The sequence below is a fragment of the Anolis carolinensis genome, unplaced genomic scaffold (assembly GCF_035594765.1).
Source record: "Anolis carolinensis isolate JA03-04 unplaced genomic scaffold, rAnoCar3.1.pri scaffold_11, whole genome shotgun sequence".
Lineage (NCBI taxonomy): Eukaryota > Metazoa > Chordata > Lepidosauria > Squamata > Dactyloidae > Anolis > Anolis carolinensis.
The window spans coordinates 12848904-13093768 of record NW_026943822.1 but is presented as its reverse complement, the minus strand read 5'-3'; the positions used below and the strand labels follow the sequence as shown (position 1 = coordinate 13093768).

Here is a 244865-nt window from a genome sequence, read left to right as displayed (position 1 = left end):
AACAGCAACACCAACGACCCAGAGGCCATAAACAAATCAATGCATTTTTGCTAGAACTGGAATGTTTTCACATGAGGATGTGCAATCTTGCAACGTTTTTGGCCCTGGTTCTCGGAGGCCCCGTCTACACTAACATAGGATTTCATTGCATGGAACTTTTAAAATCAGGCACCCTTTAAGGTAGCCCTGCCTTCAAGCCCCTTGCACTGAAACAGAAGCACCTTTCTCAAGACTGCTGCACTGAGATTTCCTTCGATTGTCCCTCCAGGATTTTGCTTATTTATCTTTTTTTTTTAAAGCATAATCCCAGATCATAGTAAGTGGGTTTAAATAAACTCTAATCTTTCCCAGAGGCTTTGCATTGGCGATTGATCATAGGAAGTGATCGCATTGGCGATCTGGGGAAATGGGCATTTTGGCTCTTCCTCCCACACATGGCATCATTGTTTTATTTACAAGTGGATAACAAAAGGAGCCCCGGTGGTGCAGCAGATTAAACCGCTGAGCAGTTGAACTTGCTGACCGAAAGGTCAGCGGTTTGAATCAAGGGAGCGGGGTGAGCTCTCACTGTTAGCCCCAGGTTCTGCCAACCTAGCAGTTCAAAAACATGCAAATGTGAGTAGATAAATAGATACCGCTTCGATGGGAAGGTTTTATTTATTTATTTATTTCGTGTCAAAAGCATTGTACAACAAATACATTTCAAATAATGGAAATTAAAAAAAAGAAAGAAATCACAAGCAACTAAATAGTTTTGGACCAAAAATGGGCAACAGCAACCGCATTGTCTGTAGCTTTAAACAACTCCTCCTCTGTACATGAGGCAGGGCATTGTGGGCAAGCATACATATGCTGAGTTGTTTGTTCAGCTCCACAGTCACACAAGGTGGAAGATTCCTCCAGGTAGTGCCACCTTGCCAAGTTGTCTTTTGATCTGCCCACTCCGCTTCTGAGTCTGTTCAGGGACTTCCAAGTTGCCCATTCTTGGTTTGCCCCGGGAGGAAGACCCTCTTGGGGGGCCATCCAGTTAGAATTGCCAGGTTTAGCTGCCCAGAGAGACACCCTTGCTGTTGCTGGAGGAACATCAAGAGGAGTGGCGGTTCTCATGAAGCCCTTCCTTGATTTGAGTCTGGTGGGAGGAGGGTGATAGCCATGCAGTAGGTGGCTATGTTCGACCTTATTTCTCTCACCGTTAGCAGCAACTTCCCGTCGCACGTCAGGAGGGGCAATGCCAGCTAACTTGTAGAGTTTATCAACAGGTGTAGGTTTAAGGCATCCCGTGATGATTCTGCATGTTTCATTCAGTGCTATGTCCACCTGCTTTGCATGGGCAGACTTGTGCCAGACAGGACAGGCATACTCTGCAGTTGAGAAAGACAAGGCCAGGGCTGATGTTCTTATTACTTGTGGGTCTGCACCCCATGCGCTGCCAGTCAGTTTCCGCAGGATGTTATTGCGTGCAGCTACTTTGTGCTTGGTGTTCATGCAGTGTTTCCTATATGTTAATGTTCGGTCTAAGGTGACACCAAGGTAGATGGGAAGGTAAGAGCGCTCCATGCAGTCATGCCGGCCACATGACCTTGGAGGTGTCTATGGACAATGCTGGCTCTTTGGCTTAGAAATGGAGATGAGGACCAACCCCCACAGTCATACAGGTGCGGCTGGCGGGGACGCCTGGCTAGACAGCAGTACATGTGAAAAAGATCTTGGAGTCCTCGTGGACAACAAGTTAAACATGAGCCAGCAATGTGATGCGGCTGCTAAGAAAGCCAATGGGATTCTGGCCTGCGTCGATAGGAGTATAGTGTCTAGATCCAGGGAGGTCATTCTCCCCCTCTATTCTGCCTTGGTCAGACCACACCTGGAATACTGTGTCCAATTCTGGGCACTGCGGTTGAAGGGAGATGTTGATAAGCTGGAATGTGTCCAGAGGAGGGCAACTAAAATGATCAAAGGTCTGGAGAACAAGCCCTATGAGGAGCGGCTTAAAGAACTGGGCATGTCTAGCCTGCAGAAGAGAAGGCTGAGAGGAGACATGATAGCCATGTACGAATATGCGAGGTGAAGTCATAGTGAGGAGGAAGCAGGCTTCTGTTTTCTGTTGCCCTGGAGACTGGGACACAGAACAATGGCTTCAAACTACAGGAAAGGAGATTCCACCTGAACATCAGGAAGAACTTCCTCACTGTGAGAGCTGTGGAACTCTCTGCCCTGGACTGTGGTGGAGGCTCCTTCTTTGGAGGCTTTTAAACAGAGGCTGGATGGCCATCTGTCGGGGGTGCTTTGAATGCAATTTCCTGCTTCTTGGCAGGGGGTTGGACTGGATGGCCCATGAGGTCTCTTCCAACTCTACTATTCCATGATTCTGTGTAATGCTGACTGAACTGCATCGAACTGGATTACAGGAGTCCATGCTGCCATATAATGTAGTCCAATTTGCGTTGCAGATGAGGCTTGAGCCTTTCTTTGTTGGCCCTTGTGTTGAGCTAGTTGGGGGAAAGTGGTGAGTCAGAAGGAATAGGCAAGACGTTCATAACAGGAAGCCAACTGGAAATGGCGAATGGAGGTGTGCGGAAGAAGAGCGGAGGGTGGCTGCCACGGAGCTTGTGCAGGAAAAGGAGCCCTGGAGCCGCCGGCGGACTCAGCTCCCAGAGCCATTCCTAGCGCACCGATTTCTAGGAAATGGCATACAAAAGAGCCTTTGTCTGTGGCGGCTGCAGAGTCCCTTTTCTGGCCACTGCGTTGCTCCGTCATGCCAGCCAGTCGCGACGGAGAGCGATGCATGAGAGCAACAGATCGGTTACTGTGCAAAAGGCTTTGGAATGGAGCAAACCCTCCACTCGATTCTGAATGGACGGTTGCTACGGCCAGTCTTCCTTTATAGGGAAAACACGTGACATTGGGCTGTTTTTTTAAATTAAAAAAAACTGTCTCTTCACTCCCAAGATTTATTTTAAAGCTGCTCTTCACATCCTTTGCAAATATTGTCTCCTTTTCTTTTGCAACCCAAAGAATGTGTGTTTCAGAGAAGCCTGAGAACCTACAGATTTAAAAGCCAATAAATAAAATAAAACCACATCTGGATTCCCTGCTTTTCAGAAACACGACTCCTTGGATTAACTGTTTTAGTGAATAGCTTTTCAGGCCCAATAGCTTTCAGCATTCAGCAAAAGAAATGAGCAAATCCTTGAAGGGGTTGAATTAGATGAGCTTTGGAGGTCCCAACTCCAAAGGGCTGTGGCGCAACTGGCTAGTAACCAGCTGCAATAAATCACTACTGACCGAGAGGTCATGAGTTCGAAGCCCGGGTCGAGTTAAGCCCCCGACCATTAAATAGCCCGGCTTGCTGTTGACCTATGCTGCCCCGAAAGACAGTTGCATCTGTCAAGTAGGGAAATTTAGGTACGCTTTATGCGGGAGGCTAATTTAACTAATTTACAACATCATAAAACTGCCAGCAAAACACGAGGAAAGGAATGAGGAAGTACAGCCACTAGTGGACAGTGAAGCAACAGCTACCCCTGTGGCCGGAATTGTGAATCTGGAAAAAAATGTTAAATGCCCCTGTGTCTGTCTATATATGTTGTTTGTCTGTTGGCATTGAATGTTTGCCATATATGTGTTCATTGTAATCCGCCCTGAGTCCTCTTCGGGGTGAGAAAGACGGAATATAAATACTGTAAATAAATAAATAACTCTTGGAATATGGACTTCCTTGGAAGGAGGTGGACTCTCTTCTTTGGAGGTCGCTAAACAGGTTGGAAGGCTCTGTTCCATGAAACGCATTGAAGGGGGTTGGACTAGATGACCTTTGGAGGTCCCATCCAACTCTGTTGGAATATGGATCACCTTGGAAGGAGGTAGACTTCTTATTTGGAGGCCTTTCAGAAGAGGTTGGAAGGCCATTTTCCAAGAAATGCATGGAAAGGGGTTGGATTAGATGACCTTTGGAGGTCCCAACTCTTGGAATATGGACTGGCTTAGAGGCTAGTGGACTCACCTTCTTAGGAAGTCTTTCAGCTTAGGTTGGAAGGTCATTTAAATGGTCGGTAGAACTGATGCAGCTGCATTTGTTTCTTTTCCTAGTCTGTGTAATGATTTTTTTAAAAATTAGAAGATAGGACCAGCATTAGCATTGGGCAACATGAGGCAGTTGCCTCAAATGAGAGATGCAAAGATGTGAAAGTTGTGTGCTGAGCTTGTGTCCAGTACATTTGGAATCAGCCCCACTCCAGAGGAAACTTTTCCTGACATTCGGAGGGTAATATCTGTGTATTTCAAGCAAGTATTAAGTCATAGAAGCCGAATTGGCAAAACAGACGGCCGCCTTGTCTTCTTACAGAATGATGTGAGAAATCAGCCGTTTTTGGTGAGAGACGTCAGCATTGTTTCCTGTTTAAAATATTTGTGTCAAGTCACAGCCAGTGCGGTTGATTTTCTGATAATTAGGATTTAGTTGCACAGGATGATTTTCTAGCAAGGAGGTAAACAGCCAGTCTCATGAAACAGTAAATGGGAGAATAGCATCATTAGACTCTGGAATTAAAGACTTAACTTGCTGAATGCCTGGACATGTCTCAACTTGGAACTTGCTGATTTGTTAAGGAAATGAGACTTTATCTCAAAAAAAGAGGTTTACGAATGAGCTTTCTGAATAAGGGCAATTTCTATTCAGTTCAGATGGCACCTTTGTAAAAGTCCAAGCAGAATGTTTTTCAAAGTTTCCAGCCCAGGTCTGTTTGTGTGCTGCCTGTTTTGCCTAGTTAACTCAGTTGAAAACACCACCACCATCTCCTGGTTTCGGAAGCATATCCCTGGAAATTGGGTGGAAAATCTACTATAGAGATTGGGAAATTCCCTTTCTGGGCTGGTATCACTTTCCAGAATCTCTCAATGTCTTGCCCAGTATTGACGTCACATCTTGGCAAGCCCTGCAAAGCTGGGAGAACAAAGTCTGCTGAGACCTTTCCATGTTTCCGCTAAGAAAGTGGTGTCCAAAAAGCAATTTGGGAAGCAACGTGTGTTATATCAAATACGGATCTATCATTGCTCAAGCAACTTCTTAGATTCAGAATAAATTGTAAGGCAGTCTAAATACTAGGTAAAGGTAAAGCTTTTCCCCTGAGATGAAGTCTAGTCATGTCTGTCTCTGAGGGTTGGTGCTCCTCTCCATTTCTTAGCCGAAGAGCCAGCATTGTCCGTAGACACCTCCAAGGTCATGTGGCCGGCATGACTGCATGGAGCACTGTTACCTTCCCAATGGAGCAGTACCTATTGATCTACTCAAAATTGCATGTTTTTTTTAATGAATAATTTTTATTTCTTTTGAGAATCATAGGTGCAGCGATAGTGAGAGAACAATCAAAGGATAGTAAAAACATAGTTGGAAAGGAGAGGAAAAAATAAAAAACCCCCCCAAAAAAGTTGGGAGATGATGGGATCAAAAAAAAAAAAAAAAAAGAGGGTGGTGTGGGGGGGTGTGTGGGTGAAAGACTTCCCAACAGCGCTTTAGGATTTCTTCTTTCGTTCTTTTGAAGGTTTGTATTTTCCGGATCTCTCTCTACTCGAGCTTCCAAAAAAAAATAGACCAAAAAAGAATCTTATCTAGTCCATTCCTTTTTTTTAATGAATTCTAAGAAACTGGTCCAGTCCGTTCTGTTTTTTCCTTCTCTTATTTTTTGAGTTAAGTTATCCATTTGTATTAAATCCAATACTTTCAGTATCCAGTCTTCCATGGTAGGGATTACCTTCCCTTTCCATACTTTTGCTAATGTTAATCTTGCAAAATCTGCATGTTTTTGAACTGCTAGATTGGCCAAAGCTGGGGCTAACAGCAGGAGCTCACCCTACTCCCTGGATTCGAACCACTGACCTTTTGGTCAGCAAGTTCAATGGCTCAGTGGTTTAGCCCGCTGCACCATCGAGGGCTCCTTAGTCTAAATACTAATATCATATATATATTGGAGGGGACAAACAGATCATGTTACTTGCTTACGAAGTATTAGTTAAAATTGCAGAACATGTTTCAATATTTTAACTAGTAGTACACTTTAGATGCTTTAGAAAAAAACTTTTAAAACTAATGTATTATTTTGTCTGTCTTATTTTTTATGCTTTTTATTGGAAGCGTTTTTGCCAGAGACAACTGGTCCTGATTTCTATGCCTCTCTGTTCGTGCTTTGTGTTTTTTATATTGAAACTTCCTGTGATAACGACACAAAATAGCTGCATTGTGGCAACGGACACAGCTGAATACAGATATCTTTGCCCCGGATGCTTTTGTGTCTTGTGTTAAACTCTTTCTTGCGTGTGTGGTTTCTCTCTTTCCAAGCTGAAACCACAAAGGATTGTCTGTCTTAGTGCGCTGATATCTTTCTTTTCTCCCCCACATTTTGTCAGCACGGCCACTTCCTGCGCTTTGGGCAGCTTTGTTCAGTCTTTCTCTGTGTGACTTTTCTGAAACTTGCTCCTTGTTGACTCTGAAAACCCTCTTTGGAAATACAGTCCTCCTTTTAGAAATGTGCGCACTAACAGGAAGTGCGTAGCAATCATACGGTTTGGTTTCTATTACAGAATTCAGTATGTCTTTTTCAACATCTAAAAGCACGACGCTCTGCGTATTGAATGGGACAACTGTCTCATTGGGGAGAAAAAGTGTTGCCTGGGTTGGGATCTTGTGTTTATTTCTTTAATTGAATCACCAGGGTCACAATTGGTTTTCATGGTCAAATCGTCTCTATTCAAGTCCTTCCTTTCCTCTTAGTTTCCCAGGTTACACAAGGCCCTCAGTTTATGCTGATATCTTCCCTGGCCAGTGTTCTTCTGGGTTGCGTCTTGCTTCTGTGTTTCTTATAGCTCTGCGTTCCTGGCTTCTGGTTCTTTGCTAAGACCTCCATATGCACATGCACGTGTCTTCAAGTGGGCTCATGGTGGCCACATGGATTTTGCAGGGTTTGCTTGGGCAAGAAATACTTGGAGATTTATTTTTATTTATTTATTTACAGCATTTATATTCCGCCCTTTTCACCCCGAAGGGGACTTAGGGCGGATCACATTGCACATATAAAGGCAAACATTCAATGCCATAACATAGAGCAGAGACAGAGACAAGACGCAGGCACGGGCTGGCCTCGAATTCATGACCTCTTGGTCAGAGTGATTTGTTGCAGCTGGCTTGCTTTCCAGCCTGCGCCACAGCCCGGCCAGAGATGGTTGTGGCAAGCCCTTGCTCTGAACGTGCTGTTCATTGGTGGCCTCCCAGCACCATCACCATCATCACATAGGCGATCCCTCATAACTGAGCCTGATTGTCTTCCAAGGGTCGAGTCTTGGTGATGGGTCTGCAAATGACTGTAGGGACCTCTTCTGGATCCGCATGGTCTTTCTTTCACAGTGGGAACATATGAGGGCTATCCACAAAGTAGGTTACATTTTGGAATTAAAAATGAACAAAGTATAGGAGAAAACATTTACTATATGCAGTTGAAAGCAACACCCAAATACCTGGCTCTTCCGCTGCGCCTTTGGATAACCGAGCCCATAGCTATAGTAGTCGCACAGGCCACCTCTTTGACTTGAAACACTGCACTTTATTCCTCTGCCCCAAAGCATCTTAGAATATCACATTGCATTTTAGTTCTAGTGGTCCCTCCAGGCCATCCTCTCCTCCATCCCAGTGGTCCTTTTTTCCCCTCTTTCTTTGCGGATTCATGTTATTTGAGTGATTATATTCCTTCTGCTTATGTGATTGTTTTAGTCAATTGTTATGTTTTGTTTTCGTTTCTAATTCTTATAGCGTTTTATAGTGTTTTCAGTGTTTTATTGTACAATGTTTTATGCTGATTTTATATTGGAAACCGCCCTGAGTCCCTTTTGGGAGAGAGGGCGGTATACAAATAAACTTTTACTTACTTACTTACTTACTTACCACATCTCACATAGTCGCCATTCAAATCTAGGCACTTACCATAGCGATGAATGAGCTTTGCAACTCCTTCCCCACTAAATTCTGCCGCTTGCTTCCTCAACCAGCCGGTCACCCCTTTTCGCAGCAGCGCAGCGTTGCCAGACACGCCTCCATTGTTGGAAACAAGTGGTTGAGGAAGCAAGCGACAGAATTTACTGGGAAATAGTTGGGTTATTCATTCATCGCTATGGTAAGTGCCTAGATTTGAATGGCGACTACGTGAGATGTGGTATTCGGGTGTAGCTTTCAACTTCATATGGTAAATGTTTTCTCCTATACTTTGTTCATTTTTAATTCCAAAACGTAACCAACTTTCTGGATAGCCCTTGTAGATTTCCAGGTGGGTTTGCTTGGCACGGCTTCCTCTTGGCATGCTTCTCCCTTTCAAAAGTCACTTTTCTTTGTTGACCGCAGGGCAGTGACCTTTCTGCATACAGCAGTCCAGTTGAGGAAAATGAGAGAGGTAGACTATGCCTAGGGCCCCTTTTTTTAGCCCGCTCCCTCCCTCCCCATGCGGGTAAACAGAGTGGGTCCTAAACAGGGCTGCTCAGTCGTGGATTCAGCTGCAGAAAGAACTGCTCAACTGCCTCCGACCTTGAGGCAATGCGACTGGATCCGTATCCGCTGCCCATCTGCCAGTCCGTTCAAGGGGCTTCTGGATTTCACAGATTCTTTTATTCCGTTTCTAGTGAGACAGGTTGTGTGAGGCACTTTCAGAGAAAGAAATAGACACAGACTCCAATACTGGGTTTTATAATAACTACCTCTATTGGTTAGACCAGGGGTCCCCAAACTAAGGCCCGGGAGCCGGATGCGGGCCATTGAAGCCATTAATCCAGCCCCCACGGCACAAGGGCAGAAGGGGATTGGGCTAAATGATCCAAGGGGTCTCTTCTTCTCTTACAACCATTATTATTATTATTATTATTATTATTATTATTATTATTATTATTATTATTATTATTATTATTAACATTGAGGCTGGGTGGCCATCTGTCAGGGATGCTTTGCTTGTGCTTTTGGTGCGCAGAGGCAGAAGGGGGTTGGACTAAGGGTCTTTTCCAACCCTCTTTTTTATTATAAGTATGACACAGCAAACAAGATAGATCTGCTGAATTTCGTTTCACAAAATCACAAGTCGAACACTTCCCAAGTGTCTAGGACTGTGTGATGTATTTTCGAATGATGCGTGCAGATCCCAGTAGGGTGGCCTTCTGCAGTTGGCAGATCATAATTTTGTCAATGTCTATTGTTTTCAAATGCCGGCTGAGATCTTTTGGCACAGCACATTTATTATTATTATTATTATTATTATTATTATTATTATTATTATTATTGTTATTATTATTAACATTGAGGCTGGGTGGCCATCTGTCAGGGATGCTTTGCTTGTGCTTTCAGTGCACAAAGGCAGAAGGGGATTGGACTCAATGGCCCAAAGGGTCTCTTCCAACCCTCTTTATTATTATTGTTATTATTATTATTAATTATTATTGCTCAGTGGCCAACTATAGTCCGGCCCGCCAACAGTCCGAAGGATTGTGAACTGGCCCCCTGTTTAGGAAGTTTGGGGACCCCTGGTTTAGACAGACAAAAGGGATATTGCATTTTTACTCAGCATTCAGACATATATACACACATTCACTCCTACATTCATACATTGCCATCTCTTCTTCCTTCTTCTGGAAAAGAGACCCCAACTAGGCCATATCGAGTTTCCTGCAATTCTGCTATTCTGCAAATACACCGCAAATACACCGATTATGGCGGATGGGCCAGACTCCACTGTCTGCCACAATTTAGGAATAGTAAAGTGTCTCTTGTATATCCAATTTCTTGCTGATTCTGTTCCAAAAGTTGTAAATGATTGAAATCTATCAGTTCCGGACAGATGTTAGCTCGTCTTAAGTGAGGTGCATTGTGTTTTCTTTCTTCTTAATGTAAAGAACCTTGTAAACACTTCCTTGACTTAAAAGAGTCATTGCCTCTGGAAATGTAAACATGTTGTTTTCCACCAAATGTGAACAAGTTGTTTTTCTCTTCTTCCTCCTCCTCCTCTTCGTTTTCCTCCTCTTCCTCTTCTGCTTCAATCTTGTCCTTCTTGGCAGTTCTGTCTCCCTCTGTGTATCATCTGGCCTCTCTGGTGGTCTCAGTTAAACTTCTCTAATTCTGATGGATACAGCTCACAAGGAAGCCATAAATCTTGTTTTAAATTCCCCAAAGCCTAGCATGGCCATTCTGCCAATAAAAAGCGGTGACTTTATTGCACCGTAATTGTGACTTTTATAGGATTCCCTTGCAGTAATGTGTTTCCACACTAAGAGGTGGCAGAATTGCCATAAATGGGTAGTAGATCTTTCACGCCACAAGTAAATACCTGAAGAAGTTTTCTTACCCTGAGTCAAATCACTAGATGGCTGGGCTTGGTGTTGCCTACTTTGAAGCAATTCTCCACTTCCTCAGGAAGAAGTCTTTCTTCTCCCTAATATCTTGTGATGGTGGGTAAATGGAACTGAGACAATGGGACCCAAACTGTTGGGTCTCATCAGTTTCATTGTCATGGGTTTGGGATTTCTCAACCGGGATATAATCAGAGATTGCGACTGAATGTTGTAAATATAAAAGTTGATATGCAAGGGTTCCCTGAGACCTGAACATTATCTATCTATATACAGTAGAGTCTCACTTATCCAACATGGATAAGCGAATATGTTGGATAATAAGGAGAGATTAAGAAAAAGCCTATTAAACATCAAAATAGGTTATGATTTTACAAATTAAGCACCAAAACATCATGTTATACAACAAAATTGGCAGAAAAAGTAGTTCAATATGCAGTAATGCTATGCAGTAATTACTGTATTTATGAATTTAGCACCAAAATATCACAATATATTGAAAATATTGACTACAAAAATGCGTTGGATAATCCAGAACGTTGGATAAGCGAGTGTTGGATAAGTGAGACTCTACTGTATATAAAAGAGTGATGGAATCAGGGCACCGGACAAAACAACAAAACTACAGGCCCCCCAACCTCGAAATTTGACAACACAACCCATCATCCACGGCTCTAGGTTGATACAACAAAAAGAAAAGAAAAATAAAGTTCTAATTAGAGAGAGAGCAGTAATTGTTTTTATCCAATTGCTGCCAGTTAGAGGGCTAAGCTCTGCCCAACCACCACTACCTCAACAATTTCTCAACAACACCACCAGACTACGCCACAGCAACGCGTGGCCAGGCACAGCTAGTTTCAGGATAAAATTGTTGATAAAGGTTATGAAGAGGTCAAAGATTAGTAGTTTGGTGAGGCTTCTGAACATTTTGATAAAGGATTGGGGATTGTGTGGCTTTCCTCGTGTTTTCAGACCATGGCTCTTTCTAGCCCTCTCGATCATGTTGGACCGGAATCCAGTTTGGCCTTATTATTTTTAACATCACTAGACGAAATAAAGTAACAAAGACATCCCAATTAGATGTGTCCCATATACCCAAATTATAAGTAATTTTGGAGCACACACTGTAGATTAGCTCATGATTTCCAACTCATTTAGATCAATAATTCTGCCTCTTAAACTGGTTTCTGCTGTGGTCCAATGCACGAAAACAGATCCGGGGACTCACTCAAATTTCAATCTGGCACTATTAATATCCAATATGTGGATCAAATGGATCCCTTCACTTCCTGCAGTGTGATTTGTAACAGAAGAACTATTGCAACGAATCACTGTAGCTTCCAACAGCTTTAGCCATGTAATCAATGGTGGGAGACTGCTAGAAAATGCAGTATCTTGGAGGACCACACATTTCTGGCTTTTATGAGATTCCCATCTCATCCATCAAACTCCTTTCATTTCCAAAAATCAAGAGAATGGCTGACCAGTTTCAGTTGGTAGTATAGATATGCAGTCAAACTCCCCTATTGCTCCTCTGTTTTTATGCGTATCCTGGGCTTTCGCTGCTCCCATTTAATGTCTTCATAATACCGTATATATTCGAGTATAAGCCGACCCAAATATAAGCCGAGGCACGTGATTTTACCACAAAAAACTGGGAAAACATTGACTCCAGTATAAGCCGAGGTGGTAAATTTCAGAAATAAAAATAGATACCAATAAAATTTCATTAATTGAGATATCAGTAGGTTAAATGTTTTTGAATATTTACATAAAGCTCAAATTTAAGATAAGACTGTCCAACTCTGATCAAATCATTATTCTCATCTTCTTCAATGTAAATGTGCTTATGTATCCTTTTAATAATAATAGAGTAAAATAATACATGTAATAATAGAGTAAAATAATAAATGTAATAATAATAATAATAATAATAATAATAATAATAATAATAATAAGATCAGAGTGAAATAATAAATGTATTATTATTGATAATAATAATAATAGAGTAAAATAAATGGGGTCCGGCTGTGGTGCAGGCTGTTGAGCAGCTGCAATAAATCACTCTGACCATGAAGTCATGAGTTCAAGGCCAGTCCGTGGCGGGGTGAGCACCCGTCAATTAAAAATAAAAAATAGCCCCTGCTCGTTGCTGACCTAGCAACCTGAAAGATAGTTGCATCTATCAAGTAGGAAATAAGGTACCACTTATATAAAAAAGTGGGGAAGCAAGTTTAACTAATTTACGACCTGGAATGAGGAAGTGCCGTCAGAGTGGATGATAAAGCAGCTGCTCCCCCTGTGGCCAGAATCGAACATCCCCTCAGGAGAAGGTTAAATTGCCTCTGCGTCTGTCTCTGTCTCGGTTCTATGTGTATATGGGCATTGAATGTTTGCCCTATGTGTGTATAATGTGATCCGCCCTGAGTCCCCTTCAGGGTGAGAAGGGTGGAATATAAATACTGTAAATAAATGAATAAATAAATAAATAAATGTAATAGTAGCAACAATAATAGAGAAAAATAATAAATGTAATAATACCAATAATAATAGAGAAAAATAATAAATGTACCATATATTCTCAAGTCTAAGCTGACCAAAATATAGCCAACCAGGACCTTCACCCGAGTATAAGCCGAAGGGGGCTTTTTCAGTCTTAAAAAAAGGGCTGAAAAACTAGGCTTATACTCAAGTATATACAGTAATTCTTTTGCTCTGTTAAATCTAGATGTATGTCTCTTGTTGCAGTTGTGTCAGTTGCATGCATGCATGCTTGTTCTCTTTGCATGTTTTGAAAGGCGATGGCTGCAATATGTTAAGCTTCCCTTCCCCAAAGTTCACATAACAGATTTCTTTTAAAACCCATTCTTCCATTTCTTCCCCTTTCAGTCTCAAAACTGTTGAAAAACAGGCTTATTTTCAAGCTGCTGCCTCTCATCACAAAGCCAAGCTTCTCCTAAGACGATAACGGTATCACTGGTGATAGGGCCACCTCCTTTTCAGAGCCTTTCCCAGTGTGCAAAACAGGAAAAGTTATCTTAAGCAAAACATACTGGTTTCCCTCTGGAAATCAAGGAGGCCAATAGAAGGCTGCTCAGCTTGTGGCTCAAAAGCGGCTATTCTTCATTCAAGACTGAAATCTTCCCCAAAATCAAGAGAGTTGATTCCTTCCACAGGAAGAACTGCTGTGATACTTTGCTGCCTGAAGCAAAGTGTGTGTGTGTGTGTATTAGGGCTGCGCAAAATAGTCGTTTCTGCCTCGTAGGTCATATAATTTCGTAAGATTTGTACATACGAGGCAATATTAAGAATTGGAAGGGGTGATCACACAAAAAACATAATCTAAGAACCTTACAGTTCAGTAAACTGCATTCCACTTTACATTAAATTTGTCTGTCGCCTTTCAGAGGGAGACTGAGAACTCTGAGAAATGTAGTTTGGGAAGGGAGGCCTCCCTGTGGCAGGGAATGCAAAAGGCCCTGTCCTCAACTACATTTCTTAGAATAATAATAATAATAATAATAATAATAATAATAATAATAATTTAACCTTTTGTACCCTGTTTCCCTGAAAATAAGACATCCCCAGAAAATAAGACCTAGTAGAGATTCTGCTGAATAGCTAACTATAAGGCCTTTCTTGAAAGTAAGACCTAGCAAAGGTTTTGTTTGGAAGCATGCCCGCCAAACAGAACACTAGAGCATGCAGGATCGGTAAATATATATACCATAGATTGTTGTACATGGAAATAATGATAGTAACAAGAAATTCTTGATAGGATTCAGTTTGCCTGGTTATGCTGGTTTGTGACAACAGCTACTGTACAGTATATAATAAATGTTCATTTTTGTTCAACAATAAATGTGAATTCTTTTTCATGGAAAAATAAGTCATCCCCTGAAAATAAGACCTAGAGCAGGGGTCCCCAAACTAAGGCCCGGGGGCCGGATGTGGCCCTCCAAGGCCATTTACCTGGCCCCCGCCCTCAGTTTTAGACTTAGGTTCACCCAAAGTCTGAAATGACTTGAAGGCACAACAACAACAATCCTACTTGATTATCTCATTGGCCAGAAGCAAGCCCACACTTCCCACTGCAATCCTGATAAGTTTACATTGGTTAAAATTATTTTTATTTTTAAATATTGTATTGTTCTTTCATTTACTAATATTGTAAATGAAATATTGTAAATGAATGATATGGTAATAATACAATATATTGTGTATACATATAATATTGATCATATTACAATGTAATACAATATAATATTTATTTATTTATTTATTATAGTATTTCTACCCCGCCCTTCTCACCCAATAGGGGACTCAGGGCAGCTAATAATAATAATACAATGTAATAATATTGCATAATATGATAATATTAATTATATATTATATATTAAATGTAATATTACTAATAATATTACAGTATAATGGTATAGTACAATATAGTAATATATAATGCTAATATTGTGCTATGCTAATAATATAATATATTGTATGTACATACAACTTGTAAGCCGCTCTGAGTCCCCTTCGGGATGAGAGAGGGTGGGGTATAAATGTAGTAAGTAAATAAATAATTGTTACTGGGTTGTTGTTGTTTTTTTTGTTTGTTTGTTTTTTTTGCACTACAAATAAGACATGTGCAGTGAGCATAGGAAATGGTTCATTTTTTTTCAAATGATAATTCGGCCCCTCAACAATCTGAGGGACCATGAATCGGCCCTCCACTTAAAAAGTTTGAGGACCCCTGACCTAGAGCATCTTTGGGAGCAAAAATTAATATAAGAGACTGTCTTATTTTCGGGGAAACACAGTATCACTGCCTCACCAAACACCACATTCCAGGATTCCACAGCCATGGCAGTTCAAGTGGTGTTAAACTGCATTCATTCTGAAATGTAGATGTACCCTTACTTTGTCCTTTGAATGGTGATTCAGGTTCGGGTGTTGAAGGGGTTTGCAGCCTCATTCCCCAATTGAGCCATGAAAAAAGGTGGCATGTCCCATTAGTGTTTCAGTGCCGTACTATCCCCTCCACCAACCTGGTTGATCCATTATTCTATTTTATTTTAATTTGATTTTAATTGTTAATTGAGTTTTGATGGTCTTTTGCATTGTTTGCTTAAGGTAACTGTTTGTATAATTGTCGATTTTACTGTATTTTATCGTAACATGTTTTAACTGTTTTACCTGTTTGTATTTTCGGGCTTTGTCCTGTGTTAGCCGCCCCGAGTCCCAGACGGGAGATGGTGGCGGGATAGAAAAAGAAAGTTACTTACTTACTTACTGGTTGGGGGGTTCTGGGAGTTGTATCCCAAAGGGGCATTCTGGTCTCTGTTCAGGCTGTAGCCAGGATCAGCTCTCCTCCTTAAGTCCAGGCCTAACTGCCTCTGGCAGCTAGAAGAAAGACACCTGTCTAGCGATGTTCATCTTTGGCACTCCTTGGTGTTTACAGCCAATCTTCCCCAACTTACCATCTTCCAGATGTGTTGGGCTGACTGAGGATGTTTGGAATAGACTCAGGATGATGAGAGTGGTGATCCATCCAATGGATCTGGAGAATATCATATTTTAGAATCCTGCCAGAAAAGAAGCCGCTGCCTGCATAATTGGCAGCGCTTGGATGACACCTGAACAGAGAATTGTATTGTTTGTGTGTTTGTTTTGGTCCCATTCAGAGGAAAATCAGTCAAGCAGAACTTATTGGCTGCTGGCATCAAGCGGGGAATCCCTTGCCAAATGAATATCCATTGGCCCTGAGCTGGCACTTAGCAGTAAAAGAGCAGACCAGAAAAACTGCTGTTATTATTATTATTATTTTATTATGACACAACAAACAAGATAGATATGCTGGATTTCGTATCACAAAATCACTTCCCAAGTGTCTAGGACTGTGTGATGTATTTTCGGATGATGCGTGCAGATCCCAGTAGGGTGGCCTTTTGCAGTTGGCAGATCGTAATTTTGTCAATGTCTATTGTTTCCAAATGCTGGCTGAGATCTTTTGGCACGGCACCCAATGTTCCCATCACCACCGGGACCACCTGCACTGGTTTCTGCCAGAGTCTTTGAAGTTCAATCTTGAGGTCTTGATAGCGGCTGAGTTTTTCCTGTTGTTTTTCGCCAATGCGACTGTCACCTGGGATGGCAACATCAATGATCCAAACCTTTTTCTTTTCCACAACTGTGATGTCTGGTGTGTTGTGTTCCAGAACTTTGTCAGTCTGGATTCGGAAGTCCCACAGTATCTTTGCGTGCTCATTTCCCAATACTATTGCAGGTTTATGTTCCCACCAGTTCTTTACTGCTGGGAGGTGGTACTTGAGGCATAAGTTTATTATTATGTTTATTATTGTTATGTTTATTTATACCCCGCTTTTTCTCTCCACAAGGAGACTTGTCAAGGCTTTATGAATGTTGGAGATGGTGCTTGTGAGTGCATTGGAGGAAGCAGGAGAGAGTGCATTAGTTTTCCTTTGGGGAAGTTTTGCGGATTCATTTTATTTTGCCAAATTCTAGATCTTGATTGTTTACTCGGTGGATCTTCTGGCAAATGTAGGCACTAGCAATTAATGTTGGAAAAGCAGCCTTTTGAGCAGACACCTGGCGGAGGTCTCTCCTCCTCTTATGACCCGCCTTTTGTCCCTTTCTTTCGGTCTCCCCTTCCCTGGCTGCACAGATATCTTTGCTGAAAGAGACAGTTTCTGCTCTCAAAGTTTCAGAGTGGCTGTGTTTCAGCCTGTCCAACTTAATGTGATTGGAAGGTGATCTTTGATATCCTGATTTATTATTTACGCCTTTCCATCAGTGCCTCTGGAAACTGACAGGGAGGAAGAGTGAGTTGTCCGTCTCTGAGGAATTTGCAAATCTGAAATGGAAACTTCATGTGGACCATACGTGCCCCATTTAGACGTGTGGCCTAATTTCCAATGCTGCCTGCAAATGATCCATTCAGCTCTCCGGCAGACCCATTTCGCACTCCTTTGGGATGGTGCTAACCAAGTGGGAACAGATAGAAGAAGGTGACAGACAGAAGAAGAGGGAGAGAACAGAATGAGTGGCCCATTCACTTTAGCCTTGGCTCCAGCCAAAGCGGTGGCCTGCAGACCCCAACCCATTGCCACCTTCCCAAAAAAGAATGAAACCTTCTGACAGGAGCAATATTTATCATCCTTGGTTTAGAGTGAATGGATGAGAGCTTCAGCTTGGTGTCACCAAGCAGGCAAGCACATTCCTGCCACCCCAGTGAAGTCAATAGGTAAATATTTGCAGACTTCTGAGTTTGTAAGAGGTGTCGGGGTTGAGTGAAACTCGGCAGTGTTCAGATCTTGCAGAGATAGAAGGCCTTTTTAATACAAAATTGACCAAACATGAAACTTAATACAGCCATTCACAATGTCTGTTTATCAGACTTGCTTGTGTGTGTGTGGGGAGGGGTGTAGCATATGAGCAAATGTTACAAGAAGCAATATGTACAATAGACACAGCACACACAGATACTAACATCTTAAGGCAAAGGCAACCCTCACTGCGTAGATCTTGCCAATATGTAGATCCACCGTAGTTGAAGATGACTTGAAGGCACTCAACCACAATACATTTCTCCACATATTTGAAATCTTGCCTTTATTGATTGCCTTACAAAGAAGCCTTAGGCGATCCCTCGTAGTTTGAGGATGATTGTCTTCCGTCCTGGGTGTGTGTCCGTAGATGGCTGAAGAGACCTATTCTTGATCTGGATGTTCTCCCGCAGTGAGGACATCGGTTTCCAGGTGGAAGGCGGTCCCGGTCAGGGTTGGCTTGATGCTCCTTCCTCTTGGCACGTTTCTCCCTTAAGCCCTCCGTTCGTGCCTCTTCGAACTCCGCAGCACTGCTGGTCACAGCTGACCTCCAATTAGGGCGCTCAAGGGCCAGGGCTTCCCAGTTCTCAGTGTCTATGCCACAGTTTTTAAGGTTGGCTTTAAGCCCATCTTTAAATCTCTTTTCCTGCCCACCAATATTACGTTTCCCGTTCTTGAGTTCAGAGTAGAACAACTGCTTTGGGAGACGGTGATCGGGCATTCGGACAACGTGGCCAGTCCAGCGGAGTTGATGGCGTAGGAGCATCACTTCAATGCTGGTGGTCTTTGCTTCTTCCAGCAAGCTGACATTTGTCCGCCTGTCTTCCCAAGAGATTTGCAGGATTTTTCTGAGGCAACGCTGATGGAAATGCTCAATCATCATCATCATCATCATCATCATCATCTAATTACTTATTAATCGCCCTCCATCCAAGATACTCTAGGCGATTTACAAGATAAAATTACTCCAGGAGTTTGGTGTGATGTCTGTAGACTGTCCACGTTTTGCAGGCGTAGAACAAGGTTGAGAGGACAATGGCTTTATAAACAAGCACCTTGGTATCTCTACGGATGTCCCAATCATCAAACACTCTCTGCTTCATTCTGAAAAATGCTGCGCTCGCAGAGCTCAGGCAGTGTTGTATTTCAGTGTCAATGTTGACTTTTTTTATTGATTGCACGCTTAGACCATTTCCACATGATGAAAAAGCAGGCAGTTTGATGCTCAAACAGCTTGTGGGAATGTATATATTTGCATGGGAAGGAACTGACATAGGATTGCTATTCTTCCTCTCTTGCTTTTCTCAGTGCTTTTTCATAGGCATTGGTATTTTAGCCAAAATACGATATGAGCCAGAACAGGAAGTTGAATCTCTTGTCCTCCATGATAACAAAGACAGTGCTGGCCAATGAGAGCGCATGCCCCTCTTGTGAAACGGCATTCCAGGCAGGCTTCCAAATTGCAGCGGCTCCATGAGCTGCAGAAAGAGAAGCAGCCCTCCCCACCCCTGCGATGGACCTCTTAGGGCTGGCAAAACAGAGCAAAGACATCTGGATTTGGACTTAGAAACCCCAATGCTCTGCAGCCTCCTTTGCATTTGCTAAAAGAATAGTGGGAAGCGGGCCGGCTATGTGTGCTTTCGTCGCCAAAGTTTGTATCTGAGGAAACTAGTTTCAGTCCCTCAAATTGTAACAAGCTAAACCTGTGTTTGCTTTTCGCAGCATAAGCCTGTGTTTATATGCCCACTATCGGTGGGAGGGCGTGTTTCGTGTGTCTGGCATGTTTCGGATACCTGCCGTCCTTCCCCTCCTCCAGACATTGCCCTGTTTCCTTTTCTGTGTCAGACATACTTTAAATATAGTCCTGTGTTTGTTAGTTCAGAAAACTCTCATTGTTCCAGCTTTTGCTTGATGGCAAATGGCCTGGCATTACATGTTTACGCTCTGATCTACGGCTGTAACACTGAACAGCATGAGCGTACGTTAACGTATGCTTGAAGAATAAGCAAATATTTTTTCATGTAGGTCTCTCTCTCTTTCCTCTTCTTCCCCGTTAGTAATTCTTGAGATTAGCAATGGACATGTTTCTGCTCGAACATGTTTATACCACAGAAAATTAATGATCTGAGCTGATTAACTGCACTGAGATGGAGTTTGACTTCCTGTGCATTGTGGGTGTTCATTCACCCTGCGGCTTCAGAAATCTTCCTTTTTGCAAGACCTTATCATCCTGCACACGGTGAGCAATTGGGAACAAGCCTGGACAGCTCTTGAGAAAGCTGACATGCCTGGGTTTTTTTGCAAAGGAGTTCATAAATAGACAAGTGACGAGAGCCATGCGTGAGTTAGGGCCTTTTACCCTAGCACTCAAGACCTGGCTCTTTACTAGAGCTTTTAATCTATGTTAATTTTATCAATATTTGTATGTATGTATTTTTATCCTTTACAATTTTATCTTGTAAATCGCCTAGAGCATCTTGGATGGAGGGCGATTAATAAGTAATTAAATGATGATGATGATGATGATGATGATGATGATGTCTGTACTGTTGGTCGGGTTCTGGCTGACTTCTGCCATGAAATGTGGAATGGTCTCATCCTGTGTTTCTTTTATCAATGCAACGAATCTGCCAGCAGCTTTGTTTCTATTTCCTGAACAGAGAGCTCACTTGCACTCTTGGGTATCTTCTTCCAGATGTTCCGAGGCATTTAAAAAGTTTCCTTAATCTCACCAGAAATGCCACCTTTATTAACTTTGAGGACCAATATAAACAATACTTCTGATTGCTTAACCATTGCTAATGAGTTGGAATTGGACTGTAGGATCTGCCTGGTGTATTGGAACGTGAAACAGGCACATTTTCCTTCCCAGTTTCACTCCAAAGTATAGATGAAGCAACTGTTAGAGGTTTAACTGTCTTTGTTTCAATGCCGTTTGGAAATACTATGAAGCAATTGAGGGTTTCATAAAGACCTGTCGGATATTTCTTATCTACAGTGCAGCAAACCTTTTAAGAACACATAGCAGCTCAATACTGTCTTCTGAACTATTGTTGTTATTTATTCGTTCAGTCGCTTCTGACTCTTCATGAACTACTAGCTGTGCCCGGCCACGCGTTGCTGTGGCGAAGTATGGTGGTATGGGAAATAAAGGATCTTATATTATCTGCTTAGAACTGGATTATATGAGGCCCCTTCTACACCTCTATAAAATGCACACTGAAGTGGATTATATGGCAGGGTGGAGTCAAGATAATCCAGTCCAAAGCAGATAATATAAGATTATAAATGGGTTATATAGCTGTGTGGAAGGGCCTTGAGTCTGCACTGCCATATAATCCAGTTCAAATCTGATAATCTGTATTTTATAGGCAGTGTGGAAGAGGCCTAAGTGAGGCCTAACTCTGCCTGTCCCCTGGGCTGAGTGGGTTGCTAGGAGACCAAGTGGGTGGAGCTTAGCCTTCCAACTGGCAGCAATTGGATAAAAACAATTATTCCTCTCCTTCTAATTAGGACTTTATTTTTCTTTTCTTTTTGTTGTATGAACGTAGAGGCATGGACAAGGGGTTGTGCTGCCAAGTTTAGTGTTTCTGGGATGTGTAGTTGTGTTGTTTTGTCCTAGGCCGAAATTTCATTACCCTTTTATGAACTATATTCTCTCTAAAAGCTCCCTTCCAGTTTGTGATGCTCAGCTTTCGTCTTGCATTAAATGTGTTTGGGATTGCCCTGCTCCAGTTGCAGCTTGGGTTTTGGTAAACAGTACAGGCCACAAAGTTATGAGTTGCAGGTAACGTAGTTACCAGTTGTGACCTAAATATTAAAATACTGTTGCTGTTGTTATTGTTATTATTATTCCGCAAGGAAGCTGCTTTTTCACAGAAATTGAAACAAAGTCTGCCATAATACTGCAGTTTGAAACTGCATTGCATGATCAGTGTAGACCAGGCATGGGCAAGCTTGGGCCCTCCTGGTGTTTTGGACTTCAACTCCCACAATTCCTAACAGCCTACCGGCTGTTAGGAATTGTGGGAGTTAAAGTCCAAAACACCAGGAGGGCCCAAGCTTGCCCATGCCTGGTGTAGACCCATTCTGAACTTTAAATAGTCTGTCCAGGAATCAGGACTCCTGAGTGCATCCACACTGTAGAACAAATGTGGTTTGACACCACTTTGCCTGTCTCTGCATCCTTTGTCAAAGAAGGCGAACTCCCAGGTTCCATCACATTGAACCAGGGATATTAAAGTGGTATTAAACCGTAGTGTTTCATCCCTTTGGATAGTTTCTTTAAAAGTTCAGAGTCAAACCAGAGAAGATTAATTGAACAGATAATATGGAAGCTCCGGGCTGCAACTGGTGTATATGTCAACACACACTTTCCCATAGGAGGAATTTAGAAGAAAGCTTAGCATTTGTGAGCTCTTGGGGTTATCTCCCTTGCTTTGCCTTTTGCAGTGGGGAGAAATGGGAATTGAAACATGGCATTTTAACCGTGATAGGAATGCCTGCGATATAGGGATCAAACCCATAGAGAGTGACATTTCAATGTCTCCCTCTGCAGAAGCTGCTTAACAGGCCCTATTACAACAACACCGAAAAAAAAGTTACTAGAATAATTCAGTTCCATTAAAATACAAATACAGCAGAGTCTCACTTATCCAACATAAACGGGCCAGCAGAACGTTGGATAAGCGAATATGTTGGATAATAAGGAGGGATTAAGGAAACGCCTATTACACATCAAATTAAGTTATGATTTTACAAATTAAGCACTAAAACATAATGTTTAACAACAAATTTGACAGAAAAAGTAGTTCAATATGCAATAATGCTATGTAGTAATTACTGTATTTACGAATTTAGCACCAATATATCACGATGTATTGAAAACATTGACTACAAAAATGCGTTGGATAATCCAGAACGTTGGATAAGCGAGTGTTGGATAAGTGAGACTCTACTGTAATTCTATTTGGACTTGCACTCCGCTATGGGAATTATTCCATTTAATCTCCTTGTTCTCCTGGCAAAGAAATTCAGAAGAAAAGGGTGCCTTTAGGGCAGAGAAGAAGAACTAGGTGGAACAACAAGTGAGATATCTGATCAAAAGTATTTGCCTCGGGGAGGGGCAGTGTTCTCTAAGCAAGGCAGATTCAGCTGTGCGCAGATTCCGCCAAAGAATCCGAAATCTTAAAGTTTTACGTCATTTGAGCTGAAGTTGATCCTAATAATAGATGGTATTGAACATTTGGGCACATAGTTGTGGTTCTACGAGGGTTGAATGAAAAGTAATGCCTCCACCTTCGTTACTTCGGTTTGGATGGGAATATTTTAATAAATCAAACACAGAAATAATCCTTAGAATGTGCTCTTTAACTACCACTATTCACTTTTCCCCATTATCACCAGACAATTTGATACATTTCTGCCAACGATGAACAAGTTTTCTGAAGCCATCACGGAAGAAGTCGACACTCTGTTTCCGCAACCAGCATCTCACAGGACCCATTGTGCACAGATCTTCCGATAGCCAAGCAAAGCAATAATGTGACCCACACGTTCTTGTGAAATGCCGATTATGCTTGACATTTCTCTCTGATACAACTATCATCCTGAATCAATCTATCAAGCTTTTGCTTGTGAAACTCGGTGGTTGCTGTCACAGGACGTCCAACGCTTTGTTTGTCACGCAAGTCAGGTGTTTCCACCTCAACATCTTTAAACTTACTCGCCAAATGATGCACTGTACTCACAATCACCATAAACAGCTTGCATTCTCCTTTGGGATGACACCTTCTGCTGTATTTCCTTTGGGGTGACACCTTCTGCTGTCAAGAATTCAATGACTGCACGTTGCTTAAGTCGCATTGACGGACTGTCTGCGCAGGGTTCCATACTTCGCACTTTAACAACACAACCATTCAATTCTAAGGCTTCCTGCCAAATGGAACTGTAGAGGTCTACTGAACAAGCCAGTACCTGCCGCATACCAGTATTGACATCTGTTGAGGAGTTATGAAGGTGGAGGCATTACTTTTCATTCAACTCTCGTAGCTTGTGTCTCCGTGTGTTCAGTGATACAATAAATGGCACAATGCTGTGGAATAACCTTCCTGCTAGTCATTTGCTGTCATCAAGTCATAGTAAATATACAGTAGAGTCCCACTTATCCAAGCTAAACGGGCCGGCAGAAGCTTGGATAAGCGAATATCTTGGATAATAAGGAGAGATTAAGGAAAAGCCTATTAAACATCAAATTAGGTTATGATTTTACAAATTAAGCACCAAAACATCATGTTATACAAAAAATTTGACAGAAAAAGTAGTTCAGTACACAGTAATGTTATGTTGTAATTACTGTATTTATGAATTTAGCACCAAAATATCACGATATATTGAAAACATTGACTACAAAAATGGCTTGGATTATCCAGAGGCTTGGATAAGCGAGGCTCAGATAAGTGAGACTCTACTATACCTGCATCCAAATCCATATGTATGTATTTTTGCCACAAAAAGTTTGTTCAGTTTATACTGGCAAACCGGATGTCCTGCAGCCATTGGGAAGTTGAAATTATTATATAAGAGAAAGGTAAAGCATGACTTTCCACAGAGGGAAAGTGAAAACCAGAGGCTATGTTTGCTATATAAATTGAAAACCACACATGCCGAGGTCAAAAAAGCAAGAGGATTCTGTCATTTTCAGCCAATTCCCGGAGATGTGTTGTGTTGGCTTGTGGTCCACAAAAGCAAGTTCAACAATAGCAAAACAGTTTTGCCCTATCAGTCTGTTTGGAAATCTTCACCCATGAGCTGTGCTAGAGAAAATACAGCTGTGCTTGAGGAAGCCCCACAAAAAAACCCTGTAATGGATACATTTCTCATCCCTAAATGAATTTGGAAATGATGCTCTTCTTCCACAGCTGCATCCAAGCGATGTTCCTCTTGAAAGCCACCCTGAAACGTGCATTTGGCAATCCTGGCACAGAAGGGAGGCAAAAGAGACCTTTGTCCTCAAACAGAAGCCTTGTATTCTCAAGAAGATACTTGCTTTAGGTGCTGCTGTTGGTTTTGGAGAAGCTTTACTCCTTTTTGTGGGAATGTCTTTGTGCACTTGGCTCAGGAAAACACAGCATTGTGTGATTTACCTTTTTTCTGTTTCGTTCTCAAGAGCGAAGATGTTCTTAGTCAAGGATCTTCTTGGTCTTCCTCCCACTTTTGGGGCTTCAGAGAGAATCATTGCTCCATGTCAATAGATAAAAAAAGTCCTTTCTGTGCATTTCCTATCTCAGAATGTACATTTCATGCCTTTGCTTGTGCCAAAATGGTTTGTGGAAGGCTGTCTTGAAAAAAAGCAAGAAGGGGTTTGTGAAATGGGCTCAGGAGGAGCACCCGTCCGTTGCAAGCCTGAATGCAGTGCAGTGCAGTGTCGTAATATAGTCTTATATTTGGTCATGGCATTCCTCTGCTTTCTTTTGCATCTTGTGGGTTTTTCATTTTTATTCTTGGTATTTTGTTTTTCCAAATAAATTTGGTCAGTTCTTTATTCTTGGTTTTGAAGAATGTTTCTCTTGGCAGAATTGGTGTTGTTTGACATAAAGATAACATTTTCTGTCAACCGAGCAGTTCAAAAACATGCAAATATAAGTAGATCAATAGGTACCGCTCCGGCGGGAAAGTAATGCAATCATGCTGGCCACATGACCTTGGAGGTGTCTATGGACAACGCCAGCTCTTCAGCTTAGAAATGGAGATGAGCACCAACCCCCAGAGTCGGACACGACTGGACTTAATGTTTACCTTTACTTCATTGTTGATATTCTTCCCAATAAAGACAGGTCTGGCTTATTCCACTTTTGCAGGTCTTTTTGCATCTCTTTCTATGCTTTTGCATAATTGCTTTTGTTAATGTGGGATTTGTGTATTGGTAGTGATTAAATGCAATTTGTGTCTTGGTTTGTATTGCATACTGATTGCATCATCCAGAGTGTACTATAGTCTGTAAAGAGTTAATTACTGAGAAACTATGATGACCTTGATGTGTGGCTGGAACTGGGGAGTGTCCAGACACAAGTGTGTATGCATTACTGATTGCATCAGTTCTGTTCTGCTGTCTGCTGAGAAGTCAAGTCCTGTGTCCATTGTCTGCAAGTCTGTTTGTCTTGTACAGTAAAACTTTGTATATAGTTTTACCATCGTTTTTGATGTCTCTTCGTTCTCCATTCCTCTGACTCCATCCAACTGCTGCTGCGCTGCGTAAATTACTCCTGACAGCTTTTGGATAATTCAGGGTTTTTATTTGTCAATTGAATTCCCAAATATGTTACTTGAGTTGTTGTATTAATTCTTCTCTCTTGCTCCCAAGTCTCATGTTGTGTGTTCTTAGCTTGGTTTTGCCTCGGCTAACTGATAGGACCGTCACAATTGCAAATCCCTTTAGTTTTTCTGTGGGAGAGGCGTGAAGGCTGTTGTGCCAAAGACTTTCCAAAGCGGCCACTAATTTCACTTCTCCCTAAGACTTCTAAAAATCTCACGGAAGCCAAAGGCTCTGTTTTCCAGGTGAGGGAATAGAGGAAAGGGGTTTCCTCTTTGTATTTGTTTTGGGCAGGAGGTGCAACAAAATAGCCAGCCTCGGGGCAGACAGAGGGCCCTGCCAGGGGGTATTGTGAGCGGAGGCATGGCTGGGGGAGCGCCCAGCATTCGGGGCCGGGAGCCAGACTTGGCTGCCTGCTTTGCCAACGGCAACAACAGCCCAGCCTTGACTTTCCTTGGTAACCACTTCAACGGTAAAAATTGCCCAGGACTGCGACTTTTTGCTCATGCAATCATTTGTTCCCCGCTTAAACATAGAGCCAAAGCAGTGTGGCCGATTCTGTCCCTCCAGAGAAAGAAATAAATGCTGTAAGTTATATTAGAACACATTTTCCCCGCAGCCTTTCCTGAAATGCTGAAATGTTGTTCTTAATTGCCGTCAAGTTGGCTTGGCGATGGAGGCTGAATCAACAGTGCCATATAATACCGTCTAGTGTAGACCCAAATCATTATTTTATTTTTTTATTTACAGTATTTATATTCCGCCCTTCTCACCCCGAAGGGGACTCAGGGCGGATCACATTATATACATATAGGGCAAACATTCAATGCCCATATACACACAGAACCGAGACAGAGACAGACGCAGAGGCAATTTAAACTTCTCCTGAGGGGATGTTCGATTTTGGCCACAGGGGAGAACAGCTGCTTCATCATCCACTGTAATGGAGCCCCCAGTGGCCAAGGGGAAAAAAGCCTCGTAACTTGAAGGTTGGGTTGCTGACCTGAAAGCTGCCAGGTTCGAATCCCACCCGGGGAGAGTGTGGATGAGCTCCCTCTGTCAGCTCCAGCTCCATGCGGGGACATGAGAGAAGCCTCCCACAAGGATGACAAAAAACATCAAAACATCCAGGCGTTCCCTGGGCAACGTCCTTGCAGACGGCCAATTCTCTCACTCCAGAAGCAACTCCGGTTGCTCCTGACACGAAAAAAAAAAATCATCCACTGTGATGGCACTTCCTCATTCCAACGTCATAAATCAGTTAAATTTGCCTCCCCACTTTATAAGTGGTACCTTATTTCCTACTTGATAGATGCAACTAACTTTCAGGTTGCTAGGTCAGTAACGAGCAGGGGCTCTTTTTTATTTTTTAATTGACGGGTGCTCACCCCGCCACGGGCTGGCCTAGAACTCATGACCTCATAGTCAGAGTGATTTATTGCAGCAGGCTGCTCATCAGTTTAATGCATCTGGGTCTTCACTGACCATATAATGCAGATGTAAACCACATTAGATGGCAATGTAGATCAGCTGACGGGTGTATAAATAAGAGGAGGACCCCTGGTCAGGAATGGCTGGGCTCAGGAATTGCAAGCTTGGAGCTGAAGCTTGCTTGGTTGAGTCCATCCATTTGCAACATGGCATTACAGTAGAGTCTCACTTATCCAAGACTCGCTTATCCAACGTTCTGGATTATCCAATGCATTTTTGTAGACAATGTTTTCAATACATCATGATATTTTGGTACTAAATTCGTAAATACAGTATTTTCTATATAGCATTACCATGAACTGAACTACTTTTTCTGTCAAATTTGTTGTATAACATGATGATTTCGTGCTTAATTTGTAAAATCATTATCTAATTTGGTGTTTAACAGGCTTTTCCTTAATCCCTCGTTATTATCTAACATATTTGCTTATCCAACATTCTGCCAGCCCGTTTATGTTGGATAAGTGAGACTCTACTGTACTTTTTTATCCTACTTCTCTCCACTTTGCATTGTCACCTTTTCTAACAAGTAATAGTGTTGTCTCATAATTTTTTCAAATTGTGTCAGAGTGCAAGTCCCTTCTGGTGTGAAAAAATTGGCTGTCTACAAAGATGTTGCTTAGGGGACTCCCAAATGTGTTACCATCCGATGGGACCTTCTCTCATATCCCCACATTTATGTTGGATAAGTGAGACTCTACTGTACTTTTTTATCCTACTTCTCTCCACTTTGCATTGTCACCTTTTCTAACAAGTACAGTAGAGTCTCACTTATCCAACACTCGCTTATCCAACATTCTGGATTATCCAACGCATTTTTGTAGTCAATGTTTTCAATATATCGTGATATTTTGGTGCTAAATTCATACATACAGTAATTACTACATAGCATTACTGCGTATTGAACTACTTTTTCTGCCAAATTTGTTGTCTAACATGATGTTTTGGTGCTTCATTTGTAAAATCATAACCTAATTTGATGTTTAATAGGCTTTTCCTTAATGCCTCCTTATTATCCAACATATTCGCTTATCCAACATTCTGCCGGCCCGTTTATGTTGGATAAGTGAGACTCTACTGTAGTAGTGTTTTCTCATAATTTTTTTAAATTGTGTCAGAGGTCAAGTCCCTTCTGGTGTGAAAAAATTGGCTGTCTACAAAGATGTTGCCTAGGGGACTCCTGAATGTGTTACCATCCAATGGGACCTTCTCTCATGTCCCCACATGGGAAGCTGGGGCTGACAGATGGGAGCTCAACCCATCTCATGGATTTGAACCACACACCTTCAGATCAGCAGTTCGGCCGGCACAAGGGTTTAACCCATTGCGCCACCAAAATAAGTCCAAAGTACAACAGCATCAGTTTGGTCATTTGACTTCTAGGCAGAATTCAGACTTGATTTGCACTTGGACCCATTTGTCTTTCTTTCTTTCTTTCTTTCTTTCTTTCTTTCTTTCTTTCTTTCTTTCTTTCTTTCTTTCTTTCTCATGGTTTTTTAAAATAGACCTTCCATCCACATTTCAGATGTGTTGGCTTTTTCCATGGGTTAATCTGTTGTGTGTCTCTCTCTGTCTGTCTTTCTCCTGGCCTTATTCTGGTCTGTGAATCACCGTCCGGCAAAGTGGTCATTTTGGAAGAGCAGCAGACACAGCAAAGTGCTAATTTGGCTTTGGTGACTCGCCCGCAGCCCTGCTGTAAGTGAAAAGGGTGAATTAAAGACAAAAATAGAAGGAAAGGGCTACTTCTCCCCCCTCAAAAAACAGGAGAACGTATAATCTTCTTTGTTGCCAACTTAGGAAGCTTTGAAGAAGTTGAGGGAGGGAGAGGCTCTGAGTCGGAAAGAGTAAAATTAAGAAACGTCTGCATTTGACCAGTCATTGAGACATATGTGATGAGTCTGAAAGCCTCAAATGGCTTACTAAAGAATGCATGCCGTAATCCTTTTGCTGATTTTGAAAGCTGATAGATAATCATGGGAACATCACCAGATCTTTCTACACTCACTTCCAACCATTTTTGTAATCTTCGGTGGGGATGGTGGCCTCATGCTACAAGGGCCCAGTTGTGGAAAGGGTTTAAATGTATATCAGGAGAAAGGAAGGATAGAAATGTCCACAAACTTTTATATGCCGCTGTGTCTCAGTTAACTTACTGTCATGGTTGAAACCTTGCTTTCCCTTGTGATCACCTTTGCCGTTTAGTAAACATTTCGTCATTGCGGGCATGGCACCGTCCATGACTCTTGTATGTCCTACTTTTCATTTCAAAACAATCTTTGGGCTTTTGCCTAAATGGGGATTGAAACTAAAAGGAAATTGACAATGTCTCTTTCGTGCATCAGGAGTCTTTAATGGACCGAGCTTTTTGAGCCTAAAAAAGAGTGACTTTCCTAATAAATATACATCTTTCTTTCATATAGTACAGATTGTGCTGTACTTTTTGGCAAGCTTCAGTAAACCGCTCTGATATACTTTTACGATAGTGTTTTATAGATAACTAGATTATATGAGGCCCCTTCTACACAGCTGTATAAAATGCACACTGAAGTGGATTATATGGCAGTGTGGAGTCAAGATAATCCAGTTCAAAGCAGATAATATAAGATTATAAATGGGTAATATAGCTGTGTGGAAGGGCCTTGAGTCTACACTGCCATATAATCCAGTTAAAATCAGATAATCTGTATTTTATAGATCTTTTACCTCATTTGAAAGTTAAGAAATGCCCTTATAAAACTGAGAAACAAACAAATACATAATGGGTTTACGAGACACATCACAAAGGCTTTAACCAATTTAAAATTTCAATACTCAAGACTAGCAGAGAATCAGAAAAGTCATGCATTGGGCAATATGCATTAGTTCCTCCTTCCGTGGTAGACGAACACGTATCACTACAAAGACTGTAATAAATCTCCTTTCAGGAACTACAAAGTAGGTCAATAAAAAATAAAATCCAGCCAGGCCAAACACAGATGTTTGCAACCTGCTTTTCTCCTCAAATGAGTCACCTGAAGTCTGGACTGTGGTTTTTTTTCTTCTTCTTTTCAAAAACCTTCTTCTGTCTCTTTCTTGATTGCCAACTGTTAAGGGAACTGAATGGATGGATTCATAAAGACAACCAAATTACTTTGCAATGACAGCTCCTGCTTTCTTAGATTGAGTCATTTGTATCAATGCACCAAACACTGAAGATGTGGCCACAGTTCAACTGCTACCAGTAACTAAAACAGCTAAAATGGTGATCCATATGGACTTACATGAAATCGTTTCCACCACTTTGATTATATGATTTTAAGTATCCTCATATGCCCTAAACCTGGCATGGGCAAACAGCTGGTAGACTGTTAGGAATTGTGGGAGTTGAAGTCCAAAACACCTGGAGGGCCAAAGTTTGCCCATGCCAGCCCTAAATTGAAACAGAGACCTTCTGCATGCAGAGCTGGAACTGGTCCCACTGGTCAGTATCTGAAACTATAGAATCATGCAATAATAGAATTGGAAGAGACTGTATGGACATCTAGTCCAACCCCCTTTATTCTACCATCCACAACCAAATCACCCCTGACAGATGGCCATCCAGCTTCTGTTTAAACATTTCCAAGGAAGGAGCTTCCAACAGACACCGGGAAGGCAGAGAGTTCCACTGTTGAACAGTTCTTCTTACAGTCAAGAAGTTCTTCCTCATGTTCAGGTGGAATCTCCTCTTGATCTATTATTGGGGTTTTCCAGAAAACATTCCAATCATAATGCTTGCCATGGCTCCAAATCCACTGATATTTGGTTTAAGCAAGTTTTGACTCCTATTCAGTTCAGGATACATGATACCATCTTGAATTTATATGCTGCGTAAATCCCTCCGATGTCTTTGAATGGGAATATTTTATTATAGGAAAAAATAAGTGCATACCTGGCAGCAAACTCATTGAGAAGTGACTGATATTTATTTCGAAATAAATAATTATAGACGGGAATGACCACTAGAGACCACTGTTCTAGTCCCTTTTTTTTGGTTCTAGGCTGCTTTGTGTAATTTCCCTGAAACTGAAAACAACTGAAAAATTACTCTTTGGGACTATCTTGAGAAAGAAAACCAGGAAATTCTGGAGACAGTTTATTTTCAGCAGATTTTCTCCAGAAGACAAAGGGATACACAGGACCACACTGTTACGGCCCAATCCTATACATGTCTGCTCAGAGGTCATCTCTATTTCATTCGATGGGACTTACGTCGAGGTACGCCATGTCGAGGATTAAAATCCCAGCGTGGTTTAAGCTTTCTATTTAAATAAATTCAATTACAGTTTTACTAGGAAACAGTTTTTATTGGAACTTGGAATTCTTATAAATATTTTAATATGAAACAACTCAATAGACTTTAAAGTTAACAGAACAAAAAGCACTGAAATAATAATTTTAGCACAGTTGAAAAGGTTAGTACGTAAATAGGTTTTCTGGGGTAGGAAATAGATTATGGCTTTCATTTCAGATTAATGGGCATTACATTCATTTCAGTCGATCGATTCCACTGATGACATATAGCACAAAGTTTTCCATCTCACACTGACTGATAATAAGCCATAATAGTTGTAGGTTTTCCCTAATAGGAGGATGAAGGCACCCAGGGGCCAATGGGAAAGGCTTCAACTGCTACTTTTCTAAGAGTTTGCACTGCTGCGAATGAGAGCCAGATCGTTTTTATGTGCAATTTACTTTTGGTCTGCACTTCTCACAAACTCTGCATTCTGCATGGGGATAATGGGATGTTTTGTCCAGGTAACAGACTCGGGAAGGTTCTTCTATCCCAGTACTGTCTACTCAGGCATTATTATTATTATTTTATTATGACACAGCAAACAAGATGGATATGCTGGATTTTGTATCACAAAATCACAAGTCGAACACTTCCCAAGCGTTTAGGACTGTGTGATGTATTTTCAGATGATGCGCGCATATCCCAGCAGGGTGGCCTTTTGCAGTTGGCAGATCGTAATTTTATCAATGTCTATTGCAGGGGTCCTCAAACTTTTGAAGCAGAGGGCCGGTCCACAATCCTTCAGATTGTTGAGGGGCCGAATTATCATTTGGAAAAAAAATGAACAAATTCCTATGCACACTGCACATGTCTTATTTTTTGTAGTGCAAAACAGCAACAACAACAATGAAAGAACAATACAATATTTTAAAATGAAAACAATTTTAACCAACATAAACCTATCAGGATTTCAGTGGAAAATGTGGGTCTGCTTCTGGCCAATGAGATAATCAAGTTAATTAGGATTGTTGTTATGTGCCTTCAAGTCATTTCAGACGTTGGCCGAGCCTAAGTCTAAAATTAATTATTTATTTACTGCATTTATTTACTACATTTATATCCCACCCTTCTCACTCCGAAGGGGACTCAGAGCAGCTGTATGTACATACAATATATTATATTATTAGCATAGCACAATATTAGCATTATATATTACTATATTGAACTATACCACTATACTGTAATATTGTATGTAATATATAACATATAATTAATTATTATTAGTATTATATTGTGTAACATAATATTAGTATCAATACTATATGCATATACAATATATTATATTATTAAACTGATATAAAAATATTATATTATAAAACTGAGGGCGGGGGCCAGGTAAATGATCTTGGAGGGCTGCATCCGGCCCCCAGGCCTTAGTTTGGGGACCCCTGTTCTAGGAGAACGTCAGATTTGTGGGGAACCAGAATCCTGGCTGAGATAGACAGGCCTAATAAAGCAACAGGGTGCTTCCAAGAGTGCATCTGCACTGTAGAATTGATGCGGTTTGATGCCTCTCCGCCATGCTGGCTTGTCTCAACAAGTCATCCCACCACCAAAGAGTAGATGGATGCTCCTTTCTGAATTTCCAACTTCCCCTCCAGCTTTGTGCATTTCTGAGTCTGTCTCAGCTGCATTGGCATCGCCAGACACCAACGCTAATTTGGGCATCCTTTTTGAAGCCAAGGAAAAGGCGAGGGCCTGCCATCACAGAAGCATTATATCATAGTGCCAGCAGTGCTTTGAAAAGGAAAATTGCACTAGCCGGCTGCTGAAGCGTGTGGTTTCTACTGCACAATGCAAGTGTGTCTCCCACGTACCGAGGGAGTCTGTGTGTGTCTTTTTCCTCTCTCTTTCTCTCTCTTGCAGCCCTTGGCATTTGTCAGACCATGCCTTCTGGGCAGCCTGGCGCGGATGTCCCTTTAAGAGGCACTCTCCAGAATGCAGCCAGGCTTTGGCCGATGGAGCCAAAGCTCAAGCAGACCTTGCAGAAACTATCTCCAGAATAAGAATAGTAAAAAAGCAATGGCTAGGTTTCCCCCCATCGCCAGACGTGGCTCCTGCTGTGTCTGGTTTGAGATGACGTGGAAATGTTTGCTGATGTGGAAATTTGGCCGGGCGGTTTGGATCACCTCCCTGTTGGTGGGAACTGTGCAAGCCTTCGAGTTACTCAGACCTCTTTTGCCAATTCAAATGGGGAAAAAGTAGCTCATTTTTTAGGTTGCATAGGTTTACTACCCTGTTTCCCCGAAAATAAGACCTAGCAGAGGTTTTGCTGAATTGCTAAATATAAGGCCTCCCCTGAAAGTAAGACCTAGCAAAGATTTTGTTTGGAAGCATGCCCGCCGAACAGAACACCAGAGCATGCAGGATTGGTAAATGTACGTACCATAGATTGTTGTACATGGAAATAATGATAGTAACAAGAAATTCTTGATAGAATTCACAGTTTGTCTGGTTATGTTGGTTTGTGATGACAACTACTGTACATGGAAAAATTAGACGTCCCTTGAAAATAAGAACTAGCACATCTTTGGGAGCAAAAATTAATATAAGAAACTGTCTTATTTTTTGGGAAACATGGTACATAGAATCTGGCGTGGTGAGCCTTGAGATGCCGAAGGTAAATACAGGTGACGTCAAGTGACGAACAAGATCGGTTCTGGGGTTGTTGTATGTCTTTCGGGCTGTGTGGCCATGTTCCAGAAGTATTTTCTCCTGACGTTTTGCCCACATCTATGGCAGGCATCCTCAGAGGTTGTGAGGTATGTGAGGTTGTGAGGTATCCATACCTCACAACCTCTGAGGATGCCTGCCATAGATGTGGGCGAAACGTCAGGAGAGAATACTTCTGGAACATGGCCACACAAACCCAAAAGACATACAACAAACCTGTGATCCCGGCCATGAGAGCCTTCGACAACACAAGATCGGTTCTGTAGGGTTGTTCATAAATTGAATTTGCATGCAAGATTTGTCTTTGAATCAGGTGAGGTGACCATTTCTCAGTGAGCTGTTGTTTTCTAGCTTGCATTGATGTGCATTAGCTAAAATTCATTTGTGGCAACCCCTGGTTTTAACTTGGAAGGTGAAGGCTGGAGTCCTGCTTCCCTGCAATTTGTTGTTGTCATTTTCTTCTGAATGTTGAAATCTCGAAATGCAAACAATATTTCAGTGGTATCGAGCCTAATGAGCTTCCCCGTCCATCCGCCCTTCTGTCCGTGCCAAGGCCATTCTGTTTCTTCGTTGGGCAAGAAGAGATTACGGCTCAGTGAAGTCACTGCATAATAATTTAAACCAAAGATTAAGCTGGAGCTGGTTCCGCTCCCTTCGTTCACGGCTGGGTTGGAAGCGCCTTGGGAACTGAGTGACCTTGCGCTTGCCTTACTGTACAGCCTTCCTCCGAATGCCGGCCTCCTGGAAGCTGCAGCTTCGTAGAAGTTCAGGGCAGCTCAGGCTCCGAGGACCGCCGCCTTTCCCTTTTTTGGAGGCACCAAGAAGGAAACCACCGGTGCTGGTTTATAGCCTACTGTTAAAGGAAGGCAGTTTGCACTGCCAAGTACAGCTCACTCCTTCCAAACACCAAGCTTTGCGCTCGTTTAATTTTTCTCCTCCTCACTCTCTCTACGTGGCTCAGTGCCCAACATTCTTTTTTCCTAGAACATATATAATGAATCTTCCAAAACTTGCTAAGAGTTGGATCTAACAGTAATCTGAGGGTAGCATGAAAATGCTGACTTTGCTATATAGAAGTCGCATCAAAATGTCTCCTTGCCTGGCGAGAGCTGGTACGTGGCTTCTCTGTTCTGCTGCTTGGATATCCCAGATGGAGTTTTATCAGCCCTTGGAGGGATTCATTGTGTGAGGTTCTCTGTGTTTTATTGCCCCGATCCTGGAGCAGCTCTTTGGCCGAGCTGTTAGACTCCTAGCATTGGGAGAGACTCCCAAAGGCCATCTAGTTCACCCCTAACAGAAGGCCACCCAGCCTTAATAATAATAATAATAATAATAATAATAATAATAATAATAATAATAATAATAATAATAGAGTTGGAAGAGACCCCAGGAGCCATCCAGGAGACCCCAGGAGCCATCCAGTCCAACCCTCTTCTGCCATGCAGGAAAAGCACAGTCAAAGCCCCCTGACAGACGACTATCCAACCTTAATAATAATAATGATAATAATACTAACAACAACAATAATAATGTCCAACATATGATCCAATACAATAGCCAGCATAGTAATCTTGTTTGCAGTGTACTAATCTTGTTGTGTATATAATAATAATAATAATAATAATAATAATAATAATAATAATAATAATAATAATAATAGTGCGGTTTTCTGGCATTGTATATTTTTGCCACTTCTGTGACTGTTCATTTATATTTTGATTCCGTAGCTCACTTGTCAATGGATGTCCAGAATCAGCAGCATCCACCACGGTCCTTTTTATCATGGGCGACGACCGAGCCAGAGCCAGTCTAGACTTCATTTTGGTTTGATTCTCCATAATGCTAATGGGTTAGGTGCACTTGGTTCCACTCCTCAGCTGAGGCCTCTCTGGCTTGGTTGGACCTGCCGGTAGTTACACTACTGCCAGCACAGCCCTCAGTCATCATTGGAGTGGTTAAGCCCCCCCACCACCACGTCAAGGTGGCACCACGTCAAGGTGGCACCACGTCAAGTTGGCACTCATGATCTGCCAACTGCAAAAGGCCACCCTACTGGGATCTGCACGCATCATCCGAAAATACATCACACAGTCCTAGACACTTGGGAAGTGTTCGACTTGTGATTTTGTGATACGAAATCCAGCATATCTATCTTATTTGCTGTGTCCTAATAATAATAATAATAATAATAATAATAATAATAATAATAATAATAATAATAATAGAGTTGGAAGAGACCCCAGGAGCCATCCAGTCCAACTCCCTTTATTCTTCCATGTAGGAAAAGCACAATTAGTGCCAACCCCTGACAAATTTCCAGGAAAGAAAGAAAGAGAGAGAGAAAGAAAGAAAGAACATGGCCATACAGCCTGGAAAACTCACAGCAACCCAGTGATTCTGGCCATGAAAACCTTCAATAACAAAGAAAACCAATTGTAGGACCAAATGTGTCACTGACCCCTGGCACCTTGGGAGAAAATTATTCCCAATCCTCCACATCAGAAACCAAAACCACCTCTGGGTATTCCTTGCCTAAGAAACTCCACAGATGAAATGCATGGGGCGGCCATAAATCAGGAGGCAGTTTGGAAGCCGCATATTGTACTCACACGTGTTAAGCAGGAGAGAATATAATTCCCTTCCATTCTCTTTTTTGCCTCCCAGAATGGCCAGAAAGGCAATGAAAACATAAACGACTACCAACTTGTAGGGCTAAACTAGCCAGGGATGTGCCTTATCCTTGAAAGCGAATATCTGCAATGTGTCCTGAGATATTGCTGTTTGAAGGGACTCAAGGGTCTTTGGCTGCCTCTTCGTCTTCAGTATAAACCGTCCCTATTTTGCAACCAAGCTCCATTTTCTCTGATCCTGGGAAGCCATTGAGGCAACTTGCCAGAAGATTTTGTGATGGAAATGAAGAAAACACAAACTCCTCTCAGTCATGCTTTCTGGGCTGGAGCCAGTTTCTCTTACAGTGACAGCATTACGATTTCCACTCCTGGGGTCCACGGGAGTGCAGAAAAAGTAGGGGAAAAGAGCATCAGTCAGATAAGAATCAACATTAACTCTGTGTTTCTGGGAACCCTGAGAAGTAGATCGGCTGTTTCCAGGCAAGAAGACTAGTAATCCCCGGATCAGCTTCCCTGAAGGACAGCTGGCCTCCTGGCTGCGGCTGAGCCCGGCAAAGATTGGTGGGGCGTGAAATGCTTCCTCCCAAAAGACCTCCGCATGTGAGCTTAGAATGTAAGGCTATCTATGTTTCCGCAGACATATGCTCCACTGCATTAAATAGAGCCTTCTCTCAACTGCAGGACGGCAGCCATGATCTGTTTTCCGGTGGCAGTTGGTGAAGTTTAGAGACAGTAGAATCGCTCTCTCTTTGTCCACTTCTTCCTCTGGTCAAGCATTGCAGCCAACATACACACACACATATATAAATTGCCCAATTGCTGGAAGAAAGTGGGACATACTTCTGTTGTGGTCATGACTATGCAATCTTTTAACTGCACACTTTTGAATGTGTGCCTTCCTGGAAAAGATGTTGCGTTGGGACTGATCTGGTAACTTGTTAACCATGCTCTGCATCACTGTATGCATTCCACATCATTTGGCAGGAAGTTGCATTTACAGGATGGTGAGAACAATAAGCTCTTTCAGTGAAAAGAGAGGTCCGAGCCTCTGAAACTCTATGTGGCTGGGTGGGTTTGTGCTTTTATTGTCAGCCTTCTTAGGAACGAAATCATTCATTCTTTTAAAATACAGTAGAGTCTCATTAATCCAAGCTAAACGGGCCGGCAGAAGCTTGGATAAGCGAATATCTTGGATTATAAGGACTGATCAAGGAAAAGCCTATTAAACATCAAATTAGGTTATGATTTTACAAATTAAGCACCAAAACTTCATGTTACACAACAAATTTGACAGAAAAAGTAGTTCAGTACGCAGTAATGTTATGTTGTAATTACTGTATTTACGAATTTAGCACCAAAATATCACGATATATTGGAAACATTGACTATAAAAATGGCTTGGATTATCCAGAGGCTTGGATAAGCGAGGCTTGGATTAGTGAGACTCTACTGTACTAAGTTTTAATTACTCCGTAACTTACATACTATATCAGGGGTCCTCAAACTTTTAAAGCAGAGGGCCGGTCCACAATCCTTCAGACTGTGTAGGGGCCGAATTATCATTTGGGGAAAAAACCGAACAAATTCCTATGCACACCGCACATGTCTTATTTGTAGTGCAAAACAACAACAACAATGAAAGAACAATTAAAGGTAAAGGTTTCCCCTGATGTTAAGTCCAGTCATGTCTGACTCTGGGGGTTGGTGCTCATCTCCATTTCTAAGCCGAAGAGCCGGCGTTGTCCGTAGACACCTCCAAGGTCATGTGGCTGGCATGACTGCATGGAGCGCTGCTACCTTCCTGCCGGAGCGGTACCTATTGATCTACTCACATTGGCATGTTTTCGAATTGTTAGGTTGGCAGGAGCTGGAGCTAACAGCGACCACTCACGCCGCTCCCGGGGTTTGAACCTGGGACCTTTCGGTCTCCAGCTCAGTGCTTTAACGCACTTCGCCACCGAAGTGCGTTAAAATGAAAACAATTGTAACCAGCATAATCCTATCAGGATTTAAATGGGAAGTGTGGGCCTGCTTCTGGCCAATGAGATAGTCAAGTGAATTAGGATTGTTGTTGTTGTTGTGTGGCTTCAAGTCATTTCAGACTTTGGGTGAGCCTAAGTCTAAAATTATTTATTTATTCATTTACTACATTTATTTATTACATTTATATCCCGCCCTTCTCACCCTGAAGGGGACTCAGAGCAGCTGTATGTACATACAATATATTATATTATATTATTAGCATAACACAATATTAGCATTATATATTACTATATTGAACTATACCACTATACTGTAATATTATATGTAATATATAACATATAATTAATATTATTATATGGTATTATTATCAATATTACATGTATATACAATATAATATATTATTAAAATGATATAAAATATTATATTATTAAACTGAGGGCGGGGGCCAGGTAAATAACCTTGGAGGGCTGCATCCAGCCCCCAGGTCTTAGTTTGGGAAACCCCTGCACTATACTGTAATATTATATGTAATATATAACATATAATTAATATTATCAATAGGTATTAGTATTATATTGTATAACATTATAATATTATCAATATTATATGTAAATACAATATATTATTTAAAATGATATAAAAATACTATATTATAAAACTGAGGGCGGGGACCAGGTAAATGACCTTGGAGGGCTGCATCTGGCCCCCGGGCCTTAGTTTGGGGACCCCTGTACTATATCCTGTGGTGTTTTCCATCTTTCCCTTCTTTTTTCCCATTTTTAAAAATATTATATTTAATTTATTATTTTTTGAAAACAAAGTAAAAACTTATTTGAAAAAACACAAAGTTTAGAACAGAAGCCCCATGGAACAACTAGGACTTTTTCCTCCTGTGCTGAACTCTTGCAAAGGTGAAGAGTTTGGTGCCAGCTGATGAATTCAGCTTCCTGTTGCTGTCAAATTTAATGTATTGGGGGAAGGGATGTATCCTGTTCCTTGGCTTTACATATACAGTGTGCCCTCACTACTTCGTGGTTCTCTTTTTGTGGATTCGCTGTTTCGTGGTTTTTCAATAAACTCTAAAAGAATATTATAAATCATAAAAAATTACAGTTTATAGCCTAAGAAAGGGAGGAATAAGAAGCCAAAGGGAGAGAAAAGGAGCCCAAGCAAATACGGAAGGAGAAGGAGGTGATTTATCAACACACAATTGGTTGATAAAGACTTAAAATAGTGTAATAACTACTAAAATAATGTATAAATATATAGTGTCACTACTTCGCAGATTTTCATTTTATTGCGGGTAGTCCTGGAACCTAACCCCCGTAATAAGTGAGGGAACATTGTATGAGCTTAAATAAAATTTCAGAGGGGATATGGTATAGGTTTAGTCCATAGAAGTGGTATTTTTGGTACACAGTCAGAATAGATTTTTGGCAGGGAGAGCTCTGTCTCTGTGTGCTCTCCTTCAAGGCGCTTGTCACCTCATGGAGACCTCGTGGATTCCACAGATTTTCTTGGGCAGATGCTTTGGCCAGATCTCCTGAGGCATGGCCTACAGCTTGGCACTCTTTGATGGCCTCCCACCCGCCTGCTAACCAGAGTTCACTCTGCTAAGCTCCCAAGATCAAGCAGGATCTGGTGCCTTTAAGCTGCTTAGCCTAAAACACACTGAAACTTATCAGCCCTTTAGGGTGGTGTGGCTTCATTTCTCCCTGTTGGGATCCCCATGGAGAAATGAGACTCTTGGGCCTCATCCACACTGCCATATAATGCCGTTTGAACTGGATTAAGTGTAGATTCATATAATGCAGATTGAACTGGATTATATTGGTCTATATTGCCATATAATCCAGTTCATTCTGAAACTGGAATATATAGCAGTGTAGATGCGTCCTTGGTTGCCAAACATCCTTTCTAATTATTCTCCAGATTTTCTTGAACTCACCATCATGGGTGTCCTTGTGGCCCATGAATCTGATGGTCTTCAAATGGTAGAGTCTTAGCGATGGGTCTGTACATGACTGTAGAGGCCTATTCTGGACCCACATGGTCTTTCTTTCACAATGAGGACATACATTTCCAGATGGAAGGCAATCCCAAGAAGACTTTGTTTGATATGCCTTCTTCCTCTCGGCACATTTCTTGAACTTTATGTAATCAAGGAGAAATCATATCTGGAATACCAAACTACTTCATTTCTTTTTTTTATAATATTTTTATTAGTGCTTTGCAAGAAGATTATAATACACAAAAACAATATAGACACACGGTAAGACTTTACAAAAGAAAAAACAAACAGACCAAAAAAAAAAACCAACAACATAGAAACACCCCTGTGAGTCCCCCAGTGAAAGAAAGAAGGGGGAGAAGAGAGGAAAAGATAGAAGAGGGAGAGGAGGGGAGCAAGCAAAATAAAAATAAAATTTAAATTTAAAAAGGGGGGAAATGGAAAAGGATATACATAAAATAAGATAATATCGAATTACCTATAACATTATTCTCCCTCACAGATATGCATGTATAGATAAACATGCATACACACATATATATTAATGCATCTATGCATATATATACACGCACACATATATGTTGCATCATTGACAAAAACAAAATCCAAACTTCAGACCAGTTGTGTAAACATAAAAATAAAAACATGACTTCCATCAAATGTCTGATGTCTTTATAGTTTGTACCTTCCCTAATTGATCATCTTATAATAATAGACCGGACTCATCTTCTCCCTCTATTTGGCATGAGTATCAGGTCAATTAAATCATTATCTTAACATTAGCATTGTTCAAGTACATCTTAATTTGCTCCCAATTTGTTTGTCTTTTTGGTCTGCCATAATTATTTGCTAATAAATATGTTAATCTGTCCATATTCATAATTTCTTGAACTTTATGTAATCAAGGAGAAAGCACATCTGGAATACCAAACTACTTCATTTCTTGATATGTGGTCTGGTCCTGGCAAGCAATTGTCAGTTGTCATTCATTGCGAGCAGTCCATTGCTGCCTCAGGTTTCATAACATCCAGGTTGCTCTTATCCACCAGTGGCTTATTAGAATGCAGTTGTGTAACCAACAAGTGTATTGTCTTCTCTTAATTTCCTGTCCGGACTGTTTGCAGATTCTATCAACGGCTTGTTGGAAGCAATGCTCCAGGGCTGAATGGATTTGATTTACTGCTCACGCCTGCCTTTATCTCCATCCCTCCCTCTCTTTCTTTTTCAAACCATAAATGACATTTCAAAATAAATGTGCCAAAGTGAACATTGCAAGATACAATCCTGTTTCTAAACTGATATACCATTCATTGTTTGTGGTCTGCTGTGTTTTTTGAGTCTGTTTTCACACCATCAATGTGGACAATGCTTCATGGAGCATAAAATCATACTTCCCTGACAGTTTCAAAACTGATGCAAAAGCCTTGCTTCATTTATTGTGTCAGAAACAATTTGAGGATACAGTTATAATGTATTTAAAAACACAAACTTAAAAACTTGGCATTATCCTAAATTTTCTTTGACCAGAAACAGGCCACTTGGAGTGCCTCTGGTGTCGCTGTGAGAGGGTCCTCCATTGTGTATGTGGCAGGGCTCAGGCTGCATTGTAGTAAGTGGTCTGTGGTTCTCAACCTGTGGATCCTCAGATGTTTTGGCCTTCAACTCCCAGAAATCCTAACAGCTGGTAAACTGGCTGGGATTTCTGGGAGTTGTGGGCCAAAACACTTGGGGAGACACAGGTTGAGAACCACTGATATACGTGATTGTATTTATTCCTTTGCATATATATGTCTGCAAATATGTAGTCTTTGATAGTCCAGCCAAAGTTATAATTTTGATAGCCCAGGTCATAGACTTTATTTATATAAAAAAAGAAAAGAGTCCCTTATTCTTAAGGCTGATTCTTTGCTAAATAAGGTATCGTTTCCCATGATTCGTCATAGATCTGTAGGACATCTATCCCTTTGTGTAGCATAGCCTTCTTTCTCTTTTGGATGTTCAGCCACCTTTGTGAAGACCTTGGTGTCCCAACTTCTCTAGAAACCACTTGCTCCGAATCCATCCACTGAAAAAAATCTTTAAAATCACACCCGGTAACAGCCTTCACCAGATATTATCTTCAATGTGCATTGCATCACCAAACTCCCTGTCTGGCGGAGTTGGCTGGATGTTTACATTTCATTCAGCCATAAATATTTATGCCTGCTGGGCAGAACCTGAGCCCTGGTTTTTATCTCTCCCCATCAATATTTGATGGCTTTGAGATACCTGCGCTTCCCATTGCTGTGGTTTGATACCAGCTGAAAACACTCAATACACCATTGGATATGGTGTATTGATATTGACATTGATACTGTATTGTATTGACATTGGATATAGATATGGGCCGGGCTGTGGCGCAGCTGGCTAGTAACCAGCTGCAATAAATCACTACTGACCGAGAGGTCATGAGTTTGAAGCCTGGGTCGGGTTAAGCCCCCGACCATTAAATAGCCCAGCTTGCTGTTGACCTATGCAGCCCCAAAAGACAGTTGCATCTGTCAAGTAGGGAAATTTAGGTACACTTTATGCGGGAGGCTAATTTAACTAATTTACAACACCATAAAACTGCCAGCAAAACACGAGGAAAGGAATGAGGAAGTACAGCCACTAGTGGACGGTGAAGCAACAGCTTCCCCTGTGGCCAGAATCGTGAAGCTGGAAAAAAATGTTAAATGCCTCTGTGTCTATATATGTTGTTTGTCTGTTGGCATTGAATGTTTGCCATATATGTGTTCATTGTAATCCGCCCTGAGTCCCCTTCGGGGTGAGAAGGGCGGAATATAAATACTGTAAATAAATAAAATAAATAAATATGTAGAGCACATCTATCTGTGTCACTTTGGCCTTTGAGATGCCCCTCAGTCAAAGATTTATATTCTTCCTTGCACCGGGTCTGCCCTATATCCAATCTAGAGTTTTTTTTGGGGGGTGGGACCCTAATAGATCATTGGGACACTTAATCCAATATCCCCCAGACCTGTAGACACTGAATCCCACATTTTCATATATTGAAACTGGAGCCACGCTTCAATCTTGGATCCTATAAGTGTATGAAAGATACAGGAGGCTTAATGCCATGAGCTGTTTGTTGATCAAGCTGAGCAAGAACGAAATACTGTTATTAAACTATCAATTTATTTCCTAATTTCATTTTTCCTGAGGTTACTGCTCGCCACTCCAGAGAAACAGAAACTGCAAAATGGATGTATCAGTTGCTTCTTCTCTCCTTCCGTCCCAACTGCCACTGCCTTGGTTTTGGAGGAGAGGAAAAAGGCAGCATTTGCTGGATGTAATATCCTCCCACATTGCTATCCCCTTTTCCATTTGTGTTGTGTCTTAATGAGATTGTAAGACTGCAGGCAGGGAATTGCACTGTTGCCTTCACTTGCAAAGTGCCATATATTATATAAATGATAACAATGCTAAAATTCCTTGGGAAGCCAGCGTTGATGCTAGAAGAAGCGGCGGTAATCTCCAACCTGAGAACATTTGTTTTTCCTTCTGGTCTACAGTCTATAAGCCCCTAATTCCTTTAGAACAGCCGCTGATATTACTAAAACCCATGCCCAACGGCAGGGAAGAGCTTATCCACCAAGACCGTCTGTTCATGCAAGGCATATGTGGTGATTGGCTATTTATCCATTATGACCGTATTCTCTCGTAACGTCCTTTCCCGTCTTTTCTCCCCCTCAGATGCAGCAGCTGTTTTATGAGAACTACGAGCAGAACAAAAAAGGCTACATCAAAGATCTCCATAACAGTAAGATCCACCGAGCCATCACCTTGCACCCAAACAAGAGCCCGCCCTACCAGTACAGACTCCACAGTTACATGTTGAGCCGCAAAATAGCCGAGCTGCGATACCGGACTATACAGCTGCACCGGGAGATTGTCCTCATGAGCAAGTACAGCAACACAGAGGTCCACAGGGATGACCTCCAGCTGGGGGTTGCGCCTTCCTTCATGCGCTTCCAGCCGCAGCAGCGCGAGGAGGTCTTGGAGTGGGAGTTCCTCACAGGAAAGTACCTCTACTCTGCAGCGGATGGGCAGCCGCCTCGCCGAGGCATGGACTCCTCACAGCACGAGGCGCTGGATGACATTGTGATGCAAGTCATGGAGATGATCAACGCCAACGCCAAGACCAGAGGGCGGATCATTGACTTCAAGGAGATACAGTACGGCTACCGTAGGGTCAACCCGATGTATGGGGCGGAGTACGTCCTGGACCTCCTCCTGTTGTACAAGAAGCACAAGGGCAAGAAGATGACGGTCCCCGTCCGAAGGCACGCCTACTTGCAGCAGACCTTCAGCAAAGTTCAGTTCATGGAGCACGAAGAGACGGATGCCAAAGCGCTGGCCAGCACAATCAACCAGGAATCGGGGTCCCTGTCCTTCCTCTCCAGTTCCTTGAAGATGTTTGTCCCGTTCCAGCTAAGTAAGTCGAAAGCGGAGAAGAAAGAACCCAAAGACAAGAAGATCAACATCTTGATCCCTCTCTCTGGCCGCTTCGACATGTTTGCCCGCTTCATGGGGAACTTTGAAAAGACGTGCCTGATTCCGAACCAGAATGTCAAACTGGTGGTCCTGCTCTTCAACTCGGACTCCAATCCCGACAAAGCCCGGCAAGTGGAGCTGATGAGGGACTACCGCCTCAAGTATCCCAAGGCAGACATGCAGATCTTGCCAGTATCTGGCGAGTTTTCCCGCGCTCTGGCCCTCGAAGTTGGATCCTCTCAGTTTAGCAACGAATCATTGCTTTTTTTCTGTGACGTTGACTTGGTGTTTACGGCCGAGTTCCTGCAGCGATGTCGAGCTAACACAGTCTTGGGGCAACAAATCTATTTTCCAATCATCTTTAGCCAGTACGATCCAAAGATTGTCTATAGTGGGAAGGTTGCTAGCGATAACAATTTTGCCTTTACACAGAAGACGGGCTTCTGGAGGAACTACGGCTTCGGGATCGCCTGTATTTACAAAGGGGATCTCATCCGGGCCGGCGGCTTTGACGTTTCGATCCAAGGTTGGGGCCTCGAGGATGTGGACTTGTTCAACAAAGTCATTCAGGCGGGATTAAAGACGTTCAGGAGCCAGGAGGTTGGAGTCGTCCATGTGCACCACCCCGTCTTCTGTGACCCGAATCTGGATCCCAAACAGTACAAAATGTGCTTGGGCTCCAAGGCCTCCACTTATGGGTCGGCACCGCAGTTAGCTGAGCTGTGGCTCCAAAAGAACGAGCCAAGCCTTGGGAAGAACAGCATTGCTAATGGCTCGCTGAGGACAGCCTAATATCCAGCGTATGCTGGGGAGAGAAACAAAAACTACCTATTTCATTTTTTATTGCCCTAATTTATTTTATTTTAATTTCTTTTTTTGGAAAAAAACATTTTGATAGTCGATTTTTTTAAAAAAGAGACCGCACAAGGGTATATTTTGGACACCGCTGTTTTTCTTACGATGATCTCCTGAGCTTTTTTCTTTCTGAACAAGACTGTGATCAACCTTTGCCTTTTTGAACAAACAGCAGTGGCTGAGTATTATGAATTGCCTGGTTCCGATAACTTGAAATAAACCCTCTTCCCTGTCCATCTCCATAGATAGATTTTATTTTAAGGAAAGGACAGACACCTTCCTTACTCTGTGTTTTGCCCCGTTGTCCATTTGAGGTGCTTGGGTTTTTCCTAATAGCAATTGAATGCAAAGTGGCACAAAAAGTTCACTTAATGGTCAGGGGTTTTCTTTTTCTACTTTGGGATTGTAACAGACAGAACAAATGGATTATTTCTGGAATTAGAAGTGTTAGAACAAAGAAAAGAATCTGACGATGTTGGCCGATTTTTGCTTATAGGAATATTTCATTCGGTTGATATTTCAACCTCAAAATGTACCTTTTGCTCACTGTATTTTGAGCAACCAGAAAAGAAAGAGTAATTGAGCACAACCTTGATAATATGTACCTTTGTTTTTTTTTAAAAAAGAAAATGTAATTCCTTTTTTGGTCCTTATTTGGATCCCATGTCTAGACAACAAATGTGTGGCAGATTCAAGGATCTTCTAAATCAGACAAAAAAAAGCAACACTTTAGATTATAGAGAAAAACAACATTTCTTTGCTGCGAAAAGCAACAACGTACATCTGAGACACTCCAAATTCAACATGTTGGGAAAATAAGTTATTCCCCTCCCAAAACCAATTACAGTATTTTGAAACAGGAACAATTTACTACGCCTCCTTTGCGTAATTAGGTTTTGTTTTGCTTTTTGTATTGGATAGGCCTTTAATTTATTTAATACCTTTTTGTTTTAGGTTTCTGTCTCTCTCTTTTTTATTTTTAAATAACCGCTAGTCATTAATATTTATGTATCTTAGGAATGTATTGCATTTTCTTACTGTTAAAGATAGATTACACCTTGCTTTGCAGTAAACTGATCTCCAAAGAGTCTCTATAAACTGTTTTCTTTTATTTTCCGAAATGACTTTTTTAAAAAAGAGTGATTGAACCCTTGCCCATAGTTTCTGATCATCTTCACAATGAAATGGAGTAGAAACTGTGAAACAACTTGTATCTCATCGGAGCAGGAATTTAATGGTGTTGCGCTCATAACAATATCCCAGTCACTTTGAATAAAATGTGGCTCTTGGCCGAACCTCAGAGTGGCTCCAGAACACAAGTTCACCCCACAATCCTGTGTTGGAAGTGTCTGGCAAACTTTATTTCCTCCATAAGAAAATGGGAACTAATAGATAATACGTTCCTGCAATACCTTCTGCATCCGGATAATGCTTCATCAAGTTATTGAATCTATGGAAGCAAGGATATTAAAGCGACAACAGAAGAGAGAGTGGTGTTTTGAATCAAAACACCATTATCATCATCATTATCAGCTTTATTTCAGGGGGCCCTGGTGGCACGGTGCATTAAACCCTTGTGCCGGCAGGACTGCTGACTTGAAGGTTGCTGGTGCGAATTCAAACCAGGGAGAACACAGATGAGCTCCCTCTATCAGCTCCAGCTCCATGAGGGGACATGAGAGAAGCCTCTCACAAGGATGGTAAAAAAAAATCAATGCAGATGGCCAGTTCTCTCACACCAGAAGCGACTTGCAGTTTCTCAAGTCAGTCTTGACGTGAAGCTTTATTTCCACCCTTTCTCCCCATGGGGACCCAAGGCAGTTCACTAAGGTGTCTCTTCACACTGCCACTGACCTGGAATGCATCTACACTATAGAATGGTAAAATTGTAATAAAAACGGGATAGATTATTAAAAACCCTCTGGGGCTGATTAATTAATGCCATAGCATTGAGCGTGGCAGTTATAGTGGTCTCAAACTGAATTAATTCCACAGTGCAGAGGCACCCCAACAAGCATACAGGGTTGTGACAAGAGGATAAGTCAGGATGGGGTTAAAGTGCTTTTATACACTGAATTCTTCCAAAACAGCAGGAATGCAGTAAGGAGTCGCTGGCCCTGGAGTAGAAGATAGGCAAAGTCGACATGTGGAAAAGTTACTTTTTAAATTGCAACTTTTAAAATCCCCCAACTAACTGGGATTCTTTTCTTTTGTAAAGGAAACTTTTCCAAGCTCCAGTGGGGAACAATGGCTGGGCTTCAGGGCTGGGCCTTTTCTGCTTGGAAGCCGAGATGAAGGAACGAGAACCTTTGGCATTTAAGGAGGAGAAGTGATGAGTCAGATGTGAAGCAGGAGAAAAGTCATGGGGGAAACTGCCTGCGTTCCAAGAACAAAACGGAACAGCAAAGCGGTGGGACTGGGGCTTGTGGCTCTCGGCATTCCCAGCCCCGAGTTCCCAATTTCAGGGCAGGACACATTCAAAGAACCAGAGGTTGAGAGGAGGAGGCATGAGAGCCATGTATTGAGATCTGTCATAAGGAAGAAGGAGCAGGCTTCTTTTCTGTTGCCCTGGAGACTGGGACTCAGTGGATTAACGGTCTGGAGAACAAGCCCTATGAGGAGCGGCTTAAAGAGCTGGGGAGAAGGCAGAGAGGAGACATGATGAGGGCCATGTAGCAAGGTGTGAGGGGAAGTCATAGGTAGGAGGGAGCAAGCTTGTTTTCTGCTGCCCTGGAAACTAGGACACGGAACAATGGCTTCAAACTACAGGAAAGAAGATTCCACCTGAACATCAGGAAGAACTTCCTCACTGTGAGAGTTGTTTGGCAGTGGAACTCTCTGCTGCAGACTGTGGTGGAGGCTCCTTCTTTGGAGGCTTTTAAGCAGAAGCTGGATGGCCATCTGTCAGGGGTGCTTTGAATACGATTACCTGCTTCTTGGCAAGGGGTTGGACTGGATGGCCCATGAGGTCTCTTTCAACTCTATCATTCTATGATTCTATGAGCCATGGGTTCAAATGACGGGGAAGAAAGGGGCTCCAATTGAACATTAGGAAGAACTTCTCAACTGTAAGAAGAGCTGTTCTACTCTTTGCCCCAGAGTCCAGTGGAAGCTCCTCCTTTGGAGGCTTTGAAACAGAGTCTGGATGGCCATTTGTCGGGGTGCTTTGATTGTGCTTTCCTTTCATGGCAAAAAGAAGGGGGTTGGACTGGATGGCCCATGTGGCCTCTTCCAACTCTGTGATTCTAAGCTGCTCCAGTTGTCTCCAGTCTCAAGATAACAGAAAGTATACCTTTCGTTGTATTCATAAAGAAACGACATAAACCCCTATATAAGCAGCTCGTGATAGATAGATAGATAGATAGATAGATAGATAGATAGATAGATAGAGGTTTTCCCCTGATGTTAAGTCCAGTTGTGATCGACTCGGGGTTTGTGCTCATCTCCATTTCTAAGCTGAAGAGCCATCATTGTCCGTAGACACCTCCAAGGTCATGTGGCCGATATGACTGCATGGAGCGCCGTTACCTTCCGCTGGAGTGGTACCTATTGATCTACTCACATTTGCATGTTTTTGAACTGCTAGGTTGGCAGGAGCTGGGGCTAACAGCGGGCGCTCATTCCGCTCCCGGGATTTGAACCTGGCACCTTTTGGTCCGCAAGTTCAGCAGCTCAGCGCTTTAACGCACTGTGATAGATAAGGGGAAGGGACTTTTTGGACTCCTCTTTGCCAAGCATCTGAGGATGGAGCGGGATGATATAATCGCTTGCAACTTCTTCCAAATAATTCGGCTATCCAGGCTCATTTTACTTCCTCAGCACTCATTTCCTTTAACAGCCGGGCTTCTCAGCCAGAGTTCCTCAGGATCCAATGGTTTTCCAATGTGAGAAATTGATTATGATGATGATGATGAGAAAAAGAGTTTTAGAGGTTTCATGAGATTTGAATTTTCTTTCAAAGAAAGAGTGAGAAAGCTATGCTGCCCCATATTGGCTCCTTGTGTGAATGTATATAGTAGAGTCTCACTTATCCAACATAAACGGGCCGGCAGAATGTTGGATAAGTGAATATCTTGGATAATAAGGAGGCATTAAGGAAAAGCCTATTAAACATCAAATTAGGTTATGATTTTACAAATGAAGCACCAAAACATCATGTTAGACAACAAATTTGGCAGAAAAAGTAGTTCAATATGCAGTAATGGTATGTAGTAATTACTGTATTTATGAATTTAGCACCAAAATATCACGATATATTGAAAACATTGACTGCAAAAATGAGTTGGATAATCCAGAACATTGGATAAGCGAGTGTTGGATAAGTGAGACTCTACTGTATCTTTCTCCTGCATCCTAACCAAAATGGCCAATGGGAAGTGTAGCCCAATATATCTAAAAATCACCAAGTGTCACGACCCAGGCTACAGAGCACCAATAACCATACGCAGAGGCCAGATTCTATCTAATATCTTTATTAAGGAAATATATAAAGTTAGTAAAAGCAAATGTAAAAGATAGTCCAGAAGCAGACCTTTCAGGAAAGGTCAAAATTAGTCCAAAGAAATAATGTCCAATATGAAATATTAAGGTCCAAAGTTGTAATCCAATAACCGAAACACTCACTTTGACAAGCAAAGTGAGGGGAGATGACAAGGTCCTTTAGTCCATGAAACTTGAGCGAGGCTAGGAAATAACTTGATACTTGAAACAAGGCTTAAAACGTGGAACAAGGTAACTAGGAACAAGAACAAGGTCCGTGGAATAACTTGGTAAAATCCGTGGAACAAGGCAAGGATTGGTCCTGGGAAACAAGGCAAAGTCCGTAGATAAACAAAGGCTGGGAAGCGAGGCGAAGGCTGGATAGCAAGGCAAGGCTTGAGCAGGAGCGAGGCTTGGATCGGAGCGCGCTGTCCAGACACAACTCGCTCCGTAGGCTGACGAATTGACTCCGCGAAGTTACTACGCGGGCAAAACACCTATATAGAGTCTAACTTTCCCACCGAAGCAGTTCTCTGGGAATCAGAAACGAAAGCTAAACTCTGAGACCAGATGTTAAACTCCTTAAAGATTCTCACGAGAAGCAGTCTTAATTGGCTACATTCTTAGCTGCAATTCTTGCACTCCTGCGCGAAGCTGAATCCAAACTTCTCTGTTGTTTACAAAACTCCCGGCGCAAGAACACGGGAGAAGTAGGCTCTGGGCTTGTTTGACATACTTCTGGGAGACAACTTTCTTGCAGGTGCAAGGTTCCCAGATCTGCCTGGGAAAGATCTGGCTGAGAGGAATCCAGTTCAGACTGGGAAGGTAAAAAACCCAAGTTTTCATCTTCATCAGGAATTACCATGTCCTGAGCAGGACTACAAGGCCCATGGGTCATCACACTATCCCCCTCCTCAAGGCCCCTCCCAAACTGGGGCCCTCTCCCCGAGGCGCGAGGTCGCGGCTTGGCGGGATAGGTCTGATGAAAGCGACGGGTTAGATCAGGAGCATGGACTGTGGAGGCGTCTTCCCAAGAGCGTTCTTCAGGGCCAAAACCCACCCAGTCAATGAGATATTGTAGGCGGCGGCGGTGAAAGCGAGAATCCAAAATGTCCTCAACCTCGAACTCCTCCTCCCCATTCATCAAAACAGGAGGGGGGGCCGGTTGGTCTGTATCAGGACGCACACCATCCGCCGGAAGGAGCAGGGAACGGTGAAACACTGGGTGAATGCGCATTGAACGCGGAAGTTGGAGTTTGAAAGTCACGGGGTTTAATTGCGCCACCACTGGATAGGGGCCAATGAAACGGGCATCTAACTTCCGGCAAGGGCGGTGGGAGGGCAGAAAGCGAGTGGACAGAAAAACCCGATCTCCTACCTTGATTTCGGGGCCCGGCTGGCGATGTTTGTCAGCGTGGCGTTTATAGTCCTCCTTGGCTTGGTCCAGTTGCTGGAGCAAAAGTTGTTGTACCGCTGTGAGTTCCTGCAGCCAATCCTCTGCTGCGGGAACTTCTGAAGTTTCAATGACAGGGGGAAAGAAACGTGGATGGAAGCCGTAGTTTGCAAAGAACGGCGTTTCTTTTGTAGAAGCTTGAACTCCATTGTTGTAGGCAAACTCAGACAGTGGTAACAGAGAAGCCCAATTGTCCTGTTGGTAGTTTACATAACAGCGAAGATACTGCTCCAAAGTGGCATTGGTGCGCTCCGTTTGCCCATCTGTTTGGGGATGATGAGCTGAAGATAAGCGAGAGTCTATGCCCAATAGTTTTTGTAGCGCCTTCCAAAAACGAGAGGTGAATTGAGATCCACGGTCTGTGACTAAACTCTTGGGCAATCCATGTAGTCTGAAAACATGTTGAAGGAATAGATCCGCAGTCTCTTTGGCCGTGGGGAGGCCTTCGCAGGGAATGAAATGGGCTAACTTGGTGAAAAGGTCCACCACCACTAAGATCGTGGTGAATCCACAGGAAGGTGGTAGGTCAGTGATGAAATCCGCAGAAATTATTTCCCATGGGCGAGATGGGGTAGGAAGGGGGTGTAAAAGTCCTGAGGGCTTCTCCCTTCTTATCTTGGAGCGCTGGCATACTGGGCAGGTGTTGACATATTTTTCCACATCCTTGCGGATCTTGGGCCACCAAAAATCCCTTAGGATCAGATGCATGGTTTTAAATAGTCCGAAGTGTCCTGCTGGTTTGCAATCATGACACAGACGAAGCGCTTTTTCCCTGCCCGGTCCGGGTGGGATATAAACATGATTTCTATAGCAAAGCAGCCCATCCTTAAGCGAAAAGGGAAAATGCAGACCTTGGCGAAGTTGGTCCTGCGCCCAGGCATCTGCTTGCTGACTAGCCCTGATTTCTTGAGCACAGAGGGGTCCTGGAGTAGAGGAAGTTGAACCAATGGGAATGGATTTGGTGTTCCCCACTGTGAGCGTGGCAAAGTTCTCGGGTTGTAGTAGTTGGGATTCAAAGGTCTCCTTGCGTCCTGCAGCGTATTCCGGTTTACGTGACAGGGCGTCTGCTTGCTTGGTCTGGGCTGGGGTCACATAATGAATCTGGAAGTCGAAACGTTCGAAGAATAAAGCCCAACGTTGCTGCCTCTGATTTAGTTTGCGGGCAGTTCTTAGATGTTCTAGATTACGATGATCAGTGTGGACTTCAATGGGAAATTTGGCCCCTTCTAGCCAATGTCTCCAAGTTTCAAAGGCTGCCTTTATGGCCAGTAGTTCTTTTTCCCAAATGGTGTAATTCCTCTCTGGTGTGGTTAGTTGACGAGAGTAAAAGGCACAGGGATGGAGGTGATCTCCCACCGGTTGTAAGAGTACAGCCCCAATTGCCACATCTGAGGCGTCCGCTTGCACAACAAAAGGGGTTCCAGGATTTGGGTGCTGTAGAATTGGCTGGGAGGTGAATAGTTTCTTTAGTTGCTGGAACCCTTTCTCTGCTTGATCAGTCCAGCGGAAAGGCTGCTTTCCACGGATGCAGCTAGTGATGGGGTCGGACCAGCGGGCAAAATCTGGAATGAACTTGCGGTAATAGTTCGCGAACCCCAAGAAACGCTGCACCTCTTTCTTGTTAGTTGGCGCCCGCCATTCCAATACTGCTGAAACCTTGGCTGGATCCATGGAAAGCCCTAGAGGCGAGATGCGGTAACCAAGGAAATCTACCTCTTGTAGATCAAAGGCGCATTTTTCCAGCTTGGCATAAAGTCCATGATCCCGCAATCGTTGTAACACCATTTTGACGTGGTTCTCATGTTCTGATTGTGATCTAGAAAACACCAAAAAATCGTCCAGGTAGATTATCAAGAACCTGTCTAGATAGTCCTGAAAAATGTCATTGACAAAATGCTGGAACGTTGCGGGAGCTCCGCATAAACCGAAATTCATAACTCGGGACTCGAATAATCCGAATTTGGTCTGGAAGGCGGTCTTCCACTCGTCCCCTTCCCTGATGCGAACTAAGTTGTAAGCCCCCCGAAGGTCCAGCTTGGTGTAAACCTTGGCTCCTCGAAGCCGATCCAGTAGATCCGAGATTAAGGGCAGGGGATAGCTGTTCCGCTTGGTGATATTGTTCAATGCTCGGTAGTCCACCACCAAGCGTAGTTCCCCTGACTTCTTCTTCACAAACATCACTGGGGAGGCGGCTGGGGATTGAGAGGGTCTGATGAATCCCTTGCGAAGGTTTGTCTCTATGAATTCCCTGAGAGCTTCTTGCTCTGGTTCAGTCAGGGAGTAGAGATGCCCTCGCGGGATCGGGGCCCCCTCCACCAAGTCAATGGCACAGTCATAAGGTCTATGTGGGGGTAATTTTTCGGCTTCTTTCTCATTGAATACATCCCAATACTCGGAGTACTTCTTTGGCAAGGTGATGATGGGCTCGGTGTCCGTGGCATGGCAGACCTTGGCTACGAGGCAATGGTTTTGGCAGTACGGTGAAGCAAACTGCAGTTCTCTGTTGGACCAGGAGATGTTAGGGTCGTGGAGAGTCAGCCATGGAATTCCCAAAATCACAGGGAAATGGGGAACCTCGGTAACAAAGAAGGAAATCTCTTCCATATGTTCCCTTATCCACATCCTGGTGGGTTCCGACCACTGACTTACGGGGCCCGTCTTGAGGGGGCGGCCGTCTATGGCTTGCACCACACGGGCATTCTTGAAATCATGATATTGTAATCCCAGAGAGTCGGCATACTCTCTATCAATGAAATTGTTGGTAGCTCCAGAGTCTATCATGGCGTGGATCATGACGGGTCCCCTTTTTGCTGACCATAATGTGACCACGAGAAGGAACAGGACCCCGGTTGGCGGCTCTTGAATGGATTTTTTGACCGGGTTGGCGAGCCTCTCTACACCCGGTCGTTGGCTTCCCCCGCCGGCTGTGTGCCAGTCGGCTCAGACGCCTTCGTCTCCGTGGAGGACGCCGCCGCAAGACGGGCGGCAGGCTTCCCTTTGGCTGGGCACTCTCTGGCGAAGTGGCCCCCGTTCCCGCAGTACCAACAGAGGTTTAAGCGTTGACGACGGGCCTTCTCGGCGGCATCTAGTCTGGGACGCACATTGCCCAACTGCATCGGCACCTCCTCGCCTCCTCTGGGGTATGGGGTTGGCGGTGGGGGTCTCCACACTGGACGTGGCTGAACGCTGGCGGGAGCGGGGGGTTTTGCCCCGGCTCTACTGCCCTGGCCTCGAACCCACTGTTTCCTGTTGGCAATCATGACTTCAGCCCGTAAACATTGATCAATGAGTGCCTCGAGGGTCTGGGGAGGATCCACCTTGGAGATTTCTTCCAGCATTTCAATGTTGAGACCCTCCCGGAATTGTCCTCTGAGGGCTACATCGTTCCAGCCGGTGTTGTGGGCCAGCACTCGGAACTCGGCTATATACTGAGACATAGGTCTGTCTCCTTGGAAAAGGCGACGGAGTTTGTGACCGGCTGCCTCCAAATTGTCCTCGATTCCCCAAGTCTCCTTGAGGTGGTCCAAGAAGTGTTGCGCTGATCTTAGGTGTGGAGAGGCTTGGTCGAACAGTGCCGTCGCCCAATTGGCCGCTGGCCCGTCTAGAAGACTGTAAACCCACGCCACTTTGATGTCTTCTTGGGGAAACTCGGCATCACGGGCCTCTAGATAAGCTTGACATTGGCGACGGAAAACATGAACCTTAGAAGCTTCTCCAGTAAACTTGGTAGGCAACGCCATGGCCGGGAGGCGGATTCCGCGCTCCCGCAAGCCCTTTATTTCTCCATCCTGGGCGTTGAGTCTGTCGCGGATGCGATCCACTTCGTCCTTGCTGATGGTGTAGCTCAGTGGCTGCCCACCGGGCACGGTTCCGGTAGACATTCTGGCCGAGGTTAATTGGTGCTTAGGGTGGCGGAGTCAAACTGTCACGACCCAGGCTACAGAGCACCAATAACCATACGCAGAGGCCAGATTCTATCTAATATCTTTATTAAGGAAATATATAAAGTTAGTAAAAGCAAATGTAAAAGATAGTCCAGAAGCAGACCTTTCAGGAAAGGTCAAAATTAGTCCAAAGAAATAATGTCCAATATGAAATATTAAGGTCCAAAGTTGTAATCCAATAACCGAAACACTCACTTTGACAAGCAAAGTGAGGGGAGATGACAAGGTCCTTTAGTCCATGAAACTTGAGCGAGGCTAGGAAATAACTTGATACTTGAAACAAGGCTTAAAACGTGGAACAAGGTAACTAGGAACAAGAACAAGGTCCGTGGAATAACTTGGTAAAATCCGTGGAACAAGGCAAGGATTGGTCCTGGGAAACAAGGCAAAGTCCGTAGATAAACAAAGGCTGGGAAGCGAGGCGAAGGCTGGATAGCAAGGCAAGGCTTGAGCAGGAGCGAGGCTTGGATCGGAGCGCGCTGTCCAGACACAACTCGCTCCGTAGGCTGACGAATTGACTCCGCGAAGTTACTACGCGGGCAAAACACCTATATAGAGTCTAACTTTCCCACCGAAGCAGTTCTCTGGGAATCAGAAACGAAAGCTAAACTCTGAGACCAGATGTTAAACTCCTTAAAGATTCTCACGAGAAGCAGTCTTAATTGGCTACATTCTTAGCTGCAATTCTTGCACTCCTGCGCGAAGCTGAATCCAAACTTCTCTGTTGTTTACAAAACTCCCGGCGCAAGAACACGGGAGAAGTAGGCTCTGGGCTTGTTTGACATACTTCTGGGAGACAACTTTCTTGCAGGTGCAAGGTTCCCAGATCTGCCTGGGAAAGATCTGGCTGAGAGGAATCCAGTTCAGACTGGGAAGGTAAAAAACCCAAGTTTTCATCTTCATCAGGAATTACCATGTCCTGAGCAGGACTACAAGGCCCATGGGTCATCACACCAAGTTACAGATGGGAGCTGTTTGCCAGTATATGTTATTTTGCAATAACATAATAACAGGCCTGACTGTCTGGACGTGGATGGCTCGATTCAGGGTCTTGAGATCCCATGATGTTGTTATCCTTTGCCCAACTCCGATCACAAGCCATTTTGCCTGCAGGCAGAAGAGGAATGAATGCTGACTTTGTGTCTTGTTTCCAAGCATAAAAATCAGGGGTGGCTCTTGCTTGGATCAACCAAACCGGACAAAATGTAGAATTGGCTCCGCCGGCATAAACAGTTGGCACAAGACGTCTTTACTCCTCTGGGAAACTGCAACTCTGGGCTATATAGGATCAAATGCTCACTGGCTCTGTAGGGATGCAGGTTGGGTTGCTGACATGAAGGTTGCCGGTTCAAATCCAACCTGGGGAGAACGTGGATGAGTTCCTTCTGTCAGCTCCAGCTCCATATGGGTACACAAGAGAAGCTTCCCACAAGGATAGTAAAACATCAAAACCTCTGGGTATTTATTTATTTTATTTATTTACAGCATTTATATTCCGCCCTTCTCACCCCGAAGGGGACTCAGGGCGGATTACAATGAACACATATATGGCAAACATTCAATGCCAACAGACAAACAACATACAGTATAGACAGACACAGAGGCATTTAACATTTTTCCAGCTTCACGATTCTGGCCACAGGGGGAGCTGTTGCTTCACTGTCCACTAGTGGCTGTACTTCCTCATTCCTTTCCTCGTGTTTTGCTGGCAGTTTTATGGTGTTGTAAATTAGTTAAATTAGCCTCCCGCATAAAGTGTACCTAAATTTCCCTACTTGACAGATGCAACTGTCTTTTGGGGCTGCATAGGTCAACAGCAAGCTGGGCTATTTAATGGTCGGCGGCTTAACCCGACCCGGGCTTTGAACTCATGACCTCTCGGTCAGTAGTGATTTATTGCAACTGGTTACTAGCCAGCTGCGCCACAGCCCGGCCTGGGTATCCCCTGAGCAATGTCCTTGCAGATGGCCAATTCTCTCACACCAGAAGCGACTTGCAGTTTCTCAAAAAACCCATAGTGTTAACACACAGCCATTCAAGTGGTGTCAAAGTGCTTTAATTACACAGTGTAGATGTACCTAAAGTAAGATTTCCCTGCTGCCTACTTGGTATCTGTTTATAAAGGCCGTTTTCTCCTTTGCTCCAAGCAGCCAAATGCCTCGGGCTGGCATTCTGGATAGGAAAGCTTTATTCCCCATGTGAAGTTTTAGGCATCTTGCTTAGAAACAATGGTTTAAACATAGAACTAAATCTCTCCAGAGACAGAGAAGGCTGGTGAGCTGGCCTTCTGGAATCCAAATTTCCTGTTCTCTTCTCCATGCGTTTTTAAAAGATCAATTTCCTTTGTATTTGGGACACCAGAATGCCAACGAAGGATTCTGTGCTTCCTCTGGTAGTTTTCCTTCGTTTAGGGAAGCGATCTCTTGAAAGTGAAAAACAGAAGTGTGTCCTGGTTAAGGGCAGCGAGGTCGGACGGGGTCACATCAGGAGCTCTTATTTGTTCGCATGAAGCCGAGGAGGGATGTATCTCCATAGTGGAACCAGTGCACATTGGCGCCACTTTAACTGCCATGGCTCAATGTGAAAGAATCATCAGAGATGTCGTTTTACTCCAAACCCTGGTTTTATTGTTTGGTTTACAGGAGACACTGCAACCACCTGGCACCAAAATGCTGTTTCTCCAGCCCCCCCTTTCCATCTTCCCAATGTCAATGCTTCTAGAAAAAAACCCTTCCAACTAAGCACACAGGCACTTTCCTACACATGTGGTGGGAGTGCAAAAAGATCAAAAAATTCTGGTATGAGATATACATAAAAATCTATATATATATAAAAGAGTGATGGCATCATGGCGACCCACAAAACAACAAAACTACAGGCCCCCCAACCTCGAAATTTGACAACACAACCCATCATCCACGCCTCTAGGTTGATACAACAAAAAGAAAAGAAAAATAAAGTCCTAATTAGAGAGAGAGAAATAATTGCTTTTATCCAATTGCTGCCAGTTAGAAGGCTAAGCTCCTCCAACTTGGTCTCCTAGCAACCCAATAAAAAATAATAAAAAAACACTAAAAAATTAATACAATAAAATACTATAATAACAGAAAATAACTAAAAATAATACAAGAAAATAATAAAATATAATAAATAAAATATAACTTACAATAAAATTAATAAAAAATGCAAATAACGTCAAATAAAAATTACACAACAATTTTTAACCAATACCACCACCACTTTGCCACAGCAACGCATGGCCGGGCACAGCTAGTGATAAATATAGTACGAAAGAAAATTGAGTTCAAACCAGAATGTTTTTAACTGGGAATTACTGGCCCACAAATGGATAAGAACACTGATAGATTAATATTCTTTCTTTCCACAGCTGCAAGAATAGTTCTAGCACAAGTATGGAAACTAGAAGTACCGAGTATCGAGAAATGGATTAATAATGTGCTGGACATAATGAATATGGATTTAATGACTCAAAAACTAGCTCGGGACAGAAACTTCAAAAATAGAACTGACTGGAAACCTATGAAAGAATATTTACAAAGGGAAAAAATAATTTTTTACATAAAGTTAGACTAATGAAACTTCCTGGGATCACAACATAAAGTAAAGGTACAGTAGAGTCTCACTTACCCAACACTCGCTTATCCAACGTTCTGGATAATCCAACACATTTTTGTAGTCAATGTTTTCTTTTCTTTCTTTTTTTTAAAGTAAATTTTTATTAAAGTTTCAGATAACATTTACAACTAAAATATGAGAACGAAAAGGGGGAAAGATTGGGGGAAGTGGATGGAAATAAAGAGAAGAAAGAGGGACAAAAGAGTACGAAAGTTAGAAGGAGGGGACAAACAACTCAAAGAAAAAGAAAAAAAACAACCTTAAAGTAGTCAATGTTTTCAATACATCATGATATTTTGGTGCTAAATTCATAAATACAGTAATTACTACATATCATTACTGCTTATTGAATTACTTTTTCTGTCAAATTTGTTGTATAACATGATGTTTTGGTGCTTAATTTGTAAAATCATAACCTAATTTGATGTTCAGTAGGCTTCCCCTTAATCTCCTTATTATCCAACATATTCGCTTATCCAACGTTCTGCCGGCCCGTTTATGTTGGATAAGTGAGACTCTACTGCAGTTAAATTTTTCTTACCTACAAACTTAAAACATGAACAAAGAGAAAAACAAAGAGGACCACATCCAGAGCTCTGGAACTTATAGGGAAAATATAGCAACTGTTGAATTATATATCTTCCTCCTTTTTCCTCTTTTCTTTGTTTTTCTTTTCTTTTATTTTTTCCCCTTTTTTTATTAGTATTGCTTTGGTTAGTTTTTCCTTCATACTATTCTAGGTGATGGTTATCTTGATGTGATTTTATTAAATTGAGAAAAGAATATGATTACTTTTTATGTAACAAGAAATATACAGTTTGCTTGTAAATTGCACAATAAAAATATTTGCAAAAAAAGAAGAAGAAAAAACCCTTCCAACTAGACAGAGGAGGAGGAAGAAGAAGAGATGAAGAGACAAAGGACCTTCTTCGTAACCTGTGTTATTCCTGTAATGCTCAACTGAGAGCCAATAAAGCTCTTTAATAGGATTCCGCATTTGCCATACAAAATTGTCCAATGGTGAAAATGTCAGCCGTTTTTAAGGGGCCGTTGTTGTCTGTGATTAACGTCAATACAGGTTGGGCCACTGCCTTGGAATGCTTGCTTGGGAAGAGAGGTGAGGGGGCAAGGACTTCTTTTTGTCCAAGAGTTTCCTTCCCAAAATCCTCTGGGTTTTTAATTATGGCCTCTGGCCATCCGCCCGGCAGCTGGTGTGCCTTGCATCTACTCAGCCTCCTTAACAATGCAGCAGACGGTCCCAGAAAGGGAGCTGCCTGCACAGAGACGGATGGGGCTCGCCCGCAGACATTATGGCTTCCGAATACCAATGACTCCAACAACGAGGCTTTGATGGCTTCTCTAGGCTTGTTCCTAGAGAGGGTCTGCAGGCCAGAGAGGCCAAGGCCGGACCGTCGGGATTGCCTTGCTGTTCTGCAGGAGCCGCCCTCTGCTTCCTTGGTCCTGGTGAAATGTGAGGGTTTCCAGAATCCTCCAGGCAGCAAGAGCACTGAAAACCAACACAGAGACCAATCATCTTTTAATATCTTTATTAAAACCAATAATAATCCAAAAATGAAATGGTGAAAAAGTTGAGCAAGCAATGGCCCTTTAAGAAAAGGTATAAGATAGTCCAGAAATGTCAAGGAATATGTCCAGTATTAGAGTCCAAAGTCCAGAAACCGAAACACACTCAAAACTGATGATAGCCTTTGAGTGGGGAATCAAGCCAACAAGCTAGGCAGATGAGCGAGGTCCAAATGTTCAAAAATAGTTCTTAGAAGCAAGGCAGGAACTTGAGATCATGGAAATAAAATGGAATGACAGGAAAGTAGACTTAAATCCAGGTCTACTCGTGAATCACAGCAGCTGCTAGCCGCTTGAGTCAAGGAGCTGGAAACTGGAGACGACGTACCTTCTTAGAGGTAAGCAACGTTGACACCGCAAAGGAAACTACTAGGAGCAAAACTTTTATTGGAGCATAGAGTCTCCCCCAAAATGGGGGGCCTTCCTCCCCAAAGTGTCCAAGGGAAAAATTTCTTGAGAGAGTCTCCACGCTCAGCCAAGCGGGCACTTCTCCTCTGCGCTTTTTTGTCAGATCTCTGCTTGTTTAGATACTCTCTCCGGTTGAAGGACACAGACTCCTGTGAGCTAGAGACATCTGGCAAGGGAGTAGAGTTATCCACAACACTCTACCTTTCAATTAGAGCTGGCTGTGTATCTTCAACAAGTGGCAGCTGCAAATTCATCGGGTCTTGCTGACTCGGAGAAATATCAACATATTCTTCATCCTGGTCAAAGGCGAACCTAGGGTTAGGTACAGGGGCCAAAGGTAGCTGGGATATAACACTTCCAGCAAAGGGAATTTGATATATAGATAGATTGATAGATATATATATATATATATAGATAGATAGATAGATAGACATACAGACATTCCTATGCCGCCTTTCTCCAGGTGGACTCAAGGCGGCTCACATCATCTTAGTATGTGTGAATGTGACATGAGTGTCCATTTACACGGACAGGCTCCCGCCTCCACAAACAGCTACTACTCCCAGTGCTGAGGAGCCACCAATGGTCCTCCCTCCAATGACATTGCAGGTTATAGTGAGCACCATGAACATGTCCAAAAGCCCTGCCAATGTTCACCACCTGAGTGAAGGCTTTCATACGGGGACCATTTCATCCTAGATTTCCTGTTTTTCCTCCACCAAAGACACCTCCCAGTGTTCCTTTCTCTCTCCATTGGTGTGGAATTTGCATGACCCCGCCCACTACCTCTCCCTTGACCCTTTTCTACCCCTTCCTATGGCACACAGCAAACAGAGCAATTCATCAGCAACTGAACATACTGGAGGGGCTTCGTGAAATTACTCAACATGATGGAAGTTGTAGTTCACCCTGCATCAAGAAACAGCACTGTGACCCCCACTGACAATGGACATGGACCACATTTGGCACAGAGAACCCCCATAACCAACTGAATATACTGAAAGAGTTTGAGGGGAACCGATCTTGATTTCTGGGAGTTATTCACCTACATCCGGACACACCGTGACCACCACTGACAATAAACCGGGACCAAACTTGGCATACAGAACCCTCATGACAAACTGAACAAATGTCATGGCATGGAAACACCAGGAGGTCCACATAAATCAAACATTTTCCTGCCTGTGATGCATCACAAGATATCACTCAGCAGGGATGGCCAAAACATCTTAACAAGCATGTCTTGTTGGATGGGATTTTATTCATGTGGATCTGACTAGGAGCCAAAAGTGAATTGCAATCCTCTTGGCCACATTTCCATCTTTTGTCATTTATAGGAAACAAGAACAAAAAAAAAAAGATGTAGGTTAGGTTCAATTAAATATTAGAGTGCATTCTCTTAGCCGGAGGGAAAGAAATTAAATTTCTGGTTTTATAGTTTCTGCCGTTTACCAAAAAAGAGGTTTCTTTCGATCTTCGCTTCCTGCGAAACAATGATGAAACAATGTTCATTAATCTGAGGGCAAATACTTATGCTGTCAGCATTATAAAATAACCAGGAAATTTGCCATGCCATACTTGCATGGACCAAATGTTGGCAATGTGAGCCTTCTATTTAGTATCAGATCTGCTTTGCTTTCTCGCTTTAGTTAAAAGCATCTTTCTGGTGTTCTGCTGGTGCTGCATCCTTACCTGGAATGGTCTGCCTTTTTTATTCCCTTCATTTAATAATAGGGGGGGAAATGATTTAAGTCAAAAAGCAGCACAAATATGGTACGAATAAGCTCTCCCTTCCCTGTCACTTGAATCCTGATCATCATTAGGTAGGTAAAGGTTTTCCCCTGATGTTAAGTCCAGTCATGTCTGACTCTGGGGGTTGGTGCTCATCTCCATTTCTAAGCCGAAGAGCCGGCGTTGTCCGTAGACACCTCCAAGGTCATGTGGCCGGCATGACTGCATGGAGCGCCGTTACCTTCCCGCCGGAGCGGTACCTATTGATCTACTCACATTGGCATGTTTTCGAACTGCTAGGTTGGCAGGAGCTGGGGCTAACAGCGGCCGCTCCCGCCGCTCCCGGGGATTGAACCTGGGACCTTTCGGTCTCCAGCTCAGTGCTTTAACACACTTTGCCACCGGGGCTCATCATTAGAATGGTTCTTTTAGTACAAAATGACACCTGGGGATACAATCACAGGATCTCTGACCTCTCTTTTTTGACCCTTCTGTCCGACACTAACCCTGCAGTTACTCATAAGGTGGCCCTTTTTGCCCTGGCAGCTCAGAAAATCTGGGCAAAACTGATCTCCGATGTTGCAGTTGACTGTGCTGGGGATGCTTTTAACTAATAGTGGTTTTTATATCCAAGGTGTTCCCTGCTTGGATTTTAATAATACTGTACTTACTTGGTTTTATCTTGTTTTTAATTATGCTAATCCATGAAATATGCAGTATTTGAAGGGCATATCCTGACATTGATATTTTCAGCATTTTAATGTTTTAATGATTTATATAGGGTTTTAATGGCATGTTTTATATTGTATTTGATGGCCTGGCTTTTGTGTATTTTTTTGTTTGTCTTGCATGCGAAATACCTATGGTCTAAGCATTAAATAAATTTGGATTTGGATTTGGACCTCTCTTTTTTGACCCAAAGTTGGGAAAACAATTCTTCTGAAAGCATTGGCATAATCTGTTGTTGTGAAACAATCAGCATGTGAAGCAGAATGCAAGGCAAGGGTGCCATGAGACTGCACCTTTCGATCGTTTTTGGAAAGGAATCAAATGGGGCAAAAGGGGGAAATTGTGACTTTGCAGCCAGAGATCCTCTTGGACCATTCACTGGAAGCCGCTCCGAGTCCCTTCGGGGAGATGGGGCGGGATATAAAAATAAAGTTATTATTATTATTATTATTATTATTATTATTATTATTATTATTATTATTATTATTATGTTAGTTAAATGGCCAGCACTATGGCCGTGGGGAGGCAAGGCAGTTCAGAAGTGCCTTTGGATGGTCGCACACCTGAAAACACTTTGAAGACTGATTCAAGGTTCCTTCAGCTGCTTAAAATGAGAGCTCCCTGTTTTGTGAAAAGGGCTCTTTGAACAATGTTTTGGAATGGCTTCACAACAACCTCCCATGAAGGTAAGTGCTTCTGTTTGTGGCTGGAGGTCTTCCATCCACTGGGTTACTGTTCTGGTGAAGCATATCTGCTGGCCATTAACAACAGCTAATACACAAGAGAGTGCAAATGGGGTATAGCCTTGGAACAGATTTAGGAGAGCTTGTCCTCCAAGTGGTGAAAGATGTATGTTTGTCATCACACTGGCTTTGCCTCACACAGCTTGCAAACCCCATTTATTATTTTTTGGGTTTGGTCACTGTTTACAGCAGGGGTCCCCAAATTTTTTAAACGGGGCCAGTTCACGATCCTTCGGACTGTTGGCGGGCTGGACTATAGTTGGCCACTGAGCAATAATAATAATTAATAATAATAATAATAATACAGTAGAGTCTCACTTATCCAACATAAACGGGCTGGCAGAACGTTGGATAAGCGAATATGTTGGATAATAAGGAGGGATTAAGGAAAAGCCTATTAAACATCAAATTAGGTTATGATTTTACAAATTAATCACTAAAACATCATGTTATACAACAAATTGGACAGAAAAAGTAGTTCAATACGCAGTAATGTTATGTTGTAATTACTTTATTTATGAATTTAGCACCAAAAAATCGCGATGTATTGAAAACATTGACTACAAAAATGCGTTGGATAATCCAGAACGTTGGATAAGTAAGTGTTGGATACTGTAATAATAAAGAGGGTTGGAAGAGACCCTTTGGGCCATTGAGTCCAATCCCCTTCTGCCTTTGTGCACTGAAAGCACAAGCAAAGCATCCCTGACAGATGGCCACCCAGCCTCAATGTTAATAATAATAATAACAATAACAATAATAATAAATGTGCCATGCCAAAATATCTCAGCCGGCATTTGGAAATAATAGACATTGACAAAATCACGATCTGCCAACTGCAAAAGGCCACCCTACTGGGATCTGCACGCATCATCCAAAAATACATCACACAGTCCTAGACACTTGGGAAGTGTTTGACTTGTGATTTTGTGAAACGAAATCCAGCAGATCTATCTTGTTTGCTGTGTCATACTTATAATAAAAAAGCAGGTTGGAAGAGACCCTTAGTCCAACCCGTGGGGGCTGGATAAATGGCTTCGATGGGCCGTGTCCGGCTCCCGGGCCTTAGTTTGGGGACCCCTGGTTTACAGTTTGTGGATACATGTGTCTTTGGATAAAGGTATTGCTGAAATCCCATAAAGAAATCCCATAGGGGAATGAAAAACATGTTAATCTCGGGGAATAAAAACACACGCACCATTTGAACCCATGTTTGGTATGACCCCATGTTTGGAACCCCCAGTGGCACAGTGGGTTAAACCCTTGTGCTGGCATGACTGATGACTTGAAGGTTGGGTTGCTGACCTGAAGATTGCTGGTTCAAATCCAACCTGGGGAGAGCATGGATGAGCTCCCTCTATCAGCTCCAGCTTCATGCGGGAACATGAGAGAAGCCTCCCTCAAGGATGGTAAAACATCGAAACATCTGGGTGTCCCCTGGGTAATGTCTGTGCAGACGGCCAATTCTCTCACACCAGAAGTGACTTGCAGTTTCTCAAGTTGCTCCTGACATGAAAAAAAATGGTGACACCAAGGATTGTATATTAATAATACAGTAGAGTCTCACTTATCCAAGCTAAACTGGCCGGCAGAAGCTTGGATAAGCAAATATCTTGGATAATAAGGAGGGATTAAGGAAAAGCCTATTAAACATCAAATTAGGTTATGATTTTACAAATTAAGCACCAAAACATCATGTTATACAATAAATTTGACAGAAAAAGTAGTTCAATTCGCAGTAATGTTATGTTGTAATTACAGTATTTACGAATTTAGCACCAAAATATTACAATATATTGAAAACATTGACTACAAAAATTGCTTGGATAATCCAGAGGCTTGGATAAGCGAGGCTTGGATAAGTGAGACTCTACTGTAATAGACAACAGAGAGCTGTGGTTTGATCTCTCTCTTTAAAATATGGGCAATGCCAGTACTAGAGGGTGGAGTTTAATCCAATTTATAGTGTGCTGTGAGAGGGATTGAACAAAGAGCCCATTCTGAACAAATTAAGAGAAATAAATGGATCACATGCTGGCCAGCTCATCCTTTGGAACCCATTGCAAATCCATTTTGGATCCCAATTCCTCTCTTGTTTGCGGATGATGACTCTGAGACATTGGGAGATATATTAGTTAGTTTCCCAAGCCCAGAATATTATGTTTGCCTGCTTTTCCAAACATACCCATCTCTAGTCATTCCTGGTTTATCAAAGCAGTGTTTTGTGAACCCTTTCCTTCATCTTCTGGGGGGTCAGGCATCTCTTTACTTCCAATGTGCCAAAGAGACACTTCTGTCTGGATGTGTATTGTGGGGAGATTGAGATATGGATGTGTATTGCAAAGGGAGATTGAGATCTCTTAGTGAGTTGCCAGCTGATTTGCAGTTCTGCGAGAACATCCAACGTCCAGCCTTTTTGACAATATCCACAACAGCAAAAGACCCTGTGTTTCCTCCTAAATAAAATAGCACTTGATTCTTATATATGCAAATCTTGTTGCGTATAGATTCAAAGCACACCTCCCAACTTGGAAGGGACAAATCCAGTTCGACAATCCTGCAAAATCGTGTGACTGACTCTGGGGAAATTATGCTTTGCAAATTTAAAAGTATGCCGAAAAGAGGAAGACCACAACACAAGTGGATTCACTCAATCAGGAAAAGCGTGGCTTTAGAGTTTGCAAGATATTCTGTCACGCGCTGGGCCTGTAACTATTGTCTTTGTATAGGACGTATACTTTATGCCCAGCGGGAAGACAGGGCGCCTCAAAAGAAAGGTTCTTGAGGATTTTCCTGAAAAGGATAGTCCTTTGAGTCTTTAATGAGATAACAAAGTCTTTATTGTTGAACAAATAATAAATCTTCAAGGAGTCAAATAACACTTCAAGGTTTCCTTAATAAACTGTTGGCCTTTTCAGTCTTGTCCCCAGGGGACAGACAATTGGCTTTGGATAACTGTGTTTTCTCTATAAGGAGAAAATCCCCTTATAACCTCTCCCAGGCTGTCTATCAAATGGGCCTAGCTGATGTGGGACCCACTACCGATTCCAAATGCGTCTGGGTATCGAGTGGACCTACCAACCAAGGCTCGCAGATGTTTCAGCTGTGGATCTGTGATGCTGTTCTCTCTCCGAGGTTTCTTTGGAAACTTTAGGGCTGTTTCCCTCAGGAGCTGTGAGGCTGAGGGGCCGTGAGTTCTTAGCCAGAACCTTTGGGGCCTTTCCCCTGGAATTTCTGTTTCTGTTTCCTCGGATGTTCTATATCCCCGGATGTTCTTGAGATATGAAGCTTTTCTACGGGACAAGCTGGTCTACGTCCTATAGCTTAGCTTCCTAAGTGAGACTGACTTAAAAATGGCTCCTTCCCTCCCAGAGCTCTGAACAAGGGACGGAACCAAACTTAATAATGATGGACAGGTGGCCTGCCCTATGACTGCAAACATTAGCAGAAAGAAAATAAAGTTGGAGCTTCTAGTACACTGTACCAGCACACAAGACCCAGAGAAGGTTGTAGATGATAGAGATTCTTGATGGAGAAGGTTAAAGGCCTGGCTGAACTACAGCTCCCATGGCCCCATAAGCCATGGCAGTTACAGTGACATGAAGCTGCATTAATTCTGCAGCGTAGATGCACTTTTGGAGGCTCTCATTGACAGGCTTGCCTTATGTATGTTGGGACTGACTTGAAGCCATTCACAACATTGTACATATATGCATTAGAACGCAAGCAAGGTGCTTCTGTCATGTACAATTCCCTAATAACAAGGCATTGAGGCCTTCTCGTGACATCAGCATCTCAGAGTTAAGTCATCAGTGGGTTCAAGTGCATAAATAACCAAGGGAGGAAGCCAGGTGGCTTAGCCAGACTTAGGCTGCGGCAGGGGTTAAGAGCAAGCGGGCCATTTGCCCAGCAGAGAAGCTCTCCTTAAGTCGCATTATCAGGAACGCCATTGCGAGACACTGCCAAGAAACAGATCAAGCAATCACACTTACAAGCCAGTCACAGAAGTCGATTCAGCCAAGATGGGCCTCTGTGGAGATATTTGTGGCTCAAGTGAGATTCCTTATGCCCATCTGCCAAACTGGCCCACCGTATCATTTTATACCACCCTTCTCCAGATCCTGGACTACAGCACCCATATTCCCCATAATTAAACTTCATGACTGATAGGAGTTGGGATACAGTAAGGTTGAGGATATCTCCATAGAGGTAGCCTGGCTGTTGTTGCCTGGAGGCACCCTCTGTTTGGGAGGTGTTAACTGGCCCCTGATTGTTTGCTGTCTGGAGTTCTCCTATTTCCTAGTGGTGCTCTTTATTTGTCTTGATTCTGCTGTTTGTTTTTAATATTGGTAACCAGATTTTGTCCATTTTCATGGTTTCCTCCTTTCTGTTGAAATTGCTTGTGTATTTCAGTGGCTTCTCTGTGTAATCTGAAATGGTGGTTGTGAGAGTGGTCCAGCATTTCTGTGTTCTCAAATAGTATTCTGTGTCCAGGTTGGTTCATCAAGTGTTCTGATATGGCTGATATCTCTGGTTGGATTAGTCTACAGTGTCCTTCATGTTCCTTGATACATGTTTGGACATTGCTATGTTTGGGTGTCCCTATGTAGACCTGCCCAGAGCTGCATAGATGGTAGACTTCTGCAGAGGTGAGAGGATCTCTCTTGTCCTTTGCTGAACGCAGCATTTGTTGGAGTTTCTTAGATTTAATAATAATAATAATAATAATAATAATAATAATAATAATAATAACAACAATAATCAAAGAAGAAGAACATGCCCTGGCAGAATATGTAAAGCAAAGCGAAGAACCTGCTTTGATTGAAGTCAAAAATCAGAAACTCCTCAAAGCACAGCAGACAAAAAACCAGTACAAGAAAACCGCAGTACAAACTAGAGCTGACAGCTGTCACAACAAAACATTGCATGGAAAGTTCCTTGACAAAATGGAAGGAAAAGCTGATAAGGAGAAGACCTGGCTCTGGCTCACGAATGGGACCCTGAAGGAGGAGACAGAAGGCCTGATCCTTGCAGCCCAGGAGCAAGACATCAGGACAAAGGCAATTAAGGCCAAGATCGAAAAATCAGCTGATGACCCAAACTGCAGACTGTGCAAGGAAACCAATGAAACCATTGATCATATCCTCAGCTGCTGTAAGAAAATTGCACAGACAGACTACAAACAGAGGCACAACCACGTGGCCCAAATGATTCATTGGAACTTATGCCTCAAGTACCACCTGCCAGCAGCAAAGAACTGGTGGGATCACAAACCTGCAAAAGTATTGGAAAATGAACATGCAAAGATACTGTGGGACTTCCGAATCCAGACTGACAAAGTTCTGGAACACAACACCCCAGACATCACAGTTGTGGAAAAGAAAAAAGGTTTGGATCATTGATGTTGCCATCCCAGGTGACAGTCGCATTGATGAAAAGCAACAGGAAAAGCTATGAGGACCTCAAGATTGAACTGCATAGACTCTGGCAGAAACCAGTGCAGGTGCTGTGCCAAAAGATCTCAGCCGGCATTTGGAAACAATAGACATTGACAAAATTACGATCTGCCAACTACAAAAGGCCACCCTACTGGGATCTGCGCGCATCATCTGAAAATACATCACACAGTCCTAGACACTTGGGAAGTGTTCGACTTGTGATTTTGTGATGCGAAATCCAGCATATCTACCTTGTTTGCTGTGTCATAATAAAATAATAATAATAATAATAATAATAATAATAATAATAATAATAATAATGAATTTATTACCCACCTCTCCCTGCCGCTTGAGGGATATGACATCATGGAAGCAAGAGGTAAAACATTATTTAAAAATGTAACAACAAGATATACAGAGTTAAAATACAAGTTAAAATCCACAAATGGAGTGCAGATTAAAATTTGCAACTTAAAATTGACTGCGTAGAGCAGGGGTCCCCAAACTACGGCCCGCGGGCCACATGCGGCCCGTCGGAGCTATTTATCCGGCCCGCGGGGCGGTAGCTCCCTCCTCCTCTGCCAATTAAGGTGTGTGTGGCAAGGAGAAAGAGGAAAAGCCCTTTCCCTTCTCCCTCGCCCCACGTGCACCTTTTCTGCTGCCACTGCCGCCGAGGAAGGAGCATGCAGGGCGAGCGAGGAGGCAGGGAAGTTGAGTGTCTTTCTCGCCTCGCTCGCCCTGCGCACTCCTTTCCCGCCGCCGCTGTCGAGGAAGGAGTGCGCGGGGCGAGCGAGGAGAGAAAGCCACTCACCTTCCCTGCCTCCTCGCTCGCCCTGCGCTCTCCTTTCCCGCCGCTGCCGCTGAAGAAGGAGTGCGCAGGGCGAGCAAGGAGGCAGGGAAGGCGAGTGCCTTTCTCGCCTCGCTCGCCCCGCGCACTCCTTTCCCGCCGCCGCTGCTGTCGAGGGAGGAGTGCGCGGGGCGAGCGAGGAGACAAAGCCACTCACCTTCCCTGCCTCCTCGCTCGCCCTGTGCGCTCCTTTCCCGCTGCTGCCGCTGAAGAAGGAGCGCGCAGGGCGAGCGAGGAGGCAGGGAAGGCGAGTGCCTTTCTTGCCTGCTCGCCCCGCGCACTCCTTTCCCGCCGCCGCTGCTGTCGAGGGAGGAGTGCGCGGGGCGAGCGAGGAGACAAAGCCACTCACCTTCCCTGCCTCCTCGCTCGCCCTGTGCGCTCCTTTCCCGCTGCTGCCGCTGAAGAAGGAGCGCGCAGGGCGAGCGAGGAGGCAGGGAAGGCGAGTGCCTTTCTTGCCTGCTCGCCCCGCGCACTCCTTTCCCGCCGCCGCTGCTGTCGAGGGAGGAGTGCGCGGGGCGAGCGAGGAGACAAAGCCACTCACCTTCCCTGCCTCCTCGCTCGCCCTGTGCGCTCCTTTCCCGCTGCTGCCGCTGAAGAAGGAGCGCGCAGGGCGAGCGAGGAGGCAGGGAAGGCGAGTGCCTTTCTTGCCTGCTCGCCCCGCGCACTCCTTTCCCGCCGCCGCTGCTGTCGAGGGAGGAGTGCGCGGGGCGAGCGAGGAGACAAAGCCACTCACCTTCCCTGCCTCCTCGCTCGCCCTGTGCGCTCCTTTCCCGCTGCTGCCGCTGAAGAAGGAGCGCGCAGGGCGAGCGAGGAGGCAGGGAAGGCGAGTGCCTTTCTTGCCTGCTCGCCCCGCGCACTCCTTTCCCGCCGCCGCTGCTGTCGAGGGAGGAGTGCGCGGGGCGAGCGAGGAGAAAAAGCCACTCACCTTCCCTGCCTCCTCGCTCGCCCTGTGCGCTCCTTTCCCGCTGCTGCCGCTGAAGAAGGAGCGCGCAGGGCGAGCGAGGAGGCAGGGAAGGCGAGTGCCTTTCTTGCCTGCTCGCCCCGCGCACTCCTTTCCCGCCGCCGCTGCTGTCGAGGGAGGAGTGCGCGGGGCGAGCGAGGAGACAAAGCCACTCACCTTCCCTGCCTCCTCGCTCGCCCTGTGCGCTCCTTTCCCGCTGCTGCCGCTGAAGAAGGAGCGCGCAGGGCGAGCGAGGAGGCAGGGAAGGCGAGTGCCTTTCTTGCCTGCTCGCCCCGCGCACTCCTTTCCCGCCGCCGCTGCTGTCGAGGGAGGAGTGCGCGGGGCGAGCGAGGAGACAAAGCCACTCACCTTCCCTGCCTCCTCGCTCGCCCTGTGCGCTCCTTTCCCGCTGCTGCCGCTGAAGAAGGAGCGCGCAGGGCGAGCGAGGAGGCAGGGAAGGCGAGTGCCTTTCTTGCCTGCTCGCCCCGCGCACTCCTTTCCCGCCGCCGCTGCTGTCGAGGGAGGAGTGCGCGGGGCGAGCGAGGAGAAAAAGCCACTCACCTTCCCTGCCTCCTCGCTCGCCCTGCGCGCTCCTTTCCCGCCGCTGCCGCCGTGCACTCCTTCCTCGACTATCATTACTATCATTGTATGACACAGCAAACAAGATAGATATGTTGGATTTCGTATCACAAAATCACAAGTCGAACACTTCCCAAGTGTCTAGGACTGTGTGATGTATTATTATTATTATTATTATTATTATTATTATTATTATTATTATTATTATTATTATTATATTATGACACAGCAAACAAGATAGATATGTTGGATTTCGTATCACAAAATCACAAGTCGAACACTTCCCATGTGTCTAGGACTGTGTCATGTATTTTCGGATGATGTGTGCAGATCCCATTATTATTATTATTATTATTATTGAGTGACTGTCAGGGGTGCTTTGATTATGTTTTGTTGCACAAAAGCAAAAGGGGTTTGGACTAGATGGCCCAAGGGGTCTCTTCCAACCCTCTTTATTATTTTGATGATGATGATGATGATGATGATTAACATTGAGGCTGTATTTGTTCCCTTTTTGTTTGTTTTTTTACTTCATAATAAGATATGTGCAGTGTGCATAGGAATTTGTTCATAGTTTAAAAAAAACACTATAGTTCGGCCCTCCAACGGTCTGAGGGACCGTGAATTGGCCCCCTGTTTAAAAAGTTTGGGGACCCCTGGCGTAGAGCAACCAGAAGAGATGGTTTTTCAATTGTGTCTTAAATTGTCAAAGGACGATTTCTGATTGATCTCTATTTTATGATAACATGAAAATGTTTGCACTGAGACTTAACACTGAAGACTTAAATCCAAATGGGAATTAAGATAGGTTTCCATTGAGTCAATGGGCAAGTTCTACATGGGACTTACCATTGGATTTAGGCTTGTGCAGGCAGCAATGCACTGAGGAGCCCACAATAGCGCAGTGGATTAAACCATTGAGCTGCTGAACTTGCTGACCAAAAGGTTGGTGGTCCAAATCCAGGGAGTGGGTTGAGCTCCTGCTGTTAGCCCCAGCTTCTGTCAACCTAGCAGTTCAAAAACACGCAAATGTGAGTAGATCAATAGGTACCACTTTAGTGGGAAGGTAATGGTGCGCCATGCAGTCATGCCAGACGCATGACCTTGGAGGTGTCTACGGACAACACTGGCTCTTCAGCTTAGAAATGGAGATGAGCACTAACCCCCAGAGTCAGACATGACTGGACTTAATGTCAGGGAAAACCTTTACCTTTACCTTTACTATGCAGCAATACCCCATAACTATTTTTTGAAACATGTTGAACTTGGCAAAGACTTCCCCAGACGTCCGTTTGTCTTTCCCCATTCTTCTTGAAATTGCTCATTTATTTCGTCTTGTTGGCCTGGTGTTCTTCCCCGCAGATGGACCAGACAGACATGGTTTTCCATTCTCTAAAAGCTGAGTTTCGTGAGCAGTAAACAATTCAGTTTCTTTTGACATCCACTGGAAATTAAAGCTACCCTTTACCATTGCAAGGTGGGTTTGTAATGGCGAAAGCCATTCTCGCTTTGTTTGACTTCTCAATACATCTCTTGTCCAGATTTTGGGTATTTCTGTGGATCAAATTTCTAGCTGGGCAATTGGATTTTCAAATTGCCCAATTCTGAGCAATTCCTGGCTGGGCGGCAGTCGTTTTCCCAGCATGTTTGTATTGTTCTGTTTCACTGGAGTGGAGGCAGCTTGCCAGCTGGTGTTGGGATTTGGTGAATACAAATAAAGGAAGAAAGGGTTTGCTTCCAGCTGTGGCAATACTGCAAAACACGGGTTTTAATAAAGCCTGAGGAGAAAGGGAAGCATGAAGACAAGAAAGGGGGCTTGCTGGGACCCTCCCACATTACAGAGAAAACATAAGCAACCATTGCATTCAGTGTGCTGTCTTGGGTGCATCTGCACTGTAGCATTAATGCAATTTGATGTCTCTTTGACCACCATGGCTCAATGCTATCGGATCATGGCAGTTGTCATTTTAAAAAGCCTTCTTTGCCAAAGATTGTTGCTGCCTCATCAAACTACAACTCCCAGTATTCCATAGCATTGATCAATGGCAGTTAAAGTGGTCCAAACTGCATCAATACTACAGTGTAGATGGCACAATGAGTTAAATTCTTGTGCCGGGTGAACTGCTGACCTGAAGGTCGGTGGTTCAAATCCGTGATATGGGGTGAGCTCCCATCTGTCAGCCCTAGCTTCCCATGCAGGGACATTTATTTATTTGCTATATTTCTACCCTGCCTTTCTCTTTTGTACTAGTCGCTCTTTTCCTGATTACTTGATATTAATTCAGGGCTCCTCTCTACCCAATGTGTCTGACTCATGTGACCATTGGCATGACTGCATGGGGCTGGGCTGTGGCGCAGGCTGTTGAGCAGCTGCAGTAAATCACTCTGACCATGAGGTCATGAGTTCGAGGCCAGCCCGTGGCGGGGTGAGCACCCGTCAATTAAAAATTAAAAATAGCCCCTGCTCATTGCTGACCTAGCAATCTGAAAGATAGTCACATCTATCAAATAGGAAATAAGGTACCACTTATAAAGTGGGGAGGCAAGTTTAACTAATTTACGACCTGGAATGAGGAAGTGCCGTCAGAGTGGATGATGAAGCAGCTGCTCCCCCCTGTGGCCAGAATCGAACATCCCCTCAGAAGAAGGTTAAATTGCCTCTGCGTCTGTCTGTCTCGGTCTCTGTTTGATGTGTTTATGGGCATTGAATGTTTGCCCTATGTGTGTATAATGTGATCCACCCTGAGTCCCCTTCGAGGTGAGAAGGGCGGAATATAAATACTGTAAATAAATAAATAAAATAAATGGAGCGCCGTTACCTTCCTGCCGGAGCGGTACCTATTGATCTACTCACATTGGCATGTTTTCAAATTGCTAGGTTGGCAGAAGCTGGAGCTAACAGTGGGCGCTCATTTCGCTCCCAGGATTTGAACCTGTGACCTTTTGGTCTGCAAGTTCAACAGCTCAGTGCTTTAACACACTTCGCCACCGTAATAGTGTAATATACTATTACACAGTAATGGTGTAATAGAGCCTATATATTCCAAGCCAATATATATCCCAAAATGTCTGGAAGCAAACATTATGCGTGCATGATGATGTGCTGGATTAATGAGGGAGATTCGGCCCTGATCCAATCCAGAGAAGCAGCCCTTATTTTCTCATATTGAGAGCAGTGTGGGGTTTACTCTGAAAAACTGCCAAACGGCTGATTCTAAAAAAGCTCAGAGGGATGCCAAGCCAGAGCAAAGAAACTGAGGAGGGAAGGGAGCTTCTCGCTCGCTTCCCAGAATGTGGAGAGTCTCCACCGTCCAAGGTTGCATATTTCCTCCAGCCTTTGCTGGAGAAGAGAAGCGGATTTTCGTTTCAAAGGCCTTAATGGTGCGGTGCATGTTGGCGGGCAGTTGGCGAGGCCATCTGGTTGCAAACAGCAGTGAGGAAGTCATTCCTTCCTCTCCATTTAGCAGAAGTTAGCATTAAAGTGTGTGAGTGTATAGAGGTGGGGGATCTCAACCCCATGATTTATTCTGCTCTGGGGCTGGGAGCAGCCAAACCCATGCATTCGCTATTTTTCGACCAGGAAGAGCAGCAGCTGGGATGATGACATAGGGGGAAAGAGCAGTTTCTTTGGCCTGGGGCCCAATACTTGTTGGGAATAGAAGAGCCGTTAAGCTCGAATCACCCTCTTTATGAGGTAAATTCCCATTAAAATAGCAGAGTAAGAATTGCTGCGGTGAGACTTATGCGCAGTGTGAGTTTCGGAAGGCCTCTTTGTCATCAGGAAGGCAAAGGGATGCAAAGTTAGCTTTAAAGTTTAAAAGCATTTATTGAGGTAAAAAGAAATCCGTTGATGGATAGAAAAGGTTTGGAGCTAATCTATTCCTGTTCTAATACACATAGACGGATTAAAATAACAAAGGTATAGATAGCTACATCTTGGCTAGTAGAGCGGACAAAGCAGGAAGCAGAAATGGCGACCAAGCCTCATGGGTCAATTCTTCTCTAGGGCCATAAACATTCCAAAGGCCAAATTAGGGGAAGTTACGTCAAAGCCCTAGGAGAGATCACATTTCTAAAGCATCAAAGGGTGGGGTTGACCTAAACAGGACATGAGGGAGGAAACAATAGTAAAGTCTAATCAAAGCATACATGTAACTGGGGAAGGTGTCCCTAACCCTTTTCTAGGCTTCCTATCTAACAATGGAGACTTAAGCAGTGCAGGATGACATTTTTCCAACAATACTCACTCTCTGTATCTGATTCTTATAACAGAATAGCTTTATTTGTCGTTATGTTATAACCTTCCCCTGCACACACCATTAAACAACGCACCCATTCCTCCACAATCCCACCACCGCCACACAGCCCCCAATGCCACATCAATGCCAAAACACAGAGTTCAACGCAGCCACAGCTCTAGGATAAAAACTATCCTTCAGTCTGTTTGTCCTTGCCTTTGTCACCCTGGACCATCTGCCAGATGGCAAGAATTCAAAAAAAGAATATGCCAGGTGAGATGGATCCCCAAGAATGCTCTGAGCTTTCTTAAAACTGCGGGACCTGTAAAGTTCTTCCAGAGGGGAGAAAGAAAGCAGCCAACGATTCTCTGGGCAGAAGTGATGACCGTTGCCTTCCCGTCGGAGCAGTACCTATTGATGTACTCACATTTGCATGTTTTCGAACTGCTGGGTTGGCAAAAGTTGGGGCTGATAGCGGGGTCTCGCCCCACTCCCCGGATTTTTTTTGGTCAGTGGGTTCAGTGGCTCGGTGGTTTGACCTGCTGCGCCACCGGGGTTGGTTGTATAGTTGATTTGTATGTTGTGAGCCACTTTGGGTCCATTTAGGGAGAAAAGCGGGATATAAATAATAATAATTATTTATAATAATAATTATTATTATTTTATTATGACACAGCAAACAAGATAGATATGCTGGATTTCATATCACAAAATCACAAGTCGAACACTTCCCAAGTGTTTAGGACTGTGTGATGTATTTTCGGATGATGCGCGCAGATCCCAGCAGGGTGGCCTTTTGCAGTTGGCAGATCGTAATTTTGTCAATGTCTATTGTTTCCAAATGCCGGCTGAGATCTTTTGGCACGGCACCTAGTGTGCCCATCACCACCGGGACCACCTGCACTGGTTTCTGCCAGAGTCTATGAAGTTCAATCTTGAGGTCCTGATAGCGGCTGAGTTTTTCCTGTTGTTTTTCGTCAATGCGACTGTCACCTGGGATAGCAACATCAATGATCCAAACCTTTTTCTTTTCTACAACTGTGATGTCTGGTGTGTTGTGTTCCAGAACTTTGTCAGTCTGGATTCGGAAGTCCCACAATATCTTTGCGTCCTCATTTCCCAATACTTTTGCAGGTTTGTGATCCCACCAGTTCTTTGCTGCTGGAAGGTGGTATTATTATTATTATTATTATTATTATTATTATTATTATTATTATTATTATTTGGAGCACCTTCCTATCTATATCCATTGTGCAGATACCAAACCATGCGCAGATGCAGGAGGTTAGGACACTCTTGAGAGCACAGCGAATTGGGCGTTCCTTAGGAGGTTCCTTAAAAGGATCCCTTGCATTATGGCACGAGGCCTGGCTCACACAGAGCAAAGAATAAGGGAACCCTGGGCGCTGGGTCCCACTCTTCAGCCGGGCTGGTACCAGTTTCAATGGTGATGGGATCATTAAGCTTCTCCCAGTGTGGTGCAGCAACCCCAGTGTTCCCCTTCCACGGTGTATTCTCATTGCATCTCCCACTGGTTTCTGTTGTGTGAGCACATGCATTCCGGGAAAACCCTGCACATGGAATGTCCTAATTCCCACCATTGTTGGCCTTCCCGGCTAATCTGTCTCTTCTGGGGGCATTGAATATTTTCCTTTGGAATGCAGAATATTTTAAACAAAATCTTGGGAGCTGCAATTTGGCGAGGCCCTCAACACTCTTCAGGACCTTACACAACAAACTGCAGCTTTCATGATTCCATAGCATTGGGCCAGAGCAGTTAAAGTGCTGTCAAACCTCATTAATTCAACAGTGTAGAACAGTGGTTCTCAACCTATGGGTCTCCAAGTGTTTTGGCTTACAACTCCCAGAAATCCCAGCCAGTTTACCAGCTGTTTTTTTGGGAGTTGAAGGCCAAAACATCTGGGGACCCACAGGTTTGGAACCACTGGTGTAGAAGATGAACCCTTGGAAAGAATCTCCATTAGCCGGAGTCTACTTGAAAGCACTAAATCAGGGGTCCCCAAACTTTTTAAACAGAAGGCCAGTTCACAATCCTTTGGACTGTTGGAGGGCCAGACTATAGTTGGCCACTGAGCAATAATAATAATAATAATAATAATAATAATAATAATAATAATTAATAATAATAATAATAATTGCAGCAATAATAATAAAAAAGGGTTGGAAGAGACCCTTTGGGCCATTGAGTCCAATCCCCTTCTGCCTTTGTGCACCAAAAGCACAAGCAAAGCACTCCTGACAGATGGCCACCCAGCCCTAATGTTAATAATAATAATAATAATAATAATAATAATAATAATAAGGATTGGAAGAGGACCCTTGGGCCATTAAGTCCAACCCCCCTCTGCCTCTGTGCACCAAAAGCACAAGCAAAGCACCCCTGACAGATGGCCACCCAGCCTTAATGTTAATAATAATAATAATAATAATAATAATAATAATAATAATAATAATAATAGGAGTTGTAAGAGAAAAAGAGACCCCTTGGGTCATTTAGCCCAACCCCCTTATGCCCTTGTGCCATGGGGGCCGGATAAATGGCGTCAATGGGCCGCATCCGGCCCCTGGGCCTTAGTTTGGGGACCCCTGCACTAAATGAACAACACCACAGAGATATATAAATAAAGTTGGCAATACTCCATCCTCAATGTCCTGAACATTTATCAGACATTTAAGAATTCCTTTCTTAAGCTAACTGGTCCTTAACAAAAGACAAATACTAGACCACTTAATTTGCTTTTGGGATGGAAATATGCAAAACGCAATGTGTTAGGATTGCTATATAAGGAGCCCCAGTGGCGAAGTGCGTTAAAGCACCGAGCTGCTGAACTTGCAGACCGAAAGGTCCCAGGTTCAAACCCCGGGAGCGGCGTGAGCGGCCGCTGTTAGCTCCATCTCCTGCCAACCTAGCACTTCGAAAACATGCCAATGTGAGTAGATCAATAGGTACCGCTCCGGCGGGAAGGTAACGGCGCTCCCTGCAGTCATGCTGGCCACATGACCTTGGAGGTGTCTACGGACAACGCCGGCTCTTCAGCTTAGAAATGGAGATGAGCACCAACCCCCACAGTCGGATATGACTGGACTTAACGTCAGGGGAAAACCTTTACCTTTACTATAGGATTGCTATATTCCAGAGACTGTTTCTGAAGCTATTTCATCCTTTGCTATTTTCCAGACATTTCAGTATCAGTTCTTGTCAAGGCAAAAAATTAGGAATCAAGAGCAGCAGGCAAATAATTATAAATTGTTGTGGGTTTGATTTATCTGCCCATTCTAAAATAGCTCCATTGTTGATGCGTCGCCATTATTACATTGCACTTTATTGTCCATTTTAGCTGTGAAACTACCTCTCTCTCTTTCGGAATATTCTGCACTTTGGCCTAGATCTATGAATCAGTCTCCTGTTTTTAACATTTTATGCTGCATGTTGATTTTAATGACTGTTTTATTGATGCTGATGTTTTTATTGTTGGGATAATTGTGTTATTGTTCTGTTATTGTTATTATACTGCTTGTATTGGGCAAGGGCCCATGTAAGCTGCCCCAAGTCCCTTTGGGGAGATGGGGCGGGGTATAAAAATAAAATTTATTATTATTATTATTATTATTATTATTATTATTATTATTATTATTATTATAATAAACATTGGCTGTCAAGGGTAAAAAAGAGTCAGTACAGATTATTTCATAGAGTTACAGAGTTGGAAGAGACCACTAGAGCCATCCAGTCCAGCCCAATGTTTCTTCTCCTTTTTTCTACAGTGCCAGGTTGGCAAAATTGTGGATTAGGAGACCTTACCCTGTAATTACTTTTCTCATTGCGTAACGTTCCAGGAATCAGTAATTTCAATGCGACTTGGATCTTCAGAGCAAACACCCATCTGTATCTATGCCACCAAAATGATTTGGTTAACGGCAGCTGTGGGCCCCAAATGCCTGGTTCCTGCCCAAACCAAAGAGGCTTAAGACTGGGATCTGGTTTGACAAGCCACTTCAATTAGAACCACAAGTGGAGCTTTGGTCTGTGGCCATCCCAGCAGCAGATGGGGCAGCAGAGGGGGTTTCCCTCTGGATCCGCCAGGAGGAGGTACCTAGAACCTGTGCATTTCACAACCGTTGTTTGTTGGAGTGCAGATATTGACTGTCTTTTCCTTCCCACTTCCTTCTGCCTCCGTAGTAAACATTGCTGGCCATGTTTCAGTGGCAGATGTTCTGCCGTAGCTTCCTCCAGAATGTTTGTTGGCTGAAGCATTGTACTGAACTTCCTGAAAGTTTTCAGAGAAAGTGGTCATGCTCAATTTAGTCACACACCTGCGTCATAAAACTCTTGAAACAAAGCTATTGCAGGCAAGAAGAAACGCCACGGGGCAAGGAACCATCATTGACCTGAGTCCTATGGACGAGTTACATACTACAGGTTATTGGTCACAGAGGGACCACAGTTGCGCCAGAGCACCTGCTTTGCATGGAAAAAGTTCTTGACGTTTCCAGTTGAAAAGGCCAGTGCTTCTCAGGTATGTGGGGTGATGTTTACTGTTCACCCAAAGTGTTCCAGAAATTTATATTTGTGTCCTTTGGTTACGGTTGCTTCGTTCCTTCCTTGAACTTCACCAGGGCTCAGCAGCCGATGTCTCATTCACTGGCATCTGTCCAAGGACCAACACATTGAGTAGCAGTTGAGTTAGTAGAAGACGCACTATGTAACATTATGATTTTTGTTCTTGGGTTATAAATGTCATTATTTCCTAATTGGGTCTATCATAAAAACATGGGAAACGTTTATTAAACTGCAAAAACTTTCTTTTTCTTCCAACATCCTGCTTTAGCACATTTTGCTCTCGTTTTTCAATGGCTATTGACCAATTCTGCCTAGTTTGTGACACCAAGAAATTTAATTTCTGGAGGAGAACAATTATTTTCAAAGTAAGGACCGCACAATTAAACAGAAATAACACTTTCAAACCAGGAACAGAATACAGTAGAGTCTCACTTATCCAACATTCACTTATCCAACGTTCTGGATTATCCAATGCATTTTTGTAGTCAATGTTTTCAATATACAGTAGAGTCTCACTTATCCAAGCTAAACGGGCCGGCAGAAACTTGGATAAGCGAATATCTTGGATAATAAGGAGGGATTAAGGAAAAGCCTATTAAACATCAAATTAGGTTATGATTTTACCAATTAAGCACCAAAACATCATGTTATACAACAAATTTGACAGAAAAAGTAGTTCAATACGCAGTAATGTTATGTTGTAATTACTGTATTTACGAATTTAGCACCAAAATATCACGATATATTGAAAACATTGACTACAAAAATTGCTTGGATTATCCAGAAGCTTGGATAAGCGAGGCTTGGATAAGTGAGACTCTACTGTATTGTGATATTTTGGTGCTAAATTCATAAATAGAGTAATTACTATGTAGCATTACTGCATATTGAACTACTTTTTTCTGCCAAATTTGTTGTATAACATGATGTTTTGGTGCTTAATTTGTAAAATCATAACCTAATTTGACGTTTAATAGGCTTCTCCTTAATCGCTCCTTATTATCCAACATATTTGCTTATCCTGTTAATGTGGGATTTGTGTATTGATAGTGTTTAAATGCAATTTGTGTCTTGGTTTGTATTGCATACTGATTGCATCATCCAGAGTGTACTATAGTCTGTAAAGAGTTAATTACTGAGAAGCTGTGATGACCTTGATGTGTGGCTGGAACTGGGGAGTGTCCAGACACAAGTGTTTGTGCATTACTGATTACATCAGTTCAGTTGTGTTCTGTCTGCCTAGGTGTTAAGTCCTGTGTCTATTGTCTGCAAGTCTGTTTGTCTTGTACAGTAAAACCTTGTATATAGTTTTACCAAAGTCTCTGGATGTCACTTCGTGCTACGTTCCTCTGACTCCATCCAACTGCTGCTGCGCTGCGTGAATTACTCTGACAATTGGTTATGGGCCCAGATTCCAGACTGACCAGACTGACCAGTTCCTAGACTGGACCAGAGTACAGACTGGACCAGAGTCCTGGAGTTTGGAGTGGAGAGAAAGTTGGAGCTGCGAGTGTGACCAGAGACGAGACCCGCTGTTCTGGTGAGCCTGCTTTATTGTGAATCTGGTGAGAGTCTTCGGTGGAAGACAGATTCCTAGAGAAGCAGAGCTGCGCAGCGGCTCTGACATATCCAACGTTCTGCCGGCCCGTTTATGTTGGATAAGTGAGACTCTACTGCATTTTCAAATTTGGTGACACAGTTTAATCGTTGTAGAACTATGGACAAGGAAGGTATTTTAGAAGCCACCTAGCCCAACTCTCCGTTCCTTGCAAGTTTAAGTGACTATACCTTGGACCAGAGTCTCCAATCTAAGGCCTGCGGGCTGGATGCAGCCTTCCAAGGCCATTTATCCAAGGCTTTATTTGGAGGACCTTGCTCTAAACTTGAGGCTTAGGGTTGCCCTAAGTCTGAAAGGACTTGAAGGCACACAAGAACAACGACCATCCTAATTGACTTGACAATCTCATCTGCCATAAGCAGTCCACACTCCCCACTGAAATACTGATAAGTTTATATTGGTTAAAATTGTTCTTCATTCTCGACATTTTGTGCTTTTTTGCACTACAAATAAGATATGTGCAGTGTGCATAGGAATGAATTCATGTTTTGGTCAAACTATAGTCTGGCCCCTAAACAGTCTGAGGGACCCTGAACCAGCCCTTGGCTTAAAAGGTTTGAGGACCCCAGAATTGGGCAGATGTTTATCTAGCCTTGGCTCTTTCTGTGGTGGAAGGACTACTACCACTTCTCCAAACAGGAAAATGCATATTGTAGTTTGGGTCAATGGTCTGCCTGGTCATGAGCAGCATCTATTAGTACATCCAGTGGTGCCAGTTCCACCCAAAGTAGCTTGGCGGTTGACGGTTGTGTGGTTCCCTGCAGTAAGATATAAATGTGAGGTGCTTTGGGCATCCCAAAAGCTAAGAGAAGTGGGGCTAAATGCACAAAGAGGACCCATTGTGATAAGCACAGGACTAGCTTATGATCTTCACATATGCTCAAATAAGTGCCGTCAAAATCCTCCCTCCCACCAGGCAAGAGCTCAGTATTTCTTTTCTGGAGCCCAACTAGTCCTGATCAAGTCTTAATAGAACTGAGAATGAAACTGCAAATGTTATTCTTCAGAGCCGCCCAAGTTATTGTTGGAAAGGGCTCTGATGCACACTGTGATAGCAGGGATGGGGTTGGGGAGAGGATGGTTTATGGGCTGCTAATGTAGGAAGGAAAGCCCCGGTGGCACAGTGTGTTAAAGTGCCGAGCTGCTGAACTTGCAGACCGAAAGGTCCCAGGTTCAAATCCCGGGAGCGGAGTGAGCACCCGCTGTTGCTCCAGCTTCTGCCAACCTAGCAATTTGAAAACATGCCAATGTGAGTAGATCAATAGATACCTCTCTGGCAGGAAGGTAATGGTGCTCCATGCAGTCATGCCGGCCACATGACCTTGTAGGTGTCTACAGACAACGCTGGCTCTTCGGCTTAGAAATGGAGATGAGCACCAACCCCCAGAGTCAGACATGACTGGACTTAACATCAGGGGAAGCCTTTACCTTTACTTAATGTAGGAAGGAGGACTTGACAGGCCTGTGGAGCATTGCTCCCATTTTGCTCTTCCTCCCATGCCATCTGCACAACTTGCAATGTGGGAGTTGAAAGGTTCGGAACCAGGTTGCTAAAATAATGGGTGTCGGGTAGTTGTAACAAAGCCATACATATTTTATGTTGCAAATAAAGGCAACCTTTTATTGGCACATATGGCTTGAACGAGTGTGGCAACAGGGCTCTGAGCAATTTCCCCAAGTCTAAAGGTGTTCAGTTTTCATAAGGGCCGGGGACACAGCATCACTTTATGACGGGACAGGGCTGTCCAGGTCACCTTGCAGCACCATGCTCTCCAGCAACACAAATAACCACGACTTCAAATGGGGACTGGCTTTGAAGATAGATTTCGGGGAAAGTCACAGCACCATGAGTGCAGATGAGAATACTAATATCCTGCATCTAATTTAGGATATCACAACTACGTAACACGATACCGTTCCCTATGAGTCTCTGACCCTTGCGATATTCCTTTTGTACAGTGGCTTTCCTCTTGTAAGTCTAATTACAGTGTTCATTTGAGGCTAAAATGTGTGATAGGGAGAAAGCAGAACCATCCTTCCAATCCCACAGGATCTGCCTGAGATGTTGGGACTGAAGTCATAGATCTATAGATCTACTGTTGTGATGTGGCAGGGAAAATCCTATTTACTCCTATATTGTCCCATTTTCTCTCGCTGACTCCCTCATCCCTTCACTTACCTCAATGCTGGAAACTAGGGGCAGAATGTTGCCGTTCCCAATAGGCTCAGGCTAAAGCAAACTGCCGCAGCCTCTTCTCGATTGTCCGTTCTTCAGAAATTCTCTCCATGTTGACCATGCTCATGCTGCTCATTCCCATGTGTCTTAGTTGAAGTATATGCTCTCCTGGCCATCTCTAACTAACTCCCCAAAAGGCACTTGGAAACTGAGCAGGCTCAGCTGCAAGGTTGAAATGGCCAATGAAGGCATAGTCAGAGGAAAGAATTGGCAAAACCACTCCTTGCCTAAGAAACCTTATGAAACCCATACATCAAAGGTGGATTAAAGATGACATGTTTGGAGCCCCTTGTGGCGCAGTGGGTTAAACCACTGAGCTGCTGAACTTGTTGACCGAAAGGTCGGCAGTTCAAATGCGGGGAGCGGAGTAAGCTCCTGCTGTCAGCTGCAGCTTCAGCCAACCTAGCAGTTTGAAATCATGTAAATGTGAGTAGATCAATAGGTACCACTCTGGCGGGAAGGTAACGGCACTCTATGTAGTCATGCCAGCCACATGACCTTGGAGGTGTCTACGGACAACGCTGGCTCTTTGGCTTAGAAATGGAGATGAGCACCAACCCCCAGAGTCGGACATGACTGGACTTAACGTCACGGGAAAACTTTTACCTTTACTATAGGATTGCTATATTCCAGAGACTGTTTCTGAAGCTCTTTCATCCTTTGCCATTTTCCAGACAGTTCGGTATCAGTTCTTGTCAAGGCAAAAAATTAGGAATCAAGAGCAGCAGGCAAATAATTATAAACATTGACTGTCAAGGGTAAAAAAGAGTCAGTACAGATTATTTCATAGAGTTACAGGGTTGGAAGCGACCACTAGAGCTGCCTAAGAAATGGAGATGAGAACCAACCACCGGTGTTGGACATGACTGGACTTAATGTCAGGGGAAAACTTTTACCTTTACCTATGTTTGGAGAAGGCTATCAAAGCCACGCAGGGACTACCGAACAGCTCCCCATCCTGAACCAAAAGGATTGAGAGAGCAGTGCAAGTTATCCTCTGGCCCTTCGCTGCATTTGTTTGGGTCTCAATAACCCTTCTGCCTTTCTGCCGAAGCTAGCAAGAGATCAGCTCCAACAGATGTTTGACTCCAAGCTGCTTCAAATGACTCAGGTGCTGAATCAGCCCTCATAAGCCCTAATAATGGGATCTTGTTGAAATGCATGGCACAGGGCAGGGAAGAAGAGAGTCGAGTGATGTGTTTTTTACAGGAATCTCTCTTCAGCCTTTAATTTTCTACCCATTAGTGGACAGAACTGACAGTCGAAATAGTTAAGTTGGTGCTTAGCTTTCAGACTTCAATTTGAATGAATGGGCTCCATGGAGAGTATCACATTGTCCTCAAGAGTTTTACATGTGGACTTGAACTGCTAGGTTGGCAGAAGCTGTGGCTAACGGCGGGAACTCACCCCACTTCCCGGATTGGAAATGCCAACCTTTCGGTCAGCAAGTTCAGCAGCTCAGCTGTTTTTTTAAAAAAAATGTTTTTATTATTTTTGTCATTTTATCCCACTCCCACCCTCCCCTCCTTGTACATACACTTTATACAACAAACTACAGAAGTTACATTTGAAATATCAATCTCAATCTTAAAAAGCAGCTCAGCTGTTTAACTCACTATGCCACTTGGGGCTCACACTTTGTTACTCACATGCAATCCAGTTCCTTGCCTGCAAGTGGATTCCTAGAGACAGGCATTTTGTGCTTTTTGTTACTCCTTCTGAGCAGAAACGTAGAGGGGAATTTGCTGGTGGGGTTAACTGAGAGTGTACTGTAACTACAAGGTGTTTCTGCAGGACTATAGTTTCTTTCTCCTAACAAGCTGTGTCTATCCAGACGCTTTCTCTTGTGCTATTGTTGTAAAAAGCATGTTTTTTTGGCAATGCATGCTTAAAATGCAAAAGTGATCTTGTAATAAGTTGTATCTCTGGGTCTGAAAAGCTTGAGCATTACCTGATTAGGAGGTCTTTCTCGGGGACACATTTGTGGCTGCTTTTGGCGTCTTGCTGAGACAACATATGGCAAATGAAGTCCCTGCTTTTGGAAGCTGAGCTTTCCTGCCGGCCAGTGCTAACCCTTGGACGTAAGCCTCTCCAGGCTCCATCTGTGTCTTGACAAGCCCTCTGCACTCAGGCCCATCACCCTAACCCTGCTGCAACCCCTGAGAGATCATGCTTGCCAGTCTGTATTGTGTTATGGATTTGTAACATGGAGTTATGGATCTGGAGTGAGGGAGATGGATAGGTTCAGTTTGGAGACAAGAAGGCAGAGAGAGGGAACGTGATAGCCGTGTTGCAACATCTGAAAGGAGGACACATTGAGGACACATTTTCTGTGGTTCCAAAGACCGGGATGCAATGGCTTCAAACTACAAAAACTAAACTTTAGGGAGAACTTCCTCATGGCAAGAGCAGTTTGACAGCGGAATATGTTGCAGGATCTTTCGGGCTATGTGGCCATGTTCCAGAAGTATTCTCTCCTGACGTTTCGCCCACATCTATGGCAGGCATCCTCAGAGGTTGTGAGGCATGTAGAAACTAGGCAAAGAAGGTAAATATATATTTGTGGAGAGTCCAGGGTGTGACAAGAGTCCTTTGTCAGTTGGAAGCCAGCGTGAATGTTGAAGTTAGCATTGGAAAGGTTCGTCTCTTGGAATATGTTGCCTCGGAATGTGGAGGAGCCTTCTGCTTTGAAAGGTTTTAAGCAGAGGCTGGGTAGCCATCTGCTGGGTGTGATTTGATAGTGTTCCTCCATTGGACTAAATGGCCCTTGGGGTTTATGGTTCTATGATTCTAGTCAGTGTCTGCTTGGGTTGAATTTTTAAGGCAGTAGCCTACAATTTCCAGGAATCCCAGCCAGTTTACCATCCACAGGTTGAGAACCACTGTTGTAAGGTAAAGAAAAGGATGGGGAAGACTTCATTGGGAAGTAGTGCCTCCCTGGTAACTAGAATCACAAAGCAAAATGTGTTACAGTAGAGTCTCACTTATCCAACACTCGCTTATCCAACATTCTGGATTATCCAACGCATTTTTGTAGTCAATGTTTTCAATAAATCGTGATATTTTGGTGCTAAATTCGTAAATACATTAATTACTAGACATGTCCAAAAATTCGTTTTGAATCGTATATCGGAATTATTTCGGATTGTTCTCGCTTTTTGATACGCATTCTGAGACATTGTCTCACAGCACAACCAGCAATGTAATTCGAACCATTGTTGGCCCATTCTCTAATTGTCTCTTAATGTTTCGTTAATTTTTTCCCCCCAAAAATTTTTAAAATATATTTTAAAAAATATTTTAAAATTTGTTTTTGTTTCTGCAACCTACCTTGAATGGGAGCTTAGCACAGCCTAACATGGCTGCCCCTCCCCGGCCAATCAGAAGCTTCCACGATGGACACAAAGGGTTTTGTCGCTGGTTCTTTCTCTTAGCAAGGGAATTTCTAGTTTTCAAAGTATCTTTGCACTCCTTGCCAGGGCATTGCTTGGTCCATTTCTAATTGAAGGCATTGGGTCGAGGCTTGTGGGATTACATAGTCAGAGACACCATTGATTTCCAGTGTCCTTCTTGCTTACAAATATAGCAAGGGAATTTCTAGTTTTTAAAGTATCTTTGCACAACTTGCAAGGGCATTGCAAATTTGATGAGGATAGCTCAAGAAATGAGGGCGGGAGACCCCTGTAAAAGTCTGTCCCCCCTCGGGTTCCTTTTTTTTTTTTTGGCGATTGCGCATGCGCGTCCGCCATTTTAGAAACATTTAGAATCATTATGAATTTTCGGAAATATCCGAATTTTTTGGGTGAAAAAAATCGGAAATACTTTCTCTATCGAAGCGCCGGCGCCCCGTACTTTAGAAACGAGAACTGAAACATTTCTTTCATTGATCGGACATGCCTAGTAATTACTACATAGCATTACTGCATATTGAACTATTTTTTCTGTCAAATTTGTTGTATAACATGATGTTTTGGTGCTTAATTTGTAAAATCATAACCTAATTTGATGTTTAATAGGCTTTTCCTTAATGCCTCCTTATTATCCAACATATTTGCTTATCCAACGTTCTGACGGCCTGTTTATGTTGGATAAGTGAGACTCTACTGTACATGCACACTGCTTTAAGATCATATTGTAGCAATACATGTTAAAAGAAAACGCTGGGATTCATGCAGACAGAATTAACTGTGTGCCACTTTTAAACCAGCCTGCGGTTTTATTTTTTCACACCCAGGAATGATGTGTCCGCCACAAAAGTCCAGCTTGGTTGGGCTAGAGAAGTGCAAGGAAATCCCCAAGGGCTTCGGAAAGGGCCTAAACAAAACACAGCAGCAGTTTAAGATGGAAGGGTTGATCCCAAGGCACGTTCCAGCTTCCACTGTGTGGTCATAACTTTGTCAGGGCAGCCAAGATGGCACCACATTCTTCTCTAGGAGGACCAGGTTTTACAGATGGCTCCATTCATTGCTGCGGTTGCTCAGTCTGCATTTTGCTTTGCTAAAGAGAAGAAACAAGACTCTCTCTGAAGACCAGGTGCCCTCTAGTGCCTCTCCAAGAATGCACAAGCAAAACTAGTCACCTTAAGCCAGGTAGGTTTCAAAAAATAAAAGGAGTTCTGATCTAAAAGTATTTTCCCCAAGTCTCACACATATGGCTTCAGGTTAACGTCAGCCGGGGAAATAAAGTATTCAGAAGAGGGAATTTCAGCACTCAATACTCAATGCACGCAATACAGGTTGAGCATCCCTTACCTGCATTCCTCAATCAGTTCTGTAGTGGTAGGGAATTCAGTCTGTTCAGCCTCTCTGATAACTCACAGGATCTTCTTATCATCCTTGCAGAGGACTTCAGAAATTATGTTCATAGTACATATACACTGGCTCCCACCCTTGCTTCTTTTAAAAAGCAATTGAAAACTTGGTTCTTTCATTGCGCTTTTGAGTAATTACTCCCTATGACCAAAATTAACTTACATATTTTTCTGCATCATTCTCGGTTCTTATAATAAACTAGCTGTGCCCGGCCACGTGTTGCTGTGGCGAAGTATGGTGGTATGGGAAATAAAGTATCTTATATTATCTGCTTAGAACTGGATTATATGAGGCCCCTTCTACACAGCTGTATAAAATGCAAACTGAAGTGGATTATATGGCAGTGTGGAGTCAAGATAATCCAGTGCAAAGCAGATAATATAAGATTATAAATGGGTTATATAGCTGTGTGGAAGGGCCTTGAGTCTACACTGCCATATAATCCAGTTCAAATCAGATAATCTGTATTTTATAGGCAGTGCGGAAGAGGCCTAACTCTGCCTGTCCCCTGGGCTGAGTGGGTTGCTAGGAGACCAAGTGGGCGGAGCTTAGCCTTCTAACCAGTAGCAATTGGATAAAAACAATTCTTCCTCTCCCTCTAATTAGGACTTTATTTTTCTTTTTGTTGTATGAACGTAGAGGAATGAATGAGGGGTTGTGCTGCCAAGTTTAGTGTTTCTGGGATGTGTAGTTTTGTTGTTTTGTCCTAGGCCGAAATTTCATTACCCTTTTATATATATAGATTGGACATCTATCCCCACCCAACGGTCAAGAAATAGTTTTGTCCTCTGCCCCGAAGCACTTTATAACTTTACTATGGCACTTTAGTTCAATTTGGCCACTCCATACTATCCCCCTCCACCATCCTGGTGGTTCATTGTATTTTATTTTACTTTTACCTACTTTATGTTTTAATGGGCTTTTATGCTTAATGTAATGTATTGTTTGCATAATGTGTTTTTACTGTGTTTTATTCATTATAATATGTTTTAACTGTTGCACTTGTTTACTGTTTTTGGGCCGTTGACCCGTGTTAGCTGCCCTGAGTCCCTGCGGGGAGATAGTGGTGGGGTAGAAAAATAAAGTTACTTACAGTAGAGTCTCACTTATCCAAGCTTCTGGATAATCCAAGCCATTTTTGTAGTCAATGTTTTCAATATATCATGATATTTTGGTGCTAAATTCGTAAATACAGTAATTACAACATAACATTACTGCGTATTGAACTACTTTTTCTGTCAAATTTGTTGTATAACATGATGTTTTGGTGCTTAATTTGTAAAATCATAACCTAATTTGATGTTTAATAGGCTTTTCCTTAATCCCTCCTTATTATCCAAGATATTCGCTTATCCAACATTCTGCCGGCCCGTTTATGTTGGATAAGTGAGACTCTACTGTATATGCAAATATAGGTAAAGGTAAAGGTTTTCCCCTGACATTAAGTCCAGTCGTGACCGACTCTGGGGGTTGGTTCTCATCTCCATTTCTAAGCTGAAGAGCCAGCGTTGTCCATAGACATCTTCAAGGTCATGTGACCGGCATGACTGCATGGAACGCCATTACCTTCCCGCCGGAGCGGTACCTATTGATCTACTCACATTTGCATGTTTTTGAACTGCTAGGTTGGCAGGAGCTAGGGCTAACAGCAGGCGCTCATTCCGCTCCCGGGATTTGATAATAATAATATCCAAGATATTCGCTTATCCAAGATTCTGCCGGCCCGTTTAGCTTGGATAAGTGAGACTCTACTGTACTTACTTCCATTGCTGCACCCAGTTGTAAGAACCAAGATGCAAACAGAACTGTGGAGTGCAATGTATTCTCCTTTCCGCACCACGGCACCACTTTGAACAGGTGCTATTTCCACCTCCTGGCTCAGAACGGTGTCGTATTGCTGTAGAATCCACCACTAACATAAACACAGAGTTACGACTTTCTTTTTGAAAATGCAAGCCATGCATTGTGTAACAATACAGGGCACTTTGACCTTGCAGAGATGTTGGTGGTCAGATTCACAGGTGCACTTGGCCAAAATAAGGACACAAGTCAGATGACAACATGGTTCGAGGAATGGATGCAATGGAAGAATGTCTTTTAGCAGCAAAATCAGAAGAAGAGCCACCCAGGCAAGATCCCAGCGTGGCTATTGCATGCCTTCCGTCCATTTTGGTGACTACGAAGTACCCATCCGCCGGGCACTACCTCCTCTTCCGCATGCAGGCCTCGAGCCTCCCCAGCTCTTCATATGAATGGTAGAAAGTATCAAAGTCTTGGGCGCCCCAGCCGCTCCAGGCAGCCAGGCAACACTCCTTGGCCTCGTTCTGAAAGCAGCACACAACACGCTCCTTAGCCAGGACAGCGGCGTCCACCAGTGACCTGGAAACCAGGAGACGTATTATTTATTTATTTACAGTATTTATATTCCACCCTTCTCACCCCAAAGGGGACTCAGGGCGGATTACAATGAACACATATATGGCAAACATTCAATGCCAACAGACAAACAACATACATTAGACAGACTCAGAGGCATTTTTAACATTTTTCCAGGGGGAGCTGTTGCTTCACCGTCCAGTAGTGGCTGTACTTCCTCATTCCTTTCCTCGTGTTTTGCTGGCAGTTTTATGGTGTTGTAAATTAGCCTCCCGCATAAAGCTTCCCTAAATTTCCCTAATTGACAGGTGTAACTGTCTTTCGGGGCTGCATAGGTCAACAGCAAGCCGGGGCTATTAATGGTCGGAGGCTTAACCCGACCCGGGCTTCAAACTCATGACCTCTCGGTCAATAGTGATTTATTGCAGCTGGTTACTAGCCAGCTGCGCCACAGCCCGGCCTCAATATTAGAGAAACGAATTATGAACACAAAACAAGCAGGAAACTGGGAATGGATTTTGGGTTTTTTTAGATGCTTTGGTGGTGACCTTTTTAAGATGGTGCAAGAAGGCAGCATATCAAAAGTATGCGAAGCCAGAGAGGTAGATGACTAACACTGGCAGGGGCAGCAAGACTTTGAAGTCTCCAAATTATTATTATTATTATTATTGTATGACACAGCAAACAAGATAGATATGCTGGATTTCGTTTCACAAAATCACAAGTCGAACTCTTCCCAAGTGTCTAGGACTGTGTGATGTATTTTATTTATTTATCTATTTGCTACATTTATATGCTGCCCTTCTCACCCCGAAGGGGACTCAGAGCGGCTTACAAATTAAATTTACATACAATATTATATTAGCGTAGTACAATACTGGTAATAAATTACTATATTGTACTGTATCAATATATTGTAATATTATTAGTAATATTACATATAAAATATAATATATAATTAATATTATTATATTGTATTATTAGTATTATATCGTATTACAATATAATATTATGAATATTATATGTATATACAATATATTATTGTAAATTATATTGTATGTGTATATATATATATATATATATATATATATATAGACACACATATATATGTGTGTGTGTGTATATATATAAACATATATATACATATATATAAAACTACCACAGCATGTTATTGCGGGGAGGGGCCTCCAGCTGATGCAAAGAGACAAGATGGAACTCTCTTCATGGCTCCCTATTTTTGGATGATGCGCGCAGATCCCAGTCAGGTGGCCTTTTGCAGTTGACAGATCGTAATTTTGTCAATGTCTATTGTTTCCAAATGCCGGCTGAAATCTTTTGGCATGGCACCCAGTGTGCCCATCACCATCGGGACCACCTGCACTGGTTTCTGCCAGAGTCTTTGAAGTTCAATCTTGAGGTCCTGATAGCGACTGAGTTTTTCCTGTTGTTTTTCGTCAATGCGACTGTCACCTGGGATGGCGACATCAATGATCCAAACCTTTGTCTTTTCCACAACTGTGATGTCTGGTGTGTTGTGTTCCAGAACTTTGTCAGTCTGGATTCAGAAGTCGCACAGTATCTTTGCGTGCTCACTTTCCATTATTATTATTATTATTATTACTATTATTATTATTATTTATACCTTCTTAGGGACTGCAGGGACCTGTCTGCAGGTGGTCTCCCCCATAGTTATTTTTTATTTATTTACAGTATTTATATTCCGCCCTTCTCACCCCGAAGGGGACTCAGGGCGGATCACATTATTGCGCCAAAGTGCTTATGTGTATGTGTGTGTGTAAAAGAAATCCCTTGAAAGATTCTTGCAAAGAAAGAGCTCTGCAAAAAGGGAGCTGATCTTTTTGCAGAGGCAAGCCACGCCTCGAAACAATATATCGGTTTGATTGCAGGTGGCTGAGTTTGTCAGTTGGGATTTGAGCTTGCTGGGAGAGCACAGGAAAAAGAAGGCTCTCTAATAGCTACGGTTAAGTAGCTGATTAATATGCTATGCTGTATATATATTGATGCTGATTGATTAGGTTATTGATCTTATGCAACTATTTTTGGACATTGTATGATTGCAGAACTGTTTTGTATTTCAACTCTACAAGCAAGAGTAAAGTTCCTTTGTTCTTTTAAATTCCTCTGCCTGGTCTGAGTCTTTTGCACATGGTGTTAACTGGGTGCTACTGATTCCACTATACTCTCAACTGGTAACACACATTACACATATAAGGCAAACATTCAATGCCTTAACATAGAACAAAGACAAGACAAACGCGGGGCTCCGAGCTGGCCTCGAACTCATGACCTCTTGGTCAGAGTGATTTGTTGCAGCTGGCTGCAGCTGGTTGCTCAACAGCCTGCGCCACAGCAGGGAAAGGGGAGACCTGGAGAACCAAGGCAAATGGGCTTGCACCAGAGCTGCAAGGAAGGCCTACTTTGGCTTTAATGTGACTCAGGAGCACTTGGAAGCCTGGCTCGACTAGAGATTCCACTCCCAATGGGAGATGCTGAGAATTGGACCCCTTTGCATGGAAAGCCGAGCTACTGGGCCCCTCCCAGGCCTCCCCATTCCTCCTTACTTACCCATAGGCAGCCAGCTCCGCAGCCTTCAACACAGCAATGACTCTGCCCCGCTGAGAAGTGGCTTCTTTCTCCAGGCCAATCACAATGATATCTCCTCCTCGCCTGGAAAGGGAAAGCAATAGCGTTTCCATCACCCGTCACACCAGCTCAGCAGGAAGAAAAGGGAATGCTTTCCCAAAGTTCAGCAGAACCGCTGAAATATTTCTCATTCAAAACCATTGGGGGGGGGGGGGGGGAGGAATGAAAGGTCTAATTCTCAAACAAGTCTTGCCATTCTGTTTTTTTTTTCTTTGCAAGAGGGAATTCCAGTGCAATTTGATTTTCAAAGAAGAGAGGAAAAGGGAGGAGTGAATGTGGAATGTGGAAGTATCTCTTATCCCCCCAGAACAGATTGCAGCGTATTGATGGGGCTTTTGAGGGGACTCAACTGGGGACGGATTTGTACAGCCAGTTTTGGAGATCCTTTCATAAGCTCTGGGAAGGAGGCCTTTTTTGGCCTCCAAAGCCTAAAGAGCTACTTACTTACAGCAGATGCAGAACATAAATGACATTGCAAGAACAAGACCCTGGCACAAAGCCACCTCTGTCTCCATACCAAGATTGGAAGCAACATTAGAGGGGTCAGTAATATCAAAGAACATCAAAGTACGTTTTTAAGGTTCTATAATGTGTTTTAACAATGTTATTAATTGATCTGTTTATATTGTTTTGTTTTTATGATTGCATTCTGGGCATTAAATTTTGCCAATTTTTGTAAGCCACCCTGAGTCCCCTCGGGTGAGAAGGGCGGGGTATAAATGTTGTAAATAAATAAATAAATTTACATCCTCTTCATCCAATGTGATACATGCCACCCAGTGCCAGCAATACCCTTCTGCCCTAGACAATAGAACATTTTAACCTTCCTGGACACACATTAATGCATTTGCAGATGGTAGTATTTAATTGTTGGCACAGTGTGTTAAAGCACTGAGCTGCTGAACTTGCAGACCAAAAAGTAGTGGGTTAAAATCCCGGGAGCGGAATGAGCGCCCGCTGTTAGCCCCAGCTCCTACCAACCTAGCAGTTCGAAAACATGCCAATGTGAGTAGATCAATAGGTACCACTCCGGCGGGAAGGTAACGGCGCTCCATGCAGTCATGCTGGCCACATGACCTTGGAGGTGTCTACGGACAACACTGGCTCTTCAGCCTAGAAATGGAGATGAGCACCAACCCCCAGAGTCGGTCACAACTGGTCTTAACATCAGGGGAAACCCTTTACCTTTACCTCTAGTCTTTGACCAAGGAATTATAAAGGAAGTCTAGACAGAGAAACACAACTTATTCCAATCCGCAAACATAAGACACTATGTATATTAATGCAAGCGTCTTTGTTACCACACTACAACCTGTCCAAGAACGTACTTTATGCACAGGAAAATAAGGGCCCTTCCACACTGCCCTTTATCCCAGGATCTGATCCCAGATTATCTGCTTTAAACTGAAATAGGAGTTCCTACTGCCAGATAACCAGGCCCGGGCTGTGGCGCAAGCTGGTGAGCAGCCAGCTGCAGCCAGCTGAGACCAATCACTCTGACTAAGAGGTCATGAGTTCGAGGCCAGCTCGGAGCCTGCGTTTGTCTTTGTCCTATGTCAAGGCATTGAATGTTTGCCTTATATGTGTAATGTGATCCGCCCTGAGTCCCCTTCGGGTTGATAAGGGCGGAATATAAATACAGTAGAGTCTCACTTATCCAACATAAACGGGCCGGCAGAATGTTGGATAAGCAAATATGTTGGATAATAAGGAGGGTTTAAGGAAAACACTATTAAACATCAAATTAGGTTATGATTTTACAAATTAAGCACCAAAACATCATGTTATACAACAAATTTGACAGAAAAAGTAGTTCAATACACAGTAATGCTATGTAGTAATTACTGTATTTACTAATTTAGCACCAAAATATCATGATGTATTGAAAACATTGACTACAAAAATGCATTGGATAATCCAGAATGTTGGATAAGCGAGTGTTGGATAAGTGAGACTCTACTGTACTGTAAATAAATAAATAAATAAACAAACAAACAGAAAATCTGGGATCCTTGGATAAAAAGGCAGTGTGGCAGGGCCCTCTGAGTATGATTCTGAATTTAGGAAGTCAGCCCTTCAAAGTTGTTTACATAGTGACAGAAGTATAAAGAGGATGACTTTTTGAAGCAGCTTTCATGTGGCCAAAGCCACTTACCTGGGGATCCATATGAGGTCTTTCACAGGGAGGATTCTCACGGCTTGCAGGGAACTAATGCCATCACCGGTCGGTGCCAAATCCTCTCCAGGCCTCCCCAGGGGAAGAAGATTTTGCTCCTGGGTCTTGTCCGGTTCCTCACCATCTGTTGAGAAAGGCACACCGGAAGAGCTTGTGGGGGAGCTTGGCAGGCTTGAGAAGGATCTCGCCGTCTGGTTGGCGGGTGACGGCAAGGACGAGTGAGAGGACACTGAGCAGTAGTCCGTCAGGGAGTCCTGATGGTTGAGTATTTGGATCCCCAGCTCTTGGCTTTGCAGAATGTCCATGCCTGCTAGAGAGCTGCTCTCCGGAGCCAACGCGGAGGGAATAGAGTCAGGCAGCGGCTGAAGGGTGAACATGTCTCGCAAAGGGCTTTGGTCCCCACAGAAATAGCGGGCACAGAGCTGGTAGCTGGCAGTGTGGTACATCACCAGGAAATTGGTTGCCTCGTCCAGGCACCAGGCCACCTCCTCCCCACTGCACTCCGAGCTGCACGCTATGGAAACAACCACGGAGGGAGGGCAGTAGGGCTCCAGCCGCCTGGTGATCTCCATGGCCGCACAGTCAATGACCAGCAGGCCGGGCCCATTGCTGTACCAGACTTCTGTCCCGTTGTTCGCTGTCTCCATCACCCTCACAGGGTAGGGATTCTGGCGGGGGTCATCATCACTGATCCGGAACCTGGAGCGGTTAGCCGTGTGGGAGCACAGGTAGCGACAGCTCTCCTCCGGGACGCCTTGCGACTCGTGGAAAATAGCTATGAGACCATCTGACAAGCCAGCCAACACCAGATAAGAGTTCTAAAAGTGGAAAAGAGTGGGCAAATAACTCTCTCTTTTGCATACATCTCTATATATAAAAGGGTAATGAAATTTCGGCCTAGGACAAAACAACAAAACTACACATCCCAGAAATACTAAACTTGGCAGCACAACCCCTCATCCATGCCTCTACGTACATACAACAAAAAGAAAAACAAAGTCCTAATTAGAGGGAGAGGAATAATTGTTTTTATCCAATTGCTGCCAGTTAGAAGGCTAAGCTCCGCCCACTTGGTCTCCTAGCAACCCACTCAGCCCGGGGGACAGGCAGAGATAGGTCTCACTTCCACACTGCCTATAAGATACAGATTACCTGATTTGAACTGGATTATATGGCAGTGTAGACTCAAGGCCCTTCCACACAACTATATAACCCATTTATAATATTATATTATCTCCTTTGAACTGGATTATCTTGACTCCACACTGCCATATAATCCGCTTCAGTGTGCAGTCGGACACAACTGGAGTTAATGTCAGGAGAAAACCTTTACCCTTTACCTTCACTTCCACCAATTCCTCAATACTTTATTTCCCATACCACCAGACTTCGCCACAGCAACGCGTGGCCGGGCACAGCTAGTTTATATATATAGAGAGAGATTATCATTATATCATTCTATTATTATTCTATTATTATTGTAGTATATTATCATATTATTACTATTATATTATTATTCATTACTCATGACTCATGACTTGCAGGGGGTTGGATTGGATGGCCCATGAGGTCTCTTCCAACTCTACGATTCTATGATTCTATCTTGATAGATACCCAGACTGAAAGGAACCAAATTCAAACCCCAGGAGCAGTGTGAGCGGCCGCTGTTAGCTCCAGCTTATGCCAACCTAGCAGTTCGAAAACATGCAAATGCTAATGTGAGTAGATCAATAGGTACCGCTCCGGCGGGAAGGTAACGGCACTCCATGCAGTCATGCCGGCCACATGACCTTGGAGGTGTCTACGGACAACGCCGGCTCTTCGGCTTAGAAACTGAGATGAGCACCAACCCCCAGAGTCAGACATGACTGGACTTAATGTCAGGGGAAAACTTTACCTTTAGATACCTTTAGATACCCAGAAACATCCTGCAGCAGAGTTTTCCAAACTCTGTGTCCTGACATGTTAGGGGCCAGGCTGTGGCACAGGCTGTTGAGCAGCTGCAATAAATCACTCTGACCATGAGGTCATGAGTTCGAGCACCCGTCAATTAAAAATAAAAAATAGCCCCTACTCGTTGCTGACCTAGCAACCCAAAAGATAGTTGCATCTATCAAGTAGGAAATAAGGTACCACTTATAAAAAAAAGTGGGGAGGCAAGTTTAACTAATTTAAAACGTTGGAATGAGGAAGTGAGGAAGTGCCATCAGAGTGGATGATGAAGCAGCTGCTCCCCCCTGTGGGCAGAATCGAACATCCCCTCAGGGAAGGTTAAATTGCCTCTGCGTCTGTCTCTGTCTCAGGTCTATGTTTATATGGGCATTGTATGTTTGCCCTATATATATATATAATGTGATCCGCCCTGAGTCCCCTTTGGGGTGAGAAGGGCGGAATATAAATACTGTAAATAAAATAAATAAATAAATAAATAGTGTATATCAGCTGAAGTGTGTGTTGCGTGAAGGTAGCAAGAAATGACAAAACTTTTGGAAATGTGTGTTATTATCTTACAACTCATATATTTAAAAATAAATAAAAACCAGAGTACTATTATTTTTCGGAACACCTATACATTATTAGGAGCCACCGGTGGCACAGCATGTTAAAGCGCTGAGCTGCTGAACTTGCAGACTGAAAGGTCACAGGTTCGAATCCAGGGAGCTGAGTGAGCGCCCGCTGTTAGCTCCAGCTTCTGCCAACCTAGCAGTTTGAAAACATGCAAATGTGAGTAGATCAATAGGTACCGCTCCAGCGAATAGTAACAGCGCTCCATGCAGTCATGCCAGCTACATGACCTTGGACGTGTCTATGGACAACGCCGGCTCTTCGGCTTAGAAAAGGAGATGAGCATCAACCCCAGAGTTGGACATGACTGGACTTAACGTCAGGGGAAACCTTTACCTTTACTATACTGTATTAATGGCCCAACTTACCTTTTTTGCAATGGGTACTGCAAGGAAACAGGTGACAACTGCTGGAGTGTCGACACCTTTTTGAGGATCCTTCAGAGGACACATGCCGTGTAAACCAAACACGTAAATCTTCTGATCCTATAGAAGAGCAAAAGAAAGAAACCTAACGTCAATAGGTATATCCATGTGGCCACAAACAGAAGGAATGTGCAAGAAAACAGTGCATGCACATGTATCAGAAATCAGGATATTAAGACAAAAGCTTAGTCTTTTGTCTATTTATTTTTTCAGAAAGGTATTTCTCGATTTATCTTGGAGGAAGTAATCCTTCTGATATGTCACAGCATTTGACTCATTGTGACCAAGCACTCAAAAGGATGAATCTCCATGGATTCAACCCAGGAATGAATGGGAAATCTCATTGTTTCACTGGTGAAACAGCTAAGATCTGGTTTCCATAGTCTCTTCAGAGAATAACATCATATATTTATTTTATTTATTTACTATATTTATACCCCGCTCTTCTCACCCCACAGGGGACTCAGAGCGGCTTACAGATTATGCAAAATTCAATGCCGCGTTATACATAGAAATAATAAATGTATATATATTTGGAGATGACATGAGTCACAAGCAAAAAGAAATGGAAGTTTGGCTATCAGATGGAAGCATTGGTTCTGCTGTACCTCCGAAATCAAACAAACTTTGTAAATTTGATGCCAGGACTGCCGTTGTGTCAACCAGAACAGTCACACAATAGAAATACCTCTGTGGCTGTCCATAGGGAGCTCTGGACTTTCAGCTGGCAGCACAGCTTCATTCCCGGGCAGCTCATCTTTGCAACTTCTATCAGTCCTTTCTCTGTATTCACAACAGTATAGTTTCTGGAATCAGGAAACAGAACTCATTTTAACAGCCTTGACTCACAAGTGGCCTCAGCAAGAAGCAAGGAAGGAAAAGTCGGATATGTATCGCTCTGAATACTCCTCCGTGGGTCTCAGAATACTCTAGGGCCCCATCTACATTATAATGCCATTCAATCTGCATTATAGGAGTCTACGCTGACCATATACAGAAGTTCAATCTGAATTATGTGAGTCTGCACTGACCATATAATGCAGTTCAATTCTGCAGTATAGGAGTCTACACTGGCCATATAATGCATTTCAATCTTCATTATAGGAGTCTACGCTGACCATATAATGCAGTTCAAGCTGCATTATATGAGTCTACACTGACCATATAAAGCAGTTCAATCTGAATTATGTGAGTCTACACTGACCATATAATGCAGTTCAATCTGCATTATGTGAGTCTACACTGACCATATAATGCAGTTCAATCTGTATTATAGGAGTCTACATTGACCATATTATGAGTCTACACTGACCATATAATGCAGTTCGATCTGCATTATGTGAGTCTACACTGACCATATAAAGCAGTTCAATCTGAATTATGTGAGTCTCCACTGACCATATAATGCAGTTCAATCTTCATTATAGGAGTCTACACTGACCATATAATGGAGTTCGATCTACATTATGTGAGTCTACACTGACCATATAATGCAGTTCAATCTACATTATGTGAGTCTACACTGACCATATAATGCAGTTCAATCTGCATTATGTGAGTCTACGCTGACCATATAATGCAGTTCAATCTGTATTACAGGAGTCTACATTGACCATATTATGAGTCTACACTGACGATATAATGCAGTTCAATCTGAATTATGTGAGTCTACACTGACCATATAATGCAGTTCAATCTTCATTATAGGAGTCTACACTGACCATATAATGGAGTTCGATCTGTGTTATAGGAGTCTACATTGACCATATTATGAGTCTACACTGACCATATAATGCAGTTCGATCTGCATTATGTGAGTCTACACTGACCATATAATGCAGTTCGATCTGCATTATGTGAGTCTACATGGACCATATAATGCAGTTCAAACTGGATTATAGGAATCTACACTGAGCATATCATGCAGATCAATCTACATTATATGGCAGTGCAGGTGTGGCTTAGGTTACATGGGAGCGAAAAGGTGAGATATAAATGCAATCAATGAGAGAGATCTTTTTCACTATATTCTCTGGCAAGACTGCCTAAAAATCATAGCAATAACAACAACTGTTGTTATTATTTTTCCTTATATCTGATTTTTCTCCCGGTTCAATGAAGCTTAAAAATACGCCAAACAGGGCGTGCTTTGCCTCCTTTGCCCACAGCAGCAGAGCCTAAGGAGAAGCCACGCTCATCATTCTATCTGAACACAGCAAGGAAAGTTTTTAAACAATGACACATGCGCGGTTTTCCACGGAGGGACTGAGACTTTGTTTTGCCATTATTCACAATACAATAACCACTTGTGTTTGCAGTGAAAGCCACAGAGCATTCATAAATGGATCATTAATGCTGGACCTCTTTACCAGTTTGAGTACATTTAAAGATTTGAAGCAGATGTGCCTCTTTGTTGTTGTTACTCTCCTGCTGCAAACACACAGCACAAGACTGCCACCCAGATACTTGAAATTAACATCGCAAAAAGAAACAAATGTCCATCATCAGCATGTGCTGTCTTTCCGTGACATGTATCACATGCATTTCTGTGATTGGAATATACTGTATATACTCGAGTATAAGCCTAGTTTTTCAGCCCTATTTTAAGACTGAAAAAGCCCCCCTCGGCTTATATAATCGGGTGAGGGTCCTGGTTGGCTTATATTTGGGTCAGCTTATACTTGAAAATATATGGTACATTTATTATTTTTCTCTATTATTATTGGCATTATTACATTTATTTTTTTCTCTGTTATGTTATGTGTGTGTGTGTGTGTGTGTGTGTGCGCATATATATATATATATGGTAGATATAGTATCATAGATTTGGAAGGAACCTCCAATGGTCATCCAATTCAGCCCTGTTATTAATTGGAGTTGTTTGTAAGTCACATGTTGTTAACTCAGGGACTGCATGTATCTATATATATAAAAGGGTAATGAAATTTTGGCCTAGGACAAAACAACAAAACTACACATCCCAGAAACACTAAACTTGGCAGCACAACCCCTCATCCATGCCTCTATGTTCATACAACAAAAAGAAAAGAAAAATAAAGTCCCAATTAGAGGGAGGGGAAGAATTGTTTTTATCCAATTGCTGCCAGTTAGAAGGCTAAGCGCCGCCCACTTGGTCTCCTAGAAACCCACTCAGCCCAGGGGACAGGCAGAGTTAGGCCTCACTTTAGGCCTCTTCCACACTGCCTATAAAATACAGATTATCTGATTTGAACTGGATTATATGGCAGTGTAGACTCAAGGTCCTTCCACAGAGCTATGTAATCCATTTATAATGGACTTAATGTAAGGTAAAACCTTTACCTTAACTACTACCAATTCCTCAATACTTTATTTCCCATACCACCATACTTCGCCAAAGCAACGCGTGGCCGGGCACAGCTAGTATAAGTTAAAGGACATGAGCAACAGGCTCTTTTGTGCTGCATGGAAGAAGACAGAAAGGACTCAAAACACTTGCCTGGTGTCTTCCTTCCCATCCCAGAACACAACGGTGTTCTCTTCTCCTTGGGAAGAGAAGAAGGACGACTGTTCCCCACATGGCAGCAGGTACAGGAAGGTCGCAAAGGCAGGGTCTTTCATCCTTCCTACCACAGCAGTGGCCAGTGGGCGCTGGAGCAAAGAGAGAAGAGCAGCCTTGATGCACGCGCATGTATTCCGGGTAGATGTGGAGAAATGTTCGCCACCTTGAGTCCCCACATGGGGAGAAAGGCGGGATATACATAAAGGTAATAATAATAATCATTATCATCATCGGTTTTATTTACATCCCACCCCCACTCCCAGATGGGACTGAGCGAGGCTTACAGCAAGTACCAGTTAAAACAATACAAAAAACAATAGTACAGACCGCATATACTCAAATATAAGCTGATCCAGAAAAAAGCCAAGGCACCGAATTTTTTCACAAAAACTGGGAAAACTTATTGACTCGAGTATAAGCCGAGGGTGGGAAATGCAGCAGCTACTGGTCAATTTCAAAATAAAAATAGGCCGGGGCTAGGCTGTGGCGCAGGCTGGTGAGCAGCCTGCTGCAATAAATCACTCTGACCATGAGGTCATGAGTTCAAGGCCAGCCCGTGGTGGGGTGAGCGCCCGTCAATTAAAAAATGAAAAATATTTATTTATTTATTATTTATTACATCATTTCTACCCCGCCCTTCTCACCCATCAGGGGACTCAGGGCGGCTTACAATATACATCAGAAACACAGTTTACATCAGATTAAAAGTCATTTAATTACAATTAAAAATTAAAATATAAATTAAAAACCAGCATAATTATACATCTAAATATACATTTCAGGTGCAAATAGCCCCTGCTCGTTGCTGACCTAGCAACCCGAAAGATAGTTGCATCTATCAAGTAGGAAATAAGGTACCACTTATAAAGTGGGGAGGCAAATTTAACTAATTTACGACATTGGAATGAGGAAGTGCCGTCACAGTGGATGATGAAGCAGCTGCTCCCCCCGTGGCCAGAATCGAACATCCCCTCAGAAGGTTAAATTGCCTCTGCGTTTGTCTCTGTCTCAGTTCTATGTGTATATGGGCATTGAATGTTTGCCCTATGTGTGTTATAATGTGATCCGCCCTGAGAAGGGTGAGAAGGGCGGAATATAAATACTGTAAATAAATAAATAAATACATTAACTGAGGCATCAGTAGGTTAAATGTTTTTGAATATTGACCGTATTTCAAAGAAAAACAGTAAACTAGCTCTGTAAGTGGAAAAGTAGGGTAAACAAAAACAATATGGTATCAATAAACATTATTAACAATAACTTAATAAAAATACATTGCAAGCAACAACCTCCAGGCTCCACTGCCTGGCTTGACCTTGATCCCATTATAAGCCGAGGGAAGCTTTTTAAGCTAAAAAAAAAAAAGGGCTGAAAATCTCGGCTCATCTTCAAGAATATACGGTAGGTCAAATTAACATGTATGTTGTTTTATTCACTTTTATTTCACCTCTATGCCCCCCCGCCCCCGAGCTATTTCAATTTACTGTATATACCCGAGTATAAGCCTAGTTTTTCAGTCCTCTTTTTAAGACTGAAAAAGCCCCCCTCAGCTTATACTCGGGTGAGGGTCCTGGTTGGCTTATATTTGGGTCAGCTTATACTCGAGAATATATGGTACATTTATTATTTTTCTCTGTTATTGGTATTATTATTGTTGCTACTATTACATTTATTTTACTCTATTTTTATTAATATTATTAATTATTATTATTATTGCATTTGTTATTTTACTCTACTCATCAAAGTCATTTTCCTTCCATACTCCTTTCCTAACTCTTAACCTGCATGCCAACTTATCGTTTATTGCTAATTTCCATAGTTCTTTATACCATTCTTCCATTTGTATGTTTATTTTACCTTTCCAGTTCCTTGCTATCAACAACCTTGCTGCAGTTAACATATTATTTATTGCATCCTTCTCTATTTTTTTTTTACAAATTCTTGACATTATATGATAACAACAATGCAATACCTGCACTTTTTCCTATCTTCTTATCCATTATAGCAGGGGTCCCCAAACTAAGGCCCGGGGGCTGGATGCGGCCCATCGAAGCCATTTATCCAGCCCCCATGGCACAAGGGCAGAAGGGGGTTGGGCTAAATGACCCAAGAGGTCTCTTTTTCTCTTATAACCCATTATTATTATTATTATTATTATTATTATTATTATTATTATTATTATTATTATCACAACAAGATGAGTCCACAGCAGACACTCTGCTGGCTGTTGAATTGGATCCCACGTCGGACACTTCCCAAGTGTCTAGGACTGTGTGATGTATCGGCGAATAATGTGCACAGATCCCAGTAAGGTGGCCTTCTGCAGCTGGCAGGTGGGGATTTTGTCTGCGCCGATTGTGTTTAAGTGCAGGCCAAGGCCTTTAGGCACTGCACCCAGTGTGCTGATCACCACTGGGACCACCTTGACTGGCTTGTGCCAGAGTCTTTGTAATTCGATCTTTAAATCCTCATATCGTGTCAGCTTTTCCAGTTGTTTCTTCTCAATCCTGCTGTCACCTGGGATTGCAACATCGAAAATCTATACTTTGTTTTTTAACACGATTGTGAGGTCAGGAGTATTGTGTTCCAAAACCCTTTATTATTATTATTATTATTATTATTATTATTATTATTATTATTATTATTATTTTATTATGACACAGCAAACAAGATAGATATTAACATTATTATTATTATTATTATTATTATTATTATTATTATTATTATTATTATTATTAACATTGAGGCTGGGTGGCCATCTGTCAGGGGTGCTTTGCTTGTGCTTTTGGTGCACAGAGGCAGAAGGGGATTGGACTAAATGGCCCAAGGGGTCTCTGCCAACCCTCTTATTGTTGTTGTTGTTATTATTAATAATTATTATTATTGCTCGGTGGCCAACCATAGTCCGGCCCTCCAATGGTCCGAAGGATTGTGAACTGGCCCCCTGTTTAAAAAGTTTGGGGACTTATAGCTTCTATTTCTCTAAATACCTTCCCCCAAAATAGATTTTGCCTTAAGGGCCTGCTTCACCTGTCTTCTGCTAGCGTACCTTTTCGGGCTTGGTGTCCCAGCACTCCACCATCAAGGCCTGCATTCGGTGGAACTGGACCTCTTCCGAACGGCCCAGGACAGGCCGGATCCCCTTGGAGAGCTTCTTTGCGATCTGGAGCTGATGCTGCCCAAGGACAGGTCGCTGCCCAGACAACAGCTCATAGAGCACCATGCCATAGGAAAACATGTCAACCTGGGGGCAAGCCCAACGGAGGAGAGAGAAAGAACAGAGAGAGACCATTTAATGCGTATCCCAGGCTTCTGGTTTCTTAACACATTCCCTGTTAGGCTGAACGCCATTTTCCCTTTTTACTTCCAAGGGTTGAACTACCAATGACGGCAAAAATCCAACCAAAGTTCACAGAATCATAGAATCATAGAATAGTAGAGTTGGAAGAGACCTCATGGGCCATCCAGTCCAACCCCCTGCCAAGAAGCAGGAAATCGCATTCAAAGCACCCCCGACAGATGGCCATCCGGCCTCTGCTTAAAAGCCTCCAAAGAAGGAGCCTCCATAATCATAGAATAACAGAGCTGGACAAGACGACATAGGCCATCTAGTCCAACCCCCTTTGGCCATGCAGGAAAGCCATCATGACAGAACATAGATTCATAGAATTATCGAGTTGGAAGGGACTTCTGAAAGCCAACCAACCCAACCCCCTGCCATGCAGTAAAAGAACAATCAAAGCATACCCAACAGATGGCCAGCCAGCAGTCTGAATTTAGTTTACTTTCTCATTGTAACTTCAATAAATCAGTACAGTGTGAACATCCCTTCTCCAAAACACTTGGGACCAGAAGTGTTTCAGAGCTTGTATTTCCTTCTTTCCCCTGATTTTAGAATATCTATATTTGCATATACATGTATATTGACATATCCTGAATTCACATATGAGCACCTTATACATATAACCGGAAGGTAACTTTATACAATATAACTAGGTCAATGATGGGCAAGCTTTTGTGCTTGGTGTGTCAAAATTCACCAAAAAACCTAGCATGACTTGGGTGGTGTGTCACTTTGAGAGAAAAAAAAATGTATAATTGTAATATATGTATAGTTTAAATAACAAAAATGTATAATTGTAATATATAACTGTATTTAATAAATCAAATACTATTTACTACCTTTATTTCCATGTACAACAATCTATGGTACCTCTTGCAGTTTCCACACTGATTTCTCTCTATTCCAGTTTCAATGTAGTCATGAATAGTGAATAATATAATAGTAATAATATGATAATATACTACAATAATAATAGAATAATAATAGAATGATAATGTGCATAACTCCCACGGAGTAAACAACAAAACCACTGGACCAAATCACACCAAATTTGGCCACAAAAGACATAGTCATCCAATCAATCTGCAGGCGGCAGCGTGTCAGCAAAAATGGCTAGGCGTTTCAGTGCTGACACGCATGTCATAGGTTGGACATCACTGAACTACATGCATGAAACCAAGTTTGTATCTGCTGAGCCATCCGAAGGCAAAGTGGTCGCTCTCTCAGCCTCTCATTCGGAATAGTTAGTGGGAGTTTTAGAGCTAATTTAGCGTAATGAGGATGTGCTGAATCACAGCCTTGGCTTGTGTTTTAGTTGTGATTCTCTGCCTCGTCAATGTACCTTTTCATCATAGACAATCCGGGGCCGTATTTCCGGGGCTTGGTAGCCGGGCGTCCCCTCCACGCCGAGCGCCCCTTCGTGGAAGGACTGCCGGGAAATCCCATAGTCCGACAGTTTGATATTGATGCTCTCCTCCACCGCCAGAGACCACACCAGGATGTTGTCGGACTTCAAGTCACAGAAAATGATGCTCTTCTTATGGAGGTAGGCCAGGCCAGCTGCAATCTGGTATGCCGCTTTCAGGGTCAACATGCGCCCTAGCGGCACAAAAGATGCTCCTGGAAGGAGAGAGAGCAGAAAATGATACCAAGTTCAGGACACACTTCCTCGGCTGCCATTGTTTTGGAGAGAAGCAAGGTACAATGGAAACAACACTATGTCACAAAATTTGAAACGTTTTCTGTTCCTGGATTGAAAGTGTTATTTCCTGTTTCATTGAAAGGAACTGTTCAACTACAGAAACTTTGTTTTTGTGGCTGCTACAAAGTTGGTCAAATTGGTTGAGTCTCTATGACAATGATGGGCAACCTTTTGTGCTTGGTGTGTCAAAATTCACCAAAAAAAAAAACAACCTAGCATGACTTGGGTGGTGTGTCACTTCGAGAAAAAAACAATAATTTTGCAATATGTATCGTTTAAATAACAAAAATGTATAATCTATATATATAAAATGTTGTTCATACAACAAAAATAAAAGAAAAATAAAGTCCTAATTAGAGGGAGAGGAAGAATTGTTTTTATCCAATTGCTACCAGTTAGAAGGCTAAGCTCTGCCCACTTGGTCTCCTAGCAACCCACTTAGCCCAGGCAGAGTTAGGCCTCACTTAGGCCTCTTCCACATCTATATATATATAAAAGGGTAATGAAATTTCGGCCTAGGACAAAACAACAAAACTACACATCCCAGAAACACTAAACTTGGCAGCACAACCCCTCATCCATGCCTCTACGTTCACACAACAAAAATAAAAGAAAATTAAAGTCCTAATTAGAGGAGAGGAATAATTGTTTTTATCCAATTGCTCCGCCCACTTGGTCTCCTAGCAACCCACTCAGCCCAGGCAGAGTTAGGCCTCACTTAGGCCTCTTCCACACTGAGAAGGAAGTGAAGCAGTGTGTATTACCAAAGTTATTGTTATTACTATCATTACTAAAAGGTTGCAGGTTTGAATTGGGGGAGCGGAGAGAGCCCCCACTGTTAGCCCCAGCTTCTGCTAAACCTAAAGTTCAAAAACATGCAAATGAGAGTAGATGAATAGGTACTGCTCCGGCGGAAAGGTAATGGCGCTCCATGCAGTCATGCCACATGACCTTGGAGGAGTCTAAGGACAACGCCAACTCTTCGGCTTAGAAATGGAGATGAGCACCAAACCCCAGAGTCAGGGGAAAACGTTTACCTTTTACCTTAACTACCACCAATTCCTCAATACTTTATTTCCCATACCACCATACTTCGCCACAGCAATGCGTGGCCGGGCACAGCTAGTTGTAATATATAACTGTATTTAATAAATCAAAAAATATTTACTATCATTATTTCCATGTACAACAATCTATGGTACCTCTTGCAGTTTCCACGCTGATTTCTCTCTATTCTAGTTTCAATGTAGTCATGAATAATGAATAATATAATAATATAATAGTAATAATATGATAATATACTACAATAATAATAGAATAATAACAGAATGATATAATGATAATGTAATGTGCATAATTCCCATGGAGTAAAAAACAAAACCACTGGACCAAATCACACCGAATTTGGCCACAAAAGACATAGTCATCCAATCAATCTGCATGCAGCAGTGTGTCAGCAAAAATGGCTAGGCGTGTCAGTGCTGACACACGTGTCATAGGTTGGCCATCACTGCTCTATGAGATATCCAAAGAATTACAGAATCATAGAGTTAGAAGAGACTACATGGGCCATCTAATCCAACCCTTCTGCCTTCATGCAGGGAAAGCACAATCAAATCCCTCCCAACAGGTGGCTATCCAGCCTATTTAAAAGCCTTCAAAGGAGCTTCCACCAGACTCCGAGGCAGAGAGTTCCACTGCTGAACAGCTTACAGTCAGGAAGTTCTTCCTCATGTTCAGGCGGATTCTCCTTCCCTGCCTTTTGAACCCATGGCTTCAATGAGTCCCAGTCCTCCAGGGCATAAGAAAACAAGCCTGCTCACTCTTCCTTAGGACATCCTTTCACATATTTATACATGGCTCTCATGGCATCTCCCATGCTGTATCTTTGCATTTCATTTTTTTCCTGCCGAAAGGTCCCAGGTTCAAACCCCGGGAGCGGCGTGAACGGCCGCTGTTAGCTCCAGCTTCTGCCAACCTAGCAGTTCGAAAACATGCAAATGTGAGTAGATCAATAGGTACCGCTCCGGCGGGAAGGTAACGGCGCTCCATGCAGTCATGCCAGCCACATGACCTTGGAGGTGTCTACAGACAACGCCGGCTCTTCGGCTTAGAAATGGAGAAGAGCACCAACCCCTAGAGTCAGACATGACTGGACTTAACATCAGGGGAAAACCTTTACCTCTTACTATCTTACATTTGTCCTTGTTGAAATGTATTGTGTTAGTTTTGGCTAGTCAGCTCTCCAATCTGTTGAGGTCATTTTGAATTCTGATCCTGTCTTCTGGAGTATTTGCTCTCCCTCTTAATTTGGTGTCATCTGCAAACTTTATCAGCATACCCTCTAATCATAGAATCATAGAATCATAGAATAGTAGAGTTGGAAGAGACCTCATGGGCCATCCAGTCCAACCCCCCGCTAAGAAGCAGGAAATCGCATTCAAATCACCCCCGACATATAGAATCATAGAATAGTAAACCTTCATCCAAGTCATTAATGAAGATCCTAAACAGGATCTCTTAATGGCACTCCAAATAGTCATATCTTTCCAGGATGAAGAGGCACTATTGGGGAGAAGCACCCTTTGGGTTCAGTTGCTTAATCAGTTACAGATCCACCTAATAGTATGTCCAAATCCAAATTTATTTAATGCTTAGACCATAGGTCTTTTGCATGCAAGACAAACAAACAAATACACAAAAGCCAGACCATCAAATACAATATAAAACATGCCATTAAAACCCTATATAAATCATTAAAACATTAAAATGCTGCAAATATCTATGTCAGGATATGCCCTTCAAATACTGCATATTTCATGGATTAGCACCAACATAATTAAAAACAAGATAAAACCAAGTAAGTACAGTATTATTAAAATCCAAGCAGGGAACACCTTGGATATAAAAACCACTATTAGTTAAAAGCATCCCCAGCACAGTCAACCGCGACATCGGAGATCAGTTTTGCCCGGATTTTCTGAGCTGCCAGGGCAAAAAGGGCCACCTTATGAGTAACTGCAGGGTTAGTGTCGGACAGAAGGTAGAAAATCCTTTCTGACACCGTATTCATTAGGAGGGGAGAAAGAATAGGTCCCAGAATTTTAGTTCTTGGCTCAGAATACAGAGGGCAGGAAAACAAATAGTGAGGCAAATCCTCAATTTCCGGGGCCGCACACACACATAAACGAAGAGCCAGAGGGATGCCTGTATATCTACCATCAATCACTGCTGTGGGCATACTTTGGAAACGAAGGGCTGTGAAGGCTTGCCTAAGTTTTGGTAATGTGAGCCTAGTCAGGTAGTTCTATCTGACCACCTAATAGTAGCATTGTCTGGCTCACATTGGACTAGTCTGTTTGCAAGAAGGTCATGGGAGACGCTGTCAAAGGCCTTGCTGAAAAACTATCAAAAATGTGCTATAGTATGGTGATGTCCCTCCTGCAAAGACAAAGTTTATGCAGTTTAATAAATTTTCCCTGTGGTTTTATGATAGCACCAACTAGGAAATGACCTTTATAACCCAGGAACAAGAATCACAGTGTTAGAGAGTGCAACCACTGGACCCGCCGCCCACTCCTGCCTTAGGAGGCCTTAGCAGAGAAGAAGGCCTGTCCCATCACCTTTGGCATTTTCGGCAAGCACCGTGGTGAGGCTGCCCAACGGGGCCAGCTCTAAGGCCAAGCAGAGCGGGTGGATGCTGATCCCGACCAAGGAGACGATGCACGGATGCTGAAGGGAGTGGAGCATGCAGGCTTCCTGGCGGAACTCGGAGAAGGTCTTCATGGCATCCATGGCTCGCAGGTGCCTCAGCATCGTGTCTGCAGGGAAGAAAAGCACAACGCCATTGAGTTATACTCATGTATGCATGGAGGAACCCCTGAGCATCAATAATCTATTTAATCAAGGACCATATTTCTTATAAACAGAGGCTGGATGGCCATCTGTTGGAGGAGCTTTGTTTGTGCTTTTCCTTGGAATAGATGGCCTTGAGAAGTCTCTTCCAACTCTAGGATTCTATGAACTCAACCTGAGTCTCTGCACGGAGTTATGACTGCTGCTTGAATGAGGCTCCTTCTTCAACGGGAAGCAGCAGTTAGTTGCCAACTGGGAAACCCATTCCAATTCCTGTGCCCAATTCTCATTTCCCATTCCATGCATTTCTAGTGTAGGGACCATAAGCCAGAAAATAGTAAACTTTTGCCTAAAATACCTTTGCCTCTGCATATATCATATAGCCTTTATATAGACAATACTAGCTGTGCCCGGCCGCACGTTGCTGTGGCGAAGTATGGTGGTATATATTACAGTAGAATCTCACTTATCCAACATTCGCTTGTCCAATGTTCTGGATTATCCAACGCAGTCTGTCTTTTAGTAGTAAATGTTTTTGTAGTCGGGCTGTGGCGCAGCTGGCTAGTAACCAGCTGCAATAAATCACTACTGACCGAGAGGTCATGAGTTCGAAGCCCGGGTCGGGTTAAGCCCCCGACCATTAAATAGCCCGGCTTGCTGCTGACCTATGCAGCCCTGAAAGACAGTTGCATCTGTCAATTAGGGAAATTTAGGTACGCTTTATGCGGGAGGCTAATTTAACTAATTTACAACATCATAAAACTGCCAGCAAAACATGAGGAAAGGAATGAGGAAGTACAGTGGACAGTGAAGCTACAGTGATTCCTGTGGCCGGAATCGTGAAGCTGGAAAAAAAAAGTTAAATGCCTCTGTGTCTGTCTATATATGTTGTTTGTCTGTTGGCATTGAATGTTTGTCATATATGTGTTCATTGTAATCCGCCCTGAGTCCCCTTCGGGGTGAGAAGGGCCGAATATAAATACTGTAAATAAATAAATAAATAATAAATAAATATGTACGGCTGTTCACCTTCTCATAGCTATTTGAAAATAAACTTTGCTTTTTGTATCTCTCACGAGACTGAGTTTCTCTGCCTGATTTCCCTCCTGAGCCACAACCCTTTTAAGATAATTGTCTTACACTAGGATTTTTAAAAACATTCCATCTCTAACATTCAGGAGCCTAGAAAAATCTGTTCAAACACTCCAGCCCTTTTTCACTCTTCTTTCCCAAGACGTGTGTTATTTCCAGCCGAGGTGCAAGCGCATTATTGAAAGAGGAGCTTTGGATGTTTAAAACTGGCCAGTTATGTGCTTGTAAACAGGGAAAAGGGAAGGGAAGGAAAAGGCTCAGCAATGCCATACCTGTAGCGGAGCAGGCAGAACTCTGGCATTTTTTAATCTGAAACCGCTTCACCGCCACCAGTTTGCCTTGGTACTGTGCCTGGTATATAACGGTTCCGCTTCCTCCCTGGCCGAGAACATTGCTTTCATTTTCAGTGTATTCCAGTCTGCTGTTTTCCAAAAATAACCTGCAAGGAATGAGGACAGGACGAGGGGAGATTGAGACAAATGCTTTCCAAGCCACCCATCAAATGGAAACAACGGCTTCAAGATCAACGATCAATCAAAAAGGAGACTGTAGTCAAAGCAGAAGGAGTCTAGGTCTGTACGGAGGAATCAGACAAGGGAAAATAAGTACAAAGGGCAGGATCTATATATATAAATGAGTGATGGCATCACGGCAACCTACAAAAAAACAAAACTACAGGCCCCCAACCTTGAAATTTGACAACACAACCCATCATCCACACCTCTAAGGTTGATACAACAAAAAGAAAAGAAAAATAAAGTCCTAATTAGAGGGAGAGCAATAATTGTTTTTATCCAATTGCTGCCAGTTTAGAGGGCTAATCTCTGCCCACATGGTCTCCTAGCAACTGACTCAGCCAAGGGAGAGCCAGGGTTCAGTTAGGGGACAGGCAGAGTTAGGCCTCACTTAGGCTTCTTCCACAGATTATCTAATTTGCAGTGGATTATATGGCAGTGTAGACTCAAGGCCCTTCCACACAGCTATATAACCCATTTATAATCTTATATTATCTGCTTTGAACTGGATTATCTTGACTCCACACTGCCATATGATCCACTTCAGTGTGCAGTCGGACACAACTGGACTTAATGTCAGGAGAAAACCTTTACCCTTTACCTTAACTACCACCAATTCCTCAAGACTTTATTTCCCATACCACCATACTTCGCCACAGCAACGCGTGGCTGGGCACAGCTAGTTCCTTCTAAATAAACCATGTAACAGAAAACCCTGGGATGGGTTTGCCACTAACAGGAAACAATCTGAAGGGGGTTGGTGCTCATCCCCGGCGTTGTCCGGAGACACCTCCAAGGTTATGTGGCCGGCATGACTGCATGGAGCGCCGTTACCTTCCTGCCAGAGAGGTACCTATTGAACTACTCACTTCGCTTCACTTTATTTCTTAATTAGTCGCTCTCCACCAGAGTGCTCCGAGCGACTTACAATTTAAAATATCATTCCACAATATAAAAACATTCGACATAAAAACATTCAACATAAAAACAATCAACCTAAAAATATTCAACAGTGACTATTTGGCAAATTAGATCTGATTTACTTAAAGGCACAACCAAACAACCAAGTCTTGAGTGCTTTTACAAAAGGTCGCAACTCCGACATTGCTCTAACATATGGAGGCAATGAGTTCCACAGAATTGGAGCAGAGGTCGAAAGGGCTCTACGCCTTGTAGCTTCCAGGCGTACCTCCCTAGGGACCGGTACGTATAGGAGATTTTCCTGGGAGGATCGAGGTGACCACTGATGGAAAAAAAGGAATGAGGCAGTCCCTAAGATATAATGGTCCTTGGCTATTACGAGCTCATAAGCTGGGGCTAACAGAGAGAGCTCACCCCACTCCCTGGATTCGAACCGCCGACCTTTTGGTCAGCAAGTTCAGCAGCTCAGTGGTTTAACTCGCTGCGCCACTGGAGGCTCCGAATGCACACAATAACAACAAAAAGCACACTGCAATTTAAAATACAGTAGAGTCTCACTTATCCAACATAAACAGGCTGGCGGAACGTTGGATAAGCAGATCTGTTGGATAATAAAGAGAGATTAAGAAAAAGCCTATTAAACATCAAAATAGGTTATGATTTTACAAGTTAAGCACCAAAACATCATGTTATACAACAAATTTGACAGAAAAAGTAGTTCAATACGCAGTAATGCTATGTAGTAATTACTGTATTAACGAATTTAGCACCAAAATATCACGTTATATTGAAAACATTGACTACAAAAATGCGTTGGATAATCCAGAACGTTGGATAAGTGAGACTCTACTGTAATAATAATAATAATAATAATAATAATAACAATAATGTTTTTTTTAATTTGGCCGATTTATATGTTTTTCCCTCGCCAGTTATCCATAACAACTGCTTTGATAAAGTACCTTTTGTGGCTAATGATATAACGTAAACTACAGAAGGTATATCATTGATATTTATATATCTATAGATATATCATTAATTTTTACCTCACATGTTGTATTTTCACCTTTACTTGGTTATTTTAATATGTATTTTATAGAAATACATTTTAATATTTGTATTTTACATAAATACGTTTCAATATGCGTATTTTATAGAATGTTTAAAATGATTATGCATTACTATGTTGTAACCTGCCTCAAGACACAAGGAGAGGTGAGTAAGAAATAAAATTGTTGGGTTGCTGTGTGTTTTCCGGCATTTATAGCCATGTTCCAGAAGCATTCTCTCCTGATGTTTCGCCCACACCTATGGCAGGCATCCTCAGAGGTTGTGAGGTAACTTCTGAGGATGCCTGCCATAGATGTGGGTGAAACATCAGGAACATGGCGATACAGCCCGGAAAACTCAAAGCAACCTAGAGATTCCAGCCATGAAAGCCTTCGACAACACGAAGTAAAATTGTTGTTGTTGTTGTTATTATTATTCATATATCTGGACACATTCATACATAAATAAATAAACAAACTGGAGAAAGTGGAAACAGAATTACCCTAGCAATTTGCAATTTTAACAGATGTAGCAATTAGATGTAACTATTTGCAGAGTGACAAAAGCCAAGGGAATTTCATCTCACCTGGCCGGGAAATCGGTCATGAAAAGCTCGGGAACCAACTCCTGCAAAGGCACCGGTATATCTGGGTGGCGATCGCAAACAATGGTGTCCGATTCGATGGCGGCCAGAACGCAATCCTCCATGTTGAAGTACTGCACGCCTTCCATTTCCAGACTGCCTTTCCCGTCTTTGGTTTTAGGGGTTGAACAAACCGGGCAAGGGACGTACTGCTCCATCAGCAAACTCCCGTCACTTTCAGTGGCCGTCAGGGCTGCGGAAGGATTGAGAAGCATCAAGCTGATTTCAAGCTTGATGCTTGATTCAAACAGGGCCCCAAACAAGACCAAAACATGCTGCACCAGTTGCCTGGCTCTAGAATAAATCTAAGGACTAAACTAGGGAACAAAGAGTGTGCTTTTCTGCATTGGATGTGCTGGACACTGTTGTCTGGAGAGCATTTGTTGCCATTACGATGGTCCCGACCTAGCAGCCGGTCTAAAATTAATATATATAAAATGCAGATTTTACCAATCTATGTTGATTGTGATTCCCATATTAGTGAATCCTCTGTGGGCTTTAATTTGTCAGTTAAGGAATATCCAAGGTCATGGATTCTGGTGATACAGTCTCGCATGTTGGATAGCTTCATTCAAGATCAGAATAAAACCTCTAGCAAATGAGCCACCCCACTGACACTGACTAGCTAGTTCTGTTTAGTGTATGGTTTGAATCCCACTCGGTGATGTTGGTCAAATGACAGAGGAAGGCAATGCCAAAGGTCTTCTGAACAAATCCTGCCAAGAAAACCTTTTCATAGGTTTTCTTTAGGGTTGTCCTAAGTGAGAAATTGTCAGCGTGGGGGGTCAGGATGCGTGCCAGGTGTGTTTCTTCAAGCTCCATCAATCATCTTCTCCAGCACCTTGATGAATTGGTTACAATTGGCTGCCTCACCAATTCCTCTGTTCAAATGTTAGACTCAAACACATCAGTAGTCTGAAGTCCAAACATTTATTTCAATATCTATAATACATATTTACAAAGCACAGCAAAAGCCATCGCTCTGAGCTGGCATTTCTTTTCAGCCTCTCACCTCGGCAAGCACAGCTCAACACACACAGAGATAAGAAAACACATTCCTCAGTACGAAGGAAGTTCCGACCTCCAAAGCCGGAAATCATGCCTGATAGGTCATAGCAGTCACAACAGGCTGTCAGTCAAAACTAGCCTGCTGTTAACTGTTTCATTGCTGAAACACACACTCTTGCCTAACAGCAGAAAACACTTGATTTACATTTCATACACATACAAGCATAATCCAACAGAAATGACTTCAAGGAATGCAACAACAAAAACAGCCTGCACTTTCTCCAAAGTAATACCTGCTTGCCACTGTCATTTGTCTTTCTTGCCTCCATGTCAGGGGTGTCAAACTCATTTCATTGCGTTGGAGATGCGTTGCTTGAGGTTTGCAATGAAATTGGTCTGTGATCAAAGAGGGACCAACACCCTGCAATGCTCATCTTTAGACTTGGGCTTCCCCTCCACAATGTCTCATTATGCCTCGAATACAAGCATAACAAAGTCTGAAACCCAAAACGCGCCTGGTCCCAAGTATTTTGGATGAGGGATACTCGGCCTGTGTTATAATACCGCACCACTGCAAACATTTAAATCAGTGGTTCTCAACCTGTGGGTCCCCAGATGTTTTAGCCTTCAGAAATCCTAACAACTGGTAAACTAGCTAGAATTTCTGGGAGTTGTAGGCCCACAGATTGAGAACCACTGATTTAAATCAAGTCAATGGCACCCAAAGAATCGCACTCTGCACCCTCCTCCCCATTGCAACTTGCAAACGTCTGCCATTCAGGAAACTTGATACGGAGCTGACCAAATTGGGGAAAGCATTTTGACATGGCGTGCTGAAAGGACAAAAGTCCAAAATACCATTGGAGAAGCCAAAGGTTTCAGAGACACTTAGAGCATTCTTTGCATCATTGCTGTAAGCAGAAATAAGCGGTACCCATTCTTACCAGGAAACCACTGATCTATGAGGGAATTGACATGATCGGTAATAAAAGCCATTGCTGAAAAATCCCTGGCTTCCGACTGGCAAATAATCTTGATTCCACCACTTTTCTTCTTCTTCCAGTTTACATCAGAAGACTCCACGCTGCAAGGAGAGAAGCCCAAAGAAGCACTTTGAGGAATCAGCCAGTTACACAGAGGCCTCCTCTCGCCATTGTTCTGTCTGCTGTGAATTGATTCGCATGCAAGGCTAGACCATAGTGCATTATATTGTGGGTAAGAGTGAACAAAGCCACTGGGTTCATGTATTCCCCTCTTTCCACCATCTTCCCACATTGCCAGAAGAATGATCATCAGGGCCGTTTTGCTTCACCTTCTCCTTATAATAATAATAATAATAATTTTATTTTATACCCCGCCCCATCTCTCCAAGGGGACTCAGGGCGGCTTACATGGGGCCAAGCCCAGGCAACAAGTAATATAAAACTGAACAATAAAAACAAATCATAAACAAATAAAATCACATATACCAATAAACAATAAGCACACTTTGATAAAAACCTGGGTTGGCTCCTAAAAGGGGTAGTGGGCCAGAAAAGTGCAGATTATACGGTACAGATTAGGAAAGAGGTAGGTACCAGGGACTATTATCCCATTAAAGTGCTGGAGAGGCATACACCTAAAGACTATATACAGCTAAGGAGTAAAAATACTATAAAATAGAATGGACAAAGAGGGCAATCCCAAACTAAGGAAATCAATCACCAATATTGATACTGGAGTCAATATTTTCCCAGTTTTTTTGTGGCAAAATTAGGTGCCTCGGCTTATGTTCGGGTTGGCTTATACTCGAGTATATATGTTATATTACAAAAAAAGAAGTGGATATAAACACACAAAGGCAAAACATAGAATAGCGTCTCTCACCCAATTTTTTTAAAATGCTAATGCTAATAGGACCCAAATGCTACCCTACTTGGCCATTGAGGTTGCTTGGTGACTTTGGGCCAACCTCTATCTTTCAGCCCAAACTACTTCACAGAGTTGTTATGAGGATTCAAACCAAGAGGAGGTCTGAGATCTGTAGATGAAAGACGGGACCCAAATATCACAAGTAACAACAGCAACAACAACAACCCTGGGTCCATTAATCAGTGCTGAGTGCAAAACAGTCGTGTAGAGATATGCTGAGAAGCAAAAAATAATAATAAAAATGACTAGTACTATGGTGTTATATCTAATCTAATCTAATCTAAATCTAATCTAATCTAATCTATCTAATCTAAATCTAATCTAAATCCATAATAAAAGCGAAAACCCATATGTGTGTATGTGGCACGGGTGTCCGCTTACACAGACAGCCTCCAGCCTCCACAAACAGGCAACAGTTCCCAGGGCTCAGAATCTAGCAAGTCACCCTTTTGCACTGACACTGCAGTTACAGTGAGCTCTATGAACATGTAGCCCAGCTCCTGCCAATGTCCTCCCCAAACACTATGACCCACCACCCAAAGAATGCTTTCATTTGGGGACCACTTCATCCTAGATTTTGCTTTTTCTTCCACCACAGGCAGGCATCCCAGGGTTCTCCACTGCTGTGGCATTTGCATGGCCCCGCCCACTGCCTTTCCCTTTCAAATCTGTCTGCGTAACAAACACAGCAGAACTGAGCAGCAACTAAACTTACTGGAGGAGTTTGGGGATTGACTTCACATGGTGGAAGTTGTAGTTCACCCTGCATCAAGTCACACCACTGTGACTCCTACTGGGAAATTTAGAGGAGTTGTAGTTCACCTACACCCAGAATGCTATGAACTCAAACAATGATGGGTCTGGGCCAAACTGGCCATGCAGACCTGATATGCCCAGATTTGAATACTGGTGGGTTTTGGAGGGGTATTGCCCTAAACATTTGGGAGTAGTAGGTACTGGGATTTATAGTTCACCTGCAATGAATGAGCACTTCTAACCCTACCGATAATACACCAGGACCACACTTGGCACACTGAGCCCCTGTAACCAATACAACATATTGCAAAGTTTAACGAAAAGGGAGTTATAGTTCAGCTGCATCCACAAAAATAGAGCCCCCATGACTTACTTTACATCCAGGAGGTGTTGGGAGGGGGATGGACTGTGTATGAAGGAACTTGCATATGGGAACTGTAGTTCCCTGAACCAACTGAACCCAGCTGACACTGGATCTACTTTAAACTTTGAACACAGGCAAACAATACCTTTCTTAAATGACCCGGGCACCGCCGGGTCCCCAAGCTAGTTCTAAATAAACAGGCACAACATGTTGCTTGGGAAGAATGTCTTTGTGTTGCTGCTGCTCAAATGCAAACTGTCTGAACATCTAACAGTGGAACCTGATGCACCTTTTACCCGCCACTGGTGGTCACCACGTGGGTTCTATCTTCCTCACTTATTTAGAGCAGCCACGCTCCACCCAACCACATTGGACTACAGGACTCAAAATCCCCCTAAATATTCTGGGAGCTTTAATCCAATACATATAGAGAACATTGGGCTAGAAGAGTGATAGATTGAATATCCACTTAACTTGGAAATGCGTAACACAAGCATGCCTTCCGCTATCAGCAACCCACAGAGACTATGCACATACCATCATACTTTCTCGAGAAAACTATAAAAAATAACACCCAGGAATCCAAGCCTGCCTAGATAGGCATGGAGAGCAATTTACAACAGATCTTTTCTCTTTTTCCTCCCGATTGCAGTCCATGCAATAACATGAAAGAGCTACAGTTGGTGCTAAGGATTCATGGACCAACATTTCACCTGATCTTCCTAAGCTGCAGTTTCTTGAAGTTTCATGGGAATAAACTTCTGGGATTTCAAATGGAGTTGCAATTAGCAGCATAATACTAATGCTATTAGGTGTCCAAACCATGGCTGGCCAACTCGTGGCGCAGTCTAGATACAAAAACATATATTAAAAAAACAGGACTGTCCCAATCGCATATAAGTAGAAATCAGCGGTTCTTCTCTTGAAGTATAAGGCCAAGTTTTTCATGTGAGTAAATGTTCTTTTCTTTATTATATATGAGTAGACTCCAGTTCCCATATAACTTGATATATGTTATTGTAATATATATATTGAATTTGTTTAATTCTTTTCATATCACCACAAGCAGTGGATTTTGGTCTTCACAGTTTTAGGGGAACCCATTGTCCTTTTAGGTAGTCTAGATACAAGTCATGAGAGTTTACCAGATTTGTAAGAAAAACTAGCCCACATCTTCATTTACAAGGGGAAAATAAATAAAGTTAAAATTTTATACAATTGTTTCCCACTGTTTTTCATTGTTTCCTATCATGAGTGTGGACATTTAAAACTTTCATTTGACTTTGGTTTTTAGACAGAATATCCCAGGCATGCCTCCCAGGAGCCAACCATTACTACCTCAAGTAACCTCCATCGAAAGTGACAAACAGCCCTTCTTGCCAGTAAATGGTGTGATTTCTTTTAACCCGGAAAGTGCTGCATCTGTTTCGCTGAGTGCCGGCAAAGCTGTAGATAGCCGCTCTCTTGTTCCTACTCTTGGTGTTCTTCTTGTTTTCAAGGAACTAGGCGGGAGGGAAAAGGAGGAAGTTATAGCAACATGAGTTGGAATGGCCTGCCATGTAGTGACGAACAAGGAGTCCTTGGGAAACGTACAAGTAGTTGCAGTTTATTGCTGAGATTTGTTCAGGTGGGTCTCTGCTGTTGGTCTCCCCAGGTGACCCAAAGCCCATCAGTGTGGCCAATGCACAGGATGGATATACCAAATGCCTGGAAAGTATCTACTCCAGAACATGACAGAAACCTGGGAACTGTGTTGTTGAAGGCTTTCACAGCCAAGATCACAGGGTTGTTGTATGTCTTTCGGGCTGTGTGGCCATGTTCCAGAAGTATTCTCTCCTGACGTTTCGCCCACATCTATGGCAGGCATCCTCAGAGGTTGTGAGGTATGGATAAACTTAGGCAAGGAAAGGAAAGAATATATATCTGTGTAGAGTCCAGGGTGTGGCAGGAGTCCTTTGTCACTGAGAAGCCAGCATTAATGTTTCAGTTAATCACCCTAATTAGCATTGGAAAGGTTTTGTCTCTTGCCTGGGGGCATCCTTTGTTCAGTCATTAGCTGCCCTCTGCCCTCAGAGTGTTGGTTCCCATCTACTGTTTTGATTTTAGAGTTTTTTAATACTGGTAGCCAGATTTTGTTCATTTTCATGGTTTCTTCCTTTCTGTTGAAGTTGTCCACATGCTTGTGGATTTCAATGGCTTCTCTGTGTAGTCTGACATGATAGTTGTTGGAGTGGTCCAGCATTTCTGTGTTCTCAAATAATATACTGTGTCCAGGCTGGTTCATCAACAGTAGATGGGAACCAACACTCTGAGGGCAGAGGAGACCCAAGGACGCTAATGACTGAACAAAGGATGCCCCCCAGGCAAGAGACAAAACCTTTCCAATGCTAATTAGGGTGGTTAACTGAAACATTAATGCTGGCTTCCCAGTGACAAAGGACTCTTGCCACACCCTGGACTCTCCAGATATATATTCTTTCCTTTCCTTGCCTAAGTTTATCCATACCTCACAACCTCTGAGGATGCCTGCCATAGATGTGGGCGAAACGTCAGGAGAGAATACTTCTGGAACATGGCCACACAGCCCGAAAGACATACAACAACCTGGGAACTGCTGCATTATAGGAAAGGTATAATTCTCCAAAACAGATTCCCTCATGTGTTTGTACCCTTGTTACCTGCAGGTCCATCTCTGCAAGACTGATGAGCATCCGGGCGATAAATCTCTGCCAAAAGCCAACAGGGACGAAACTCATCTTGAACACCCTTTGGATGGTGTTTGTGGTCTGGTGACGCAAGCCATGGACATCAAGGGCCGGTTTGGCAGGAAGCAGGTGGGGCAGAAGGTAACTGGAAAGAAATCCCAAAAGTGGGTCAGAAACGGCACTTTTCAAGGCAGCAAGTGCCCTCATCTGCTAGACCAGGGGTCCCCAAACTAAGGCCTGGGGGCCAGATGCAGCCCTCCAAAGTCATTTACCTGGCCCCCCGCCCTCAGTTTTAAAATATAATATTTTATATCAGTTTTAATAATATAATATATTGTATATACATATAATATTGATAAAAATATGTTATACAATATAATACTAATAATAATACCATATAATAATATTAATTATATGTTATATATTACATATAATATTACAGTATAGTGGTACAGTATAGTGCGGACCAAAAGGTCCCAGGTTCAAATCCCGGGAGCAGAGTGAGCGCCCGCTGTTAGCCCCAGCTCCTACCAACCTAGTAGTTCAAAAACGTGCAAATGTGAGTAGATCAATAGGTACTGCTCTGGCAGGAAGGTAACGACGCTCCATGCAATCATGCTGGCCACATGACCTTGGAGATGTCTATGAACAACGCCGGCTCTTCGGCTTAGAAATGGAGATGAGCACCAACCCCCAGAGTTGGTCACAACTGGACTTAACGTCAGGGGAAACCTTTACCGTTACCTTATAGTGGTATAGTTTAATATAGTAATATATAATGCTAATATTGTGCTATGCTAATAATATAATATATTGTTTGTACACACAGCTGCTCTGAGTCCCCTTCGGGCTGAGAAGGGTGGGATATAAATGTAGTAAATAAAGGTTGTAAATAAATAAATAATTTTAGACTTAGGCTCACCCAAAGTCTGAAATGACTTGAAGGCACAAAACAACAACAATCACAATTAACTTGACTATCTCATTGGCCAATAGCAGGCCCACACTTTCCATTGAAATCCTGATAGGTTTATGTTGGTTACAATTGTTTTCATTTTTAAATATTGTATTGTTCTTTAATTGTTATTGTTGTATTGCACTACAAATAAGACATATGCAGTGTGCATAGGAATTTGTTCGTTTTTTTTTTTTTCAAATGATAATTCGGCCCCTCAACAGTCTGAAGGATTGTGGACCGGCCCTCTGCTTTAAAAGTTTGAGGACCCTTGTGCTAGACAGAACATCGTGCGCTTTGCACTCAACCACACAGCAAACAATTGTGCATCAAAGGCCTTTAAAGCACGGCACAAAAATGGGAGCTTTCAAGGTTGCTGCCCTTAAAACAATATCACAAAAGGAAATAGGCAGAGAACAAATGCAGCTTAAAGGCTCATCTCTTGGAAAGGATTTCGAACATAAAGTACTTGTGCTGCTCATGGAAAATGGACTTCTATTTTTCTTTATAAAAACAAAACAAAAAATTACAATCAGATGCTAGCAGATTTCTTGATTTCCCTTAAGTAGAGAAATGTCTCAAGGATCCCTTCCAGGCAAACATATGCTGCTGATACACTTCTAATGGCCAAAGAGCTACTGCAGGAACCTCAGCAGATGCTGCCAGAGGCCCGTCCGGCGTGCCATTCTGCAAATGTTGTTGAATTTCCACTCCATACAGGACAAGGGCACAAAGAGAGCAAGCTGCTGTCCTCAGAATACCTCTCCAGCTTTGGGTTTCACAATATCATCTATCACAACGACGTAGTGAAGCAGCACTTGAAAAACCACAAGTCTGTGATAAGCGAAATGGTAAAGGTTGAGTATCCTTTATCCAATGCTTGAGACAGAACTGTCCTGTATTTCGTTTTGTTATGGGGTTTCTTTTCTTCTAGGATTTTGCATAGTCACCATGAGATATTTCAGAGATAAGACCAAAGAAGAAATTCATTTATATTTCATATACAGTAGAGTCTCACTTATCCAACATTCGCTTATCCAACATTCTGGATTATCCAACACATTTTTGTAGTCAATGTTTTCAATACATCGTGATATTTTGGTGCTAAATTCGTAAATACAGTAATTACTACATAACTACTTTGTCAAATTTGTTGTATAACATGATGTTTTGGTGCTTAATTTGTAAAATCACAACCTAATTTGGTGTTTAATAGGCTTCTCCTTAATCCCTCCTTATTATCCAACATATTCACTTACCCAACATTCTGCCCGTTTATGTTGGATAAGTGAGACTCTACTGTACTGTATATACTCGAGTATAAGCCTAATTTTTCAGCCCTTTTTTTAAGACTGAAAAAGCCCCCCTCGGCTTATACTCGGGTGAGGGTCCTGGTTGGCTTGTATTTGGGTCAGCTTATACTCGAGAATATATGGTACATTTATTATTTTTCTCTATTATTATTGGTATTATTACATTTATTATTTTTCTCTATTATTGTTGCTACTATTACATTTATTTTACTCTATTTTTATTATTATTAATAATGCATTTATTATTTCACTCTGATCTTATTATTATTGCATTTATTATTTTACTCTATGTATTATTACATGTATCATTTTCCTGTATTTATTATTACGATTATTACATGTATTATTTTATTATTATTAAAAGGATACAGAAGCACATTTACATTGAAGAAGATGAGAATAATGGTTTGATCAGAGTTGGACAGTGTTATCTTAAATTTGAACTTTATGTAAATATTCAAAAACATTTAACTTATCGATGCTTCAATTAATGTAATTTTATTGGTATCTATTTTTATTTCTGAAATTTACCCACCCTCGACTTATACTGGGGTCAATGTTTTCCCAGTTTTTTTGTAGTAAAATTAGGTCTCAGCTTATATTCGGGTCGGCTAATACTTGAATATATACGGTACATGGCCCGAAGGTAATTTTATACACAATAGTTGTAATACTTTTTGCATTAAACAAGGTTTGTCTATATTGGAACCATCAGCTGCGCATGCAGACAACTTTGGAATATTTTGGAGTTTGGAATTCTGGACAAGGGATGCTTGGTGCTGTATTAATGCTCCAAAGATTTGAAATTTCACCCAAAAGAAGAAAAATTGATCGGAAGAGTGTCTCCACATCCAGTGCTACAAGAGAGAGAGATTTTGCTCTCTTGTTTAGGATAAAAGTTTGGAATCTGGACAAAATAATAGCCTCTAGGAACAAGAGAGCGGCTATCTACAGCTTCACTGGCACTCAGCGAAAGAGATGCAGCATTTTCTGGGTTAAAAGAAATCACACCATTTACTAGCAAGAAGGGCTGTTTGTCACTTTCGATGGAGGTTACTTGAGGTAGTAATGGTTGGCTCCTAGAAGGCATGCCTGGGATATTCTGCCTAAAAACCAATCCATACAAAATCCAGCCAACCAGAAGTATGCCGAAGCTATATACGCAACCGGCCATGATCTGTGCCGTTTGAGGAGATTAAACAATTGGAACCGACAATAACATGGTTGAACTACTGACAAATAAAGGGAAGCTTTGAAAAAGACAAAAAGATAGGATTTGAAAGGAAGGATACATGGTGGGACAAAATAATGGAAAAGGAAACTAAAACAATAAAGATACTATGCCAGCAATTGCTTGAATGGGACACAGAAGAAGACCAAGTGAAGGAGGTGATGACAAAATGGGCTAGGGACATTGGTCACTCAATTTACATGGCAGATTGGGAAAAGCTATGGAATAAGAAACTAAAATATACATACGCGGCCGAGTTGAAGGAAAACTGGTATAAAGTTTTCTTCAGGTGGTACATCACCCCAGAGAGATTAGCATAATTTGCCAATGGGAAAGGTGATGGAAAATGTTGGAAATGTGGGAAGCACAAGGGAGATTTTATGCACATGTGGTGGGGGTGTAAGAAAGTAAAAAAATATTGGCAGGACATCCGCAAAGAAATGGAGAAGATATTAGGGAAAAAGTTTGTAACAAAGCCAGAGTACTTTTTACTGGGAATTACTGATTTTCAGATGGACTCTAACACCGATAAGCTCTTTATGTACATGACAGCGGCAGCCAGGATATGCCTAGCGAAACTGTGGAAGACTCAAGAAATCCCTTCGCAGGAGAACTGGATATTGAGAGTATTAGAAATTAGAAATATGGACCTATTAACTTATGTTACAACACAGAACAGGTCGGCAAGGCAAAAGACGGACTGGGAAAGCTTAAGGGTGTATTTAACAAAAGAAAACACTGAACTTTTGTGAAATGTGTTTCAAAAATATTAACAGGCTCAAAGGGATAAAGGGGTATTTATTGGAGAAATGAAAGATATTTGCCATGCAAGGAATCTGGAAGGAACGTGTATACATGTGTATACAGGGGTTTTTTTTGGTGTTTTTTCTTTGATGGGTTTTTTTTTCTTTTAATCTTTCTTTTCTTCTTTTTCTCATAAGTACTCTTACATTTGAGAAAGATATACATACATATACGTATATTTTCTATATTTATTCAATGTATTTTTTTTCCTTTTTATGTACATCCAAAACTACAAATAATTAAAAAAATAAAATAAATCACACCATTTACTGGCAAGAAGGGATGTTTGTCACTTTTGATGGAGGTTACTTGAGGTAGTAATGGTTGGCTCCTGGGAGGCATGCCTGGGATATTCTGTCTAAAAACCAATCCATACAAAATCCAGCCAACCAGAAATATGCCGAAGCTATATACGCAACCGGCCATAGCCTGTGCCCAAAAGAAGAGCAAAGAAGATGTCAAGCTGAGCCTCAGCCTGGATGGAGTGTCCAGCTGCCTGAATTATCTACACTTCTGGTGACAATTACCAGTGTACCTGTTGTTGGCTACCGGCAGCGCAATTTCAAACTTGGCCAGGAACTGGAAGTACTGCTCTTCGCTCTGTTGGGTGAACCCTGTCCCCACCAGGAGCATCCGCAGGTCCTCGGCTCTGATCACCCCGTTCTTCGCAACCGACTTGGAGCTCTTGATGTTGAAGATGCGCTGCAGGCATTCCGACAACCAAACCGGGTCGAGGAAATAGAGGTTCCGGAGCCCGTGGCTGGTGTCTGGGAAGTGCAGCAGCGTGCCCGTTTCAATCAGGAAATTGATGGCTGTGGAGAAAGGAAGGGGACGGGTCGGGCCAGGAGTACAAGGGAATAGCAGCAATACAGCACCAGCAGCAATAATACGGGCTACGCATCTTTTTCTCAAAAGGGCAGGGACTAGAGGTATCCCTGCATGAACATGTGCATATATTCAAACTGCACCTAAACATAAGAAAGGATTTCCTGATGATAAGAGCTGTTCGGCAGAGTGTGGAGTCTTTCTCGGGAGACTTTTCATATACCCGGCCACGCGTTGCTGTGGCGAAGTATGGTGGTATGGGAAATAAAGTATTGAGGAACTGGTGGTAGTTAAGGTAAAGGGTAAAGGTTTTCTCCTGACATTAAGTCCAGTTGTGTCCGACTGCACACTGAAGTGGATTATATGGCAGTGTGGAGTCAAGATAATCCAGTTCAAAGCAGATAATATAAGATTATAAATGGGTTATATAGCTGTGTGGAAGGGCCTTGAGTCTACACTGCCATATAATCCAGTTCAAATCTGATAATCTGGGGAAGAGGCCTAAGCGAGGCCTAACTCTGCCATCTCCTGGGCTGAGTGGGTTGCTAGGAGACCAAGTGGGTGGAGCTTTTAACTGGCAGCAATTGGAAAAAACAATTATTCCTCTCCCTCTAATTAGGACTTTATTTTTTTTTCTTTTTGTTGTATGAACGTAGAGGCATGGATGAGGGGTTGTGCTGCCAAGTTTAGTGTTTCTGGGATGTGGTTTTGTTGTTTTGTCCTAGGCCGAAATTTCATTACCCTTTTATACACTGTTTCCCCTAAAATAAGACATACCCAGAAAATAAGACCTAGTAGAGGTTTTGCTGAATTGCTAAATATAAGGCCTCCTCCGAAAGTAAGACCTAGTAAAGTTTTTGTTTGGAAGTATGCAGGATTGGTAAATGTACATACCATATATTGTTGTACATGGAAATAAAGGTAGTAACAAGAAATAATAATAATAACTTTATTCTTGTATCCCACCTCCATCTCCCAGAAGGGACTTAGGGCAGCTGACACAGGGATAAGCCCAACAACAACATAAATTTACATACAAACAGAAATTTAAAACAGTAATTTTAAAACAGTATAGCAATAAAATATAATATAGAAATTCTTGAAAGACTTCACAGTTTGGTTATGCTGTTTTGTGATGACAACTACTGTACAGTAGATAATAAATTTTCATTTTTAAAAATTCAACCATAAATGTGAATTCGTCTTTGTGGAAAAATAAGACATCGCCTGAAAATAAGACCTAGTGCATCTTTGGGAGCAAAAAAAGCAAAAAAATAAGACACTGGCTTATTTTTGGGGAAACAGGGTATATATAGATAGCATCGGGTAAGGCTACAGAGGTCATCCAGTCTGACCCTCTGCCATGCAGGAACGCTCAATCAATGCAGAGGCAGGATGGCCATCTGCAAGGAGTGCTTCATTTGTGTGTTTTGGCATGGTAAGGGGTCGGACAGAATACCTTCTGGGGTGTTGTCCAACTCTATATGGGTGTATAAAAGCCACCAATCAGTGCCGTAATGGGAAAACTATATCAATTTATGGAATCTCAAGAAAGCTACATTGGGTCCCCAGGAAGACTGGATTCACACTGTTCCATTTATGAGTTTACATGCAAACCTACCAGATTGCAAATCCTCATAGTCCTTGATGTCATTGCCAGGGTTTTTCTCTATGATTTGCTCTATTTCCTTGTCTGTTAGGTATTGTACATCGTCACTTTGGCTTCTACTCTGTTGTTCAGCTATGACGGCCGCTTGGAAACTCAAGTAACTCCTTGGTATCTGGGAAGGAATGCTGAAAATCAATGGCCATTGAAGTCATTTCAGTGTTCCAGGGATGTTAACACTGAAGTATTGCTTAAATCAAGTGAGGGCAAATAATGTCCACAGTTCTGTCTCCAATGAGGAGAAAATAAATCTTTCTCAGAAATCTTGTACAGCAAAAATCTTCCCCAGAAAGGGCATTCTTTCACACCACAATCCTTATATTATTTTTGTCTGTGCAAGATTTCTTTAACAAATTGCAGAATTTACCCTGCAAGGTGAAAAGCTTTCTCCAACGCGCAATGTATTGCACAAGATTTCCCTAGCCTAAAATGATACATTTTAATATATTGGTTTTATGGTTCCTGTCCCCTTGATCTGGTCATGTAAGAGTGATTTATTGTTATAACTGTATTATTTTACTTTGTTTAATAATGTGTATTATGTTGTTATGTAATGTTTGTGTTTGCTTTTATGACTGTAAACTGCCCTGAGTCCCATCTGGGAGATAGGGCGGTATATAAATAAAGTTTTATTATTATTATTATTATGGTACGCACCAATCTCCCAACAAGCTTTTGTGAGCCAATCGAACTCCCAATGTCCTTCATGTTGATGGTGATGTGATAGATCAGATGCCGCAGACCTTCCAGGCCTTCGAGCGTCTTACATGAGATTTCGCTGCAATGAAAACCAGCAAAGAGATTTTAATATCCCATAATGGTGGAAATAGCTTCTCAGGGTCACTACTATCTAGAAGAGGTTAAGAGGTTCACACTGACTTCACACCTAGAAACCTAGCACCGTCCTTTCCTACTACCTTCAATTTTATGGCCCTTTCCAACGGGTCTTGTCCTCACATCCAAAGGGAGATAGCCTCATATATTGGACAGATGGCAAGCTATTTAATCTCAGCAGGCTGAAAGCCAAAACCAAGTTCACAGCAGCATCTATTATAGAACTCCAATATGCTGATGATAACATAGTCTGTGCTCATTCAGAAGAAGACCTAAAAGCCACTCTAAACACATTTGCAGAAGCATATGAAAAGTTTAGCCTCCCAATGAACATTGAAAAACCAAAGTGCTCTTTCAACAAAAAGGTTTGAATCCGCAAGACGGGATGAGCTCCCGTCTGTCGACCCTAGCTTTCTATGTGGGGACATGAGAGAAGCTCCCCGCAGGATGGTAACACATCCAGGCTTCCCCTGGGCAACGACTTTGAAGACGGCCAATTCTCTCACACCAGAAGCAACTTGCCTCAATTCGCTTCTGACACAATAAAGAAATGACAGAACCAATTAGAAAATGGAATTTATAACATAGGAATAAAAACGTGTGACAGAATGTAATGGCTACAGAAAAATACATCTTGTGTCTGACAGGAGGAAATGACACACAATTGGTGGAAAGCAATGCATTTACTGTATATACTCGAGTATAAGCCTAGTTTTTCAGCCCTTTTTTAAAGACTGAAAAAGCCCCCCTCAGCTTATACTCGGGTGAGGGTCCTGGTTGGCTTATATTTGGGTCATCTTATACTCGAGAATATATGGTACATTTATTATTTTTCTCTATTATTATTGGTATTATTACATTTATTTTACTATATTTTTATTATTATTAATAATACATTTATTATTTCAGTCTGATCTTATTATTATTGCATTTATTATTTTACTCTATTTATTATTACACATATTATTTTCCTGTAATAATAATAATAATAATAATAATTATATATTTATTATTTTACTCTATTATTATTATTAAAAGGATACATAAGCACATTTACATTGAAGAAGATGAGAATAATGACTGGATCAGAGTTGGACAGTCTTATGTTAAGTTTGAGCTTTATGTAAATATTCAAAAACATTTAACCTACTGATGCCTCAATTAATGTAATTTTCTTGGTATCTATTTTTATTTCTGAAATTTATCACCCTCGGCTTATATTGGAGTCGATGTTTTCCCAGTTTTTGGGGGGTAAAATTAGGTGCCTTGGCTTATATTCGGGTCGGCTTATACTCAAATATATACGGTACTTACTGTAAGTGTTTCATTGTGATATCTGGGAAGCCGGTTGCTCTCGAGCCGGATGGGGATCGGCAAACAGCCAGGACATAGGCTCTCAGGGTGGCGATCCTTTCAACGCGGAATTTGGTTTCAATCAAGTCAAGGTGAGTTCCCACCACCAACACAACCGAATTTGGTGCTTTGGCCTGGAAAGGGGAAAAAACTGCGATGTCACTGCATCCAAGTATTTCTCTCCATATTCTATCTGCTGAAATCCAATCTCATGGAGGAAACAAACATTGTGTGTAAACATGGAGGAATTCAGCAGAAATTGTTATAATTGCAAGGGCTTATTAAAAAGGAGTTTGCCAGTACCATGTGCCATATTAGAAGGAATACGAGGGCTATCCAGAAAGTAGGTTACGTTTTGGATTTTAAAAAGGACAAAGTATAGGATAAATCATCTACCATATGCAGCTGAAAGACACATCCCAAAACTACAATCTCATGTAATCCCCATTGAAATTTAGCCATGTTTCATATAGATATATGAGTTTGAAAAGTACTGCCCCAGTAAATTTGCCGCCTCTCTCCTCCGTTTCCAACAATGCGAGCATGGCTGGCAGCGCAGCGTTTTGGCTACGCTGCAGGAAGGGAGAAGGGGGAAGAGCTGAGGACACAAGTGGGGAATTTAAAATCCAAAATGTAACCTACTTTCTGGATAGCCCTCGTATTTCTTATTGGGCTGAGTGAGAAGGAATGCCGACGGGATGACGAAAAACGAAAAGAATCTAGATCCAGATTACATATCTAGCACAAAGCCAGGTGAGGATTGAGACCCATTCGAATGGATTCCACTTCCTTTGGAAAATCATCTTTGTGGTTCAGAAGCCCTTGGGAAGTGGCCAAGTGGACAGATTGATTTGTCTCTTAACGTCAATTTCCTTTGACATGCTCTTTTGGGGGAAAAAGTGCAGCCATAAGCTGCTGGCTGGGCCAATTGCAACTCCCAGGTGGCAACAACCAAGAACGGTTTCACTAAATTGTATGAAAGGAATTCTCAATCGAGTCTGTTTCCGTCTGCTGGCATTCTGCATTTTCCGCGCCGTAACTTCCAAGCCCCCAAAAAGCCAGTGTAACTTCCCCCTTCCTTACCTCAATATTCAGTAACCAGAACTGAAGATTTGCCACTGCTTCCTCCCCCAATGCCAAGTTCCAGACGACAACGTATAATGCTTTATCTGTGAAGAAACACTGATTGACTGTCGACATGCTGGCGGGACCCCCAATATCCCAGGCGTTAAACACGACCGAATCCATCTAATTGGACAAAGAGAAACATTGAGGGAGAGACAACACCCCGTGCAGTTAAAGCCAATCGAGCAGAGATAATGGTCAATGCATAATGAACCCGCACCCTGCGTATCTCCATAATGTGCAACACTAGGCATCAATGGGGATCAATGTTCTGGCCGGAGAAAGAAACGTTTGTACGGGACGACTATCACTTCTACACAGGAAATCCAAGCTAATTGCTCCCGGCTTAGTCGCTATGCCTTTGCAATGGCGAGAAAAGGAGGGAGGGCTCTTAACACTCCTTCATTAAATATGGATTTCGCTTATTTTTCACAGACTGAATAGTTACCTTGGGTCTGTAACGGCAGGCACTTTCCACATCAGTTGAGATATATACGTAGGAATGAAACATTATTATCAACTGTATCAATCCCTGCCCCACTTTGTACGAACAAAACGGCTAATTTACAAGACTCTACCACTGGAGTTATGCAATGACATAATCTCAAGGAGTAGCCTATTGGATTCTTGGAGTCCCCTATACATCTGGAACATTTGCATAGATTCTGTACTCAATTCACAATAGACACTATGTCGGGACCAGTGGCCCAACAGTGGATCATGAGAACGAAAATCTGGTCCACGAACCTTACTTCTTATTTGTTTATTTTATTTAGTTTATTTCTGTTCATTTCCACAGAGCTGACCATTGCATTGGATAGACCACATCAGCTCCAGATTATTAAATATGGTTTTCTATGGGCGAGCAGATGGCGACTACTGGATGGCATATGGCATATGGGATATGGTCTATCCAATGCATTTTTCTGAATGAGCACTCCAAATAACCAAGTAAAGGTAAAGGTAAAGGTTTTTCCCTGACGTTAAGTCCAGTCATGTCTGACTCTGGGGGTTGGTGCTCATCTCCATTTCTAAGCTGAAGAGCCGGCGTTGTCCGTAGACACCTCCAAGGTCATGTGGCCGGCATGACTGCATGGAGTGCCGGTGGCGAAGTGCATTAAAGCACTGAGCTGGAGACCGAAAGGTCCCAGGTTCAATCCCCGGGAGTGGCTGCTGTTAGCTCCAGCTCCTGCCAACCTAGCAGTTCGAATACATGCCAATGTGAGTAGATCAATAGGTACTGCTCTGGCGGGAAGGTAACAGCGCTCCAAATAACCAAACTGAATCTAAAAACTGATTCGGAACCCTATTGGTACTAATGTTGGAGAGTGGTCCTTGGTCAAAAAAAGGTTGGGAACCACTGGTCTGGACCTACAGCAATGACAGAAACTACCGTATGCTCTGCAGTCTTGAAACCCCAAACGATCCAATCGAGAACCCGATTTTAGGTCCTTGAATAACGGGAAGGGAGCAAAAGGAGCTGCTTGTTGCAAAAAAGCACTCTCTTAGGTCGAAATTGGCACAAACAAAATGTGGCAAAAATTATGCTCCATGCTACCTAGAAGGCACCCAGTACATTTTGGGAATAGAAAAGCCTAGGGTGCCACCTAAAACCCACACTTTGCCCACTTCTGCACTGGTAAAGGTAAAGGTTTCCCCTGACATTAAGTCCAGTCATGTCTGGACATGGTGCTCATCTCCATTTCTAAGCTGAAGAACAGGCATTGTCCGTAGACACCTCCAAGGTCATGTGGCCAGCATGACTGCATGGAGCGCCCTTACCTTCCCGCTGGAGCGGTACCTATTGATCTATTCACATTTGCATATTTTCGAACTGCTAGGTTGGCAGAAGCTGGAGCTAACAGCGAGCGCTCACTCCGCTCCCTGGATTCGAACTGCCGACCTTTTGCTGCAAGTTCAGCAGCTCAGTGCTTTAACACACTTCGCCACTGGGGCTCCACTCCACAGTAGATACTGAGTTGAAAGGAATCTGCTGTTTGAAGTAAATGAATTTGTTTGAAGTTAATTAATTAATTAATCAGCCCCATAGGGTTTTTAATAATCTATTCTGTATTTATTATGATTTTACCATTTATGTGTTTTAAATGCAATTTTTTATCCTGTATTTTTGTTTTAATTGATATATTGTATTACTGTTTTATCTTTTTATAGTGTGATTTGTATTATGTTGCCTATGTTTTGTTCTATGATGTGTGGGCCTCTGCCCCATGTAAGCCGCCCCGAGTCCCCGCGGGGAGATGGTGGCGGGGTATAAAGTTTTATTATTATTATTATTAAATGAGACTGATAAAGCAGCGAGGCACATCACTTGTTATTTTTACAATCACCAAGAACAAGGATCTCAACTTCAGCATCAATGTAAACCTATCATTGAAAATGGCTTTTGCCATTTTTCAAAGCACATCTCTTTGTTCGCTCCTGCCTCAGGCTCCACTCTGCTTTGTACCTTGGAAGAAAAAGAAACCCCTCCTGGTATTTTCATGCTCACCTTTGCCTTGAACCCAGAGGGTTTCTGCAGCTCCCACTTGGAGGTCCGGATGGTGGCATCATTGGGCATGGCCGGGGAAGCCTTCCCTGTCTGCAGTACCTCTATCAGGGTGGATTTCCCTTGCCGCGGGGGCCCCACGACGATCACCTTCATCAGGTTGCATTTCTCCGCTTTGCGCAGCTGCGCTCGAAGGTAGGCTAAGATGGCTTTGGGACCTGGCCAGGGGAGGAATGACAAAATGGCTCAGAAGCCCAAACATCCCGGCAGCTCCTGGCCTGAACAGCTGTAACTCTGTCTTTCATTTTCCCTGAGTTAAGGTAATGGTAAAGGTTTCCCCTTGACATTAAGTCTAGTTGTGTCCAACTCTGGGGGTTGGTACTCATCTCCATTTCTAAGCTGAAGAGCCGGCATTGTCCATAGACACCTCCAAGGTCACTGGCATGACTGCATGGAGCGCCGTTACCTTCCCGCCGGAGCAGTACCTATTGATCTACTCACATTTGCACGTTTTTGAACTGCTAGATTAGCAGAAGCTGGGGCTAACAGCGGAAGCTCACCCTGCGCCCTGGATTAGAACTGCTGACCAGTGGTCAGCAAGTTCAGCAGCTCAGTGGTTTAACTCGCTGCGCCACCAGAGGCTCCAAATGCACACAATAACAACAAAAAGCACACTGCAATTTAAAATTTTATATATAGATGGCTGATTTGTTTGTTTTTCTCTTGTCAGTTATCCATAACAACTGCTTTGATAAAGTACCTTTTGTGGCTAATGATATAACGTAAACTACGGAAGGTATATCATTGTGAGTCTGGCCATATCGAAACTATCGAGCACGTGCTCCTCCAGTGTATGTTTTATAGAGATATTAGAATCAATTTCATCACTCCTTAGCTTTTAAAACATCCAGGCTGCATTGAAAGATACTACACCTCTCTGCTGCTCTCAGACTCCTGTTCTGCAATAACCTATAGTGTCGCCAGGTTCTGTGCGGCAGCAATTTCCATCAGACGGATGATGACTGACCCCACAGGGCCTGTAGCCAGAGCAATCTGTTATAACTGAAAGACTGCAAATGCCCTATCCCCCTCCAGAGCCACTTAGTGGTTCGATATTTACTAGTAGCTGACCCTGCTAATAGTCTGTTTTTAATTTGTTTTTATTATAGCATGTTTTTAACTTGTTCTTTTATCTGACTTTTATGGGAACTGCGATTCCCCTTTTCGGGCACCTGTGCCCATTTCTATATATTCTGGTCATAGACCGTAATAAATTGCTGAACTGAACTGAACATTGAGGCTACCAGCAGGAGCTCACCCTGCTCCCTGGATTCGGACGGCCGACTTTTCGGTCAGCAGGTTCAGCAGCTCAGCAGTTTAACCCACTGCGCCACCGACAGGCTTCCAAATGTGAGTTAGGTCAGTTTTAAGTTGTGAATCTTCATCTGCATTTCATCAGTCGAAGAACTGTTTAAAGCTACAGATAATGCGATTGCTGTTGCCCGTTTTTGGTCTAAAATTATTTAGCTGCTTGTGCTCCCTTTATTATTTTTATACTTATTTATGCAATGCTTTTGACATAAAATAAATAAATCAGTGGATTCAATTGTATACAGTAACTTTAGGAAAGCTGTGCATATTTCCCCAACAGGGAAAAAGAACAGACTCCTAATCCCATTGAGAGACACAGCGGCCTGGCCGGATTCCTCCCCATTTTCTGCGCCATTCAACAATAAATAAAACAAAGCCTGGTTTTGGTTCCAAACAGCTGAGATGAATAAACCCCATGGAAGAAACAGACTAACTCTCTTTCCTGATTTCAGCGGGAAGGTTGCCAATATTCAGCTCCTCCAGATCCAGCTGCCAGAGATTAGCCAGTTGCCCAAGTTCGGGAGGAAGCTCGTGAATGCCTGCATTGCTGTCAGAAAATATAAAATAAAATATAAAATAAACACACTCATCTAGAGAGACTCCACTGTTTCGTCCCTCTCTTTGCATAGACAGCACTTTGGGTCATTGTAGGACTTTTCCATTATTGGGAAGAGCCCGACATTCAGAGACGAAGCCCAGACACTTCGACCTAATGCGTATGTGTGCTGTGTTGCTATATATATGTAATTAATAATAATAATAGAGCTATATTACTATTATTATTATCTCTAATATCCTAGGCCCTTAGGAAAAGCCCAATATTCAGAGACGAAGTCACTTGGACCTAATATGTATGTGTGTTGTGTTCTTATATACATGTAATTAAAATAATAATAATAATAATAATAATAATAATAATAATAATAATAATAATAATTGCGGCCCAGGAGCAAGCCATCAGAAAAAAAGCAATTAAGACCAAGATCGAAAAATCAGCTGATGACCCAAAATGCAGACTGTGCAAGGAAACCGACGAAACCATTGATCATATCCTCAGCTGCTGTAAGAAAATCGCACAGACAGACTACAAACAGAGGCACAACCATGTGGCCCAAATCATTCATTGGAACTTATGCCTCAAGTACCACCTTCCAGCAGCAAAGAACTGGTGGGATCACAAACCTGCAAAAGTATTGGAGAATGAGCACGCAAAGATACTGTGGGACTTCCGAATCCAGACTGACAAAGTTCTGGAACACACCAGACATCACAGTTGTGGAAAAGAACAAGGTTTGGATCATTGATGTTGCCATCCCAGGTGACAGTCGCATTGACGAAAAACAACAGGAAAAACTCAGCCGCTCTCAGGACCTCAAGATTGAACTTCAAAGACTCTGGCAGAAACCAGTGCAGGTGGTCCTGGTGGTGATGGGCACATTGGGTGCCGTGCCAAAAGATCTCAGCCGGCATTTGGAAACAATAGACATTCACAAAATTATGATCTGCCAGCTGCAAAAGGCCACCCTACTGGGATCTGTGCACATCATCCGAAAATACATCACACAGTCCTAGACACTTGGGAAGTGTTCGACTTGTGATTTTGTGATACGAAATCCAGCATATCTATCTTGTTTCTTGTGTCATACAATAAAATAATAATAATAATAAAAACCCATAAACCCATGTCACACAGCCTCTGAGGATGCCTGCCAGAGATGTGGGCGAAACGTCAGGAGAGAATACTTCTGGAACATGGCCACATAGCCCGAAAGACATACAAGAACCAAGCAAGTGGAGTTTTCATGGCAAGCATGGCATTTCTCAGCCGGACTTACTTTCCCAAATAAAGCTCCGTCAACCCTTTGAGAAAGCAGACCGACTGTGGGACGGAGTCCAGCTGGTTGTCGTTCAGATAGAGAACTTCGAGAGTCTCAGCCAAGAATTCGGGAAACTCCAAGGCGGAACCTGGAGGGAGGCACAAGCAGAATTCAGCGCAAAAAGATGGATACAAGCTCTGATTTCAGAGGCATAAAGTTGACTATATGTGTCGTAGAAAAATCCAATCTTTAGCATGTGCTAGGAAAACTAGGCTTGAAGAGATTAATGCATTGAAATGAAATCCTACAGACCGACCTTCCGGTCATGCTGACATAGAGTCCGGAGGTTGGGAAAACTGGTAAGGGATACTATAAATCTTGAGGTGCATAAATTGGGGAATAATAATAATAATAATAATAATAATAATAATAATAATAATAATAATAATTTTATTATTATTATTATTATTTATACCCCGCCCCATCTCCCCGAAGGGACTCAGGGCGGCTTACATGGGGCCAAGCCCGGTCATGACAATATAAAAAAAGCAGTAAAACAAATCAAACAACAATAAAACCAGTTATAAAAACACATACAATACATCACGATAAAATCATGGATAAGATCTGTAGGAAACTGGGCTAAAGTGCTAGTTATGTCGATATCATCGGGGGGAGTAGTTATCCAAAGTGTCATAGCCATCAAAGGTGCTAGGAGAATGCCTGTATATGTGTTTGTATATGTGTGTGTGTGTGTGTGTGTGTGTGTGTGTGTGTGTGTATGGTAGATATAGTATCATAGATTTGGAAGGAACCTCCAATGGTCATCCAATTCAGCCCTGTTATTAATTGGAGTTGTTTGTAAGTCACATGTTGTTAACTCAGGGACTGCATGTATCTATATATATAAAAGGGTAATGAAATTTTGGCCTAGGACAAAACAACAAAACTACACATCCCAGAAACACTAAACTTGGCAGCACAACCCCTCATCCATGCCTCTATGTTCATACAACAAAAAGAAAAGAAGAATAAAGTCCTAATTAGAGGGAGAGGAATAATTGTTTTTATCCAATTGCTGCCAGTTAGAAGGCTAACTTGGTCTCCTAGCAATCCACTCAGCCCAAGGGACAGGCAGAGTTAGGCCTCACTTAGGCCTCTTCCACACTGCCTATAAAATACAGATTATCTGATTTCAACTGGATTATACGGCAGTGTAGACTCAAGGCCCTTCCACACAGCTATATAACCCATTTATAATCTTATATTATCTGCTTTGAACTGGATTATCTTTACTCCACACTGCCATATAATCCACTTCAGTGTGCATTTTATACAGCTGTGTAGAAGGGGCCTCATATAATCCAGTTCTAGCAGATAATGTAAGATTATAAATATACAGTACAGTCTCACTTATCCAACATAAACAGGCCGGTAGAACATTGGATAAGTGAATATCTTGGATAATAAGAAGGGATTCAGGAAAAGACTATTAAACATCAAATTAGGTAATTCGCCACAGCAACGCGTGGCCGGGCACAGCTAGTCTATATATATAAAAGAGTGATGGCATCAGGGCAGCGGACAAAACAACAAAACTACAGGCTCCCCAACCTCGAAATTTGACAACACAACCCATCATACACGGCTTTAGGTTGATACCACAAAAAGGAAAAGAAAAATAAAGTCCTAATTACAGGGAGAGGAATAATAGTTTTTATCCAATTGCTGCCAGTTTGAAGGCTAAGCTCCACCCACTTGGTCTCCTAGCAACCTACTCAGCCCAGGGGACAGGCACAGTTAGGTCTCACTTAGGCCTCTTCCACAGATTATCAGATTTTGATTATATGGCAATGTAGACTCAAGGCCCTTCCACACAGCTATATAACCCATTTATAATCTTATATTATCTGCTTTGAACTGGATTATCTTGACTCCACACTGCCATATAATCCACTTCAGTATGCATACTAAACATAAAGACAACCATACAACAGACATTCAATACCACCACTACCTCAACAATTTCTCACCAACACCACCAGACAACGCCACAGCAACGCGTGGCCGGGCACAGCTAGTATACATATAAAGGTCTTTGCCAAAGATGAGGCTAGCTTCACAGCTTGGGAAAAGCCTCCAAGGAGCCTCTCCCTATGACGGGATACACAAGAAGAAAGGGCTTCCCCAAAGCCCTTACAGCCTACTCTTCTCCTTTGCGTGCCGTACCGGTTTCGGTGCCAGAACGCCCTCGGTTCCTTGTACTGAAGAAAGAAATCCGCTTCATTTTGACTCCATCGTCCATTCTGTAGGCAAACAAACAGAAGACTGATGAATCAGAAAGCCCCCCTCTGTAGTATAATTTGGGTATATCTATACTATAGAGCAGGACTGGGCCAACTTTGGCCCTCCAGGTGTTTTGGACTCCAACTCCCACAATTCCTAACAGCCTACCGGCTGTTAGGAATTGTGAGAGTTGGAGTCCAAAACACCTGGAAGGCCAAAGTTGGCCCAGACCTGCAATAGAATCAATGCAGCATCACATCACTAGGTTTAAGTTAAGAAATAGAGGGAGTTATTAAGAATTTAAAAGCCGGGAAAGCTCCAGGTCTGGATGGACTGGGGACAGAATATTATAAAAGTTTTAGAGAAGTATTGATTCCAAAAGTATTAGAATTGCATAATGGAAGGAGAGAAGATACCAGGATCATGGAGAAAGTCAATAATAATACTAATACAAAAACCTGGCTAAAGATTTAACAGACCCAGGGTCATATAGATCCATATCATTAGTTAATCAGGACACAAAGATTTTATCTGCTATAATAACTAATAGAATGAATAAATGCATGCACATATATATATATATATATATATATACACAGTAGAGTCTCACTTATCCAACATTCTGGATTATCCAACGCATTTTTGTAGTCAATGTTTTCAATACATCGTGATATTTTGGTGCTACATTCGTAAATACAGTAATTACTACATAGCATTACTGCTTACTGAACTACTTTTTCTGTCAAATTTGTTGTATAACATGATGTTTTGGTGCTTAATTTGTAAAATCATAACCTAATTTGATGTTTAATAGGCTTTTCCTTAATGCCTCCTTATTATCCAACATATTCGCTTATCCAACGTTCTGCTGGCCCATTTATGTTGGATAAGTGAGACTCTACTGTATATATATATATATATATATATATATATATATATATATATATATATATAAGATCAGTGTGGGTTTGTAAAAGGAGGACAAATGCCAAATTTGATAGGGAGAGCATTAAATAAAATGTGTGGTTCAAGAGAGAAAGATAAAAGCAGGGATATTATCATTGGGATATATTTAAAGCTTTTGATGTGTGGAATGGCAAACAATAAGTCATTTTTATGACTTTTATTTTGGTGTTTAAATCATGTTTCATTAAGCGTGCCATTTTATCTTTATGTGTTAATGTTTAAAATTTTATAACTGCATGTGTGTTTCATTTGATGTGTTTATTTTGTTTATTGTATTTACCTGGGCTCGACCCCATGTAAGCCGCCCTGAGTCCCTTCGGGGAGATGGAGGCAGGGTATAAAAGTAAAGTTATTATTATTATTATTATTATTATTATTATTATTATTATTATTATTATTATTAAGTTGCAGTTTTACGGCTCCCTGGATGGCATCGCATTGAGCCATGGAAGTGCAAGTGGTGCTCAACAGCATTAATTCCAGAGCACAGATGCAAGAGAAAGGACTCACTTTCCAAGCTGGTTCTTGGAGAGGTCCAAGGACTTCAGTCGCCGGCAAGTCCACTTCTCTTGGGAAGGCAATGTGAGGATCTGGTTTCCTGAGAGCTTCAAGAAGGCCAAAGCCTGAAACGGGAAGAGGAACATTTCAGGATTGGGGATGGAGAAGGGGCTAAATATTGTGGCAAAACTGTATTGGTTCCATGCCTTCTTGTGATAGCAAACCTCTAGTATTTTTTGCTGTGTTCCCCCCAAACCCCTCCAGTCATCAAATGTCAGCACATCATGTATGTGTGCCAAGTTTAGTCCAGCTCCGTCAGTGTTTGGGTTCACAGTGCTCTCTGGATGCAGATGAACTACAACTCCACCAAATCAAGATGAATTCCCCCCAAAGACCTCTGGTATTTTTTGCTGGGCATGGGGGCTCTTTGTGCCAAGTTTGGTCCAATTCTATCTATGGTGGAGTTCAGAGTACTCATTGATTGCAAGTGAACTATTTTATTATTATTATTTTATTATGACACAGCAAACAAGATAGATATGCTGGATTTCATTTCACAAAATCACAAGTCGAACACTTCCCAAGTGTCTAGGACTGTGTGATGTATTTTCGGATGATGTGCACAGATCCCAGTAGGGTGGCCTTTTGCAGTTGACAGATCGTAATTTTGTCAATGTCTATTGTTTCCAAATGCCGGTTGAGATCTTTTGGCACGGCACCACTGGGACCACCTGCACTGGTTTCTGCCAGAGTCTTTGAAGTTCCATCTTGAGGTCCTGATAGCAGCTGAGTTTTTCCTGTTGTTTTTCGTCAATGCGACTGTCACCTGGGATGGCAACATCAATGATCCAAACCTTTTTCTTTTCCACAACTGTGATGTCTGGTGTGTTGTGTTCCAGAACTTTGTCAGTCTGGATTCGGAAGTCCCATAGTATCTTTGCATGTTCATTTTCCAATACTTTTGCAGGTTTGTGATCCCACCAGTTCTTTGCTGCTGGAAGGTGGTACTTGAGGCATAAGTTCCAATGAATCATTTGGGCCACATAGTTGTGCCTCTGTTTGTAGTCTGTCTGTGCGATTTTCTTACAGCAGCTGAGGATATGATCAATGGTTTCGTCGGTTTCCTTGCACAGTCTGCATTTTGGTTCATCAGCTGATTTTTCGATCTTGGCCTGAATTGCCTTTGTTCTGATGGCTTGCTCCTGGGCTGCAAGGATCAGGCCTTCTGTCTCCTTCTTCAGGGTCCCATTCGTGAGCCACAGCCAGGTCTTCTCCTTATCAGCTTTTCCTTCAATGTTGTCAAGGAACTTTCCATGCAATGTTTTGTTGTGCCAGCTGTCAGCTCTAGTTTGTAGTGTGGTTTTCTTGTACTGGTTTTTTGTCAGCTGTGCTTTGAGGAGTTTCTGATTTTTGACTTCAATCAAAGCAGGTTCTTCACTTTGCTTTACATATTCTGCCAGGGCATGTTCTTCTTCTTTGACTGCTTGTTTTACTTGTAAGAGTCCTCTGCCCCCTGATCTTCTAGGCAGATAGAGCCGGTCAACATCACTGCGAGGGTGCAGTGAATGATGAATGGTCATGAGTTCTCTTGTTTTTCTGTCCAAATTGTCCAGTTCCATCTTTGTCCAGTTTATGATGCCAGCAGTATATCTTATGACAGGTATGGCCCAGGTGTTTATGGCTTTGATGGTGTTGCCTCCATTGAGCTTGCTTTTGAGAATTTTTCTGACCCTTTGTGTGTATTCTTTACTGACCACAGTCTTCACATTTTCATGCTTGATGTTGTCCAGCTGTAATATGCCCAGATATTTATAGGCCTCTGGCTGATATGTATTATTATTATTATTATTATTATTATTATTATTATTATTATTATTATCAACACAACGACGTTGTATGGCACAGCAAACAAGATAGATATGCTGGATTTCGTTTCGCAAAACCACAAGTCGAACACTTCCCAAGTGTCTAGGACTGTGTGATGTATTTTCTGATGATGTGTGCAGATCCCAGTAGGGTGGCCTTTTGCAGTTGGCAGATGGTGATTTTGTCAATGTCTATTGTTTCCAAATGCCGGCTGAGATCTTTTGGCACAGCACCCAGTGTGCCCATCACCACCGGGACCACCTGTACTGGTTTCTGCCAGAGTGTTTGAAGTTCAATCTTGAGGTCCTGATAGCAGCTGAGTTTTTCCTGTTGTTTTTCATCTATGCGACTGTCACCTGGGATGGCAACATCAATGATCCAAACCTTGTTCTTTTCCACAACTGTGATGTCTGGTGTGTTGTGTTCCAGAACTTTGTCAGTCTGGATTCGGAAGTCCCACAGTATCTTTGCGTGCTTATTTTCCAATACTTTATTATTATTATTATTATTATTATTATTATTATTATTATTATTTACTACATTTATATGCCGCCCTTCTCACCCCAAAGGGGACTCAGAGTGGCTTACAAATTCCATTCACATACAATATATTATATTATTAGCATAGTACAATACTAGTATTACATTACTATATTGTACTATATCATTACATTGTAATATTATTAGTAATATTACATTTAATATATAATACATAATTAATATTATTAAATTGTATTATTATCAGTATTATATTGTAATACATTATAATATTATAATAACTATACATCCCAGTACCTACAACTCCAAAATGTCCAGGTCACTTCCCCTCAAAACCCACTAGTATTCAAATTTGGGCATATCGGGTATGCATGCCAAGTTTGGTCCAGATTCATCATTGTTTGGGTTCACATTGTGCTCTAAGTGAACTACAACTCTTATAAATCCCTCCAAAGTCCTCCAGTATTTTTTGTTGGTCATGGTGGTTTTGTGTGACACGTTAGTCCCAGGTTCGTCGTTGGTGGAGTTCATAGTGTTTTTGGACTGCAGGTGAACTATACATCCCAATCCCTACAACTCCTATAGTTCATGGTGAATTCCCCCAAATCCCTCCAATATGTTCAGTTGCTGATCAATTCCTCTGTTTGTTGTGTGCCATAGAAACAACCGTGGATTTAATAAATCTTAGGGAAAATCAATTTAGGAGAGAAAATGCCACAACACCGCCACCTAGCGTTCCGATGTTGGACACGGATACATTTCAATTCCTTCAAGGAAATACAGACCGTCCCCAAGTTACATCCAACTCCTAGTTAAGAAGAGGGCTGGATTGGATGGCCTTTGGGGGTACCTTCCAAATCAATGATACCATATCTCTCTCATATATATATAATACACACACACACACACACACACACATACATATAAAAGGGTAATGAAATTTCGGCCTAGCACAAAACAACAAAACTAAACACCCCACAACCTCAAAAATTGACAGCACAACCCCTCATCCACGCCTCTACGGTCATACAACAAAAAGAAAAGAAAAATAAAGTCCTAATTAGAGGGAGAGGAATAATTGTTTTTATCCAATTGCTGCCAGTTAGAAGGCTAAGCTCTGCCCACTTGGTCTCCTATTTATTTATTTATTTATTTATTTACTTACAGTATTTATATTCCGCCCTTCTCACCCCGAAGGAGACTCAGGGCGGATTACAATGAACATATATATATGGCAAACATTCAATGCCAACAGACAAACAACATACAGTATAGACAGACACAGAGGCATTTAACATTTTTCCAGCTTCACGATTCTGGCCACAGGGGGAGCTGTTGCTTCACTGTCCACTAGTGGCTGTACTTCCTCATTCCTTTCCTCGTGTTTTGCTGGCAGTTTTATGGTGTTGTAAATTAGTTAAATTAGCCTCCCACATAAAGCGTACCTAAATTTCCCTACTTGACAGATGCAACTGTCTTTCGGGGCTGCATAGGTCAACAGCAAACCGGGCTATTTAATGGTCGGGGGCTTAACCCGACCTGGGCTTTGAACTCATGACCTCTTGGTCAGTAGTGATTTATTGCAGTTGGTTACTAGCCAGCTGCGCCACAGCCCGGACCTCGCCACAGCCCGGACCTCCTAGCAACCCACTCAGCCCAGGGGACAGGCAGAAGTTCGAAAACATGCCAATGTGAGTAGATCAATAGGTACTGCTCCGGCAGGAAGGTAACAGCGCTCCATGCAGTCATGCCACACGACCTTGGAGGAGTCTACGGACAACGCCAACTCTTCAGCTTAGAAATGGAGATGAGCACCAACCTCCAGAGTCAGACACGACTGGACTTAATGTTAGGGGAAAACCTTTACCCTTTACCTTAACTACCACCAATTCCTCAATACTTTATTTGCCATACCACCATACTTCGCCACAGCAACGCGTGGCCGGGCACAGCTAGTATATATATGTATGTGTGTGTGTGTGTGTGTGTGTGTGTGTGTGTGTGTGTATATATATATATATATATATTACACACACACACAAACACACAGACAATCCCTGTAAGAAAGGTTTCAGACAACATCAATAAGAGGCACAGGGTGCATCTACACTGCAGAATTCATGCAGTTTGGCACCACTCAAACTGCCACAGCACATTGCTGTGGAATCCTGGGGCCCATTTACACTGTCGTATAACTCAGTTTCTGAATCCAGTTCAAAGCAGATAATCTGGATCCAAAATTGGATCGTATAACAGTGTACATCCTGCCTGGCGAAAGGCTTAAGGACCTTGTAAAAAAGCAACTCCGGTGATTCCACAGCAGTTAAAATGGTCTCAACCCGCATTAATCCCACCCTTGGGAAGGTCATAGCAAGACGTGCAAACTGGAAAAATGATGGCGGGGTGGTCCCACTTACCTCCAGCTGGAAAAGGCACTGAGGGACGTCCTTCAGAGCATTGTCGGAAAAATCGACTTCCTTCAGGTGATTTTTCCAAAACACGGCCAGTGTGTCAGGGAGGGATTCCAATGCGTTTTGAGCTGCCTTGCAACATTTCTGGAGGGAGACAGGAGAAATAAAGGGCATTCATATTCAAAACGAAATGTCTGTTTTTGCAACTCACAGCAACCAATAATGAATACAGTTTGGCCCTGCTTTAACTGCCATTAAATCTGTCAACAAGGGGTTGGAGTATCCATTGCTAGAACTGGCACTGGGATTAGGACTAAAAGCATAAGCAATGGCACAAGACCTGGACAATTCTGGATCTCGTTCCTACTCTGCAAACGCAGGGCCTGAAGCTCCGTCTCTCTATCTATGAGATCAAGCCCAAGGATCCCTTGGCTACTTCCGGCGGTGAGTGTAGCATCCCTTTCATCTCCTAGAGATAGATATATTTCTGTTTTGTCCCAGACTTACTAAGGGACAGGCCCATGGCTGAGGAAACACCTTCAGTTTATTCCTAGAGACATTAAGGACGTTCAGCGATTTCAGGCAGTGAAGAAATGGATCCGGTAACTCCGACAACCTGTTGTCTGAGACATCCAGCTCCTGCAGCTTCCTCAACCCAATCCAGTTGATGCCTTAAAAAGAAACAAAAGAACCATCAGCTGATCTAGGGATGCTGGATTGGTCAAGTCCTTTAAGCTCCTCGACCACAAGATCTTCATTCTCAAATGGCCACAACGGACCAGGAGGGTTTGGACCAAGGGGATGGAAAGGGCAAAGGATGCCTAGAGAGCGAGGAAGGCACTAGGAAGCAGGTATTCGAATTCAAAATATAAAAGTACTAGCTGTGCCCAGCCACGCGTTGCTGTGGCGAAGTATGGTGGTATGGGAAATAAAGTATTGAGGAATTGGTGGTAGTTAAAGTAAAGGGTAAAGGTTTTCTCCTGACATTAAGTCCATTTGTGTCCAACTGCACACTGAAGTGGATTATATGGCAGTGTGGAGTCAAGATAATCCAGTTCAAAGCAGATAATTATTGCAGGTTCAAACTATCTGCCCATTTAACAATAGGATACTCTGCCATTATTACTATGCACTTTATTGACTACTTAGGCTAAGAAACTACCTCTCCCATGCTGAAATATGCTGCACCTTGGCCCAGATCTGAGTTTTAGTCTTCTGTTTTTAATATTTTATGCTGTATGTTGTTTTTTTATAATGGTTTTATTGATGTTGATGTTTTATTGTTGAAATATTCACTTCACTGTTTTATTGTTGTATATGTCGGGCTTTGTCCCCATGTAAGCCGCTCCAAGTCCCTCCGGGGAGATGGGGCGGGGTATAAAAATAAAGTTATTATTATTATTATTATTATTATTATTATTATTATTATTATTATTATTATTATTATAGATTATAAATGGGTTATATAGCTGTGTGGAAGGGCCTTGAGTCTACACTGCCATATAATCCAGTTCAAATCAGATAATCTGTATTTTATAGGCAGTGTGGAAGAGGCCTAAGTGAGGCCTAACTCTGCCTGTCCCCTGGGCTGAGTGGGTTGCTAGGGAGACCAAGTGGGCGGAGCTTAGCCTTCTAACTGGCAGCAATTGGATAAAAACAATTATTCCTCTCCCTCTAATTAGGACTTTATTTTTCTTTTCTTTTTCTTTTTTTTGTATGAACATAGAGGCATGGATGAGGGGTTGTGCTGCCAAGTTTAGTGTTTCTGGGATGTGCAGTTTTGTTGTTTTGTCCTAGGTCGAAATTTCATTACCCTTTTATATATATAGATAGGCCTTAAACTCAGAGTGAAGCAGTCGCCTCAGGAAACGAAGACCAAGAGGCAGAATGGCACCTCCAGCAAAGGTTATAAAGGGCAAACGTATGAGTGTTGTGTAGCCTTCTATGACTCTGATTGCTATCTAGGGGCAATTTTACTACAATTTTTTCATACAATCCTAACACGAGTGCTGATGTACACTTTTGAACAATTAAGTAGTTTTTTTTGGGGGGGGGGGAGGAAGGACCATTTTTTTCCTTTGTCTCAAGCAGCAAAAGCCTGGAAAACACATTGGGACCTTGCTCAGATTTGCAGACGAATGGAAAAATGAGCAACTGGGAACGCCTCCCCCTTCCTATAGCATGATAACGGAAGTCAGCTGTGGCCCCTTCCACACAGTTGCATAAAATCCGCATTGAGCTGGATTATATGGCAATCTGGACTCAGATAATTCTGTTCAAAGCATTTATTTGCCTTGATATTCTGGGTTATATGGCTGTGTGAAAGGGCGCTGGGCAAGATGTGCAGTTCTGAAACTCCCAAGATGGACTCACCATACTCTTCATCAAATAACGTCTCCAAATAATTCTTGGCAGCCAGAAGCCTTTGGAGTCTGCAGAGGTGCAAGAAGCCCGAAGGGAGGCTGAGGAACCTGTTGTTGGATATGTCGACCTCAAGTAATCTGTGGGTTTGAAGGTGAGAAAAAAGGGTAGTAATCAAATCTAATCAAATCAACAACAGCAATGATGATGATGATGATGATGATGGTGGTGGTGGAGGTGGTGGAGGCAACACCATCAAGGCCATAAACACCTCGGGCATATCTGTCATAAGACATACCCCTGGCATTATAAATTGGACACAGGTGGTACTGGACAATTTGGACAGAAAAACAAGAAAATTCATGACCATTCATCATTCACTGCACCCTCACAGTGATGTTGTCCAGCTATATCTGCCTAGAAGATCAGGGGGCAGAGGACTCTTACAGGTAAAACAAGCAGTCAAAGAAGAACATGCCTTGGCAGAATATTTAAATCAAAGTGAAGAACCTGCTTTGATTGAAGTCAAAAATCAGAAACTCCTCAAAGCACAGCAGACAAAAAACCAGTACAAGAAAACCGCACTACAAACTAGAGCTGACAGCTGGCACAACAAAACATTGCATGGAATGTTCCTTGACAAAATTGAAGGAAAAGCTGACAAGGAGAAGACCTGGCTCTGGCTCACGAATGGGATCCTGAAGAAGGAGACAGAAGGCTTGATCCTCGCAGCCCAGGAGCAAGCCATCAGAACAAATGAAATTAAGGCCAAGATTGAAAGATCAGCTGATGACCCAAAATGCAGAGTCTGCAAGGAAACTGACGAAACCATTGATCATATCCTCAGCTGATGTAAGAAAATCACACAGAAGACTACAAACAGAGGCACAACCATGTGGCCCAAATGATTCACTGGAACTTATGCCTCAAGTACCACCTTCCAGCAGCAAAGAACTGGTGGGATCACAAACCTGCAAAAGTATTGGAAAATGAACACGCAAAGATACTGTGGGACTTCCGAATCCAGACTGACAAAGTTCTGGAACACAACACACCAGACATCACAGTTGTGGAAAAGAAAAAGGTTTGGATCATTGATGTTGCCATCCCATTGACGAAAAACAACAGGAAAAACTCAGCCACTATCAGGACCTCAAGATTGAACTGCAAAGACTCTGGCAGAAACCGGTGGTGATCAGCACACTGGGTGCCGTGCCAAAAGATCTCAGCCAGCATTTGGAAACAAAAGACATTGACAAAATTACCATCTGCCAACTGCAAAAGGCCACCCTACTGGGATCTGCACGAATCATCTGAAAATACATCACACAGTCCTAGACACTTGAGAAGTGTACGACTTGTGATTTTGTGATACGAAATCCAGGATATCTATCTTGTTTGCTGTGTCAATAACAACAACAACAACAATAATAATAATCTTTATTCTTATACCCCGCCCCACCTCCCCGAAGGGACTCGGAATGGCTTACACAGGGACAAGCTCGAACAACAACATAACATAGCATTACATGTATAAAATTTAACAACAATTTAAAACATTCCAACAATAAACAAAAACGACATAACAAGACAATTACTTTGAAAGCCTGAGCATAACTTTTGCACATAGCAAAAGGTGACTAGTGCAGAGCTCAAGGGTCTATAGATAAAGTCAGAATGAAAAATGGAGGAATATCCATGTAGGCAGCAATTCAGGCAATTCCAACTGGATGGCCCACCACGAGGATCTTCCTCCAAGACAAACCAAGAATGGGCAACGTGGAGGTCCCCGAACAAACTCAGAAGTGGAGTCGGCAGATCAAAAGGCAACCTGGCAAAATGGCACTACCTAGAAGAATCCTCCACCTTTTGCAACAGACAACTCAGCACATGAATGCTTGCCCACCATGCCCTGCGTCATGCACAGAGGAAGAACTACTCAAAGCTACAGACAATGCTGTCACTGTTGCCCGTTTTTGGTCGAAGATCATTTAGCCGTTAGTGTTCGCTTTATTTTATCAGTTTTATACTATTTATGCAATGCTTTTGACATGAAAGAAAATACATAAATCAATAACATGTTTCACACACCCTCTCTTCCTCAATATCATTTTAGATCCTAAACAGTGTTAATGTGGGATTTGTGTATTGATAGTGTTTAAATGCAATTTGTGCCATGCTTGTATTGCAACTGATTGCATCATCCAGAATGTACCATAGTGTGGAAAGAGTTAATTGCCAAGAAGCTATGATGACCTTGATGTGTGGCAGGAACTAGGGAGTATCCAGACACAAGTCAGTTCAGTCGAGTTCTGTCTGCCTAGAGTTTGAGTCAAGTCCTGTGTTCATCTGTCGTCTGTTAGTCTGTTTGTGTTGATACAGTAAAACTTTGTAAATAGTTTTACCAACGTCTCCGAGTGTCTCTTCGTTCTGCGCTCCACTGATTCCACCCAACTACTGCTGCGCTGCAAATACTCTGACAAACAGGACTTTTTAAATACAAATGAATGGAAGTGGGTAACCAGATAACAGCCGTTATAGCAATGACACATACTTTGTGCACATGATTTCATCCGAAGAGTGTACGCCAGGCAGCTCACACAACCGGTTCTCATTGAGGCTCAGTTTCTGGAGGTTGACCAGCCCCCAAGGGAGAGCGGAGGGCAGCGAGGCCAGGCGGTTGGCGGAGAGGTGCAGCTCGGTCACCTGCTGGGAGACGTCCATCAGCCAGTTGAGGTCCACCCAAGGGAGCCTCAGGCGCGACCAGTTCACAAGGAGAGCCTTAAGATGTAAGCAAAAGAGAAGGCTTCAATGGGAAGCATCAACAATTCCAATTGGAAAGCAGGGGCCGGATCTCTGAGAAAAATCACTCTAAATGCAGGCGTCAGATGAGTTACTTTTTGGTGGATTATACATTCCAGAATCCCCATGCAGTGTGTTAGCCAAAGACTCAATATTTCTGAAATTTGATTACAGAATTACAGACTATAGAAGACATATAAGGCAAGCATTCAATGCCTTTTACACAACGACATACAAGACACAGACAAGGTAAAGGTCGGAGGGTTGTTGGATGTCTTTCGGGCTGTGTGGCCATGTTCCAGAAGTATGTTCTCCTGACGTTTCGCCCACATCTATGGCAGGCATCCTCAGAAGTTGTGAGGTATGGATAAACTAAGTAAGGAAAGGAAAGAATATATATCTGTGTAGAGTCCAGGGTGTGGCAAAAGTCCTTTGTCACTGGGAAGCCAGCATTAATGTTTCAGTTAATCACCCTAATTAGCATTGGAAAGGTTTTTGTCTCTTGCCTGGGGGCATCCTTTGTTAGTCATTAGCTGTGCTCTGCCCTCAGAGTGTTGGTTCCCATATACTGTTTTGATTTTAGAGTTTTTTTTAATACTGGTAGCCAGATTTTGTTCATTTTCATGGTTTCTTCCTTTCTGTTGAAGTTGTCCACATGCCTGTGGATTTCAATGGCTTCTCTGTGTAGTCTGACATGATAGTTGTTGGAATGGTCCAGCATTTCTGTGTTCTCTGTGTTGTGAGGTATGGATAAACCTCTGAGGATGCCTGCCATAGATGTGGGCAAAACGTCAGGAGAGAATACTTCTGGAACATGGCCACACAGCCCGAAAAACATACAACAACCCTGTGATCCCGGCCATGAAAGCCTTTGACAAGACAAGGTAAAGGTCTTCCCCCTTTGTCGTCTGGAGGCGATGCTCAACTCTGGCCATGGGGAGATGCTCTTGTTCCATTTTTCCATGTTGAGGAGCCTGTTATCGTAGACATCTCCGATCTGTTGCCAGCATATTTTGCATATCTGCACAGGGTGCCCCTTTACCTTCCCACCGAGGTGGTACCTATTCATCTACTCACATTGCATGCTTTCAAACAGCATTGCATGCTTTCAAAATAACTTGTTTTATCCGCAGCTATGACTGCATTTTATGAATTTTAATGTTTTACACTGTAATTATGTATGTGTGTGATTGTATGGTTTTATCATTTTAGATTTATATATCTATATATATAAAAGGGTAATGAAATTTCGGCCTAGGACAAAACAACAAAACTACACATCCCAGAAACACTAAACCTGGCAGCACAACCCCTCATCCATGCCTCTACGTTCATACAACAAAAAGAAAAGAAAAATAAAGTCCTAATTAGAGGGAGAGGAATAATTGTTTTTATCCAATTGCTGCCAGTTAGAAGGCTAAGCTCCACCCACTTGGTCTCCTAGCAACCCACTCAGCCCAGGGGACAGGCAGAGTTAGGCCTCACTTAGGCCTCTTCCACACTGCCTATAAAATACAGATTATCTGATTTTAACTGGATTATATGGCAGTGTAGACTCAAGGCCCTTCCACACAGCCAAATAACCCTTTTAGAATCTTATATTATCTGCTTTGAACTGGATTATTTTGACTCAACACTGCCATATAATCCACTTCAGTGTACATTTTATCCAGCTGTGTAAAAGGGGCCTCATACTTCGCTACAGCAACGCGTGGCCAGGTACAGCTAATAATAATAATAATAATAATAATAATAATAATAATAATAATAATAATAATAATAGTAAAACTTTATTTATACCCCACCACCATCTCCCCATGGGGACTCGAGGTGGCTTACATGGGGCAGAGGCCCAAACAACATAGAACAAAGCATAAGCAACATAATACAAATCACACTATAAAAAGATAAAACAGTAATATAATATATCAATTAAAACAAAAATACAGGATAAAAAATTGCATTTAAAACACATAAATGGTACGTAGTTAGCTATATGCGACATATTACTGTATTATGTGAGCCGTCCCGAGTCCCTTCGGGAAGATGGTGGCAAGGCAGAAATAGATTGGCAGAAGCTAGGGCTGACAGTCAGGAGCTCACGGCTTTGAATTGCCAACCCTCCGGTTGACAGATTTTCCTGCAGTTAGTGTTTTAACCCGCTGCAGTACTGTGGCCCAATTGATGATGCAAAGTCTTTGGTATTGATTAATTAATTGCATTTCCGTCAATCAATTGATTTTTATTGTTTTTAACAACTTGTAAGCTGCTTTGAGTTCCATTACAAGTAAAAAGGCAAAAGACGAATGAAACAAACGAGTAAACTTTACTATGGGGGGTCTTTCAAAGTCTCCATCCACCAGAGAGGATCGATGCTTCGATATACAAAGAGACACTCACTGTTTTTGCAGGAGCACTCCTGGATGAGGCTGTCGTTTCAACAAAATATTGCCGAAGGAGGCGTTTGCTTGCAGCAGGGCAGTCCATCAGGATGTAGGAGCAAAAGAAGGACCCGTTCTCAAGCAAGAAGGCAGCAACGTCCTCATATCCTAATAAAGAACCCAGCAAAGAGATACAAAGGAGATGCCAAGAAGATCGTATTTTCTGCGGTGTGCCTTGTACAAAGCTCACGGCAACATACCTGCTTTTATGGCTGCATACAAAGGCAATCGGATAAGAGCAGGGAATTCATTCTTCCGCACGGCACAGCTGTCAGGGTCTGCTTTGTACGTCAGGACCAGCAGCTTGACTATCTCCAGGTGGCCCCGCTGGCAGGCAATGGCGAGCATCCAGTTCAGAAGCTGCAAGATGTTGGAAGAACCTAGTCAAACAAAGGTTCATCGACTGTAATTCCAGCAAAGTGACCAAAAAAGGGGGTGCAAAATACAACAAAATATCAGAACAGTGATATCTTTATTTAACCAACTAGAAAGCCCAAAAGGCACGAGAAGAAAAGTGATAATATTACACCCGTTACACCTGTTGTCAGGTAAACTTTGGTCCAGCATTTATGTGAGACCTCAACTCCCAGAAGCCTCGCCCGCCTTGGCCACTGCCAGGAATTCTGGGAAGTCCAAAATGCCCAGAGGATCAAAGGCGGGATTGAGGGGAAACCAGAGCAGCCAAAGGGGTCGGGCTGTGGTGCAGGCTGGTGAGCAGCCTGCTGCAATAAATCACTTTGACCATGAGGTCATGAGTTCGAGGCCAGCCCATGGTGGGGTGAGCACCCATCAATTAAAAAATAAAAAATAGCCCCTGCTCGTTGCTGACCTAGCAACCCAAAAGATAGTTGCATCTATCAAGTAGGAAATAAGGTACCACTTATAAAGTGGGGAGGCAAATTTAACTAAGGGAGATTAGGGAAGCCCCATCACTCATGTCTTTTAGGAAGCAGCTGAAGACCTGGATGTGGGCCCAAGTTTTGGCCCAGTTTAGGATACGAGTTGATATAACCTGATGTATTCGTTGGATTAATGTGAAGTTGAATACAGACTGGCTCTGACCTTTGGCCCAGTGCCACTGGCCCTGTTGTAATGGTCACACAGTGTTTTACTGTTTTAATTGGGTATGATACTGGTTTTTAAGTGTGTTTTTATGATTGATGGTTTTTATTATATTTTATATTATATGTGGCATTAATCTTGCCATTATGTAAGACCGCTCTGGAAGAAGAGCGGTATATAAATTAATTAAATAAATAAATTTATGATGTCGGAATGAGGAAGTGCCGTCAGAGTGGATGATGAAGCAGCTGCTCCCCCCTGTGGCCAGAATCGAACATCCCCTCAGGAGAAGGTTAAATTGCCTCTGCGTCTGTCTCTGTCTCTGTTCTATGTGTATATGGGCACTGAATGTTTGCCCTATATGTATATAATGTGATCCGCCCTGCATCCCCTTCGGGGTGAAAAAGACGGGTGGAATATAAATACTGTAAATAAATAAATAAATAAAAGTCACACACAACTTTGTCAACAATGTCACTTCCCTTTTCCTATGTGATTTGTATCTCCATCCTTTGCCTGAGAAAGAAACCCGTGAAGCTTCGAAAGCATGCACGGTGTATCTTGTGCTTTAGAGTTGGTCCCTAAAGGCACCATCGTTTTGTGGACTTTGGGTGAATGGGGTGAGGTGGGGTTCTTGGTTCATGGTCAACTCATTGTCCACAAAGACTCCAAGGTCGTTTTCACACGGGACTCTATTTTCAAGCCAGGCGTCCCATCTTGTATCTTTGCATTTCATTTTTTTCTGCCTAAGTGTAGTATCTTGCCTTTCTCCTTATTGAAATTTATGTTGTTACTTTTGGCCAATCAGCTCTCTAATTTGTTAAGGTCATTTTGAATTCTGATCCTGTCTCCTGGAGGATTAGTTCTCCCTCCTCATTTGGTGTCATCTGCAAGTCCAAAACATCTGGGGGAGCACAGGGTGAGAGCCACTGCTCTAGATCTCTTTTGAGGGTCGTCTCCAAACAAAAGGGCTTTTTTGGAAGGGGGGGGGGGACCAACTTCTATACCAGAGTGGAGGCAGCATCAAACAGGCTCTGTCTGTGTTGGATTATGGTTATATGTGTATGAAATGTAAATCAAGTGTTTTCTGCTGTTGTGATTGCTATGATCTATCAGGCATGGTTTCCGGCTTGGAGGTCGGAACTTCCTTCGGACTGAGGAATGTGGTTTCTTATCTCTGTGTGTGTTGAGCTGGTGCTTGCCGAGGCAAGAGGCTGAAGAGAATGCCAGCTCAGAGCGATGGCTTTTGCTATGCTTTGTAAATATGTTTGTAGATATTGAAATAAATGTTTGGACTTCAGACTACAGATGTGTTTGACATTTGAACAGAGGAATTGGTGTGGCAGATGATTGATGGAGTTTGAAGAAACCCACCCAGCACGCACCCTGACCTCCACAGACAACAGTCTGTACTGCCACCAACCATGCAGTAGGACATCTGAGTCCATGTCTTAGTGGGATACTCAAGGGCAGATGTTATTGTGTATACAGTAGAGTCTCACTTATCCAACATAAATGGGCCGGCAGAACGTTGGATAAGTAAATATGTTGGATAATAAGGAGGGATTAAGGAAAAGCCTATTAAACATCAAATTAGGTTATGATTTTACAAATTAAGCACCAAAACATCATGTTATACAACAAATTCGACAGAAAAAGTAGTTCTATATGAAATAATGCTATGTAGTAATTACTGTAAATAAGGAACCCCGGTGGCGAAGTGTGTTAAAGCACTGAGCTGGAGACTGAAAGGTTGCAGGTTCAAACCCCAGGAGCAGAGTGAGCGCCCGCTGTTAGCTCCAGCTCCTGTCAACCTAGCAGTTCGAAAACATGCCAATGTGAGTAGATCAATAGGTACCACTCCGGCGGGAAGGTAACGGCGCTCCATGCAGTCATGCTGGCCACATGATCTTGGAGGTGTCTATGGACAACGCCGGCTCTTCAGCTTAGAAATGAAGATGAGCACTAACCCCCAGAGTCGGACACGACTGGACTTAACGTCAGGGGAAATTTTTATCTTTACTATAGGAATTTACAGGAGCCCATGTTGGCGCAGTGGGTTAAAAGTTTGGTGGTTCAAATCTGGGGCATGGAGTGAGCTCCCGTTATTAGCCCCAGCTTCTGCCAACCTAGCAGTTCGAAAACATGCCAATGTGAGTAGATCAATAGGTACCACTCCGGCGGGAAGGTAACGGCGCTCCATGCAGTCATGCTGGCCACATGATCTTGGAGGTGTCTACGGACAACGCCGGGTCTTCGGCTTAGAAATGGAGATGAGCACCAACCCCCAGAGTCAGACATGACTGGACTTAACGTCAGGGGAAACCTTTACCTTTACTAGTAATTACTGTATTTACGAATTTAGCACCAAAATATCCCGATTTATTGAAAACATTGACTACAAAAATGCGTTGGATAATCCAGAACGTTGGATAAGTGAGACTCTACTGTACTTGCTTTATCTCTTTGGAAAAAACTACAGTTCCTAGGGCTTCCATTTCAGAAAGTGGCTAAAAAGAAGGAAGAGACAATACAACAGAGCATACAATATGACTCCCCTCCATATCCACAAGGTTTCATGTATCCACTTCCAACAAAACATGGACTCTCTAGACATTTTGTAGGTTCCGCAGCACAACATGATGGCATTTTTGGGACAAAGGCCCTTAATTTCAGTGTAGTTCATGGTTACCCGTGGTTTACGTATCCATGAGAAGACCTGGAAGACATCTACCATGGATACAGAAGGAGACAAGAAAGGAACAAGAAAAGCAAGAGACTCCACCTACCAAGGAGAGAATCAAGAAGCTCTTGGGCAACATCCTTGTGGCCAAAATAGGCTGCCATCACTGCAGGGTGGTCATCGTTGGGTTCAAGGGGCACCACGACATGTCCCTCTTTCAGCAAATACTTCACCATCTCCAGGTCCCCAAAGGCGGACGAAAGGCTTAGGAGGTGGCCCTGTTCAGGAAAAGAAAGGATGAAGGAATATTTATTTTATTTTATTTATTTATTTACAGTACTTATATTCCGCCCTTCTCACTCCGAAGGGGACTCAGGGCAGATCACATTGCACATATAAGGCAAACATTCAATGCCATAACATAGAATAGAGACAGAGACAGATGCAGGCACGGGCGGGTCTCGAACTCATGACCTCTTGGTCAGAGTGATTTGTTGCAGCTGGCTGCTAACCAGCCTGAGCCACAGTCCGGCACAGGAATCCAAAGAAAGTGAAAAGAATGGACTCCAACCACTAACAAGGACTTCCCCTGTCATCCGTTGGTGTAACGTCTCTGACCAAAGTGTCAATATGCCAAGCGTGATTTGTCTTCTTAGAAAATCACAGCGGTGGGAACAGGATCCAAAATACCTACCAGAATGGAAAACACCCATGGAACTATCTGAAAGCTCCCACCCTTTGCAAGCAGAGTTGGTTTATAATGCCTTCAATGGAAAATCCCACATTGGATAATTCCTTTCCACAATGAATAATTCCAACGAATAAACCACACCATTGAAACATTACAACGCAATCAAGTTAATCAGCTACATCACTTGAACTTATGCGCGATGGTGATCCAGGATGAAAAAGAGACCCTCTTGATTCATGATCATGGTTTGGGAGGATCTAAAATCAAATAAAGGTCCTTTGCTGCATCATGGAAGCAAATAAAGACATTTCAAAGTGTAAAACTTATCTATGGAATGCCTTGCCAGTTGAAATTCGAACTACCCAAGACCTACTTGCCTTTCGGAAAGCATGTAAAACCTTTCTCTTCCGACAAGCCTTCGAAGGGTGAAAACTTGGGGCTATGTCCGTTCTTATTGTTATTTAATGCTAACTGTATTGTTTTATCTATTTTGTGAACCGCTCTGAGCCAAATTGGGAGTAGCAGTATACAAGTCCAATAAATAAATAAATAAAACGCAACCAACGAAAGTGGTGAATAAAAGCAGTCGATCATAAACGCTGCAGAGAGTAAAACGCTGCAATATAGAAAACCCAAGGAAAACCAGTAGCAAAAACAAGGACATGTTCGGACCTAAAGTCCCTACAATTTTAGGCAATTGAACCTTTAAAAAATACATGTAGGGAGAATAAAAAGATTTGCACCCAGCACCAAAAAGGTACTTGATGATAATCTATGGAGAGCCCTTGGTTCCTGAAGCAAATGGACACATTAACTTCCATCAAAGTTCAGTGGAGCCCTTAAATTGGTTGCAGAGACCCATGCTTGCCCTAAACATATGTATGTATCCTTTTGCTTTATTTACATTGTATTTTTATTATTATGCATGGATAAAAAATATGTTTCATAACATTCTGTAACACTATGATTTTTGTTCCTGGGTTATAAATGTCATTTCCTAATTGTTTCTATCACAAAAACATGGGGAAAGTTACTGTGAGTTTATCGGGCTGTATGGCCATGTTCCAGAAGCATTCTCTCCTGACGTTTTGCCCACATCTATGGCAGGCATTCTCAGAGGTTGTTGAGATTTGTTGGAAACTAGGCAAATGAGGTTTATATATCTGTAGAAGGTCCAGGGTGGGAAGAAAGAACTCTTGTCTGTTGGAGGAAAGTGTGAATGTTGCAATTCTGCACCTTGATTAGCATTGAAAAGCCTTACAGCTTGAAAGCCTGGCTGATTCCTGCCTGGGGGAAATCATGATTTGGAAAAATTATTTAACTGCAAAAACTTTGTTTTTGCTGTCTGCACGAAAGGTTAAAACTGGCATATGAAAGGTTAAAAAATGGCAACCACAAACATGAAGTTTCAGGAATAGAACAAATACATTCAAAGTAAGAACTGCACAATTAAACAGGAAATAACACTTTCAAACCAGGAACAGAAAACGTTTCTAATTGTGTTACATAGTGTAATTGTACTGTCTTGCTTTATATTTAGATTACTACCTGGCTCTCAGTTGCCGAGTTATAAAAGAAACAGAATATATAAATAAATACAATCATCATTGTCTGTTCTTCCTGTGTGAGTGCACATGTGTACAATTTAGCCTGTAAACCTTTGGCCGGGCTGGTTGTTTTATTGTTGTTGTTTTGCTTGAAAAGTAAATTAGCAAAACATTACACAAACAAACAGCAACAATGGGAACAGTGGCTTATGAATAACATCAAAACAACACGTTAAATAGTTTAAGATAATAACATAGTAACGCAGCAATCGCCATTGTGAGTTGAAACAGATTGAAAAGATTAAAAAGTGCAAAAAGTAGCTAAATCAATATTGAGAGATTAATTAATAAAGCATAAAGGCCTTGATGAACAACCAACTTTTCAACTGGTTCCTAAATAAAACGGGTGTTGGTGCCAGACTTCAGATTGCTTGTTGTTGTTGTTGCTGCTGCTGCTATTATTATTATTATTGTTGTTGTTGTTGTTGTTGTTGTTGTTGTTGTTGTTGTTGTTGTTGGTATTTCTGGTAGTCTATGCAGCACATGGAGGAATCTGGGATAGAAAACTAGACTCTGCACTCTCAGAAGTTGCCCATTCCTTCCATAGATAGATAGATAGATAGATAGATAGATAGATAGAGATAGGGACAGAGATATAGACAGAGAGATCAGTAGAGATAGAGATATAGATATAGGTAGAAATATACTGTATATACTCTAGTATAAGCCTAGTTTTTCAGCCCTTTTTTTAAGACTGAAAAAGCCCCCCTCGGCTTATACTCGGGTGAGGGTCCTGGTTCGCTTATATTTGGGTCAGCTTATACTCGAGAATATATGGTACATTTATTATTTTTCTCTATTATTATTGGTATTATTACATTTATTTTTGTCTATTATTGTTGCTACTATTAAATTTCTTTTACTCTATTTTTATTATTATTATTAATAATACATTTATTATTTCACTCTGATCTTATTATTATTGCATTTATTATTTTACTCTATTTATTATTACATGTATTATTTTCCTGTATTATTATTTATTATTATTATTACATGTATTATTTTACTCTATTATTATTAAAAGGATACATAAGCACATTTACATTGAAGAAGATGAGAATAATGATTTGATCAGAGTTGGACAGTCTTCTCTTAAATTTGAGCTTTATGTAAATATTCAAAAACATTTAACCTACTGATGCCTCAATTAATGTAATTTTATTGGTACAGTAGAGTCTCACTTATCCAACATAAACGGGCCGGCAGAATGTTGGATAAGCGAATATGTTGGATAATAAGGAGGGATTAAGGAAAAGCCTATTAAACATCAAATTAGGTTATGATTTTACAAAATAAGCACCAAAACATCATGTTATACAACAAATTTGACAGAAAAAGTAGTTCAATATGCAATAATACTATGCAGTAATTACTGTATTTACGAATTTAGCACCAAAATATCATGATATATTGCAAACATTGACTACAAAAATGCATTGGATAATCCAGAACGTTGGATAAGTGAGACTCTACAGTATCTATTTTTATTTCTGAAATTTACCACCCTCGGCTTATACTGGAGTCAATGTTTTCCCAGTTTTTTTTGTGGTAAAATTAGGTGCCTCGGCTTATATTCGGGTCGGCTTATACTTGAGTATATACGGTACATACACAGGTGTAATGTACATAGTTTCCATGTAAGTCAAGGTGGAGTAATGCTCATTCATTCCTCAAGCAACTGGTGTGGGAACTATGTTATAGGTTGTAGATATAAATAAATAGAAGCTTTACCACAGTTTCTGAACCAAGATATACCCTGCAGTATAATAAAGTTTCACTCAGGTTTGTGTAACAAGTAACAGTATCTTTACTTTAGTTCAAAAGATCAGACAGGGCAACAATATATACAGCAGTCTCTCAGAATTCACATAGAGAACATAGGGAATAAATACAGTAGAGTCTTACTTATCCAAGCCTCGCTATCCAAGCTTCTGGATTATCCAAGCCTCGGCTTATATTTGGGTCAGCTTATACTCGAGTATATACGGTAGATAGATAGATAATAGATAGATAGACAGACAGACAGGCAGCTGGAAACAGAGTTCCATCCTGAGCATATGGCAAATCACTGCCACAAACGTGCTGCAACCAACCAGACCCAGATAGCTGTCTAGCTGCCCTATTTTGCAATCCCTGCAGTTCCCAGGCTGTTTACAAAGGCATCCCCATGCATAATGAATGACAGCAGAAGATAGATGCAAGGATAGCTCTGTTTTGGGAGCATCACCATTGGTATTTCAGCTGCAAGACATGATCTAATTCCACCATAACATCATGAAACTGATGGAGGGGGAGTTGGACTGCAAATCCCAGCAAAATTTTACCAAGAGTAAAGAACACATGGAGTTGCATTCCTGCCCGACTGGTGCGGAGCTTTGGGCTCAAGTGCCACCAGTATGCTGATGACACTCAGCTCATTCTGAGGATGGAGGGCCGGCCGGACTCCGTACCCGATAGTTTCCATCAGTGCCTTGAGGCCGTGACTGGATGGTTGCGTGCCAGCAGGTTGAGGGTGAATCCAGCGAAGATGGAGATCCTTTGGCTGGGCCGTCCGGGTGGGAGGGAGATCCAGCTGCCTACCCTGGATGGCGAGACACTATGTACGTCATCTTCTGTAAAAAGTCTTGGTGTCTTATTGGACCCTCTGCTCACAATGGAGGCCCAGGTCTCTGCTGTGAGCAGATCTGCCTTTCTCCACCTACGTCAGGCTAGGCGACTGGCTCCCTACCTATCTAGGAACGACCTGGCTACGGTGATCCAGGCGACGGTCATCTCGAGGCTCGACTACTGTAATGCCCTCTACATTGGCCTTCCTCTGTCAGTGATCCGGAAACTGAAGCTGGTGCAAAATGCGGCGGCTCGTCTTCTCGCCGGGGTGCCGGCGAGGTGGCGTATCACCCCAATTCTACAACAGCTGCACTGGCTACCGATTGAGTACCAATTACTTTCAAGGAACTGGTTCTAACCTTTAAGGCCTTACATGGTTTGGGGCCGGCGTACCTGAAGGGCCGCTTATCCCCCTACCAACCCCAGAGATTACTTCGATCCAAAGACCAAAATATGCTTGAAGTCCCTAACATACGGACTTATCATTTGTCTTCTACTAGGCAGAGAGCCTTCTCGATTGTAGCCCCTCGTTTATGGAATGCCTTGCCAGTTGAAACTCGAACTATCCGAGACCTACTTGCCTTTCGGAAAGCCTGCAAAACCTTGCTCTTCCGACAAGCTTTCGATGGGTGAAAAACTCGGGGCTATGTCTGTTTTTATTTTTGTTTTTATTGTTGTTTTTATTATGATTTTAAAGCTACCCTGTTTCCCCGAAAATAAGACCTAGTAGAGATTTTGCTGAATTGCTAAATATAAGGCCTTCCCTGAAAGTAAGACCTAGCAAAGTTTTTGTTTGGAATTATGCCCGCCAAACAGAACACCAGAGCATGCAGGATTGGTAAATGTACGTACCATAGATTGTACATGAAAATAATGGTAGTAACAAGAAAAACTTGATAGGATTCACAGTTTGTCTGGTTATGCTGGTTTGTGATGATATCTACTGTACAGGATATAATAGAGGTTCATTTTTTTTGTTCAACAATAAAAGTGAATTCCTCTTCATGGAAATATAAGACATCCTCTGAAAATAAGACCTAGCACATCTTTGGGAGCAAAAATTAATATAAGACACTGTCTTATTTTCGGGGAAACAGTTTTATAGTTCCCCCTATATACATTTTTAGATTAATTTTACATCGAGATGTTAGATCGTTGGTTGCCATTCATTAATAAAGTTCTCTAAATGTTCTCCTCTTAAAAGTACAGTTATTTTATCCATTATCAGCAAATCTGTAATTTATTTTTCCCATTATTCTAAGGGAGGTATCTCTGAGGTTTTCCAATATCTATTGTTTTAATCTATTTCTGTAAACCGCTCCGAGCCAAACTGGGAGTAGCGGTATACAAGTCTAATAAATAAATAAAAGGGTTACCTAGAGCACCACCCTTTGCCCATCTTTGCTTCAGGTGTGAGGAAACAGCCACCGCCACCCTGAAGAAAGAATGTGGAGGTGGATGGACAGACTTGCTAGAAGGACATTTCTTATGCTCTACACCAGTGGTTCTCAACCTGTGAGTCCCCAGGTGTTTTGGCCTACAACTTCCAGAAATCCCAACCAGTTTACCAGCTGTTAGGATTTTTAAGAGTTGAGGGCCAAACCATCTGGGGACCCACAGGTTGAGAACCACTGCTCTACAGTTTTCGACAGATATGTGAGTACATGCAGGGTCATGTCCAGGCAAGAATCAGTGGAAAAGGTCAGTGGCTGATATAGCAGCCCACAATCTACTATTCCACTGATTTAGGATGATAGGAACTGAAGGTCCTTCTTAGAAGAACTAGACCCAAAAATAGTTGCTCAACGAGTACTGGATATAGAAGGCCAAAAAGACATTGCTACCCTGAGTAAAGCTGGCTCATTGAAATGGTTAAGCCGTTTAAACATACCCTATTTCCCCCAAAATAAGACATCCCCAGAAAATAAGACCTAGTAGAGGTTTTGCTGAATTGCTAAATATAAGGCCTCCCCTGAAAGTAAGACCTAGCAAAGTTTTTGTTTGGTAGCTTGCTTGCCGAACAGAACACTAGAGCATGCAGGATCAGTAAATATACGTACCATAGATTGTTGTATATGGAAATAATGGTAGTAACAAGAAGTTCTTGATTCACAGTGTGTCTGGTTATTCTGGTTTGTGATGACAACTACTTTACAGTAGATAATAAATTTTCATTTTTAAAAAATTAAACCATAAATGTGAATTCTTCTTTGTGGAAAAATAAGACATCCCCTGAAAATAAGACCTAGCACATCTTTGGGAGCAAAAATTAATATAAGACACTGCCTTATTTTCGGGGAAACAGGGTACTTTCCAAACAGCCAGGTATCTAAAGACAGAAATGCCTAAACACCTCAGGAGCTCGTTTTGAGCAGTTGGATACGATGGTCAAACACGGAAGGTTTAATCAAGTTCCATATAACAAACGATTTTGTATTTGTGGAGCATCAGAGGTGGAAGATATCACACATGTTCTGTTCGGCTGTGAATTGTATAAGAAAGAGAGAGACCAATGCCTCGGGCCATACATTATTCACAAAACACACTGGGACACACATATTAAAATTTCATTTTTGTTGGCCGGCCAGAATCCTAAAATAACACACAAAACAGCCCTTTTCCTATTCAAAGCAACACAGCTGAGAATTGCATATTTGGAATCAATTGGGGTAAACTGTGGAGGTGATGCAGATATTTGACCTGAACGGGGTCTTGTTAACAGCTTGTTTATTTTAACTTCTTTTTTACCACAGGTTGTATGATGTGTGTATGTCTATGTATTAAATGTTTTGATACGGCCGATGGGCTAATCAATAAAACGTGATTTGATTTGTAACTGAAGGTCCTTGTGGGGCCTTCCATTCAACTCCTTGCACAGCCTGAACTTCTCAGGAGAAGACATCATTCTGTCTTTCTTTCTGTCTCTTCTTTCGGTGGATAGTAAATTCCCCAGCCTTCATGCCTTTACCTTTTCGATGTGTGAGATGTTTTCTTGGCAGGCTGTTTTAACCAACTCTTGGGCCTTCCCAAATTCTCCACCTCTGTAGGCATTCTGAATGGCGTCTGTTATGGGACACTGATCCGCGGAGAGATCGCCGGCTGAGGATTGCCTGCCGCCCATGCCTGCGGTCTCTGCATGAAGAAAGAAGGGGAGAGAACATGATCAACTGACATGCAGTGCTAAGACTTAAAAAGGAATTTGGAAATTACATGATTTTTTGGAAAATATGGGGGAAATGTATAGAATATGTGTTTGCTGAAGGACAAGGGAGCAAACCTGCAGTGGAAATGAATAGTCACAGAAGCGGCAGAAATATACAATGCCAGAAAACTGCACTATTATTATTATTATTATTATTATTATTATTATTATTATTATTATTATTATTACTATTATTAATAATAATATTGTTGTTGTTGTATTTTTATGACACAGCAAACATGACAAAATCCAGCATTATCTATCTTGTTTGCTGTGTCATAAAATATAATAATAATAATAATAATAATAATAATTATTATTATTATTATTGTGCGGTTTTCTGGAATTGTATATTTCTGCCGCTTCTGTGACTGTTCATTTGTATTTTGATTCCATGGCCCACTTGTCGATGGATATCCAGAATCAGCAGCATCCACCGCGGTCCTTTTTATCCTGGGCAATGACCGAGCCAGTATAGACTTCGTTTTGGTTTGATTCTCCATAATGCTAATGAGTTATGTGCTCTTAGTTCTGCTCCTCAATTGAGGCCTCTCTAGCTTGGTTGGACCTACTGGTAGTTACACACACCAGACATCACAGTTGTGGGAAAGAAAAAGGTTTGGATTATTATATCGCCATACCAGGTGACAGTCAAATGGATAAAAAAAACAACAGGAAAAACTCAGCCGCTAACAGGACCTCAAGACTGAACTTCAAAGACTCTGGCAGAAACCAGTGCAGGTGGTCCCGGTGGTGACTGGCACACTGGGTGCCGTGCCAAAAGATCTCAGCCAGCATTTGGAAACAATAAACATTGACAAAATTATGACCTGCCAACTGCAAAAGGCCACCTTACTTGGATCTGCGCGCATCATCCGAAAATACATCACACAGTCGTAAACGCTTGGGAAGTGTTCGACTTGTGATTTTGTGATATGAAATCCAGCATATCTATCTTGTTTGTTGTGTAAACTTAGGCGATCCCTCATAGTTCAAGGATGATGGTCCTCTATTTCTTGGAAGACGCCTGTGCATGATTTTTTTTAATGTGTGGAGGTCGGTGCACGGCCGGTCAACACACAGTCTTCACAGATTGAGGTCCCAACACAACGAGAGTGGCTTTTCAGTCTGTTGCAGCCTTCTTCCGCCTTCACAGCCCTTGTAACATGTACCATGTTATCCTCCGCCTGCTCTACAACATTCACACTACAACATTCACAATGGCCTCCAACTGACAAGAGTTCTTCTCTCACCCTGGACTTTCCACAGATATATATAAATCTTCCTTGCTTAGTTTCTCCATACTTCACAACCTCTGAAGATGCCTGCCATATATGTGGGCGAAACGTCAGGAGAGAATACTTCTGGAACATGGCCATACAGTCCGGAAAACATACAACAACTCAGTAACAGAAAGTTTTTCATTTTTCTAACACAGCGTTATCCCTTTGTACGTGGTCAGACTACAATCTGCTCTGGCCAATAGAGAAAATGATGAAAGATTTGGAACGGCAACACTTCCACTGACATAGTTCTGTGTCCTTAAAACACAGGCATTAAATGGATCTTTGATGCCATTAAAAATCACAAAAGCCATTGGACAATAGCAATGTATCTGTGTGTGCATTCAAGTCACCTGTGATTTCCAGAGGGTTTGCTTAGGCAAGGACGATGCAGAGGTGCTTTTGCCAGTCCCTTCCTCTGAAACATACATACAGCACCTGGTATTCACTAGCACTAAGCACTTCCATGTAAGCATTAACTGAGCATTGCCTGGCTTTCACAATCAGACAGAATGTGGTGCCTTTATGCTGTTTGGGCCCCAGAAAGGAGTTTGTCTGACACTCAACCCACAGCCTTTCCATGCAAAAAGCAGCATTGGGATCAATCTGTGCCCGTCAGTAAATACCCTTGAAATGCACAGCTTGGATCACTAGGAGTCTGAGTGACCCTCCCGCGTTAATTATTCAAAACAGAGCTCAAGTCACAAAGACATTGGAGACGGCTCTAGGGATTTACGTCATGGAGTTGCAAAGGCATCAATAATCCCTGTGGGATCCTGCAGAACGCACGAAGGGCAAGCTGAGAGGAGGTTCGGCCAGGAGGAGACAGAAGATGAGGCTCCTTCTCATTCACAAAGGACTGCAATGCCAAGGGAATCCAGGCATGGTGCAGTGTCAGTCAAAGCAAGCCAGGGAGGACTCCGCCGGAGACCGATGAGCGCCTGCTCTCCAATGTGGAGACTGTTAATATGGGATTTGTGTATTGATAGTGTTTAAATGCAATTTGTGCCATGCTTGTATTGCGACTGATTGCATCATCCAGAATGTACCATAGTGTGGAAAGAGTTAATTGCCAAGAAGCTATGATGTCCTTGATGTGTGGCTGGAACTAGGGAGTATCCAGACACAAGTGTTTGTGCATAATTGATTGCGTCAGTTTAGTTGAGTTCTGAGTCAAGTTCTGTTGAAGAACAGAACAGTCATCTGTCGTCTGCAAGTCTGTTTGTGTTGATTACTGCTGCATACAGTAAAACTTTGTAAATAGTTTTACCAACGTCTCTGAGTGTCTCTTTGTTCTGCGCTCCACTGCTTCCATCCAACTACTGCTGTGCTGCAAATACTCTGACAGAGACACCCAATGTTATGAGCAACCAACAGTGTCCCAAAGCCCAGGGCAGACCCACTGGCCATGCAAGTCCAGCCTTACAAAAGCACTAGGCAGCTGCCAGGCATGAACACACCAACAAAGCAATCCCAACAGATGGCCATCCAGCCTTAAAAACCCCAGAGAAGGAGATTCACAATGAACAGGCCGCTAAAATGTCATTTCCCACAGTCTTCATTTACAGGATCTTGGTAACCCATTGGTTGGGGGGTTTGGGAGCCTGGAAATACGAACGTTGCAGACCACATTCAGTTATTAACAACTCTAAATCCTGATAGTTTTGAGATTTCATGTGCAGTTCATGATCTACAGTAGAGTCTCACATATCCAAGCTTCACTTATCCAAGGTTCTGTATTGTCCAAGGCAATCTGCATTTTATAGTCATTGTTTTTGTAGTAAATGTTGTAACGTTTTGGTGCTAAATTTGTAAATACAGTAATTACCACATAACATTACTGTGGCTTAGTGTGTTAAAGCGCTGAGCTGCTGAACTTGCAGACCGTAAGGTCCCAGGTTCAAACCCGGAGAGCAGAGTGAGCGCCCGCTGTTAGCTCCAGCTTCTGCCAACCTAGCAGTTCGAAAACATGCAAACGTGAGTAGATCAATAGGTACCGCTCTGACGGGAACGTAACGGCACTCCATGCAGTCATGCCAATGGCCACATGACCTTGGAGGTGTCTACGGACAACGCCGGCTCTTCGGCTTAGAAATGGAGATGAGCACCAACCCCCAGAGTCAGACATGACTGGACGTAACGTCAGGGGAAACCTTTACCTTACGATTAAAGTCTAACATTAAGAGAAATACCTAGTTGCTGTATGCATCAGCATCTGGATTGGTGGCGCAACACCAGCACCAATCACAGTTCTTCCAGTTGTGTGCAATCCTGTGTCCTGCTGTTAGAAACTGGGGATATTCCCCTGTCAACAACAAGAGCTTGGTGGTGGGACCTTACATATTGTCTTACGGACAGTGTTTTCAGGCTGGGCTCAGGTCTGGTTCACCATCTAGCTCAGGATGCTTACACTAGTAACTGGTTCAAGCTTAACTCTAAAAAGACCTCTTCTATTGGCCTCTCTTCCTTTCTCTTATCTCATCTTGGTTATGACATGGCACGTAAATCTAACAAAAACTGTGGGACACTGACTGTGGGACATCGACTGCGCTTTCGCTCATATGTTTCTTGTTCCCCAATCGTCCTGAACATATATTATGCCGGGTCTCTCCATGAAGCAAATTACTGTATATACTCAAGTATAAGCTTAGTTTTTCAGCCCTTTTTTAAGATTGAAAAAGCCCCCCTTGACTTATACTTGGGTGAGGGTCCTGGTTGGCTTATATTTGGGTCAGCTTATACTCGAGAATATATGGTACATTTATTATTTTTCTCTATTATTATTGGTATGATTACATTTATTATTTCACTCTGATATTATTATTATTATTATTATTATTGCATTTATTATTTTACTCTATTTATTATTACTTGTATTATTTTACTCTATTATTATTAAAAGGATACATAAACACATTTACATTGAAGAAGATGAGAATAATGATTTGATCAGAGTTGGACAATCTTATCTTAAATTTGAGCTTCATGTAAATATTCCAAAATATTTAACCTACTGAAGTCTCAATTAATGTAATTTTATTGGTATCTATTTTTATTTCTGAAATTTACCACCCTTGGCTTATACTAGAGTCAATGTTTTCCCAGTTTTTTTGTGGTAAAATTAGGTGCCACGGCTTATATTCGGGTCGGCTTATACTCGAGTATATACGGTATCTTAAGAACTTGACTGTGGTCAAAATATCTTAAGAACTAGTGTTTGTGGGTGCTCAATTCCTATTAAATACAATGGCGTAACAAAAGGCTGCCCATTATATACAATTGGGGGGGCGGGGGAGAGAAATCAAGGTTTGCTTTGAGATTTTTAAAATATGGCAGATAAAGTGGCATAAAAATGCATTAATTCTATAGTGTAGATCAGGGGTCCCCAAACTAAGGCCCAGGGGCCGGATGCGGCCCTCCAAGGTCATTGACCTGGCCCCCGCCCTCAGTTTTAGACTTAGGCTCACCCAAAGTCTAAAATGACTTGAAGGCACACAACAACAACAATCCTATTTAACTTGACTATCTCATTGGCCAGAAGCAGGCCCATACTTCCCAGTGATAGGTTTACAGTATATTGGTTAACGTTGTTTTTATTTTTAAATATTATATTGTTCATTTACTAATATTGTGTTATGGCAATAATATGACATATGGTGTATACATATAATATTGATAATGATATTATAATGTAATACAATATAATATTTATTTATTTATTTATTACAGTATTTCTACCCCGGCCTTCTCTCCCAATAGGGGACTCAGGGCAGCTAATAATAATAATAATAATAATAATAATCATCATCATCATCATCATCATCATCATCATCATCATCATCATCATCAGCCGCTATCAGGACCTCAAGATTGAACTTCAAAGACTCTGGCAGAAACCAGTGCAGGTGGTCCCGGTGGTGATGGGCACACTGGGTGCCGTGCCAAAAGATCTCAGCCGGCATTTGGAAACAATAGACATTGACAAAATTACGATCTGCCAACTGCAAAAGGCCACCCTGCTGGGATCTGGGCGCATCATCCGAAAATACATCACACAGTCCTAGACACTTGAGAAGTGTTTGACTTGTGATTTCGTGATATGAAATCCAGCATATCTATCTTGTTTGCTGTGTCATAATAAAATAATAATAATAATAATAATAATAATAATAATAATAATAATACAATATAATAATACAGTAGAGTCTCACTTATCCAAGCCTCTGGATAATCCAAGCCATTTTTGTAGTCAATGTTTTCAATATATCGTGATATTTTGGTGCTAAATTGATAAATACAGTAATTACAACAGAACATTGCTGCGTATTGAACTACTTTTTCTGTCAAATTTGTTGTATAACAGGATGTTTTGGTGCTTAATTTGTAAAATCATAACCTAATTTGATGTTTAATAGGCTTCTCCTTAATCCCTCCTTATTATCCAAGATATTCACTTATCCAAGCTTCTGTCGGCCCGTTTAGCTTGGATAAGTGAGACTCTACTGTATTGTATAATATAATAATATTAATTATATATTAAATATAATATTACTAATAATATTACAGAATAGCAGTATAGTCCCAGATAGTAATATATAATGCTAATATTGTGCTACATATGCTAATAACATAATATATTGTATGTACATACAACTTGTAAGCCGCTCTGAGTTCCCTTCTGGGTGAGAGAGGGTGAGGTATAAATGCAGTAAGTAAATAAATAAATAAATGTTGTTGGTTTTTTTTTTTTGCACTACAAATAAGATATGTGCAGTGTGCATAGGGATTTGTTCATATTCTTTTTTCAAATGATAATTTGGCCCTTCAGCAATCTGAGGGACCATTAACTGGCCCTACACTTGAGGAGCCCTGGTGTAGATGCAGCCACAGTATCTTAAACACACTAACTGTTCTGCCTCCTGAAATAATTGTTCTATCTAGAAGCAGTTTCTTAAGCCTTAATGCTCACTCTGCTTTTAACCTAGTTTCTGCAGAACCAAACAACCCAACAGCAACTGAAAAACAACAACAACAAACGGCAACCGTGAAAGATAATTAATTACGAAAACAGACAACCGGAGACAAAAATCTGGAAGAGATGCTCTTTAGCAAAAACAAGTACTACATACATCCAAAAATACATTTTCAACCGACAAACAAGGATGCAAGTGGGCAGGATAACACGCTTCAGGGTTTCTTTTACAGGCGAAGTGAATGCAAATTCATTAAGGTACTGTAAAACAGGAATCACGATAAACTGCGCACTGCAACTCTCACATCCTTTATGGTCGGGACACAAACAATGTTTCGCTTTCAAACATTTTGACATCTGCAAATGGCAGAAGTGCGACTTTTATGGCTTCGGTATAAGCAGCCTGAAAACGGTCAAAAAGCAGACTCGCAGCTGATAACGTTGCTGCAGAACATGAGGCTGCTTGAGAAATCATTGAAATGAAACTGTTCTAATAAAGGATAACAAAAGGACTGCAAGGAATGGGGTTGTGAATACGCGATAATATCCACGAAGCCGCCAGAACTCACCTTGCTGACATTATTCAGAAACGTGTCTCCAAACCCCTCAAGTCATCTGAATTTCAAGTCAGTGTTGAGGCAACACAATCCACGAGCTCAGAAACCAGCAAGGCAGTTAACTCCTCAAGTGCTGTAGGGATAGCTCTTGTACGCTTGGACGTGGTTGTTAAAAAGCGGGTGTAAATTGTGGGCGAAAAGGAAGGCTTTTCAAGGGTCTGAGAGCTTTCCCTCGCCGGAAAGTCAAGGCAACTAAAATCAGGGGCAAGAAGTAGCGAAAAGCTTCCAATATGACCACAAACATCACATCCCTGCAGGAGAGCAGGCGGGAGCAGCCGCAATCCGTCGGATTATTCTTCTCTGTTGTGATCCTCAAGCAGTACGACGATACCGAGTATGGATATGCAAGGAGATCAGAAGCATGCAAAGTGGAGCATGTCGAAGCAAACCTATTCCACTTAATGAGCTTGTTGCTGAATCCACACTTCAGGTGGAATGAGTTGCACCGAACACAGTGCACAACACCGCACTGCGCACCAAGTAAACACATTTATTTATTTATTTATTTATTTATTTGCAGTATTTATATTCTGCCCTTCTTTCTCACCCCGAAGGGGACTCAGGGCAGATTACAATGAACACATATATGGCAAACATTCAATGCCAACAGACAAACAACATATATAGACAGACACAGAGGCATTTAACTTTTTTTTTCCAGCTTCACGATTCCGGCCACAGGGGGAGCTGTTGCTTCACTGTCCACTAGTGGCTGTACTTCCTCATTCCTTTCCTCGTGTTTTGCTGGCAGTTTTTATGATGTTGTAAATTAGTTAAATTAGCCTCCCACATAAAGCGTACCTAAATTTCCCTACTTGACAGATGCAACTGTCTTTCGGGGCTGCATAGGTCAACAGCAAATCGGGCTATTTAATGGTCAGGGGCTTAACCCGACCCGGGCTTCGAACTCATGACCTCTCGGTCAGTAGTGATTTATTGCAGCTGGTTACTAGCCAGCGGCGCCACAGCCCGGCCCTTTGCACATCTAGGGCAAGGCTTCTCTGGCGCTTTCCACTCGTTATCCGTTCCCACCCAGGGAAATACATATTTACTTATCTTTCTACCCTGCTCTTCTCACCGCGAAGGGGACTCAGAGCAGCTTACAGACATATAGAAAATAGGTATACAAATCAAACATTTGGTGCAGAGTGCAGGGGCCAGGGTGTAGCACAGCTGGTTAGTAGCCAGCTGCAATAAATCACTACTGACTGAGAGGTCATGAATTCGAAGTCTGGGTTGGAATGAGTGCCCGACCATTAAATAGCCCAGCTCAGTTGTTTACCAAAGCAACCCTAAAGACAGTTTCATATGTCAATTAGGAAATTTTATGTACCGCTTATGCAGGGAGGCTAATTTTACTAATTTATCACCATAAAAATGTCCATCAGCATGCGTGAAGTGATCCATCAAGGACTCGGTGTCACAAGTGGATGGTGAAGTGGCAGCTCCACCTGTGGCCAGAATCCAGCATACCCTCATGAAGCTGGAAATGTTAAATTGCCTCTGCGTCTGTCTATAAATGTTGTATTATCTAATGGCACTGAATGTTTGCCATGTATATGTACATTGTGATCCGCCCTGAGTCCCCTTTGGGGTGAGAAAGAGGGGCAAAATATAAATACTGTAAATAAATAAATAAATAAATAAATACTGGTAATAAAGAACCATTTGCAAGGCTTGCTAAAGGAGGATGATTTTCCTTTCTCTGGAATAAATACAGCCGAAGCATTTTCTGCACAGTCCACTGTAAAGACTGTGTTGTTGTTGCTAACAGATTCATCCAAATCAGTGGCACCCAGAAACCTTTTACTGTTTCCAAATTTTTCGTGATCCAACACTGAACCATTTGGAGTTGGGACCCACAGTTTAAGAAGCAGCTAATATGCCCATGGAGTAAGGGGAATCAGTCCTACTAAACATGACAGAATGAGCATGGAGAATCTGTGATCTCTCTCCAGATATTGCTGGGAATCGAGTGTCAATAGTAGCCTGCACATCATCAGGGATGCTGGAAGTATCTGGGAATTTCAGAAGTATTTTAGCTTAATTTTTTTTTTTCGTGTCAGGAGCAACTTGAGTAGTTTCTGGTGTGAGAGAATTGGTCGTCTGCAAGGACGTTGCCCAGGGGACGCCCGGATGTTTTTGATGTTTTTTTTCCCATCCTTGTGGGAGGCTTCTCTCATGTCCCCACATGGAGCTGGAGCTGATAGAGGGAGCTCATCCACACTCTCCCTGGATGGGATTTGAACCTGGCAGCTTTCAGGTCAGTAACCCAAACTTCAAGTCACTTAGTCCACCATGCCATCTGGGGGCTCCTTTAGCTTAATTGAATTTTAATTATTTTCAAGATGATTGATACTATGGAAAATCCTCGTAATCTTTTTGGTTTTATAGTCTGGTTTAATGGATGGCTTATGCCAGGGGTCCCCAAACTACGGCCCGGGGGCCACATGCGGCCCATCGAAGCCATTTATCCGGCCCCCATGGCACAAAGGCTGAAGGAATTGGGCTAAATGGCCCAAGGGTTCTCTTCCAACCCTCTTTATTATTATTATTATTAATAATAATAATAATAATAATAATAATAATAATAATAATAATATTGAGGGTGGGAGGCCATCTGTCAGGGGTGCTTTTGGTCCACAAAGGCCAAAAGCACAATATTATTATTATTATTATTGACACAATGACACAGTCTGACACAGCCAACAAGATAGATATGCTGGATTATTATTATTATTATTATTATTATTATTATTATTATTAACATTGAGGGTGGGAGGCCATCTGTCAGGGGTGCTTTGCTTGTGCTTTTGGTCCACAAAGGCCAAAAGCACAATAATAATATTATTATTATCGACACAATGACACAGTCTGACACAGCCAGCAAGATAGATATGCTGGATAATTATTATTATTATTATTGCTCGGTGACCACCTGGCCAACTATAGTCCGGCCCTCCAATGGTCTGAGGGATCATGAACTGGCCCCCAGTTTTAAAAGTTTGGGGACTCCTGGCTTATGCTAACGTTGTCTATTTTAATAATGTTGTAGCCGCATCCCCAGAACACTGAACCCAGCCGAGGACGGATCTGGACCAAACTTAACATGGCCAACTTTGAATACTGGCAGGGTTTGGGAGTGACTGGCCCACTATTTTTGGGAACTGTATTTCACCAACATCCTTATGCATTTTCTAATGGGAGCATTCATTAAAAAACAAAAGGAAATACTTGCTTTTTTCTAATAGCTTTGCAAATTACCAAACTGCTTTTACCTAACGTCCAAAAATAAACAATGCCTTTTTCAGGCATTTCTGGTTACCCAAGCTAATATATATATATATATATATAGAGAGAGAGAGAGAGAGAGAGAGAGAGAGAGAGAGAGAGAGAGAGAGAGAGATCTCAATGGGAATGCAGAGCTACTCCTCCCTTCTTTTCCAAGGCTTGAAGGCAGAAGAGGAAGCCAGCGTGGTGCAGGGGTTTGCATGCTCTGCAGACCAGGATTCAATTCCCTGCTCAGCCATGGAAATGCATTGGACGATCTTGGGCAGATTTATTTATTTATTTATTTTCTATCATTTCTATGCCGCCCTTCTCATCCGAAGGGACTCAGGGCGGCTCACAATCTGGCAAATTCAATGCCGGTGTACAGTACAAAAAATAAAACATAAGCAATTAAAACAATCAATTTAGTATAATCCAATAAATACATTTAAAACAGTACAATAAAATACTTAAACCATTCGTCCACAAAAACCTTGCTCGTAAACCTTAATCCGGACCGAGTTAAAGCCAACATAATTCATTCATTAAACGCTTGTTCACAAAGCCAGGTCTTATTCATAGAGTTCCTGAGTGTTTCCATGTAAAATCTGTGAATGTTAGCATCATCAAGGTAACAAGATGTTCAGAAATTTGAGTCATTGGATTTGTCAATTAAAGCTTCCGAAGGTAGGCAGATGATTTAGTTGACAGGCGAAGTCCTTCCCCCACTGGCCTCTTTGTCTGCATTTAACTCTGTTCTTTCCTCCAATTACCTTGTTTGTTAGACTGATACTTCTCGGAGATGGGGCTCTTTTTCTGAGCACGTGACAAACCCTTGAGTCCTCCATTTTATTCTTCTCTTGTTCTTCTCCTTCTGAGATTTTGATCCAGCTTTCTTTTCTTGCATCGCTACATCTCCTTTTGTCTGTCTTGTTCTGTCCTGTCCTGTCTCCAAATGGCATTGAATGTTTGCCGTGTATGTGTACTGGGATCCGCCTTGAGGCTCCTCTTTTACAGGAGCGACTTGAGAAACTGCAAGTCGCTTCTGGAGTGAGAGAATTGGCCGTCTGCAAGGACGTTGCCCAGGGGACACCCGGATGTTTTGACGTTTTTACCATCCTTGTGGGGGGCTTCTGTCATGTCCCCGCATGGAGCTGGAGCTGATAGAGGGAGCTCATCCGCACTCTCCCCGGGTGGGATTCGAACCTGGCAGCCTTCAGGTCAGCAACCCAACCTGCTCAGATCATACTCCTCACTGTCTCAGAGGAAAGCAATGGCAAACCTTGACAAATCTTGCCTATGATAGGTTCCCTTTAGGGTTGACACAAGTCAGGAGTGGCTGCGGTGAATGACAACAACCAAGGTGCAACTGTTATGGGCATGCACCTTGGAGACATCTCAAAGTGGGCTCGGCAATGGACTTTGGAGTCGTGATGCTTCTCAGAAGAATTTTCACACCTGGCGTCCAAAATGGCAACATTTTCAAGGTTTAATTTTTTTGGACAAGCAACGAAGAAGCTGTGTGCAGATCTGTGTTGGGACCCTCACTTTTTGCTTTGCTCCACCAGAAACTTCCCTGGTTCTTTTGGACCCAATTGCCTCAACCATGCCCTAACCTGCCTCCACTCCTGTTGCCTCTCATCAAGTCTAAAATCAAGGCAATGGAAACAGAAGTGACTCAAGTTTGGAACAAAAACTCTGTACGTTGTTCCCTGGCCTCCATGTAGTCCCGGTACATGCAAATGTTCTTACACTTACACAAGATCTCTTCACCACCATGGCTGTTTTTACAACACCCAAAGCGTCTTCATGAAACATGCATAAGGAAAACAACCTTCCTCCTCGTCAACACTCTCTTTAATGTCACATTTCCAAAAAAACATCAGACTGTCTGAACAAAGGAAAGAGTGGATCAAAGCCATGCAAAAAGCAGCAGCAGAAAATGATCAAGGCAATGCCTGGCTGCCTAAAGTAAAGTGCATCAGGAATCAATAGGGATCACAAACACCCAGCTTTTTGTCTTCCTTCCAAATATCCGCCGCCGAAAGCATGGTCACCTTTTCTCCCTTTAGCACTCTTGATCATGTATTGATAGTCAGTTTCAACTGCAGCCAAAAGAGAGATCATGTTGCGCTGATCTTGGACCGGCTTTGCTGGTGGCCAGTTTGGCTCCTGGCTCTATTCAAAGGTGAATCTCTCCGTGATTTTGGGACAGTAAAAACAGTTGCGTGTAGTGCCAAGAAAACAATCTGTCCCACACAGCACTAAACTTAAAAGTCCAGTTGCAGTCCCCTTGAAGACAAAATAACACCAGGTCACAGTAGGCTTGCACTTACTGGCTGTTAACCAAAACACTTGGAGGAACAAAGTTTGCCCATGCCTGCTGTAACCTCTGTTGTTATGCCCTACTGATTGTAGTAAGAGAAATCACTTGCCTTTATTAACACATGCAATGCACCAGCATGTGGATTCTTTCTTACTTTACGCACCTACGTCTGCGATAATCTTAGTGCTGCTCCTCACGAAAACTTACCCAGTTTTCTATATACCTTAACAAAAACTGTATTGGCTGAAAGACCCTCTTCTAGACAAGTCCCAAAGGGCAGGAAGTCAACAAAGGAGGGAATAGAGGAGGTTGGTGCTTCCAAAAACAACAGCAGCAGCAGCAACAACAACAACAACAGTTTCTTCTGGGATGGACTACGCTCTTGCCTTTCACCCTTCTATTCAGGGAATGATCCCTTTCCGGATAAGAGTTCAGATATGCTACTCACATTGACCCATGGGTAAAGCAATCCACGTTTTTTGACGAATTTATTTACTAAATTTCCCAGGCATACTACTCATGCGTAGATGGGAAAATGGCCATCACCCAATACCTGTTAATAAAAGGCCGATTTCCTAACAACATACTGATGAGGAACTGAAAAATATGGATTTATAGACATGTATTGTATGCACATTAGAAGCAGTGAAATGTAGAAAAATCAGACTCTCTCTGTGTTAGATATTAGGGATGCACAAGCTGACAGGACAAGGGGGAGAAGGAGGGCCTGTTTTCTATACATTCCAGTGTGAATTGGTTCCTAGTACAGCTTGACAGGTCAAGAGTGGCCTCTTGATGGATCTCTCTTTTGGTGTCTGTGACTTGCTACATGCTTTAAGAGTGCTTAAGATAGGAAAATGCTGATTGTGCATATTTATGTCCATGTATGTGAAATGACGTACTAATGACGAGATGTATGTAGAAGCATGTTCTTTGTCTGAAAATGTATAAAAGGCAAGTCAACGCCTTGATCATCTCTCTGGTTTGCTTTTTGGAAGAGATTCCACTTCCAGGGACTCAGCTGAAATAATAAACCGGACTTTTTGGCCTCTCAAAAGGATCTCTCTTTGCGTTATCTCTCCCTTCATCTACAACAATACTACTAAAAACGTCTATTTTAGTAATTTTCTTTTTTGAAAAGAATAAGTTTTCATAAAATAATAATGAGGTGACCCTCTGAAAAAGCAGCATTTTAGGAATAATGTGTTAATATTACCCATTAATCAAAAAAAATATGTGTTTTAAGACATCAATTTCCTTACAAATAATCCATCATAGTGCAATGGGCCCTCGTGTCTATTAAGGTTTTGTCTCCCATTAATTTTGTTCAGTGTCGATGTGCCCTAAAGTTGTGCCTCCAGCAAAAGAGAACGTGCATCGAAAGTAGCCCAAAGTGGTGCTGGATTTACCTTCTGGAGTTGCCATGTTGCTCTCGCCATCAGTGCCGGAGTCCTCCGTTCCCACGCACCAGTACATCCTGGGCTCTTTTGTGGGGTTTTCGGAGTCTTGACCTTCTGGTGCATTTAATATCCAAAAGTAGATTCACGACTCCAAAGAAAATGGTTCTATTCAAAGAAAGAATGGAGGGGGACAGAGAAATGTCTGCATTAATCCCACCAACTATTCAGGAATTACAAAACACCCGTGTTCAGGAAAATATCCTGTCCCTAGAAGTCTGTTTTTATATAGAAGCATTGCAATGACTGCAGCCAAGTGTTTACAACTCTAGACACCAAGAGTAAGACAAGGGGCACATCTAGACCAGACCTGCACAACATGCACTCAATATCTAAACATGGAAATAATTTCCATTTACTTTATATACATTATATCAGTGGTTCCCAACCTTTTTTTGACCAGAGACCACTCTCCAACATTAGTATCAAAAGGGTTACAAATCAGTTTGTGGCCAACTTTAGATTCGGTTTGGTTATCTGGGGTGCTGATGCAGAAAATTGCATTGGATAGACCACATCAGCTCCAATTTCCTATACAGAACATATGCCATCCAGTAGTTGTCATCTGCTCGCCCACAGAAAGCCATATTTAATAATCTAGAGCTGATGTGGTCTATCCAATGTAATTTTCTGAATCAGGAACAGGTCTAAAAACGAAGACACCAAGACACCCCCCACTTCCAGGCTCCACTCAGTGAGAGGGCGGAGGAGGAGAAGCAGCAGTCAGGAGGCTTGTTGTCACGCCTTTCATGGGTAGTCAACCTCTCCCCTCCTGACATCCCTGTTGTCTCGGCACTATAAGAGGGTTTCGCGAGACCAGTTGCTCTAATTGCAACGGTGTAGTAAGGGTGAGGCCAGGACCATATTTAAGTTTTAGGGAACCACTTGTTCCACGGATCACAGGTTGGGAACTACTGCATTACATGTAATGACCTTCAGGTTATCTTTTTAAATTATTTTGTGCATGAAACGAAGTTTATGTACATGGAGCTTGTCAAAGGTATCTCTTAGCTAACCATGAGGACAATTGTGAATTTTGGAGTTCCAGAAAAGGGAGACTCGGTCTGCATGACGTTCATTTTGGCTGCTCTCTCCGCTGTGCCTTGCTTCTCTCTCTGCTTTGTGACAAATCCGCACCTTCCATTCTAAAATCTTCTAAGTATCATGGTCCCTCTATTACCAGCGCTGCTTCTGCTTTAGCCTTTGGGGCCGAAGAATCAAACGGCCGCAGCTCCTAAACTTCCTGCTTTCCGTTTTCACTATGCAAATTTCAGCATGCTTCATTCTGCAAGGCAGGAGCTGCAGAGGAAATGAAATTGTCTGTCTGTCCCTGCTGTTGCTCTGCCACCGTGCCACGCGCATCCTCAGGCCTCGTCTACACCACCATATATACCTTATTATTATTATTACTATGTTTCATAGAATAGTAGAGTTGGAAGAGACCTCATGGGCCATCCAGTCCAACCACCTGCTAAGAAGCAGGAAATCGTATTCAAAGCACCCCCGACAGATGGCCATCCAGCCTCTGCTTAAAAGCCTCCAAAGAAGGAGCTTCCACCACACTCCGGGGCAGAGAGTTCCACTGCCGAACAGCCCTCACAGTGAGGAAGTTCTTCCTGATGTTCAGGTGGAATCTCCTTTCCTGTAGTTTGAAGCCATTGTTCCGTGTCCTAGTCTGCAGGGCAGCAGAAAACAAGCTTGCTCCCTCCTCCCTATGACTTCCCTTCATATATTTGTACATGGCTATCATGTCTCCTCTCAGCCTTCTCTTCTTCAGGCTAAACATGCCCAGCTCTTTAAGCCGCTCCTCATAGGGCTTGTTCTCCAGACCCTTAATCATTTTAGTTGCCCTCCTCTGGACGCTTTCCAGCTTGTCAACATCTCCCTTCAACTGCGGTGCCCAGAATTGGACACAGTATTCCAGGTGTGGTCTGACCAAGGCAGAATAGAGGGGGAGCATGACTTCCCTGGATCTAGACGCTATTCCCCTATTGATGCAGGCCAGAATCCCGTTGGCTTTCTTAGCTGCCGCATCACATTGTTGGCTCATTTTTTAACTTGTTGTCCACGAGGACTCCAAGGTCTTTTTCGCACACACTGCTGTCAAGCCAGGCGTCCCCCATTCTGTATCTTTGATTTCCATTTGTTCTGCCGAAATGAAGTATCTTGCATTTGTCCCTGTTGAACTTCATTTTGTTAGTTTCGGCCCATCTCTCTAGTCTGTCAAGATCGTTTTGAATTCTGCTCCTGTCTTCTGGAGTGTTAGCTATCCCTCCCAGTTTGGTCTCGTCTGCAAACTTGATGATCGTGCCTTCTGACCCTTCGTCTAAGTTGTTAATAAAGACGTTGAACAGAACCGGGCCCAGGACGGAGCCCTGCTATTTATACCCCGCTTTCTCTCTCCACAAAGAGAACTCAAAGTGGCAAAGGAAAAGGTAAAGGTTTTCCCAACGTTAAGTCTAGCCATGTCTGACTCTGGGGGTTGGTGCTGATCTCCATTTCTAAGCCGAAGAGCCGGCGTTGTCCATAGACGTCTCCAAGGTCAATTGGCCGGCATGACTGCATGGAGCACCGGCTTATGAAACTGCATTATATGATCTCTCTCTACTCTATGTGATTTTGTTTTAACCTTGGAGGCTGACCATAAAGCAAGAGGAAGGGAAGCGATACCAAAGTGAGCTGCATCCGTCTGTCTGTCTGTTTGCCTCTTCCTTCGCAACCACAAACCCAACAAAAACGGTGGCAGGAAGTGGCAAAAGACAGATGGCATTGGTATGTGTGTGTCTGCATGTGTGAGGGCATCCAGAGAGTAAAGGGCAGCTGCAGCAGTAAGTTTCCATTCCTTGGAGGAAGAGGAAGAAATGGTGAGACTTGGAGACCGGTCCAAAAGCCTTTTGTTGCTTCCCAATGTTTTGGAGAAACTGTATCCTCCAAATCTTGTATGTCCCTCTCCACAACATCACCGGTGGATGCCTCTTGCTGACATTAATGGCATTGACTGCCTTAGATAGGCCTTAGAAAACTACGTTTTCCAAAACAATGCTTGGGAGTGTAATTTTTCTAAGCTCTTCCAAAACAATGCTTGGAATCTCCTCTTTCTAAGCTCCTATGAAGCTGGTTTGTTGTATGTCTTTCGGGCTGTGTGGCCATGTTCCAGAAGTATTCTCTCCTGACATTTCGCCCACATCTACAGCAGGCATCCTCAGAGGTTGTGAGGTATGGATAAACTAAGTAAGGAAATGAAAGAATATATATCTGTGTAGAGTCCAGGTCCAGATATATATTCTTTCATTTCCTTACTTAGTTTATCCATACCTCACAACCTCTGAGGATGCCTGCCATAGATGTGGGTGAAACGTCAGGAGATAATACTTCTGGAACATGGCCACACAGCCCGAAAGACATACAACAACCCTGTGATCCCGGCCATGAAAGCCTTCGACATCCTATGAAGCTGTTGCTTAACATATTAATAGGAGCACCCCAATCTTTGCCAAGGACTGGGACCCAAAGCAGCTTTAAAACGACATCATGTAAAATATCAATACTGAAATAAGAATTACCGTATATACTCGAAGATAAGCCGAGTTTTTCAGCACTTATTAATGAGCTGAAAAAGCCTCCCTTGGCTTATAATCGGGTCAAGGCCAGCAAGGAGCCTGCAGGTTATTGCTTGCAATGTGTGATCTATTTCTCTCTTCTCCCTTATCAGTGTGTTTTCTTTTGCAAAACCTCCTGCTCTTAATCAAGGGAGTGTTTTGAAAAGAGAAACACTCTTGCAAGTCAAGAAGACGAAAAATATATATTCATTAATCTTATGAAAGCATTTCCCCCTGAAATATTTGTTAAACTCTCCTATAGATATATAGGCATTAACCCCTTGCAAGCTTTTGCCATCTCTATGTACTTTTATATGTGTATCTATCTATATACATTTATTTTATATATGAATTTTCCCTCATACGTTTGCAAGTCTCTGCAAATATCTATATGAAGAGAGATGTCTGGAAAGATATGAAGATATTCTTACCTACCTATATATAGGGCTTGCAAATATTACAGGGGGGAAATGAATACACGAATATCTATAGACATGTCTAGATAGATATGAATATATATACAGTAGAGTCTCACTTATCCAACACTCGCTTATCCAACGTTCTGGATTATCCAACGCATTTTTGTAGTCAATGTTTTCAATATATCATGATATTTTGGGGCTAAATTAGTAAATACAGTAATTACTACGTAGCATTACTGCGTATTGAACTACTTTTTCTGCCAAATTTGTTGTATAACATGGTGTTTTGGTGCTTAATTTGCAAAATCATAACCTAATTTAATGTTTAATAGCCTTTTCCTTAATGTCTCCTTATTATCCAACATATTCGCTTATCCAACATTCTGCCGGCCCGTTTACATTGGATAAGCGAGACTCTACTGTATATATATATATATATATATATATATATATATATATATGGCTTTCAAATATTTGCACACACACACAGAGGGGATCTGCAAACGTTTCAGGGGGAAATTCATATGTGAAATTAGTATCTATAATTATAGATCTATATCTACCTCTGCATTGTTTATATAAGCATTGAATGTTTGCCTGTTACTATGTTGGAAGCCGGCCTGAGTCCCCGTGGGGAGATAGGGTGGGATCCAAATGTTGTTGTTGTTATTATTATTATTATTATTATTATTATTATTATTATTATTAGGTTATTGTTGATACCATATTGTTTTTGTTGCCCCTACTTTTCCACTTATAGAGCTAGTTTATTGTTTTTCTTTGAAATACGGTAAATATTCAAAAACATTTAACCTACTGATGCCTCGATTAATGAAATTTTATTGGTATCTATTTTTATTTTGAAATTTACCCATAGCTGCTGCATTTCCCACCCTCAGCTTATACTCGAGTCAATAAGTTGTCCCAGTTTTTGGTGGTAAAATTAGGTGCCTCGGCTTATATTCGAGTCGGCTTATACTCGAGTATATACGGTAAATATGACAGTGATGCATACACTACTCACACTTAAAACAATCCAGTTTCTCAGCTGAGCCTGAAAGGGAGCTTTGCTAAGGCAAAGGTGCCAAAGCCCTTCCTCGCCAATTCATCCACAACATTTTTTGACATAGCTGATAATAGCTTAATACAGATTAACCACCACAACCACAATAAAAAGAACACAGAGCAAACTCAGGCTTGCCTTTTGTCTATATAGATCTTATCATTGTTTTAGGTCTACATGAAAGCATGAGTCAGATTCCATAAGCTGGGCAGCTGCAACTCTCTGACTCAGAAAAACTGGAAGCAGGGCTATTGGCAAGCAAGCATTTCTCAGTCTTTCCCGGAGACACCCACAACTGTGGCTAATACAAATACCTAACTAACTGTGTATATATTTTAAAATAAATCAGGAGACAAAAACACAGTGACGGTAACGGGAAAGTTTCTGACATTATAAAGGGGAAAGGTGCATCTACACTGCAGAATTAATGCAATTTGACACCACTTTAATACATCTCAGAGTTGAAGTTTGGTGAGGCAGAGAAGCTCAAGACTTTGTAAATGCTTATTTATTATTATTATTTGTAATTGACATTTATAATGAAACTAGCTGTGCCCGACCATGCGTTGCTGTGGTGAAGTATGGTGGTATGGGAAATAAAGTATTGAGGAATTGGTGGTAGTTAAGGTAAAGGGTAAAGGTTTTCTCCTGACATTAAATCCATTATAAATGGGTTATATAGCTGTGTGGAAGGGCCTTGAGTCTACACTGCCATATAATCCAGTTCAAATCAGATAATCTGTATTTTATAGGCAGTGTGGAAGAGGCCTAAGTGAGGCCTAACTCTGCCTGTCCCCTGGGCTGAGTGGGTTGCTAGGAGACCAAGTGGGCGGAGCTTAGCCTTTTAACTGGCATCAATTGGATAAAAACAATTATTCCTCTCCCTCTAATTAGGACTTTATTTTTCTTTTCTTTTTGTTGTATGAACGTAGAGGAATGAATGAGGGGTTGTGCTGCCAAGTTTAGTGTTTCTGGGATGTGTAGTTTTGTTTTTTTGTCCCAGGCCGAAATTTCATTACCCTTTTATATATATAGATTGACATTAACATGGCATTTATAACCCAGGAACAAAAATTGTGTTACAGTGTTATTATTATTATTATTATTATTATTATTATTATTATTATTTCTAAGAAACTTGGATTGGAATGCCTTTTAACATTCTAAGAATGTTTTTAATGACCCCAAATGCTTTAATTGTTTTTTAAATAATCCTTTTGCTTATTCCATTTGTATTTTCTAGGGTGTTTACCATGGCCTTCCTTGCATTGTGTAATCTTTATGGTCAGCTCCCTTGAGTCCCTGTGTTAAGAGACAGGCAGGGAAAAAACATGGTGAAACTACAACTCCCAGGATCCCATAGCAGTTAAAGTGGTGTCAGACTGCATTAAATGCCACAGTGTAGAACTGAATGAAATTTGGCATCTTCCTGAGCTCAGCTTTTTATTTATATATTATAGTTATTATTTTATTTATTTTCATTTTGTTCATTATTTATTATACTATTTATTTTATTTATATTTATGTCATTTATGATTTACTTACATTATTATTTTTATTTTATTTATAATTTGTTTATATATATAATTGTAATTCTCCTTCTTCAAAAAGGGATTTTTGTACTTCTGAGTCTACACCAGGACCTTGTAAAACCGCAGCTCCTACGATGCCAAAGAATGGATTTATGGTAGTTAACCAGATTAACCCTACAATATAGATGCATTGTTGGACTTAAGGTCACACCCAAACTAATGCAAACAACCTTAAAAGTTCTAGGTTTTTGCCTCTGATTTTATTTCGGGAAATTCATACAGCTTCGGTTCCTCCCAGAATATTTTCCATCCCTGTATTTGTATTAGCTCAATATAAAACTGGAAAGAAAGAGAACCTAAAAATCTGGGACTTTCCAATGAGTGCTGTCTGCACCAAACCTGTTTTGAACAGCTTAACCCTTTGGCAGAGAAGCTCAAGACCTTGTAAAACCACAACTGCCATGTTTCTATCATATCCGAGACAGGGCAGTTAAAGCAGCGTCAAACTGCATCAATTCCACAGTGCAGATGTACCTGAAGGCATGAAAACTGGGTCGTTGTGAATTTTCCGTGCTGTACGGCCATGTTCCAGAAGCATTCTCTCCTGACGTTTCACCCACATCTATGGCAGGCATCCTCAGAGGTTGTGAGGTATATTGGAATATATATCTCTTCTAATGTTGTGAGGTATACTGGAATATATACCTCTTCCAATATACCTCACAACCTCTGAGGATGCCTGGCATAAATGTGGGCGAAATGTCAGGAGAGAATGCTTCTGGAACATGGCCATACAGCAGGGGTCCCCAAACTTTTTAAACAGGGGGCCAGTTCACGATCCTTTGGACCGTTGGAGGGCCGGACTATAGTTAGTCACCGAGCAATAATAATAATAATTAATAATAATAATAATAAAGAGGATTGGAAGAGACCCCTTGGGCCATTGAGTCCAACCCCCTTCTGCCTTTGTGCACAAAAGGAAAAAGCAAAGCACCCCTGACAGATGGCCTCCCAGCCTCAATGATGATAATAATAATAATAATAATAATAATAATAATAATAATAATAATAGACCCTTGGGCCATTGAGTCCAACCCCCTTCTGCCTTTGTGCACAAAAGGAACAAGCAAAGCACCTCTGACTGATGGCCTTCCAACCTCAATGTTAATAAATAATAATAATAATAATAATAGACCCTTAGGCCATTGAGTCCAACCCCCTTCTGCCTTTATGCACAAAAGGAACAAGCAAAGCACCCCTGACAGATGGCCTCCAAGACTCAATGTTAATAATAATAATAATAATAATAATAATAATAATAATAATAATAGACCCTTGGGCCATTGAGTCCAACCTCCTTCTGCCTCTGTGCACCAAAACCACAAGCAAAGCACCCCTGACAGATGGCCTCCCAGCCTTAATAATAATAATAATAATAATAATAATAATAATAATAATAATAATAAGGGTTGTAAGAAAAGAAGAGACCCCTTGGGTCATTTAGCCCAACCCCCTTCTGCCCTTGTGCCGTGGGGGCCGGATAAATGGCTTCGATGGGCCGCATCCGGCACCCAGGCCTTAGTTTGGGGACCCCTGCCATACAGCCTGGAAAATTCACAACAACCCTGTGATTCCGGGCATGAAAGCCTTCGACAATGACATGAAAACTGTTCATTCCTAGAACTTGTGCTTGTGTTTCCACACTCGTTTTGTCTCTCCCTTTTATCTGGACAGCAAAGGTGCCTTTTTCTAAATGTGCAACTGAACATTTCAAGTTATTGCAATGCTAGACATTTGGAGACTGGAAGGGAATTCCCATTTTTTGGAGCCAACCTTCGTATCTTTGCAACCTTTGCAGGCCCTCCTCTCCTGCCTTTGCTTTTTCTCAGTTGGTAGTAACAAAAACCCTAAGACATAGATAAGGCTGTGTGGCCCAAGGGCATCCACTGAATTCTTTGCAAAACAAAGATGTGTACATATTAATCAATAACCACAAATGGGAGAAACTGTTGACTATGGATGCATCCACACTGCAGAATGAATGCGGCCGGACACCACTTGGACTGCCATGGCTCAATGCTCTGGGACCCTGGGAGTTGTTTTATGCGCTGTGTTTTAGACTCCTCTCAGAGAGAGGTGGCGCTTCCCCAAACTACAACTCCCAGGATTCCACAGCAATCCAAGTGGAGCCAAAACTTATTAATTGCACACATTAGAGATGCACCTGGTGTTCTCTGCAAACTCCATTCACAGGGAATAAGAATTTTAATAAACTAACAGGTTGCAAACAGAATCCTAGAATGCTAGAGATGGAGGGGCCCCCAAAGGCCCTCTAGTCCAACCCAATTCTGCCCTATAAGAATGCACGGCCAAAGGCAATGCCAAGCAGGCAAATTGAAAACACAGTAGTCTAAGCAAGGGAAAGGGAAAGCGGGCCCTTTCATGTTTTATAGGTTTGTATTTATTATGAGGAGCCCCTGGTGGTGCAGCGGATTAAACCACTGAGCTGCTGAACTTGCTGACTGAAAGGTCGCCGGTTTGAATCTGGGGAGCGGAGTGAGCTCCTGCTGTTAGCCCCAGCTTCTGCCAACCTAGCAGTGCGGAAACATGCAAATGTGTTCCGGCAGGAAGGTAACAGCACTCCATGCAGTCAACCAGCCACATGACCTTGGAGGTGTCTATGGACAACGCCGGCTCTTCGGCTTAGAAATGGAGATGAGCACCAACCTCCAGAGTCGGACACGACTAGGCTTAATGTTAGGGGAAAACTGTAGAATTAATGCAGTTCGATACCACTTTAACTGCCTTGCTGGAAAAGGCTAAAGGCCCTGTAGGCCGGGCTGTGGCGCAGGCTGGTTAGCAGCCAGCTGCAACAAATCACTCTGACCAAGAGGTCATGAGTTCGAGGTCAGCCCGTGCCTGTATCTGTCTCTGTTCTATATTATGGCCTTGGATGTTTGCCTTATATGTGTGCAATGTGATCCGCCCTGAGTCCCCTTTGGGGTGAGAACGGCGGAGTATAAATACTGTAAATAAAAAAAATAAAAAAATAAGACTGCAACTCCCAGTATTTCACAGCACTAAGTCCTGGCGGTCAAAGTGATGCCAAACTGCATTAACTCCACAGTGCAAATGTGGACATCTCAAGGAGACGCCTGCTGTAAGATACACTCCGCAGCCGCAAGTCAACACCAAGCGCATGACTGCATGCCTAACTAGAAATGTAGAGCGGAAAATATCTGTATCAAAAGGGCTTCAACGTTGCATTGATTTATTTGGGTTTTAAGACATTTTAATACTGGTAGCCGGATTTTGTTCATTTTCATGGTATTAAAAAAAACCTCTAAAATCTGGACAGTAAATAAAGAGCAACACTCAGAAAACAGGGAAATTCCAGACAGGAAACAATGAGGGCCAGGTAACACCTCCCAACAAAGGATTCCCCCAGGCAGGAAGCAGCAAGTCTTTGACGTTGCAAGGCCACCCAATGCTAATCAAGGTGGCTAGTTGCAACATCGACACTTGCCTCCAACAGACAAAAAGTTCTTTCTCCCACCCTGGACATTGTTCCACAGATACAGTAGAGTCTCACTTATCCAAGCTAAACGGGCTGGCAGAAGCTTGGATAAGTGAATATCTTGGATAATAAGGAGGGATTATGGAAAAGCCTATTAAACATCAAATTAGGTTATGATTTTACAAATTAAGCACCAAAACATCATGTTATACAACAAATTTGACAGAAAAAGTAGTTCGATACGCAGTAATGTTATGTTGTAATTACTGTATTTACGAATTTAGCACCAAAATATCATGATATATTGAAAATATTGACTACAAAAATGGCTTGGATAATCCAGAGGCTTGGATAAGCGAGGCTTGGATAAGTGAGACTCTACTGTATATAAACCCCACCTGCCTAGTTTCCAGCAGACCTCACAACCTCTAAGGATGCCTGCCATAGATGTGGGCGAAACGTCAGGAGAGTATGCTTCTGGAACATGGCCCATACAGCCTGGAAAACTCACAGCAACCCAGTGATTCCGGACATGAAAGCCTTCGTCAACATAATAATAAAAATAATAATGATAATTTTGCTTTACTTTTTCAATACTATTTCACAGAGTCTGCTTCGAGCCCAAATATGGGAAAATAAAATACAGCAGAGTCTCACTTATCCAACGTTCTGGATTATCCAACGCATTTTTGTAGTCAATGTTTTCAATATATCATGATATTTAGGTGCTAAATTCATAAATACAGTAATTACTACATAGCATTAATGTGTAATGGACTACATTTTCTGTCAAATTTGTTGTATAACATGATGTTTTGGTGCTTAATTTGTACAATCATAACCTATTTTGATGTTTAATAGGCTTTTTCTTAGTCTCTCCTTATTATCCAATATATTCGCTTATCCAACGTTCTGCCGGCCCGTTTATGTTGGATAAGTGAGACTCTACAGTATATACAGACAAAACACACACAGAGATAGATATATTAGATAAACAAACGCTTGCACCAAACACAGGCGCAGAAGCCCTGTTTGTAATAGTTCAGGGAAAGTTTGTAAACTTTGCAACTCCAATGTAACTCTCCCTGATAACACTGTATCCTTTCCTTTCTTGGCTCACCCTCACCAGGACCGGGAAAAGTTTCTTTTCTGGAAGTCTTCCTTCCCTCCGCTCCCGGACTCGAGGAGAAGCTGCCTTCGGAGGAAAGAAGAAAGAAAGAAAAAGGAAGAAAGGAAGGAAGACAGAAAGAAAGGGGCGGCCCAGGCAAAGAGGAAGAGCCGGCTCTAGCACTCCCTCTAGAGGCGAGATGTGGAATCGCGGCGCCCAAGGCTCAGAAGCTGCTGCTGATGCTACTTTCTCTCCTTATAATAATAATAATAATAATAATAATAATAATAATAATAATAATAATAATAATAATAATAATAATAATAATAATAATAATAATAATAATAATAATAATAATAATAATAATAATAATAATGGAACTGGACAATTTGGACAGAAAACAAGAAAACTCATGACCATTCATCATTCACTGCATCCTCGCAGTGATGTTGACCGGCTGTATCTGCCTAGAAGATCAGGGGGAAGAGGACTCCTACAAGTAAAACAAGCAGTCAAAGAAGAAGAACATGCCCTGGCAAAATATGTAAACCAAAGTGAAGAACCTGCTTTGATTGAAGTCAAAAATCAGAAACTCCTCAAAGCACAGCAGACAAAAAACCAGTACAAGAAAACCACACTACAAACTAGAGCTGACAACTGGCACAACAAAACATTGCATGGAAAGTTCCTTGACAAAATTGAAGGAAAAGCTGATAAGGAGAAGACCTGGCTCTGGCTCACAAATGGGACCCTGAAGAAGGAGACAGAAGGCCTGATCCTTGCAGCCCAGGAGCAAGACATCAGGGCAAAGGCAATTAAGGCCAAGATCGAAAAATCAGCTGATGACCCAAAATGCAGACTGTGCAAGGAAACAGACGAAACCATTGATCATATCCTCAGCTGCTGTAAGAAAATTGCACAGACAGACTACAAACAGAGGCACAACTATGTGGCCCAAATGATTCATTGGAACTTATGCCTCAAGTACCACCTGCCAGCAGCAAAGAACTGGTGGGATCACAAACCTGCAAAAGTATTGGAAAATGAGCACACAAAGATACTGTGGGACTTCCGAATCCAGACTGACAAAGTTCTGGAACACAACACACCAGACATCACAGTTGTGGAAAAGAAAAAGGTTTGGATCATTGATGTTGCCATCCCAGTCGCATTGACGAAAAACAACAGGAAAAACTCAGCCGCTGTCAGGACCTCAAGATTGAACTTCAAAGACTCTGGCAGAAACCAGTGCAGGTGGTCCCGGTGGTGATGGGCACACTGGGTGCCATGCCAAAAGATCTCAGCCGGCATTTGGAAACAATAGACATTGACAAAATTATGATCTGCCAACTGCAAAAGGCCACCCTACTGGGATCTGCGCGCATCATCCGAAAATACATCACACAGTCCTAGACACTTGGGAAGTGTTCGACTTGTGATTTTGTGATATGAAATCCAGCATATCTATCTTGTTTGCTGTGTCATAATAAAATAATAATAATAACTTTATTCTTATACCCCGCCCCATCTCCCCAAGGGGACTCAGGGCGGCTTATATGGGGCCATGCCCAGACACAACAATATAAAGCAAACAAAGCAATAAACAAAGCATCCTTTTGATGCTAGTTTCCCCTTTTCCTTCTGATGTCTTAAAAACTGTGGCATAGACACTGAGAACTGGGAAGCCCTGGCCCTTGAGCTCTCTAATTGGAAGTCAGCTGTGACCAGCAGTGCTGCGGAGTTTGAAGAGGCCCGAATGGAGGGCTTAAGGGAGAAACGAGCCAAGAGGAAGGTGCGACAAGCCAACCCTGACCGGGACCACCTTCCACCTGGAAACCAATGCCCTCACATGCGGATCAAGAATAGGTCTCTTCAGCCACGGACACCCAATACACCAGAATGGTAGGACCATCATCCACGGCCTACAAGAGATCGCCTAAGTAAGTAAGTCTAATGCAGTGATTCTCAAAGTGAGTGCTCCCGCCTCCCAGTGGGTGCTGGAGCGATCCAGGGGGGCGGTGATGGCACCTATTCGGACACAGGGGCGGGGCCAGAGGAGGGGCGGGGCCTCTTCCCAAGAGCCCGAGACAGGGCTGAGCCTCTATACTTCTCCTGAGAGGCCTTTTAGGACTAAAAGGCGGGGCTAGGGGTGGGGGCGGGGCTTCTTCCCAAGAGCCCGAGACAGGGCTGAGCCTCTATACTTCTCCTGAGAGTCCTTTTAGGACTAAAGGGCGGGGCTAGGGGTGGGGGCAGGGCCTCTTCCCAAGAGCCCGAGACAGGGCTGAGCCTCTATACCTCTCCTGAGAGGCCTTTTAGGACTAAAGGGCGGGGCTAGGGGTGGGGCCTCTTCCCAAGAGCCCGAGACAGGGCTGAGCCGCTATACTTCTCCTGAGAGGCCTTTTAGGACTAAAGGGCGGGGCTAGGGGTGGGGCCTCTTCCCAAGAGTCCGAGACAGGGCTGAGCCTCTATACTTCTCCTGAGAGGCCTTTTAGGACTAAAGGGCGGGGCTAGGGGTGGGGGCGGGGCCTCTTCCCAAGAGCCTGAGACAGGGCTGAGCCTCTATACCTCTCCTGAGAGGCCTTTTAGGACTAAAGGGCGGGGCTAGGGGTGGGGCCTCTTCCCAAGAGCCCGAGACAGGGCTGAGCCTCTATACTTCTCCTGAGAGGCCTTTTAGGACTAAAGGGCGGGGCTAGGGGTGGGGCCTCTTCCCAAGAGTCCGAGACAGGGCTGAGCCTCTATACTTCTCCTGAGAGGCCTTTTAGGACTAAAGGGCGGGGCTAGGGGTGGGGGCGGGGCCTCTTCCCAAGAGCCCGAGACAGGGCTGAGCCTCTATACCTCTCCTGAGAGGCCTTTTAGGACTAAAGGGCGGGGCTAGGGGTGGGGCCTCTTCCCAAGAGCCCGAGACAGGGCTGAGCCTCTACACTTCTCCTGAGAGGCCTTTTAGGACTAAAAGGCGGGGCTAGGGGTGGGGGCGGGGCTTCTTCCTAAGAGCCCGAGACAGGGCTGAGCCTCTATACTTCTCCTGAGAGGCCTTTTAGGACTAAAAGGCGGGGCTAGGGGTGGGGGCGGGGCTTCTTCCCAAGAGCCCGAGACAGGGCTGAGCCTCTACACTTCTCCTGAGAGGCCTTTTAGGACTAAAAGGCAGGGCTAGGGGTGGGGGCGGGGCTTCTTCCCAAGAGCCCGAGACAGGGCTGAGCCTCTATACCTCTCCTGAGAGGCCTTTTAGGACTAAAGGGCAGGGCTAGGGGTGGGGGCGGGGCCTCTTCCCAAGAGCCCGAAACAGGGCTGAGCCTCTATACCTCTCCTGAGAGGCCTTTTAGGACTAAAAGGCGTGGCTAGGGGTGGAGGCGGGTCAACCAATTATGCAAAGTTTGGTCAACCAATTATGCAAACATTCACAGGACTGGAGGAGCCCAGCAGGTACCAGTGATACAATCTTTTCCCAACCATCACCAAAGTAAAAAAAGAAGCACAATTAAAGCCCTGGCGAACCCCCACCTCCTCCAAAGCGAACTATAATTTATATGAAGTGATACAAAAGCATGAACAGGATTATACATATACACACATGAGGGGCCATAGTTACAGGGGGAACCTCGACTGGAAGCTTGGTTCCCATGGGTTTGGGGTTACACACAGATTGGAACCCACGAGGGTCTTGAGGGGCTCCTACCTCCCTTAGGCCTCTCATGGGGGAAGAAAACTAGCAACAAGTAAGGAAAACTACGGGGAGGAGAAACATGTACACAAGAGTCCCAAGAGTTCGGGTGGGCTCACGGGCTTGGAGAAAACATACACAGGGGATTAGTGGGCTTGTGGGGACCTTAAGGTTCCCTGGCTCAACCTGAAGTGGGATCACGATCTCAGTAGTAGATAAGGGATTATGGGTTAGGTAGTTCGTTAAGGAAAGGAAAGACTGAAGCGTCAATAAGGGGGATACAGGGAGAACCAGAGCTCTCAGAAGGTCAATAGCGAGGGGAGGAGTGTCAAGGTGTCCAGGGGATCCTTGGCACTCAAGGTCACGGATACAGGGGGAAACACTGCGTCCCTGTATCCGCGGTTTAAAGGGTCCCTGGCTCCCTAGAGAGTCAGGATTTGGTTTTTTATGTTTATATAGAGTTTATGTGATGTTACTGGAAGCACAGACCCTGCAATGGGTCCATGCTGGCTTCTGGTCTCACCAGCTGGTGCGAGTACCTGGAAGTGGTTTACATTTTATGGTGGGAACAAAGACAAGGCATAGAAAGGAGATGGAAATCTCAGTCCTTTTGGTTTGATTTTATTAATACAATAGCAGAATGGGCATTGGGACATCTCCAGAGGTTGCTGGCTGCTGCTGGGTCTGCGTAGAGGAGAGCAGCCGCCCATGATCTTGGTGGAGTCCGGTGGGTCCAGGTCCCAGTTGCGTTGGTGCATCAAATAAGAGAGGGGATGGATCCATTTTGGGTTTGATAACAATTGTACAGTATAGATGAACCCTGTGTCTGTCTTGGAGTCCTTCCCAAGAGCCAGCCTCCAATGTGAAGCTCGCCTTTTGTTAGATCCCAGCCACCCATGGCACCAGGGCCTACAGTGTTTCAGGATTTGCACTTTGACACAGATGTTGCTGAGGATTGTACTAACATTTCACCCTCCACAGAGGGGCCTTTGTAGCTACAGGTGCCTGAAGATATTGACTTTAGAGACTTACTAATTGGGGAAGATAGAGCCAGATGTTGCTGAGACGCCCGAGAATACGGCTTTTAATCATAGAGATTTTGTGACCAGAGAGAGAAGTGCAAAACAAAGGGTTCACTGGAGCCGGAGACTGGCAAATAGATGGGATAATGGTTAGTGTTCCCATGAGAAAGTTTTGGGAGTTCATACTCCCTAAATTGTGAACAGTCCGGAATCTGTTAAAAGTGTTTTGATCAGTAGATTTGTTGCGGTGTCAACGTTGCTCTTCCTTGAGAGAGGTTTTCTCCGTCTCCAGCTCTTGTTTGTTTCCAAGCCAAGTTTTCCAGTTCCAGTCGGGCCGTGCCGCGATTCTCAAGTAGACCTTGACTTTACTTCAGTTGTTTCCTTGTTCCTGATTTAAGTTTGCCTCAGCCTTGACCACCTTGCTGCCTTGATTGCTAAGAAGTTTTTCCAGTGGATTGAACTCTGTTTCTGCCAGCCTTGTTTCTCTGTTTCAACTCATGGACACTTTGATTTCTTTGGAGAGCTATCGAGTTCTCATTGTGGATTATAATATTGGACCTTTTCCTTTACCCATTTGGAACTACCACTGACTTTCTAAAAAGAACTATTCTTTACTCAGACTCTGTACCTAATTTCTTTAGGATATATAATTGCTTTAATAAAGATATAGTGTGTTATATTGGCTCTTGTCTGGTTTTTAAGTGCTCATGCTGCCTTGGGGTGCAACACCTTTCCTTTTGTTACATTTGAAACCCTGAGCAGCAACTTCTGTCTTTAAGATCACTTGATTTTCAAACCTGAAAAGCAAGTTTTCCAAATAGGTGTAATGGTTGTAGCCAGAAAAAATTTTCAGGAGGAGTTTTGAAATTTTCAGGGGGGGGGGTTGAACCCCTGACTCTCCCCCCCCCCCTTATAGGCTGTCAATTTTCTGGGTGTTAAGGATACAAAAACAGCAGAGCACCCAAAATATGTAATATGCTTATAGTTGAGCATTCAGCTCACAGCAAGCAGAGCATGAAATGCCATACAAAAGACACAGCCCACACAGTCTGTTTCAAGCTCATCACAAAACTCTCTCTTTAATTAATAATTGTAGAGCTAATATTACAAGAGTTTCCAATTAAAAACAGACATAACATTTCCATGTACAATCAGCAATAAAAAATACATTAGATTAATTGTGTTCTAGTTTATAAATATATTTATATATATATTTTAAAAACATTTAGAAGTAATATTTCATACATAGAAAAAAAAGCACTAACATGCAATGAAAGAATATAAAAGGCTCTATGGGATTGTACGATACTTTACAATTAGTGCCCTAATGATATTTTAATATCCAACGTAGAAAAATTCAGTGTGTAGAGATATATATGTTACAGTAAGAAGTTATAAGACATTTAGGTCAGAAAAGAAAATGAACTTCCGATGCCAATTTCTAAGTGTCAGCCATTCAAACTGGATGGAATGTTCTTGATGCAAAGCTCAGGATATTTAATATATTTTTGAATACAATTCCCATTGTCCCCCAACCAGAGCACCTGGGAGTTGTAGTCCAACATACGCTTTCCAATGGTGCTAAGGCTTTCATGGCCTTGTCTAAGGCTTTCATGGCCGGAATCAGTGGGTTGCTTTGAGTTTTCCGAGCTGTATGGCCATGTTCCAGAAGCATTCTCTCCTGATGTTTCACCCACATCTATAGCAGGCATCCTCAGAGGTTGTGAGGTCTGTTGGAAACTAGGGAAGTGGGGTTTATATATCTATGGAATAATATCCAGGGTGGGAGAAAGAACTCAAGTGTGAATGTTGCCATTGGCCAGCTTAATTAGCACTGAATAGCCTCGCAGCTTCAAAGCCTTGCTGCATCCTCCCTGGGGGGGAATTCTTTGCTGAGTGGTGTTAGCTGACAGGAAATAATCAGGGACAGCTAAAACCTCCCAACAAAGGATTCCCTCAGGCAGGAAGCAGCCAGGGTTTGAACCTGCAAGGCCATTCAATGCTAATCAAATTGGCCAGCTGCAACATTCACACTTACCTCCAACAGCTAAGTTCTTTTTCTCGCCCTACAGATATATAAACCCCACTTGCCTAGTTTCCAACAGACCTCACAACCTCTGAGGATGCCTGCCATAGATGTGGGCAAAATGTCAGGAGAGATTGCTTCTGGAATATGGCCAGGAAAACTCACAGTAACCCATTTCTTGGATCGTTTAAACAACTTGAGATGACGGAATTTGGAGAATGTGAGACACAATAGCAAAAGCAAGTGGAGTTCCAACCCTGTGATTCCGGCCATGAAAGCCTTCGACAACACATGGAGTTGTTTTGTTCACAGGGCTTTGCTGAATACATTTGGCCCTTCTGACCGGGAATACCTTGATCCACAGCAGGCGTGGGATCATCCGACTTTCCAGATGTTGTTGATAAACACCTCCAAGGCATCCTAGCTTGGATTGTCAAAAGCGAGTAAGGAAGTTGTAGTTTGACAACATCTGGAAGATGCCACGATTTCTAACCCTAGTCTCTTAAGGCCATATGGGCTCTCCTGCCACACTGCTGGAGATCAAGGTCCCCTGCCACTGAAGTGTGCTATGTAGGAGACGGACGACAACGTCACTCGTTGTGCATTTTGGAAAGCCAGTTAAGTTGACTTTGGAACTGGATCACGCAACAAGGTGTGGTTGGGTTTTCAAAGAAAAGGCAGCGCTACTATCACTTTCCCCCAAATTGTCGCTCCCTCCCTCCCTCCATCCATCCAGTTACTATAGATATCAACATTCAGAGTGTCAGTTTTCGGTCTCCGGGTATCCCTCGCTCAGTGAGTGTTCTGCGAGAGCTTAATGGTGATGGTCTTCACTTCGGTGTATTCACTCAGAGCATATTCGCCGCTGCAAGAAGAAGAAGAGGAGAAGGCCTTTTGAGATTCAGTTACAATTTTTCCTGTACAACTCTTTGTTCTTTCCTCCTATCTTAAACCCAATCCCAACCCTTCCTGAAAATGTTTTATGACTGACATCAGATAGGGCTCGCACTATAGAATCCACAATCAGCACGTAGACACTGCGAACATAAAACTTGAAACTGAGCCAACAATACAGATATTCAAAACATTGCCGCTTACCAGATGAAGGGTTAACTGAAACTGGAGTAAACCTGGGAACCAGTAGTAAACGGCTTATGTAAACAGCTTACTTCACGTAAACAGCTTATTTCAGCTCACAGCCAGCTACTCTAAAATAACATCTATTTGATCGGGCTTCCTGGCTGAGAACTATAAACAACTGCAACATTTGTTCCTCTATTTAGAAGCTTATCTCTGAAAAACTGTCAACAAACTGAAGCTATGGCTAATTGACTGCATTTACATCCTGAGGAGTCCTATAGAACTGCTCCAAGACTACAGAGACTTTGATTTGTTTTGACTCCAAGCCAGGTTTGAGCCAATTGATTTGCACACTGATAGATTTAGTTATACAGCATATTACATGCCATTTTGGAGAGACTGAATGTACACATACTGTGTCGCTAACAAACTTTAGTTGGAGTCTTGTTGATATATGTCTGATATATGTTTTATACTGAAAACTGCTCTGTGTAGCATTTAAATCTGGATGATTGCAGTCTATAAATCTTTATACTCTGTAAGTTACGAATGTGTGCCACTACAGCTGACAGAATTTGGTTATCAGTTGTATTATTATTTGTATTATTGTTAACATTATTATGTATATGATGCTCTAATATACATATTGTGTTCTATGTTTTTTTAAAAATTAGATTTTTATTCAAGCTTTTTTGAGTGTTACATAGGTTAAAAAGATAGGTGAGTAAAGGAAAATAACAATAAGGTTGAAATATCACAAATGTGGGAGTGAGAAAAAAAGGGTAGGGATTAGGTAAGTGCAGAGATTTACAGGGGTACTAGGGAGTAAAAAGTTCTAATTGGTCTTCCGCTTTCTGTCCATTGCGGTTTAATTTCCTTTTCTTGTTCATTTTCCCTTTATAATCTGGTCTAGTTCAAAGTGTCCATTCTCGGGTTCTTCTTTTGCTTATTTTCCCTTTGAGTTCTTCTTGTATTCTTCGTATTTTTCCCATTGAACCTTTATCGTGGTGCATATTTTTCAGATATTGTTTAGAATAGACAGTTGTGTTTAGTTATTATTATATATTGACATCAGATAGGGCCGGGCTTTTGCACAGTAGGTTAAACCACCAGCTGCAATAATTCTTGTCAATCAAAAGGTTGACAGTTCAAAGCCTGGGTCAGGGTGAGCTCCTGATCTTTAGCCCAGCTTCTGCCTACCTAGCGGTTCGAAAGCAAAATGTGAGTAGATAAATAAGGACCGCTTAAAAGCAAGGAGATGTTTTAAGGCACCCATAAGGAAATGTCAGGAAAATGCCAGGAAAATCAAAAGGAGGAAGTTACGAACAAAAGTTCTTCAGCAGAGAGATGGAGCGACAGCACTTCCCCCCCCCCCCCTCCCCGTGGCTGGTACCAAGCACAAACCTCCAAGATGTCGAAAATTGGAAAAGCAAGGGAAGAGATGGAAGAGAGAAAGATGGAAACGGAAAGGAAGCTACTTACAGTTCTCGGCCATTTCCCGACATTTTAAAACCACCAAAGGGAGCTTCTGCAAAGAGGGAATTGTAGCAGTTGATCCTGTGGAAGAAGCAAAACAGCCGCACCGAGTTAATATTTTCTCATACTGTTGGCATTCTGATCCTGCGCCTGTACATGCTCCAATTACCGTCACACGATTTCTCAATGAATTAGGAAATGATCTGCAAATCTGATATGCACATTAAAGTTGCGGTCTTTCTATCTGAACAGCCTTGCCAGAGAAGGCTGGATCAAAGTTAGACTGCTAGAAACAAGACGAACAAAGAAAAATGCGCCTTACCAGACAGTCCCAGACTGCAGTGCAGATGCTAATGTCAGTGCTGTATCCAAGCTCTTGGTAAAGACGGCTGCCGTGAGTCCATATTCTGTGTTGTTGGCTCTCTGGATGACTTCCTCCATACTTTTAAACTTCATGATAGGCTGCACAGGTCCAAAGATCTGTTGGGTCAAAAACAACAGGGCTTTTATTCAAGATTAAGGGATGGTTGGCATACTCTCAGATTCTAGCAGCAGAGGCTGGCTGAGTCGCATCAATGGAAAGTGACTCTGCTCCAGGTTTTAGAACAGATGCAGATGCTTCAGAAGGTGCTGCTCATTATTATTATTATTATTATTATTATTATTATTATTATTATTATTATTATTATTGACACAAAAACATAGTATGACACAGCAAACGAGATCTATATGCTGGATTTCGTATCACAAAATCACAAGTCAAACACTTCCCAAGTGTTGAGGACTGTGTGATGTATTTTCAGATCGTGATTTTGTCAATGTCTATTGTTTCCAAATGCCGGCTGAGATCTTTTGGCACGGCACCTAATGTGCCGATCACCACCGGGACACCTGCACTGGTTTCTGACAGAGTCTTTGAAGTTCAATCTTGAGGTCCTGATAGCGGCTGAGTTTTTCCTGTTGTTTTTCATCAATGCGACTGTCACCTGGGATGGCAACATCAATGATCCAAACCTTTTTCTTTTCCACAACTGTGATGTCTGGTGTGTTGTGTTCCAGAACTTTGTCAGTCTGGATTCGGAAGTCCCACAGTATCTTTGCGTGCTCATTTTCCAATACTTTTGCAGGTTTGTGATCCCACCAGTTCTTTGCTGCTGGAAGGTGGTACTTGAGGTATACGTTCCAACGAATTATTTGGGCCACATAGTTGTGCCTCTGTTTGTAGTCTGTGCGATTTTCTTACAGCAGCTGAGGATGTGATCAATGGTTTCGTCTGTTTCCTTGCACAGTCTGCATTTTGGGTCATCAGCTGATTTTTCGATCTTGGCCTGAATTGCCTTTGTCCTGATGTCTTGCTCCTGGGCTGCAAGGATCAGGCCTTCTGTCTCCTTCTTCAGGGTCCCATTTGTGAGCCAGAGCCAGGTCTTCTCCTTATCAGCTTTTCCTTCAATTTTGTCAAGGAACTTTCCATGCAATGCTTTGTTGTGCCAGCTGTCAGCTCTAGTTTGTAGTGCGGGTTTCTTGTACTGGTTTTTTGTCTGCTGTGCTTTGAGGAGTTCCTGATTTTTGACTTCAATCAAAGCAGGTCCTTCACTTTGCTTGACATATTCTGCCAGGGCATGTTCTTCTTCTTTGACTGCTTGTTTTACTTGTAAGAGTCCTCTGCCCCCTGATCTTCTAGGCAGATATAGCCGGTCAACATCACTGCGAGGGTGCAGTGAATGATGAATGGTCATGAGTTTTCTTGTTTTTCTGTCCAAATTGTCCAGTTCCGCCTGTGTCCAATTTATAATGCCAGCAGTATATCTTATGACAGGTATGGCCCAGGTGTTTATGGCCTTGATGGTGTTGCCTCCATTGATCTTGCTTTTGAGAATTTTTCTGACCCTTTGTGTGTATTCTTTGCTGACCACAGTTTTCACATGTTCATGCTTGATGTTGTCCAGCTGTAATATGCTTATTATTATTAACAATATATAAATTATTATTATTATTATTATTATTATTATTATTATTATTATTATTATTATTCATACCCCCATTTTATCTTCCCCAAAGGGGGACTCAAAGCAGTGTGACATAAAAACACCAGCATAATAATAATAATAATAATAATAATAATAATAATAATAATAATAGCAACAATAACAACCACAACCACAACAATAATACTGTATTTATATACCACCCTATCTCCCCGCAGGGACTCATAACCATTTAAAATATACAAATATATGCACGTTAAAATATAAACAAGATTTTAACATTCAAACAAATTCAAAGTTAAAAACCACAGCAGCCCCTGAATTGACCTTAAAACCATTCATCTTTACAAGCCTGCCTGAACCAATAGGTTGTATGTATGTACAGTAGAGTCTCACTTATCCAACACTCGCTTATCCAACATTTTGGATTATCCAACGCATTTTTGTAGTCGATGTTTTCAATAAATCGTGATATTTTGGTGCTAAATTCATAAATACAGTAATTACTACATAGCATTATTTTGTATTGAACTACTTTTTCTGTCAAATTTGTTGTATAACATGATATTTTGGTGTTTAATTTGTAAAATCATAACCTAATTTGATGTTTAATAGGCTTTTCCTTAATCCCTCATTATCCAACATATTTGCTTATCCAACGTTCTTTCGGCCCGTTTATGTTGGATAAGTGAGACTCTACTGTACTTCCACGCAAATAATGTTTCCACTTTTCTGCATAGCAACTCTTGCACACAGACACCTTCCCCTACAACCAAGCCAACATCTCACACCGCAGTGTGGACAACATGGCATGTGACTGCAGGAGTGGCACCATCTATATGTCGAACTGTAAGTTGCAAGATTTGAATTGTTGTATCATGCCTGATTTTGCTTTTACCCTGTAAATGTAGTTGGATTGATTGATTATTTATAGCTGTCAATCAATGTTGTTTGCACCAGTTACATTGCTCCCTCAGCTCAATTGCTTGACTCCACCCTTTCCTGGAGTGGGTCAGTGTTTCCTTTTTCATTCCACCATCAAGCTTTCTACCAGATGGACATGAGAGAGGGACTTGGCTCTAAAAGCCCTTGATTAAGTTACCTCTCAGCACCAATTCTGAGGTTCTTACCCTTGAGACTTATGATTCATGTTTAGGGCCAACCTGATTGAGGAGTCTCAAGCGCCTTCAAATCAGTTCTTTGGCATCAGAGGAAGACTGTGTCTTCAAACATAGGCCATTTGGACTGAGGCTGAGGATTGCTCCGGCATTCACAGCCATTGAGAAAGAGGGACCTGGAAAAGCTTCTCAGCTGCAGAGCTCCTTGGACTTAAGACAACCAAAGACTGTAATGTATATTTTCCTTTACCCCTTTGAAACTTCCAGCTTATTGGGATAACCTTTTGTGAACAATAAAACCAGTTTTGAGTTATCTACAGTGTTTTGGTCCTTGGGAGTTCCAGTTTCCCTAAAGGAGGGCAAGAAGCAATCCCCTGGGGAAAGATGTCACGTCCATGCCTCTTTCACTAAGAGTTATAGCCCCAGGCGTGATGGCACATGGCAATAGTTATTAAAGTGGAAGAACAGTCAAGCTGGGAAAAGTTGCTTTTGCTTGAGCATGCTGGGAAGTTAATTGAGAGTTAATTGAGTTCCAATGGCTTTTCAGCTGACATTAGTTTTCAGCAATTGAAGCAGACCCCATACCTCTTCCCTGGCAATGCGCATGCTGTCGGTGACTTCCGAAAAGACGGTCGGCGTTATGAACAGGCCGCAGCCCCCCATCGCCAAGCCACCGCACTCCAGCTTCGCTCCTTCCTTCTTCCCGCTTTCTATCAATTCCAAGATCTTCTCAAACTGTTTCTGGTCGATCTGTTGCAACAGGAAAAGACAAGCCGTGCAGCCGTTATACCTGCTGTGATATAATTATTATAATTATTTATACGCCACTTTATTTCCCCAAGGAGTACTCAAAGCGTTTGACATAAAAGCATTAGTATAAAATTTCTGTCAAGCAGCTTGACATAAAAGTATTAGGATGCAATTTTAAAGATATTATCATTATTATTTTATAGTATTATTAGATTCTGGGGGTTGGTGCTCATCTCCATTTCTAAGCTGAAGAGCCGGTGTTGTCCGTAGACACCTCCAAGGTCATGTGGCCGGCATGACTGCATGGAGTGCCGTTACCTTCCCACCGGAGCGGTACCTATTGATCTACTCACATAGGCATGTTTTCGAACTGCTAGTTTGGCAGACGCTGAAGCTAACAGCGGGCACTCACTCAGCTCTCCGGATTCGAACCTGCGACCTTTCAGTCTGCAAGTTCAGCAGCTCAGCGCTTTAACACGCTGTGCCACCGGAGGCTCCTAATAATGTATAGATGTTCCGAAAAATAATAGTACTCTGGTTTTTATTTATTTTTAAATATATGATTTGTAAGATAATAACACACATTTCCAAAAGTTTTGTCATTTCTTGCTACCTTTGCACAACGCACACTTCAGCTGATATACACTATTTATTTATTTATTTTATAGTATTTATATTCCGCCCTTCTCACCCCAAAAGACACTCAGGCCGGATCACATTATACACACATAGGGCAAACATTCAATGCCCATAAACACATCAAACAGAGACCGAGACAGACAGACGCAGAGGCAATTTAACCTTCTGAGGGGATGTTCGATTCTGGCCACAAGGGGGAGCAGCTGCTTCATCATCCACTCTGACGGCACTTCCTCATTCCAGGTCGTAAATTAGTTAAACTTGCCTCCCCACTTTTTTTTTTTATAAGTGGTACCTTATTTCCTACTTGATAGATGCAACTATCTTTCGGGTTGCTAGGTCAGCAACGAGCAGGGGCTATTTATTTTTAATTGACAGGTGCTCACCCTGCCACGGGCTGGCCTCGAACTCATAACCTCATGGTCAGAGTGATTTATTGCAGCTGCTCAACAGCCTGCGCCACAGCCCGGCCCCGTGCTACAGCTCGGCCTCTAACGTGTCAGGAGACAGAGTTTGGAAAGCTCTGCTGCAGGATGTTTCTGGGTATCTAAAGGTAAAGGTTTCCCCTGACGTTTAGTCCAGTCATGTCTGACTCGGGGTTGGTGCTCATCTCCATTTCTAAGCCGAAGAGCCGGCGTTGTCCGTAGACACCTCCAAGGTCATGTGGCCGGCATGACTGCATGTAGTGCCGTTACCTTCCCGCCGGAGCGGTACCTATTGATCTACTCACATTGGCATGTTTTCGAACTGCTAGTTTGGCAGGAGCTGGGGCTAACAGCGGGCGCTCACTCCGCTCCCGGGATTTGAACCTGGGACCTTTCGGTCTGCAAGTTCAGCAGCTCAGTGCTTTAACACACTGTGCCACCACCAGGGGCCAAAATATATAAAAAATATATAAATATACATACATTAAAACAGAATTAAATATAAACAATATTTAAAAATTCAGTTTAAAACCATTGTTGTTGTTGTTACTATTATTATTTATTTCTCATTATTATTCTCCTTCTTTACCATCCACCTCTTGCACATTCAAATATATTCAATGCATATTCAATGTTAAAACCACAGAATTGAAATTAAAAGCCTTCTTCTTTAAAGCCTCTGGAAGGACAGCAGACTAAATCAATTTAATCTAAAAGTTAATCTCATAATAACTCCACTACTTCCCCCATCTTTTTTTCCCTTTTGACCCGACTGTTCCATTTTCCTCTTTTGTCTGAAAAACAAATCTGGAAATATTCGATTAACAGTAATAGAAACAAAGCAGAAGGCTAACCTGTGGCCCTTGTTCGGTTTTGGCATCGAAGGGGTCTCCCACCAGCCGCTTCTGGGCATATTCCACGCTGCGCCGGACAAATTCCGGGTAGACCCGCTCGTCCACGAAGACCCGAGAGGCCGCCGTGCAGCACTGGCCCTGGTTGAAGAAGGCGCCCTGGTGCGCACAGTCCACGGCCAGGTCCACTGGAAGCAGCCCGGAAGGGGAGAAGAGTAGAGGGGAGAGCTCTCATTAGAACACAAACAACTGCTCTGTCCTGTCTCTAAGTATTGAACGCTAAGGGTGAGGACCCTATGGACTTCCAAATGCCGCTGGATCGAAAATCCACGCTTCTGTGGCTGATGAGACATGGCACCGAATACCCAGAGGACCAGAATTTCACTAGCCCTTGATGTAATTGTTTAGTATTTTCTACATTAATTGGCAGTGTTGGTCTGACACTTTGGAAGAACAAAATAAAACACACATACAACAGAGGCCACTACCGTGTTTTCCCGAAAATAAGACAGTGTCTTATATTATTTTTTGCTCCCAAAGATGTGCTAGGTCTTATTTTCAGGGGATGTCTTATTTTTCCATAAAGAAGAATTCACATTTATCGTTGAACAAAAAAAAATGAACATTTATTATATACTGTACAGTAGTTTTCATCACAAACCAACATAACCAAACCAGACAAACTGTGACTCCTGTCAAGAGTCTCACTTATCCAAGCTTCGCTTATCCAAGCTTCTGGATTATCCAAGCCATTTTTGTAGTCAAATTTTGTAGTCAATCTATATATATAAAAGGGTAATGGAATCACGGCACCGGACAAAACAACTAAACTAAATGCCCCACAACCTCGAAAATGGACAGCACAACCTTTCATCCACGCCTCTATGTTCATACAACAAAAAGAAAAGAAAGATTAAGTCCTAGCCACAGCAACGCATGGCTGGGCACAGCTAGTGTTTTCTATATATCGTGATATTTTGGTGCTAAATTCATAAATACAGTAATTACAACATAACATTACTGCGTATTGAACTACTTTTTCTGACAAATTTGTTGTACAACATGATGTTTTGGTGCTTAATTTGTAAAATCATAACCTAATTTGATGTTTAATAGGATTTTCCTTAATCCCTCCTTATTATCCAAGATATTCACTTATCCAAGCTTCTGCCGGCCCGTTTAGCTTGGATAAGTAAGACTCTACTGTATTACTATTATTTCCATGTACAACTTGTATGTACATTTACCAATCCTGCACGCTCTGGTGTTCTGTTCGGCATGCATGCTTCCAAACAAAAACTTTGCTAGGTCTTACTTTCGGGGAAGCCTTATATTTAGCAATTCAGCAAAAACTCTGCTAGGTCTTATTTTTTGGGGATGTCTTATTTTCGGGGAAACAGGGTATGCAGACACCCTCACTGATTTATTTTGCAGCTGCAAGCCTACTCAATGCCATTCAAGCTAATTGCAACATTCACACTTGCTTCAAACAGACAACAACAATAATAATAGTTGTGGCTTGGTGAGGTGCCGGCAAAAGATAAGGCAATAGAGCTGGTAAAACTACTGCTCCTATGATTCCGTGGCATTGAGCCATGGATGGCAAAGTGGTGTCAAATGCATTACATCCGTAGTATGGATGGACCCAGTCGAACCAAAACATTGGGAAGGTATGGCATTTGCAAACTTACGGTCAGCATCTGCGCAGACAATGCACGGGTTCTTCCCACCCAGCTCCAGCGTCACTCTCTTCAGGTTACTCTTTGAAGCCGCTTCTTTGATCAGCTTCCCAACCTGCGCCAAGAGGAAGAGAACCAACCGGTCAAGTCAGGATTTGTTCTGGCCCATTGAGATCCATGCAATTCCGTGCAGAAAAAGGAGAGGAGGCTTCTGGATGCATGGATTCCCGCACACATGCAATGCAAACCTCCAAGTTTCTAGAAAAATGTTTCTTGTGATTCCAGCTAATTAACATTATTTCTGCTGGAAGCATTGCGTTTGAAATACAACTTTGTTAAATGTAACTAGTGTCATTAATTCCTACTGGATGCATTGTGTTTGGAATACAACTTTGTCAACAGTAACTAGCACCATTATTTCCTCCTGAATGCACTGCTTTTGGAATACAACTTTGTCAACAGTAACTAGCGCCATTAATTCCTACTGGATGCATTGTGTTTGGAATACAACTTTGTCAACAGTAACTTGCACCATTAATTCCTCCTGGATGAACTGCTTTTGGAATACAACTTTGTTAAAAGTAACTAGCGCCATTAATTCCTCCTGGATGCATTGCGTTTGGAATACAACTTTGTCAACAGTAACTAGCACCATTAATTCCTACTGGATGCATTGCGTTTGGAATACAACTTTGTTAAAAGTAACTAGAGCCATTAATTCCTCCTGGATGAACTGCTTTTGGAATACAACTTTGTCAACAGTAACTAGCACCATTAATTCCTACTGGATGCATTGCGTTTGGAATACAACTTTGTCAACAGTAACTAGCACCATTAATTCCTACTGGATGCATTGCGTTTGGAATACAACTTTGTTAAAAGTAACTAGCGCCATTAATTCCTCCTGGATGAACTGCTTTTGGAATACAACTTTGTCAACAGTAACTAGCACCATTAATTCCTACTGGATGCATTGCGTTTGGAATACAACTTTGTTAAAAGTAACTAGCACCATTAATTCCTCCTGGATGAACTGCTTTTGGAATACAACTTTGTTAAAAGTAACTAGCGCCATTAATTCCTACTGGATGCATTGCGTTTGGAATACAACTTTGTTAAAAGTAACTAGCGCCATTAATTCCTACTGGATGCATTGCGTTTGGAATACAACTTTGTCAACAGTAACTAGCGCCATTAATTCCTACTGGATGCATTGCATTTGGAATACAACTTTGTCAACAGTAACTAGCGCCATTAATTCCTACTGGATGCATTGCGTTTGGAATACAACTTTGTCAACAGTAACTAGCGCCATTAATTCCTACTGGATGCATTGCGTTTGGAATACAACTTTGTTAAAAGTAACTAGCGCCATTAATTCCTACTGGATGCATTGCGTTTGGAATACAACTTTGTCAACAGTAACTAGCGCCATTAATTCCTACTGGATGCATTGCGTTTGGAATACAACTTTGTTAAAAGTAACTAGCGCCATTAATTCCTCCTGGATGAACTGCTTTTGGAATACAACTTTGTCAACAGTAACTAGCGCCATTAATTCCTACTGGATGCATTGCGTTTGGAATACAACTTTGTCAACAGTAACTAGCGCCATTAATTCCTACTGGATGCATTGCGTTTGGAATACAACTTTGTCAACAGTAACTAGCACCATTAATTCCTCCTGGTTGCACTGGTTTTGGAATACAACTTTGTTAAAAGTAACTAGCACCATTATTTCCTCCTGGATGCATTGTTTTTGGAATACAACTTTGTTAACAGTAACTAGTACCATTAATTCCTACTGGATGCAATGTGTTTGGAATACAACTTTGTCAACAGTAACTAGCACCATTAATTCCTACTGGATGCATTGTGTGGAATACACATTTGTTAACAGCAACTAGTGCCATTAATTCCTACTGGATGCACTGCGTTTGGAATATAACTTTGACAACAGTAACTAGCGCCATTAATTCTAACTCTGGGATAGATGCTTGCAGGTAAAACATTAATCTGGGTTATATTGCAGTGTAGAAGGGGCCTGAGTATTGCTTCCTTAAGTAAACCTGTGAAATCCATATTGCAGAGGGAAATCAGCGCAGCTTGGCCAGTAGATGGTAGTATTCCCTCTCCAGAATCCCTGTCACCCCGTTCGGTTATACATTTAGTGCCGAGAGCAATTTTCCATAACTGCTCACAGTCATAACTGTTCAGCACCACTTACAGTCAATAAGTTTTTCCTTGTGTTCAGGTAGAATTTATTTATAAGCCATTATACATTAAAATCATCTATCTCTCTACGTATATAATAATACAGTCTGTGAATTATAGTTCCCCTGCAGCCAGAGAGCATTCTGAAGCTCTCTGGATCTGGACCAAACTTGGCATACAGAACACTCATGACTAACATAACATATTGGAAGGGTTGGGGTTGGGGTGACCCACCTGGTGGGAGTTATAGTTCACCCTGCATCCAGAGAGTCCTCTGAATCCCACCGATGACAGATCTGGACCAAACTTGGCACACAGACTCAACATAATCAACTTTGAATATTGGCTGGGTTTGGGGATGATTGACCTTGGAGAATGGGAGGTGTAGTTCACCCATATTCAGAGAACACTGAACCCAGCCGATGATGAATCTGGACCAAACTTGGCACAAAGACCCACCATGCCCAACTTTGGATATATACAGGGTTTGGTTCACCCGTATCCAGAGAGCACTAAACACTGACAGATCTGGACTAAATTTGGCATATAGACCAACATGGCTTTGAATACAGGAGGAGTTTTGGGGTGACTGGCCTTTACATCCGGGAGTTATAGTTCACTTTTATCCAGAGAACACTGAGCCAGTCAATGACAGATCTGGACCAAACTTGGCACACAGACCCAGCATTCCCAACTGTGAATACAGGTGGGGTTTGGGGGTGATTGACCCATGATTTTTTGGGAATTATAGTTTACCCACATCCTCATGCATTTTCTGTTGGGTGCATTCACAAAAAACAAAAGCAAAAACTAATTTTTTTTCTCATAAATAGTGTTGCAAATGATCTAACCTGGGCATCGCTGGGTTCCTAAATTAGAATCTAAATCTAATCTAATCTAATCTAATCTATCCTAAATCTAAATCTAATCTAAATCTATCTAAATCCATAATAAAAGCAAAAGCCCATATGTGTGTATGTGGCATGGATGTCTGCTCACACAGACAGCCGACAGCCTCCACAAACAGGCTATACTTCCCAGGGTTAAGAATCTAGCAAGTCACTCTTTTCTACTGACATTGAGGTTACAGTGAGTGCCATGAAGATGCAGCCCATCCCCTGCCAATGTCCTTCCCAAACACTACAGCCCACCACCCAAGGAATGCTTTCGTTTGGGGACCATTTTATCCTAGATTTTGCTTTTTCTTCCACCACAGCCAGGCATCCCAGGGTTCTCCATTGTTGTGGAATTTGCATGGCCCCGCCCACTGCCCTTTCCTTTCCAATCTCTCTGCATAACAAACACAGCAGAACTGAGCTGCAACTAAACTTACTGGAGGAGTTTAGGGATTGACTCCACATGGTGGAAGTTGGAGTTCACCCTCCATCAAGTCAGAGCACTGTCACTCCTACTGGGGAATATACAGGAGTTGTAGCTCACCTACACCCAGAACGCTATGAATCCAAATAATGATGGCTCTCGGCCAAACTTACCATGCAGACCCAATATGCCCAGATTTGAATACTGGTGGGTTTTGAGGGGAATTGGCCTGGACATTTGGGAGTAGTACATCCTGGGATTTATAGTTCACCTGCAATGAATGAGCACTCCGAAGCCTACCGATGATGGACCAGGACCACACTTGGCACACAGAGCCCCCATAACCAGAAGAGAATACTGGACAAGTTTTGGGGAAAAGGGAGTTATAGTTCACCTGCTTCCAGAGAAACAGTGGCCCATACCAACAATGGACTGGGACCAAACTTTGCACAGAGAAGCCTCATGACCAACTGAACATACTGCAGGGGTTTGTGAGAATGGGCCTTGATTTTGGGAGTTGTAGTTCACCTGCATCCAAAGAGCACTGAACCCAGCCAACGACGGATCTGGATCAAACTTGGCACATAGGCTCAACATAGTCTGCCGTGGATACTGACAGATGTTTGGGGACAATTTCCCCTGGAATCTGGGAGTTGTAGCATTCCCCCCCCCCCCCCATCCAGAGAGCACTGCACCCAGGCAATGACTAGATCTGGACCACACTTGGTACACAGACCCAAAATGACCAACTTTGAATACTGGCAGGGTTTGGGAAGGATTGATCCACAATTCTGGGAATTGTAGTTCACCCACTCCAAACTGAGAAAACCTAACAATCAAAGACAAATAATGCCTTTTTCAAATAACCCGGGCAACGCCGGGTCCCCAAGCTAGTATATATATATTACGGTCAATTACGGCCCAGAGAGGTCTGCTGGGTGTGATAGGCCTTTAACAGGGCAAAAGACACAACAGCAAGTGTCTAGGTTCCTTATTACCATACATTTAGGTTGCTTTTATGCCGCCCTTCTCCCAATTCGGGGACGTCTTACCTCTGTTGATCCGGTGAAGGCTATTTTGTCCACCTGGGGATGTGTCGAGATGGCAGCGCCCGCCGTGGGGCCGTATCCCGGCACAATGTTCACTACTCCGGGGGGGAACCCTGCCTGAAAAGTGCCATAAGGGGGTTATTCTTTCTTTCCTTTCCTTATCTGATAACAGCAGCAAGAATTGAATATGCAAAACTATGGAAACAACAAAATACCCCAATATCAGATTAGATTACAAACATTTTTCAAGTGGCCGAAATGGACAAATTAACCTTAGCTTTGCAACAAACAAATACATAGGACCTTCAAGAAGAATGGAAATCTATTATTATTATTATTATTATTATTATTATTATTATTATTACCTTCCCTAACTCGCCGGGGGACTGAGGGAGGTTTCTAACAAAAGATGGCAAACTTTCAATGCCATAATAAACAATAGAAGCAAACCAAACCAAATCAAAACAGTAAACAAACACATCTATACAAACTTATAGTAACTGGCCAGTAACTTTACAGAATGTAGAAAGAATCAGAGGAAGATGACCAGAGGAGGATTTGTAAACTAAAAACAATATTAATATTATATAGATATATTTAGTATTATTTATATACTACCCCTGATGGCGCAGCGGATTAAACTGCTAAGCTGCTGAACTTGCTGACCGAAAGATCAGCGGTTCGAATATGGGGAGCAGGGTGAGCTCCCACTGTTAGCCCCAGCTTCTGCCAACCTAGCAGTTCAAAAACATGCAAATTGACTAGATCAATAGATACCACTCCGGCGAGAAGGTAATGGCACTCCATGAAGTCATGCCAGCCACATGACTTAGGAGGTGTCTACGGATAACGCCAGCTCTTCAGCTTAGAAATGGAGAAGAGCACCAACCCCCAGAGTTGGACACAACTAGACTTAATGTCAGGGGGAAACCTTTACCTTGCCTATATACTTTACATGTAAGAGACTTTGGATGTTTGATGTGTTAGTTCCCTTTAATTATGAAGTTCAACAGGGACAAATACAAGATACTCCACTTAGAAAAAAAATGAAATACAAAGATACAGAATGGGGGACAATGGCTGGCTCGACAGAAGTACATGCGAAAAAGAGTCCTCATGGACAGGAAAGTGAACACGAGCCAACAATGTGATGCGGCAGTTAAAAAAGCCAATGGAATTCCGGCCTGCATAAACAGGAGTCTAGTGTCTCGATCCAGGGAAGTCATAAGGTAAAGGTTTTCCTCTGACATTAAGTCTAGTCATGTCCGACTCTGTGGGTTGATGCTCATCTCTATTTCTAAGCCGAAGAGCCGGCGTTGTCTGTAGACACCGCCAAGGTCATGTGGCCGGCATGACTGTATGGAGTGCTTTTACCTTCCCACCGGAGTGGTACCTATTGATCTACTTACATTTGCATGTTATCGAAGTGCTAGGTTGGCAGAAGCTGGAGCTATCTGTGGGAGTTCACTCCGCTCCCCGCATTTGAACCTCCGACCTTTCGGTCAGCAAGTTCAGCAGCTCAGAATTTTAACCTGCTGAGCCACCGGAGGCTCCTGAAGTCATGCTCCCTCTTTATTCTGTCTTGGACAGACCACATCTCTCTCCTGTGTGAACACAGCCAAAATACCCATGCCAATTTCATGTTTCTTTGTTGGCATTGAATGTTTGCTATATGTGTAGGAAACCACCCTGAGTCCCTCCAGGGAGATAGGGCGGTCTACAAATAAAGTTTATTTTACTTTGCCACCTTTATAATCAAGCAATTTGCATACCTCCTTGATTAGCGAACCAACATACAGGGAAGTCAGCGGGGTCTGCTCAGCAGGCTTCACGACCAAAGTGTTTCCGCAGCAGAGAGCGGGCGCCATCTTCCAAATCAGCATCAGCAAAGGGAAGTTCCACTGAAACAGAGAAGTATGGCGTTTCAGTGTGGCCTCCTTAGAGAATCAACAGCATTACTAAAACATAAACAAATGCAACATAGTTTCACATAGTTTCAAAATGCAAAATACATACCCTATATACTCGAGTATAAGCCGACCCGAATATAAGCCGAGGCATCTAATTTTACCACAAAAAAAAAACAAAAAACTGGGAAAACTTATTGACTCAAATATAAGTCGATGGTGGGAAATGCACCAGCTAATGATAAATTTCAAAAATAAAATTAGATACCAATAAAATTATATTAATTGAGGCATCAGTGGGTTAAATGTTTTGAATATTTACTGTATTTCAAAGAAAAACAGTAAACTAACTCTGTAAATGGAAAAGCAACAATAACTTTATAATAATCATCATCATCAACAACAACAGCTTCATTTGTCCCCTGCCCTATCCATCCCCCCCTGGGGACTCAGGCCAGCTTCCAACATAGTAACAGGCAAACATATAATGCCTACATAAATAATGCATAGCTAGATATAGATCTATCTATATATATAAAAGGGTAATGAAATTTCGGCCTAGGACAAAACAACAAAACTACACATCCCAGAAACACTAAACTTGGCAGCACAACCCCTCATCCATGCCTCTACGTTCATACAACAAAAAGAAAAGAAAAATAAAGTCCTAATTAGAGGGAGAGGAATAATTGCTTTCATCCAATTGCTGCCAGTTAGAAGGCTAAACTCCACCCACTTGTTCTCCTAGCAACCCACTCACCCCAGGGGACAGGCAGAGTTAGGCCTCACTTAGGCCTCTTCCACACTGCCTATAAAATACAGATTATCTGATTTCCCATAACATCATACTTCGCCACAGCAATGCGTGGCTGGGCACAGCTTGTCATTATATATACTAATTTCACATGTGTATTTCCCCCTGAAACCTTTGCAAATCCTCTCAAAACAAAGCCCCCCTAAAAACAACTTTGTCCTCTTTTCTCCTACCCTTTCCCACCTCTTTTCTTTCTCCCTTTTTCAAACTCTAAAAGTAGCCAGAAAAGGCTTTTTAAAACTTCTCTCCCGCTCCCACCTCATTTTTGTTTCCTTAGGAATAAAAAGAAATACACACCTTCTGTTGCTCTCTTTTCCCTCCTTTCCTCCCTTTGGACTCAAATGTTCTTGCAATAATAGTAGTAGTAGTAGTAGTAGTAGTAGTAATGAATCGTGCAAATTTGAAAGAATATCTTTTTTCCTTCTCCTTCTACCCATGCAATCTGGCTTGCAAGGGTTTCTCTCACATTCTCCTTTCGCTTTTGAAAACATTCGCTTCTTCTCTGTCTCTCTCTCTCTCAAAAAATAAGATAACCAGCTTGGGAGGAGAAGCGAAGAAGGGAGGTTTTGGAAAAGAAAACATTGTGGCCTCCAGGCTCCGGCTGCCGGCTTGACCTCGACCCGAATATAAGCCGGGGGAGGCTTTTTCAGCTCATAAATAAGGGCTGAAAAACTTAGCTTATCTTCGAGTATATACGGTTTATTAAAGCATATTTCCATACAATACATATTGAAATCCACAAAACAAAAATGAGGCATACAGTGGAATTTTAAAAGCCATCATTAAAACTTTCTGGAAAGAGAGAGTAAGGTTCCTACTACTATGTGGAAAACAGAACATTGTACTCACAGGTGTGATGGCCCCGCAAACTCCCACTGGCTCATGTCTGGTAAAACAGGCATAATTGTCATCTGCAAGATAATTCAGAATGTAAGTTATGCAACAATTAATGCTCAGCGATGATTTTAGAAAAGAGAAGGAAACTGGGTGAACTGCATACTTGGTGGTCTCCCCTTGAACCATTCCGGTTTAGTGGAAAGCTAGGATCACAATGGAATGGGAGAAATGGGAGCGATTCAACAGGGTTGTCCCTAAACAGCCAGGCCACCTTTAACCGTGACAATAAAGACAGGCCTGCAGAAACACAAATGTTTTCAAGATAGGCAAACCTTGAAGTCCAACTTACCCACTGGTATGGTCTTTCCTTGGATTTTGTCAGCCCACCCAGCGTAGTATCTCAGCGTCTTTATGCAGCCTTCTAAGTCAATGAAGAAAGCTTGGAGAAATGGCTTCCCTGTGTCCATGGTTTCGAGGGTCTAAAGCGAGGCAAAAAAGAAGGCATTTGGCTTTGCAGTAGAGTCTCACTTATCCAAGCCTCACTTATCCAAGTTTCTGGATTATCCAAGCCATTTTTGTAGTCAATGTTTTCAATATATCGTTATATTTTGGTGCTAAATTCGTAAATACAGTAATTACAACATAACATTACCGCAGATTGAATATAATAATTATTATTATTTTATTTTTATACCCCGCCCCATCTCCCCGAAGGGACTCGGGGCGGCTTACATGGGACCAAGCCCGGATATCAACAGTATAAAAACAGAGCAATAAAAAAATCAATCAGCAATAAAACAAGTCATAAAAAATCACATACAAAAATATAATGATAAAATCTTGAGTTGGATCCAAAGAAACTAGGCCGAAAGTGCAAGTTGTGTTGGTATGGGACTGCTTTTTCTGCCAAATTTGTTGTAAAACATGATGTTTTGGTACTTAATTTGTAAAATCATAACTTAATTTGATGTTTATTTATTTATTTATTTATTTTTCAAACTTATATGCCGCCACTCCCCTAGGGCTCAGGGCGGCTTACAAGAACCGACTAAAATAGGCTTTAATAGGCTTAATAAGTTTAATAGGCTTTTCCTTAATCCCTCCTTATTATCCAAGATATTCACTTATCCAAGCTTCTGCCGGCCCGTTTAGCTTGGATAAGTGAGACTCTACTGTATTTCCTTTTCATACCAAATAATAATAATAATAATAATAATAATAATAAAACTTTATTTATATACCGCCCTATCTCCCGGATGGGACTCAGGGCGGTTTACAGTCATAAAAGCAACACAAACATTACATAACAACATAATACACATTATTAAACAAAGTAAAATAATACAATTATAACAATAAATCACACTTACATGACCAGATCAAGGGGACGGGAACCATAAAGGGAAATCTTATGCAATATATTCAGGCTCAGAAGTCGGCGGTAGTCCAATATTAATTATTCAAAAACCTGCCGACACCACCAGGTCTTCAGTTCCTTACGGAAATCGGATAATGTAGGGAATTGCGTGATCTCTTTTGGCAATGCATTCCAGAGCCGGGGGGCCACTGCCGAGAAGGCTCGTTCCCTCGTCCCCACCAGCCGCACTTGAGACGGTGGTGGGAGCGCGAGAAGAGCCTCCCCGGAAGATCTCAAGGTCCGCACTGGCTCATAGGAGGAGATGCGATCACGGAGATAGGTAGGGCCCAAGCCGTGTAGGGCTTTATAGGTCAAAACCTGCACCTTGAATTGGGCCCGGCAGATTATCGGCAGCCAGTGGAGCTGCTTTAATAGGGGCATTGTGTGCTCCCTATAGCCGGCTCCCGTTAGAAATCTGGCTGCCGATCTTTGAACCAGTTGGAGTTTCCGGGCCGTCTTCAGGGACAGCCCCACGTAGAGAGCATTGCAGTAATCCAGTCTGGATGTAACTAAGGCATGGACCACCGTGGCCAAATCAGACTTCTCGAGGTATGGTCGCAGCTGGCGCACAAGTTTTAAATGTGCAAAGGCCCTCCCAGCCACCGCCGACACCTGGGCATCAAGCGCCAGAGATGAATCCAGGAGGACCCCCAGACTGCGGACCTGCGCCTTCAGGGGGAGTGCAACCCCGTTGAGCACAGGTTGCCACCCAATACCCCAACTGGTCCCACGACTGACCAGGAGGGCCTCTGTCTTGTCTGGATTAAGCTTCAACTTGTTAGCCCTCATCCAGTTCGACACAGCTGCCAGGCACCAGTTTAGGGTCTGAGCGGCTTCCTTGGAGTTTGGTGGAAAAGAGTCGTAGAGTTGAGTGTCATCTGCGTAGAGATGGCACCGAACTCCAAAACCCCGGATGACCTCTCCCAGCGGTTTCATGTAGATGTTGAAAAGCATGGGGGAGAGAATGGAACCTTGCGGGACCCCACAGGTCAAAGGCCAGGGGTCCGAGCAGGTGTCCCCCAGCTTCACCATCTGGGAACGACCATCCAGGAAGGAGCGGAGCCACTGCAAAGCAATGCCCCCAAGACCCATTCCCGAGAGCCGCCCCAGAAGGATACCATGGTCGATGGTATCGAAAGCCGCTGAGATGTCCAGGAGAACCAGAAGGGATGCACTCCCCCTGTCTAGTTCTCTGCGGAGGTCATCCACCAAGGCGACCAAAGCCGTTTCAGTCCCATGACCAGGCCTGAAGCCAGACTGTGACGAATCCAGATAATCGGTCTCAACCAAGAATTCCTGGAGCTGAGAAGCAACCACTCTCTCCAGGACCTTGCCCAAAAATGGGACGTTGGAGATTGGCCGGTAGTTATTCAATAATAATGAATCTAAAGTCGCCTTCTTTAAAATGGGCTTCACAATTGCCATTTTAAGGCAAGATGGAACATGCCCTTGCTGCAAAGAGGCATTGATGATACCCGAAAACCAATCAGCCAGCCGCCCACCGGCGAGTTTGATAAGCCAGGATGGGCAAGGATCTAGGATGCAAGTGGTCGCCCTCACCGCTCCAAGAACCTTGTCGACGTCATCAGGCTGAACAAGTTGAAATGAATCCAATAAAATCTGACAGACAGGTGCCTCGGTTACATCCCCTGGTTCTGCACTAATGTCAGCGTCCAAGTCGGAGCGAATTCGAGCGACTTTGTCTGCAAAATGATGTGCAAACTCGCCACATCGGGTTGTCAGGTGATCAGAAGGCCCCTCCTCCTCAGGGGGATGGAGGAGCTCCCTGACCACCTGAAACAACTCTCTTGGTCTATTAGTTGCAGATGCAATGCGCGCAGTCGAGAAAGTCTTTCTGACTGCGCGCATTGCCACGGAGTATGCCCTAAGAGAGGCTTTAGCCCGTGTTCGGTCGGATACACTTCGAGTTCTCCGCCAACGGCTCTCTAGCCCCCGCCTCGTACGCTTCATCACTGCCAGCTCCCCAGTGAACCAGGGGGTTGGTTTGGACCGATGCGACAAGAGGGGACGCTCAGGGGCGATCGTGTCTATTGCCCTAGAGACCTCCGTGTTATAGAGATCTACCAGGACATCAACAGGATCGTCAGCCAGCATGGCAGGAAAATCCCCAAGAGACATCAGGAATCCATCCGGGTCCATAAGTCTCCTGGGGCGGACCAGCTTAATGGGCCCACCACCCCTGTGGAGGTTAGAGGTTACAGTAAGTCTAAAGCTGATCAGGTGATGATCGGTCCATGACAATGGAAGAATTTTTTGCTCTTCCACACTGACATTTCCCTCGTCCGCAACAAAGACTAGGTCCAAAGTGTGGCCAGCTACATGGGTGGGCCCTGATATCACTTGGGACAATCCCATGGTCGTCATGGCAGCCATGAAGTCCAGAGCTGCGCCAGACAGGGCGGCCTCCGCGTGGACGTTAAAGTCTCCCAGCACAACAAGCCGCTGAGACTCCAACACCACATCGGAGATCACCCTCGCAAGCTCTGGCAGGGAGACTACTGTGTCGCGGGGTGGTCGGTACACAAGTAGAAGCCCCAGACTGTCCCGGTTACCCACTTTCAGATGGACACATGCGAATCCTGAAAATTGCGGAACAGGGCACCTGGTCAGGATGATGGAATCACGATAGACCACCGCAACCCCGCCTCCCCGGGGAGATAATTCTAATAGGATTTCCATTGGTGAAAGCAATAGACAACCACAGGTCGCTATTTATCAGCCAGAGGAGTGATGTAAGGAATAAAGATGCAAGATACATCCATTCTACTGAATGTGTTTAAGGCTCGTTGCCACAACTTGTCTTGGATTCATAGAATTCCAGGGCTGGAAGAGACCATGGGGCCCCTGGTCCAATCCATGGAATCACATACAATTCACCATCGGAAACCTGTGCGTTTCTCTACTTCTGAAAATGCGAAAAGGAAAAATATGCAGAAAACATGGCATCCTTTTGCAATCTTTGGTCCCATGTGCCTCCTTCACTTACGGCTAACAGCACGCGGTCTCGCTCAATGAGATCGGCCAATTTGTTGAGAAGCCTCCCTCGGCTCACGGCATCCATTTGCCGCCATGGGGATCCTCTTTGGAAAGCCGCCTTTGCTGCTTCCACGGCTTTGTCAACATCAGGCTGCAAAACAAAGTCCAGGAAAGAAGAGAACAGTCAAGGCATCCCTTCTGGACAAAACCAGTTTCTTCCCCAGCAACAGGGGAAGAGGCTCCTTCTTCTGCCACCCTATTATCCAACAGTTTCGCTTATCCGACATTCTGCCCACCAGTTTATGTCGGATAACCAAGACTCTACTGTACTTGTATAACATTTCACGTGGAAGTAATAAGAGCACAATCACACTAAATTCAGATTGTGGTCTAGCGAGGCAAAATCTTTAATTTTCATCCTTGTCATACAAACACCTCTTAAGTTATTTTTTGTCAGTATAAACCATATATAATCTTATCTCTTTTCTGGATAGAGTTACAAGCTTGGTAGATGCAGGGAATGCTGTGTATGGAGCATATCTTGATTGCAGTAAGGCCTTCTTCAACAAAGTCCCCCATTACCTTCTAGCAAGCAAACTAGTCAAATGTGGGCCAGGCAAAACTACTACCCTGTTTCCCTGAAAATAAGACATCCCTGGAAAATAAGACCTAGTGGAGGTTTTGCTGAATTGCTAAATATAAGGCCTCCCCTGAAAGTAAGACCTAGCCAAGTTTTTGTTTGGAAGCTGGTAAATATACATACCATAGAGTGTTGTACATGGAAATAATGGTAATAACAAGAGATTCTTGATAGGATTCACAGTTTGGTTATGCTGGTTTGTGATGACAACTACTGTACAGTATATAATGTTCATTTTTTGTTCAACAATAAATGTGAATTCTTCTTCATGGAAAAATAAGACATCCCCTGAAAATAAGACCGAGCGCAGCTTTGGGAGCAAAAATTAATATAAGACACTGTCTTATTTTCGGGGAAACACGGTATTAGGTGGATCTGTAATTGGTTAAGCGGTCGAACCCAAAGGGTACTCTCTCCCCTATGGTTCATCACCCCTATGGTTCTTCGTCTTGGAAAGAAGTGACTATTTCTGCCAGACCTTGAAACTAAAAAGGCTAATCAATGCTAATCAAGGGGATCAACAACAACCTTCACATTTGCTTCCAAAAAACAAGAGTTCTTTCTCCCACCTTGGACTTTCCACAGATATATAAACCTCACTTGCCTAGTTTCCAATATACCTCACAAACTCTGAGGATGCCTGCTATAGATGTGGAGGAAACATCAGGAGAGAATGCTTCTGGAATATGGCAATACAGCCCGGAAAACTGACAGTAACCATGAAAGTCTTTGACAACTTTTCCCATGTTTTTATGATAGAACCAAGTAGGAAATGACATTGATAACCCAGGAACAAAAATCGTGCCATTGACTAACAGAGTAGTCACAATAACTCTAGGGCAGGGGTCCCCAAACTAAGGCCCGGGGGCCACATGTGGCCCATTGAAGCCATTTATCCGGCCCCCACGGCACAAAGGCAGAAGGGGGTTGGGCTAAACAACTCAAGGGTTCTCTTCTTCTCTTCCAATTATTATTATTATTATTATTATTATTATTATTATTATTATTATTATTATTATTATTATTATATGACACAGCAAACAAGATAGATATGCTGGATTTCGTTTCACAAAATCACAAGTCAAACACTTCCCAAGTGTCTAGGACTGTGTGATGTAAAAGGGTGGCCTTTTGCAGTTGGCAGATCATAATTTTGTTAATGTCTATTGTTTCCAAATGCTGGCTGAGATCTTTTGGCACAGCACCCAGTGTGCCCATCACCACCGGGACCACCTGCACTGGTTTCTACCAGAGTCTTTGAAGTTCAATCTTGAGGTCCTGATAGCGGCTGAGTTTTTCCTGTTGTTTTTCGTCAATTCGACTGTCACCTGGGATGGCAACATCAATGATCCAAACCTTTTTCTTTTCAACAACTGTGATGTCTGGTGTGTTGTGTTCCAGAATATTATTATTATTATTATTATTATTATTATTATTATTATTAACATTGAGGCTGAGAGGCCATCTGTCAGGGGTGCTTTGCTAGTGCTTTTGGTGCCCAAAGGCAGAAGGGGATTAGACTCAATGGCCCAAAGGGTCTCTTCCAACCCTCTTTATCATTATTATTATTATTATTATTATTATTATTATTATTATTATTATTATTATTATTGCTTGTTGGCCAACTATAGTCCTGCCCTCCAACAGTCCAAAGCAGGGGTCCCCAAACTTTTTAAACAGGGGGCCAGTTCACGATCCTTCGGACCGTTGGAGGGCCGGACTATAGTTGGCCACCGAGCAATAATAATAATTAACAACAACAACAACAACAACAACAATAATAAAAAAGAGGGTTGGAAGATACCCTTTGGGCCATTGAGTCCAATGCCCTTCTGCCTTTGTGCATCAAAAGCACAAGCAAAGCACCCCTGACAGATGGTCAACCAGTCTCAATGTTAATAATAATAATAATAATAATAATAATAATAATAATAATAATAAAAAAGAGGGTTGGAAGAGATCCCTTGGGCCATTTAGTCCAACCCCCTTCTGCCTCTGTGCACCAAAAGCACAAGCAAAGCATCCCTGACAGATGGCCACCCAGCCTCAATGTTAATAATAATAATAACAACAACAACAACAACAATAATAATACAGGGTTTTGGAACACAATACTCCTGACCTCACAATCGTGTTAAAAAACAAAGTATGGATTGCTGATGTTGCAATACCAGGTGACAGCACGATTGAGGAGAAACAACTGGAAAAGCTGACACGATATGAGGATTTAAAGATCGAACTACAAAGACTCTGGCACAAGCCAGTCAAGGTGATCCCAGTGGTGGTCGGCACACTGGGTGCAGTACCTAAAGACCTTGGCCTGCACTTAAACACAATCAGCGCTGACAAAATCCCCACCTGCCAGCTGCAGAAGGCCACCTTACTGGGACCTGCACGCATTATTCGCCGATACATCACACAGTCCTAGACACTTGGGAAGTGTCCGGAATATGATCCAGTACAACAGCCAGCAGAGTGTCTGCTGTGGACTCATCTTGTTGTGTTTCAAATAATAATAATAATAATAATAATAATAATAATAATGCCCTTGGGTCATTTAGCCCAACCCCCTTCTGCCCTTGTGCCATGGGGGCCGGATAAATGGCTTCGATGGGCCGCATCCGGCCCCTGGGCCTTAGTTTGGGGACCCCTGGTCCAAAGGATCGTGAACTGGCCCCCAGTTTAAAAAGTTTGGGGACCCCTGCTCTAGGGTTTAGCCATTGACGACTAAAGCAGTCAGAGTAACTGCAAGAGTAAGGAGTTTGCCTTCCAGAGAAGCAAAGCCCAGAGCAGGTGGCTCAATGCTCTCCATGGCCAGGACATTCCCCGTCCCTCACTAGGATGTGACTGCATTTGGCCCTGAAGATGGATTTGACCTTCATAACTCCTGGTGGATTAGCTGGAATATCGGCAATGTGGTTTGAGTTATTTTACAGCTATTCCGTTTGCACGAATGGAAACACTTGGCTGAAATTTCTCAATGGAAAGCAACGTCTTCGGTTGCATCAATTACGGAGAGGTCCAAAGCAAAACCAACGCTCCGAGAAGGGAACTATGGGCAAGGCTGGAATTCCTGCCTTAATCCGCCTCGTGTTTAATCAGTGTTGCCTTACACGGGTGCCATGATACCGAGAGCGACAACTTGGGGTGGGGGAGAGCAGGGAAGATTCGGCCCACCGCAGCTGCCACCAGGCGCGGATCGGAATGCAGCACGGTTTTCAGCCCAGGGAGGAGAGCGGCAGTTGTGCCATGTCTCTGCAAAAGAGTGAGTGGCTTGTTTTGGAACAGAGGGCACCTCTACACTGTGGAATAGATGCGGTTTGACACCCCTTGAACTGCCATGGCTCAGTGCTACGGGATCACCAGAGCTGTCGCTTGGAGAGGCATCATCACTCTTGCGCAGAGAAGGTGAAAGACCTTGGAAAACTACAACATGATTCCATAGTATTGAGCCGTGGCAGTCCGAGTGGCCTCATTTCAGACATAACGACAAGCCAGGTCTCAAGCTGAAGTTTCCTTTCAACACAACTATGCATAGTTTTATCAATATTTGTATGTATGTTTTTATCTTTTACAATTTTATCTTGTAAATCGCCTAGAGCAGGGATCCCCAAACTTTTTAAACAGGGGGCCTGTTCACAATCCTTCGGACCCTTGGAGGGCCGGACTATAGTTGGCCACCAAGCAGTAATCATTATTAATAGTAATAACAATAATAATAACAACAACAATAATAAAAAAGAGTTGGAAGAGACCCTTTGGGCCATTGAGTCCAATCCCCTTCTGCCTTTATGCACCAAAAGCACAAGCAAAGCACCCCTGACAGATGGCCACCCAGCCTCAATGTTAATAATAATAATAATAATAATAATAAAGAGGGTTGGAAGAGACCTGTTGGGCCATTTAGTCCAACCCCCTTCAGCCTCTGTGCACCAAAAGCACAAGCAAAGCATTATTCATTCATTTATTTATTTATTTATAGCATTTATATTCTGCCCTTCTCAGCTCGAAGGGGACTCAGGGCGGATCACATTGCACACATAATGACAAACATTCAATGCCATAACATAGAACAGAGACAGAGATGAGACGCAGGCGCGGGCAGGCCTCGAACTCATGACCTCTTGGTCAGAGCGATTTGTTGCAGCTGGCTGCTAACCAGCCTGCACCACAGCCCAGCCTCTGACAGATGGCCACCCAGCCTCAATGTTAATAATAATAATAATAATAATAAGGATTGTAAGAGAAGAAGAAACCCCTTGTGTCATTTAGCCCAACCCTCTTCTGCCCTTGTGCCGTGGGGGCCGGATAAATGGCTTCAATGGATTCCCCCGGGCCTTAGTTTGGGGACCTCTGGCCTAGAGCATCTTGGATGGAGGGCGATTAGTAAGTAATTAAATGATGATGATGATGATGATGATGATAATTGCATATGCTTTCCCGATCAAGAAAGAACAGACCTTGTCCCCCTCTTCGATATCACAGATCTTCTCGCCCTTTGAAGGGTTAAAGGTGGGGAATTTCTTCCCACTCTTCGACTCATGCCACTCATTGTTAATGAAAATCTAGGAAGAGAGAGAAAGTAAAGGCATTGTTAGAAAAACACATAAAACCACTTTTCTTCCTGAGCGGCTAGTTTTCTCTGTACATCAGTGTTTCTCAACCTTCCTAATGCCGTGGTCCCGTCATACATTTCCTCATGTTGTGGTGACCCCCAACCATAACATTATTTTCGTTGCTATTTCATAACTTTCATTTTGCTGCTACAGTAGAGTCTCACCTATCCAACATAAATGGGCCGGCAGAACGTTGGATAAGTGAATATGTTGGATAATAAGGAGGGATTAAGGAAAAGCCTATTAAACATCAAATTAGGTTATGATTCTACAAATCAAGCACCAAAACATCATGTTATAGAACAAATTTGACAATACGCAGTAATGCTATGTAGTAATTACTGTATTTACGAATTTAGCACCAAAATATCACAATGTATTGAAAACACTGACTACAAAAACACTGACTAATAAAAGACAGACTGCATTGGATAATCCAGAACATTGGATAAGTGAATGTTGGATAAGTGAGACTCTACTGTATTATGAATTGTAATATCAATATGTGGTATGCAGGATGCATTTTCATTCGCTGGACCACATTTGGCACCAATACCCAGATAAGTGAATGTTGGATAAGTGAGACTCTACTGTATTATGAATTGTAATATCAATATCTGATATGCAGGATGCATTTTCATTCACTGGACCACATTTGGCACCAATACCCGATACATCCAAATTTGAATACTGGTGGGATGGGGGACTGAATTTGTTATTTGGGGGTTGTAGTTGCTGGGATTTATAGTTCACCTACAATCAAAGAGTATTCTGAACTCCACCAACAATGGCATTGAACCAAACTTGGCACACAGAACTTCCATGACCAACAGAAAATACGAGAAGGGTTTGGTGGGCCCTGACCTTGAGTTTTGGAGTTGTAGTTCACCTTCATCCAGAGAGCACTGTAGACTCAAACAATGATAGATCTAGACCAAATTTGGTATGAATACTCAATATGCCCAAATGTGAACACTGGCGGAGTTTGGGGAAAATAGGCCTTGAGATTTGGGAGTTGTAGTTGCTGAGATTTATAGTTCACCTACAATCAAGTAGCCCCTTGAACCCCACCAATGATTAAATTGGGCCAAACTTTCCACACGGAACGCCTATGACCCACAGAAAATACTGGGGGGATTTAGGTTCCTAAGACCATCAGAAATATGTGTTTTCTGATGGTCTTTGGTGACCCCTCTGAAACTCCCTTGCGACTACGCCCAGGGGTCCCGACCCCCAGGTTGAGAAACACTGCTGTACATGAATTTCTTAAAAGGAGCATATTATGGAGCATACTATCACCACTTCAGGTTGAGAAGAACTACCAAAAAACAAATGAATCTCTAAACTTTTAGATCTCTACATGCTTTGGAATTCAGCTCTCTTATTTCACTATGTAGCACGATTTTTGTTACTGGGTTATCAATGCCATTTCCTAATTGGTTCTATCACAAAAACATGGGGAAAGTTTATTAAACTGCCAAAACTTTTTGTGTGTGGGAGGGACATCCTCCTGCAGCACATTTTGCTATAGTTTTTCAGTGAATATCTCATCAAGTCTCAACCCAGTTCAGCCACAAAAAACCAAGTTTCGGCAGAACATTGGATAAGCGAATATGTTGGATAGTAAGGAGAGATTAAGGAAAAGCCTATTAAACATCAAATTAGGTTATGATTTTACAAATTAAGCACCAAAACATCATGTTATACAACAAATTTGGCAGAAAAAGTAGTTCATTACACATTAATGCTATGTAGTAATTACTGTATTTACGAATTTAGCACCAGAATATCATGATATATTGAAAACATTGACTACAAAAATGTGTTGGATAATCCAGAACGTTGGATAAGCGAGTGTTGGATAAGTGAGACTCTACTGTACTTTCAAAATAAGCACTACACAATTAAGCAGGAAATAACACTTCCAACAATTTTTCCCCAATTTTTGTTACATAGTATTATTAATAGCCATATTGACTGGGGAATTGAAGTCCAAAGTATTTGGTCAATAATATTTACTAATAGTTACTATTGTTCTGGAGGAAGTCATCATTATACCAAAAAGGGTATCAAGACTATCCAAAGCACGCCTCCAAACTTACAAGAACATTACAGCAGGTAGAGCCATAATCGTCAACTTCCAGCCACATACTGTAATTTGAAATCATGCCTTTGCATATATTTTCTCTATCAAAGGGCATATTTAAATATGGAACTGGATTATCACAAGAAAGGCACACATTGCACTATGTGCAAACCTTCCCAAAAGCATGGTTCAGATAGACTTCAGCAGCCGTTTCTTTATTCAGTGAACAACAGGCCCTCTGTATCTGCTAGGAATGCCGAAGTCCATGGGTGCTAAAAGTCCCATTGTATACAAGGTTGTGTTAAATGGTGTCCCTAATATAAAATGGCAAAATCAAGGTTTGCATTTGGGAATTTCATTTTTAAAATTCAAGCCATGAAGAGCTGAATTTGTAGATAGGAGGGCCAACTCTATTTTCTAATCAGCCTTTTCCTTGTAAATACTCAAGGCATTATACCTTGTCCTCAAACAGTGCTTTTTGGGGACATTGAATTATTATTACAGTAGAGTCTCACTTATCCAAGCTAAACGGGCCGGCAGAAGCTTGGATAAACGAATATCTTGGATAATAAGGAGGGATTAAGGAAAAGCCTATTAAACATCAATTAGGTTATGATTTTACAAATTAAGCACCAAAACATCATGTTATACAACAGATTTGACAGAAAAAGTAGTTCAATACGCAGTAATGTTATGTTGTAATTACTGTATTTACGAATTTAGCATCAAAATGTTACAATATATTGCAAACATTGACTACAAAAACGGCTTGGATAATCCAGAAGCTTGGATAAGCGAGGCTTGGATAAGTGAGACTCTACTGTATTTATTACATCACAAAAGCAGGTATTTTAAAAAGGTAATGGTAAAGGTAAAGGTTTTCCCCTAACTTAATGTCCAGTCGTGTCCGACTCTGGGGGTTGGTGCTCATCTCCATTTCTAAGCTGAAGAGCCGGCGTTGTCCGTAGACACCTCCAAGGTCATGTGGCCGGCATGACTGCATGCAGCGCTGTTACTTTCGCACCAGAGCAGTACTTATTGATCTACTCACATTTACATGTTTTCAAACTGCTAGGCTGGCAAAAGCTGGGGCTAACAGCAGGTGCTCACTCCGCTCCCTGGATTCGAACTTGCGATCTTTCATTCTGCAAGTTCTGCAGCTCAGTGCTTTAACACACTGCGCCACCAGTGCACCCTTTGTATTTTTAAAAACATAATGACAAATCATTCGTTGATGCCACAGCATCTGTTGTGACATAACTTGATGCTTCTCAACCATCAATAAAAGTTGTCAGCAACATCAAGCACTGTGAGCCACTGCATTATACAAGAAAACCATAAGACAGAAGATTTATCTGCAAATGAGGCAAATAAAATACAGATATTACAGCATATCAATAGTTCTCTGCAAAATCAGACATCAATACCAGCCTCTGTTTAAAAGCCTCCAAAGAAGGAGTCTCCACCACACTCTTGGCGTGAAGATATATGTATATCTTTATGTATGTATGTATGTGTGTGTGTGTGTATGTGTATATATATATATATATATATATATATATATATATATATACTAGCTGTGCCCGGCCACGCGTTGCTGTGGCGAAGTCTGGTGGTATGGGAAATAAAGTATTGAGGAATTGGTGGTAGTTAAGGTAAAGGTTTTCCCCTGACATTAAGTCCAGTCGTGTCTGACTCTGGGGGTTGGTGCTCATCTCCATTTCTAAGCCGAAGAGCCAGCGTTGTCCGTAGACTCCTCCAAGGTCATGTGGGATGACTGCATGGAGCGGCGTTACCTTCCCGCCGGAGCAGTACCTATTGATGCACTCACATTTGCATGTTTTCGAACTTCTGGGTTGGCAGAAGCTGGGGCTAACAGTGGGGGCTCTCTCCGCTCCCCCAGTTCAAACCTGTGGCCTTTTGGTCCAGAAGTTCAGCAGCTCAGTGCTTTAACACGCTGAGCCATCAGGGGATATTATTTCCTAAAGGTTGTGAATATACAATATTTCTGATTGTTTTTTTTTTGTCTGTTGGAGGCAAGTATGAATGCTGCAATTAGGAAAAATGATTAGGATGTAATGGCCTTGCAGCTTTAAAGCCTGGCTGTTTCCTCCCTGAGTGAAGTTTTTGTTGGGAGGTGTTAGCTGGCCCTGATTGTTTCCTGTCTGGTATTCCCTTGTTTTCAGAGTGGTGTTCTTTGCGATATTTTATGTGCTTCTACTGTCTGTGGCCCTGAGAAAACAGGATTTGCCAGACTTTGATGATGGGAATACTTTGTTGGGAGGTGTTAGCTGGCCCCGATTGTTTCCTGTGTGGAATTCCCCTGTTTATTTACTGTCCTGGTTTTAGAGATTATATTGTTCTGCATTATTCTATCCCAGTAATTATTTCATATTAAAGAAGAATCTCACTTATCCAACATTCGCTTATACAATGTTCTGGATTATCCAACGCAGTCTGCCTTTTCATAATCAATGTTTTTGTAGTCAGTGTTTTAAATTCATTGTGATATTTTAGTGGTAAATTTGTAAATACAGTACAGTAGAGTCTCACTTATCCAACATAAACGGGCCGGCAGAACGTTGGATAAGCGAATATGTTGGATAATGAGGAATTAAGGATAACCCTATTAAACATCAAATTAAGTTATGATTTTACAAATTAAGCACCAAAACATCATGTTAGACAACAAATTTGTCAGAAAAGTAGTTCAGTACACAGTAATGCTATATAGTAATTACTGTATTCATGAATTTAGCACCAAAATATCACGATATATTGAAAGCATTGACTACAAAAATGCGTTGGATAATCCAGAACGTTGGATAAATACTACATAGCATTACTGCGCATGGAACTACTTTTTCTGTCAAATTTGTTGTATAATATGATGTTTTGGTGCTTAATTTGTATAACGATTACCCAATTTGATGTTTAATTGGCTTTTCCTGAATCCCTTCTTATTATCCAACATATTCACTTATCCTGCCGGCCTGTTTACATTGGATAAGTGAGACTCTACTGTATATTGATAATCTTAAATTATCTGCTTAGAACTGGATTATATGAGGCCCCTTCTTCACAGCTGTATAAAATGCACACTGAAGTGGATTATATGGTAGTGTGGAGTCAAGATAATCCAGTGCAAAGCAGATAATATAAGATTATAAATGGGTTATAAAGCTGTGTGGAAGGGCTTTGAATCTACACTGCCATATAATCCAGTGCAAATTAGATAATCTGTGGAAGAAGTCTAAGTGAGGCCTAAATCGGCCTGTCCCCTAACTGAAACCTGGCTGTCCCTTGGTTGCTAGGCAACCAAGTGGGCAGAGATTAGCCCTCTAAACTGGCAGCAATTGGATAAAAAAATTATTGCTCTCCCTCTAATTAGGACTTTATTTTTCTTTTCTTTTTGTTGTATCAACCTTGAGGCATGGATGATGGGTTGTGTTGTCAAATTTTGAGGTTGGGGGGCCTGTACTTTTGTTGTTTTGTGAATTGCCGTGATGCCATCACTCTTTTATATATATAGATATATATTCAAGCCATGGATAGTTGAATTGTACTAGGTAATAGGTACTTGGAGATAACCACCAGCTGCAGGTCCGTGATAGAAAACAGTCTCAAAAGACTACCTAATGATAGGAAATAATCCACGCAGCCAACCATCTCAATAGTTTACAATGATAATACAAATGCAAAGTGCATGGTATAAATCCTCATGAATTATAAGCATGTATGCAAAAATATTACACATCACTGCTTTGCAATCCCTTACTTCCAAGCTGAGAAAAGACATGACACATGGATCATTTGCAAAGCATTCCTTCCAAGCTTTGGGTAGCAAAATCGTATGGGATATATCTTTAATTTGAAGAGTTTCCCCATTTAAAAATTGGGAGGAGATACCTCTAAAGATGTTCAAAAACATTATTATTATTATTATTATTATTATTATTATTATTATTATTATTATTATTTGACACAGCAAACAAGATAGATATGCTGGATTTCGTATCACAAAATCACAAGTCATACACTTCCCAAGTGTCTAGGACTGTGTGATGTATTTTAGGATGATGCCCGAAGATCCCAGTAGGGTGGCCTTTTGCAGTTGGCAGATCGTAATTTTGTCAATGTCTATTGTTTCCAAATGCTGGCTGAGATCTTTTGGCATGGCACCCAGTGTGCCGATCACCACCGGGACCATCTGAACTGGTTTCTGCCAGAGTCTTTGAATTATTATTATTATTATTATTATTATTATTATTTGATACACAGCAAGATTAGTACACAGCAAACAAGATCAATATGTTGGCTTTTGTATTCAATCACACGTTGGGTGCTTCCCAAGTTTCTAGAACTGTATGATGCATCGGCGAATAATGCATGCAGGTCTGAGTAGGGTGGCCTTTTGCAGCTGACAGATGATAATTTCATTAGTCCCAATTGTTTTTAAGTGCAGGCCAAGGTCTTTAGGCACTGCACCAATGTGCTGATCACCACCATTATTATTATTATTATTATTATTATTATTATTATTATTATTATTATTATTACTATTATTATGACACAGCAAACAAGATAGATATGCTGGATTTCGTATCACAAAATCACAAGTCGAACACTTCCCAAGTGTCTAGGACTGTGTGATGTATTTTCGGATGATGCGTACAGATCCCAGTAGGGTGGCCTTTTGCAGTTGGCAGATTGTGATTTTGTCAATGTCCATTGTTTCCAAATGCCGGCTGAGATCTTTTGGCATGGCAGCCAATGTGCCGACCACCACCGGGACCACCTGCACTGGTTTATTATTATTATTATTATTATTATTATTATTATTATTATTATTATATTTATACCCCGCTTTATCTCCTCCTTGACAGACTAGAGAGATGGGCCAAAACTAACAAAATGAAGTTCAACAGGGACAAATGCAAGATACTTCACTTCGGCAGAAAAAATGGAAATCAAAGATACAGAATGGGGGACGCCTGGCTTGACAGCAGTGTGTGCGAAAAAGACCTTGGAGTCCTCGTGGACAACAAGTTAAACATGAGCCAACAATGTGATGCGGCTGCTAAAAAAGCCAATGGGATTCTGGCCTGCATCAATAGGGGAATAGCGTCTAGATCCAGGGAAGTTATGCTCCCCCTCTATTCTGCCTTGGTCAGACCACACCTGGAATACTGTGTCCAATTTGGGGCACCACAGTTGAAGGGAGATGTTGACAAGCTGGAAAGTGTCCAGAGGAGGGCGACTAAAATGATTAAGGGTCTGGAGAACAAGCCCTATGAGGAGCGGCTTAAAGAGCTGGGCATGTTTAGCCTGCAGAAGAGAAGGCTGAGAGGAGACATGATAGCCATGTACAAATATGTGAAGGGAAGTCATAGGGAAGAGGGAGCAAGCTTGTTTTCTGCTGCCCTGCAGACTAGGACACGGAACAATGGCTTCAAACTACAGGAAAGGAGATTCCACCTGAACATCAGGAAGAACTTCCTCACTGTGAGGGCTGTTCGGCAGTGGAACTCTCTCCCCGGGGCCGTGGTGGAGGCTCCTTCCTTGGAGGCTTTTAAGCAGAGGCTGGATGGCCATCTGTCGGGGGTGCTTTGAATGCGATTTCCTGCTTCTTAGCAGGGGGTTGGACTAGATGGCCCATGTGGTCTCTTCCAACTCTACTATTCTATGATTCTATGATTCTATGATTCAAAGGGGACTCAAAGCAGCTTGACATTAGCACAGAATTTAAAATACACAAATATACAAAATAATTATTTATATCCAAAACATCATCATCATCATCATCATTATTATTATACTACTTTTTTCTCTATTAACAGAGACCCAACACGGCAAGCTGTACTGAAAGTAATACTATATAAAACTTAAAAATGACAAACACTATCCTTAGCTTTTTTAAAAATATATATAGTTTCAATATTGAAAATGTGTTCTGATTTAGAGGTACATCTTTTCAACCCAATATATTATTTTATAAAGCTAAATTAGCCCATGAATGGGTTGCAAGTTGCCAGAGCGCTAAGGCCTTCTTTCAGAGGCCCGCATGCAAAACCTCCGCACAAGCCATTCAGGGCAAACATTCATCCTTAAGCTCTGCCTCCAGCAACGGCAAAGGAGCCGCTGAGTTGGTAACCAAAGATGCTTGCAATCCTAACAGTGTTTTTACAGTTGTTGCTGAAGAAGCGTTTCTGCCCGGAGTTTCATTACGCCGGACCCATCTCACGGCACCTGCTGCTTCTTCTCCATCTCCTTCTCCTTTTTTGCACTTGAGACATATACATGCTTAAACATGCGGGTATAAATAAATATAATAATAGTAATATTTATGTGTGTGTGTGTCAGGAGTGACTTGAGAAACTGCAAGTCACTTCTGGTGTGAGAGAACTGGCTGTCTGCAAAGACGTTGCCCAGGGGACACCCTGATGTTTTGGAAGTTTTTACTATTCTTCTCTCATGTCCCCTCATGGAGCTGGAGCTGATGGAGGGAGCTCATCCGCGCTCTCCCCAGGTTGGATTCGAACCAGCAACCTTCAGGTCAGCAACCCAACCTTCAAGTCAGCAGTCCTGCCGGCACAAGCATTTAACCCACTGCACCACTGGGGACTCCAATAACAATAATAATAACTTAAAGAGGATTTAAAGATCATTATGCAACAGACTGCAAAGACTCTGGCACAAGCCAGTAAAGATGGTCCCAGTGGTGATCGGCACACTGGGTGCAGTGCCTAAAGACCTTGGCCTACACTTAAAAACTATTGGCTCTGACAAAATTACCATCTGTCAGCTGCAAAAAGCCACCCTACTCAGATCTGCACTCATTATTCGCCAATACATCACATACAGTACAATCTCACTTATCCAACACTCGCTTATCCAACATTCTGGATTATCCAACGCATTATTGTAGTCAATGTTTTCAATACATCGTGATATTTTGGTGCTAAATTCGTAAATACAGTAATTACTACACAGCATTACTATGTATTGAACTGCTTTTTCTGTCAAATTTGTTGTATAACATGATGTTTTGGTGCTTAATTTGTAAAATCATAACCTAATTTGATGTTTAATAGGCTTTTCCTTAATCTCTCCTTATTATCCAACATATTTGGCTTATCCAACTTTTTGCTGGCCCATTTACTTTGGATAAGCGAGACTCTACTGTAGTTCTAGACACTTGGGAAACGCCCGATGTGTGATCCAATACAACAGCCAGCATAGTGATCTTGTTTGCTGTGTACTAATCTTGTTGTGTATCTAATACAGGGTCCCCAAACTTTTTAAGCAAAGGGCCAGTCCACAATCCTTCAGACTGTGTAGGGGCCGAATTATCATTTGGGGAAAAAAACCGAACAAATTCCTATGCACACTGCACATGTCTTATTTGTAGTGCAAAACAACAACAACAATGAAAGAACAATACAATATTTAAAAATGAAAATAATTTTAACCAACATAAACCTATCAGGATTTCAATAGGAAGTGTGGGCCTGCTTCTGGCCAATGAGATAGTCAGGTTAATTAGGATTGTTGTTGTTGTTGTGTGTCTTCAAGTCATTTCAGACTTTGGGTGGGCCTAAGTCCAAAATTATTTATTTATTCATTTACTACATTTATTTACTACATTTATATCCCACTCTTCTCACCCCGAAGGGAACTCAGAGCAGCTGTATGTACATACAGTATATTATATTATTAGCATAGCACAATATTAGCATTATACTATATTGAACTATACCACTATACTGTAATGTTATATGTAATATATAACATATAATTAATATTATTATATCATATTATTGTTAGTATTGTATTGTATAAGATGATAATATTATCAATATTATATGTATATACAATATATTATATTATTAAAACTGATATAAAAATATTATATTATAAATGAGGGCGGGGGCCAGGTAAATTACCTTGGAGGGCCGCATCTGGCCCCCGGGCCTTAGTTTGGGGACCCCTGATGTAATACTACTACTATTACTACTAATAATAATAATCAAGGAGGGAATAATGTAGCTCTCCAGCTGTTGAGGAAGAGTGGCTTGCTTGGAGCAACTGGGAATTGCAGTCAAACATCTGGAGCATCATGTGATTCCCATTTCTGCTGTAAACCTTGCAAAATGCACGTAAAGAGCTTTTGCATTTGCAGAATGGAAGAATGCAAGGTTTTTTTTATTGCAAAAAAACCCCAAACCTCACCCATAAACAATAAACTGACTAGTGAAATAAAATGTAAAAAGGGATGAACGAAAATAAATGACATTGAGGTAATACGGGGCAAATTCTTAGACTATATATTTGTCCAATTTTACAGATAAACTCCTTGCAAAGGTCTGAGAGCCCCCCTGCAAACATGGCCTCCGCTTCCATCGAAGGCACGATTTCGTTCGGAGACATGCACCATTTACAAAGAGGGAGATCCTCCATGTATAAAAACATATTGGTCAACTAATGCTGAAATACCGCCTGCCAAATCTGATAAGAAGGGATTCATTTAAAAATGGTTGTTCCTTCCAGTTTGGAAATTAGCCAGACTTTTCAAAGTTTGCCTACTTCCCTCCCAGAAAACTCAAACGAACATTGCTCGCTCAGCCGAAACATAGGTCGATACATCTTATGAAAAGTTGTGGTTTTGTTATGAAGTGTCTTCTGCTCTTTGCGCCAGATACAGTTTCACAATGTCATCGTAAGTTAGGAAACAAGTTAATTCAGCCAAAGAAACCCAACCGCATTGTGTCATTTTCAATTGATTCGATGCTTAGACCATATACACAACGTTTCCCACACATACCCAAACAAATAAGATTGTTCAATACAAAACGAAATGTTATTTCCAGAGAGTCTACGTACTTTTGTTTAGAAAAGTTTGGGCGAGTTCTTATGGGAAATTTAGGTTGACATTTGAAAGCAATACTTAACTCATATTATGGAGCCATAAAATATCTCCACTTCCTTGAACTAGCTTCGTTCAGGTACTGTTCTCTGTTGGGTTTTAAATTTTAAATTTATGCTCTATCCTATTGTATATTAATCCTTGTACCATGTATTTCAATATCTGTATTATTTAGCAATGTCTTTTAATATATGCATCTTACTGTATGTATGTAATGATGATGTGTTTGAATGGTTGTAAACCGTCTTGAGAGAGAGGCAGGTAAGAAAGGAAATGTATAATTATTGTTGTTGTTCTTGTTGTTGTTATTTTGCTCTAAAGGAAGAACTTTGGTCCATACATCAATGAATAAGTGTATTAACTCTACAATGGAAATATGACCCTTGTCTTTCAAACATATGCTTGTTTTCCACATCTTTAGGGCAAGAAAAAGACAATTTCAATCTATTGGGAAACCGGACCAATGTGTCCCATTATGAAAGTCCCAAATGTCTAGTTTAGGAAGGGCTGTTAATGTAAAACAAATACCCAATAGATACACTTTTAGTTAAAAGTGAAAAGGGCACGTCATCCACGCAGATCCCAACATTTATCATAGGCGAAAATGCCGAGTTATCTTGATCTTTCAAAAGCAAAACAATAGTTACATATGGGCCGTTGGGGAGAACAGGCGTATTCGTAAGCCTTGGCATTTGTTAGTGAAATGAATTTAAGTCTCTTGCAAAAGACGTGGCTGGCAAGTTTGCAAGAGACTTCCATTCATTTCTCGAGCAAACGCCAAGGCTTACGAATACGCCCGTTCTCCCGGCATTATTTGCAATTTGACCTAAAGGTAGGAAATGGCATTGCCTCTAAACCGGCTGGACATGTTCAATGCATTGGCTTGAACAGATCGATCTCAAAGCAATTAGGAAAGTGTTTGTTTCGAATATTATATTTTTCCCGAGGCCATGCCATTGATCTATCCCGGCCAAAATAAATGGCTGTGAACTAGAACGCCTTATATTGCCATCAAGTGTAATTTGATCGCAGCTTTGAGTCCCCTTTGGGGAGATAAAACAGAGTACAAATAATATAATAATAATATATTAAAATATAATAATAATGGGAGCAATAACTTGCAGAAAGGGCTCCCGGACCTTGTAAAACTACAACTCTCAGGATCCCATAGCATTACATACACACAGCATGGCTGTGTGTTTGTTTATGTTTTAGTAATGCTACAACCCGCCTCGAGCCGTGAGGAGACATGGACAAGAAATAAATCCATATTATTATTATTATTATTATGACACAGCAAACAAGATAGATATACTGTATTTCATATCACAAAATCACAAGTCAAACACTTCCCAAGTGTCTAGGAAGTGTATTATTATTATTATTATTATTATTATTATTATTATGACACGGCAAACAAGATAGATATGCTGGATTTCATAACACAAAATCACAAGTCAAACACTTCCCAAGTGTCTAGGAAGTGTTTTATTATTATTATTATTATTATTATTATTATTATTATTATTATTATTATTAGGCCAAGTGGTACCAAACTGTGTTACTTCTACAGTGTAGATAGACCCCACCAATGCCTACCAAAAGCCTCCTGTCCTTTAAAAATGATTGGTAATTTAATGAGGCACCAAAGACCTTATAAAACTGCGACTCCCAGGATTCTATAGCATTCCAAGTGGTGATAAACTACACTCAAGGTAGATTTCCCCTATCTAAACATGGAGCACATCTACACCAAGAAAATACATGCACTTGAAAATCTCTTTCACTGCTGGGAGTTGTAGTTGTACAAGGTCTGGAGCCTTCTCTGCCAAACTACAGCTCCTATCAGCCAGGGCAGCGAAAGCAGGATCCAAGTGCATTAAGTCTGTAGTGTGGATGGCACAAGACAGCACACCAATATTCTAATAGTTCTTCTGTGCCTTTAGAAAGTTTGGAAAGTTCAAAGCCAAGAGCTCTTAAGGACTAGTAGTTTAATCTTAAAGACTAGAAGCTTGAGCTTAACAAATAGAAGCTTGACATTGAGGACTAGAAGTTTGATCTTAAGGACATGTTTAGCCTGCAGAAGAGAAGGCTGAGAGGAGACATGATGAGGGTCATGTATCAAGATGTGAGAGGGAGTCACAAGGAGGAGGGAGCAAGCTTGTTTTCTGCTGCCCTGGAGGACGTGGAACAATGGCTTCAAATTACAGGAAAGGAGATTCCACCTGAACATTGGGAAGAACTTCCTCACTGTGAGAGAGAGTTGTTCAGTAGTGGAACTCTCTGCCCCAGGGTGTGATGGAAGCCCCTTCTTTGGAGGCTTTGAAACAGAGGCTGGATGGCCATCTGTCGGGGGTGCTTTGAATGTGATTGTTCTGCTTCTTGGCAGGGGACTGGACTGGATGGCCCATGAGGTCTCTTCCAACTTTAGGATTCTATGATTCTATGACTAGAAGCTTGGTCTTAGGGACTAGAAGTTTGGTCTTAAGGACTAGAAGCTTTGATCTTGAGAACTGGAAGCTTGGTCTTAAGGACTAGATGCTTGATCTTAAGTACAAGAAGCTTGGTCTTAAGGACTAGAAGCTTGGTCTTAAGGAGTGGAAGCTTCATCTCAAGGACTAGATGCTTGATCTTAAGGACTAGAAGCTTGGTCTTAAGGATTAGAACATTGATATTGAGGATTAGGAGCTTGGTCTTAAGGACTAGAAGTTTGATCTTGAGGACTAGAAGCTTTGATCTTGAGAACTGGAAGCTTGGTCTTAAGGACTAGATGCTTGATTTTAAGGACAAGAAGCTTGGTCTTAAGAAGTGGAAACTTCATCTCAAGGACTAGACATTTGGTCTTAAGGACTAGATGCTTTGTCTTAAGGACTAGAAGCTTGGTCTTAAGGACTAGAAGCTTGTTCTTAAGGACTAGAGGCTTGATCTTGAGGACTACGAACTAGGAAGGTTGATCTTAAGGACTAGATGCCTGGTCTTAAGGACTAGAAGCTTGGTCTTAAGAATTAGAACATTTATATTGAGGACTAGGAGCTTGATCTTGAGGACTAGGAACTTGGAAACTTGATCTTAAGGACTATAATCTTGACCTTAAGGGTTGGAAGCATGATCTTAAGGACTAGAACCTTGATCTTAAGGAATAGAACCCTGATCTTAAGATCTAGAACCTTGATATTGAGGACTAGGAGCTTGATCTTGAGGACTAGGAACTTGGAAACTTGATCTTAAGGACTAGAAACCTGGTATTACGGACTTGAATCTTGGTATTAAGGGTTGGAAGCATGATCTTAAGGACTAGAACCTTGATCTTAAGAACTAAAACCTTGATATTGAGGACTAGGAGCTTGATCTTGAGGACTAGGAACTTGGAAGCTTGATCTTAAGGACTAGAAGCCTGGTATTACGGACTATAATCTTGACCTTAAGGGTTGGAAGCTTGATCTTAAGGACTAAAAGCTTGATATTGAGGACTAGGACCTTGATCTTGAGGACTAGGAACTTGATCTTGAGGACTAGAAGCCTGGTCTTAAGGACTAGAATCTTGGTCTTAATTGTTGGAAGCTTCATCTGAAGGACTAGAAGCTTGATCTTACTTTGGTGGTGCTTTTCCTGCATGGCAGAAGGTGGTTGGACTAGATGGTCCGTATGGTCTCTTCCAACTCGTATGATTCTATGACTAGGAGCTTGAGCCAACTGCGTTAAGTTTGCAGTGTGGATGGCACAAGACAACACACCAATATTCTAATAGTTCTGTGCCTTTGGAAAGTTTGGAAAGTCCAAAGGCAAGGGCTCTTAAGGACTAGAAGTGTGATCTTAAGAACTAGAAGCTTGGTCTTGAGGACTAGAAGCTTGATACCGCGGAGTAGAAACTCTTAAGGACTAGAAGCTTGGTCTTGAGGACTAGAGCCTGAACTGCCGCCCTTACCTGGGTGAAGCGGACCTGCAGGCTCCGGAGGGGGCGGGGCAGGGTCGGGGGCGCCTCCTTCTCGGGCTGCCCGTTCACCAGGGTCCCGTTCAGCGCCGCAGCCATGTCGCCCGGAGATGCAGAAGGAGATGGACCGAGAGGAGAGACGCCGAGCAGGAGCCGCGCCGCGCCCGGGCTGGCCCTTTAAGAAGGCGCCGCTCCCCGGACAGCCCCTCCCCGGCCGCGCTCCCCATTGGCTGCGCGCAGAGAAGCCCCGCCCACACGCCGCCCATGTGCCTCCTGAGCCGGTGCGGAGAGACATCCGATAGAGAGACGGAGAGAGAGATCAGATAGGGAGAGAGAGAGATAGGCAGATAAGCAGGCAGATAGATAGATAGATAGATAGATAGATAGATAGATAGATAGATAGATAGATAGATAGATAGATAGATAGATAGATAGATAGATAGATAGATAGATAGATAAGATAGGCAGGCGGATGGATGGACGGATTGATAGGCAGATAGATAGGCAGATAGATAGATAGATAGATAGATAGATAGATAGATAGATAGATAGATAGATAGATAGATAGATAAGAGGGAGGCGGATGGATGGATGGACGGATTGATAGGCAGATAGATAGGCAGATAGATAGATAGATAGATAGATAAGAGGGAGGCGGATGGATGGATGGGCAGATAGATAGATAGATAGATAGATAAGAGGGAGGCGGATGGATGGATGGACGGATTGATAGGCAGATAGATAGGCAGATAGATAGATAGATAGATAGATAGATAAGAGGGAGGCGGATGGATGGATGGGCAGATAGATAGATAGATAGATAGGCAGACAAACAGATAAGATTGATAAATAGGTAAGACAGGCAGGCGGATGAATGGATGGATAGATAGGCAGATAGATAGATAGATAGATAGATAGATAGATAGCCAGATAGATAGATAGCCAGATAGAAAGAAAGAAAGGCAGATAGATAGATAAGAGGCAGGCGGGTGGATGGATGGATTGATAGATAGGCAGATAGATAGATAGATAGATAGATAGATAGCCAGATAGATAGATAGCCAGATAGAAAGAAAGAAAGGCAGATAGATAGATAAGAGGCAGGCGGGTGGATGGATGGATTGATAGATAGGCAGATAGATAGATAGATAGATAGATAGCCAGATAGATAGATAGCCAGATAGAAAGAAAGAAAGGCAGATAGATAGATAAGAGGCAGGCGGGTGGATGGATGGATTGATAGATAGGCAGATAGATAGATAGATAGATAGATAGATAGATAGCCAGATAGATAGATAGCCAGATAGAAAGAAAGAAAGGCAGATAGATAGATAAGAGGCAGGCGGGTGGATGGATGGATTGATAGATAGGCAGATAGATAGATAGATAGATAGATAGCCAGATAGATAGATAGATAGATAGATAGATAGATAGCCAGATAGATAGATAGCCAGATAGAAAGAAAGAAAGGCAGATAGATAGATAAGAGGCAGGCAGATGGATGGATTGATAGATAGGCAGATAGATAGATAGATAGCTAGATAGATAGATAGCCAGATAGAAAGAAAGGCAGATAGATAGATAAGAGGCAGGCGGATGGGTGGATGGATTGATAGATAGGCAGATAGATAGATAGCCAGATAGATAGATAGCCAGATAGAAAGAAAGAAAGGCAGATAGATAGATAAGAGGCAGGCGGGTGGATGGATGGATTGATAGATAGGCAGATAGATAGATAGATAGATAGCCAGATAGATAGATAGCCAGATAGAAAGAAAGAAAGGCAGATAGATAGATAAGAGGCAGGCGGGTGGATGGATGGATTGATAGATAGGCAGATAGATAGATAGAAAGACAGATAGATAGATAGATAGATAGATAGATAAGAGGCAGGCGGATATATGGATGGATAGATAGATAGGCAGATAGATAGATAGATAGATAGATAGATAGGCAGACAGATAGATACATAGATAGATAAGATAGATGGAGAAATAGATAAGTCAGGCAGGTGGGTGGGTGGATGGATGGATAGATAGGGAGATAGATAGATAGATAGATAGATAGATAGATAGAGAAATAGATAAGATGGACGGGTGGATTAATAGATAGATAAGATAGATGGAGAAATAGATAAGTCAGGCAGGTGGGTGGATGGATGGATAGATAGGGAGATAGAGAAATAGATAAGATAGGCAGGTGGATATACAGACAGACAGACAGACAGACAGATAGATAGGGAAATAGATAAGATAGACGGGTGGATAGACAGATAGACAGATAGATAGATAGAGAAACAGATAAAATAGATGGATGGATAGATAGATAGAT

At 42.4% G+C, this 244865-nt stretch overlaps 4 protein-coding genes across 6 annotated transcripts in view; 2 read left to right on the top strand and 2 right to left on the bottom strand.

Annotated features, from left to right (window-relative positions):
- The window catches only part of chsy1 (chondroitin sulfate synthase 1), an 82822-nt gene extending 35221 nt beyond the window's left edge, over positions 1-47601 (top strand). The window contains exon 3 of the mRNA XM_003225909.4: positions 44858-47601. Within this exon, the coding sequence (XP_003225957.2) occupies positions 44858-46450 (1593 nt within the window). The 3' untranslated portion in view covers positions 46451-47601. The remainder of the gene's footprint in view (positions 1-44857) is intronic.
- A 43861-nt stretch (positions 47602-91462) lies between these two features.
- Positions 91463-193222, bottom strand: lrrk1 (leucine rich repeat kinase 1). Of its 3 annotated transcripts, none has more exons than XM_062963002.1 (34): positions 193084-193222; positions 181783-181938; positions 167672-167835; positions 159902-160073; positions 156251-156430; positions 156010-156158; positions 153362-153588; positions 150820-150947; positions 148954-149117; positions 148453-148590; positions 143684-143796; positions 142151-142227; positions 139940-140069; positions 138539-138651; positions 136737-136951; positions 134186-134350; positions 133064-133236; positions 131573-131693; positions 130871-131030; positions 128960-129236; positions 124095-124266; positions 122755-122918; positions 119330-119469; positions 117321-117570; positions 114521-114687; positions 112925-113122; positions 108942-109219; positions 107306-107500; positions 104194-104345; positions 101404-101521; positions 100659-100775; positions 97705-98543; positions 95472-95573; positions 91463-92888 (listed from the first exon to the last, which is right to left on the bottom strand). In XM_062963002.1, exons 2-34 carry the CDS (start codon positions 181847-181849, stop codon positions 92711-92713), a joined length of 6003 nt encoding a protein of 2000 aa, XP_062819072.1. In that variant the 5' UTR covers positions 181850-181938; positions 193084-193222; the 3' UTR covers positions 91463-92710. The 3 variants fall into 3 exon arrangements, with proteins under 3 accessions (XP_062819072.1, XP_062819073.1, XP_062819074.1); XM_062963003.1 differs by having other exon boundaries at positions 193090-193218; XM_062963004.1 differs by lacking the exons at positions 167672-167835; positions 181783-181938; positions 193084-193222 and having other exon boundaries at positions 156251-156410; positions 159902-160067.
- LOC134293906 (myb-like protein W) lies at positions 193223-198428 on the top strand. Its single transcript, XM_062963005.1, has 2 exons — positions 193223-195011; positions 197711-198428. The coding sequence occupies exon 1, from the start codon at positions 193271-193273 to the stop codon at positions 194339-194341; it is 1071 nt and encodes a 356-aa protein (XP_062819075.1). The 5' UTR covers positions 193223-193270; the 3' UTR covers positions 194342-195011; positions 197711-198428.
- Positions 198429-198803: 375 nt separating this feature from the next.
- Positions 198804-242700, bottom strand: aldh1a3 (aldehyde dehydrogenase 1 family member A3). Its single transcript, XM_062963091.1, has 13 exons — positions 242529-242700; positions 227436-227540; positions 222346-222486; positions 218271-218400; positions 217934-217995; positions 216136-216264; positions 214367-214480; positions 209793-209895; positions 208105-208289; positions 206022-206186; positions 202656-202813; positions 202340-202414; positions 198804-200642 (listed from the first exon to the last, which is right to left on the bottom strand). The coding sequence occupies exons 1-13, from the start codon at positions 242631-242633 to the stop codon at positions 200570-200572; spliced, it is 1545 nt and encodes a 514-aa protein (XP_062819161.1). The 5' UTR covers positions 242634-242700; the 3' UTR covers positions 198804-200569.
- Positions 242701-244865: the final 2165 nt, after the last annotated feature.

Bases quoted from the DNA above. Each gene is read 5' to 3' on its own strand.
- LOC134293906 (XM_062963005.1), top strand. From the start codon at position 193,271: ATGTGGAATCGCGGCGCCCAAGGCTCAGAAGCTGCTGCTGATGCTACT.
- lrrk1 (XM_062963002.1), bottom strand. From the start codon at position 181,849: ATGTACTGGTGCGTGGGAACGGAGGACTCCGGCACTGATGGCGAGAGC. The intron at 150,948-153,361 runs GTATGTGTCATT...TCAAACCCACAG, and splicing joins GATGAAATCATGTGCACAAA to ATTACTTGAGGTCGACATAT. The intron at 98,544-100,658 runs GTAAGTTGGGCC...TTCCACTTTTAG, and splicing joins CAGTACCCATTGCAAAAAAG to AACTCTTATCTGGTGTTGGC.
- aldh1a3 (XM_062963091.1), bottom strand. From the start codon at position 242,633: ATGGCTGCGGCGCTGAACGGGACCCTGGTGAACGGGCAGCCCGAGAAG. The intron at 218,401-222,345 runs GTAAGTGAAGGA...GCCTCGCTTTAG, and splicing joins GAGACCGCGTGCTGTTAGCC to ACCCTCGAAACCATGGACAC. The intron at 214,481-216,135 runs GTATGCAAATTG...GGCACTTTTCAG, and splicing joins TTGGTTCGCTAATCAAGGAG to GCAGGGTTCCCCCCCGGAGT.